Raw genomic sequence first — 239,100 nt, forward strand, 5'->3', positions numbered from 1 at the left:
CATGCACATGCGCTCAGTGTGCGTATGTGTTGTAGCTGGAAATGACGTTTCTGCAAGCCTCCACAATGCTCCAGCTGCTTGGCGGAGCACCGTGCAGGCACTGTACGTGCCAGGTGCGTGCACGGAAGCGCTAACAGCTTTAAAACACAGTAAGGAGCGTGGGTGGGCGGGTGAGCCCTCCAGAGCACCATACTGGAACGGTACCTGGTGCTCCGGGCAGGCTCCAGTATGTTCGTACCACGGTGTACCACCTGCAACCCACCACCGATCTGTCCCCAACATGGTCCTTCAGGTCTTTCCATGGTGCTGCCATTGTCACTGTGAGTCCATTGTTCCTTTGGCTGCTGGTCCTTCTTGCCATCTTTTTCCAGCATTAGAGCCTTCTCCAGAGACTTGGTCTTTGCCTAATGTGTCCAACATAAGAACTTAGTCCCTTGTACCTGCAGCCAGCACTCTGGTATGAATTGTCCAGTGATAATTTATTTTTTCCCCTCCTTCACTAGCCAGGAATTCTCAGAAATCTTCCCAACATTAAAGTTCAAAAGCATCAATACTCTTTCTATTCTCCTTCAAATCTCTGTAAATTAAGATACCATTCAATGGGAGGGGTGGTGGGAGGAGGTTACAGCTGCTAGAAGTAGTAAGATTAGGGCGAAATGAAGAGAAGAAAATATAGACCGAGACTAAACATACTAAAATAACTCTTAAATAAAACTATCGGATTGCAACATTCATTTAAGCTGAAGCATCTACCGGTATTTTCGGGGTTGTCTAGGTAGGACATTCCGGAGACCTTTCTTTTGAAATAATAATTAAAAAAACCCTCGCATCGGATCTGCCATCTTAAGAGCCACCGATTCCAGTCAGTAGAGGTCGCCCGCCAACCGGACAGGTAATCGGAGAGTCGAGGAGAAATAAGTCGGGGCTGGTGGTCGGCAATTAGGTTCCGGCCTCCCTTTGCCGGAGCGGGATCCTCCTGCCCGGAAGCTCCACCTTGTCCCGGGTGTGCTAGGCGAGGGGAGGGGAGGCGAGGGGTGGGGCTGGCTTTGGCGGCTTGGCTGGGTTGGGCTAAGAGGTTTCTGGAGCTTTTTCTGAACAGCATGGAGTGAAAGCTGGTGCCAAGGCCGAAGTTGCCCGGGCGCAACCGAAAAGGAAATCAAACCGGTGCAGCGTTGATCGCAGAGATGGCGAGGGGAGCCCCCCTCCTCCTCCTCCTGCTTCTTGGTGAGTGCGAGGCGAAAAAAAAGACACATAAGGGACCTTCTGACTCGTCGCCCCTCGTTCTCGTGCCCGTCCGCCTTGCGAATCCAAACCGGGCGTCCCGCGCGGCCGTTCTTTCCCTTTTACTTTGTTTGGGCTGGAGAGAACGGGGAGCCCCCATTTTATGCCTCCGTCCGGAGGCGGCGTGGGGGAGCGGAGGGGTGTTTTGGAGAGAACAAGGAGGGGGAAACAAGTCGGTCCTCGCCCTGCCTCTTTGAGCCGCCGTGGATGCGCTTTCTTCGAGGCGCTGAAAGTGGACCCCAATCCGGCGTGGCGCGAGGGAGCTTGTGGGGCTCTTTCGGGCTGTATTAGAAAGTAGCAGCTCTGCTGCTGGGGGAGAGATGTGCGCGCGTTTGTATGTGAGTTTAAAAAAAGCCCACCGCGTTAGCAGGATTATGGCTAACCACCCCCTTTCAAGGGGTTCCTTTGTGTCCGCCGGAGATGTTGGAGGGAGCTGGGAAGTGGATGCCGAGAGTCGGTGTCTCTTTCCCGCTCTCTCTCTCTCCCCGCAGCCATTTGGTGCCAAGACTCAACCAAGCCCCTCGGCGTCCGTAAGGGATTTCTTTCCATCGCCCGCCGCCGCTGCCACAACAGCGTCTCCCCCTTTTCTCCTCCCCTGCTTCATTAGACCAGGCCCAGCAATTGCTCGGTGCCATTCAGACTGAACAGCGGGATCTTTCTCAAGCTGGCAGGCAACATTTCTTCTGGCTCGCTCTAACGCATTGGTTTGAAACTGCTCCAAGAAAGACGAGAAAGGGGTGGCTGGCGGAATGGGGGGTGGGGTGGGGGAATAGATGCCAGCGCCTTTCTTTTGCTCTATCCGTGTGTTCAGAGAAATGTTAAGATTCCATTCTTGATTCTGATAATAAATCTCTCCGCTGCCCTACTTCTGAATGGTGCTGAGAAATAAGTGCCAGGTTAAATAAAGCAATATTTATTACTGGACAATCCTACATGTGCTCTTTCATAAACAATTTTGAGTTGAAAATTTCCTTAGTAAGAATTCTCAGGATTCTCTACGCCTTCTTCTGAACCAATGTCATTAATAAACGTAAGCCTCTAAAGCAGTTGTGACAACTTTCGGTCTAATTTAAACTTGGATGATAGGTGCTGAATTTCAGACTATACCCTGAAATTTTAATTAACATAGTTCCATATATGGTGGAATCAGACTATTTTGCCTGAGAAACTTGGCTAATGTTTAAATCTATGGAGATGAGAGATTGGGGGATTTCTTTTAATTCACCTTTCCAGTAATAACTCCCATTGATTAATTAGAAGTGCCAAATAGTTTGTTATATTATACACATATATAGGAATGAGATTATTGGCACATCTGTAATCTAGTGTTGATAGAAGATTGTGAATTTGAATATGAGTGAAATCTCTGAATAAGTTATTCACATAGACAGGGTGTATCATGCCGGATTAGTAGCTGGCATGTTATATATCTGAATTGCCTTTGCTCTATATGATTTCTTGATATTAAGAATCCAAAAAAGGCCTTGCAGCAGTTTTAATCTTGGAGATGATAATCTTAACTGAAAGTTGCTTCACATATTAGAGAATTATCTGGTACAGTACTTAGGTTACACAGTGTGCAAAATAAAGCAAATAATCTCTCAACATTGTTAATGTTTTGTCCTCCAACATCAATAAAATTTTATAATAATAAATTGTGCTATTGCTGTTAGAAATTTGCACTGTTGGCATACTTGTCAAAATGTTCTAGTAATCAAGATTATTTTTAATTCTTTATCAATGAAGAATGCTTTTCATCAGTACATGAAATAATTGTGCAAAATAGCAGTTGTATTTAATGCTTAATATTCTCTTTGAGTTTCATGTCATAATATATCTGATTTCAATATGTAATATATACTCACTAAATACAGTGGAAGAAATTGTGAAATTTTAACAGATATTGATATTTTTCTATGAAGATATTTGTCATGTGTTATATTTAAATTTTTAAGATATTTTTTATCAATGGATGATTTGGATTTCAGGAAGAATTCATCTTCTTGAGAGCAAATAGAACTATTTTTGGCTTGAAAGGATTTTGAGGGAAATTAGTTTTCAATCATAAACTGGGTTCATGCGTTCTGTTCAGCTATGGCTTGTTTTTACCCATGTTTTGGTAAATCTCAGGTGACTGAGTTTTTATACTTAGTTCAAGTATGGTATATGGAATGAACTACAGTTAGGACCAAATGTTATAAGCCATAACATGATAAACCATTACAAACTATAGCAGCCAATTTCTCACTCCATGCTGTGCCCAAATCAAACTATTACCTCATGGAACATCCTGACCCAGAAAATTTTATAATCCTAAAATTTCAGGTGTTGGTTTTAAATTATTGATGTAAATGCAATTTTTTATTTTGTTTACTAATTTCTACATATTTTATTTGCTTTGAAATGAAACAAATATTTAAATCTTGGCTTTAATCTATAATTGATATTTGTGAGAAAAGCAAATTTTGCTTCCTTACATTGAATTGATAAATGTATTCACAAAGTGAGCTAAGATTAATTAATTTCAATAACACATTAATGATTTTTAGTATTTTAGAGTTATACTCATGATATTTCTGGATTTAGAAATATTCTTTATCCCTTCAGAAATTATTATTTATTTTACAGTGTCTCAATCCAAGACTGCAACTTCCATAACATTTTGTTTCTTTCTTGCCTGACTTATCTATCTAGTACTCAATTACCTTTGGAATATTATTCCAAATACATTGCTAAACTGCAGGGAATAATAAACTTATGATTACACCAACCCACTTCTCCTTAATTCAGAGAATTAGATGAAGTTCAATATCCTCTTGCAGCTGTTTTGATTGAGGAAATATACAGTATTGCACTTTTTAAAAATGTCCTCCTCTCTGTATGTAGCATGTTTAATAAAAGTTATATGGCTATCAAGTAAGCAATAAGAATATTTGTGTAAGAATATGACATAGATAATAGACAACAGTATATATAAAAAGAACAATGCTTTATTTGTGCAAAGAACATGAAGAGATTGGAATCAGAAGAAGGTTTGTAAAACTGACTCCTATTGTGTCATAGACCTCAGTGGAAACTAAATAAAATCCGGGGATCTGATGGATTAAACTGCTGACTTTGTTGAGTAGAGGAGATCATCTATAGCATGTCTGAAACTAATTAATTGCATGTGGCCTATGGAACAAGTCTCCCTGAAGAGTGAATTTCATCCGTCAAGCATGCAGAACATTTGTATAGGAAAGTGCTAATTAGTGTCTCCATGCTTTAGGACTTAGTATTTATATTTCCAGCAAATACCGATAATGCACCATGGAGCTGAACACATGACATTTCTAAACTACTTAAATATCAAGCTATTCCTCAAAAGAGATGCCAAGGGCAAGTAAGTACAAGAATAACCCATGAAAGAAGCCAAGAAATGCATGAAAATGAAGCTGGTATGATTAGTTTAAATTATAGGGCAACAGCGTGGGCATGCTGGATGGAATGGCAGAAACCTTTGAAGTAAGGTAGCTGTTAAATTATGAAAGCAGCCTTTGTGCTACCTTTTCACTGGATGCAATATCTATAGAGTGGTGTAGGGAAGCCTCAATCCTAATGTGCCTAGTCTGGTTGGCATATTGCATTTTGTTCTGCAACATTGTTATAATAAATGTTATAATAAATGTATATTTATAAGAAACAAATTTAAAGACAGGGCTTTCCGGAGGTCTTTTAGACTGAATGTAATGAATGGTCACCTCTGTGTCAATAGTATTGGAGATTTGGTTTCATTTTGATCATAGTGTAGTTTTTTTATTTAGGTACAAGTAAATAAAATTAGGAAATAGATCCTCACTTTTAAACCATGCTTATATCTACTTTATATGCTGTGATAGAGATGTTTATAATTTTCTATAATGTCCTAGAGCAATTTAGCTTCTTCATTTTCTATTACCTTATATATTTTGTGGTCCCATCAGTTCTTGCTTTTAGTGAAATGATATTTCTTGCAGATATCTTACAATTTATGATGAGGATGATTGCATTTTATGATTATGATCACGGTTTATCACTTGTTACTTGAATACAATAGAATAGCAGAACAGAACAGAAAACTGAGTGGGAAGGGACCTTGTAGACAGGGATGGGTTCCGCTATTGCTGGTGCGCTCAGGGCCACACCATGCACACACGCACTTGATGCACGCACATGCACAGTTTAACAAAAATGTATCTGCGCATGCTCAGAAGGCAAAAACAAGATGGTGATGCCTACTACGCCGTCGAGAGAACCAGTTTGGGGACATGGCACGCCTGGGTTGCTGCCAATTCCAGCAACCCAGGCCGCCAAGTTACTACTGGTTCAGCCGAATCAGTCCGAACCAGTAGGAACCCACCTCTGCTTGTAGGTCATCTAGTCCAACCTCCTGCTCAAGCAGGAGACCCTATACCATTTCTGACAGAAGACAGTCCAGTCTTTTCTTGAAAGCTTCCAGTGATGAAGCTCCCACAACTTCTGAAGGCAACTGTTGCCATTGGTTGATTGTTCTCACTGTCAGAAAGTTTCTCTTTATTTCTAAGTTGAATCTCTCCTTGATCAGTTTCCATCCATTATTCCTTACCTGGCTTTCAGATGCTTTGGAAAATAGCTTGACCCCCTCTGTGACAGCCCCTCAAATATTGGAACACTGCTATCATGTCCCCCTTGGTCCTTCTCTTCACTAGACTAGCCACGCCCAGTTCCTATAATCATTCTTCATATGTTTTAGCCTCCAATCCCATAATCATCTTTGTTGTTCTTCTCTGTACTCTTTCGAGTTTCAACATATTTTCTGTAGTGTGATGACCAAAATTGGATGCAGTATTCTAGGTGTGGTCTTACTTACTACTTTATAGAGTGGTATTAGTATCTCCCCTGATCTTGATTGAATCCCTCTGTTAATGCAATTTAGGATTGCATTGGCTTTTTTGGCTGCTGCCACACACAACTCATATTTAATTGATTGTCCACTAAGACTCCAAGATTCCTCTCAGAGTTGCTGCTATTAAGCCAGGTTTCACCCGATCTATATGTGTACTTTTGGTTTTTCTTGCCTAAGTACAACACTTTACTTTTCTCTACATTGAATTTCAATGTACACTGAGAACTTATGCACTGAAGACAAATTACTTATGTGTCTAATCACGCTTGGCCAATAAAGAATTCTATTCCAGTGAACCATTGTTGCTACTTTCTCGTGTCCTTGTTTGTAATCAATTTGTGTGATCTTTTTGCAGCATCTAACTAGGTGTCCTACTTTTTCTTCAACTTCTTTGCAGGGATTGCTACCTGTTGTCTTCTTCTCAATTCTGGCTTTGTGTGTGATTATTTTTAAGTCTTGGTCTTGTGCAGCCAGAATTAGTCTCCCTGTCTCTTTCTTCAGTTTTCCTGCTCTTAGCCATTGCCATGTCTTGTTGCTACTCTACTTGCTAATTTGTGTGTGTGTGAGTACTATTGATGTCTCTTTTCTATTCTTCATTGGGTCTGTCTTGTCTTGTCTCCAGTATTCAGTATTTCTTCATGATGTACTAGCTTCAGTGCACCTTCTTCACTGTCCTTCAGATATTCTTCCAATACCCTTTTTTCTCCTTCAACTGTCTGCTGTACTTGCAACATTCCAAGCCCCCTATATGTGGCTTGCTGGAGAAAAAAGTGCAATGTCATAAAAAATATTCTTCTTTTCTTTAAATAAATGGTGTTTATTGGTTTACTTGCAAATTATTTAGGCAACACTTCTTGTTCTTTTTCCGACTCATCTATAAACCATACATAGCCCAACATATGAATTTGTATATTTGTTTTCATGGGTCAAAAGAAAAACATTGTATATTGATTCTTGCTTTTGTAGGACTTATCAAAACAATGCTTAAATTACCGGTAGTTTGATGTGCTTTCAGTCAAAAAAAAAGCTGCTATGTAACACCAAAAGTAAAATCTGTTTTTTTTTTCATTCTGTGATATTTTGGATTTTACAATGTATAGTTCCTAGTCTAAAATCATGTACTGTAAATTGCACAATAGTTTTCCATAAAAATTCTTACTACTGAATGACAATATTGTGAACAAATTTTATTTTTTCTTAAGGAAGAAAAAAGCTATTCTCATTAAATTTCTGTCTATGCTAAAATCTTAGGGACTCCTTCATTATTGCTTTCTGTTACATCCACTCCACAATCTTGCGACTTAAATGATCAAAATATTCTTAGCTCTAAAAGCTAGCATATCTTCAAAGTTAAAGGAGCAACTTCAGCAAGATAATTTCCACAATAAATATTTTATGTTCTTTAAAAACACATACATCTTCCTTTTAGGACATACTTGTAAATCCAGACACATCCCCCAGATTCAATACTCTAGATATTTTTCATTGACACAGCACCACATTTTTAGGAATTATAAAACAAAAATCCATGTAAGAGCTATGTTTTCACTGAAGTTTTTTCTTTTGCTTAAGGCTTTTTTTTTAAAAAAATCCCACATTTCTAAGAAAGTACGAACTGATATTTCTCTAAAATGTTCTTAATTATATTTTCCTTGAGTATAAAAATACAGTGTGGCTTGGCATATTAGGGAATTCTCAAAAGATCTGGTTTACACTTAATAATAAACTATAGTGGAAAGAATCACACATGATAAAGGAAACCCATATATTAGAACTTTAGATTTGGAGGCAGACGTGCTTTGGAGTGCATGAGCACCCAACTGCAGTTTATTAAAACAGTTATATCTTTTCTTTGCACTGTGCATCAAACTTCTAAAACTATATGGTACGGGGAAAAGAAAGTTTGGTTTATGGAGCTGCACACAAGAATGCTATCCTGGTATAGTTGTGTTTTCTCAACACCCTTTTTGATATGATGTCTGAATTGCAACATTGTCCAAATTGTAGAATTTTGATTATAATAGTAAAATCTAATACAAAGTAAACTTAAAGGAACAAAGGTAAATAGAAAGAAGTAAAAAATACAAGGGAAATAAATAAGAATATATCAAAAGAGAAAAATATAAGTGACTTCCATTCCTATGTCAGGCCTACAACCATCTTTTCTTTTGGATCTTTGGCCTGCCACACTTTCTCTTAATAAATCGGAACTTTGAGCAATACTTTGCCTTGGACTCTGATTTACTTTTGGATGCTGTTTGGAACACTGACATTCTAATCACAACAAGCGTAAACAAATTTAGAAATTCTTCATTCTATCTTACCGCTTAAGTCAACATCAGGTCTCTTATCTGTAAACAAATTCATAAATAACATATTTTCACTATTAACGGAAAATTCATAACGGGTAGGCAGAAGTAACAACATATCTAGCTTTCAGCTTGATTTAATAAACTTCCTTCCTTTAACTTACAACAGTCTTTATTTTTAGTTGATTCAAGTATTCTCATAGGATTTGATGTCTCTTCATTTCTTCTGTCCCATCACACAGTCCTTCAAGCTTTCCCAAACCTCTTCTATAAATCCAATAGGACAAAATTATCCGGTCACTCTCTTGATTTGTCATCTGTATTCTCTTTTAAATATTAAAACCTCAGCCAGTTTCTTTTGAACATCCAGTGAAACATTTTCTAAATCATTATGTCGGCTTGTCAGTTTTACATCAATGTCAATACCATCCCTAACTTGTCAAACAAAATTTAGTCCACATTTAACATTTCTTCAATAGTATCTTTTACACATAGTCCATTCATAGAAACCAACAACATTAGTGACATTGGCCACTATTTTCTTCATTCATTCTATTAAAAGTTCCTTCAATAGTTTTACTGCTATAACAGTTTACGTCATCTTATAGACCTTTTTATCTTTCCTCTACCTAAAATCTTTGGTTTCTTTTTTCAGTGCCATTGTAACTTTGAACAGTCACTAAACAAACTGTTGTAAGTCAAGGACTACCTGTAATGGGAACCGAATACTAACATGTGGGACACAAACATGTTACATGAATACTAACAGTTCTTCAGATAATTTCAGATTATTTATTTAAATGTAATTGCCACCTATCTCTGGGTGGCTTACAATATTAAAACATTGTAAATCGTTTTGCGTCCTAGCATGTTGAATTAGAAGTGGAAATGAGCCAGCTAAGGTCATATAAGGTTTAAAATTTCATTTAATATTTTTGCTGCTGCATTTTTGTATTAAGTAAAATTTGCAGACTGATTTTAACAACATATTTGCCTATAACAGATGCCAGGTTCCCAAAGAAGAGAATATTTGAAGCTCAGGGTTGAACTGAGGACTTCTTGATATTTGGTTGTTTTCTTGCAAATGTTTCATTACCAAAATAGAAGGTAATATCATCAGTGCCAGTTTCTCCATAATTACTTCTCAGGAGCTGGTTGTGAAGCACACAAATGGTGATCACATGATTGTAGGACATAGCAGTGGTTATAAATGCTCATCGGTTTCAAAACACCCAAATCTCAGTCACGTGACCACAAGGATGGGTGACACTTATAAGGATCAGTCATAAACTTAATTTTTCAGGACTACCTTTATTTCCTCAGGATATTTTTAAATTTCAATAGTCTACCCAACAATTCTAAAATTTTCTGTTAGTCTTCCATCCAGTCATTAGCCAAGATGTGGCTCTTGGGTTACGGGTAGTCCTTGACTTACAATTGAGTCCAATTTTATTTTGTTAAGTGAAATTTGTTAAGTGAGTTTTACCCCGTTTTATGACCGTTCTTGCCACCATTGTTAAGTGAATCATTGCAGTTGATAAGAGTAACCCGGTTAAGTGAATCTGGCTTCCCCATTGACTTTTTCAGAAGGTCACACAAGATGATCACATGACTTCAGGACACTGCAACTGTCATAAATATGAATCAGTTGCCAAGCGTCTGACTTTTGATCACATGATCATGGGGCTGCTACAATGGTTGTAACTGTGTAAAACGGTCATAAGTCACTTTTTTAAAGTGCCATTGTAACTGAACGGTCACCAAATGAACTGTTGTAAGTTGAGGACTACCTGTATTTTGTTTAATCAGATCAGGGTAAGTGCTGTTTATTTGCCTAACCTCACCACAAAGTAGACTCATAATAGCTCAGTTTTATTCAGTCAGATTCAAAAGTCTTCTAACTGCTTTGCAGCTTCTCCCAACTTGCTTAATTAGTGTTAGCTGCGTAGGCCCCACAAGGCTGGAAAAGATACTAGCAAATGTATTTAACTGCCTGGATATGTTCTAGATTTGTCTCAAATACTTGAAGATCATTATTTATTTAAAAAAATCCTGCTGAAAGGAACAGTCCAGGATAGAACAATACATGTGTAATCTCTCAGATTACTATCCTCCCATTGAGTACAGAATATATCCAGAGATGGCCAGTTACATGTGTTGGGCCAGACACATACAACTTCATGGTTAATATGTAACTCTGTCTTTATTGTAATGAATTTAGTGCTTTTGTATTTTCTTTGTTATATGTATTTGTGGACACATCTGTTACCATTCATGTAAATGATTGCTTAGAGGATGCTATAGAGGAAGGCAGCTGCATATATAAAGAAGAATTGGCCGTAGAATACTACTATAACGACTTCTTTGGAGTGTGTCAGTAGCCATCTGTGTACTATAGAGCTTTGAGAGGATAAAAAGAAGGAATGTTTATCAGTTTCCTAGTACAGCATATGCCTTCCCTCCTGATTTCCCGTAGAACACCAAGGGTTGATCATTATGTTTATCCTTTTAGTAAAAGGATAATAGAGAACAGAGACTAAGCGACTGAACATCAAGCCCATATTAACTTTCTTGCTGTTGGAACTTTTAAAAACTATACCAGACGGAAAAAAATAGTGGTATATGATAGATTATTCGCTGCTGTCCTGATGTCCAGTTCTTGTGTTCAGTATTTCTAATGGACTCTTTGCTCATTTAGTTTATGTATTACTGTGCTTTCCCCAAAATAAGACTCAGCTGGAAAATAAGCCCTAGCATGATATTTCAGGATAATCATAATATAAGCACTACCCCCAAAATAAGCCCCAGTTAAGATCATCAACCAGACGGACACATTACTGTACCTCCCCCAAAATAAGACCTAACGAAAATAAGCCCTAGTGTGCCTTTTGGAGCAAAATTAATAGAAGACCAGATCTTATTTTGGGGAAAACACAGTAGTTGATAAACAATAGCATTGTATTGTTGCTGTGTTTTACAGATAGAAAATATCAATGTGATAATGACCTTAAAAAGTTGTAAATCATTATTGAAATGCGTTTATGTTTTAAAATATTAATATCTTTATTGTTGTGGTGTATTTTTAGTTGTAGCTATTTTTTGTTCACTGCATTTTCATTTAAAAGGAAAAGCAGCAAGCAAGCAAGTCAAAACAATAATAGGCATTTACTTAATTAAAAGTTGAGAAGATGTCTACCAATAGAACAGAAAGACAAGATAAAGAAGAAGAAAAGAAATGGGGAAAGAAGGAAAGGGGGGGTCAATTTAGCATAATGAAGTTTTATTTTTAATTACTAGCATGAGCAGACATACTTTGGGAAAGTGATCTGCTATATTGGCGTAAAGAAGAGTTGTTGAGCTTTTCAGTTATTCTTTAACAGCAGGAACCATTCTATGTAAAGTGAATATGGAAAATGAAGAAACAGCATGCAACACAGCGGAGAGCTTAGGAGTATATGAACTTTTTCAGATACACTTTTATTTATGAAACTGCTTTTCTAACTATCTTTTCACAAGGCGGGTTTTATTTATTTTTAATTAAAGCTATTTCAAGGGTGGAAATTGAAGGAGGAGAGACATTTAGTTACCACCATTTTACTGTGTTTAAACTATTTTTGTTTAAATAGTGCATTCTTTATTATTCAAGTATTGAATCACACGTTAGTTCAATTATGTGCTAATCCAATTATTGATGAATAATTGTTGACAAATAGGAAGTGTCCATAATTCAGGTTTCTCAAGATGGTCACCATATGACTCTTGTCTTTTTATGCTTTCTCATCAGTAATAATATGGGTGGATATAGAAACCCTAACTTTGCTTGGCCTCACTTGTTTCTAGTTAGGGTTAAGCTATGCATTTAATAATAGGACAATGGTAAATTATCACAGTTTTATGTCTGATAAATTTGGGCACTGCTGAGGGAGCAGTAGTATCTTTTAATGGCAGTTGAAGATTTTTTAATGCAAAGATACGCAAATAGATATCAATAGAAAAGAATATGTGTAGTTCTTGGTTGACCAATGGAGTCGTTGTGCTCTCTGAGATTGGTTGATTATACATTAGTATAGTAATTAATATAACATTAAAGTTAATAAATGTGAAGTTTGCACCATATTTATATACAGTAGCTTGCCTGCTGGTGTTGGTTGGGGTTGCCATTTTCTCCTTGGCTTGATTAGGGTATTGTTTTCTGCTTGATTGTTTGCCTGGTGTTAATCCCTGTTTATCTGTATGTTAGCTGCTGGAGAAGATTTATTCGGGTCTTCTTGTTTCCTTCTAGGCTTTCTTTTTTTTTAATTAGAGCATTCTTTCTCAAAACAGCAAAAAAAATCAATATTTCCATCTTTTGGTTAAGCTGTTGTGCTCAATAAATGACTATTTTGGCTCCAACTAAAATTCCATTTTGTTTCACTTTCAAAATATTTTCTTGGAGTGTAATTGAAAAATGACCTTAGTTGAAAATGATTTTGCGGCAAATCAATTTTTGTTATAGAAATTGGGCCTGCAAAAGCTCTGTTTAAAATGGGACAGTAGGGATAATAAAGTTTATTATAACTTGAACGGTAGCTGCTCATAAAGGGAACTTCGAAAAACATAACTATTGTATGATATATTGAATGAATTTCCTGTTGGCTTGCCATTATGATTCTCAAGATGAAAGCCCAAGGTTATCAGGTACAGGCTGGCTTAAGTAAACAACCTATTTAATAACGAGTGAGCAAATATTTCCAATTCTTTAAATACTTGACATTGAAACTGGAATACTGTACAAACTATTTCATTTTGAGATATGAAGTATGAATTACTTGTGCATAACAATGTTAAAAGTATTAATTTAGTTATAGAATGTCAGCTTATAGATATATTCTATAAGAAAGCTAATGTTTTAAAGAAAAATTCCACTTGATGTATATGTAATGCAGGTAGTCCTCGATTTATCACCACAGTTGAGCCCAGAATTTATGTTGCTAAATGATCAATTTGTTAAGTGAATTTTGCCCCATTTTATGGCTTTATGACATTTTTCTTGCCACATTTGTTAAGTGAATCACTGCAGTTGTTAAATGAGTAAAATGGTTGTTAAGTGAAACTGGTTTCCCCATTGACTTCGTTTGTCAGAAGGTTGCAAAAGGGGATCATGTGACTCCGGGACACTGCAACCGTTATAAATATGAGTCAGTTGTCAAGCACCTGAATGTAAATCACGTGATCATAGGGGAAAATGGTCATGTCACTTTTTTCAGTGCCGTTGTAATTTCAAATGGTCACTAAATGGACTGTTATAAATCAAGGATTAACATGTATTGAAGTTGAAAGTATATGCACATTGGGAGAAAACGTTTTGAATTTTGGGTCTGATTTTCTAGTCATAATTCCTAGGACTAAGTCATAAGTATGTCATAGAGTTATGTTTTCTTTTTTTAATAAATGTTTAATTCAAATATTTAAGTCTACAAATCAAATATGATCAGATTTTTGGGGGGTGAAATGTACACAAATGTGTGTCTGTGCAATCTGCTTTATTCATTCAGCTTCTATAGCTGCATATCCAAAACAAGAGACTCTGGGCATTGAACAATACCTAATCTATTGAAAGATGGGTAAATTGATCTTTTCTACCTCTATCTGCAAGTTTTCTTGATAGAGTTTCAGTCTAAAGTGAGAAGAAAAAGGCAGTAGAAAAGAACAAAATGCAAATTTATTTGTTTCACCATAAGTCATAACAATCAGAATAAAAGGATCAACATATATACAGAATTATATTAAAACTAAAATACCTTTTTTGATGATCACATATAAATCCCCAAGTTAAAAATTTACAAAATTACTAAAACATACTAAACCTAATTACAGGTTGTTCTTGACTTTTGATGGCAATTAAATTGGAATTTCTATCACTAAGCAACGTGGTTGTAAAGCACAACTGCATTGCTTAGCAACAGCCACCACTGCAGTTCTAGTTGCCATCCTTAACTGAATGTCATGGTTGTTAGGTGAGGCAATTTCCTGCTAACTTCCCATAACAAAGTCAATGGAAGTTACAGATCTCAGCTCGCAGGCCAGTAAGTGGCAAGGAGGGGGATAAATGGCAGTGGCCAAGGGATGGTCAGGGAGGGCGCATGAGAGGAACCGTGTGTGGCTCAGGAAAGGTGTGTGAAAGGCTGCCTAGGTTGGGGGGCACAAGTGCCAAGTGGGACAAGAGGCGTGGAAATAGTGCCACGTGGGTTGAAAAGGTGGTGCACAAGACACACTGTGCAGGTTAGGCATGTGCGCAAGAGGTGCCACACAGCATGGGAGGGTGTGCAAGTGGTACCATACAAGTCAGGGTGGGAGTGCACAAGAAGTTGTGTGCAGCATGGGAAGGTACACAAGGGTACAGGAAAGGCACTGCATTGTCAGGAAGGGTGTGTGAGTGACCAGTGTCAGTGCGGAGGGAGGGGAAGGAGACTTACCCCAGCAACGTGATCATCTCTGCAGACTTCCCCTTAACTTTCTGGGGAAACTGGCATGGAAAATTGTAAATTGGAAGGTTTGAAATGGCAATCTTGTGATCATGGGCTGCTTGGCAACTTGTCATAAGGGCAAACCCAAGTACCCAGAGTTTGATCATGTGACCATGGGGTGCTGAGACTGGTCATAACCACATTTCATACAGTGCTGTTGAAACGTTGAATGATTGGGGCTTCGAGGGGAGGAGCTGCCGCCGTCGGGAGCTCAATAAAGCTCCTGCCAGGACTCTGGTTCGTATATCTTATAAGATCTATAGATATCTCCCCTTTCTGGCAGAAAGGGGCAGGGAGAAGGTCAGTCGTTAGGATCTCTTTGTAATTCATAGCTTTTCTTTTTGCTGTGAATGGAGAAGAGGTTCAACATTAGCTGAGCCTTTACTCCGGCCAGTTTTCCGCGCTGCCTTTTTTGCAGCCTAGGCAGATTGCCTCCCCCCCCAGGACAAAGCTAAGCTATTTAAAAGCCAATCCGGGCGGGGACCATTCCCGAGGAATTTCTTCTATTACTATTTAAAATACCAGCTTCAATTTCGCAAAAGGCTCCCTTTCTTTTTTAGCTGCGTCACAAGATGGCGATCTCGTAGCTTTTGTGTTTGATCTGACGCAGCTAGTTGACCCTACCCTCCTGAAGGCTTCTCCGTACTAATTGCTAAAAGATTAACTGAGGGGAGCACAGACTTTGATTTTTGGCTCGCTTGATTGCTTGTCTTTTATTTTTATTCTGGAATGGCTCCCAAACCTAAACAGAAGCGCTTCCTTAATAACATATCTCCAAAAACTGCTATGAAGTCGCTACCCTTGTCTCCTACACCCTCCACGGGAGATTTGCTAACACAAGAATTCCTTCTCAAAACGCTTAATGATTTCAGACAGGAGATTAATCAACTGATATCGGATTTATGTGATCAATTTGATGCTAAAATTGCTCAGGCAAAGCAGGATATGATCGGAGTAATGACAGTCATGACAGATTATATTGCTGAAACGGAGGACAAATTGGAACTTTTGGAAGAAACTAACCTTAATCTGATATCAAAAATTCAAACGTTAGAACAGGAAATTGCATCTGCCCAAAAAGAACTTGTCCTGATAAATTATAACAAGTCTGCCTTTGCTATACGAGTTAGAGGACTGCGTGAAAACCAACAGGAGAATTTGAAACAGACATTCTTTGAAGCTTTCAGTCGCTTGGTGGGAAGTCCGGGACTTAACTTTGATTGGCAGATTCAAAGAATTTACCGCCAGAATTCCTGGGTAGCAAAACAGCGACAGCTTCCGAGGGACATAATAATATACTTTACTACAAGGGAATCTAGAAATGAGATAATACAGAGGCTCTACGGAAAGAGGTTGAGAATTGATGGGGAGGACTTGATTGTTTTTAAAGAGATACCATCTCAAATATTAAGAACAAGAAGACAGTACGCTTTCTTAACTGAAGAGCTCAGAAACTCTCAGATTTCATACAAATGGGAAGTCCCAGCTGGTATTACAGTTACATTTGGCAACCAAAAACACCGCATTAACTCCGTCTGTGAAGCCCGAAAATTTTACTACGAGACCCTGAAGGCGGGACTTCCTGATTCATCCGGATCTGGGGAGAGACAAGGAGAAGGAGAAGACAAACAGCGAGACACGTGGCTACAAGGCGGAGGGTGTTGCTTTCCTCTTCCGGAAGGGCAGAAGACTAAAGAATAAAGACTAAGCAATGTTTTTAAAGCTTTATGATTTCCGTCTGGGATAAAATGGAAAAGTGGCATATTGATGAAGAGACATGGAGACTGAAAGAAGCGTTGCTGATTGTGGACATATATTCTACAGAAGTTTTGTCTGAACTCTAACTCAAATTGTGCATGAACTATTTTCTTAGGCGAGGAGAACGGAAATTGTGATCTTTTTGAGTTGCGGTTTGGAACGAACGGAGTTGGGAGGTGCGTGGGAGAGGGAAGGGCAGCGAAAGTTTAATTAGATTACCTGGGGCTAAAACGCAAGCTGATGTTTGTTTGACTTGCTATATCAATATAAGGTTAAGAAAGATTGGTCGGAGAATCTTCAGGAAAGTGGAGTAAACATGGGAGGAGCAATGAATGTGGATAAAATATATATGTGGATATGGATAAAGGCAGGGTGGAAGGTAAAAAATTTATATGTGGAGGTGGGTAAGGATAGAAAGGGAGGTGTTGGAAATGAAAAATGAAAGAAGTATTTGAGTTTAATGGTGTTATAGAAAGGTTTGGATATTTGGATAAAAAAGAGATAAATTAAAGGTCTGAATAGATAGACAAAGCAAGGAGATTTTTAGTTGGGGAATTCTAATTGATCAACTTACCTGGCTCTAATATAGTTTGAAACCCTGCAAGTAGCAAAATAATCGAAATTTGGAATGAGTCACATTGTTTAAGATTTACAGATAATGGGAAGCTGTGTTAACGTAGTGGGTTTATTGACCCTTTTTGTTTCTTTCTTCTTTTTGTGTGTGTGAGTGGGTGTTTTTTCTTTTCTTTTTTTTTTTTATTTCTTACTTTCTACTATTTTTCCTTTTTCTTTTTGGCTTTACTTTTATCTTATTTTTTTTAATTTTAAAGTTAGCTGACCTTATTATACTCAAATGCTTGTTAAAGAACTATGCCGGGCATGGGACCTGCGAAGCCGTAAGGGGGTTAGGGAGGGGGGATTATAGAGGGGAGGGGGGAGGGTGGAATTACAGTTTCAATCCTTAGAACAATAAGAATTCACTTGTGTACTGCGGCTCGTTTTTCCTTTTTTTTTCTTTTTTTCTTTTTCTACTTTTATTGTAAAAAACAAATTGAATTGTATGGATACACCAAAGTGAGGAGAAGAGGGAAAGAGAAGGGAGAAGTAAAGAGGGAGTGAGAGGGAATGTAAGGAGGGTGAAATGGAGGGAGGGGGAGATGTCTGAGGGGGTAGGGAAGTAGAAGAGGGGAATGCTGGAGGGGTGAAAGGAAAGTTGGAGGGGGAGAAGAGAGGGTGTATGGGGGAATGAAGTGTTATGTTGGTTTTTTTTTTCCTTTTTTCTTTTTTTTATGCACAGTATATAAGTGATTGTATAAAATGAAAATGAAAATGAAATAAAATATTCAGTACAGAAACGTTGAATGATTGTTGAATGTATGGTTGTAAATTGAGGACTATCTGCATAAGATTAAACAAGTTTTGGCAGAATATTAATTTGACAATGGGAGATTACTTCAGCACTGTTGCTAGGAAAACCAAGCGTCATGCTTAACTCAAGAGAGCATTTCTTAGTCTCTAAAACATTTGGAAGTCACCATCTGCTTATTCCTTGTCAGGAACATATTTCTCAATCAACATCATCTGGAAGTAGAGCTGTAACTCAAGTAAAATTGAATGCATTGTTGGGGAGTGGGAGGTGCTACCATTGGGCTGTTATCAATCCTGATTGGTCCATAGACTGAGAGAAAAGTGTTGCAGCCACGCCTCTACTCCTCTTGCCCAGTTTCCTCTTAATCTAAGGTCCAATTAGGCTGATAGATTCCTAGCTGGGTAGCAATTGCAAATATTCAATTAATTGACACTACAGACTAGATCAGTGATGGTGAACCTTTTTTGGCTCATATTCCATAAGGGGGGAGCGCAGGGGGATCGTGTGTGGGCGTGCCGACCCATAATGCAATGTGCGACACCCCCCCAGTGCGCATGCATGCATGAGAGGTGCTCCCTCCATTTTTGGCATGCTTTTTTCGCCCTCCCCAGGCTCCAGAAGCTTTATAGGAGCCTGGGGAGGGCAAAAACAGCCTCCCCCGCCCCCTGGAGGCCCTCCGGAGGCTTCAGGCACCTTCAGGAGTTTTCCCTGAAGCCTCCAGAGGGCTTAAACCGGCCCTACCAGCAAACCAGAAGTCCGTTCCCGAACTTCCAGTTTACCTCTGGGGCTCTTTTTCTGTGTTCTGGAGGCTTCAGGGAAGCTCCTTAAGCCTCCGGAGGGCCTCCAGGGGAGACGGGGAGGCTCTTTTTGCCCTCTCCAGGCTCCTATAAAGCCTCTGGGGAGGGTGAAAAATGGTTTTAAAAAAGGCTGAACTCAGCTGGCCAGCGCGCACATGCACGTTGGCCAGCTGACAGTTTGGACGCTTGTTGCCTAAAAGATTCGCCATCCCTGACCTATACACTAAATGCTGATATCAAAATTCACTCCTTGGTTCAGCGAAGTAAAGAAATGAACAAAATACATTCAAGAGATGTAAAAGTTTTCCAACGACACGGGTTCTCAGTCAACCTCGCCAAGAGTCATCTGACCCCCACCTGCAGAATTCAACACCTCAGCACGATGATCGACTCCAGGAACTGCAAGGGCTTCCTCACACAGGAGAGAATAGACAGCATCAGGTTTCTGGTGAGGTCTATCCAGTCGGCGGGGACAGCATCGGTAGTTTCCCTCTCCCAGCTGCTGGGGAAATTCGTGTCATGCATCTCAGTGGTTCTGTGGGCACAACTGCATACGGGAGAGCTCCAGTGGTTTCTGCTGCCGCTCCAGAGGCACAATAGCAATAGCAGTTAGACTTATACACCGCTTCATAGGGCTTTCAGCCCTCTCTAAGCGGTTTAGAGTCAGCATATTGCCCCCACAGTCTGGGTGCTCAAGGCCAGCAACTGCAAGAGGAGAGTGCGTCTACCTCCAAAGGTTCTATGATCTGTCAGGTGGTGGCAGACGGACACTCTTCTGAAGGGCTGCTGCTTCAAGGAACCGGAGCGCCTGATCATAACGACGGATGCCAGTCTCTTCGGCTGGGGCGCTCACCTCCAGACTCAGGTGGTCCAGGGCTGGTGACCACAGGCAGAGCTCACCCACAACATCAACTGGCTGGAGCTCCGGGCCACCAGGCTAACCATGCATCATTTCCGCAGTCAGATCAAAGGCCACGATGTGCTGATCCTAACAGACAAAATCGCCACAAAGGTGCATATCAACCATCAGGGCGGCATGCGGTCTCTGGCCCTGATGTCAGAAGTGGAGGCGCTAGGCCGCTGGGCAGAAATGTTCCTGAACTCCCTCCGGACAGACCACATTTCGGGGGAGGACAACGTGACGCTGGACTGGTTGAGCAGAACCACCATCCAGAGCTCAGAATGGCGTCTTCATCCAGCCTTATTCCGCCAGCTGGCGCGGAGGTTCGGCCGCCTGCAGGTCAACTTGTTTGCGACTTGTGCCAACACCCAGCTTCCCCGGTACTTCACCAGGTTCCGTTGCCCCAGGGCGGAAGGGACGGACGTTCTTCGGTCACCGTGGCCACCAGGACTCTTGTACGCATTTCCGCCTCTTCCTCTGATTCCCCTGGTGGTCAGGAAGATCCTGTCAGAGAGAGCGGAAGTGCTGCTTGTAGCGCCCCACTGGCCCAGGAGGTCCTGGTTTGCCAATCTGGTCAGTTTGTCTGTCAGTCCACCTTGGCGCATACCTCAGGATCAGATCTCCCTCAGCCAGGGAGCCGTTCGTCAACCGGAGCTCCAGTGGCTGCAGCTGGCCATCTGGCACTTGAGGGGGACATCCTGAGACTCAGCAGGTTCTCTGACAAAATCATCCATACCATCCAGGCCTCCAAGCGGCCCTCCACTGTCAGAATCTATGAGGCTACTTGGGCTTCCTTCTCTTGCTGGTACGACACTCATCAGATTGTGGCCTCTTCTGCCACCATTCCGCAGATCCTGGACTTCCTGCAGGAGGGTTTGGACAAAGGCCTTGCCCATAACACCCTCAGGCGTCAGACTGTGGCTTTGGCCACCATCCTGTCCACGGACTCTCAATAATCAGACACCCGCAGGTCCGTAGCTTCCTCAAACGAGCTACCAATCTCTGTCCTCCTGTCATCCACAGGTACCCAACCTGGGACTTGTCGGTCATGCTACAAGCTCTGTCCAAACCTCCCTTTGAACTGCTTTGAACCATTGGTCTCCGACATCTGACCCTTAAAACGGCCTTCCTGGTTGCCATCACCTCGGCCCGCAGGATATCCGAGATGGCCGCCCTCTCGGTCAGGGGTAACCTTTGCATTGTGCATTCAGACAGAGTAGTCCTCAGATTGGACCCAGCCTTTGTGCCAAAATTTAACAGCGTTTTCCATAGGTCCCAGGAAATTGTTCTCCCAGACTTTTGTCCGGGCCCCAGACATCCAAGAGAGCGGCAGTGGCATAAGCTTGATGTCCGCCGAGTGGTCTGTATTTACATGAAACGGACGGCTTCCTTCCGCAAATTGGACAGATTCTTCATATTTTTCCAATCAGTCTCTATGGGCAGGAAAGTCACCTCCTCCACCATAGGACAATGGATACGTACTTGCATCAAGATAGCCTATGAATAGCAGGCCAGGCCGGTCCCTCTTCACATCACAACACACTCAACGAGGAGCACCGCAACTTCGGCTGCGTGGGCTACGCAAGCATCCATTGAGGAGATAATGTCGAGCCAGTACGTGGTCCAGTCCATCTCCATTCATCAAGAATTACAGACTTGATGTCTTTGCCTCCACTGAAGCATCCTTTGGGAGAAGAGTTCTGCAGCAGGTCATCGCGACTCCCACGGGCTTGGGCAATTCTTCTTCCCTCCCTGGGACGGCATAGCTTTGGCATGTCCCGTGCTTGGACACTCCAAGCAGGGTCTAGGAGAATGACCGTTGGCTTACCTGAATGGTCGTTCTCTAGACGCTGCGGGAGTGTCCAACCCCACCCGAATAAGTGCCTGCAGGGTTCTGTACTCCAGTGGGGGACATTCTGCATCTCCATCTACAACCTTTTTGGACTCTTTTGTTTTTTTGAAACGAAAGCAGGAGGCGGAGCTACAAAAAATATTAAACTCAGTCCTTGGGAAGCAAGCTGATGTTAATCGTGCTTGGACACTCCCGCAATGCCTAGAGAACGACCATTCAGATAAGCCAACGGTCATTCAAAATATAATTATAGAAAGTATAAAGAAAAAGAATACAAATGTAAATTTCAAAGATTATAAAATTAGATCATATCAATTAAAAAAATCAATAGTAAAGCGTAAAATGCATGGAGATAGCAAATAAATTGAAAAACGTTATTACTGATATGTTCTAGTCCATCATTAAGATTTTATAATACTTTAAGCATGTTCATATCCAGCCAGGGTGGATCTTAATGTTAAATTTAATTGACTACTTTTTCCTCCTTTTTTTAGTATGCTATTTTTTGTGGATTTTGTTGTTGTTGTTAGGGTTGAGTATATTTTTCTGTTTTTTCATTTTTTTTGTTTTACCGTTTTATATTTTGTTTTCTATCGTAAAACAATACATTTATATAAAAAGAATTTTCATATATATTTTTAAATCAAACAGCTATCTAAGCTTAGAGGGCATTTTGTTAACGCAGTTGAAGTCATTAAAGAAGAAAAAGAAGAAAAAATATAGGTGATAATAAATTAAGGCAACACTATAAATTATATGTAGAGTCCATGTCAGACTACCAATTAAAAGCCAAATTTTGAACGTGGCACAATTCCATATGTAAGTTTATAGTCTAAAAATAGTTTCCAAATAGAATTAAATTCTATTTTAGATTTGCTTTTCAAATATGAAGTTATTCTAGACATCAAAGTGAACTTCTACAAATTAGTTAGCCATTATTCCATATAGGGCCGTGATGGCGAACCTATGGCAAGCATGCCTGAAGTGGCACACAGAGCCATGTCGGCTGGCGCATGCGGTGTCGCCCGTTCCTCTTCTCTGTTTCTGGCATGCATGTCCGTGTGACAATCAGCTGGCCTTTGTGCGTGCGGCAGTGTCGGAAACTGGAAGAGTTGGTCTTCCATTTTCTTGCTTGAGCATGTGCGCATGTGCTCCAGAAACTGGAAGACTAGCTTGCTGATGCGCATGCACGCACCAGAAACCGGAAGTTCATTTTCCAGCAGACGAACATGCACACATATGTGCATGCAAACTGCACACCCCCCTTTGCCATTACTGATATAGAGAATTCACTTTAATTGACTCTTTTCTTGTAGCTGTCTGATGTTATTGCTGGCCAGTTTCTCTTTCAATATACATTATGTTCTTCTGTTGATTGATTTTTTTTTACTTTAAAAGAAATGTTTCAGAAAGTGCTTAGATATTTTTTATTATGCAAATGGTTTTAATATATGGAAGGGGTAAGAAATGAAGCAGTATTTGAAGTAGAATTATATGATGAATAATGCATGAATATGGCCAAACCTCACAGCTCTTCTGGACTTGATCACAATTTTTGTGGCTTTTAATGCAGGCTAACTTGCATATTTATATTGTCCAATGTATGTCTAAACTCTTCTTTATCCTCTTTAGCTGTGTGTTTATAAATAGCTGATCAACCACATTGTATCAGTCATATTTTGTGCAGTCACCCTGGCTCCTCTGAATCTTTCAGGGGCTTTTTAAACCATTCTTTTCAATTAACTTAAGGAGCTGGGAGTGGAGAGAAACTATTTTGTGATAGTTCTCCTCTTTCTTCCAGTTCCAATAGGGAGAAAGAAGTCTAGTCTTAGGTCCCTTTTATGTGTGGTGCTTCAGAGCTTAGCTATCTTTCTATTCCTATTTAATATCTACATGAAAGTGCTGCACAATGTTTATTCATCAGCACAAGTGAAATACCAATATGTTGATGATTTTCAATTATATATCTCCACTATTTTCATGACAAGTAATGCCATCATCATGCTTGCCCAATCCCTGGAGGCTATGAGGGTATGAATGGGAAAATTAGGCCCCTGGTGGCAGAGCCCTCTCTGTGGGCATGTGAACCATTGCTCAGCTCTACCACGCATGTGTGCACGCCTCCCGCCGGCCAGTTGATTTTTGGGTCTCTGCTGCGCATGTGTAGGAGATATGTGCATTTTTGGTTTCAGGAGGCTTCAGGGAGGCTTGCTACACCCAAAACAGAGTGTGAGGGATTGCAGTGCCCCCCCTCGGACTGTTTTTGGTCCCAGGAGGCATCAGGAAGGCCTGCTAGGCCCAAAATGGGGCACGGGGGGGGGTAATGCACATGTGGGGGGTGCGGGGGTTGCATGCATGCACAGTGGTGGGGGAACATGTGGGAGCATGTGTACAGGGTAGGGTGCATTGCATTGTGGGTGTGGGCACGCGAGAACAAAAAGGTTAGCCATCACTGGATTAGACTGTAAATCAGCCTTGGCAAGTGGCTTTGGGTTTTAGAACCCTGGAACTGGAGATTAGTTACTGTTAACTCTTGCTGGAGAAGCACTGCCCTGGAGAGATTTGGTGCCCAGCTTGGAAGTCTTCTTGGACTCAAAGGTTTTACTTGAAGAGCAGGTGCATCCATGGCTAGCGGGTGTTTTGCACAAATAAATCTTGTGGTCATGGAAATAAAGCCCATTGAAAAATGAAAACTAAACTAAAACCTAACATTTAACTGAGATTGGCACTAACAGATTGTTTTAAGTCTCATTGTGCTATTTCTCTAATGAATCCCTAATGAATGACAGCAGTATCTGCCTCAGCTGCTTCTGATATTTTTCTGCTTCTCTGGATTTAAAAAAGAAATTCTTTTGCCTAGGTAATAATTCTTTCATATTTCTTTAGTGATGGAGCACTCAGAACAATGTAAGCTATTCCATTAATTAATTATTCTCACTGTAAGAAAATTTCTCCTTTGAGATTGGATCTCCCATTCCTGCACTTTGGTGCTTTGCAGAATATGCCCCCCCCCCCAATATTTCTCTTTGATAGGCTAGACATACCTTTCTCCTTCAACTGTTCATCATACAATTTAGCCTCGGGACCCTTTATAATCTTTGTTGCCTTGTTTGACTTATTTCTGTCAAAGTCATTCCTTGTTCTCTACAATAGAACAATCTTCGTGAGATCTTGACTAGCAATAGCAATAGCAGTTAGACTTATATACCGCTTCATAGGGCTTTCAGCCCTCTCTAAGTGGTTTACAGAGTCAGCATATTGCCCCCAACAACAATCCGGGTCCTCATTTTACCCACCGATCCTTCTAGCTTTCTGAGCTGAACTATGAAGACCTGGCTGTTTCTCCAGGAACTGGGCCAGGATGTTTGCTGAACCCAATATTGATGGGTTGTGAGTTTATTACAGTGCCTCATACTGATTAAGTCTCGGTATTTAACATGCCAGATTTAATTGTTGTTGAAAAGAAAGAAGTGTGGATAATTGACAAGGCGATACCAAGGGATATGGAATAGAAGACACAGAATTGAAGAAGATCACAAAGTGTTAAGATCTGAAAATCAAAACTGAAAGATTATGGCGTAAACATGATGGTCCCAATGGTTATCAGCATTCTGAGTGCCATACCAAAAGGTCTTGGACACCGCTTAGGAAATCTGCTTATTTACAAAAATTCCATTTGTCAATTATTAAAGGCCACACTACTTGGATCTGCACATATACTATGCCAATGATTATGATGCAGAGATGGGCAGCTGCTGGTTCACACCGGTTTGGGCAAACTGGTAGTTCCGACCATCGGCTGCGCCCTCCCACCTGCCCCACCGCGATCCCGTTCTATATATCTTACTCTCTGGCTCGTCCACCCATGCAGCCCAGCTGATTTCCGCATCTTTCCCACTCTACTCACTGCAGCTGCCCAAGGTGTGCTGGAATCCACACGCATGAAATGGCCATGTGTTCGAAGCCGCGCCAAGCATGGCAAGCACGGTCCCATTTTTGGTTCTGCACTAGGCGAACCAGTTGTTAAATTATGTGAAACCCACCTCTGCTATGATGTCCTAGGTTCTTGGGAAGAACTAGAGGCATATGAAGGCCAAACCAACTGAAGGACTGGCAGCTGTGATTTCACATTGTTCTGTATTTAATATTAATTTAACTAGGGAAGGAGAATCTGGTAAGTGTCAAAAGAGATGTTCATAAATTCACTGCTGTCTCTGGGTGGCATGTTGGGATCTTTTAATTGCTATGGCAAATGTGACTGCTGTATAACTTGCAAAAATGTTGCTTATGAACTTTGGCAGTTCACTGCCTTTTAGAGTAAGCCTTCTTAGAGTGTTGTATGACCAGAGTACTCTGAGCTGCTTTTAAGGAATGACAAATTGCAAATGTAAATAGAACAAAATGTAAACAGTATAGAAGAAAGTTGTTTATCTTTCTTAAGATATATTTCCCTTTATTATATAGAGTTCTTTTCTCTGAAATTCAACAGCAAATTATTGCTAGCTTTTAAAGTGCATTGTCATAGTCTAGTTTATTGAAAATATTGCATTACCTTGATATAACTGGTTTTCCCAATAATGTGTTCTAAATGAATCCTGTTTTGTTTAAAACAAATATGAGGATTGATTTTATAATATGGTAGAGCCACTCCTGGCATTCAACTTCAATTCAGTTTCCCATTTATAAGGTTTCTAAAGTGAGAAACTTAATGAAATGAAGGAAAATGTATGCAAAAAAGATTTTAGATAACCATAACAAGTCCAGGAGAATACTTCCTTACTTTGATTTTGTTTTTTAATGTAGTGATTTTTATTTAATGAGAACTTTAAGATTTGAAAAATCTGACATAGGGCAAGGAAGATATCAAAAACATGATTTTCATTGCTAACCAGTGCATTAAAACGTGGGGGGTGGGAGAACCTGGACAAAAGCCAATCATTTGAAGTTTCTTCTGGCATCTCTATTATGATTCTTTAACATTGGGCATGGGCGGGGGGGGAGCCTGGTTGAAGAAACGAGAGAAGATAATTTTTATAGTCACAGAATATATTGTTTTCAATATTGCAAAAATCATTATGTCAATATTTTTAAGATAATACTTTCATTTAGGTAAGAGGGATAAAATTTCTGAAGAGCTCAGCCAAACCAGAGGTCCATGTTAAAAAAACACCTCAGTAACAATTGGCCTTACTACAAATATCCTTGTAAATCTGATAGAATCAGATTGTGTTCCCTCAAACCCAGAAAGGCAGAATACAAATAGGACATCTGCCAGTCAAATCTTTGATTTTTTTAAAAAATTCTGCTTTTATCATTTTTATAATAAAGGTGTGAATACACACAATATTCCTTCCTCCTCCTCTATTCCCCACAACAACTCTGTGAGGTGAATTAGTATCAGAGAGAGTAACTGGCCAAAGTCACTCAGACAGCTTTCATACCTAAGGCAGGACTAGAATTCAGTCTCTTGGTTTCATTTTCTGCCTAGGTACTATTGTACTTATTATTGCTTATGTTATTGTACAGATTGTACTAATAATATAAGTAAATTATTTTGGTGCAAATGTCATCCTCCACCTTGAATGTTTTGAGCAAGGTTTCATAATAAGCAGGTATATGCATGAAAAGCTGCTTGCAGAGACAATGAACAAAATACATTAAATGCATGCAAGAAAACCTAAGCAGTCAACAAATTGCAGATATGCTTTAACACTGGCACTTCCTAAGTAAAGTTTTAAAGTTTCTGTTTTTAAAAAATGGATATATATATTGTATTTTCAGTACAAATTCTGACAACAGTAATAAAATTTAAAATTATAGTTAAAACATAAAACACATCAATAAAAAAAAATCCTGTTGTTTCATTTAAAAACCAGAAGGCAGGCTGATTAAAAAACTTTGTCTGCCATCAGAAGGACATCCAAAAATTAATTAGGTTGTTTTTCTTTCACAGGGGAGCATAAGCGAAGCTGCCAAAAAGAAGACTTTCCTTCTGGGGTTCTGACTTGCATTCCTGCAGTTGGCGCACTGGGAAGGGCTGGGGGAGAGAAATAGCTTTCCGCAAGAAACCATACATGCACAAATAGGGAACAATTGACTGGATTTGTGTTTCAGCTGTCTGGGACCATGCGTGGAATGGATTTGGATTATGTTGTTTTAGGCCTAGACCTTAAGGAGCATGTCCTAAACAGAAGAGATTTGAGGGTGAGGGGAGAGCAGGAAAAAGCCTAGCACATATAGAATAGAATTCTTTATTAGTCAAGTGTGATTGGACACATAAGGAATTTGTCTTTGGTGCATATGCTCTCAGTGTACATAAAGAAAAATAAAATAGAACTCATTCATCAAGAATCATAAGATACAACACTTAGTGATAGTCATAGGTTACTAATAAGCAATCAAATTATACTAGGAAACAAATAAAACAATATAAATTTTAAAGATACAAGCAACATGGTTATAGTCATAAGTGGAAAGAGATAAGTACTAGGAAAGAGAGAGGTACTAGAAAGGAAGAGAAGAATAATAGTAATATAGTCTTAGTAAATAATTTGACAGTGTTGTGGGGATTAGTTAAGCTGAGTGATGGCATTCGAGAAGAAACTGTCCTTGTGTCTAGTTGTTCTGGTGTGCAGTGTCCTATAGCATCATTTTGAGGGCAGAGGTTGAAACAATTTATGTCCAGGATGTGAGGGGCCTGTAGATATTTTCACAGCCCTCTTTTTGATAGTTTAGAGGAAACATGAGAAGAAGGCGCTGAGAAGATATGGGATGGGGAGATGGCAGGCCAAAGGCTGGAATATATGTACTTCACTGGAAGCTGCTGAGGAAAAAAAGAAAGAGAGTGATATAAACCAACCTTTCCCTCTTTGTCCTGTAAAATCAGGGACATGTCCATATTTTGCTTTGTCTTAAACCAAAAAGAACCAAAATATTACAGTTTTTCTGATTTAAAATGGCAAGCAGAACTTCAAGAATGCAGTGGTTTTGGATTCAACACAAAATATATTTTTCACATACCCTTATGGGAGAATAGTCCCGATACAAAGAAAATTACATGTATTTATTTTTAAACTTGTAGTAAAACTTCATGATTTCCCCAAAATCCATTCCCATTATTTGTTGTTGAAAATCTACATTAGGTGTAAGGCCAGAAATTTGCTTGAATGAAGCAAATTTGAAATATTGATAAAATAGGAAAGTGCAAGGAAAAAAGAAAAAATGGATATACTTAAATGCAATTGTTTAAATTATTTTTGGTACCTTCTCTTAAATGTCTATAACCTATGATAAAATGGGGGTGATGGTTGGCCACTTTATGTCTCTGCTTGAAACAATAAATTGCTGTAACAGCTACATTGCCAGGTGATTCTTTGAAGTGGTTTCTCTGAAAAGGTATGCAGCTTAAAGGGTTTTAAAAGTCCTTGAAAGCCCCTAAAACAGGAAGAAAGAATGCTGAAAGAACAAATCCTCTGAAATATCTAAGGCAGAATTTCAACACTGCAGTTCTGCGTTCTTTTAACAATTCAGGTCCACAAACCAGTTTGAAGAGAAGCATAAGAACACTTAGCCTGTCTGCATTGTGATGGAATAATAAACAATAGAGCTCACATGCTGAGTAGGGGGTGGACAGTTGATTCTTATGGATGCTTTTCTAATGATTGCATCAACATTTTCCCAAATGAATACTTTATGCTGCAATTCCAGTATATCGTTTGGAAAACTCTAGCAGTGGTTTAATAACTCCAGATGGCTTATATCTTCCTCACAGAATTCCTTAGCCTCATGAAGTATAGTGGATACCTCCAAGTGTATCTACTCTTGTGTCTACAACATTCTGTTTTAAATAAGTCTGAACAGGATCCCAGTTTTTTAAAAAATATAGGGAAATAACTGTCTCAGATTCCAGGACAAACATTTTAACATGAATTTAAAAAAATGGACTCCCCCCCCCACTTCCAAGGTGAATTGTTTCTTTTGACAATTTGAAAAGACATCTTTTTTCTACGGTACTTCTCAGATTCTTTTGTTATAAATTCTTCAAGAGAACTACTATAGAATGCATGGAACATGTTCAAAATATCTCTTTAAATTGTTAAAGAAGTTTCTTCTTTTTTAGGCTCACACAGATGCTTTCTTTCCAAAAAGACAAACAAATATTGAAAATAGGGAGTGCCCCATTATTTACTTAAGAAGATCTTGATTTGCCAGTTCCCAGGCGCATAGTTTTCATAAATATTTTTGATATTGAAGATCTGAATATAAATACTATAATTAATGTTTGTTTGATTTGTGCCTATACTTAAACACAATGGAAGATGCCCCCCATCCCGACAGTAATAACTGAATGAAGTAGATTACACTCAGAATTCAAGTCACCTCGTGTGTTCAACTTTTAATACTCTCACTTTTCCATTTAATTTTTTGGGACCATGCATGGAATGGAACTGGGTTGTGTTGTTTTAGGCCTAAACTTTAAGAATCATGCCCTAGACAGAAGACATTTCGGGGTGAGGGGAGGGCAGGAAAAGGTCTAGGACATAAGCAGTGATGGCTTAGAGGAAACAGGAGAAGAAAGTAGGTACTGATAAGATGTGAGGTAGGAGATGGCAGGTTAGTGGCTGGAATATTCACTGGGTGCTGCTGAGGAAAAATGGTAAAGAGAGAGACATGCACCAATCTTTCCCTCTTTGTTCTGTAAAATCAGGGACACTTCCATATTTTGCTTTGTCTCAAACCCTCAAAAGAGCCAAAATATTACTGGTTTTCTGATTTAAAATGGTGAGCCGAACTTCAAGAATACAATGGTTCTGGATTTTTCCATGACTATGGCAAAGCTTAATTCTCAAAAGTTACTTTGATTAACTTGAGAAAAAGTTTCCAGCTATTGAATTTGATTAGAATAAGTCAGCTATGTGGGAAAACAACCACCAAAAAAACCTTTTCATGTGTTTATAATTTTTCAATATGCATGAATCTTTGAAATAATTTATTGTGTTCTTACATAGTTTTTGAGGTCTTCGTAATCTGCAAACCTTCAATCAGACTTAAAAAGAAAATATATTAAGCATTGATATTTATTTATTTGTTTTTTCTTTAACTAGTGATTATTTTCTAGTAAATACATTCTCATTGTTAGATCTAATCTTTGAATTAAATATGATTAGATTCATTCAAAATCAGCTTAGTAGATATTTCTTCATTCAATTTCCTCTTTTACATTAGAATCTTATTAATTTACTAATTTAAATACTTAGCAATAGATAGCAATAGCAGTTAGACTTATATACCGCTTCATAGGGCTTTCAGGCCTCTCTAAGCGGTTTACAGAGTCAGCATATTGCCCCCAACAACAATCCGGGTCCTCATTTTACCCACCTCGGAAGGATGGAAGGCTGAGTCAACCTTGAGCCGGTGAGATTTGAACCGCTGAACTGCAGAACTAGCAGTCAGCTGAAGTAGCCTGCAGTGCTGCACTCTAACCACTGCGCCACCTCGGCTCTTAACTTGAGCTGCTTGTCTCGCAACTCAGACTCTGGCTGCCAAGGATAAAGGATATAGGATAAAAATCAAAATAATAGGTGCAAACATCCAATAACAGCATTCATCATTATACTTTTTATACGTCTATTGTTATAATGTGTTAAAGATGTTTATAACACTTATAATCTCCCCCAAAGCCAGATAGTCTGGATGTTGAACAGCAACAATAAAAGCATAAAGGGGAACCAAAAATAGATTCAAGACAAGTACTTGCAACAAGTCATTTTGGCCAAAGACACACTGGAATAAAACTGCTCTGTTTCAAAATCTGCTTTTGTAGGAATAGTAAAGTGGCTGCTGGGAGTATTCTGTGGGAGGGTGTTTTACAAAGTGGGGGCTTTCACTGTCAACCCTTCAGGGTAGGCTAGGTCACGAAACCAACACCACAAAGACAATTGGATCTCTGTTGGTGTAAGCTACAGCAAAAGAATCTTGAAAGCCTGGTGGTTTCCTTCTATCCCCTCATATCTCCCCTCTCAATCTAGGCAGAGTAACATTCAGTTTCTTTCTCATTCCGTCCTCTTTCTCATGCTGAACTGGTGTTTATTTAACACCAGCTCTTACATTCCTTCTTCAAGATTATCATCATATCCCTCTGCAAAAAAAAGTAGAAAGCCTTTTCTTCTCCAGGAAAGTTTTACCATCTGGCCCCCACCCCCTCTCTAAAGGAGAGGAGATTTTTAGCAAGCTGGATGACTGAACTAGATGAGCGGATCTGGTTTTGGCAAAGTGTTGCCTGATGTATCCCAGGGCTGTGGTATTTACAATTCTAAAAGTAATCACCAGCACTAGAAAAAAGTAACATTAACCCATTTATAGTTGACAAAAAGTTACATGGACATGAAAGACCCTTGGAAGATCAGGAAGATATTATTCTATCCTTGGAATGAGGTTCCCCCTGAAATTTCAATAGCTTCCACCTATTGATATTTCCAAGGGCCTTAAAGACCTGGCTCTTTTGCTAGGCCTTTAAAGAGGATGGCTGATGCCTGTTTCTTTTCTTTCTTTCTTTCTTTCTTTCTTTCTTTCTTTCTTTCTTTCTTTCTTTCTTTCTTTCTCTCCTTCCTTCCTTTTTCTTTCTTTCTCTTTCTTATGGTTATTTTTCTACCTTTGTATTTGTGAGAATGGTAGTAATGATGTTCCTATTTGTTTTCAAATGTTTTAATTATTGTTAGCCATCCAGGGCCATTGAGAGTGGTGGCATATATTATTATTTTATACAGTAGGTTTGGACTAGACATGTGAACTTGTCACATATTTTTAAATACATACAGTATTTTGAATGCTTCTGGTGGACTGGATTATATATTCTTTTTCCTCCAGACTTTCCTTTCTAAGCCTTTTTATTTTTCTTTGTTTTTGCCGCTGTCATAACAGTATTCTTTTATCCTACCTTTCCTAACTACATTATTTCTCATTCTTCTTTAGTGCTTAGTATTCAATCTTTAATAAAGCTTTCTGTTGCTTCTGTTATCTTTGACTAAGTAGTTCAGTCAATTGCTGTAAATAGTTCAGTCAATTGCTAGTCATCAAATCAATAAAAAGGTATGATATAATTAGATTTAATAAATGGTTTAGAACTAAATTAATAGGCAATAATTAGGTTTCCATGTTAGAGTAAACCCAATCTATAAGGTTTTGTTCTAAAAAAAAAACCATGGATTTGATGCAAAATTACTGCATGCATTCCAAGTCACACAAGATTATGGGATTGCTGTATTTAGATTTTTCCATAATTGGGTGGTTTATTTTCCCACATTAATATAAATAATATGGGCCTTCCAGAGCCTCCTATTCTCCAGATCTATAAAACTACAGTTTCCAGAAATTCCTGACAACATTCTTGAGGAATCTGGGACATGTAATTCAATCCACCTAGACAGCTCCAGATTAAACAGAGTTGATACAAGTTTCCAAAATGGGAAATAATTTGTTATATGTCAAACTTAATACATATTTAATACATATGAAATTTCTAATAGAGTAAGATCTCCATTTGAGTGCTTAGCAGAACAGCTATTTCTAATGTCTCTCTAGTTGACAATAAATTTTTTAGATATTTAACATGTAACACTTAATGTTATCTTTGAACTATGTGTTGGAGAATATCCCTGTGAGTCCCTTGGACTACAAGGCAATCAAACCAGTCAGTCCTAGAGGAGATCAACCCTGACTGCATTAGAAGGCCAGATCCTGAAGATGAAACTCGCTTTGGTCACCTAATGAGAAGGAAAGATTCACTAGAGAAGAGCTTAATGCTGTGAATGATTGAAGGCAAAAGAAGACGAGGACGACAGAAAATGAGGTTGCTGGATGGAGTCACTGAAGCAGTCAGCATGAGCTTAAATGGACTCCAGGGGAGAGTAAAGGACAGGAAGGCCTGGAGAAACATTGTCCATGGGGTCGCAATGTGTCAGACGTGACTTCGCGACTAACAAAAACAACAACTTCATGTTACATACTTTATTGTGCTACAACAACTGTATTATAGAACACATTCTGTGGATTTGTCGTTTGTATGATGGTTTGTAGAGTCTGACTGAATTTGCAAACATTTCAACTTCTATCCAAGGCAAATCATCCTAAACAGTTCAAATAATTATTGGTTACTAGGAACCGCAAAACTCTCTGAACTCCTTAAAATTTCATGCCATCTACAAAAGCTGTAACATTAATGGGATGCTTCTCCAATCCAATGGTTTCAGAGTTTCCAATTATAGCTCATAGTTTCCACTTTGATTTCAGTGGCAGTTTAACAAATTCTGCTGCTGTTGCTTTATGGAGATAATTCTATATGTTTGCAGTCTATTAGTTTGGAGTATCAGAATTTTGTGCAAGAATAACCCCAGTTGACATTTGATTCTCTGTAGAATTAGTTTCGTTTTTCTGAAACTCAGATAAGGATAGAAGAAAATCTGTACATTCTACTTTTAGCTTGAAGTTAACAATGGACTCCTCTGCCCCTCCCACCCCATTCATTGCCTTTAAAAATTTAGAACTCAGCACTTAAGCTTACTACCTCTCTCAATATGTGACTGGGAAGCACAGAATTAATGTGGGGAGAAAGGTTTTGTTCACCTCCCCCATCCTCAGTAGTTCCAGATTCAGATAATACAGTTCTCAACCTTTAACAATAGAACGGGATTCATATGACAATTAAATTATCAAACCTGTGAGATTTGGAGAAATTTTAGTGAGCTTTGCTAATAATTGTTCAAGAGGGTAAGACAGCAAGGCCACAGCTGCATGCTATTCAGAGATTAACCTCCATTTAAAGAGTTTCCTTTGATAGAATCATCCTATGTCTCTCAGGATTATTTATCTTGACCAGTAATGGCCTTCTAAATCTTGGAGATTATTTCCAGCACTGTACTTTTACTGCTAATACTGTAGGCAACATGGGCCCCTTCTATAACTTGATGCATATGCTGCACTAGTATTTCCACTGCTTCCTTATTTGCTTTTAATCTTAGTCTGGAAGGGAACCTAGTGAATCAAGGCACACCTGGTAATGATGACGTTTGCTTATCCAAATGCTTAAGTCAGAGTAACGGTAATTTTTCTATTAGCTCTTTTATTGGAGACATAATAAAAATTCAGATGCTTGGCAACTGGTTCATATTTATGACGATTGCAGTGTCCCCGTTCATGTTTGTGACCTTTTGACAAGCATGTCAATGGGGAAGCCAGATTCACTTAACAACTGTGTAACTAACTTAACAACCGTAGCGATTCACTTAACAACTGTGACAAAAAGGTTGTAAATTAGGGCAAAATTCATTTAACAAATGTCTCACTAGACAACATAAATTTTGGGCTCAATTGTGGTCGTGAATCGAGGTCTACCTACATTAGATTTTACTTCCAATAATTTTAATAAGAAACATTATTTAAAATATATCTTGCTTTTATTAAGGGTGAAGCAGGCTTTTCTAACAGGCCTTTTCTATCTTAGTTGCAAGATAAATTCCAAATCTTCCTCTTTTTCCTTAAGGCCTAAATATGGAAAAAAAGAGCAAAATCCTTATGAAATAACAGCCAAATTTTTCAAACTCTAGATCCTGGTATTATATGAAGATCTTTTCTATCTGTCAAACATACTAGTACTAACTACTACAAACTGGGCAACTATTTGAAAATTGGGATTTGTGAAAAAGTTAAAGAGAATAAATATTAATCAGAAAGTTGTTTCAGGAAATACATGCTAGAATTGCTTGGGTAAAACTGGATGTTGGATATATAAAAAACTAAAAGTTCTAAGATCTTGTGAAACTTTTAATTTAAACATAAATTCATATGATGTGGCATTAATGTACACATTAGAGAGAGTTTGTTCCATATCTTTATTATATATCTAAATATACAAATAACTTCTATTGCTTGTCCTCTATACTGAATATAAAAAAAAACCCTGTCTCTTATAGTAATAGTATCATAAAGTATCCTGATATTAAGGGAATTATTAGAGAAATAGTGTTCATCATCAAAGTTAATTTGCCATTAATCAGCTCCAGTTATAAGAAGTACCACTCTAATTTAATTTCTGCTTGATTGGCAGAAGCACATGAAAGTGTTCTTAGGGAAAGTTCTGTCTTTACTAAGTGACTTCTGAGCTTTTCCAGGTTTTTGTTCTTTGTGCCACTGGCAAATGTCTCTGACTGCCACTTAGGATTATTTGTGTGATAGCATCAAAGAATTCATTAATAATAGTCCAGTTGTTAGAAAATTGGAATGACATAACCATCTGAACCATTTTCAAATTTTACTGGTAACCAATTAAGACATTTGAAATTGTTGGATAGCATTTCAAAAGAATGTAGTATATCTTCTATTTCTTCCATATATATATTTGCCCAAATAAATTATCTAAGTTACAAGTGAATATTAAGGTATACCTTCCTCTTGGTTAAGTATATATAAAATAGAAGGGATCAAGTTTAAGGCAGGGGATTTTTACCTTTATGCACCCTGGCGATCTTAAAAAAAGCTTGGTTTTAGAACCTCTTATAAAGTTCATAATATATAAATTAAATTATAGAAGAGGGAGGAAAGCATAAGGCTATTTTTATTGATATTGATATGTTTTATAGAGAAAGCAAGAATGTCTATTACTGTATTTCATTAATATATGAGTTTAACTCCAGTTATTCTTTAAATTGGAGCATTTATAGCAGTAGTTTTGACATATAAAGATGTGAAGTTTGAAGATGATAATTTTGTAAGCATTTACAACCATAATTTGAATTTGTTTCCATGCATGTGTAAACTACTTCCCAAATTTGATTATTTGAGAAATATATATATTTCATTACAATATTTTAAATACTTATACAGGTTATTGAATGTTTCTTTGGCAAAAGTTTTTAATTTTTTCTTGTACAATTACTATATAAGCTTATAGCCTTGCTTATATTCTAGTTTTGATCCTTCAGAGATAATTTTCAAAATTAATCTCCTCATTGCTCTCAACTTGAAAGTTATTATTTGATTCAACTAAATCTGCAAATTTTGGAATTCTTGTTTGTATAGTGAAGATACCTGCACTTAGTTTTTAGGATCTTAAAATCAGATTAATATTAGTATTCTTTCCCAATCTTCATGTATTTTAGACACCTAGCAGAATGTTTAATAATGATATCATTTTACATTGGAAATAGTATGTTATGGTTTTATTATTACATTTTGAAAATTAATTAACAATTATTAACATGACTATCAATAGTCCTCAACTTTCCACCACAACTGAGCGCAAAATTTCTGGTTTTAAGTGAAAGATTTATTAAGTTAGTTTTGCCCCATTTTACAACCTTTCTTGCCACAGTTGTTAAGTGAATCACTGCAGTTGATTAGTTAGTAACCCAGTTCTTGTGAATCTGGCTTCCCAATTGACTTTACATATTGGAAGGTCACAAAAAGTGATCACATGTCCTTGGAACTCAGCAACAGTCATAAATTGAACCACTTGCCAAGCATTTGAATTTTGATCAGATGATCATGGGATGCTGCAAATATTGCAACTGAAAAACGGTCATAAGTCACATTTTTCAGTGCTAACTTTGAACAGTCACTAAACAAACTGTTGTAATTTGAGGACTACCTGTAACTGAACATTAAAGTTGTATAAGTAATGATTTTAGTACTTAGAAATTAATCAAGGAATAAAGAACTTTAGATTTTGGAAACATAAGTGCTAGCTTAAAAAAACAACTTTCAACTAGTTGGTCAAAGTCTTTTTTCTGTATATAACAACTTTACAAACCTTTTTCTTTTTTCCCTTCTTTCCTATGACACTTAATTATCATTACATGCTTGCTTTATTTGTATTTTATTAATAAACAAAACTTTCCTCTTTTCAGCAAGTTCTGTAAAACCAGAAGCTACAATTAGAAGTTTAAACATTTCAAAGGTACATGGAGGTATAGCCTAACATATTAGCAAAATATCATATATTATTCAAAATTATGAATTATTTTGACATATTTTTCAATAAGACTGAATGTTTGTTTTCTTATGTCTGCAATATATGGAGGCAAATTATTTCTGCTGGCTGATTGTGAAACTATAGTATTGTAAATTATTTAGCTGTGAAATATTCCAATGTACTCCAGAGCTTTGAAGGAAAAATGTGTCAGATATCTTGTAAGCCTGCTGTCAAAAAGAATTGGTTGACTAATTCAAGCCAATATACAACTTCAGTCTCTGATTCACCCTATTTCATTTTGGGCCATGTTCCCAGGTCTGATTGCTGCAGAAGTGGTAGCAATTTCAACTATTTGTAATTAGGGCTTCTCTCCTATACTGTTTTTAGTAGTAACTTTTCTTTGATTCTCTTCTGTAAATTTCCAACATCTGTGGCGAAAAAGTAAAAGATCCAAATTACACATATAGTGTGCCCACTTATACTAAAGAGAGAAGACAATTGTACTTTACAATTGCATGGTGTTTGTGTAACACAGTGCCTTGGGGGGGGGGGGGAAGGCAGCACTGCATTGTTAGCATCTCTGGGGCCTGTTACTTTATAACATCTGTCCAAGATATAAACAACATCTGAAATATGTTCTTTTTGGACTAACTTTTATTGGTTATGCAAAGCAAGGGCTGTTTTTCCTCTTGGTTTTATCATGTAAATTTTTGTAAAGTTAGTATTGTATTTTCAATGTACAAGAAAGAAGAAATAATTCTAAGCCCACATGAAGTCTTTATATTCTAAGTTAGATTAGTATTTAATTCTGAATTTGCAAAATGTTTTTAAAATCACTTAACACCTTGTCAATTGACTCATGCAATTATTTATTTATTTATAACCCACCTTTATTATTTTACAAATGGTTTAATAAACCAATAAAAAGGTATTTACAGAACTTTAGTGCAACAGTACCCCGTTTTCCAGAAAATAAGACCTCCCCAGATAATAAGACCAATTGGGCTTTTGAGCATATGCGCTAAAATAAGCCCTACCTGAAAATATTGCAACACAGCAGCAGCCATGAGATGACCATGCTCACTTCCTCCTGCACCTCAAAAATAATAAGACCTCTCCCTAAATAAGGCCAAGTGTTTATTACAGGGGTGAAAAGAAACACGGTAATATATTTATTTGTCAATTGATTCTTCTGTTTAGGCTTAGCAGTTCCCTCCACCACTACCAAAGAAGCATTATAGATAAGTTTGATCATTGCAGAGACAACAAGGAGCCCTAGTGGATTGTCTTGTGGGAATAGTTACATTCTTCAACTATGTCTGTGAGGAAGTTGCTGAGACAAAAATAATCCAATTGCTTCAAGATGTGGTCATAGCTTTACTGCCTTGGCCTCTGCTTCTGTCCTGAAACAGATTAACCACAGTTGTTCAGAGGCTTGCTAATAGGATGGAAGATACTGCACTGTCAGCCAAAAGTGAGAAACTCCTTTAACATTAGTGAGTAAGAGAATATTACAGATTGCGGTATCTTCCCCCCAGAAAAGCATAGAGGTGACCTTGAATAAAATATGCCACAGCTTTTAGGCAAATATGAACCTGGCCTGGAATGAACTAGGAAGGCATGAGAAAGAAGCTTAACTTTGTTTCACCTTGACTCCCTTTAATATAATACATTTAATAAAACAAATGGAGGGAGGGAGGAAAGGAAATCCTTCAGACTTTCACAATTCTGCCAAACTAGCCAATATAGACTAGAGTTTTGGTATTTCTTGCAGTGGCTTGGTCTACATACAATCTGATGCTTTTGTCATGTATTGAAATATAATCACTGTTCACCCAGCCCCCATCAGCAAGGATTTAGGATTGCTGGAACTGATGAGGAATTTGTCCAGAAACTATTTTAGGGGCAACACTGGCTCTGGGCAGACTCCCCCCCCCCCCCGTCTTTGATAGTTCTCTTGGATTCACAATTTCTCGCTGAGTAGCAGCTAGAGTCATGTCCAAGAATCCTCCTTCAGCTTTGGCTGATGCAATCCTTTTGGATTAAGAGGCCCTAGTAACACATATCCATGCTTTCATTATCTTGAGTTTGGATTACTGGTATTTTTATACTTTACTATATTACTATACTTGTAACTGCCTTAGAAGTTCTCCGATGTGCCGACCTGAGAATCCAAAAAATAGCTTGACTCCGTCGTCTTCCTCTTGGAGACTGAATCCTTTTAACTTTTCTGCCATGCCTCTCCTGGCTGATTCCCAGTTTTGATTCAGTCTAACATCCGAGGAGACATGTGTAGCAAAACTGATTAGAACAAAGGATTGGACTTTCTTTGGATTCTCAGATCAGAGAGGAAATTAAAATAGTTGGCAGCCTAATTCAGCCTTCTGGATGCCAGAGAGACTCAGCTTGCCACTTTTAAGTTTACCTGTAAACTTCAGTTAGTGCAGAACATGACAGCTTGCATGTTGCCAAGTGAAAGAAATAGCAAAGTTAGACTATATTGTGGGTACGGTGTTGGTTGCCAGTGTGTTTCTGAATAGGACTCTAAATGTTGGTTTTTACTTGTGAAATCATATAAGTTTGGGGTCTTGTGGCATTATCCTTTTCCAGATGGAGTCTGCCTTCTCTGTTGGTCTGCCAGAGAAGCAGTGTTTCAACTCCCTTTGGTTATAAAAGGAATGTGTGTTCAAAAGTAGTCTTTTTTTCTGTAGTAGCGTGGTACTTTGGATCACTGTACTCCAAAAGTCTGGATGATCCCCAGTTAGATAGTTAATCACTTATAAAATGAGATGTCCAATTTATGAAAATTGTGACACCACCACCCCTCACCTACATGTTACAATTATTCTCTCACATACAAATGATTTTCTCATCAACAATACAAATTAGACATTCTAGCAAAAGAGCAAGCCAAGGAAAAAAGCATAAGATGAGGTAAGTGAAGGGGAAGGAAAGAGAAGAACAATGCTGGATGGAAATGAAGGGGAAAGAGGAAACAGTGAATGAAAAATAAAAAAGAGGTATTGTCTAGAGGATTCTTTTTTCAAAAAAAGGTTAACAGTTCAGGGATGCTGCAGCCATTTGCTCTAGTATCTTGTTTTTCTCTGAATAAAAGGACCACCTCCATAGTTCATGGGCAAACTCTAGCTATGATTAAAACGGTTGATTTTATATTAGGAAGAAATTCATGTTATCATTTAGAAAGTATGTAAGATGAGAAATTCATGTTTCTGCAGCACATAAGTAGAATTGCATAGAAAGCAGGAATCATGAAGATAGCTTGGTGTGGCTAGGTGACTTTCCCTGATGGACACAGGATAATGTAATCATCTCAAGACTAAAGGGGGGTTTATGTGGGTGCCAAATAAGCTACAGTGCCACATAGATAGCCAGAAACTTTATGCCTGAGTAAAACACCTGGATCCAGGTATGCCTGCCTTATAACTGAATTTATATAAAAGTCAGAAATGAAGCAATAGACATGAGATTGTTGAACATTCCTAGAATTGCGTGACCCGACAAATGGGCAATAGACAGGCGTGCCGACAAAATAGCGCCAATTAAAACGTGACGTCAAAATCGCACCCACAAATTTGTGACGATAAAATCGCGACGACAAAAGCACGATGACAAGCACAATAAAGGGTTAGGGTTGTTGATGACGCGATTTTGTCGGCGTGCATTTGTCGGTGCACTATTGTCAAAAATCAATTAGCGATTTTGACGGCGCTCATTTGTCCATCGCGGTTTTGTCGGCGCGCATATGTCTATCGCGCATTTGTCGGTGAACTCTAGAATTGCTTTTGTATGCTGTAGACTAGAATGCTATGTCCAGCAGGATAAAGCAGAACAATAGAAAAAGACCTTGTGGCCCAGCTCCATTGAGTCTGGCCTCTGAGTCTTTTAATTTTATTTATTTATTTTTGATGAGGGACATGTTTATGCCAAACATGTTTAAGCTTAGTTACTGATGACTGATCCACTATCTCTGCTGGAAGTTAGTTCCAAGCTTCCACCGCTACTCTTTCTGTGAAGTAATACTATCTAAGGAAAGAAAGAACTACTGAGCAGACAGGCTGGTGGAGAAGGCTGTAAATTTTGGAGGACAGAACAGACGTAAGTGAGAATAGCTTGACAAAGGTGGCAGAATACAAGAAAACCAGGCTGTGCTTAACTCTAGATGAACTGACAGAAGCTGTGTTAATCTGGGGCGGAGAAAAATAGAAAAGAGACTCTAAAATGTTCCATTTGGAATTGTCTGAATAGCACTGTATGTATTCATAACTTGTTCCAAAGGTGCTTTTCCAAGAGGCAACTGGAATGTGTTTTTCTTTGAAATTGTTTCACTTCTTACCCAAGAAGCTTCTTTAGTTTCCTTCAGAAATTCAGTTTTCTTCAGAACTGAAAAAGCTTCATGGACAAGAAGCGAAATGTCTTCAAGCAAAAAACAAAGTCTAGTTGCCTTTTGAAAAAGCATACTTGGGACAACCATGACCTGGAAAATCTCCCGTCCCTTCCAGTCCTTAATGATACTGTCTTTTCTGTGGGGAAAGATATATTTGGTTTAAAGAGTTGCAGGCAGGTGCTATGTGTCCCCACACACTTGAAATACTTTTTTACCTTTGAATTTGAAGTGTTGCATAGCTCTAATACATATTACAGCATGTTTTGCAAATTATATCAAGGAAAACAAAAAGTGATCCTGTGACCCAAAGAATTATATACAAGGGGCCATGTTTTATTTCAGAGATAAGTTGAAAATCATTAGGGGTTTGCACACTTCCTTACTTATGTAAGCAGAATGAACACAGGTAAGGTCCTGTTGAACTAAATTGGGTATAATTTATGGTAAGCAGGAAATAAATATTTGTAAATGTTTTCCTTGCTTCCAAAAGCAGAGAAAAAGTATGTCCAGATAAAACTTGTGCATACAAGATTTAATGCATTTAGTAGCAATCTTTCTGCACAACTCTTTGCTATTTCATCCTCTATCCACCTTGGCTCCAGGCAATACCCCGAAATAATTTACAAAGCTACTTTGCAAAGTCTGAAAACCACTTTGTTGGCTAATGAGATTTAGGGATTTAATGTATATTTTGCATATCTTAGTTTATTAAACCAAAATATGGTCATCTAAATATAAGAAATCTCCAAGAAACATTTGAGAGATTCTGATGTTCTCTGAACATAATTTTAGTGCAGTACTCCTATAGTAAGAAATATATACTTTTATTTAATCACTGCTGTTTCTTATAAGATTAAGCTAGATATTTGATTCCATGATGTTCTACTGGCCAGAAAAAGACATATGAGAACTTGTTTGTCTTTCGAGTTTTTAACTTCATATTTTCAAATCTAGTTTGTGATTTTTTCCGTTTGATCTTAATTTAAACATATGTTTTATTTCCTTTTTTGAGATTGAATGTGTATATAGGACTTCCTTGATACTTTTCTTCTTGGAGTGTAAAAACTAAACTCTGTTTTAAAATTTAAATCGCATGTTAATGGCATGTGGTTCGGAAAATCTAGCAAAAGAACATTTATTTCAAAATTTGGGCTTCCTCTGAAAAAATAATATTCATTAAAAAGAGATGAAAAGATACAACCTGGAGAAAATACAATTTCTTTGCTGGTCAAACAGTAGACTCAGATATATTTGTACATCTTGATAATGTGCAAAGCAACATTTATTGCATTGGTTGGTTATTATCCATTATTTTTTAATTTTTTATTAAATTAGATAGCAAACATTTGCTGCATTAAAATTAGTATGGAAATTGATATGCTGCATTGCTGATTTCACATGTGTATCTTAATATAGGAACATGTGTTTCCTTTTGCTGCTTAGCCTTGAGATACTTAAACATCCTTTGTTGTTCAGGCAGCAGCTGTTATGAATTGATGGATAAACGGGGCATCATTGTAAGTCATTATTATGGGAGAAGAACAGTTGATGATGGAAACTGCCTCTGGCATTCTTCTGGAAGCACTAAAAGAAAATAAGATATGTCTATAGGTTGGCAAAAATTAAATATAAGAAACAATGAATAACAGTCCAGGATTTTGAGTTTTTGAAAAGTGATTTAAATACATTATATATTGTTATATACATTGTGATTATTTTATTATAAAGTCTATCAGGGTTGTCAATTATTCAGTACAATGATAACTTGGTATTCAACTGGTTTGAAACTCAACGAATGGAGTACTCAGTGCATTGTGACATAAAAATTTTGTCCCAGTACTCATCATTTGTTTGGTACTCACACAAGTTAGAACTTGTCAATGTGATTGCCTTGTGATTCACTACATTATTCCTTATGGAAAATTTTTGTTTGGCACTCATTGTTTTTGGTATCTGATCCTGGAACCAATTAACAATGAGTACCAAGATACCACTATATTGGAAGGCTATAAGCTGACCAAGGCAAAAATGATAGCATATCCTCCCTTTTCTCTCCTCTCTCCACCCCTCTCTTTTCACCAAAATATCTAATTATGAACAATATTCATAATTTCTGCTGCATCACATGGCAATACTTTCATTCTCCAAAATAGTTTTAAATCAGCTATGCAATTATCTTCAGTCTTACTGTTCCAAAAGTGATTTTTCCAAAAGGCAACTGGACCTTCTTGGTGTTTTCTTTGAAAACGTTTTGTTTCTCATCCAAGAATCTACTTCAGTTTAGTTCTTCAGAACTGAAGAAGTTTCTTGGAGAAGAAGCAAAATGTTTTCAAAGAAAACGCCAAGAAAGTGTAGTTGCCTTTTGGAAAAAGTACCTTTGGGATAACCATGACATTTGGCCATGGCCAAATCACGACGGCTAACTCACCACAGCCAACCTGCCACGGCCAAGTCACTGCAGGACAACTAGCCATGGCAACCTTGTCACAGGACAACTTGTTGTGGGACAAGAATTACAATAATATCAAAGAAATGGTGGACTAGAATAATTAAAGAAGGGATTGAAAAAGAGGGGCAGAATGAAATGTGAATGGCAAAAATTAAAATATTTTTTATTTATTTTAAATAATTAAATAGAATTGCTAAATTATTCTGCATTGAGTTGTCCCATAGTGAATTAGTCACAACAAGTTGTCCTGCTGCAAATTGGCCATGGTAAGTTTGCTGCAGCAAGTTGACTGTGGCAAGTTGTCCCATTCCCATGACATGGATGATTGAGAATCTTTCAATTTCCATGGACATTCAGTCTTATTGATACTAAAACAGGGGTGGGTTGCTGCCAGCATTATTGCCGGTTCGGTGCCTCAAAAATATCTAATTATGAATAGTACTTACAAATTTCTGCTGCATAACATGTCTCGCTTTGCTTGCGCGCATGCCAGATGTGCGGTGGGCGCGTGAACGCATTTGCAAATATAAAGGTCTGTGTATGCGCAAAACCTTAAAAAAGGGGGGAAATTGCATTTTTGCACTGAAAATTGTTCTGCGCATGTGCAGAACCAAAAAACAAGATGGCAGCCCTGTAGGAGAAACAGTTTGGGGATATGGCAGGCTTGGGTCGCTGCTGGTTCCAGCGACTCAGGCCACCAAATTATTACCAGTTCAGCTGAACCGGTCCGAACTGGTAGGAACCCACCTCTGTACTAAAATGCTAGGAGCTGGCAAGGAATGTTGTAGCCACCCAAAGTCATGATATCGGTAGTTGGAGGCAGCCTATAAACTCCATAAACCCCATTAATAAATACACAACCAGCGAGTGTTCCCTTTAGTCAGTGAATAGGAGATTGTAAAAATCACCATGCTGTCAATGCCTTACTGTCTCTATTATAGCAATTATTGGAGTATAAAAGTATGTTGCTGTACCTTCATATAGAAAAGGGGAAAATAAATTGCCAGCCTCTCCCCCCTATATTCTCAGTATGTATACAGTATTTAGCTGGCTTATACAGAATCTGAGTTTTAGTTATGAATTAAAAGACCATCAAGGTAGTTTTCTTCCTTTATCTACCTTCTTGTTTAAAGCTATAATAATGACAAGACATCTTAGTTTTGCAACCAGATGCTTTTTCCAGTGGTAGCAAGGGGGGGGGAGGCTGAGGGCTTTAATGAAGAGTTTTTGTATAAAGCAAGTAAGGAGGTTAGTGCTTTGCTGGAGCCCAAAGGAAAAAGGTTGGCATTTAAATGGCAGGCAGAATGGGGCAAGGATACAACAAATGCTCCAGGATCACAAATTGTGAAAGAGACGTTTTGCCATTTCAATTGTGCCACACTTGAAATAGAAGGAAAACGTGGCTCAGCTTCCCAAAGTGGGCCACTTTATGAGAACACAAATGTGCTGATCTGGATTGGAAGGCAGATTTGATATAGGAGAGGCCCTCTTTGAAAATGTTATATGGTTATCATCTGATTGATACGTTGATCTATCTATGTCTTGGGGAGAAAGAGGCTCATAGACATTAAATGTATATATCCATTTCTGAAAACAAAGAAATCAGACAGCTGCAAGTTAGAAGACTGATTGCTTGGCAGTTTCCAGAATTAAAATGGAGAAGAGGAAAAGAGTTAATTGCTGATCTTCACCAGCTGTTATGAAGATCTGCATACTCAGCATTTGTGGCTCTGACGGAATATTTTAAATTGCTTTCACACACTTCCCCTCTTTTCTGTGTTTAGAATTTCAGAGCCTTTAGTATTCACAGATGAGCTTGCTAACAACAAACAGAACCATTTGCTGCAACAAGCCATGGAACTTTTGCAGTAGAGCATGAATCCTAGACGTTATATTTTTGTCTTTAAAAACGACTGATTTACATACATTCCTTTTAGCATCTGTCTCCTATCTGACAGATCTTCAAATTCCAAGCTGCTTTGACCCTGTTCCACATGACTGCTCACTCCTGGGGACTAAATTGGATGAAGAGCCACAACTGTTGAATTGCCCATTATTTCCCTTTCTACAGCCAGTGTGTAATCGAGGAGTATAAAACATTCAATTATTTGTAGATCCTGGTTCATGAGTACTAGTAATGATATCTCCTAAGCAGGAAGCTACTCTATTCTTCTAGAATAGCTACTATTCTAGCTAGATGAACCCGAAACAATTTCCACATGGAAATGAGTAAGCATGGGGTTTCATGATCCTGTTGATCTCTTGGTCAGCAGCCTGACCAAGAAATTGCACCTAGGATGCTTATTGAGGTGCAAGTTATTGCAGCCTCTCTTTTCTGCCATTCATTGTCATTGATCTTTTTTCTGTCTCTCTTCTAGCTACAGTCACTCATTGATACAGATAGAAACCTGAATCTGTTTTGTTGATGTCAGGAGAGTGCTAATGCAATTAAGAAATTTTAATTGGTTCACTGACATATGATTGAGAGTTTATTGCTAAGTTATTTGGTAGTTTAAACATGGATAATTATCCACTTTTCAGATCAGGAAGAAATCTCTGTTGCATAAGACTAGAAACTTTGATTTTTATTTATAATCTAAGAAAGTTGGCCTTCTGCAATATTTTCAAATGTGGTTCTCCCATCAGGCCTTGAGTCGCGACATTTCTTCCTCCCTTCCCTAGGGAGATTGGAGAGGAAGGGGTTACAAGAGAGTAAGCAGGCACATAAAGGAGAATCATTGGGTTGTTTGCATAGTGCACTCAGGGCTACCAGCACCACTGCATTACTTTCAATGTGCATTCCCTATTGTGTGCCTATTTACTCTCTTGTAATCCCTTCTCCAATTTCTCTGTTCAGCAAGGAAAAAACAACAGGTCAGGTACTGGAAAATATGTGCTAGCTAATGGTGATTATGTGACCGAGGGATGCTGTGAAAGTTGCAAATGAGGGCATCATAAATTCTCATCACCTTCAACTGGGTGAAACAGTGCATCATAGTGCAACTATTTATTTTTTTCAGCACTGTTGTAACTTTGAACAGTCACTAGACAAGGCAGTCAATAAGCAAGGATTATCTGTACTGTATGGTTGAGTTTAGAACCCTAAAATTATACAACTTCCTTGTTATGTTTATTTACTGTTTATTTTACCTTTTGAAAATTTTCTTTTTTAAAGTTTTATTTTTTATAAAAATGTCAAATCAATGCGTGAACAGTGGCACCTGGACACCATACATTCCAATACAAACAAAACCAATCAGATTAAACATTATTATTGCATTCAGTTAGCTTGTGAAATTCCCATAATAATACACATCTATATTAGGTTACAGTCTGTCATTATTTAGTTATTCCATCTATTTCTCATTATTACTTTCATTTCATCAAATAAAAATGAAATTCATTAATATTTTCCTAGGCGCTGCTTGGAGCGTCTAAGCATGGGTTAACTTCAGCTTGCTGCCCAAGGACTGAGTTCAAAGTTTGTGTAGCCACGCCTCCTGGTCCCCTCAGAGGCTCAGTTTTAAAAAACTCAGTTACTCTAAAAGGATGCAGTTGGGGAGTTCCGGTCCTTGAGCAGCAGGTTGGACTCTCCAAGTCAGTGTAGTGTAGCCTTTATTATTTTTGTGTTCATTTAGGTTACATTCCCATAACTCCTTTATTGTTTTCTTCCAATCTGTCAAGAGAGTGGATTGTCTCATTTCCTTCAGACACGCGAAACAGGCTGCCTGGAGCGTGGCTGGCTTTTGCGCTGCTGCAATCACAGCAACACCGTGGGAGGCTCGCTAGCGGCTGCTGGTGAGCCTTTGGGGACAGGTAGGCAGTCAGGGTCCCCCAAAGAGCTCTCAGAGGACTGGTAGATAGTCGGAGGCTCTCCTGAGTCTTCAGAATAGCTGACAGTTTCCCCAGTGCCGCTCCAGGCCCACGGTGGCCATTTTGAAGAAGAAAAAATTGGTGCGCTTTATTCCTGAGTCGTTTCACGGCTCTGCAGCCTGTTTCCTCAGCAGATCGCCGCTGGAAGGGGTCCTAATAAGCTGGCCTCCTTCCGGGTCTCCAGACAAGCCTCCCCCTCCCCAGGACTTTCATTGAGTGGTTGCAGGGACTTTGGCTGTAGCCTGGCCATTCCCTGATATTTAGAAATGGCGCGGATCTGCGAGCATCTTGGACAAATCTAACCGGCACCATTTTGTCTTGCCTTTGCTTCTCGCTGGGCATTAACAACATCTAAAGGCCCCCTTCTCAATGCAACCACGCCATCTTCGGCCCTAAAGCCTCGTTTCTTTTGCCAGCTCTTCAAGCCAGTCCTGCATCTGTGCTTGACATCATGGCCAGCATCATTGAATCTGAAGCAAATTCCCAGGAGGAAGTAAGCGTAGCAGGCTCAATCCTGCTGATAAGGGTGAAAGGACTGGGTACCCATCCAAGGGGAAGCAGCCCAAGCCCAAGAAGGTGTCCCAAACTGCTGAGAAGAGGTTGAGAGGCGCCAAAGGGCCCTTGAAAAACAATTTCAAAAGGCTCAATCTGCCCAAACACAGGCAGGAGTTTGCAGGTCCTTCCCTTCCCACTCCCCAATGAGATAGGTCCCCATCCCTGGCAGGTGAAGAGGACTTTGGGTTTTCGCCCAATGCCTCTAGGGCATCTCTCGGGTCCCCCTGTCCTCCTTTGGCTGAGAAGTCCATGAATGAGGTATGCTCCATTATGGAGGAGGAATCTTTGCCCCCATCTGGGGCTGGACCAAGCCCGCCTAGGGATCAAGGGCCTCAGCTGTCCAGGGAAATGCAGGATGTAGTTTCACGCGCAATGTCCTAGGGGATTGCGGATGGCATTCAACAGTTAGGCATCAAATTGCCCATTCAGACCACCAATCCGAGCAGGGCCCGTGCCGCTGAGTCTAAGAATCCACCAGCTAGAAATGCCTCCCCGGCTCCTTTGGGGCTCAGCGAGGTGTCCGGGGCGGAGGAAGGTGAGAAGGACGCTCCTGATCTTTCAAAGGATGAAAATCCTCTTCCTGATATGTCCGCTTTCTCAGGCTTATTCAAGTCCTCTATGTTTAGGGCTATCCTTACCAGGGCCAGGGCTTCCGCCACCCAAATGGGTCTCCCAGCTCAGGCAGACAAGACTTCCACCGATCAGGGCAAAAAAGATACTATTGGGCCCCAAGATCCTGGTGCGGGGCTCTTCAAGGGAACCACTCCTCCTCAGGATCTGGTTCCTGGATGTTATCCAGCACCAATGGGCCCAACCAGGTTCTATGGCTAATCCCAGTGAGGTAGATAAGCTGTATACCATGGAAAGTAGCCTTGAGAATCTCTTAAAGTTTCCTCAGGTGGATGACCCCATTGTAGAACTAACTTCCAATTCAATGCTTCCAGCCGACCTGCTGGAAAGCTTAAAGGCTGAGGACAAGAGGGCGGAGAAGGCCTCTCATAAAAACTCACCTGGCCATTGCATGGGCCATGAACAGAACACAAGAACAGGCAGCAGGGCAACCGCAGGCCCTTCCGAGGAGGGTATTCCAACCGTTCCTTTCGGAAGTCGAAGTGACCTTCCCATAGGCGGTCGTCTCCAACTATACGTTGCTCAATGGGAGGAGAAAATGACAGACTCTTGGATTCTGAATACGGTACGTCACGGCTTGACCCTGGAATTCCTCTCATTTCCCCCATGGACCTTTGTCCGTTGTCCCATTCCCAAGTCTGCCCACAAGCACCAGCTGATGCAGGCAGAGATAGGACATTTGCTGAAGATAGCAGCCATCGAGAAGGTCCCCAGGGGCAGGAGGGCAGGGGGTTCTACTTGATCCCTTTCCTGGTCCCAAAGTCTTCAGTGGAAGTAGGGGCAATACTGGACCTCAAGAAACTCAATATCCATCTAGTGTACAAGCATTTCAAGATGCAGTCACTTCAGACCATACTGGGTTGCATCAGGCTGGGCGACCTCCTAACTTCCATTGACTTGAAGGAGGCATACCTGCATGTTTCCATTCATCCAGCGCACCGCAAGTTCCTGAGGTTCCAGTTTGCCAACCAGCACTATCAATACAGGGCCCTCCCCTTCGGCTTCTCGTCGGGCCCAAGGACATTTACCAAGCTTCTGGCCGCCATCACAGCGCATCTCCAATATCTCCCAGTGAGACTCGAATGCTACCTGGACGACATTCTCATTCACTCGTCCAGGGGGCAAGCCCAAAAAGATCTCAACATCACCATCCGTGTTCTCCAACGCCACGGGTTCTCAGTCAATCTCGACAAGAGCCACCTGACTTCAATATCCAGAATTCAGCATCTCGGCCTGGTGATCGACTCCAGGAGCTTCAAAGTCTTTCTCACACAGGAGTGGGTAGACAGCATCAGATCTCTGGTGAAACGCATCCGAGTGGCCGAGTCAGGGTCCATCGTCTCTCTCTCCCAGTTGCTCGGAAAACTAATCTCGTGCATTTCAGTGGTTGCTTGGGTGTGTCTGCATTTGTGAGAGCTCCAATGGTTCCTCTTACCGATCTAGAGACGCAAGGCCAGCAACTCCAAGAGAGTGGTGCACCTTCCCCCAAGAGTGGTTCAGTCACTCAGGTGGTGGCAGGTGGAGGCCCTGCTACGGGGATCCTTCTTCAAAGAACCAGAGTGCCTGATCATAACAACGGACACCAGCCTATATGGTTGGGGTGCTCATCTCCAGATTCATGTAACTCAGGGCAGATGGTTGCAGGTGGAGCTCGCCCACAATATAAATTGGCTAGAGCTCTGGGCCGCCAGGTTTGCCCTGCGTTATTTTCACCATCACATCAAGATGTCCTAATACTGATCGACAACATTGTCACAAAGGCATATATAAACCACCAAGGCGGCACTCAATCTCAGGTCCTGATGGCAGAAGCGGAAGCACTGAGCCAGTGGGCGGAGCGTCACCTGGCATCATTGCGAGTGGACCACATCTTGGGGGAGGATATGGACTGGCTGAGCAGGACTACCATCAACAACTTGGAGTGGTGACTCCCTCCATTGTTGTTCCATCAGCTGTTGGCCTCCTGAGAGTCGACTTGTTCACCACCCTGGCCAACACGCATCTTCCCCAGTTCTTCACCAGGTTTCAGTGCCCCGGTGTGGAAGGGACAGACCCCCTATGAAGTCACTGGCCTCCCGGCCTCTTGTATGCTTTTCTGCCTCTTCCGTTGATACCACTGGTGATCAGGAAAATTCTGGCGGAGGAAGCGGAAGTGTTGCTTGTAGTACCTTACTGGCTGACGAGGTCCTGGTTTGCCGACCTTGTCAGCCTGTTGGTGACCAAGCACTGGTGCATACCTCAGGAGCAGATCTCCCTCAGCCAAGGGGCCATTCAACATCTGGACCCCAGTGGCTGCAGCTAGCCGTTTGGCACTTGAGGGGGACCTCCTGAGGCTTAGCAGATTTTCTGGCAAAGTCATCCTTACCTTCCAGGTGTCCAGCAGGCCCTCCACTGTCAGAATTTACAAGGCGACTTGGTCTGCTTTCTCAACTTGGTGTCAGTCTCATCATGTTATCGCCACTTCCGCAACCATTCAGCAACTTCTGGATTTTCTCCAGGAGGACTTGGACAAAGGCCTCATGCCCAACACGCTCCATCAGCAGATGGCAGCCTTGGCCACCATCCTGTCCACGGACTCACATCTGTCCCTTAGTAGACTTCCTCAGGTTCGTAGCTACCAACCTCAGTCCTCCTACAATTCACCGATACCCGACCTGGGATTTGTCCGTCATCCTACAGACTCTGACCGCTCCATCGGTTTGCGTCACCTATCTCTCAAGACGGCCTTTCTTATAGCTGTCAGCTCAGCCCGCAGGAACTAGCTGCTCTTTCAGTCAGAGAGGACCTTTGCGTTGTGCATCCGGACAGGGTCGTTCTCAGACCGGACCCAGCTTTTGTGCCGAAAGTCAACACTATGTGGCATAAACTTGATGTTTACTGTGCTGTGCGCATATATAAGAAAAGAACTGCTGCTTTTCGCAGGGCGGAATTTCCATGGGCAGGAAAGTCTCATCTTCTACCATAGGATGCTGGATACGGGCATGTATCAAGCTGGCCTATGAGCAACAGGCTAGACTGGTTCCTCCTCACATTACAGCACACTCAACGAGGAGTGCCGCGACCTCGGCCGGGTGGGCCACGCAAGCGCCCATCGAGGAGATATGCAGGGCTGCAACATGGTCATCATAATCTCCTTTCATGAGGAACTACAGACTGGATGCCTTTGCTTCTGCGGAGGGAGAAGAGTTTTACAACGGGTTATTGCGACTCCCGCAGGTCTAGACATTGCTTCTTCCCACCCTGGGACTATATAGCTTGGGTATGTCCCATGCTTGGACACTCCAAGCAGTGCCTAGGAGAATGACCGTTGGCTTACCTGAATGGTCATTCTCTAGGTGCTGCAGGAGTGTCCAACCCCACCCTGGGGTCGCCCGCGGGTGCATATATATATATAGCTTCCTTTTGGAACTTATTCTTCGTTTTATTTTTAAATTGAGCTTCTGAGGGGACCAGGAGGTGTGGCTACACAAACTTTGAACTCAGTCCTTGGGCAGCAAGCTGAAGTTAACCACTCCCGCAGCGCCTAGAGAACGACCATTCAGATAAGCCAATGGTCATTCCCTTTATTTCTATCTCTTACTTTAGCTTTTGAAAGCTTTATTTCTGTTAGCCCTGGAGTTGGAATCATTCTTCTGCTGCATCATACAAACAAGAGGGGGCTCTCCCTAAATTTTTCAACAAGCAAAATACAAGTCAGAGTTGCCATCCTTCTGCTTTCCACATTTTTCAGTGATGGCTGTTCTTTTTCTTAGACATCTTTAAATGATTGAAGCCTATGTAAGTGTTTCAGAGTGCAACAAATGTATCACCCTAACTTATAAATTTTAAATCTGGTGTCTGTTTTGCATTCTGATCTTGTATTGGCATGTGCCAAGATACTTGGCCAAAATATCTCCCTAAACACAAAAAAAATCTTGTCTTGTGCACAGTGAAATTCTAAAACATGTTTTTCGTAAAACAAATAGCACTGTAATGAATACATACTATATTGATCACATCAAACAGCTTCAAACTTGCATTTTCCAGATGAGCATCCCAGTAAGCATTCAGTTTGTATATGTAGTGGAACATAAACACATTTGATTTATATATAAGCATTGTGTGTGTGTGTATGTATCCATATATGTATATGTCTATGGAGGTAGGTACTAAATTAAAATTAGAAGTATACATTTGTCAAACATGCTACGTTAGATTCCAACTAATTTAGGATATCATATTTCTGGAACACTCTGCTGTTGAGTAAAAGCAACTCTATCTCTTCAGGGAGGAAATGCAATTGTCTTTCACTGTGTAGGATTATCCGAATAAGCCCTTGAAGTCTCTTTGTATATGTCAGATGTGAGTAATGGCGAACCTAGTCTGTAAATGTTTAATCTACCAAGCATAAGAAAATGATCAACAACCCAGCTCTGTGCCTTCGCTTATAAATCTAACTGTGTAAAGAAGCCTACTGCTGAGTATGGCATTTGTGTACTATTGGTGCCCTGGTGACCATAAGCATTTTACGTATTGTATATTGTTAAGGTATACACTTAAAATAAACCTCTTCTTTCTGCACCAAATTGGTCCATTTTAAATATACAAGTTGGAATGGAACGTATGAATGTCATATTATACCAATATATTGTATATCTCCTAGGGAGTTGATGTGCAGACTCTCTATTGCAGAAAATTAACCCTATAGTATGCTTCTAGGCTGTTGTCAGGTTTGGGAGTTGATTGCTGGGGGTGAGGTGAGTTTGGGTGCATTGTGTTGTCCTTTCTCAATAAACAGCTCTAATCAGTGAGGGGCTAAGGACCCAACTTCTGCCCCTTTTTGTTTAACATCTACATGAGACTGCTGGGCTGTTCACTGGTTCATAATTCAGTCTTATCAATATGCAAATCATACCCAGTTGTACCTCTAGACCCCAAGCTGGCTAACTGATGCCATCAGTACCCTGGACTAGTGCCTAGAGCTGTGTGGGCCTGGATGGGAAAGAACAGACTTAGATTCAATCTTGCCACGCCTGAGTCGCTATGGGTTTTTAGGCCCCTTGCACCTGATGGTGTAGATGAGGTTGTACTATCCAATCTGGAGATCCTTCAGACTTGAGTAGTGGCAGCTGTGGCCAAGAGGGCATTTGTATATCTTCATTTGGAGTTCTAGTTGTAGCCATTCCTGAATTAGGTGGCCTTCCAGGCAATTGGTCTTGCCTTAGTCACCTCATTGTTGGACTGTAACAATATGCTGTATGTGGCTCTGTCCTTGAAGATCACTCAAAAACAACTGCTGGCTTATAGGAGTAGTAGTACAGGCTGCATGAATAGCAGTGCAGGCAGTGCTGCAGGTGTCTCATCATGCCACTTGATAACACTGCTCTGCAAGTCACAGTAGTTGCCAATAAGCTTCCACCAGTGGTGGGTTTCAAAAAATTTTGGAACCTACTCTGTGGGTGTGGTCTCCTTTGTGGGAGTGGCTTGCCGGCCATGTGACCTGGTGGGAGTGGCTTGCTGGCCATGTGTTTTCTCTCTCTTTCTTTCTCTCTCTCTCTTTCTCTCTCCTTCCTTTTGTCTCGCTGTCCCTATTTTCTTTTTTTCTTTCACCTCTCTCTCACTTTTTCTTTCTTTTTTTCTTTTTTTCTTTCTTTCTTTCTTTCTTTCTTTCTTTCTTTCTTTCTTTCTTTCTCTTTCTCTCTCTGTGTGAGTCTGTGTGTTTGTGTGTGTGTGTGTCTTTGCCTCTCTCTCTCTCCCTCCCTCCCTCCCTCTGTGTCTCTCTATGTGATTCTCTCTCTGTGTCTATCTCTCTCTCTCTCTCTCTCTCTCTCTCTCTCTGTGTATCTCTTTCCTCCCTCCCTCTGTGTCTGTCTCTCATTCCCTCTATCTCTCTGTGCCTCTCTCTGTCTGTCTGTCTCTATCACACACACACACACTCATAGACACAGAAACAGACACACACACACATACTGTGGTCACCTTGTTGAGTGTTCCAATCACATATGAAACACTCAACAACTGGCCTGTATTCATGGTTTTTTGCAGCATTCTGCAGACATGGGAGCAAAATATATGGTTAAAAGTACCTCTTCCCTGGGGGGCTCCGCGGAACATCCCAAGACCAATGCCACCACATCTGCCCTCTTTGGGGACAGGTCCTCTTCAGAAGGACGAGGCCCCGCTGGTCCCCCTCATGTTCCTCGTGTTCCAGCCACGGCCCCACACCGTGGAGCAACTCCAGAGCCCATCTGTGACCCCCGTGGAAAACATATGTACGCACACACAGCCTGCACAATTACATGTCTGGAGAATGAAGCCTCTACACAAGCCCGGGCGAATGAGAACAAGTTCTGAAGGCTCCGGGATGAGGGACGGAATCTTTGCCGCGGGCCAGTAAAGCTTCGTCCACAGAGGCAGCAGGACCAAAGCCCCTCTCCCAACTGGCCCTTCCTCCCTCTGAGGGCAAGAGACCCGGCTGCCCCACTGCCTCTGGCTTCCTTCCGAGAGTCTCCACTCTCCGGGGCTGTAATTGTGCAGGCTGTGCGTGCATGCTTATGTTTTCCACGTGGGTGATGGATGGGCTCCGGAATCGCTCCATGCCTTGGAAAACATAGGCATGCGCGGGCAGCAGGGCAGCCGGGACAAGGGAGTGCAACCCGCGCGGCTTGTTCAAACAGCAAAAGAAGGGACAGGAGAGGAGTTCGGCTATTTGAAAAGCCCCGCTTGGAACTCCTCTCTTGTTCCTTCTTTTGCTGTCTGTACATGCAGTGCGGGTCGCACTCCCTTGTCTTTCATAGCCAGCTCGTTTCCAATTGGGGTGGGGATCCATGGAGAGGGACGGAAAAAATCGATTTCTTCCCCCCTCCTCCAATTGGAAACGAGGTGGCTGTGAAAGAAAAGGGAGCGCAACCCGCACGGCTTGTTCAAACAGCAAAAGAAAGGGACAGGAGAGGAGTTCGGCTGTTTGAAAAGCCCCGCTTGGAACTCCTCTCCTGTTCCTTTCCTTGAAAATATGTGTTTTCCAATGGTCTTAGGCGACCCCCTCTGAAAGGGTCGTTCGGCCCCCAAAGGGGTCCTGATGCACAGGTTGAGAACTACTGCTCTAGAACCATGATGGTGAACGTATGGCATGAGTGGAGGAAGTGGCACACAGAGCCATCTCCTGGCATGTGAGCCATTGCCTGTTGCTCTTCCGGGTTCCGGTGCGCTGGCCAGCTGGTCTTCACACATGCAGGAGCACTGGAAATCAGAAGAGCAGTCGTCTGATGCGCATGCGTGTGCCGGGAAGATGATCTTCTGGTTTCCAGTGCACACATGCACACTGGCCACCTGGTCTTCCAGTTTCTGTCATGCTCATTCCCGTTTTGGCACTCGGTGGCGAAAAGATTCGCCAACACTGCTCTAGAATAATATCCATTGTTTTCCCACTGACAAAATTTCAGAAGTCTTTAAGAACCTGGCTGTACACCCAGACCTTGGGGCAGGCTGTTTTTAGAACCCAGATCAATTAGCTGTTATGTGCTTTATCCAGTAGTATATACTTATTATTTGTTTTCTTTTAAATGTAAGCCTCTCAGAATTGTTCTGAAACCAAGCAGTTTCTAAATAAATAAACGTATTATGTTTGTTATTTAGTTAATCAAATGATAATATTTTTCTTTTGCTCTTTTTAGCTGTTGGGGCTCAAGCAAATATATCTTTTACTAAAGAGCCAAATTCTCAGGATGTGTTGCATGGTCGTGGTGCCATTTTGCGCTGTGAAGTGAAAGACCCTAGAGACATTGAATTTGAGTGGTTACAGAATGGGGAACCTTTTCAGGACACTGAACGGCGTTTCAAGGAAGGGAGCAACCTTCAGTTTGCATCTATTGATCGTCAGCAAGATGGCGGGAACTTCCAATGTGTTGCCAGGAATGTAGTTACTGGAGAAGAAGCTCGGACAACAAATGTATCTTTCAACATAAAATGTGAGCATTATCTTTGTTACTAACTTACATTGATGTTCCATCCACCTGTCAAAATGGAGAGAAAAGGGAAGATATAAAACAAATGTGTTCTTTAAATAAGCCAACTTGACTTCGGCAGCAAATGCACTCATGTGCCAGGAAGCATTGGTTAACCATAATTCTCTAGTATCTACATATGAAAAATATTGATTTGGATGGACAGCTCAAATCCTTTCATGGTAAAGCTTGAAAGGAGCATTGTTCATGAAGAATACAGTCTATTTACCATTTCATAGTCAATGTCTATTCAGTACTAATGCAGTTAATGAAAACAATGCTAGTAATAAAGTACAAATATAAGGTCTGATACATGTCAGATGTTGCTAAACTATATGGCTTAAATTAACAGGGCATCATTTACATAACTGTAATTAATATGTAATTTAAAAAACAAAAGGATGGAACCCATAAAGTTAAAGCAGAAATTGCATGAAAATATATAAAATATTCATGGATAGAATAACACAACCATATGTATTTATTATTTATTTCATTCATTAGATTTTTATCTAATAAAGGTAACTCAAGGTGCTGAGCAGAGGTGGGTTTCTATTGGTTCGCACTGGTACAGGTGAAGCGGTAGTGGTAATTTGACCTTGGACGCTACCCAGGCTGGCCACGCCCCCGAAGGTTCCCTGGTCGCTGCTGGAATTGCCAGCATGTTTTTAGTAGTTTTTCACGTTCTTCGTGCATGTGCAGAACAAGTTACGGTGAACTCACACGCGCGCATGAAGCAAACCAGTACCAACGCGGGTAGGAACCCACTCCTGGTGCTTAGCATACGTAATACCCCCTTCTTTCTTTTATTTTCTCTACAATATCAACACTCTGAGGTGAGCTGGGCTGAGAGAGAGTGACTGGCCCAAAGTCACCCAGCCAGATTTCATGCCTAAGAACTTGTCTCTAGGTTTCTAAGCCAGTACCTTCACCACCACAGCAAACTGGCTCAGATCTATTTTCTTGTACTTACATGTAAACTGCATTTTCTCCCAAACTAGCTCTAATGTTGGCTAATAATAATGTAACATAGGTGTTAGAAGACATTTTTTTTTAACCTGGAATCCTTTTTTCCTGTGGGTTAGCGAAAAAGCCTTTTCTTTATTATGCACTGCCAATTATGGCGGTGTAACTGGTTGCAAACCAACACACAAAATATTCTGAATGTTATGATACATATTCATCTATGTGCCTTAAATTAGTTACAGATAGATTGTATATCTGTAGAAGTATATACTTATACTTAAAATTCATTATTATATTAATACATTAAATTCAAAAATATATTTAACTTATAACTGTTGTTCTTCCTCAAGTCAGCAAAAACTGTTATAAAATAATACGTCTTCTGTTTTGGTTTGATTCGGAATTTGCTCAGAAGATGCATATTAAAGTAGCCTTGGGGAGGATGGAAATATTTTAATTTAATCAGTGTCCTGATGCTTCCTGACAGCTTTTAGCTACTGAAAGAATGTGCGCTATGGATAAAATATATAAATGTCATGATGTCCAATTGCTGCAGTACTTTCTCAATGACAGGAAGTTATTTTAGAATATTATTGCATCTTTTAGATTCTAAAGTAATGTTGCGTATGGCTTTATTTTCAGTAATGCAGAGTACCTGAAAACAATGGTCCTAACTTGGGCTGAGTCAGCTCTTTGAGTCAGATCAGTGTTACATCTACTGTTAATTCCATTTTTTGTTTAGGGTGAGCCAAGCTAAAAAAGAATTATGGGAGATTTTAATAGAGCCAGACATAAGCAAATGAGTCAGTTTTGCGTCTTGGCTGTCAGTTGTGTTTAGCACTCCAGCTGTAAATTCGCCTACCTGGTGTAGTTAACATTTGTCTTTCTCTACTCTTTTCTTCCCAGCCCCTTAATTCTTTATTCTTAAAAATTGTAAGGAATATGGTAACCTATTTAATAGTTCCCATTGATTATATATTAGCTTTCACTTGTTATCTCTATCTCTATTGTGACAGGAGAAAGTCAGCCTTGGAGATGTTTTCCAGTGTGTGATGTGGCAGGGGCTACATGTGGAATATTCTCAAAGACTGATTGGTCCAAAGGCTGAGGGGAATTCTTTAATACGCCTCTTCCTCCCCTTGGCTCCCCCAGTTTCCTCTCAGTCTTTGGTCCAAACAGACCAAAGCTCTTCCTCGAGGAAATTACTTAATTCATTTTATTGGTTGATCTTTAATTGGCTTTAACAACAACTTCTTAAATTTCTAAATTCTTCATCTTGATCGTCTAAGCTAGTGGTATTGCGTGAGGCTGCTCGGCGCTGCCTCAGCGGGGGTGGAGGGCCGATTTGGCTATCCCCTCTTACCTTTGGAAACCACCTGGAAAACTGTTTATAAATATTGGCATTGCCAACCAATCCTAAAGCTCATTCCATCTCCCACTATGCTAGGGAAATATGTATTATTTATGTCTAGTATATAGTTAATTCCTCTTCTGTTATCATGGTTTTCTGTTTGTAAATGCTAAACAGGAAAGATTGCATTGTATCTGATTCTTTCTCTGTAAGGATTTCTTTAATAGTTACATAAATACTTTTTTATAGCTTCATGTAAAGTTATAGACAGGCAGTAATATTACTATTTATGTAAGCAAGAGCAATGCAAGTTACAGCAAAACAAATAATTCACTTGATTTTGCTTTTCCACTGCCAGGCATGTGCAGTCACGCCAAGGTGAACACAATTTTGTATTTCCATAGTGACTGATGAGTTCCAAAGTATACAAAAGGGCTGCGGTCTCAAACTGACTAATTTTACTGTATTTTTGAAAGGGATTGAAACAGGGAAAGTTGTCTTGAAGAATCCTGCCAGAGTGGAGGATATACAAAGTTCTTCTCCAGTAACGTTGCATTGTCACATTGATGGGCACCCACGGTGAGTCCCTACTTTGAAAGATTTGTGCTTATTTTGGGTAACTTTTCCTCCTCTATTCATTAGTGTAACTTGTCTCTTCCAATAACATCTTAGATGAATTTGAGTTGCTTATGCTCTGGTCATATCCCGCATCTCCTGCAAAACCCTCAATGGGGCTACCCTTGAAGAGTATTCAGAAGCTAACGCCTACTGTTGGTGGTGCCAGTCTGCTTCCTGATCCAATTCAATGTGTTGTTATCACTTTTAAAGCCATTGTGGCATGGTCCAGGAGGATTGGCTCCTCTCATTCACTCCAGCAGAAGAGGGCTACTTTGGGTTATGTCTGCCAAAGAACTTTGGCTGGCGGGATTCAGGGGAAGTTCCTTTTCTGCTGTACACCCCCCCCCCCAAAAATATTCTCCTGTCAGAGGTGGGGGTCGGCCTCCACACTCGTGATCTGTAGGAAGCACCTTAAAACCTGGCTCTGCTGATTGGCTCGGTGCCCCAGTAGCAATGCTCTATGGTATGGGTGGCTGAAGAGAAGATCCCCATTCCTACGTCACCTTTCTTGTTGGTTTTTAATCTTTAATAGTTCATAGTTTTAATTTTTTGTATTTTTATCTTGTTAGCATTTTGTAAGCTGCTCACTTGCAGCAGCAGTGAAATGGGCTGCATATAAATTTAATTAAATAAATACATACTTAAAAGAGTTGATTAGTGCAATCCTGAACATGACAAAGGAGGGAGTAGCGCCTCTGATGCTTGAATGCCCTTTGCTAATGTGAAGATGGCATAGGTTGGGAATACACAAGATTATTGTGTAACACTAGTAATGTAACAGTAATGTGTAATATTAGTAATGTTTGCTAAAAGTTTTGTTTTAAATCTATGAATTTACATCAAAATACCCACATCTACGTCACAGATTTTGGTATAAAGAGGTTTATTAGTTGTTTGCTAAGTAATTGCTCTTTTCATCATACTGAGTTTTTCAACTGTCTGTGTTTCGTAGCCCAATAAGTCAGTGGTTCCAAGATGGTACCCAAATTGTAGACGATCGCACAATTTACTCAGTCAATAATAAGGAGCGGACCTTCACCATCAAGAGTGCCAACCCAGATGATAATGGCATTTATTACTGTTGTGCTCGGAATGCTGTGGGTACTGTATGCAGCCGAAACAACTTCACCCTCAATATTATAGGTAATTGGCATTTGTGCTCTTACAAGTATCTAATCTTGAGAAAGTCTCAAGTGTTTTTGTGCTGAATATACGTCATGTTGGCAATCTGTTGATTCAAGCGGATTCTGCCTGTTTTATTTGGGGCCATTCCCTTCAGTTTAGTCTCTCTTTTATCTCCCCTCAGCCCTTTTTTTGGCTACAAGAAAGGCTGGAATTCCAATTTGAACAGCCCAGTGTTTCTTGTTTTTAAATGTGTTGGTCAACTTCTGGTTTAGAAAGCTTGATGCCATGAAACTAACCAGTTTCTTTCTGGATTAATCCTGTAGTTAAAACCATAATTGAAAGAACTCAGCTCTTGTAATTCTGTAGCTTCTGTGGTTGGGAATTCCCTTCCCAATGGCTGCGACTCTCGGGGAAGCCTTATTGTGTATTAAAGCTGAATGGACAGTGGCATAGCACAAGTCTGTTCCTGTTGCATAGTAAGGTTATGCTGTGGGTGCAAGAAGATTAAGAGTGGCTTGGTTTTTTGCTGGCTCTGGGGTGGGAGAGGGAACATGGCAAAGCAGACATGTAAAATGAAGGGAAAAAAATGCTTTGAAAGAGAATCCAGATGATGAATTGATTTATTCTATTCCTTTTCCCTGTCAAAGATGAAAGTTTCCCCCACCCAGTGATAGTTCCTGAGAACCAAATTGTCAATAAAAATGAGGAGGCTATGTTCCATTGCAAGTTCCAGGCTGTGCCACCACCTACCCAAGAATGGCTATTTGAGGATGACTCCCCAATTCAAAATCGTAGCAGGTAAGTAGCTCATTTAAAAATAAATGTGGGGATAGAGAGTCATGTGGCAGGTATATTTCCTTGGAATAAAAATGAATTGCTATTTTTTTTGGTACTGATCAATGATCTGTCGGGCTGCTTATCTGTTACTATAGGCAAGGCCTTCGGGATTCTCTCAACAATGAGAGAATCAGTCACATTACATTTGGCAGAAAGATGGATCTGCTGGGGGCCAGAATGGTTTCCAGTTCTTAAAAATTACTCAGCATTGCCTATTTATCACTTTAACACCAGTTGGTTGTCTATAGCAGTAAATACTGTGGTGAAGGTTGTCAGAATAGTGAATAGTGCTACTTTATGGAGGCATCCATCATTGCTGTAACTATCTTTTCGTTGTATCAGCTCAATGCATCTTTTCTCCCTGTTCTTTCAAAGGACCATCATATTTTCCAATGGCTCTTTACTAGTAACTCAGGTGAAACCACGCAGCGTTGGAATCTACAAATGTGTTGGCCGTGGACAAAAAGGAAAACCTGTAATCCTGGAGGCAACCCTACAACTAGCAGGTATGGGCTTGTATCTCACAGAGATTCTGTGGAGTTTGGTAAGTTTTGGGCTGAAGGTTCTTTGTTTTGCCATACTTTCAGGGTGGGAAGAGCTAGCTACCCAGAAATTTGGGTATCATAAAAATGATAAGTTGTTGGATACTGTCATATTCAGATATGTAATTAAGACTTATCCTAACACATTTAGCCCAAGTCACGTATCAACATTGCTGGATTCTAAAATATACATTTTGTTTTTTCATAGAAATTGAAGATTTTTCTCAAGTATTTAACCCCAAAATTGTCATAGCCAATAAAGAGCAACGTGTAACCTGTGTGGCTCCTCGTGGGATCCCTGAACCCCATATTTGGTGGGAGAGAAACAATGTTCGTATCCCCACTACTGGGAGAGTTCACCAAGAAGCAGGGGACCTTGTCTTCACCACTATTGTAGAAAAGGATACTGGAATATATACTTGCCATGCAATGAACAAGGCTGGAGAAAAAAAACAAGATCTTTCCATTTCAGTAGCAAGTAAGTTGGTTCTATTATGAATATGTTGAGAGAACAAAAAGTGTAGTGAATTTTCAATATTCTTTGAGTTGGGATGGTAAAGAGAAGAAAAATTCACTCTAAAACTTTTGAAGAGAACTTGGGCATCAGGAATGACATGGCTAGATTATCAAAGCTAAATGAATCTGGTGCTGTAACTTAGATTTATGGTCTTTATCATTCTGTCAATTTGGCTTAGGACTTTTTTCAAGAAACAAATGAAAGGGTCTCTTCAGAAGGCCCATATAGGAGGGCATACAATGCTACCAGAATCTTCTGCTATTAAGTCACTTCTGATTAGTAATCTTTCTTTTTCTTCTGTCTCTTTCCAGCAAAGCCAGAATGGGTGGAAAAGCCCAAGGACAGTCAGCTAGAGGAAAGCAAACCAGGATACCTTCATTGTCTCAGTAAAGCCTCTCTCAAGCCCACTGTCAACTGGTTTCGTAATGGCAATCCTATTTCAGAGGTAAATTATCAAAGGATGTTTTACTATCTGATGGAACAAGTGGTCTACTATTTTTCTGCTAAATCTTTACTCCTTTTTGTTATACTTTTAAGGCATCTCAGGCTTCCTCTCCTACTAATACAGTTCTCATAAATGCTTCCATTATATTGAGAGTATAACTTTTTGATTGTACTTTAAATTCTCTTGAGTTAATATTATATTTCTGTATTTTGACATTGACATGTGCTTGTCTCTAAATCGCAGTGGTTAGAATGCAGTATTGCAGGCTAACTCTGCCCACAGCCTAGAGTTTGATCCTGATGGGCTCAGGGTTGACTCAACCTTCCATTCTTTTGATGTTGGTAAAATGGGAACCCAGGTTTTGGGGGGGAAATATGCTGACATTGTAAACTGCCCAGAGAGTGTTGTAAAACACTATGAATGGGGCGAGATATAAGTCTAAACACTATTGCTAAATCTAGATTTCTATTAACTTTCACATGGACCCATGTGAATGAGCCTCCTCCAGATCTTTCTCAATTGTAGTTTTCTCAAAATGCCCAGAGAAGGTGTGTAGACTGAGCTGTGCTTCAAGGAAATTATTTGATAGAGAGTTATAATAGTAGACAGGGCTTTTCTGACTATGCCTGTCTAGCTGTAGCTGTACCTTGGAGCATGTTCCAATCCAAAGAAACTTGCCATCCTGGTTGGCTGGTACTTTCCCAAAACAGAAAGTCTTTCTGTTGCTGAAGTTGACAGAGAATAAATGATGAGAGTTGTGCCTGATTTTCTCTTCTGTTTTTCCTTGCTCGGATAAAATCAATAGAGAATTCTGGGAAAATACAACTGATAGACATGAAACCTATCAGAGCATGTATGGATATATTTAGGACTGTATCTAGCTTATCATACATTCATGTGTATCAAATATGTTGTTTGGGAAAGGGGTATGTGTGTACCCACAACAAAGCCAGCCCACACACATATTTCGTTGTGATTGACCCAAAATAATTCACTAATCGTGTTACCCCGTGCAGTTTCTATTCTCTCTCACATACATGCATATTCATTTAAACAAGTGTGTGGTCTTGCAGTTAACAGTGGAATATGTCCTGTGGTTTTATAGATCAGATTCCATTGGCTTAATCCCATTATGCAATTAAAACCTTTTCATAAAACTGTAACAAAAGGGAGATGAACTTAAGCATCTGACACAGTGCTTAAAAAGCAATTATTGGAAGTCTCCATTTTAATTCTCTTCTTTTTCTGTGTACGAGATACATCTGAAAATGGAGTCTTATTCTTGCAGACAAGAACTGACTAGAACCTAATTGCAGAGGGGAAAGTGTGCTGGGTAGGAACCAGACACTTATGGAGGCACCTTTTAGCTTTCTGTTTGAGGTCAAAAGGCTGTAGGTTGGATTGACACTAATTTACCTATAAAGCAGTGTTTCAAGATTTCTGTGTTACACTTTTTTTTTTATCTTTCAGATAAGGTTTTATTTCTTTTAAAAAACACAAATATTTCATCATTCGTCAATCATTAAAACATTGAAGTACAATTTTTTTTGTATGCCCCTCCCTCCCTCCACCCCCAACCCCCCTCCTCCTCCCCCCCCGACTTCCCAGAACCCGTACACGGTATGGATTTTTAACTAACACAGTCTAAAATCTATTGAGAAAAAAGAAATAAAGAAATTAATGACATTCTACATTGACCTTAGCTGCTTCTTACTGAACTAACTTTTAACAGTTTAAATCATTTCTGATCTTAAGCATAGGCTAACTGGAATTTCTTGGTCCCGTATTTATTTTGTATATAGTCAATCCATTTTTTCCAGTCTCATTTATATCTCTCATTTGAGTGATCTTTAAGATATGCCGATATTTTAGCCATCTCGGCTAAGTTTGTGACTTTCAATGTCCATTCTTGGATTGTAGGCAAGTCTTCCTTATTCCAGTATTGCGCCACCAACAGTCTTGCTGCAGTTATTAGGTGCAAAATCAAGTTAGTCTCTACCACTGTAAAGTCAGTACATATACCTAGTAAAAATAACTGAGGAATAAACTTTATCCTTCTTTTAAAAATATTTTGCATAACCCACCATATTTTTATCCAGAATGCCTTAACCTTTTGGCAGGTCCACCATATATGATAATATGTAGCATCGAGAGAACCACACCTCCAACATTTAGGCTGTACATTCGGATACATAGAAGCCAACTTTTTAGGATCTAAATGCCATCTATAGAACATCTTGTAAAAATTTTCTCTCAGATTTTGAGCTTGTGTAAATTTCACATTTCTTACCCAGATTCTTTCCCATGTATCCAACATTATTGGTTCTTCAATATTTGTGTTACACTTTTTGTGTGCTAATATAAGGATTTGGTATTTGAGACTGGGAGTTAATAGTATTTTAATTATTTACATTTTGCATTCTCTTTTGTGTGATGTGTGAAAGCTGTTTTAAATCAACAGCTACAGTCTGCTACCCACTAGGAACAATTTGAGCATATAGCATGCACAAAAGCACTTTGTAATGGTGTTGTTTTTGATGTAGAAGCTCAATGTAGTCATGCTTTATGTCTTCACAATTTTCATGCTGGGCAGGATTCCCGTTTTGAAATTGCTGAGAATGGGACACTGCGTATTAACAGTGTGGAAGTGTACGATGGAACAATATTCAAGTGTGTAAGCAGCACTCCAGCAGGAAGTATTGAAGAACACGTCCGTGTACATGTTCTGGGTATGTACTAACATTAAGGCCTTCGCTTATTGCATGTGAGATTATGTCTATCTGTATTTGTTAGTTTAACCTCAAATCATGTAACATGGAAACATATTCAATATATGTGTAAAATACAAATTATCAAGACAACCAAGCACCATAACAAAGCAAGCTAAAGGGAGCCCTTCTCAACTGGCCCCTTGTGGTTGGTGGTGGTGGTGGAAATCCAGCTCTTCACAATTTTCCCTTCCTAAAGACAATCAAGAGCTGGAGCCTGTCATATATATTTGAGGCGGGGGGGGGATCGTTCCAGAGAACGATCCACAAACCACAGAAAAGAGCACCTTCAAAATCCAATAAGATGGCAAGATTTAATGTGTCTGCCTTGAAATTGAGAGTCTTTATAGACCTTGAAATTTCTTTTGGCCATACTCACATCTCTGCAATCCATGGAAAGAAAGCTTTCTTGCAGAAAATTTAGGAATGTATTCTTTAGATGTTTTACTTGTCTCTTTAAGCCTCTGACAAATGCAATTTCATTTCAGAAAAGCTGAAGTTTACTCCTCCGCCTCAACCCCTGCAGTGTGTTGAATTTGATAAAGAAGTCACTATTTCCTGCTCAGCTACAGGGCGAGAAAAACCTGCAATCCATTGGATTAAAACCGGTACAATCTAAACATTGAAGGTTATGGGTGGGGCTGCAAGTTACACAATTTTTGCTTTTTGCAATAGATTTAATTACAAGAGACATCTTTAACTTTTGCTTTGGAAAGAAATCCAATTAAATTGCCTTTTAGATTTGCCTTTTATCTTTTATTAATGTAGTTTTGAAATAAAGTACTTCCCACATCTATTCGATGAACTAAATTTTCCCAGTCTAGCTTTCTGCAACTTGGTATTCTGCTGACTGGGAATTGGGGGAGTTGTAATCCAAACTGGGTGACACTGGATTAAGTACAATGTATCTGTTCAAGTCTTTGCTTCCTATTTAGTGCCCTCTGCTACTTATGATCCAGCTTTGAATTTATTATTTTTTTGCTCCTGGCCAGATGAGAGAAATCTACCAACCTGGGTCAGTAACAATTCTGGAAATCTGCACTTTCATAAAGTGACCCGGAGTGACGCTGGAAACTATACATGTATTGCTTCCAATGGTCCACAAGGAGAGATCAGAGCAACAATTCAACTTACAGTGGCAGGTAAACATTGGATGACAGAACTCCATGTATCTCTGGCATGATTAGCAATATGAATGACCTGTTTAATTCTCTACAAGTCTCTGTGGTTCTTCAGCCTATTTATTTCTTTTCATATTACAGGTAGTCCTCGACTTACAACCATTTGCTTAGTGACCATTCGAAGTTAAAATGGCACTGAATAAAGTGACTTATGATTTTTTTCACACTTATGACCATTGCTGCATCCTCATGATCACATAATTAAAATTCGAATGCTTGGCAACTGGTTCATATCTATGATGGTTGTAGCATCCAGGAGTCATGCAAGGTTTTGCAATCTTCTGATGAGCAAAGTCTATGGGCAGGCTATGTTGCTAACTTAACAATTGCAGTGATTCACTTAACAACTGTGACAAGAAAGGTGGTAAAATGGGGCAAAAGTCACTTACTCGTAAATTGAGGACTACCTGTACCATCATGCATGCATGTAGGATATGCTCAATCTGTAAATGAAATGTTCTCTATCTCTAAATGCTAAGACAAGAGACTTAAATTACTGTTAAGGCATCTCAGGTAATAAAATACACGGGGAATGTTTGGGGTGAAGAGCATCTTTGTGAGCCTTGATGAGAAAGTTGGGAAAATGGTTTTCTCTCCTGCTCCTCATAATTGCCACCATCTGATAATATGGTGAGTGTAACGGTCTCTGCTAGCTTGATGTTTGAGCATAGTGTTCTTCAAAGACAGCTGGTCTCTCCTCAATGGTACCAAGAAACACCAGAGTCCAGTGGTGTGTCAATGGTTTCCTTTTCTCCTTTTAGTGTTTATAAGCTTCAAACTGAGGCCGGATGACACAACCGTATATCCAGGACACACAGCCATGTTTCAGTGTCAAGCTGAGGGTGACCCATTGCCACAAATCCAGTGGAAAGGAAAGGATAAGATTCTGGATCATGATGAATTTTCACCCAGGTATGGCTCTTTTTAGTCCCCTTTGGCTGATTAGTTTACTTAAAATGTTAAATGGATAAATAAATGTCTGAGAATATATATATATATATATATATATATATATATATATATATATATATATATATATATATATATATATATATATATATATATATATATATATATATATATTAATTCAGGAAACTATAGTTATTTTTGGGCTCAGTTTTCAGTGTTCTGAATTTGCTTTTGCTCAGGAAAAGCTTCATACTTTTATTTCAAACACATGTTTTCAGAATATACTTGCAAAGAGTTGGAGAGGCCTACAACAAGCACAGGCTGCAACTTAAACAGTTTCAAATACACATTTATTTTCAAACTTAAATCTGTAGCACCTTTTTCTGATTTCCTTTGCATATTATGTCAGAAAATATCTGAATTTTATATGGGGATTATTGTAAAGTTTGGGAAAATAAGATTACAGTGTTGTACAGATACATATGTTATCCATTATGTGTTATGTATGTACCATATCTTTTGGTGTATAAGACGCACCGGAGTATAAGACACACCAAGATTTTGAAGAGGTAAATTTAAAAAAAAGTTTTTGCACTCTACAGACCTCCCAAACCCTTTGCATGCCTCATTTTTTATGAAAAATGGGCATGCAGAGTTTGAGAGGCCTGCAAAATGTTCCTGGGTGCTGTGTGTGTGTGTGTGTCAAAAATGAGCAAAAACGACCCGTTTTTCACAAAAATGGCTGCATTTCCCCCCCCCTCAAAAAAGGGGCATGCATAGCCTTTAGGAGGCTTGTAGAATGCTCCTGGGGGCTGGGGGGGGGGCAAAAATGAGCAAAAAATGGCCCATTCTCTTTTTTGCCCTCCCCAGCCCCCAGGAGCACTTTGCAGGCCTCCCAAACCCTCTGCAGGGCCATTTTTGTGAAGGGGGCAGGGTTTCATGAGGCCAAAAATGCTGTATTCAATGTATAAGATGCACCCAGATTTTCACCCTCTTTTTTGTGTGTGTGTGGGGGGGGGGAAGTTACGGTATGTGTCTGTTGATACAACACTCCCCAGATTAAGAACAAGTTCTATTCTCTTAACTGTCAACCCAAATTTGTAGTTGGGATAGAACTTGTACTTACAAACATGATGCCTGTTATTAAAAATGGCAGCCGATGTGCTCCTTGTTCCTAAAAGCTACCCAATGCTTTTAGGAACTGCTGAAGCCACATGTTTTTAATATGTAGCCCATGTTCATCGGTTTTCAGCAGGTCCTGAAAGTGGTGCACAGCTTCAGTACTTTCAGCTTGAGGAAGGAGAATGCAATCCATATTTTGCAATAGGCATCCCGTTCCTATGTAGCATTTTCCCTAAGTTGGACAGGTTCTTAACCTGTGGACTACCTGAACATACAATACAGCTACATAATTTAGTATCTAAACATTCCAGCTTTCACGTTGTCCTAGATATTTTTTCTTGAAAAAATGTAGACAGTGGCTGGAGAAACCACATTGTTCAGTGGAAAAATAGAATGAGTGATGTAAACGATACACAAATATGTTGAACTAATGGAATATATGCAAGTGGCAGAAATACATGCATAAACATTTGTACAGCAACTTGTAATATCCTTGAAATTCCTGCAATTGCAGCAGTCAGTATGAAATGCAAGGTCTATAAATAAAACCTCATAAAGAGAGCAAAAGAGAATGTATTTCAGGGAGAGAAGTTAACCATAAGAGCACCCTAGAAAACCACATCATCATTGCCAGATTATTTTTGTCTATTCATTCTCTCTTCTCCTTTTCCTATCTTTACTATGTAGATTTTGCTCTTAAACTGCTGTGCTTTTAAGGAGGCTCTTTCCTGTTTTGATCATCTTTTACATCTCTTGCTTGCAGTTCCTTTTCCATCTCATGTTTTGTGAAAAAAAAAGTTCTCTCTCTAGCTTGTGGCACAACTCTTCCCAGAAACTCACACAATAGATGAACAATTAATTGCTCTGTCTCATTGCTGTCTCATGTATGAAGCCATAACCAGTATTTACAATTCATCAAATATTAGGCAGATGTTTCTTGAAAATGCCTCAAAGGGCTACATCATGGATGTGTTGGCACATAAAAAATAATAATAATAATAATATGTGCCTCACGGGTCTTATGCTTTTCAAACCTAAAGTTCAACCTCCGTTGCTCCCAAAAAATCTCAGGTGGTTGAAGTTTTGTACTTAAAACTTTGGAGAGCACGTAACGTTTAAATGGTAACCATTGTGAAAAATAAATCACATCTGGGCAAAAGTAGTTTGGAGATTGGAATTTATAGAATAGATTAGATCCATTCTTTGACACAGAGCTGGAACTCAAGAGTTCAAGCTACATGTAGAGAGAGAAGAATTAGAAATGTGGAAATAATTTCCTCTTCAAACTTATGTTGCTTCTTTTTAAAAAATCTTAAGACTCACTGCAGGTGGTCCTTGACTTACGACCACACTTGAGTCCAAAATTTATGCTTCTAAGTGAGACAGTTGTGATGTGAGTTTTGTCCCATTTTACAACCTTTCTTGTTGTTAAATTAGTCACACAGTTGTTAAGTGAATCTGCTTTTTCCATTGATTTTGCTTGTCAGAAGATTACTAAAGATGGCCCAGGACACTGCAACCGCCATAAATATGAGTCAGTTGCCAAGCGTCTGAATTTTGATCATGAGACTGTGGAGATGCTGCAATGGCCATAAGTGTGAACAATGATCATTTCACTTTTTTCACTGCCATTGTAACTTCGAATGGTCACTAAATGAACTGTTGTAAGATGAGGACTACTTGTATCCTGTGAATGTCGTAGAGTGATCCTATCCTTTGGAAGTCTTGATAGGAAAAGCCGAGAAGGTTTACTGGATTTTCTTTATTCTTTTTTACTCTGAAACACAAAAAAACTACTGCAGTTATGCTACTGGTTAGCATTGCATTCTTCTTTTAAGTCTGTTTTTGGAAGAATTATCATTTATCGGAAAATATAATTGGCTGCTGCATTTTGGTTTCAAACGAGTGATTGCTGGTAGGGTGGCATATCTGGAAAAGATGGGCTTGCCTGACACAGATCAACTAAAGTTACTGGCAGGCAAGGCACTAGTTCAATTGCATGAGCTTTCCTTACTCTCTGCTTGCTTTTACATTTTTTGCAGGATCCAAATTATGACCAATGGCTCTCTAATAATATATGATGTCACCACTGCGGATTCTGGCAAGTATACCTGCATTGCTGGCAACAGTTGCAACATCAAGCACCATGAGGCCTTTCTCCATGTTGTTGGTAAGGATTATAGGTTTGATAGTGATTGGGCTGTGGCATTTAGAATACAAGAAGGTGATTCTTCTGTCATAAATTCAGTATCTCCCAAGTAAAGTTTCTCAGCTCTTCCAGAAAGGAGTCACAATTTCTGTACCTACATATTGTGGGTTTAGCATAGTACTATTACCCATTGTGGAAGGAGGCCAGATGATACGATTGCAGGAACTGGGTATGTCTAGTTTAATGAAGAAAAGAACTAGGGGAGACATGATAGCAGTGTTACAATATCTCACAAAGAGGGAGTCAAACTATTCTTCAAAGCATCTGAGGGTAGAACAAGAAGCAATGGGTGGAAACTAATCAAGGAGAGAAGCAACTTAGAACTAAGGAGAACTTTCCTGACAGAACAATTATTCAATGGAACAACTTGCCTCCAGAAGTTGTGAATGCTTAAAAACTGGAAGTTTTTAAGATGTTGGATAACCATTTGTCTGAAGTGGTGTAGGGTTTCCTGCCTAAGCAGGGGGTTGGACTAGAAGACCTCCAAGCTCTCTTCCAACTCTGTTATTCTATTCTATACTAGACAAGCTGGAATTTAATTACATCTAACACTTTTCCTAATCATTCAAAAATAAGAAGTTTCCAATTTTTTATTCTTTGTTTATATATAGCTCAGAGATTTGAAGTAGAGGCGTTTGCTGAGCAATTTTTATGCATTATAAGACAAAAAACATGTCTGATTGTGTGGTGTTATATACTTAATCAGCGTATATATTTTAATAATTTGATGGCACTTCTCATGTAAGGTTTGGCATCTTATTTCCAGATTTACCTGTTATCAACCCTGATAATATGCCCAACAGCCACACCCCCTATAAAATGATTCAGACTATAGGGCTATCTGTTGGTGCTGCAGTAGCATATATAATAATTGTGTTGGGCCTCATGTTCTACTGCAAGAAGAGGAGGAAAGCGAAGAGACTGAAGAAGCAGCCAGAAAGTGAAGAGCCAGAGATGGAGTGTCTGAATGGTAAGTTACAGGATCTTTTATATGCCTTGAACAGAATGGAAGAGGTTTTTCATTCAGTTTAGATTTCGGGGATAAAAGATGAATTAATTATTTCGTGTGGGTGTTTATTATTATGAAGATAATAATTCAAATAGATCAAATAATACAATTCTGTAGGTTAAACTAAAATATTGCATGGTCAGAGAAAATGTTAGTGGTCTTTAAAAGAACCTTGGTGGTTCAAAACAGAAGTTAAATGGAAACTGACAAAAGTGGATAAGGAGTATCCTAAACGCTTGCAATTCTCAGTTCATCCCAGTGATACTTTATATGATTTTCCACAGCAGTTTAATATCCAGATAAAGAGTTTGTCTGAGTTTATAGGGCTGCTAATTTATAGTAGATACATCAGCCACAGTTTCCCCCTGTTTGATTTTGAAAGTAACTGGTTTCCAGAGACATGCTTTTGTAAATTGTTATTCTCAAGGGACACAAAATAAATTTAAAATAGCTTTAAATTGTTTTATTTGCAGTGCTGGGTAGAAGTTAAAATATATAATATTGATGTGGGGGGAAGGTCCCCTTAAATTATCCTTCAGTTTGGAAAGTAGTTAAAGCACCAGGCTAGACAGGAGAATGTGAGTTTATCTTACCCATGAAAGCTGGCTGGGTGACCTTGGGCCAGTCATCTTACCTCCTCCCTCCTCCCCCCAATGGGGAGAGGTATTGTGGGGAAAGTAGGAGAATGGGGGAGGGCTATGTTTGCCACTGAGTTATTTATTAAAATAATAAAGGATAAATAAAATAATATTGCTATGCAGATAGAAGATTATCTGGGTTTTTTAAATCACTCCACCAGCCTTTAATATATTTTAAATGTTCCTGCAATCTTTCTTGTAAAAGGCTAATTTGAGTCATTAGCCCTCTGAGATTCTAAGGGCTGACCAGAATATTTTATTAGTTTATCGCTGGTAACCACAGTAACTACCTACTACCACCTCTGCTATTAGAAATTGTGACAAAATTCTGACCCGACTACTGAAAATTTATGAAGTAGCCACAAGAGGTCTCCAGCAGGTAAAACAAGTGGTAAAACAATAGCGTTGGAGACTAATCAGGGTTCAAGAACGCATTTAATGGGCGTCCTAAATCACATGTTTAGATGGCCCCCTAGTGACCAGAGTTAACTGATGTTAAGAATGGTAGTTTTGCAAATAAATACATTATCTACTTGCTACAAAATTATTCAAAAGATTTTTAATATAACAATTTTCTCCTAAGTTTGTTGCAACTTTTTAATTTTGTTATTATACTTTTAAGCCAAATTCTGAAAAGCAGCCATATCACCCGAACCAGATTTACAAGTAGTTTTTAAGCAACCATTTGAAATTAGAACAGCACTGAAAATAATTACTTACAGCCATTGCACCATCCACATGGGCACATCAATATGATCCCAGCTTGGCAAACATCTGATATTTATGACAGTTGCTGCATCCCAGGTCTTGTAATTGCTATTTTTGATCTTCCCATCCAGCGTCTAACAAGAAAAGTCAATGGGGAAATAGACAGGGAAGGTCAAAACACGACCATATGATGTCTGACTTAACAACTGCATTGATTCACTTAAGGACTGCAGAAAAAAAAACTACTATAAAATTGGGTACAGTCACGTGATGCCTTCATTAATATTGAATTTTCTGGTTCTAAATGTGGTCGTATGCTAAGGACTACTTATGTCAGGGGTGTCAAACTAGATTTCATTGAGGGCCGCATCCGGGTTGTGTTTGACCTCTGAGGGCCGGGGTGGGAAAGGCTGGGGTGGGTGTGGCCAGTTCGACGGCACTCGTGTCGGGGGGCACCTGTGGTGGCCTGAGCACTCTGCCAGCGAAAATGGGCTCCCAAGCTCCATTTTCAACTGTGACAACCTCCTGCAACCCTCTGCCAGGGAAAACGGAGCTCGGTTTTTGCTGGCAGAGGCACTGTGGGCCAGTCTTTCACTGTTTCCAGGGCAGCCCCGCTGACCAGTTCTAAGCACCCTGTGGACCAGATCCTGCCTGCAGGCTTTAAGCTTGACACCCCTGATCTATGTGGTTTTATAAAGATTAAGAAAGATATCAACATATTAAAATAAACTTTTGTGGATGACATCAGAGATGTGAAATTAACTGAAGTTGTAGTGGCTATATCCACTGGGGGTATCTAAATTGGTAGTCGAAGTGGATTAAAGAATGAAGCAGAATGGTAGGCAACCTGGTGCCTATAGATACCAATGTACTTAATCCCAGGCACATTTCTTGCTCCCTGCTAGACTTCCTGTTCTGTTTGACCTTTAAGTTAAATTAAAAATGAAAAGGAAGCTTCAATGCTGGAAAATAGAGCACTAACCTCTAGCATAATTATTTATAGGAATGTTATTAGGACCCACAAAGATCAGGTTTCTTTGAAATCTGTCTTAGCTTTTAATGCTCTACATTTTACAATCAATACTTTGTTTCAGGAGGATCATTAGTATGGAGCTTTTAAATTCCAAACATATGACACATCTTCCTGGGAAGACATTGGCTTAACATTTCTTTAAGAAAAACGTTTTTCTTTCAGGGGGTACTTTGCTGCAAAATGGACAGACTACTGCTGAGATCCAAGAAGAGGTGGCTCTGACAAATATTGGCAGCAGCTCTGCAGTCAACAAGAGGCACAGTACTAGTGATAAAATGCACTTTTCTCGGTCTAACCTGCAGACAATCACTCCTCTGGGTATGCTATATAGCAGTCATTCTACTTCCTATTTGCTTGCAATAGACATTCTCACCTGTCTTCTCCTGTTCCCAGCAATCCAGAATGTACTGTGATCTTAAATGAGATCTCTGTGGCTTTTTTTTCCCCATCATCAGTTCGTGATCTTGGAGGGACATTTTTTCTATACAAGTTTTATTGATTACTTAATACCACAACACAGTTTTTCATTTTGCATTCTTCAGGTAGCTTTTGGAAAGTGCCTTTGCCTTTCAAGCAGTTAGGTATTGACTGCGTAATCTAAGCAGAGCTTAATCTCTAAATTTCCATGGGACAAAAGAGGATAGTCAAAAAGTACCAAACAGAGAAGAGATCTGTAGTAATTTTAAATTGTAGATATTTAGGTCTGGTTATATTCTGGTTTATTAAGCAAAAGGACTGGGAGTTATGTCAAATATATCATGGAAGAGGTGGCATCTAAGAAGGAAATTAAAGATGTATAATGGGTGGTACCACTCAAATATTGGAAAATGCTGTCTCAAACATTCAGGATACTAAAGGAGAACAGACAGAAGACAGCCCAAGTTTTGTGGCACTTTTTAAAAATTTCTTGCTGAAATAAGGCTTAACATATAAATCTTGATCTTTAAATACCTTCCCACCCCTCACCCCAAATTCCCAGCACTTAGTATTCCCACTCATTACCAAGCACTCTGGGTAGCATTGATTCCTTCAAATTCAAATCAATCTTACTCTACCTCAGTAATTGCAGCCAAATACTGTTTCATAGTTTGCCATAATTTTTCTTCAAACATCTATATATTTTCCATTTGGAAACATTTCAAATACAGCTGTCCATTTAGTCACTACTCTATAGCAATGTATTATATCCTCACTGTCAATTGATTCTTATTTCTGTCTTGTATTCGTTATTAGATCGCAGTGTCATTTTAACAATATAGATAGTCATTATAATTGGACTCAAAACTTTAATTTTTGAAAGTGTAATCACTACTTATGTATTATTATTTTCTATACATTACATTACTACATTTTAACTAGATATATTAATCTATATTATAGTGTCTACCCTATTCTGTTCTTCTAAAGCAGCGGTTCTCAACCTGTGGGTCGGGACCCCTTTGGGGGTCGAACGACCCTTTCACAGGGGTCACCTAAGACCTCTAGAGCCTAGAGTCAATAACCGGAGAGGGGAATTAATTTGCACATTGTTAGCCAACAGGAGCATTCGCCAACCTCAGTGTGGAAAGGGAGGTGTTTTGCAGCGACAACCTCCATACCGTAAACAGCTGATTTCCGGTGCTTTCTGGGAAGTGTGGTTTTGAGGTGTTCCTTTCGCTTGCCATGATGCCACCAGCTCTGGGATTACTCGGTCATGTGTCGCCTGCCCGGCTCTGCAGAGGTGGCCCTCGGGTGTAGTAGACATATGGCGGCGGGGGGGGCACAAAGAAGTAGGTCCATGTTGCCCGGTTGGAAGAAGAGGAGGGAGCGCAAGAAGATGCAGGAGCCCTTGGGGACGCCGCTGGGGAGGATGCGGCCACCGGAGAGTCACTGCCTGGAAGCTCGGCGCCGTTCACCCTTCACCCTCATAAAGGTGGCCGATGGCTGCGGGCAAAGAAGCCGGGCAGATGGCAGCCTTGGCGTGGGAAAGCTGGCTGTGGCTTCCTGGCAGCCACTGAAATGGTGCATTTCGGCTGCTCTTTGCGCCGCTTTTCTTGGCCTAGTAAGGAGGCGAGAAAGCCAGGGGGGGCAAACGAGCCAGGCAGCGCGTCAAGTGACAGCCAGCTTTGCTCTACGACGACCCTGCGGGCGCCTTGTCCTTATGGCCCAGCCCGCAGCTTCCTGGGAGCACCAAAGGAAGTCCGGGATTTGGCGCTGCCCTCTGCCACCCTTGAAAGATCGACAATCAGCAGACCTGATTGAGCTGCCCTGCTGGTGAGAGATCCGGCGGGAATCTCTCTGCCTTCCTTAAGAAGCAAATGTTGCCCTGCTGGGATAGGGCCAAATGGAGACCTTTCGTCTCTTGGCCTGTTTTTGTTCAAGCCTAACATACAGGTAGTCCTCCACTTACCAGCCTATACTTGAGCCCAACATTTATGTTGCTGAGAACTTTGTTGTGGATTTTGCTCCATTTTACCATTTTTCTCGCCACATCTGTCAAGTGAATCACTGCAAATTAAGTTAGTAACACTGTTGTTAATCACGTTTAACAATTCACAGTTATGAAGTAGCAATGGAATTAATTTAATGGTTGGGGGTCACCACAACATGAGGAACTGTATTAAAGGGTCGCGGCATTGGGAAGGTTGAGAACTACTGTTCTAAAGAATCATTCAATTACCTTATATAAATTATCCCCAAATTCTTAAACTTAAATTTTTATCTTACAAAATTTCCCTCACTAAACAGTATGGCCATAAAATGTAATAGCATTGCTTAGATTCCACAGTCATAAATTCCAAAACAATGAGTCAGGAAGGAAGCTGAGGAAGCTGCAAATTCCTGGAGCAAGGGGATAGGTGGAGGTGAGTGCAGAATCAGAGAGGGTACAGGAGAGATATTGTGTGGGTTGGGAAGCTAGTGGAGGGTCCAAGAGAGGCACTGTGTGGATCAGGATGATGTGTGTGGGTGTGCATGATAGGCCAGAAGAGAATGGCTACAGCCACTATTCATTCAACATTGTCATTGCCTTCAAACAGTTATTGAAGAAATTGAGAACTACCGGTATTGTTATATGATTTTACAGCTCGTTTTATTCTAGTCAGTTTCTTTGCTATATAGGTTACATTGATGTTCAGCAACTTAAATGTCACTTCTTCGGATTTGCTGGTCAGTGAGTGATATCAGATGACTGACTGATTGACCAGAATTTCTGTTGTGTTCTGACCAGCAGATGGCGCTATGCAAATCACCTCTGATTGGCCAGGATGTGCCTGCCAGCCGGCGGGAAAATCCTGGACTTCCCATTGGTTCTCCGTCTGACAGCTACAAGTATAAATAGCTGTCAGATGGGAGTTGCTTGCCTTTTGCCTGTCACTAGTTCTGTTGAATAAAGTTCCTGTTACAGTTAATCGGTCTCCTCAGTTATTGTCCCTCAAGATTTAAAACTGGCGACGAGGGCTGGAGAACCGGATCCTTACTACGTGCCTCCCATGGCTGCTGCTTCTGTATTTTCTCCATTCCATCCGGAGGCTGAATCATGGGATGCGTTCATGGAACGGTTTGAATGCTTTCTTTTAGCCCATGATTTGACCAACCTGTCCATTGACAGAAAGCGGGCATTTTCCTCAACTATTGCGGACCGGAGATGTTGGCTACGGCTCAGGCGCTTTGCCTTTTACTCCCGCAACTTATCCAAGACTGAGCGCAATTACAGCCAGTTGGATAAGGAGGCCCTGGCCACCGTTGCGGGAGTAAAGCGCTTTCACCTTTACTTATATGGCCGCCCCTTTACCGTCCTCATGGATCACAAGCCCCTCCTGGGGATTCTTGTGGGGGACCGACCTACCCCCCCTATTATTTCCCCCAGGATGTCCCAGTGGGCTGAGTTCTTGGCTGCTTATTCCTACACCCTTGTGCACAAGCCTAGTCGCCATATGGGCCACGCTGATGCTTTAAGCTGCTGCCTCCTGCCCACCGTGCTCTCCGACCCTGCCCCTACAGATTCCATTTGCCTCATTGAGGATCTCCACTTACCTATGTCCGCTTCGGAGTTAGCGCAAGACTCCCTCTCCGATCCTGTCATCTCCTATGTCATTAACGCGGTCCACCGGGGCTGGCCTGCCAGCTCCAGAGTGGCTCAATTTCTCCCCTACTTCCGCCACTGCACAGAACTGTCAGTCCCCCAGGGCTGCCTTCTGTGGGGCAACCGCGTCATTATTCCTCCCTCCTTTCGCCATGCTGTCCTCACCCGCCTCCACGAAGGGCACCCAGGCATAGTCAGGATGAAAAGCCTGGGCCGTGGATATGTCTGGTGGCCCTCCATGGATGCGGACATCGCGGCCTAGATGCAATCCTATTCGCCTTGCCAAAATGTGCGCCTGGCACCTCCTGCCATGCTGCACAGAGACTGGGACCGGCCCATCTGAAGTGGTTGCCCGGACACATTGCCGAGATAACTGGGCCCTGTTCCTACAGGGTCCTCCTCGACAATGGGAGACATTGGCGGAGGCATGTAGACCAGCTCCATCGAAATACGGAGGGGCCCATGAACTGTCCGGCTGTTCCAGATGCAACAGGCCCTACCAACGCCGCCTGCCGGCCAGACCAACAAAAAAACCTATCTCCGAGTCCGCACCTCCCACCACGTTCTCGTCGGTTAACTTACCTTTAGAAACTAGCGCCATGCTCGGGGTGGGGCCTCCTGCACTGCTCTCATGGTCAATCCGGCGAGCGGCGAGTCTAGCACTCTTTCTTCTTCGGTGACAGCCACACCTTTGGAGAGAAGATCTCAGCACGTGCACAGACGCCCCAAGTACCTATGCGACTACGCATGCTCCATCCAGGGGAAAGGGATGTTGTGTTCTGGCCAGCAGATGGCGCTGTGCAAATCACCTCTGATTGGCTAGGACGCGCCTGCCGGCCGGCAGGAAAATCCTAAACTACCCATTGGTTCCCCGTCTGACAGCTACAAGTATAAATAGCTGTCAGACGGGAGTTGCTTGCCTTTTGCCTATCACTAGTTCTGTTGAATAAAGTTCCTGTTACAGTTAACCGGTCTCAGTTATTGTCCCTTAAGATTTAAAAATTTCTATTCCTCTGATTAACATCACCAGACACACTTCCTATAGCCAACAGAAACCAAAAACTATTTAAGAGGCTGCACTTCTCCTAAAGATATCAAATGTATAGCCAATGGGTTCTCCTAGGTCCATTTTTGTCATTAGAAACCCAATTATCTTTGGGTCATCAAAAACTATGACCCCCATGGATAAATGGCGGGGGGGGGGCAGGGGAAGTAGGTATCTGCATCATACTCTCTCAGCCAACTCTGAAGTTTTCCTTCTTCCTGCTCATGGCCTCAAATTTTTCAACAGTACCAAAATCTATATTGTACTATATTCTGTGTTTAGTATAGAGATGACTAGCAAGCTGCTCTCTCTTTTTTTTTTAGGGAAAGGTGAATTTGGAGATGTTTTCCTGGCTAAGGCAAAAGGCATTGATGACAATGACACTGAAGTGCTCGTTTTAGTCAAGAGTCTTCAGTCAAGGGATGAACAACTACAGTTGGCCTTCAGACAAGAAACAGAGATGTTTGGCAAACTGAACCACAACAATGTGGTGCGATTGCTTGGCTTATGCAGGGAAGCAGAGCCTCACTACATGATCTTGGAATATGTAGATTTGGTAAGAAATCTAATCAAATATCCAATTGTTGTATGTATGTAGGGGGTTGTTTCTTTTTTAGCAAGTATACAAGGTTGAAGCTGTATACACTGTATTTACTCTTAAGAGAAGACCTGTTGATTGAAATACAATAATGGATGTAGAGCTCTTGAGTAAACCTGTGTCAGTTTTGCTGTGGTTAATGAACTGATCATGCTTTTTTTTGTTTACTTTGGAAACAAAAGCCAACAGGTTTATATGGAAATTCCACCCCTTTAGATTGGAGACTGAAGAAGCTGGTCACTGGAAAGGGACTTCTATATTGAATATTTATTTATTTCTCAATTTCAGTTCACTCAAGCAATTTACGGCAAAATCATAAAAACATTCAGGATGAGGAACAATAAAACATCTATAGTAACACAATTCAAACAATAGCAATGCCACTTAGATGTATATACCGCTTCACAGTGCTTTACAGCCCTTTCTAAGCAGTTTATAGAGTCAGCATACACAACATTCAAACATCCCTGGTAGGCTTAGAAAAACAATATTTTAAAACGTAAGACATAAACCAGTAACAAAAAAACATGATGGTATCCATTCTGTAGGGAAAGGCTCTATGGAATAGCTCCATATTTAGTTGTTTCCTGAATCTTGGCTGGGCTAGGATAATTGAGTAAGGAAAGTTGGATATCTCTATGGGCCTATTTCAGAAAGACACGTTTACACACAGAAGTCTTCAAATCAAGGTCCTTGGTCACAAATACAGAGTTTTTAATGATGAATGCTGACCTCTTCCCCCATCCTCAGTCCTGGCTTCAAAGTTGTTTTTTTACTGTTTAGATAATAAGGTTTTATTTCTTTTAAAAAACACAAATATTTCATCATTCGTCAATCATTAAAACATTGAAGTACAATTTTTTTTGGTATGCCCCTCCCTCCCTCCACCCCCCCAACCCCCCTCCTCCTCCCCCCCCCGACTTCCCAGAACCCGTACACGGTATGGATTTTTAACTAACAGAGTCTAAAATCTATTGAGAAAAAAGAAATAAAGAAATTAATGACATTCTACATTGACCTTAGCTTCTTCTTACTGAACTAACTTTTAACAGTTTAAATCATTTCTGATCTTAAGCATAGGCTAACTGGAATTTCTTGGTCCCGTATTTATTTTGTATATAGTCAATCCATTTTTTCCAGTCTCGTTTATATCTCTCATTTGGCTTCAAAGTTGTTGATGAATCCAAATTCTGGGAGAAGCAGATCTCTGATAAGGCAACATTGTCTTCACCCAACTGGGTCTTGCGAATGCATGCTTACTCTGCCTGCTCATCCACTACTGTATCTGGAAACTGTATGAACGTGGTGTTATTGCAGATAATCCTAGTGTTTATTGTTAGCATCTTAAAGTTAACTTTATGTGATCAAAAGAGAATAAGAGATTTATAAGATGAATTGGTCCGACTTATTTTTGTCTCCGTATACTTTTGAATAGTTATGAAGATTTCCTTTCTGGCTTCCTTTCTGCTAGGGAGATCTGAAGCAGTTCCTGAGGATTTCCAGAAGTAAAGATGAGAACCTCAAGCCCCAGCCCATCAGCACAAAGCATAAGGTAAAGTGGTACAATTGGAAAGTTAGTAGCATCTGAATCTAAAGAAGGCTGTAATTGTAGAGAAAGGAGTCAGTTCATTTGAAAGAGTCAATAATTATGTCATCCAATTTGGTATGGCATTTAGGCTGCTGTGCAGGTGCCTTATCTCCTAATGTTGTTGCAAGGGTTGTTTAAAAACAAGCCTGCATGCTGATTTTTTTTTTATACAGAAAGTTGTTTACAGATAACATTCTGGCAAATTGTAGATCACAAATGGACAATTTGCAAGCCATTGTGGGTCTTGATGATCTGTTCTAACAACCATCTGTTAGTGATCTAAGACATTTGTTTCTTCATTTAAGAAATTAAGCATATGGCCTTCCACCCAAAAGCACAACTCAATAATGAACAATAATGGAATTACAAACCATAAAACCATAAACATAAAAAATAAAAAACCAAAAAATACCAGTGCTGCAATCATCTCCCATGGTGCAGCAACTATCCGTAGGCTCCAATTACTCTAGCTCACTGCCTGGGTGAAGAGCTTGGTCTGATGGCCTTCTAGATGTCTAAAGGGATGGGGTCTGCTGAATTGCTGGGGGAAGGATGTTCCACAAGATTGAGGCAGCTGTGGAAAAGACATGCTTTTTATGCCCCTCTGCATGGCAATATTTCAGGGGATGGACCTGGACTGTATCTACCTTAGTCAAACTGGTGGGACAGGCAGATACTAAGTCCTGCAAATAGCCTGTCTTATGCCATGTAGGCCTTTCAAGGTGATAACAAGCACTTTGAGTTGCACCCAGCAGAAAACTGAAAGCCAGTGCAGCTTGTGCTACAGTGGTGTAATGTGAGCAAACCTAGAGGTGCTCAACACTGCACATGCTGTTGCATTCTAGATCAATTGGGGCTTCTGAATAGTCTTCAAGGGCAGCCTCACATTCAGCACATGGCAAGCAATCCAGACAGGAAATGATTATGCCACGAGTGACCATCAGCAAGACCTTCCGGTCCAGGAAAGGGGGGGGCTTTATAGGTCACTAGACAACCCATTTTAGAGATATTTACTTATCTAACAGATAAACAGAGTGACCACAGATGTAGGAGAGAAATTGGCCAAGTTAGCGGAAGAGTCAAATGGGCAGTTTGTCTAGAATCTTTACACAAGTTCAAGGGGGTAAAGTCCAACCTCCTCTCTTGAATGCCATTGAAACTTATCTAGTCACAAATTCAAATCATTAGCCTGAGTAAATTTTTCTGTACAGGCTTCAGCAATAAAAAGTTAATTGAGCTCTTAAAGTGGGGGTCTGGTTGTTTGCACTTGACTGTAGGTGAGCAAAAAGCACTGGAAGTGGGAATGACGACTTCCCACTGGCTTCCTCATCGACTTTCCATCTAAGAATTGGCAGGGAGCATCAGAAATCATGGTCATGAGATTAGAGCTGACCGTGGTGGCTCAGCAGTGTTGCAGGGGCCACAACATTGCCAATACAGCTGGTCTGAAAATCCTTGAATTTTCAGTTCCAGTGGAGTAATGAGTCCTAGGTTTTGGACACATTCTTTAAGTTAGCCATTGAGGTACATTGACTCAAAAATGTTGCTCTGTGATGCACCATTCTAAGAAATTTTGCAAAATAGGAAATGCCTCCCCTTTATTATTCCTCCTCCAGGCCAGTTCAGAGGACACTTAGCTTCACATAGGATGCTTACAATGCCTTTATGTATCTGGTATTTTTCAGTTGTCTTTCTGCTGTCAAGTGGCACTGGGGATGGAACATCTCTCCAATAGCAGGTTTGTCCACAAAGACTTGGCGGCTCGGAACTGCCTGGTCAGTGCGCAAAGGCAGGTGAAGCTGGCAAAACTAAGTCTCAGCAAAGATGTTTACAACAGGTAAGATTGCTTAGATCTCTCTTAGCAGATGCTCCAAAGGCCATGTTTAGAAGATTTGGACAGAGCTGATTTATCCTTTGCTTCTCCATATTCAGCGAATACTATCACTACCACCAAGCCTGGATTCCACTTCGTTGGATGCCCCCTGAAGCTGTCTTGGAGGATGAATTCTCCACAAAATCTGATGTGTGGTCCTTTGGGGTGGTCATGTGGGAAATATTTACATTGGGGGAATTGCCGCATTCATCATTGGGGAATGAAGAGGTGTTAGCAGGTATGTGAACCCTTGTTAAGTTTTTTCTTCTCTAGTGAAATGTATGTAGACTGGAGCAACACTGGGCTGTTGTAAAACAGCTTCTTTATTAAGTGACTCGCCAACTATTAAAGGAGTTTGGTTGCCATAATGTAAAAAAAATCTTGAGATTCTAGAAAGTGTGCAGAGAAGAACAACAAAGATGATTAGGGGACTGGAGGCTAAAACATGAAGAACAGTTGCAGGAACTGGGTATGTCTAGTTTAATGAAAAGAAGGACTAGGGGAGACATGATAGCAGTGTTCCAATATCTCAGGGGTTGCCACAAAGAAGAGGGAATCAAGCTATTCTCCAAGGCACCTGAGGGTTGAACAAGAAGCAATGGGTGGAAACTAATCAAGGAGAGAAGCAACTAGAACTAAGGAGAAATTTCCTGACAGTTAGAACAATTAATCAGTTGAACAACTTACCCCCAAAAGTTGTGAATGTACTGCTGGTGTACTTTATGTAATAAAGAGATTTTATTACAATTTCTTCAATACAATTTCAGACAGGATGGAAAAAGAGGAAAGATGAATGGGATGGAATTGGAAGAGAGAATTGACTGATAGTACTGTTCCTCATCTCATTTTGATTTGAGAAATCTTCTAAAACAAACAGAACTATTATACAGAAAATGGATATTTTAAAAATGAAAATTATCAAAAAATTATCTAAGTTGCTGCTTGAGGGCAAATAATTAAGGAGCTGTACTGTTGCTGAAAAGTTGATCATACATGCATCCTAGCAAAAAACCTGGGAAGGCAGTTCTTACCCTGTGCTTTCTTTTTCTCTTTTTAGGTTTACAGTCTGGGAAAATGAAGCTTCCCCATCCAGAGGGTTGTCCCTCCAAATGTTACAAGTTGATGCAGCGCTGTTGGGCTCAAAGCCCAAAGGACCGCCCATCTTTCAGCGAAATTGCTAACATGCTTGGAGAAAGCCCATCAGAAAGCAAAGCCTGAATAGGAAATGCCCACCCTATTCAGAGAGGTTGGATTGGGCTGAAATCACATTTTGGTGTTTTGACTGTTACAAATTCTCAATGGGACCTAACAGAACCAAAAGGGACCAAGAACTTTTACACTAGTGGATGAAGGCTGCGGATGTTTTCTTGATCCAAGATGTCTTCACCAGGCTGTGTTCTCTGTGCCTGGCCAGGCTGCATTCCTCCAGGGTCTACCTCCGACTCCCACTAGATAAAAACATCTTAGAAATGAAGGGAATGCTGGGAATGGCCGTCTTAGGATAATTTCACAAGAAAAGCCTGTAACAAGTTTTTGGGACTTCTCTGTCTTGGCACATTTAACCTTTTATTTACTTTTCAAATCCTTTCATGGAAAAGCACAGACAAGTTACTTCTGGGAAAGAGTTTTGGTTTGGGGGTGGGGGCGGGGAAGGGCACATGCACAGAATCATGCTGCTCAGTCATTAATATTTTTTGACAGGAGGCATTACGACGGGAACAGGGGAACAAAACTTGACAATGCCTGTTGTCGCTTTTATAATTTTTGTAGTATCTGACCAGATCTTGTGAAGCAACAGTGCTTCACAGCACAATAGCAGCCCCATTCCAAGCTCATAAAATCTTTGATCCTGTAATCGTTTCTCACTTGACTGGAATCAGAAAGGTCTGGATTGCCAATTATTGAAGAGATCCAGTGACTTTTCCTTGATCATATCCCTGCAAAGGAGATAAGGAGAATCTTTCTTAAGACAAGGAAGAACCTGCATATTTATTGAACAACGCTTTATTTCTCCTCCTGGTACTGTCAAGTCTGTCAGGCCTTCTGCTGCCTCCTTACATACCCAGAAAAAAAAGCAACAAACACTTAAGTGCCTGGCATATGAAGGAGACTTTCAGTAGCTTTCCTGATTATCTAATGCCGCTTTTTTATATGATTATTTTGGCAATGTTTGTTTTTCTTACTTTTTTAAAGAAAATATTGACACTTTGCAGCCTGTAATTCTTTTATATGCACATATATATGTATATGTATGTATGTATGTATGTACACATATATATACATATAGTATTGGAATTGCAATCTAGAGTCAGTTTAACTTCAGTTTGCTTGAGCAGAGGAGTAGAACAGCCAAGAGGTTTTTTTTTAATAAAATAAAATAAAATACACTGCTTGCAATAAAGAATCCCTCTCAAGCAAAAAATGCAATCTGTGTTTCTTTTCTGTTTCTCTGAATAAAACCATCTAGAAGGATTGTGAGATACAAGCAACAAATGCTATCATAATAAGGTTGCATGGACAGTCATAAAGCAATTTTACTTCATATTCTTCTGAAATGCTTTTATTTATTGAATTTCTCTTTATGTTTTTCCATTGTCTGGGCTGATTCATGCTATGTCACTATTCATATGTCATAGTGAATAGAAAACAACCCAAACTCAGAGCTGAGCATTACTTATGAACTTAGCAGTTATTTCTAAACTATTGTAATTGGGTCTTTGGTCGAGACCATGTTATTCTTGAGATATAGCATCTGAATTTCGTCATATAGCATATTCTCCCAGTCCTAATTTGATCAATTAATATACAATGGGAGTCTTCCCCCCAAAAAGGCTAATTCCATTGCAGCTCTTTCCCAATACATCACCATGATTAGTCCAACAAACCAAGACCTCATCTGTTTGAATTTAAGAAACCTAAATAGTGTTTGTTTTGTATTTAATAACTTGGGAGGTATGCCATACAGCACTGAATACTATATTGTAATGTTTCACATACTTAGCAACTTGAAGACAGGTGGACCAGCTCCCAGAATCCCCCAGCCAGCCTTGAAGGCTGGGAATTCTGGGAGTTGAAGACTGCCCATTTTCAAATTGCAAGAAATTGAAGGATAGCTTTCTGAAATAAAAATTGTCCTTTATAATAAAGGATGTATGGTCACTGTAAATATCTAGGATCTGTGTTCCAGAATAAAACAAAAAGCAGCTATACAACTGTCAACTGCAATTTCTGAAGATTACCCAGAAGGATTGCATAATAAATTAATACTTATATACTGTATTACCAGTTAAGCATACCAACACACTCAGTGTGCATTGGAATAAAAGAAATTGCTTTTGGAAAGCCTTCAGCTTCATATTCCTTCAGCTCTTAATAATCCCTGTCTAAATGCATACGTAGGATTGTGCGTTTGCGCAGACTTTTCAAGAACCTAAACTTTAAGATTGCAGCCCTTTGGAATCTTATGCACAAAAGCTCAATTCCTTGTCTTCCGTTTTTCAGCCATGACCGCCATTTCCAGATTTCTTTTACGATATTTTCTCTTGTGTTGTTATTTTCCTATTCCATTCGCTGTAGTGTGCTGGCCTTTTTTTGAAGAAACACACAGACATGGTGAAAAATGATCTGCTGTGAATGACTAAAAACTGTTTTTTCTCTCCAAGTAGAATATCAGGACTGAAAAACTCCAATCAGTTGAACCCAATTGTCACTTGCCAGAATTCACATTAAAGCCAACATCCTCCACAAATTCAGTGAAAAGGAATTTATCATCTGCTTCAATAATCAAACTACTTTTTCCACAGGTTTTTTTCTTTTACAATGATCTAATGACCACAGGCACTGTAGCTCCCCCACCTCCCTATCTCCCCAATCCCTTATCCACGTCCTTCTGTCTATTCTGCATAGTGGCACTTGTCAGCAGCAGCTTCAGAGCTGGGCCTGAAGTAGAAGCCCGGGGCCTTTAGCAGTGTCAATCAACTGCCATTGCCACCAGACATTGACTTCAGTCTCACTGCCACCTCTGCCACTGAGAAATGACATATCAAACCCAATACCACAGCACATTTTGCCTAGTCTCAATTGTCCCCATAGCCCTGCCTAGTTTAAGGACCTGCTATGCATCATTCACCTTCAGCTGTTTTTCTGCAGTTGCTGACGGGCCCACATACCTCTTCTCCCAGAATCAGTCCTGCTTCATGCCATTCTCCAAGCTGGCATCCTAATTCTTGCAATAGGTCGGAAACCTCATCCCACACATTGCACACAACATTTTTTTATCTTAAGTTGTGATGCGGGGAATGAAGATTCCAAAGTGTCATGAGAATGGGTTCCTACTGCCCTCCATGCCAGCATCCTCTTCTCATGAGTCCTCAGAACCTCTGCAAAGGCTCTGTTGGCATCTTCAAATATACTATCTGATGGTACTTCTTCACTGAGCCTTGATAATTGATCTCTGGGGTTGACTAGCTAATTTATCCATGATCTAATATCAGTTGTTGTGCTCTGTAGGGGGGGGGTAGACATTCCAGCTCCAGGTATCAGCTGCACATCCAGTTGTTTTCCCAGGTCTTGAGTCTGGGACGTGATATGTAACTGATCCATCTCAAGTTGTGACAGCTTCCTCTTCATTGAAAAATGGTTTCTCAGTGTAGATGAGGGTCTTCTTTCTATCCATAGTTCCCTCATACATTTCATATGTCCCTTCTCATTAGGTCTTCTACTGTTGTAGCATTCCATCAGTTCTGGAGTCTCTTGTCTATGTAGGTTTTTTTTCAGTAGCCCATTTATCATATTGTTCTGATTCCTCAGTGGAACTTGTTAATCCAGGTGATGTGTGAATCGACATGTTTCTTAGTTTGTGTCATTCTCCTATTTGAGGTAGGCAGGTGAAGCATTAAAGGCAGGTAAAGCGTTCAGATAAAGATCCTCCTGGTAAGGGAGGTACCATTCAGCATTCAAACCCCAGTCTCTTGTCAAAAGGTGGCACCCTAAGCACTCTGCTATCCAGCCACTTAATAAATATACTTATTTTCTAAACTTGGCACCAGTTCTGCCAGTGATATATAGAGTAGATAACAAGTGACCCATTGGGTCATCATTTCAGGAATATTTTCTTACCAGATGCTTCAATGCTTTCAACAGTGACAAAACTTCTAATGTAGTATTGCCTTAACTGAAAAGTAGAGATACATTCAGAGATGTATCTGCCTTGACAATGAATTGTATAGCATAATCAAACAGCACAGGAAATGTTTTATGATATTTAGTATTATGGGATAAATTGTTCTATTATCATTTTTATGTCATAAAATATTTTGTAAAATTTGCTAAAGTTTAATTCCACAGAATTAGTCCCAGATTTTGGACGCATTCTGTAAATTAAATGTTGAAATTCCATCACTGTGGATTATTTCCATTGATTCTATACTGTTGAAAATCCATGAAGTAAATCTGAATAAATTTCAGTTGCTAATTGCGGTCTGCCATTACATTTCTGATGTAATGATTATTTGCCCTTGAATAATGACAGAAGGATTCTCTCAGTTCCTCATTGGAAGAACCTCTTTGGCACCAAAGGATGCATTTGGAAGAAGACAGTAAATTATTGTCTGATGTTCTTTCTGAACTTGTTTGTTCTGAACTTTTGTTTGGAAAGGTTCATCATTGCTGTATAAATGAAGAGCTCGTTAGGTAGAGGTTGCAAATTGCCAATCATAACTCTTTGTTTTGTACAGCAGAAATTGCCAGTTTCTCCAGTGAATAGGAAGACATGACAGTCAGGGTAGACTGGCCATGGTACCAACATCAGAAATATTACCTTGTGGAAGTTTTGCTTTTTGTCTCACTCTTTCTGTCAAGGTTTTGGTTGCTTAAGGCGGCTATGGTTGTATTTAGAAACTCTCAAAGTAATTAGGGTTTGCCACATATTCTCGAGTTGATCTTCCCTTTCCTCTTCCATCTTTGTTTGACTCCTCCTTCTGCTATCCTGACTCTTAATCTATGAACCCACAATCCTGTGGATCGGCTGTCAAACTTTCTTCAAAGCTCTGACCCTTAAAGTTTTTCTGACTACTTTTCTACTCACAGTTTTGAACTGAAACTCTTTAAAGCAAACCTGTTAAATGTTCGGGGAAAACTTGTCTTTTTACTGCATGTGTATGTGTTTGCACTTATTTGTTTACTTGCTTACTTACTTGCCAAATGTTAGCTAGACAGCTAGATAGATAGATGAGAGAAAGAGATATAACAGATAGACTAGCTATTAGCAATGTTAAAGTATTGATGTCCAAGTTCAAATTATTACTTGGTCACCAAATTCAATGAATCCAACTGCTTTATTTTCTCTTTCTTCTTTCTTTGTATTTTCTGTGCAATGCTATCACAAAGAAGTTTCCCATTTTTCTGCATAAACCCTAAAGCTTACCTCTGGGAATCTGTGAAGATATTGAATTAGACATGCATTTTTCTAGTTCAATCAAACCACATGATTGTCAATGTGTGGCAGAGCCTTATCTAATTGTGTAGTTCAAATATTTTGAAAAAGTATGGGATAGGAATTTCAAGGGAAGACATGAACAGAGCCACCTAACCTGCATTTTCTTTAAGCTGCAGAGAAGCTAGGCGTTCTAACCACATTTACGTTTACAGTCCAACCAGATGAGCGTGGTATACCATAAATGGAAAAAATAGGAGGAAATGAAATACACAAGAGCAGAAGATGCCTGAAGGCAAGGAGTAACTTTGTGAAGGTTTCAAAACTATTTTGCAAATTAATTGAGCAGCAATACATACCAACTGCTTTGCTTGCCTGAACTGTCAGTCAGCTGAACCTGGGGCAGATTTCCTTCCCAGCTTGAATTGCAGTAAGTACGAGTTTGTCTGTGGCAGCTAAAACAAACAAGACAACTTCAACTGGCTGCTAATGTGTGATGGAACTATTTTATAGTGTAGCTCTGACAAGAAAAGAAATGAAGGATCTCGGTGCATAATCGGAAACTCAATTACAGGCTGTAATTGCAGGATCCCTAACATCCCCCCCCCCCCCACAACTTAATCCTATTGCACACGTCTGATTCTAATTAATTTGAATTCCCCGTCTGAGAATGGAACATACAGCAAGTGGGAGGCAATCTGAGCTGATGGTGACAGGGCAAAATCTTCCCCAGCAGCCTCTTCTTGCTAAAATTGGTAGGCCAGCAGCAGTATTTCAGTTGCTCTGAAGGTTCTGCATGGTTGAAGCTCTCAAGTAGACACTCTTCATTCTGTCCACTGTCCCCTTTCTAAGCAAAAGGGACGAAAAGCAATTGCTCCCTTTCTCTTGCCATCAAAGACTGGTGTAAAGAGGCCACACCTCATTACAGCTAAAGCCTTTTCAGCTTTCAACACGAGGGCTTTGGGTGGGGTTCATTCATGAACTATCCTGAACATGTCAATTTCATTCATGAAGCACAACATGTAGCTGGTATTAGTAAATCCAATGAAATAGAGAAGGCAAGGACTTTGCCCTACTTTAGGACAAAAAATTATTAAATTGACAAATGTTAATTCTGTCGAGTAATTATGCATCTATAAGCCTGGCCAGCTGCACAATCCCCTTCCCTCCCAATTTTCTTATGACTTCTTCAATAGAGCTGGAGCTATCAGAGTCCATGTAGCTTCCCAAGTGACAGTTGAGAATGACTCTATGCTCAAAATAGTTCAAGAGCTGCTGGAACAAAATGACCATCACATTTCTGAATAGGAAATGAGCACATCTGAGAAGGCTTTTATATGCTCCTTGTGAGTCCCTCTTTTGCCAATAGTATGTTTTAAAATTCTGACTTATCTAGTCTTGTGATAATTTAAACACAGCCTCATTTTCTAAGCTGTCTTCCTTTCCTTTCCTCTCCTTCCCTTTTGCAAAAGTCATAGGTTTTGATGTTTATATTTATTATATATAGAGATATTTTTTTATCCTTAGTATAGATCATTGAGTCTGGAAATTAATCTCACGTTGTGACAGTTATAAATGACCACATGAGTAGACCTGATTTTATGTTGCAAATGGCCATAAATAGAGGGCAGTTGGCAAGTACCCAGTGTTGGGAGGGGGGCATCAGAAATTTGAAATCAAATAAGTTTTTTGCATGGTATATATAAATACATATAAATTTAATAAAATAAATAATTAGTTTTGCTGTTTTAAAACTTCTGCTTAATAATGTATAAATTTTCCTAGTTTCCAGAGAAAGATAGCTTAAAAAATTATTTTGAAAGTTTCAATGGGGTTTGATCCCAGTTTCGCAACTATAAATCCAGTGATGGGATTCAAATTTTACTACCGGTTCTGTGGGTGTGATTTGGTGGGCGTGGCTAGATGGTCATGTGATTGGGAGGGCGTGGCTGGGTGGTCGTGTGGCTGGGTGGCCATGTGGTTGAGTTGGGCATGGCCAACTCAACATCACTCATGTCGAGGGGTGCCTAGCCCGGCCCCTCCCCTCCCAGCAATTCCTTGTCACACCCGGCCCCAATTTATCTATAGTTCTGTAAAAATGTTGTTCACCATTTTTTGACTTTATTATCTGCATCTACATACTATAGATGTACTTTCATGGACCAGTGAAAGGAGGAAATGGCTCACATGCTTTGCCCAAGAGTGTGATAGGCATGTCACAAAACAGGCTTTTGAGGGGTTGCCGCAAAGAAGGGGGGGCAACATATTTTCCAAAGAAGCAGAAGGCAAAACAAGAAGCAATAGATGGAAACTGAACAAAGAGAGAAGCAACCTAAAACAAAGCAGAAACTTCCTGACAGTGAGAACAATTAACTAATGGAACCAGGGTTCCACTAGTTCACATCCATGAACCAGTATCGTGTTCATTGATCAGCTTCAGGCCATTCACTGTCTAATTTATGTCCCACGATTATAATTATAATGAATGTAAAATAACACACTCTCTTGGTAGCCCAACTTCTCTGCCATTTACGAAAAAGAGTCTTTAAAGTGGTGTTTTCTCAAGATGTGTGGACTTCAATTCCAGTCTAGAACAATACCAATGAAGAAGAAAAATAACAGCTCCCAAAAGAAACCAGCATGGCTGCATAAAGAACTCTCTGACAAATTGAAAGACAAAAAGATAAGTATAAAAAGTGGAAAGAGGGGGAACATAACTAAGGCAGAATATCAGCAAATAGCCCGAGCCTATAAAGATGAAGTAAGGAAAGCTAAGGCTCATAATGAAAAAGGCTTGCCACACAAGTAAAAAATAACAAAAAAAAGCTTCTTCCAACATGTTAAAAACAAGAAAAAAGTTAAGGAAACAATTGGTCCATTGCTGGGAGAAAGTGGCAAGAAGGTGACAAGCAACAGGGTGAAAGTAGAACTATTTAACTCATTTTTGGCATCTGTCTTTACACAAAGGGAAAAAACAGTCCAAACTATCAAAAATAGCACCACAAAAATCAGATTAGGAACACAAGTTGAAATAGAGAAGAAAATGGTGAGCACCTCTCTATGCTAAATGAGTTCAAATCACCAGGACCAGACAGATTACACCCCAGGGTTCTGAAGGAACTGGCAGACGAGATCTCAGAACCACTGAACTATATCTTTCAGAGATACTGGAGCACCAGGGAACTGCCAGAGGACTGGAAAAAAGCTGATGTGGTTCCCATCTTCAAAAAAGGGGAAAAAATAGATCCAGGAAACTACAGACTTATCAGCCTGACCTCAATACCAGAAAAGATTCTGGAAAAGATAATCAAGCAACAAATTAGCGAACACCTAGAAGTAAACAAAGTAATAGCCAAAAGCCAACATGGGTTTGTCAAAAGCAGATCATGCCAGACTAATCTTATTGCATTATTTGACAAAGCGACAAAATTAGTGGACCAGAGGAATGCCGTCAATATAATTTACTTCGACTTCAGTAAGGCATTTGATAAAGTAGACCATAACCTACTACTAGATAAAGTAGAAGAATGTGGGTTAGACAGCATCACCACCAGATGGACTTGTAACTGGCTGACCAACTGCACTCAACGTGTAGTCCTCAATGGAACTGCATCTACATGGAGGGAAGTATGTAGCGGAGTACCCCAAGGCTCTGTTTTACGTTCAAGAAGAGGCAGTCAAGCTATTCTCCAAAGCACCTGAAGGCAGGACAAGAAGCAATGGGTGGAAACTTACCAAGGAGAGAAGCAACTTAGAACTGAGGAGAAATTTCCTGACAGAACAATCAGTGGAATTAATTGTGAGTGCTCCAACACTGGGAGTTTTAAAGAAGATGTTGGACAACCATTTGTCTGAAGTGGTGTAAGGCTTCCTGCCTAAGCAGGGGGTTGGACTAGAAGACCTCCAAGGTCCCTTCCAACTCTTCTTATTCTATTCTATTCTATCCCATTGCATTGCATTGCATTGCATTCCAATCAATGAGAGAAGCAACCTAGAACTAAGGAGAAATTTCCTAACAGTGAGAACCATTGATCAGTTGAACAACTGGCCTCCAGAAATTATGAATGTTCCAACACTGAAAGTTTTTAAGAGGAGATTTGATAGCCATTTGTCTGAAATGGTATAGAATTCCCCAATTCCTGCAACTCTTCTTTGTATGTTTTAGCTGCCAGTCCCCTAATCCTCTTTGTTGCTCTTCTCTGTACTCTTTCTAGAGTCTCAACATCTTTTTTATATCATTGGTGACCAAAACTGGATGCAGTATTCCAAGTGTGGCCTTACTAAGGCTTTATATAATGGTACTCTTTTGAGCTTCTCCACACTGTTTGGGGGTATCTTCTCTTTTCACACCTGAGAGATGGGTATTTTGGACTCAGCTCCCTGCCAACCATGTCTTTTGCACCAGTCAATTATTACTATTATCAGAAATGGAACTCTTTTACGCTTTTGCATTTTTGTTAGTTTGATTGTGCAACTGCAGGATCTAAGCCCCACACCTTCAGTTTCAATTGATACTCTGTAAACCGCTTAGGGCAGGGGTCTCCAACCTTGGCAACTTTAAGACTTGTGGACTTTAACTCCCAGAATTCCTCAGCCAGCTTTGCTTTGCTGGCTGAGGAATTCTGGGAATTGAAGTCCACAAGTCTTAAAGTTGCCAAGGTTGGAGACCCCTGGCTTAGAGAGGGCTGTAAAGCACTGTGAAGTGGCATATAAGTCTAAGTGCTATAAATGCTCGTGCTATACTGCCAGGTTGTAGGCCAACTGTATTGATTTCCCTGAGGTACTTTTAATGTTAAAGAATGAACAGCAGGCAGCTCAGAAGACAATGAAAGCCTCTTCTCAATTAAATGAGTTTACAGCAAACTCCGAAGCGCAGCTCCTCCTGCAGAGGAACCCACGGTAGGCAGAGAGACTCCAAAGGGCGGGAGAGGGCAGTGTAGTCCCCGTTCCTCCACGTGCTGGCAAGAGAAAAAAGGCTGAAACCGAAACAGAAGGTTGTTCTGTTGTTCTAACCCGGTGGTGGTGGTGGAAGTAAATACATCTGAGGTTCACAAAATGTAGATCCAACCTAAGCGTAGTACATAAAATTATGTGCTACAATGTCCTGTCAATGAATACTTCAGCTTCAACCACAACACACGAGCACACAACGTATGGTAAACTGCTCCAAGCTTGATTTCAGAAAATACGACTTCATTAACAGAATTGTCAATGCCTGGAATGCACCACCTGACACTGTGGTTTCTTTCCCAAACCCTCAAAACTTTAACCTTAGGCTGTCTACTGTTGACCTCACCCCATTCCTGAGAGGTCTTTAAGGGGAGTGCATAAGTGCACCAACATGCCTACCGTCCCTGTCCTAATATTCCCTTGCCTTTATATCAAAGGTGACATTCAACCACTTCTGACAGGTCCTGGAGAACCAGTAGCGGAAATTTTAAGAGTGGGGAGAGAATGGGGATTTTGCAGTATCCTCCCCCTGCCACGCCCAGAAAGCCATGCCCACAGAACCAGTAGTAAAAATTTTTGAATCCCACCAATGATTTGTATTCATTTCATGTATTCATAATCACGTTTATATATATATCTGTTATCTAATTCATGCTTGACAAAATAAATGAAATAAAATAAATACATAAAATAAATAAATGTCCAGTGCTAGTAGTTTCCTCCTCCATTAGGAGGAGCCGGTGTGCTGGGAAACTGGTGCAAGTGAAGCCAAATTTCTGGGAAATACATATTGCAATGAAGGTAACTTCTTGACAGCCTATTGTTGCCTTTCGTTTCCTCTACTACCAACTCAGGAGGGGAAGGGAGAAGGGGCTGAGCTCGTAACAGACCTGAAACTTATCTCCACTAGTGGCGGATTAAGGCTCACTGGTGCCCTAAGCACTGACAAACCTTGGTGCCCCCCTTCCTTTGTACATAGTGTACAAATCTTCATTGGGTTTTTTTCATTTTTTTTCTCAACTTTGTGGTGCCCCCTTTGGGCCTGGTGCAGTGGTGGGTTATGGGCATGCCGGAGCCAGCCCAGAGCACCGGATACCATTCTGGTATGGTGCTCCAGAGGGTTCACCTGTCCAAGCTCCTTACCTGTGTTTTAAAGCTTCTGTGCTGCCATGCATGTGCATGGTGCGTACAGCGCCTGCACGACGCTCCGCGGAATAGCTGGAGCATCGCAGAGCATTGTGGAGGCACTGAGACGCATGCGTGCACTGTGCCCATCCATGAGGATGCCGCCGGCCCCATTCCAACTGTACCAGTTGGAACGGGATATGAAACCCACCACTGGCCTGGTGCCATAAGTACCTGCTTAGTCTACTTAATGCAGGTGGGGAATTCTGGGAGTTGAAGTCCACAAATTTTAAAGTTCCCAAGTTTGGACACACTTGGCTTAATGGTTAATACACCACTGATCTCCAGGAATGGGTCTCTCGCTACTTAGCTCCTAAATCGAGCAGTGATGGAACACTCCCCAGAACTGGAGCACGTGGGACTCCAAAGCCAGAAGCGAGCCAGCCCCAAGGCGGGAGGGGCGAGAGAGGCACGCCTGGGCTAAGATCCCCTTCGTGCCAGTCAAAGGTTTTGGGCTTCAGCGCCTTCTTCTCACCCCTCCCCACTCTCGGATGGGGGGCGGGGGAGGGTCGTCAGTAGCTAACTTCCGCGGGCGCCGCCGATGCTTGGCGCTCCCGTCCTTTTCTTAGTTCAATCGGTGGCGGCTGGAAGCGCAGAATTCCCTGGGAAACGCCACATTCCTGCTCTTTGCAAGTCCCAGAATCCGTCCCGGCTTCACCGAGTTTGACGCATACTTGAAGGCGGGGGAGGGGGCGCATCGGTCCGAACCGTCTGTCAGCTCTCCCATTTCGAGCCTCCCGGACCTGGAAGGAGCCCTCCAGATGGAACTACACAATCCCTATAACCCCACGCCGGGCCAATGACGGTTCTCTCTGGAGAAAAACGAAAGGCGATAGGTTGGGAGAAGGTTGGGTCTTTTCCGTTCCTCTGTTGCTCAACCGGCTCATCGGATCTCAATTCCTTCTTCCCTTTTCCCCCCCATTCCTCCACCCGGTTCAGTAGAGATCATTTGAGACTCGGGCTTCCTTTTGAAACCAGCAGCCTCCTTCCCCTTTAAGAGCTGCGCCTCGGGGTGACGTCTCAACGAACGCAGCTCTTTTGGAATGTATGCAAATGAGCCCTTGTGCCTTCCACCAACGAGAACTCGAGCCCGGTCCCCGACAGCCAACGGCGTCCAAGCGCTGCTAGGGGGCGGCCAATAGATGCAAAGCGCCGGCTCTCACCATATAAGGAGCGTCCTCGCCATAAAAGGCAACATTGTATCGCTTTATATGGGGGAAAGATAGCGGGGGGGGGGAGGGGGTGCCCCGGGCCGGCGCGGATCCTGACTCCGGTGTGAGGCAGCGGCTAGGAAGGCGGGCGAGCGGAGGCCGGGTACAGGCGAGGGGGCCGGGTCGGAGCAGCCGGCGCTCGGGCCCATGGCAGGGCCGGTCTGACCCGACGCGTTAGCCCCACATGGAAGGAAGAGGTGGCGGCACCGGCACTATGTTACCCAGCCAGGCCGGGAACGGCGCTGCCGCCTTGGCCCGGAGCGCGGTCATGGGCATGGCGCGAACCTCCTCCGGGCGGCCAGGTGTCGGGCTTCCCCGCGGGGCGAATGGCGGCGGCACTGCTGCTGCAGGAGTGCGCGGGCCCGGCAACGGGACGGGCCCTCCCAGCGGCCAGGGGACGATCGGCGGTCGCTTCGACCGAGACCGGGATGTAAGCGCGGCGGTGGCGGCCAGCGGCAGCGAAGGCGATTCGGACTCGGCCGAAGATGAGGAGTTGGTGGGCGAGCGCCGCGGCATCAAGCGGACTTTGGGGGACATGGAACTAGGGGTGGGGGGTACGGAGGCGGCGGCCGCGGCGGCAGCGGCCGGGGCTTACGGCGGGGTGAGCGGGGCTGTGAGCGGCGCCAAGCCCGGCAAGAAGACCCGCGGCCGGGTCAAGATCAAGATGGAATTTATCGACAACAAGCTGCGACGCTACACCACCTTCAGCAAGAGGAAGACTGGCATCATGAAGAAGGTAGAGGGCGGTTGGGGCGTGTTGGGGGGGGGGCGGGGAAAGCGGGCTGCCTTCCAGGGTGGCCGTGCAAAAAAGAAAAGGGTGGCCGGAAAGGGAGATCGGGGTCGATGCGGGGGCTCTGAAAGGGCAGTGGGTCTTTGGCGGGCGAAAGAAAGAAAAGGTGCCGGAGCCCAAAGCTGCTTCTCGGTCGCCAGTTCCCTTAAACGCGGCGGCGGCGTCTGGGATGCCAGAGCGCTCTTTAACCCGCTTAGGAGAACCGCTCTTAACTCCACGTGTTTCTCCTGACATTTGCAGCAACGGCGGTGGCGAGCTTCGACTTGCTTGTCCGGTGCAGCGCTGCCTCTCCCGAAGGATCGGGCTGGTATTGATACCGGAAGGGAAGAGAGACACGGGCCTACCTATCAGCCGCTTTCGTGCCGGAAAGGCACGCCCCATTCCGGGACGGATTCAGCTCGAGGCAGACCCTCGCGGGCAGTGAGGGAGACATTTGGTTTAAATACTGCAAAAAGGCGATAAGAGTGAAATGCTGCCCTCCTTTAGCCCTGGGGGAACCAGGGGTCTCGATTCCGAGTTTAGCCCGGTTTCGAGTTGGCTTATCCTGCACAAGAACCGAGCTCCCTTCTCACCTCTCCCTGCTCAATCCGGGAAACTTGGGCAAAGCTCCCCGAACGCGGCTGTAGAGACCCGAGTTCCCATTGAGATATAAGGGTTGTGCTTCTTTCCGAGTATAAAGAGGAAGAATGACCGGCATGTTGTAAATGCAGCAGATCCATCGATTTGTAGGAAGGGAATGAATGTTAAGCATGTGTCCCAACCAGTACCTTCACTGGTGCTATAGAATAGAATACAATTCTTTATTGGGCAAGCGTGATTGGGCACACAAGGAATTTGTCTTTGGTGCATATGCTTTCAGTGTACATAAAAAGACAGGATACATTAGTCAAGAATCATAAGGTACTGCACTTAGATAGTCAGGGTACAGATAAGCAATCAGGAAACAATATCAGTATAAGTAGTAAAGATACAAGCAACAAAGTTACAGTCATGCAGTCATAAGTGGGAGGAGATGGGTGATAGCCTCAAATAGAATTTGTATTGTATTGTATTGTATTTGGTTTATTTGTATGCCGCCCTTCTCCAGGAGGGACTCAGGGCGGCGAACAACTCAAAGGGGAAAGGGAACATAAACAACAGTACACATAATTAAAATACACGAAAATCACACAGCCATACCAGTCGAGAGGGGAGGGGAACTCATCAACCCCAGGCCTGCCGGCACAGCCAGGTTTTGACGGCTTTCCGGAAGGCCTGGAGAGAGGTGAGGGTCCGGATCTCCGCGGGGAGTTCATTCCAAAGGGCCAGAGCTGCTACAGAGAAGGCCCTCCCCGGGTAGTAGCCAGATGGCATTGGTTGGTGGACGGAACCCGGAGGAGGCCGACCCTGTGAGATCTGAGGGGTCTTTGGTAGGTAATTGGCAGCAGGCGGTCTCTCATTAATCCATTTCACTGGATTAATGTTGAAGATAACTTTGATCAGACCTGTGCCTTTGTTTTGTTCAAGGAACTACTCCCCGGATCAGAGTGCATAGGTCCTTAAGTGACTAAGGTGACTAAGGAGTTGAAGTTGCAGTGGGTTCCATTTATTATAGCTTATGCTTATGTCAGGATGAATTCCAGTATGTCACTAATAGACTTAAGACTTAACAAACATACGTAAACAATGATATGCTAGACCCGTGATGGCAAACCTATGGCACACGTGCCAAAGGTGTCACACAGAGCCTTCTCTGTGGGCATGTGCGCCGTCGCCAGCTGTTCTTCTGGTTTCCGGGACACACATATGCGCAGGCCAGGTGGTCTTCGTGGGCGCCGGAGCACCTGAAAACTGCCCCCAAAACTGCCAAAAAACAGGCATGTGTGGGCCAACCAGCTGGTCTTCAGGTTTCTGGTGCTCTGGAGCTCGAGAAGACCAGCTGGTCGGCGTACATGCGCATGCCAGAAACCCGAAGACGAGCTGGCTGGTGCACATATGCATATCGGCCAGCTGGTCTTTGTGTTTCCGATGCTCTGGTGCACGCACGTACGCATGCACATGCATGCACACACATTCCGGTTTGGGCACTCGGTGCCGAAAAGATTCGCCATCACTGTACTAGAGGTTTCTATGTCCAGTTTGATAGAAATAGTTTTTGTCAAAAGCATAGCTATTATTGGAACTAGATAACACTAATATTTAGTTGACTTTTTACTCTTTGATTGGCTAAATGGTGACCCATAAAACTTTTAGACAACTTTTTTTAAAAAAATCTTCAAATATAATCTTGCATTTTCTGGAGGTTTGGGGATATAGTCCCAATTGCTTGCAGCCAATAGATAAACTTCAAAGAATTGACTTTCAGATGTGTTGGACTATAACTCACCAATGGCTACACTAACATTTCTGAAGTTAATTTTATAAATTGATAGATCAGCATGGACATTGAAGAATGTTGACAGCCTTTGGCAACACTCTGCCTGGCCCAGAACTTTATTAGATAAAAACACTGCTTAGCCTGCTCCTTGCCAGGAATAGCATAAAAAGAATTTTGTGTGAATATGCATCTCTGTATGCATCCCACAGTAGAATTTGGATCACTTTAATGCTATAACTGTTTTCTGGGTGCAATTTTAATGAATTCTGAAAAATCTAGTGTCCAGTGCTTAGTCTGTATTTCTGGGCATTCCTTATTTATACATTTTGGCTCTTATTGTTTATAGTGTCATGGAGACAAAATAAGAATGCATAATCTAGGATTGTCCAAAGTTCTTGGTCTTGTGCAAATCTGATTCCTTATTCAGTTTAATTATCACTGATATTGGCTTCAGCTAAAACAATCATTGTTTAATTAGAGATTTTTAAACAGTTGGCTGAATTCACTTAATGCCAAGCAGCACAATAATGCCAAGTTTGTTGTTTACAAACACACTAGTTGAAATCACATTACAGTCTAAATTAAAATCAAATAAAGTCATGTTGGTGGGTTGGTGAAAGATACTTTTTTGTGGTCATGAAGCCATTTCCGATTCATACGAGGGCTTCTGACCTTCTTAGAATTTGGAAAGAGACCGTAACACTTTGACTGCCCCACTGGATGGAGGTGGGGCTCCAGTATCCAACACTGACCTACTCATAGTCTCTCTGAACTAGGGTAACCCTGATTTTCCCAATATCATTCCCTATCATGACATTTGAAAGTTGTTTGGTTGGTGAACTCTGGGTTAGCTTATGTTAGAAGCCAGTGAAAAACATCCATTCCATTTATTTATCAAATTTATGCATATTTCATTGTTTTATCTCTATACCAGTGTTTCTCAACCTTGGCCACTTGAAGATGTCTGGACTTCAGCTCCCAGAATTGAAGTCCGGACATCTTCAAGTGGCCAAGGTTGAGAAACACTGCTCTATACCATCCAGAGATGGATAGTGCATAAATTTGAGAAATAAAATTTAAAAACTAGTAAGATTTTTTTTTTATAATGCTGCATTTATCATTTTGGACAACCTGGGGATTTTAAAAATCAGCATGCAAATATTTTAAATATTTCATATTGTCTTGTTCATTAAAACAATATTGTATGAGCACAGCCACTGTTCTCTAGTTTGAAAACCATCATTTGTGGCTTACCACATATGCAGCTAGCCATTTGGGGTTGTTCAGCAAATGATGAGCAAATTATGTAGTGTTGCAGTTTTCATCTGGTGTGCTGTGGCACATTGGTGTGCTGCAAAAGATATGCAGGTGTGCTGCCTCAGCCAGAAGGCTGTTTCCTGTGAGTCCCCTTCGGGGAAAAGGGCGGCATATAAGTGCAATAAATTCAGTTCAAATTCAATTCAAATTCACCAGTGGCAGGTTGCCTCCATGTTTCTTCATAAGTCTCAGCAATTAGTGACATCATGGGACTTCTGGTTTAGTGACACAGAAGTTCCACCTGTCAGTTGTGTACTGTGAGATGAAAAAGATTGAAAACCTCTGGCATACAGTAGTGTAATATACCAAGTCAGCTACAATACATTGTTTATTATAGTGGGTCAACAAGTCATTTGTAGATACTTTGTCTTGAATCAATATTGGTCTGTTCAGTACACACAGTTATCCTCCCTGTTGTGGTGTTGCCAGTCTTAAAATAATGGAGGAGGAGCACATATGCAGCAGCACCTGTTAGGTCATGATTTTGCATATACCTGTTGCCTTCAGCCTGACTCAAGAAAGGGTGCAAATTTGTAAAGATTTGAAGCTTTCTTGCCAGGATGAAGAAAAGACAAATATATCCTTTCTAGTATTGCCCTGAATGACCGACAGTTGGGAGATCTCATGCTGTTGATTAATTTAGCTTTCCAACGTACTTGGGCAGTTTTATTTTAAAAACCAAAATAGTTTCCAAAGCAACTAAAAATGATTAGGCATAGCTAAGACCCTGCCTGCAAGCTTATGATCTAAAAGAGAAAATTTCTCAAAATGTTTGTTCATAGTGAAGACTCAGAACTATTCTTAGAGTCAAATGGAATGGCTGCTATCAAGGTGGCAGGAGCCACAGCATGGAATAAACTATATGAGTGTAAAATTCTCGGCCATACTCTAAAATAGCTGGACTTTACCTTTGATTTTGAGGTAAGGGGAAGGGCTGCAGAGTAATACAAGGTGGGGCAGAATGGATGTGTTGGCAGGACAGTGATTTTCTGGTTTTTCCCTAGATTATAGTGTTATCTTGCAGGGTGTGAACTTTGTTTTGAAAATATTATGCCTAATTTAAGTTTTTTGTTTCTTACCTTGAAAAATCAAGGCTGTTAGTTTTCTACAGTTGAAAATGAGGTTGCAATGTCTGTTGGGCTTTAAATATACTCCATTCACATAATCCTTTTGCTGTTGCTAAACTTAAGTGGCTTAAATGTAAAACACGGGGTCCTTAACAACTGAGGCTCCTGGATTCCATGAAAAGCATGAACTCTGGTCCGTAGACTCGTAATCAAACTTTCCATAGAAAGCCTGAATATAACTTTAATGGGATTTCTGGGAAAAAGCAATGCTGGGTGGTAAATGCTTGAGCATCTACATTCGGCTTTGTTTTTCATGTTAAGTTATAAAAAGCCAACAAATGGAATGACGGCTCCATTGATGGAACTCCTGGGTGACTTTGTCTTTAGCTCCGAGGCTAAGCAGGGTCAGGCCAAATTAGTTCTCAGTTTAGAGACTACCTGGGAATATCAGGGCTGTCACTTAGACTGGGAAGCTGGGACCATCTTGGGAAAAGGCCATGGAAAGCCACTTCTGTATTCTGGCCAAGAAAAGTACATGATGTCACCAGAAAGGGAATTTTTTTCTTTTTATATAGCTATAAATTATATGGCAATTTATAGAAATCACATTGGATTGCAGCAGAAAAGGAACAACATATTTGTGCATAGCTGCATAAAGTACTGGGTGATCTCTCTGATCACGTTGGCAATTAAACGTTTCTGTAGTGAGCGTGTCGATATTCAACCTTGAAGAAGTAATACCATGAAGAATATGCAGCTTTTTCAGAACCATTCAAGAGCCCATTTTTCCAGAATTCCATGAGGAATGATTTATTTGGTTAAAAAAACCTGGTTTTAGGTTTGTGTTCTAAGTGTGCCGTAGGATTTTATCTGTTAGATTTGTGTGCCACCTGTTGTGTCTAGAAGCAACTAAGTTGCTATGTACAAGCACATTTCTTGATTTAATTGTGCCTGCTTAGGAAACAGTAACAAGTACATAAAAAGTGATATCTCTGCTCAGTATTAGATTCTGGATCATTATATAGATCATGTATATTTTTACCCCTGCCACCAATATACAGTGACATAGCCACTACATTATTCCTTTTCAAGATACACAACATGGAAGGCACAGAACAAAAGGTTCATAGTTGTTAAGTGTGACATCACATGGCTATGATTTGTGACCTCCTGGCTTCCCCAGTAACGTTACTTGTTGGAAGTTGGCTAAGAAGGTCAAAAAAAGAGATTACATGACTAAAGGATGCTGCAACCATTGTACATGTGTGACCGTGGAGATCCAATGGTCATAAGTGTGAGGACAAGTCATAACTACCTTTTTCAGTGCCAGTGTAACTTTGAATGATTACTAAATGAATGGTAATAATTTGAGGACTGACTATACTTTCATCTTTGGGGGGGTGAAGGACACGATTGTCATGTTTGATCAAGCCCTTAAAAATCTAATGATTTATTTTTGTTGCTTGTAGTTTTGTGTATGTGTATAAAGTTAATTTTATTAACTTTATTGTCATTGTATGAATATACACAGTATACACAGTATAAACATACAACGAAATTCACATGACACCCAGAGACCAGGCCAAACACACATGATAATCCTCAGACACCCCACACACACCAAAAAATTCCCCACCTCCAAACCACCCAAGCATCCACACAACAGACCAAGTAGTGCTGTCCAACAGCTCACTGATGGTAGCCCTTTAGTTCATTGTTGAGTGCAATTATAGCTCTGGGATAAAAGCTATTCAGAAGACGTGTGGTCCAAGTTTTAATTGTTCTGAGTCTTCTGCCAGAAGGCAACAGCCTAAAAAGATTGTAAGGAGGATGGGAACAGTCTCTGAGAATGTTATGTAACTTCCTCGAACAGCGAGATGCGAAGATGTCATCCAGGGCTGGTAGCTGGAGCCCGATGATATTCTGGGCAGTTTTAATGATTCTCTGTAGAGCTTTTTTGTTTGCTGCAAAGCTGCTCCCATACCATGCAAGAATGCCGTATGTCAGGACACTCTCAATGGTGCTGCGATAATAGGACAGAAGTAGATGCTGAGATAGACTTATCTTCCTGAGCATTTTCAGGAAGTACAGCCTCTTCTGTGCCTTCTTCACAAGCATGTTAGCAATGTCTGTACTTTACTTTGTTTTGCTTTTTAACACCTAGGGTAGAGAGATACAGAATAAATAATTAGGTTTGGGTTACTTAGAAAGGACAATTGGCTGCTTAAATCAATGAGGATTGAACTTGCTCAGCTTGCTACATATCAACTTAAGCACAGTTTAGCCGCCATAATGAGCCTGATTAAAATTCTTTTAAGTATAGAATCCCAGGATTGGCAGAAGTGGAAGGTTCTTGAACACCTGGTAAACTGTTACACATTGATTGGATTGTCCTTAGGATAAAAATGCCTCATCTACTTTTGCACGTATCAGAATCCAGTGTTGCTATATCTCTAGTAATGCCATTTTAAGGATTCCTTGAAATGGATGGATTGCAGTCATATAACTGCAATGGGCTGCAAAATACAAACTTTAGAGCCCCTTGGTTAAAAGGCCATGGTGTCCAGGATTGCTAGGTTCATTGCATTACAGAACATGGTGAGGAGTTCCCTGAGAAGGCATGATGTTGCATTGATTTCAACGTGTGAGAGTACATACTTTGCTGTTTTAAATATGGCTATATTTAAATATTTCATGCAGACTTAGTTTTACCAGCTCCTTCTACTTTTGGCATTCCATTCTGGGCTTAGCTCACTTTGCTTCTTTTTCCTTTGCGACTACTTTCTATGAGTTACCGTGAGTTGGAGGAGTCTGCAGCAGTGCTTGGAAACTGAATTCTTCAAATGGATAGCACATGTGTATTTTTAAGAACTCAACCTTATGAAATAATGCTGGCAAGTTCTCAAAGTATCTTGAACTAATGATTGATTTTCTATAGCTCAGGGTCCTGAATGTATCCAATCCGATGCCTTGGCTACTAAATCTGTTTACAAAACCATTGGCAAGAAGTATTGGCTTTGGGCTATTTGCATAGCTGAGCATCTCTTCCTTAGTTTAGAGTACTTTCATCTTTATTGTGGGTTGAATAAAGTTTTGCAAAAATTCTGGCTAGATATTTTTTCATGAACTTAAGCCAGGGCACATGCCTGAAAGCTGGACTTCTGACTGCTGTTTTGCTTTCCTTTTTCCATTTTATTCGTTGACAGTAGAAGCTGCCTGCTTTGCGTTCTTGAAATGATCTGAATGCTTTGGCTAGAGACAGAATGTTATGCAGGGATGAATTATAATATAATGGTCAGTTGCATTTGCCCCATTCTTTATGCAAAAACACAACACTTGCTTTTTTGCACTGACATATTCTCACCCAGTTTATTTTGGTCTGGCTATGGCAGACTGTTTTGCATTTCATTCAGCCTTAAGTGGTTTGGTGAGAAATGTGGGCAGAGAAAGCTTTGAACTTTTGAAGACTAAGTAAATGAGCTGTGGTGGCGCAGTGGTGAGTTTGCAGTATTGCAGGCTTCTTCTGCTGACTGCCGATTGCCAGCAGTTGCCAGTTCAAATCTCACCAGGCTCAAGATTGATTCAGCCTTCCATCCTTCCGAGTCGGTAATATAAGGATCCAGATTGTTGGGGGCAATATGTGACTGTAAACCATTTAGAGAGGGCTGTAAGCACTATGAAGCGGTATATACCGATAAGTCTAAGTGCTATTGCTAAATATTTGATAATCAAATTTGTTTGACAACTACACTAAAATTATTATTTTTTACTTGTTTGTTGGAAACCAGCAAAGGAAGAGTCGACAATTTCATTTCTGTTCCTCCAGTTGGTTGTCTTTTTCTGGTCAGCTTGGAGGAGGGTGGGAGCTTCCTTTCTCTGTCATTCTACTTTGTTTCTGTGATGGTTGAGAAATGCCCCATCATGACTCTGACAAACCACTCACTCATCTGTCTGTGTCATGTGATCATCTCACCTGCATGTTGCTCATGGCTCCTTGTGAGGGTTTAAAACAGAAGTATGACAAATCTGTTCTCTAGTATCCGTTTTGCAATATGTGGCACCTTTTTCAGGGGTGGTGGTGGAATGAAATGGGTGCCTTAAGCCTCTGCCAGGCTTAAAAACTCACTTTATCCATAAGCCCCCTTCCCAGGTGTGGGCTGCTGGGGGTTCACATGGGTTCGGGTGATCTTCTAGCAAGGATTCTGCCCAGTGAACCCCCAAATGCCACCCCTGGCTGGCCATGCCCACCCTGCCTGTCCCAGGAGTCTCCATGCAACCCATTCATTATGCCAGCTAAGTGCAGAGCTCATGTGGAGGCTCGAGGAGAGGGGAAAACGGGCCTATGGAGGTTCCAGAAATCTGGAAACCAGCCTGTTTCTGGCTTCTGGGGGGCCTCCAGAACCCGGGAGAAGCAGTTTTCACCTTCCCGAAAGCTCGAAGAAAGCCTCTGGAGCCTGGGGAGGGTGAAAAATGGGTTTACCAGAAGTTCGGGAACAGGCCTGTTTTTGGCCTCCGAAGGCCTCTGGAGCCCAGGGGAAGCAGTTTTCGCCCTCCTGGAGGCTTGAGCAAAGTCTCAGGAGCCTGGGAAGAGTGAAAAAGGCCTTCCCCCGCCGTGATGCAGGTGGCCGCCTAGGTCATGCCCACTATGGCCATGCCCACCTAGCAGCGGAGAAGTGAACCCATTGTTGCAATTTTCGAAGCCCACTCCTGCCCCCTCCCCTAAGTAGACCAAAATCCCATCCCACACATTTTGGGAGCATAACTCTGGATATTCCCTGTGATTCTTGAATTCACCAGAAGTTGTTAACTTTCTGCATATTTTTTATATTTCTTGGGATAATTGCTGTTGGTAGTCATGACACTTAAATCAAATTTTCTTAGTTTTAGTGGTGGGATAGTGCATAGAAGTTTCTCAGCAGCACCCTATTGGCAATTGTTGGAAGAGAACTGCTGGAGTAGTAGGGTCTTTAGTGTTTTCCCAGCAAGGCTGCATGTGAGTCTTTCAATACAAGCTTGTGCGGTGACAGGTGAGTTTTTCTGAACAGGGAGATATACCAAGTAACCGCTAGATATATTGCTTCTCCATAGTGAGGGTGGGAGGAGTATCCAGAATGGGTTGACTTTGTCCTCTCATGATTGGATGAGTCAGATAAGTTCTTTGGGAAACGCCCCCTGGCCAGCAGGACTACCCATTATTCTGACTCATCATCCTCAGGAAAGGATGCACCACTCTGGACCTCCAGTAATTTACAAAGGATTAAGGAAAATAAACTTGGACCCGGCGAATCCTGCCTCCCTTCATCGCACACAGCCTCCTCCTGCAAGGACTGGACTGCCACAAGCCCCCTGGGGCGGCATGCTGCCCTGGCCACTGAGTGAGACGGAGTCACTCAGGGAGGACCCTTGCCGGGCAGGCGGGAGGAGAGGGCATATATGCTTCCTAGAGGCAGCCCTTGATGCAGAGGCGAATCAGGAGCAGAAGCGCTCCTCTGCTCCCCTCAGGGGTTGAGCCACGAGGGTAGCTAAAATACCCTGGAAAACCTGTGCTGGCAGCTATCACCAGTGGATAAGGTGAGAGCCAGAAAGGCTTAGAAAGAGCTGCGGGAGGCAGGGGGAGGCGAGCTGCAGCTGCATGGCAAGCCTGCAAAGGCAAAAGCCATTTCCATGTGCTCCAGCAAAGAGGAGCTGTTTGAATTTGGAGCCGGGGGCCATCTTGAAACCACGTGGTCCAAGATGGCGGCCCTCAGCAGCTCAGAGGAGGCAGGCAGAAGCCTCAACTCTCAGCCCTGCAGCACAACCGGAGGCTTGTGGAGCCCTTGAAAGGTGAGAAACCATCGCAGAGGCAACCCCTGAGATATTGGAACACTGCTATCACGTCTCCCCTAGTCCTTCCTTTCAGTAAACTAGACCTACCCAATTCCTGCAACCGTTCTTCATAGGCTTTAGCCTCCAGTCCCCTGATCCCCTCCGTTGCTCTTCTCTGCACTCTCCCTAGAGCCTCCACATCCTTCCTACATCATGGTGACCAAACTGAATGCAGAATTCCAATTGTGGCCTTTCCAAGGCCTTATAAAGTGGGATGAACATTTCACGAGAGCTTGATTCTATTCCTCTGGTTATGCAGCCAAAAACTGTGTTGGGTTTTCTGGCAGCTATTGCACACTGCTGGCTCATATTAAAGGGTGGTCCACTAGGATTCCAAGATCCCCTTCACAGTTACTACTGTGGAGCAAGGTATTCTGTACCTGTGCACTTCACCTTCGTTGCCTAAAGGTAGAACCTTACTTCCTTGAATCCCATTTTCCTAGGTAGTGCCCAATGTTCAAGGGTATCAAGATCCTTCTGTATCTTTAGCCTGTATTCTGAAGTGTTGGCTATTCCTGCCAGCTTGGGGTCATCTGCTAACCTGATGACCCCCCCCCCCACCGATCAGCATCTAACAAACAGAGAGCTAACAGTCATTCTGGCTCCTTATGACCGCTTGAGATATGGTCAGGCAATTCCTCAAGGGGGCTTCCAACCCCAAACCGCACACAGCGTTCAGGTACCATTCCTGGGACTTACACAGGGTAGGGAACGCTCCAATAGGCGCTCCATCTGAGCCTTTACGAAGAGCTTCCCTTAAGTTCCTGATTCTCACGGTGGCCTTTCTGGTGGCCATCTCCTCCACCAGGCAGAATACGAACTGCAAGCTCTCCACCAGGGAGGATCTCTGCTTCTCCCACCAAGACAGAGTGGGGTTACGTCCTTCATCCCCAAGGTGGGCTCCTGCTTCCATCAAACCCAGGAACTGATTTGCCCAACTTCTGTCCAGACACTTCCCACCCGTTGGGAAAGAAGTGGCTCACTCTGGGCGTAAGGAGGGCTCTGAGGATTACCTCAGGAGAACCAGGCCAGACAGGAAATCTGAAGCTCTGTTTGTCTCCTTCCAAATAGGGGCCTGGGTAACAGGGTGACTTCCACCACAATAGGTTGCGAACCTGTGTTGCCACTGCTTACCAATCGCAGGGCTTACAGACACCAATCATATCACAGCTCACTCCACGCGGAGCGCAGCCACGTCCAGGGCCTGGGCCACGCAGACAGCCCTGGCCGGAATCTGCAGGGCAGCCACGTGGGCTTCCCCCTCTCCCTTTGCTAGGAACTATAAATGGGACTCTTTTGCCCCAGCAGAAGCCTCTTTGGACGCAGGGCGTTGCAGGCGGTTCACAGGGCGGGGCCCACGCCTCAACTGGCATGAGCGGGGGACATGGGGCCTCTGGGGTCTCCCTCCCTAGGGACGTGCAGGCTTTGGTACGTCCCATTCTGGATACTCCTCCCCCCTCACTATGGAGAAAGGGCGTTGGTACTTACCTGATACCCCTCTTCTCATAGTGGGGGGAGGAGTATCCAGTCCCTCCCTGACTATGTTTGTACGACTAAGTTTTATGTTCATTGTTTTATGAGGTTATATAAATATTGATGTTGAAGATGATAAAAGCTAAGAACTGAATTAAGAGTCTGGAGTGAATGGTGCAACGAGTCGGATGGAGCTCTTCGTCAAAATAATGGGTAGTCCTGCTGGCCAGGGGGCGTTTCCCAAAGAGCTTATCTGACTCATCCAATCATGAGAGGACAAAGTCAACCCATTCTGGATACTCCTCCCCCCACTATGAGAAGAGGCGTATCAGGTAAGTACCAACGCCCTTTTCCTGCTCTCTGACCTTGTCTGCTTCCTTTTGTTGAATGATGGTCTGTGCAAGCTGTCAGTTGTAGTGTGTTACTGTGTTTCTCCCGCCAGTTGCTTTGGTCTTAGGACAAAAGATCTACAGTAAATGATTTGGATGAGAGCAAAGCTCTTGTGAAATTCAGAGAAGGTCATTATTGGATGGGGCTTCATGCTTGTTATCTTTGTTGATGGTGGTCCTGGAGAGTGTAGCTCTTTGTATTTAATATGCATGACCTAAGCAGAAGAATAGGAGGAATGGTTGGATTCACACATAGTGCTAAAAGATACTGCAGTTCATTTGATTTTTGGCATAATTCTAGACAACCTGTGCCTCTTCCGGTCATTGTTTCAGAGATTATTTCCTTATCTAAACAGAGAGAAAGAATGATCAAAGGCAGACAAAAAAAGCAATAGGAGTAGGAACAGCTTCTGACTGCCTGCTGGCTTCCCCATTGAGTTATCTTGTGGGAATCTGCAGGGAGCATGGGATATCCTCCCTCCCTCCCTCATCTATCCCCTTCCCTTTTCTTTCTCATCAGTCAGGTAAATGGCTGCTGCTGAGTTGGGGAGGGAGTGAAGGGTTATGAGACTGACTGAAATTGTCACAGAAAATTGAAAATGAAGATCATGTGAGCACAGCAGCACCCAGTAGCACAGAAGCAACCACAGCTTTTCCATATTTCATTCCATTGGGAGTCATGGATGTCGTATTTTGGACACCTTTCTGTAAGTTAGCCCATTTGAGGAACTTTGGTTCAAAAATGATTGCTTTTCAATGACCATTTTGCCTATTGAAAGGTTACGATGAGAGTTTTAGAACATGCAATCCTCAATGTAAAATCATAATGGAGCCTGCCCATAATTATCTTTGTATGTTATAATAGTAATAAGACAGGTCCATCATGTGACTGACCCACTTTTTTGTCACCGTCGTTAAATAAGCTTTATGGTTGTAAGTGCAAATGATATGGCGATCAAGTCAATGCTGCGATGGTAGGTGTGAATCCATTGTTTTGCTGAAAATCAGAAGTGCTGATTTTTGGCAAAGCCATTGTAAAATGCTGTCACATGACCAAGGGATGTTGCAAAGGGCCATAGATGTGTTCTTGTTGCCGAGTGCCCAAATGAGATCATGTGACTATGGGAGTGTGTGACCATAAACAGCTTTTTTTGGGTAATTGTAACTTGGAACAGTCTCTGACCTGTGACTGGTTGTAAATCGGTTGTAAATTGAGGACTACCTCTAGTAGTTTTCACATAATATAATGTGTGGATCCAGCTATTTTAGATGTAAAGTTAGGTTTATAGATTAGAACAGGGTATGTCAAGTTTTCCAGCCAATTACAGGTAGTCCTCAACTTACAACTACAATTGAGTCCAACATTTTTGTTGTTAAGTGAATTTTGCCCCATTTTATGATCTTTCTTGCCACATGTTATTAAGTGAATCTCTGCATTTGTTAAGTTAGCAACATAATTGTTAAGTGAATCCAGCTTCCCCCATTGACTTTGCTTGTCAGAAGGTCGCAAAAGGAGATTGCATGATCCTGGGACACTGCAACCGTCATAAATGTGAGTCAGTTGCCAAGTGTCTGGCAACGGTCGTAAGTGTCAAAAATGGTCATAAGTCACTTTTGTCAGTTCTGTTGTAACTTCTAATGGTCATTAAATGAACTACTGTTAAGTCGAGTACTACCTGTATTTATAAAAGTCAGAATCTTGTCAATTTCATGAAACTTTGGCAGTCACACTTTGTTTGTGCTATCTAATAATGTCAAAACCTCGTGAAATCTTACATAAAAACACTAAAACTTTGCAATAATAGACAATGATGTGAGGTCTTGCCATGTATATTAAAGATATTCATACTATGCAACTCATAGAATCATAGGGTTGGAAGGAATCTTGGAGGTCTTCTAGTCCAATCCCCTGCCAAGGGCAGAAATCTTATTCCACACCATACAAATGGTTGTCCAATCTTTGGGGAAAAAATGTTATTGTCTGCTATTTTCCAGGCTTCGTTGTGAACCTAAAATTGCAATAGTTGATATAGGAAGTGGCTGTTTAATGGTAATAGGGACATTAGAATGCTCATTGGCACTGTGCTGTGCTATTGATCCTTGGTGTTCTTTTATTTGATTAATTGACCTGGAAAGTAATGAAGTTTGGAAGATTGCTGCTAGCTGCAAGATAATCAGGACAAAATACGGTAGATAGAAAGAGAGAATCAAATGGCTGGGGAAGAAGTTTAAATTTAAGATTTAGCTTGGTATTTGGAAGTTGGATTAACTGGAATAATAAAAGTCTTTCTGAGTACAAAATAACATGTCTCACTTCTGTGCCGTTAGAACCAGTCTTGCACAATTTTAAGGAGAAGAATTGTATGGAGGATTAGAGGCAGTGATAACCTTGGAATGTGTTTCAATTACAGTTCCCAGAATTCCCTGTTCACTTGGACATCAGTCATGTTGACTGGAATACGGTACAATTGCAATGCATTTGGAAAACTCCAATTTGGAGAAGGGCTATCACAGTTTATCAGCCCAGAATTAGTTTTGATGCAAAAAAATTGGGTTGGAATGTCGATGCCCACGTGATCGCACTGTTTTTCTCACCCGCACGATCCCTTTTTTCTGACAGGGCTTTTCATTGCTGCTTTCTGTCCTCGCTGGGGAGCCGGCTGCTGGCTTGGAACCTCGGCAGGCTTTTTTCTTGCTTCCGGTGGCCATTTTGATCACATTTTTTGGCACGGCCGCCATTTTGTTTTTTACTTTTTTCCGCGTTTCCTGCCTGCCGGTGCCATTTTACTGCCCCGCTCACAGCAGATCGCCACAGCAAACCACTTGTTTGGATCTCCAGCAGGGTCTTTGTTTGGGATTGCCTCCTGCGGTTCGAGACTTCCCTTAGCCTCAGTAGTCAGATTCCTGATTAGAGGATCTGCGCTGGTGCTGGGAGTGATTGACTCACACCAGATCTACTGCCTGCTTCTCTCTCTCTCTCTCTCTCTCTTCTAACTGCTGCCTTCAGTGTCTCCACCTCGGGAGCGCTAAGACTCTACCCCGGGGTCTCCAAGGTGGTGAGTGAAGAGATTCACTCCAAATTATACCTTATACCCTTTTAAATGGAATAATAATAATATAAGAATGGCAAAGAAAAAGAATAACTATGTGAATGTATACCTATAACTGCATGTAAGAGAATAGATGACAGTAAAAATATAAAGCACAATATAGGTAAATAATACTTGATCATAAGTAGCTAAGTATAAATAAATAAAGAAATGTATATAAAAATGGATAATGAGTAACGAGATTACGAACGCAAGATAGAAATGTATAGAAAGGAAAACACTAACTGCAAAGAAAACGATTCGGAACTGCTGTATGATATACGATGGAACTTATTGTTCCTATGTTTTTTTTAAGTTATGTGGTTATTTTTGTTAATGTGTTTATGTGTTCTATTGATGTGCTTATGTGTATAAAAAAAAAAGTGGTGAGTGAAGAGCCCCTAGCTTCCTTCCAGTTACCCAGATTGACACAATGGCGGATCAGGACCCTGGGAATACTAACCAGTCAAGCCCCTCTACCAGCAGGGTTCTTCCCAGGCAGGCTAGCAAGGCGGCAAGGGAGGCCCTTAAGGCCAGCAAGCCCTACACCAGGCAAGCTAAATAACCGGGGCCAGGCCTTGATAAGGACGCCCTTTGGTGCCAAAAGGCTTGGAGAAACAATTCCACAAGGCCCAGCAGCAGGCACAGGCTTCTAATCGGTTTCCTCCCAGGGATTCCTCCCCAGAACCTAGGCCAGAGCAAAGACCCACCTTCTTCGAAAGTGAAGGGCAGGCACCTTCCCCAGGTTGCCCCGGGCCCTCAATGGCTGATCACGGTGACCTGTTTGAATGTCTGTCTGAGCGGGAGGGGGACCCAGCTCCCTCGGGTCATTTGGCCCCTCAATCTCCACTGTACGCTGCGAGGAGAGTCCAACCCTGCCCTGGGGTCTTTCTTCGCTGCAGACTACATTTTCTGGACTTTCTAAGGACATTCTTCAGATTACATTTCAACACGCACAGTTCCACGCCTTCATTGAAAATCTGGCAAGTCAAGGCAACCCCAGAGGCATGGCTAAAGTTTCAAATCAGCCCTGGGCAGATTGGCTGAGTTTAACCCATGCTTGGACTCCCCTCGCAGCGTACAAAAAATGACCCTTCAGGTAAGCCAATGGTCAATCTGGTAGATAATCTGAATGAGAGCTAATACTGTCTCCCCTTCTCCTTTAAAATAAATATACTTACAGAAAGATGTTATGGCTGAACACATGTGTACATATATAATGTCTGAACCACCTTTACTAATGTGTGAAATATCGTCATAAATGGCAAAATGTAGCATGAAAGTGTATAAAGAACAAGTCTTGCTAGAATAGTTATTACTTTATTTTTCCATTGGGTAACTTCCTTAGACTCTGGGCATACTACCCTATTTTTTGGAGTATAAGACGCACCGGACTATAAGACACCAAGATTTTGAAGAGGTAAATTTTAAAAAAAGTTTTTGCACTCTGCAGGCCTCCCAAACCCTCTGCACGCCTCATTTTTTGTGAAAAATGGGGCATGCAGAGAGTTTGAAAGGCCTGCAAAGTGGTCCTGGGGACCGGGGGGGCGGGGCAAAATGGGCCCTTTTTTTGCCAAAAACAGGGCACGCATAGCCTTTAGGAGGCTTGTAGAGTACTCCTGGGGGCTGGGAGGGGGGAGCAAAAATGGCCCATTTTTTGCTCGTTTTTGCCCTCCCCAGTCCCCAGGACCACTTTGCAGGCCTCCAAAACCCTCTCCACGTCCATTTTTGTGAAGGGTGGGGGGTTCGGGAGGCCAAAAAAGCTGTATTCAGTGTTTAAGACGCACCCAGATTTTCTCCCTCTTTTTTGGGGGGGGGGGGAAATGTGCATCTTATACTCCAAAAAATATGGTATGTATATAATAGATTTTGGTTTTAGCAAAGCATTTGACAAAGTAGCTTGTCACATTCTGATCAGCAAGTTATGTTTTGTTTTGTGTTGTTTTGTTTGTTTATTTGTTTATTTCCCGACATTATTTTTACAAATAACTCATATGAAGTGAATTGGGCTGAGACGGGTGACTGGCTCAAGGTCATCCAGCAGGCTTTAATGGCTAAGACAAAACTAGAACTCGCAGCCCTGTTTTCTAGCCTGGTACCTTAACCACTAGACCAAACTGACTCTTGTTGAATAGGCTGACTGGCATATCTAGTTTGCATATCTATACCTGACATGGTCATTAATGTTTTGTTTATCAAATCTGCAGATAGCACATAAATGGGTGGGATATTAATATGGTTGCAGAGGAAATAATATTCAAAATTATTAGACAAGTGGACTGAAAATAACAGCCTGAAATTTAACCACAGCATAGGTAAAACACTGATGGAGTAGCAATACAACAAAAGGAGTTCTCTGTCTCTCTGTCTCTCTCTCTCCATCCCTCTTTCTCTCCCTCCCTCTCTTTAAATTCGATGTCTATCTATTTTTCAGAACTATAGAAATTTCTAAAATTATGAGTGTGGAAACGATTCTATCATGGGATCTTTTGACCCTGACCAGGCCACTCCCAAGTGTTAGGAAAATAGTCTAAGCCCAAAATGCACATTGTAAGAATTCTACAAATAGTTGGGATTATTTTGGATCACTTCTTGAATATTTGAAATAACGTATTCTAGGGTAAGACCACTTTAGAGGTGTTCCGAAAACAGCTCTTCTGAGAACAGAATGGTTCATTGTGGGATCTTTCCGATGGAACATTCACAAGTTACCTTCATAGATGTGTCAAAATCACTGTTTATATTTCAAATTAGTTGTAGTATCAGGAAAAGGCCAGAGAGACTAGTGCTTTTGTATGCACATGCAATTATGTTCTTTCTCAAACTCTTTAACGTAGACACATATGTATCAGGGGTGGTATTCACTTACATTCCCTACCGGTTTGCAAAAGTGAGCGCACAGCCTTCTGCGCATGTGCTTTTGGCGAAAAAAGGGCCTTAATGGGATGCCCTAGAGCTGGGTGGAGTGGGCGGGATCACCCGCAATTTCCGCTATCGGTTCAGGCGAACCGGTCTGAACCAGTAGAATACCACTTCTGATATGTATAGTGAATAATCGTATCTCCCTCAATGTTGATAATGTTTTGGGCATCATCTGAAAGTGATCTGGGTAGAGTAGTGCTACTTGAGCAAGGTACCCATTTCCCTAAATTCTGCCAATTTCTCCCTTCTATTTTGGGCTCCAGGACCATATTCTGGTGGTTCTGAGCAATCCTTCAATATACTATTAGGGATTTTTAGAGTAAGAGGATGTAATGCCCACTATGTTGCTTTTGGATCACAGCTGCTATCTTATCTTAGCTTTGTATTTATGCCTGTGTATCTGCATCCTTTTATGTCAGCAGCTTGGATTAGCAAGTTGTTTCTTTTATTTAAAGGGAATCAGCTAGATAAAGAGAATAAGCAAAGATAAGGCATAATGCTTTGGTTTGTACATTATTGTTTTAGAGAAGTAGTGAATGGGCCAATAAATGGCCTGAGGCTTATGAGACAAGAGCATTGTTCAACAGTTTATATTTATTTATTTCTACTATATTTATATCTTCTTGTTGCATCTGCTGCACTTCAGGAAAATAAGGGAGGCATTGTAACTAAGGGGAAGAGCCCATGGTTTTCACAAAGAAGACCCCTCTTTGCAATCTCTGCTTCTCTGGGTACATTAGAGAAAGCCCCATGTGAGGTTGCCATCAGTGTTGATAATATTAGTCATTGGTGTAATGTTGACCATGCATAGCATTCTCTTTGTTCCTCTAATATTTGTCATGAGAATTGACAAAGTTGGAGTATGTTTAGCTTGGAGAAGATGCAAGGAAGGCATGGTAGGGTTGCTGACTTCAAATATTTGAAGGATTGTCAAATAGATGATGAAGGAAATCTATTTTGTTTGGCAAAGGGATCGGTGAGACTTGATTCAAACAACTAAAAGAGTTATCCACTGAGCTTTCAGAAGAATTTCTTGATTGTTCTTAAATGGTGCATGTTGTTTGAGATTGGAATAAACTATCCCAAAAGGTGACATTCTTTTTTCTTAGATGGTTTCTAGGGCTGCCTATAAGCAGATCTTATCCAGCAGATTTTCAGCACGTAGGGAGGAAATGGTTTATGTAGCTTTTGAAAGTCTTTCCAGTGGTCTGTTACAGTGGTGAAAGTCATTTTTTTTACTTCCGGTTCTGTGGGTGTGGCTTGGTGGGTGTGGCAGGGGAAGGATACTGCAAAATCTCCATCTCCTCCCCACTCCTGGGGGAAGGATATTGCAAAATCTCCATTCCCATCCCACTCTGGGGCCAGTCAGAGGTGGTATTTATTGGTTCTCCGAACTACTCAAGATTTCCGCTACCAGTTCTCCAGAACTGGTTAGAACCTGCTGAATTTCACCCCTGGTCTGTTACCTTTATAGCCTTGTAAGTTTGCTTATTTCTGGATGCCATTATTTGAAAATAAGTACTGTTCGTTGTGGCCTTTTAAGCAATTCTGTATGGCCAGCACTTTATAATTATAATACAGTATGTTCCAAGGTTTCTAATTGCTCAGTTATTTCCTCGGACATTTACCCTGATTTGCACTAAATCCAACAGAACTGCATATTTTGTCCCGATTGGAAAGGAACTACACATTTGTTCAATGTGAGTTAGCTCAGTGCTTCCAGGATGGGAATCATCCAACATAACTACTAATCAGAATAAGAGTTCAGTTTTGAAATTTTATGCTATGAAAAACCTATAGCCATCTCTTTGTTCTTCATAGTTTATGCGTTTTATGTTAGTAAATATTTGTGTACTCGTATAAATTTTTATGGTTTGGGTTTTGTTTCTAATTGCATTATTTTATTTCTTTTGTTAACCGTAATTTGATTTATGTGATGATAGTTAAAAATCCATTGCAGTTCTGAAGGACTATGGTTTACATGTAACAACAAATATCAACCTAAACAAAAAAGAGAAAGGAAAAAGGACATCACAATAAATCTCCCTCAGAAACAAAGGATAAAACTCCAGAGAGGCCCATGATAATCACATTTAAAGTTACTGTAGGTGCTATTTAACCCAACAGTCTCCAACTTTTCCGGCTCTGTGGATTAATGGTGGGGGGAAGGGGATGGTTCTGTGCAAGCAGCGGGGGTTATGGCATAGGCACGGCTCCATTTGGGCAAGCAGTGGGCATGCGTGGCTGCCATTCACACAAATGAAGTTGTGCATATGCACTTGCCCACCACTGCACATGCAAGTGAAGCTACACATGCTCACTCACCCATTTCTTCTGCGGCCCAGTTCTGAATGGGCCATGGCTTGGTAGTGGGCTGTGGCCAGGAGGTTGGGGACCCCTGTTCTAGTCCAACCCATGTTCGATATGGAATTCAATGCAGCACTGTTTCTTAAACCTTTTGCTCTCAGAACTCCTTCCCACTTTTAAAAATTATGGAGGACCCCCAAGAGTCTTTGTTTGGGTTATATTTATGAATATTTACCGCATTAAAAATTTAAACTGAACCAGTGGTGGGTTCCGGATCCTGTTGCAACCAGTACGGTGCAACAGGGCCCAACATCCACCACATGAATGCGCGCAGCACGTGCACATGCGTCCTTACCTCCTGCGATGCCTCTGCAACACTCTAGCTGCTTTGCGGAGTGTTGCGCAGGTGCTGTATGCACTGTGCGTGTGTGCGGAAGCGCCAAAGAGTTCAAATACAGGTAAGGAGGATGGGCGGGCAGGTGGGACCCCCGGAGCACCGTACCGGAACGATATCCAGTGCTCCCAGGAGGCACCGGTACGCCCGTACCGGGGCGTACTGCCTGCAACCCACTACTGAACTGAACATATGTAGACTATTTATTGAATCATATAAAAATAATATTAAACTCATTAGATATTAACTATAATATGTAATATGTAAAATATTTTTCATGAGAAATATTCCATATGTTACATTTTTAACAAATATAAAATAATAATGAGAAGAGTGACATCGCTTTAAATTTCTGCTAATATCTTCAATGTCTGGCAAATAATTTTGATTTCGGAGAGCCCTGAGAAGGTCTTGGAGGACCTCCAGGATTCCTCAGACCACACTTTAAGAAACATTGTGCTACAGCATATTTGACAGATGCACATAGTCTCTGAAGACCTCAAATACAGTAAATTCTCCATGTCATGTGGCCGCTGGTCCCACTGGCTGATGAATTGTAAAGTCTAAATGTTTTTCTGGTATCTACCCTGAACTTTCTTGTAATCCTTTGGTTTTGGTCCTGCCCTCGGGAACATTAGATGTAAATCCACTCACTTTTCAGCCTTTCATATATTTGAAGTCTGTGGTTATATCTCCCCTTAATTGTCTTTTCTGTAGGCTAAACATAGTCCTATCCTTTAACTGTTCTTCACAGAGTTTGATTTCCAAATATTTCACTATCTTGGTAATCCTTCTTTCGGCTTGTTTGTATCTGCCGTGGTCTTTTTTGAACAGTGATGGCCAGATCAAGATGTCATAGTCAAATAGGGTCTGACCAGGGGTGAAATGCTACTGTTTCACTCAAACCGGTAGTAAAAAATGCTACTGGTTCTCTTGAACTGGTAGTAAAAAAATGCTAACGGTTCAGGGAACCGGTATTTCCGACGACCAGCTATGACGCACAATTTATATTAGCAGGAAATTCTGCTTTCTAACTTTCTAACTAATATAAATCACGTGGCACAGCAGATTCCCCCCCTCTTGCTGTTCTACTTACTTTTGCAGGCATGCTCAGTAGCAGGCTCCGCCCACCCGCCCGGATGTCACCACATCCGTTTTTGACACTGTGCATGCACAGAAAGTCCTGCGCATGCATGGAGGTGGCACGTACGCTCATATTTGCGAACAGGGAGCGAAGGTAAGTAGATTTCACCCCTGGGTCTGACCTTTACAAATTAGCAAAGAAAAAATATTTCCTTTGATCTGGATTTCATGTTTCTCTTAAGCAATTCCAAGACAGCATTTGTCTTGTTAGCAGGCACATTACATTTCTAGTTCATGTTTTTTTGGGATGGCAAGGACACCCACATATTTTTCCCAGGTACTACTGCCACGCTCCCCCCTATCCAGTACTTGTGTCTTACATCAGCTGCCATGTCCAAGGCACTTTTGCAAACATAGCCTGATGAATAATGGCCACCCACCTCATATTCCAAATCCCTTCATCTAGCCTAAGAGCAGTGCCTCCTGGAAATATTCTGCTTTCCTCAGGATGTGCCTAATCCTTTAATCACTCCTGGGAAATACAGGCCAGATGGTTGACAGTAAAGTGTCCATTAAACATTAGCACTCAGTTGGTAATTCTTCAGCCTGTCTTCTGTTACCCAAGGAAATAAGGAAGTACAGTTCAGTAGCAGAGCACATCGATTGCATATAGAAGATCCATCTTCTACTCCAAAAGGCTTTATGCTTGAATTCCTAGGTTGTGGTTGTTGTTCTGAATAGCAATACTGTGCTGGATGGTCCTACTATGTATGATAACATCTGTGTTGTATATCATCATTGACTGGAAACTCTCATGCCTATTTTCCCACCTTTTTTGGCCTACAAGATCACGGCAAGATTATTAACTGTCCAAAATGCTAAAGCTGTAGATGCATTTATCCTTGAATGCTAAAGCAGTAAACAGTAACAGAGTTGGAAGTGACCCTGGAGGTCATCTAGTCCAACCGCTTGCTCACGCAGGAGACCTGCAGAATTATATTCCCAGTCGAGATTCAAAGAAGTAAAAGCATAAGGTAAAGCCTAGACAGTTTTTTCCTGTCCAGAAAGCAAAGACCGTAGTTTATGTCATGGAATTAATTTTAGCACTGTGCTATGTTGAGGTGGGCCTTAATTGCTGGAGCTCCTGGCCTCCAATTGACCGTGCAAAATCTCCTCAGTTCTGATTACAAAAGCCACTCTATGTATTCCTGAGTGAACCATCCCATTCAAGGGGCAGCCAAGCACTACGTTCCACACACAGACTAGCTAAAACATTGCGTCTCTCCTTCAACTTGTGTATTTCTGAAAACAGCATTGGCATTAATGGAATATGCTTTTTCTCACCACCGGAATTTGACTTTTGAGCATCAGATATAATACCGTAGGTGCCTCATCATGTATTCTTGCCCCATATGAAAGACCTGGGGCATACACTTTATTTTTAATATTTTCTTTTTTTACTTTCCCATTTTCAGGAATGCATCTCTAGCCTGAGTGTTCATCCTGGAATTAAAAAGTGGAGCAACGTTTGCTATAATCAAGCATAACTTTCACAGGTTATGCGATTGTATTAGATTTGTATGATTGCCATAACTTGTTAACAGAAAGCACAGGGGAAGCTTTTGTTGGGAAAAAGAACAACAACTGGAAAGAACCAGGTTGGGAAATAAAATTATGATCAGAGATAGATTTGTGGTTTGATATGCTGGCTACCCGTTTTTATTTCAATGCAGTTACTAATTAGTATTGTCTTCTCAGCCACCAAATCTGGTTTCAACTCTCTGGATCAATATTCTGTAAAAAAAACTCAAAATGATAGACTTTAGATTATATTAAGCTTTACATAAAGTTTTATCCGTAGTGCATTCTATTGGGTAGTTTTCTGAAATATAACTGGCTATTTTACCTTTTTAACCAATAGGAAATCTTGTGGTTATTTAACCCAGTGCATTTGTTAATGCACAAGCTTTTGAGACTTGTAGTTGATTTCATTGGCTGTGTGATCTGGAGGCCTCAGGCTACAAAAGCCACATTGTGGGCTTAGCATACCATGCATTATGATGTTTGTAATGAACGAAGAACAAAGCAAAATTAACACATCACACGAACTATGCCATTATACACAGGTAGTCCTCAGCTTACAGCTGTTTGGTTAAAGATGATTGAAAGGCATGACTGCCTTCAACAATGTGCTTTACAACCTTTGCACTTTTAACTGTAGCATCACCTCCACAGTCCTGTGATGGTAGTTAGAGTGCTTGGCAACCAGCTTCCATTTATGACTGGTTGCAGCATCTTACAGTCACTTGATCACAGTTTGCTAAATGACTGTGCTAAAAATCATCACAAAATCGAGTCCAGTCGCATGATGGTTCAACTTACTGACTTACGACTGAAATTCCAATCCCAATTGTGATCATAAATCAAGAACTACCTTTATACAGACCTAGAATTGTTGAAATGGAATTTTAAGATTGCAAAATGAAGGAGCTATGCTTGTGAATGATACTACTGTGACTTTCTGCTCCTAATTGCAGAATAATGCAGTTGTCTACTTCCTGAATCATAAGGGCTATAATTTTTCAGTATTTCATGTGTCTTTTATACTTCAGAGAGCTTGCTGTTTTAAATGAACATAAGCCTCATTGGAGTCAAGGTCAGCTATTAAGTAGCTACATGGAGATTTCCATATATTTTTTTTTGGCAGTAATACAGGAGTGATTTGTAGTTATCAATCTCCAGGTTATTGCTGTTATTTAACTTCCCGGTCTAGTCTTTAGCCCTGCATTTTCTTCATGGTCTTTCATCCACATGGTAACTCGGTTTGACTCTACGTAGGTTTCTGACATTCATTCAAGGTCAGCTACTGCTGCACCTAGTACAGCAATACAGTAGGAAAGCTATAATTTATCCAGAACTACCCAAACATTGCAGTAGATCCTGACTTAGTCATTTAGTATTATTTTTTAAAGTATTGAAGAATGAAACCTAAGAGAAGTCCATGTTGGTTAAAAACATGTATATTCCCAGCCATGGTTTAACTGTAGTTTCTTGAATGCCAAACTTCATTATGTAATCCATAATCAATCTAAAAGGGTATCTTATGTCCTGTTGTGAGATGAATCCAGTTGTACTTTCTCTTCTTATTAGTGACATTTTTCAGAATGTGCTCCTGACTGACTTTCCTTCACCATCTTTCTTTTTTTTCTTATCACAGGCCTATGAACTTTCCACCCTTACGGGCACTCAAGTGTTGCTACTTGTGGCCAGTGAGACAGGCCACGTCTACACTTTCGCCACACGGAAACTGCAGCCAATGATCACCAGCGAGACGGGCAAGGCACTGATCCAGACATGCTTGAATTCTCCTGACTCCCCTCCTCGGTCGGACCCAACCAGCGATCAGCGCATGAGTGCTACGGGCTTTGAGGAAACGGACCTTACGTATCAGGTGTCTGAGTCGGACAGCAGCGGAGAAACAAAGGTATCCCCAATTTCTACCTTAGCTTCTCAGTCTTGGGAGAGAGAAAGAGCTACTAACATTGTTGCTCCCTGCATGTGCTTCAGTGTAGTAGACCTGCGTGTTACCAGCTTAACTGCAAGGACCAGACGGTTTCCTTCATTGCGTTTTGCACCAATGAAGTCTAGCGGTGTAAAAGTTAATTCCCCTTGCAAGGTTTTTTTTTGAAGGAAAAAAAATGAGATGTTCTGCAGGATGCAGTAGATTAGGAGCTGTTAGGACCTGGATTCTGCTGTTGGGCATTGATTTTGGGACAAGCAGTGCCCCCCTGATCACCAGCAATCCTCTCTGTACCCATGTTACCCAGCTCCAGTAAAGTTTGGCAGGGAGAAAGGCTGAAGCTGACTGAGAGTGCTTTGATTGCTCAGACTTATCTAGTGTTACTTCTCCTGGGAGGCTGCCTTCCCGTCCCCCACCACCTTCCCTGGGACCCGAGTAGATGGGCTGGATATCTGCCGAAATGGGATGGGAACAACCCATGTCATGCCTTCCTCTAATGGCAGCAGGCGTTGGGTGGCTGGGCAGGGCAGGGCAGGGCAGAATGTGGCAGGTGCTCTTTGCTTTCCTGCTAGGACCTCCTGGAGCAGCTCTGTTTTTGGTTATCTCTGCCTGGGCGTCTCTGTGCTCCCGCTCATTGATAAAAATTGGATTCTGCCTCCATGGCCATATAAGGCCTGGTTTCCTTCCCTGGAGCCCCTGGCTGGGCCCCTCACATTCCTTATAAGCTGCAGCTGTCTCTTGCTTGGTGCTGTTTTGGAAGGGGGCAGGGAGGACAGGGGGAATTGAAACACTTGGCTGAACAGACTATTCCTTCTTTCTCTCCGAGTGTCCAGCCAAATACTCTGCTAGCTTAACTCTTTACTTTCTCCACAGCAGCTCACACAGCATTACTAGAGAAATGGGGTACCCAGGGGACATTGTGTGCGTGTTGGTGTGTGTGTGTGAGGGAGAGCGAGAGGGAGAGAATACCTGCCTGTCTTGGCAGGAGAGAGCAGTTGTTTTGGATGACTCCAAGATGGAGAAAAGTTCTACGTGCTTTTCCTCAGTATCAGCCTTAAAACATTAGGCGTCTTCATACCGCTTAAATTATCTCTGTAAATCTGTGTCACAAAGTTGTTTGCTACCTCAAAGATGACCTAAGCCTGTTAATGCCAACAGTTGTGTTATCTCACTTTGCAGGCTAAAGAGGCAGCGTTTTGCCAGATCCCACATGATGAATTCTGTGTTCTTTGCTATTGCTTCAGAGTTTCACCCTCTTTCCCAGTCTTTATGGCTGTGGCCAGCACAGCTCTTTCTCATGGCCTGCTACCTGACTGTTAGCAGGAGATGCCAGAGACTGAACCCAGGAACTTCAGAATGTTTTACCCCCAAGCCAACATCCTTCTCTTCAAACCTGAAAAATCTTTTCTCATTCTCGGCAAGCATGTAGGCAGGAGATAGGAAATGAAACTCCTGTAATAGCTTTTTTAGAACCCACACAGCTGTCTGCCTTGGCTTGAGACAGTTGTCAGTTGCACGAAGCAAATGATTCCTCTAAAAAAACCAGCCCTACTTATATTGCCTCTGGCGACTGTTCAGGGGAGACCCCCCCCCCGGTTGAGTAAACATAAACTTCATTTTCAGGCTTTTCCAACTGGACAGCATATAATATCCTACACACTGTTTTTTAAGTATGGAGAATACAGGTATGACTAATCACTGTAGATTATTTTCCTAGCAGTGATTTTACCATTGGTGCACTATTTGCAGGGGGTGGGTGGGTGGGTTAGCAGCAACATAATTCTTCTGTTTGTCCTTGAAGCACAGCATTAACGTAGGTAGCATATTACAGCCTAGTTGAGAATTTCTGCTTCTTGCATTACCTTTTATTGGAGAGATTTTCAGGTACAGCGCAAGAAAAGAACAGTCTCCTTTCCCAATATGCCCATTCTCTCTATCTTTGTTCCAAACCAGCATTTTAGAAAATGGATACCTACCTATCTGCCTGCCTACCTAAATACTTCGATGTGTTTCAGTGGTGAGATTAAAAAATATTTACTACTGGTTCTGTGGCGTGGCTTGGTGGGCGGGGTAGGGGAAGGATACTGTAAAATCTCCATTCCCTCCCCACTCCAGGGGAAGGTTACTGCAAAATCCCCATTCCCTCCCGATCAGCTTGGGGTCAGAAGGCAGAGAATAGATGGGGGTGAGGCCAGGCAGAGGTGGTATTTACCGGTTCTTCAAACTACTCAAAATTTTCATTACCAGTGGTCAGAATCTGCTGAATACCACCTCTGACGTGCTGCCAAATTTCCCATTTCCATACGGTAATACCACAGCTTGAACTCCTTCAGGCTTTGTTTCAGATCAACACAGTAGCAGGGGCAGATATGATAGGTCCCAAAATCGATTTTCCTCTTGGTGTATGATACTTTTAAAACAGAGTTCTTATGTTCTTATAAGTTAGAGATAATAACCTTAGACTTCCATTAAATATGGTTCCCCACCCCCACCCGAATGGTACTCTACTATGAACATGAGAGATGATCAGTGGTCAGATTTTGGTTCTACTAAACAATGGTCATAGATTTTTATAGTCCCAACAGGAGGCTCAGTACTGGAGGAGGCTTCTGGGAAGAAACAGCTTGCAGGTGTTATTCATAGGTTCCATCCCTTTCGATCATCAGCAGCCATGATTTGCGGGTGAAGATGGGGGTGAAGAGTCAATTTGAAGACAAACCAAACAGACCATGCCTTCTGAGGGAGGAGCAATCTGGGATTAGCAAAGTACATTTCTAAAAGGATGATGTGTCTTACTTGCAATATGTCTGGTTGATGCATAACTCTCTTTGCGGATTGTGGGCTATTAGAAATACAGATGTAACAGCTTAAACCTGAATGAGGAATACCCATGTTCCTTTTAAGAACAGGTGGTGGGATTTTATGTTAGCTTACATCATTATAGGCCTGGCCACTCTCTCCAGAATCAAACAGTTGGGCAAGAGTGTCCCCCTTGCCATAGAAACACTTTTCAACTAGGCATATTCTGGCACACAAAACAACATAGCAACAAAAGTCTGCAATTTTGACAACAGGCAGTGCATGCTACAATATCAAAACTAAAGAGAGAAAGTAGAAAGTGAATGGGAAAGTTGGAAACTAACTTGCAGGTTGATTGGATGGGGGGCGGGGATAAGAATGTGATAGCATATTCTTCCTGTCATGAGCAACACATTTGTTTTAGATTAGGGTAAATAATAGGTTTGTTTTCATATTGTTAAGATGCAAATTTATTTTCCCTCATTACTGGTCATGCTGATGAAGGTGAGAGTGGTTATTCAGCAGCATTGATTTCTTTTATTAGTCTTCAAAACCCAGAAAGTTAAAAGATGTGCAAGGCGTACTTTGACTTATAGTCACACTTTTTCTCAGTTTTCCTAGTTTTTCCTTTATAGAAGACCAGTGAAGTGAGATATAGAAATAATATGATGAAAGTTTCTTCAGGTTTCATTAAACTTAATTGAGCATGAGCTCCGAATACAGCTTCATCACTGATATTCTTTTTTGTTTTTTTAAAATCAGAAATCCCTTTGCCCCAAGGCTCAGTGCTCTTCTATTATAGCTTGCTCGAGGTGAAAGTGGCTTTGTGGATATGTACCTCATCTGCAAAGAGATGATGAGATGAAGAAAACTTTCTCTGATCCTGGAGAAAGCAATTCCCCCCACAGTGCCTCTTTAGAGAAAGAGAGGAACAGGTGAAATACAGAAAGACTCTTTTTGTACATTTTTTCCATTTTCCTCACATCTTCCATTTTCCTTTTTCTTGTCTAACATTTCATGTCTAACTGGTATACCACTAACATTACAAGCAGTCCTTGACTTACAACCACAATTGTGCCCAAAATTTATGTTGCCTAAGTGAAACAATTGTTAAGTGAATCACTGCAGTTGTTAAGTTAATAATATGGTCTTTAAATAAATCTGGCTTCCCCATTGATTTTGCTTGGTAAAAGGTCTCAAAAGGAGATCATATAACCCCGAGACACTGCAACTGTCATAAATATGAGTCAGTTGCCAAGTGTCTAAATTCTGATCACATGACTTATGAGGATGCTGTAATAGTGTGAAAATGGTCATGTCACTTTTTTCAGTGCCATTATAATTCTGAGCAGTCAATAAATGCACTATTGTAAATCGTGGACTACTTGTATATACATACACGTTAAGCATAATGCAAGATACTTAAAAATAACCCTCTATTAATAAATGGCCAAAACACAATGTTTCACCCTAAATTGCTCTACCCTTGTATTGTACAAATGAAGACAGCTTTGAGTTTCACTTGACTCAAGCAACAGGAATGTCAGAGTAATATTTCTGAACTGCCCTCAAATGTGATTGTCCTTGAGTCTCATAATTTTTATCTTCATTATTGTTGAAGTACAATTTATTTAGGAGTTCCCAGATTGGATAAAACGAATTTTAAAGCCTTTTTTCCTCCTTCCAAATGATACCACATTTTGGAAGGGATGAAAGCTATAGGACTAATTCTCATGATAGCTTGTTTAGTAAAAATGGATACGTGAAAACAAATGACTGAGAAATGGGCCCGATAAGTTATTTTTTCTACAGTTTCTAATACACCTTGTCCTATTAGTAGTAGAATGACTACTTCAGCTTCAACCACAACAATACATGAGCACACAATAGATACATACTTAAGGTAAACTCCAAACTTGATTGCAGAAAATATGACTTCAGCAACAGAGTGATCAATGCCCGGAATGTACTACCTGATTTAGTGGTTTCTTCCCCCAACCCCCAAAACTTTAACCTTAGACTGTCTACTATTGACCTCACCCCATTCCTAAGAAGTCTGTAAGGGGCATGCATAAGTGCACCAAAGTACCTACTGTCCCTGTCTTAATCATGTTTATATTTATATCTGTTATCTTATACATGCTTGACAAATAAATAAAATAAAAAAATAAATATTTGATGTCTATCAAACCAGAAGGGCATCAGCGTAATGTAAAATGCAAACTCTGCACCAATTTTTAATATTTCATACTGATCATACCAACATAGGCATTTCTGACTGTCTTAATTACCTGCCTGTCCAGGCATTGGGATTTTTGCAAAACTTAAATACTGTATTTTTTTTCACAAGGCATGTAGGAGTAATGAGGAAAAGGAAATTTAGTTTATTAATGAGCAACCTGCATTCCAACAAAGTTAATTTCCTCGAAAACTGTGGATACCTAACAAAACTGTGCTGCTTTGGCTGCCTATGTATTCAAAGAATTAAGTAAGTGTGTGTGTGTGTGTGTGTGTGTGTGTACAAGAAACTAGTTCTTTATATTTATATTATATATAATGTGCCAAGTGTCATATATGTTGAACTACCTTTGAATATTTTTGAATTCTGTGAATAAAAAATGTGGTAAACATTACTAGATGGAGAGGGGAATGTTACGGTTTAATAGAATTGGGATGCAATTGATTATAGGGAGAAAATAGACTCCGTGGTTATTGAAATTCTGAAGGTGGGTTTCCTCTTTGACTAAAAGGTAGCACTGCACTCTTTAAAAGCATTTCTCCATAATAGTGAGAAATAGAAACATAGTATATTTTTATAAAGGGTAAGCTCTTCAGATACCTATGTAGCAGAACTGATATTTTTCAGTTAGTAAGGAGAATAGAATGTGTTGCATAGCAGAATGAGACTCTTCAGATTTCTAATAATCTTGGCTAGCTTGGACTGTTTATCATGGAATTGCCTGTTGTGATAATGCCAGAAGTAAAAATGCTGGAATTGTCTCCTGCTAGATTTGTCGGCGGGCTTGACAAAGTGTATTTCTAACAGAAAACACATATAAAATCCCCATATTTAGAACCTGAGCTCCTGTATATAACTCTGTATCAGCAGGCATTGAGATGACTCTTTTCCCTCCCAAGTCCTAATTTACTTATGTGAGATGCTACCAGCTTTAGCTTTCCTGTTGAGAGAAAAATATATTTCTATATTTGTTCCCTCCTTCATCTTCATACTATCATGCTGGTGCATCCTATTCTTAGCACCTTAGTAATGTAGGAGCTGTTTGCAACAGTATAATTGTTTTGAGAGTGTGGAAACTTTATATAATGATCATTGGCTTGTTTTGGAGTGAGGGGAAAAATATACATATGGACATGCTAGGAAAGTATCATTGGCCACCGGTTATTTTAAATGAAGAGAAGATCCTTGGACTGATGGTAGATAGAATTGTTTACTTTTGTGGGGTTTTCTGGGTGACACTTCTAAATATGCATTAAAATGATTTTCACTTAGAGCAAAATCAAAATAGCTGAAACAAGCATATCTAAAAATAAAATGGTATGGTAATCAACTAATCCTTCTCCTTCACTCCTAACAGTGAAGTGGAGAAATTGCTAGTCACTACCCACATACAAAATTAGTTCTCAGAATATGTTTATGATTAGTGACAGACCTAAACATTTAAGTATATCATTAGAAGGCAACACAAAGGTCATCTAATCTAGTCTCTTGCACTGCAACGTATCTAGTGTTACAACATTCCTAATATAGCTATCCAGACTTTGCTTAAAAACCTTTAATGATTATGATTACAACTCTTCCACTTTCTAAAATAGACAGTTCCTTTCTTAAACAATTAATTCTCTTAATTACTTTCTAATGCTTTTCTGAATTATTTTTCTTGTAATTTGCTGTTATCTAAACCGTTCCTTTAAAGCAATGATTTCATTGCATGTGAACTATCCTTCAAATAAATGATATCTCTTTTTAACGGCCTCATCTCCAAGTGAAACACAGCAATTCTGTCAGGCTTTCCTAGTAAGAGTTAGCCAGAAAGTATCCAGTCATCATTGCCTCTATGCTGTGGATTATATTTTAATTTATCAATCTTGTTCCTAAACTATAGTGTCCCCTGAAGTGAAAAGCAGAATAACACAATCTAACATCTAATTATTGAAATGCAGCCTTTTTGTTGAGATAGCCTACAGTGTGCAGAAAAAGCAGTTTTCTAAGGAAAGAAAGAATAGTTAAACTGCAATGTTCCTTTATTTTCCTCTTGCTTACATTAACGTAAATTGATCATTTGTAACAAAAGAACAAAGAAAAATATCAACAATATGACAAAGGGAAAAACACAAAAAACACACTTTTTATTACTCGTAGATATTACTCTGTCTTTCTAATCTTGAAAAGTTCAACAATTTTAAGTTCTAGAATTAAACAGGCTAATAGGGAGCATTACATGAGAATTGGACCCTTAGTTCCAAGGCTTGGGAGACAAGAGCCAGTCAGAATAGCTTCCGGTAAAACTGCATGACCTAGGAATTGACCCAAATGTATTTGGCTGTCTACAAACATTGCATTGAAATGTTATGTTGTCTGTGCCAAGGCAATGTTTGAAAGGTGCTGCATCTTTCCACTCTGTCATTATTCATATGCACTTAGCATACGTATACTGTCATAGCTCTCATCTTATACATGTGCATTGGCAGTGTCCAGGTTAAGAAACACTGGTGAAGCTGTTGAACTCTGATGAGCTCCAGTCAGCGTGATCAGTATTCAGAATTTATAGGCCTTGAATCTTTCCTTTGGTGAGCCCTTTTGAGGAGTCCCCATTGGAATGATGATTTAAGCAGCTTTTGAAGTCTGCCCTTGTGTTAATTTATCATTGCAAAAAGCTATTCATAATTCTCAGATATATACAGTCTATAGCAGCGGTCCCCAATCTTAGGATTTTCTGTCCAAATTGTCTGCCTCTTTAGATGGTCCTTACTTTACAAGAGTAACTGGGTTTGGTATTTCTGCTGCTAAGCTATGTGTTAGGCTTGTCTCAGCTTGGGTATTTAGGAAAGAAAGATCCTTGACTCCATTTGTAGCAAAAGGTATACTTTTACAAAAGCCAAGTGATTATGGCATAAGCAAAGCTGGATCTGAATTTTCCTGCTCAAAACCTGCTTTTTTCCCATTCCCCATGCCCTCCCTCACTTGACAAATTCATGAGTGTCCAATGACATTTGAATCCGATGTTTTGGTAACCGCTTTGGTGCCTCTTTGGTGTACTTTTGCATTCTGTTCTCACGCTCATGTCCTTGGATGTGCTGGTCTCTTCTGGATTGGCACCTCTGATTGCTGTCATCCCTCCCCCTCTGCATTCCATTCTCCCCCCCCTCCTGCATTTTATGGCAAGATGCCAGGAAAGTAAAGCAGGCTGATGCGTTTACGATGGCAGACCTGATACAATGCACTTGTAAAGTGTGACATCACTTCTCTGTTGTTGACATTAAATGAGGATTGTGAGTGACTAAATAAGGATCCCATGTGACTATGATTTGCAACTATGATTTGCAGCTTCCAACAAGCAAAGTCAATGGGGAAGCCAATAGAAGTTGCAAGTCACAGTCAAGACAAGCCATTCTTTAGGTGGCTCATTAGTATGCAAATGAGCGGTATGGAATGTGCCCAGGTTGTTGTGGTTGCCATGTGAGAGTGGGTGAGGGAGGGAGGGTGTGCTGTGGCATGTCAGTTCTCATACTCTCGTAGCCGTGGTGTTGCAGTGGTTAGAATGCAGTATTGCAGGCTAATTCTGTTGAACTGTTGCCAGCAGTTCAATTCTCACTGGCTCAAGGTTGACTTACATCCTTCGGAGGTTGGTAAAATGAGGACCCAGATTGTTGGGGAAAATATTATGACTCTGTAAATCACTTATTTACAGTGGGATATAAAGCACTGTAAAGTGGTCTGTAAGTCTAAGAAATGAAATGTCTTCAAAGAAAAAGAAGGAAGTCCAGTTGCTTCTTGAAAAAACACCTTTGGGGTGAAGGAGTGGTCATTAATCAAGGACTACCTGCATTAAATAGCAATAGACTTATATACCGCTTCAAAGTGCTTTTACAGCCCTCTCTAAAATGGTTTACAGAGTCAGCATATTGTCCCCAACAATCTGGGTCCTCATTTTACCCACCACAGAAGGAAGGCTGAGTCAACCTTGAGCTGGTGAGATTTGAACTGCTGAACTGCAGCTAGCAGTCAGCTGAAGTAGCCTGCAGTACTGCACTCTAATCACTGCGCTACCTTGGCTCTTCAAATGATCTTATTTTAACTCTGCCTTCTGATCATAGCTTCTTTGTGTAAGACAATCCTTTTGAATCAGAGTTTGATTAAGCTCCGTATACCCTATATTCTTCCAGGGCATCTTCTTCTGCAGATGCAGGCTTGTTTCTCTCAGCACAGCTGGTGAGAATTTCTGTGAGGTCTGGGAAGCCATCCCCTGTTTTGCTATCCAGGTAGTCCTTCACTTACAACCATTTTAACCGTTCAATAATTGTTAAATATTACAACGGCACTGAAAAAAGTGACTTATGACCAATTTTCACACTTACTATCATTGCAACGTCCCCCTGGTGACATGATCAAAATTTGGATACTTGGCAGCTGGCATGTATTTATGACAGTTGCACTGTCCCAGGCTCATGTGATCATCACTTGTAACTTTCCCAGCTGTCTTCCGATAAGCAAGGTCAATGGGAAAAGCCAGATCCGCTTAATAACAATATAATTCACTTAACTACTACAGTGATTCATTTAATAATCGTGGCAAGAAAAGTTGTAAAATGGGCAAAACTCACTTAACTGTCTTGCTTATCAACATAAATTTTGGGTGCAGTTATAAGGTTGCCTGTTGAGGAACCTGTGTTAACTTTCCTGAAAGTTAACTGAAATGGAGGAGGATAAGATTTTGCTAGAAAAGGGAACACTTGTTGCTATTGGATCTCTGCAGTACACCTAACCTCTTTGTCAAGAAGGTTGAATAGGAAAACATATGTCCTATTTATTGTTTTGTTCAGAATTTGTGCCTTATCAATGAATATATTGTTCCATTGCATCCTGGCTGTCTCAAACCCAGGTATGATTCTCACTTGTATCACAGTTTTGCTTCTCACTTTTCTGTGGTTGATTGGAATGTTGCTTACTTCACTTTCATTCTACTTCTCAATACCTTTTTGCTTTTACTTTGAAGAGCTCTCCATTCACCTGCATCATCTCCCTCAGGGCATGGTTGATGGGCCTACTTTGTTTGATCAAATTTTCTGATCTGAGCACTTTCTCTCCCCTCTGGGATTCCTGGTTTCTTCATTATGCATATGATATTCTTCTGTCTACAGTGGACAAGGGCTGCTTAGCCCTGTTGATGTTTTTGGATGAACATGGGCACAAGTTTTCTAAGTCTTTACGCCAGTTTTGTTATCTTGGACATATCCTATTATGAAAATTCCTACAACCAAAAAAATAAGGATTTTTTAAAAAAAGGAATGGTGAGTTTTTATTACATGGATCCCTAACTTTTCCACCCGGTCTCCACTCTTGGTTCAAATTAATTACAATTCCCAATCTTGTTTCTTGGTTGAGGAAGAGAATTCTTCTTTCATTATCTTGAAGCAAAGTCTGTCAACTGCCCCAGCATATACATTCCACAGTTATTGTAAATCCTTTAACGCTATTGTCATGCTTAGCAGGGCATTGCCTCAGGAGTACTAATTCAGCTTATGGGTCCTGGGCAATGGCCTGTGGCTTACTATTCTTTGAAACCTGATCTGATAGCAGCTGGATGCCCATAGTATTTGCAATTGGTAGCAGCTGCTGCCCTTTAGCTGGGGTATGCTCAAGATATTCTTTTGAACCATTCCATGACCTTGCTAGTTCCACAAGCAGTAGAAATTTTGCTGTTCTCCTAGGTGCTGCTTGGAGTGTCCAAGCATGGGTTAACATCAGCTTGCTGCCCAAGGACTGAGTTCAAATCTTTGTGTAGCCACGCCTCCTAGTCCCCACAGAGGCTCAGTTTTAAAAACTCAGTCGCCCTAAAAGGATGCAGCTGGGGAGTTACAATCCTTGAACAGCAAATTGGTGGCCACGGCTGCGACCATTCCGCAAATCCTGGATTTTCTACAGGAGGGCTTGGACAAGGGCCTTGCCCCCAACACACTTTGGATACAGACAGCAGCCCTGTCCACCATCTTGTCCAGAGATGATTCTCAACTGCTCAGCAGACACCCAAAGGTTCACAGCTTCCTGAAGGGGGCTACCAACTTACTCCCTCTGATGGTGCACTGTTACCCAACTTGGGACTTGTCTATTGTCTTGCAGACCCTAACATCACCGCCATTCGAACCTATTCACGCGGCTAGTCTACAGCATTTGTTGCTCAAAACTGCCTTCCTCGTGGCCATTACCTTGGCGCGCAGAATCTCAGACCTGGCTGCGCTCTCCGTTAGGGAGGACCTTTGTATCATACATTCGGACAGGGTCATTCTGTGATTGGATCCAGCCTTTTTACCAAAAATTAACAGCTTATTCCACAGAACACAGGAGGTGATCCTTCCCGACTAGCCATCCCAGGGAGCAGGTCTGGCACAAACTGGATGTGCGCCACGTTGTGTGGGTGTACAAAAAAAGGACAGCCTCCTTTCGCAAGTTGGAATCGTTCTTCATTTGATTCCAACCTACTTCCATGGGCAGGAAAGTGTCACTTCCACCATAGGTCGATGGCTACGTGCATGCATAAAGTTGGCCTATGAACAACAAGCCAGGCCTGTTCCTCCTGGTGTAACAGCATTCAACAACTTGGGCCACTTAAGCACCTATTAAGGAGACTTCTCGGGCGGCCACTTGGTCCCCGCCGTCTCCATTCATTCGAAATTACAGACTGGACACCTTTGCCTCGGCTGAGGTTTCATTTGGAAGGAGGGTCTTACAGCAGGTCCTTGCGGCCCCTGTTAACCGGGACATTCCTTCTTCCCACCCTGGGACCACATAGCTTGGATATGTCCCATGCTTGGACACTCCAAGCAGCACCTAGGAGAATGACCGTTGGCTTACCTGAATGGTCGTTCTCTAGGCGCTGCAGGAGAGTCCAACCCCACACGGTGGGTTTCTCCTGAGGGTGCAGGACTTAGCACCTATAAGACATGGACGTTTCCATATAGCAACCTTTGGATCAGATACCTTTATTTTTAAAACTGAGCCTCTGTGGGGAACAGGAGGCATGACTACACAAAGATTTGAACTCAGTCCTTGGGCAGCAAGCTGAAGTTAACCCATCCTTGGACACTCCTGCAGTGCTTAGAGAACAACCATTCAGGTAAGCCAACGGTCACTTTCTCAACATACCCAATATATCTCTGCTCATATCTTTACTCCGTATGAGAAACTTTTGCTGCTAATGTGACTCTCAAGCTCTATCAGACTTTAAATACTGCTCCCTCCTGATAGCTTTCCTCCTGATTGTGGAGCAGTAGTAAGCACTGTTTCTGCTTCTGGTCTTGACCTCATTGAAGACCCATTACATCACCTCAGTATGGGTCATCTTTTTTAAGAGTATGGTTGATGGTGCTCTGACTACTTTGTTTGACAACAAAGTAGTCAGAGCACCATCAGCTTTTGTGATAGAGGCTCATGCTTTTGCCACAATTATATCTGCTAAGATTACAGAGCTTGTTGCTCTAACTTGCATTTACACCCTAGCAGCAGATTTCTCAGTGGTCAAGGGCATTGACTCCAGTATGCTTTTGGTATTTGGAAATAAAGGGGTTTCCCTTTTCTGGATACCCCTTTGTTAATACAGCTGTGGCTTGCCTACTGCTATTTCTGTTTCCTCTTGCTGGGATGACAAGGACAATCCCATCTTTAGCTTAAGGTAACAATTTGGATTACGCTGCAGCCAATGATCTGCTATTTCTGTTTTTTTGTTTGGAGAAGTTTCCTTCTGCTGTTGAAGTTTTGGCCTTTTCTTCTCCAGTTTGTCTTTTTTCTGGGACAATGCCTTCTGTTTCCTGAAGCCACTGCTTGTAAACACTTGGGGATTCCCCCTTCTGATGGCATTTAATGGGTTGCTCATGCCCCTCCTCCTACTTCTTTAGTTTACACTGTAAATTTTGACATGTTGGTGTGTCTCAAACAGGTTGCATGGCAAGTGGTCGACAGCTGTGGGGTGTGTGCAGAATTCAGTCTACACCCTCTCTTAACTGCTGTTACCAGCACTTCCCCTTGGATGGATGGACCATTTCCAGTCTTTGCAACTTCATTTCATGGATATGCCTCCTTGAAGATTATATTGCCACCTACTGATTGTAATGGGCACCTTTTCAAAAGGAATTGAAGCCTTTCTACTTCTATGGCCAATATAGTAGCAGTAGTAAAGTACTTACAAAAGAGATCATTCCACAATATGGCTGCTCTTCCATACTAAGAGCGATGGTGGTCTACAGTTTGCTGGCCACTTAAAAAAACATATCCAAAACTTTGGGAACCAAGAAGCTCCATGTTCCTTATTACCCAATTTCCATTGAATTGATAGAGAGATCAGCTTAAGACAAAATCAGTGATTAAGCAACATTATAATTCTATGTCCCTTCTTAGTAATTTTTGTTATCTTTGATCTTTAAGACATTTGCAAGGTATTTATTAGATTTTTTTCTTCATGTCTTTATTACTTTATAAGTAATTCAAGGTAGTGAAGATACCTAATACTCCTTCCTCCTCCTATTTCCCACACAACATCAACCCTGTAAGGTAGGTTGGACTGAAAGAGTGTCATCCAGCTGGCAAACTAATTTTTCTCATAAATTGCTGAACTACTGGGAAAGGATGGAGTCTAGAAGTCTTTTCCATCCATAATCTTAATAGATAGCCTGCCAACTGATTACTAGGCAAACAAACCTTACTGTTTACTAGTTCTGCAACAAATTATTAATGTAACTACCATACCAACATAAGGAAGTATCTGACGGACCGTTTATAGCTATATCAGCATCTCTAGATTATTTCCAAAGAAGTAATCCAAGGTTCTTTCTCAACTCATTAATTACATTTTCACAATAGTACCCATGGAGGATTCTCTATTCTATATCAAGATGCTCCTGTAACCTTTTTAAGATGGGTCAGTGCTGTTGCTCAGTTTTTGGATGATGAAAGGATTTGTAGAAGTGGAGGATAAGGAATGCCGTCTGTGTGTGTGTGTGTGTGTGTGTGTGTGTGTGTGTGTGAGGAATGCCAGGTGACTAACTTTAATTAAATCTATGAAGTGCAAGAGCTTTTAGTGCTCTTCTCTAATCACTGATTATATGAATAATATATCTCTTGCATAGGTTCAGGTAACTATACCATTGTATAGAAGAGGAGGGAGGAATGTTAAACTCACCAAGCTTGTAAAAAGCTTCAAATGGATCATATATGTTGTGAAAACTCAACGTTTTCCAGAGGAATTTTGCAGGATTAGCCAGGATTGGGTATTGTGAGTCCCTCCGGGAATAGGGCGGCATAGAAATGCAATAAATCAAATCAATTGGCCTCGAGACAGAGTTAATTTGAAGCCACGCCCCTGTGCTCATCAAAATTATATGGATCAGACAATTTAACAGCACAAATAATGCTGTTTCAACCCTTAGATCCCAAGTATTATGTTCATTTAATGAATCTTTTTGTCTGCAGAGCACTAGAGAAATGCTATAGTTCGTTCATTCATTCAATTTCTGTAGCTGAGACTCAGCTAGATGACTGTGTGGCTTACAATTCTAAAATTGCAAAACAATTAAAACATTAAAACAATAAAAACATCCATAAAATAAATAAGTACAAACAGCAGCCATGATGATTTTTCAACTAGTAGTAAAGCCAAATAATTGGATTCTTAACACATTCTGAGCCCCCAGGCCTGTATGCATATTCTAAAGCTTTGCAAAACCCAAACAGGGCTGGGGCTATTCTAATTTCCAAGGAGAGAATATTCCATAAAGCAGGGGCTCCTGCAGAAAAAGTCCATCTTCTAGTTCCTGCCAGTTGATACTCTGGCTGGTGGGAACTGCTGCAGCATGCCCAATCCGGATGGATAGAAACTATTGGAAAAAGAGTTAGGTAACCCTCAGGTAACCTGACCCCAAGCCATATAGGGCTTTAAAGGTGACAACAAGCACCTTGAACTGCATCTGGAAACACACCGGTGGCCAGTGCAATTAATGGAGGAGTGGTGTTGATGTGCCATATAGCCAGCACTATTTATTACCCATGTAGTAAATATATAATAATGTATTACATTGTAATATGTTAATACAATTTAAATAAGTAATAATATAATGCATTATGTAAGCAAACATCGTGACCTCCATATGACAGCTCCATATGATTGAAGGATATACACCGAAGGTAAGAGGAAATCATCAGGGCAGTGCTGTGGGGTGGAATGGGGGTATTGCAGACTTGCAGGAGGCTTTTAGAAATTAATCCTCAATAATTCAATTTCATTGGGAATTTCAAACTCATAGAGCAGTGATGGCTAACCTTTTTGCCATCACGTGCCAAAAGTGGGGGGAACATATTTCTATGCACCCTCCCCTGTGCATGCACGTCCAAACCTCCCATGCTCCCCCCCACCGCTTTTGGCCTGCGATGGGTTTTTCACCATCCTCAGGCTCCAGACTCTTTTTCCTGTGCGCTGCTTGGAGAGTCCAAGTGTGGGTTAAATATAGCCAATCTGCCCAGGATTGAATTGCTGCTGCTGTCCACGCTTGCCTAAAGGAGCCAGCGGCTGGTGCGGAGCGTCAGGGCATAATAACTGACTTCCAATGGCCATTTTGAGAAGGTCAGAAGTTCCGGTCGCCATTTTGTTTGCCTTCTTCCTGTGCTAATTGCCTCAGCTGCCTGATTGCCTGGCTCTCCACAGATCGCCGCTTGGAGCTTTCCTGCTCGGTCCTCCAGCAGGTCTGTCTCTTTATCTTACTGAGATCGTCAGGAGAAGCGGCAGAGGAGGTTTGTTGGCTCCCCTGGGTCACACTCCTGGGTAGCTGGCCTGCGTGAGTGCTGGGAGCTATCGGGTCTCGCACTGAAAGTTCATCTACTTCATTCCAGATTTTCTTGCCTCTCTTCCTGCTGCTCTCAGTGCCTCTAAAGTAGAGCGCTATGGCCCAATCCTCCATAACTGTACAGGTGGTGAGTGTGGGATTCTCTGCCTTAAGCAATCGCTCCCCAGTCAGGATAAGTCATGGTAAACCGAGCCCCCGAGGAACCAGCACAGACAGGCCCCTCCACCAGCAGGGCCTTTTTGAGACAGGCTGGCAAGGCAGCCCGAGAGGTCATAACGGGGAGCAAGCCCTATTCCAGGCAGGAGGCGCAGGAGGCCTCAGGCCTGGACAAGGATGCCATCTGCTGTCAGAAGGCCTTGGAGAAGCAGTTTAATAAGGCCCAACAGCAGGTCCAGGCAGGTCTCCCCCAGGGAACCTTCACCAGAGGCCCAGCCCAGTCAGGGGCATCCCATATCTGATAGTGAAGATTTATTTATTTATTTATTTATTTATTTATTTATTTGTCTTGTATGCCGCCCACTCCCGAAGGGCTCCGGGCGGCTCACAATAGACAAGGGAAGGGGGATAAATAGACAAAGCAACACTTTAAAAAAGAATGCAACATTCACAATTTCCGTGGGGCTGGATGTTTCACAAGCCCCCCGGCCTGCTGGAGCAGCCAGGACTTGGTGGCTTTGCGGAAGGCCGGGAGGGTAGTAAGGGTCCGGATCTCCACGGGGAGGTCATTCCAGAGGGCTGGAGCTGCAACAGAGAAGGCTCTCCCCTGGGGAGTCGCCAGCCGACATTGGCTGGCGGATGGAATCCGGAGGAGACCTAACCTGTGATATCTGATCGGTCTAAGGGAGGTAATCGGCAGGAGGTGGTCTCTCAGGTACCCAGGTCCGATGCCATGTAGGGCTTTATAGGTAACGACCAGCACCTTGAAGCGGGTCCAGAGACTAATGGGTAGCCAGTGCAGCTCGCGGAGGATAGGTGTAACGTGGGTGTACCTGGGTGCACCCACAATCGCTCGCGCGGCTGCATTCTGGACTAACAAGTCTTCGAACACTCTTCAAGGGCAGCCCCCTGTAGAGTGCATTACAGTAATCCAGTCTTGAGGTCACAAGGGCGTGAGTGACTGTCTGAAGGGCCTCCTGATCCAGGTAGGGTCGCAATTGGTGCACCAGGCGAACTTGGGCAAAGATCCCCCTGGTCACAGCCGACAAATGGTGTTCTAAAGTCAGCTGGGGATCCAGGAGGACTCCCAAATTGCGGACCCTCTCTGAGGGGCGTATAATTTCAGATGAGGGGCAGGAGTTCTCCCCTATTGCTTCCCTTGCCATGGCGGGCTCTCCAGGGCCCTCATTGGCCAACCAGGCCGACTTATTTGCATGTCCATCAGAGCCAGAGGAGGTGTTAGCTCCTGCAGGTCCTCTAGCACCCTAACAGTCGATCATCCAACTTCCCACCAGTATCTGCCCTGCGGAGGATTGAGGCCCCAATCTTTCAGTAGAGATGCAGGAGGTTATTGCCAGGGCCATTACCCAGGGGATAGAGGCAGGCATGTAGCAGTGGGCCAAACGCCCACACAAGTCCTGCCCTAACCCGGCCCAGGATTCATCCCAGGAGGCTCCTCTGACCCAATGCCCATCTTTTCCCCATTCCTCACTGGACAGTGAGGATTCGGCCTGGGAGGAGGACATCCTTCCTGACCCAGAGCCTGAGTTCTCGGGGGATGAGGGGGCTATTCCTGACAAACCTGTGTTTACTGGTTTGTTCAAGCATGCCCATTTCAAGACTATCTTGAACAAGGCTAAGGCCTCAACCCATTTGGATTCTTCTCCCCCAGCTCAGACAGCTCCTGATCCCATGGACGTTAGTGAAGGCCTCTTTGAGGAACCGGTTCAGACACAGGAAATTGTGCCTATTCTGAAATTATTCCTCAATGTAGTGCAGAAGCAATGGGTGCAACTAGGCACCCTCGCCACCCCTAGTAGTAGCGACAAGAAGTTATACATGGGGGATGCGAGTCTGGAGGAATTACTGAAGCTACCTCCTGTGGACATGCCAGTAGTGGCTCTCACTTCTTCTTCACTGCTGTCCCCTGATCTCTGGAGAGGCTCAAAGTGGAGGACAAGAGAGCAGAGAAAGCCTGCCACAAGACCCATCAGGTGGCGGCTTGGGCAATTAAGATGGGCGTCTCTGCATCCTTCCTATCCAAGGCCTCTCTTCTTTGGTTGAGGCAGCTGCTTGCCAAACTCCCGGCTGGGGACACCAAATTAAGACAGAATGTCAATAAGATCATTGCGACGACAGAGTACACTGCTGACGCTACCCTGAATGCTGCTAAGTTTGTGTCTAGGGCCTTAGCCTCCAACGTCACCACCTGTCGCCTTTTATGGCTTAGACATTGGAACGCTTCTGCTCCATTCAAGGGGGGCAAGCTCTTTGGGGATGCCCTAGACCCTGTCCTTATTGAAAATAAGGACAAAAAGAAAGTCATGCCCTCAGTTACTAAGAACTCTAATCGCAAGAATTCCAATTTCTATAGGAGGCAGCCCTTTCAGAACACAGAGCCTTCCCCCAGCTCCAGCTCCTTTTAACGTCCCTACTTCCAGGGCACAGACAGGTCCCAGGACTGTCAGCCCTTTTGTGACAGGGGCTGCCAGCAGACCTTTTCCAAACATCCCTTTTGCGGGGGTCTGACTCCAGGCCCTTCAGGTGATATAAGTGACCCTCAGCGGATGGCTCCCATCGGAGGACATCTTCAACTGTTCCATGCCCAATGGGAGTGGATCATGTCAGACCGGTGGGTCCTACAAACGATACGCATAGGCCTGACTTTACAATTCCTCTCCTGTCCTCCTCGACACTTTATTCGGTGTTCAACTCCCTCTTGCCCAATCAAGAAGGTTCTCATGGATTCTCGATCAACTGAGAAAAAAGTCATCTAGAGCCGACCACCAGGCTGCAGCATCTTGGCGCCATCATCGACACCGTGAGCTGTCAGGTCTCTTTGTCACCAGAGCAGATGGCAAGCATCAGGGACCGAGTGCAGCAGGTACAGCAGTCTTCTCAAGCCACAATAGTGCAGATGTCCCAGCTCTTAGGCAAAATGATTTCTTGCCTGTCCTTCATGCCTTGGACGCGGCTCCATTCTCGGCGGCTCCAGTGCATCTCTTATCTTACCAAAGGGTGAATTGGAGCAATTCTCCAGTGTTGATTCCTGTCTCACCGTGGGTACATCATTTCCTTAAATGGCGGCTGTCCCCCGCCCTGGCAAAGAGCACCTTCTTCAAGGAGCCGGCCCATCTCACCATCATGACAGACACCAGCCTCTTCGGCTGGGGAGCTCACCTCCACAACCAAATAGTACAAAACAGGTGGTCAACAGCCGAGGCAACACTCAGCATTAATTAGCTGAAGTTGAGAGCAGTGAGACTCACCCTTATTCACTTCTACAGTGGCATCCAGGGACATCATGTGATGATTCTTGCGGACAATGTGGTGACCAAGGCGCAAATAAAGTGCCAGGGAGGCACACGATCCAGATCCCTGATTGCGGAGGCTGAACGCCTGGGAAAGTGGGCAGAAAGGCACCTGTGCTCAATCCAGGCAGAACACATATCCGGGGTAAACAACATCCAAGCAGATTTGCTGAGCAGGGCCATGGTCAACCACTTGGAGTGGCACCTGCATCTAGACCTGTTTTACCAACTGTCTCAGAGGTTCGGCTGGCCACTAGTTGACCTATTCGCTACTTTGGAGAACATGCACCTTCCCAGGTTCTTTGCCAGGTTTCAAACCCCACAAGCCGAACGGGTCAACACCCTTCACTGTCCATGGCCATCAGGACTGCTAATTGTGTTTCCGCCGTTGCCTCTTCTCTCCAGGGTGATCCAGAAGATCCTGACAGAGGAAGCTGAGGTCCTGCTTGTGGCTCCTTTTTGGTCCAAAAGGACCTGGTTTACCGACATGGTGAGTCTATCCGTCAACCCACCTTGGTGGATTCCCCAACACGAGGTGTCTCTCAGCCAGGGGGCGCTTCAACATCTGGAGCCCCAGTGGCTACAACTAGCCATCTGGGACTTGAGAGGGACCTCCTGAGTAAGGGCAGGCTCTCCACCAAGGTCATTCACACCATTCAGGCCGTCCAGACGGCCTTCCATGACCAGGATATATGACGCCACCTGGAGGTCTTTCGACAAATGGTGCACAGCGCACGGAGTGGAGGTGACCTCAGCTACGGTTCCACAAATATTGGACTATTTGCAGGATGGAGTAGACCAAGGCCTGGCGCCTAACACACTCAGACATCAGGTGGCTTGTCCACAATGCTAGAACCTGAAGAGCACTCATCCCTTGGACGTCATCCCATCATCCTTTGTTTTCTGGGGGCGCAACCAACCTGAGGCCTCTGGTTGTCCACAGGTACCCGTCATGGGAACAATGTCGTGTTATGGGCCCTGATAGGCCCACCATTTGAACCACTATGGTCCACCAGTCTCAAACACTTGACATTTAAGACCGCCTTCTTAATTGCCATCACCTCTGCGCGGCGGATTTTGGAGTTGGCAGCCCTGTCGGTTTGGGAGGACTTGTGCCTGATACAACCTGATAGGGTGATCCTCCGACTGGACCCAGCATTTATCCCCAAGATCAACTCCTGGTTTCACCGGGCCCAGGAGATCATCCTCCTGGACTTTTGTCCACATCCCAAACATCCTAAAGAAAACAGATGGCACATGCTAGATGTTTGCAGAACGCTATGTAAGTACATCAAATGCACGGCTGCATTCAGGTGTTCTGAATCGTTCTTCGTGTCTTTTCAACTTGCATTCCAGGGCCACAAAGTTTCTTCTCCTACCATCGGGCATTGGCTACAGGCTTGCTTTACCTTTGCCCACGTCCTTCAATCCAAATCAGTGCCATGCCATATCACTGCACATTCTACAAGAAGCACCGCCACCACGGTGGCCTGGGAACCCAGGCACCAATAGAGAAGATTTGCAGGTTGGCAACTTGAACTTCCTTGTCTCCGTTTGTTTGGAACTACAAATTGGATAGATTTGCTTCTGCAGAGGGGGCATTTGGCTGGCCACTAGTTGACCTATTCGCTACTTTGGAGAACATGCACCTTCCCAGGTTCTTTGCCAGGTTTCAAACCCCACAAGCCGAACGGGTCAACACCCTTCACTGTCCATGGCCATCAGGACTGCTAATTGTGTTTCCGCCGTTGCCTCTTCTCTCCAGGGTGATCCAGAAGATCCTGACAGAGGAAGCTGAGGTCCTGCTTGTGGCTCCTTTTTGGTCCAAAAGGACCTGGTTTACCGACATGGTGAGTCTATCCGTCAACCCACCTTGGTGGATTCCCCAACACGAGGTGTCTCTCAGCCAGGGGGCGCTTCAACATCTGGAGCCCCAGTGGCTACAACTAGCCATCTGGGACTTGAGAGGGACCTCCTGAGTAAGGGCAGGCTCTCCACCAAGGTCATTCACACCATTCAGGCCGTCCAGACGGCCTTCCATGACCAGGATATATGACGCCACCTGGAGGTCTTTCGACAAATGGTGCACAGCGCACGGAGTGGAGGTGACCTCAGCTACGGTTCCACAAATATTGGACTATTTGCAGGATGGAGTAGACCAAGGCCTGGCGCCTAACACACTCAGACATCAGGTGGCTTGTCCACAATGCTAGAACCTGAAGAGCACTCATCCCTTGGACGTCATCCCATCATCCTTTGTTTTCTGGGGGCGCAACCAACCTGAGGCCTCTGGTTGTCCACAGGTACCCGTCATGGGAACAATGTCGTGTTATGGGCCCTGATAGGCCCACCATTTGAACCACTATGGTCCACCAGTCTCAAACACTTGACATTTAAGACCGCCTTCTTAATTGCCATCACCTCTGCGCGGCGGATTTTGGAGTTGGCAGCCCTGTCGGTTTGGGAGGACTTGTGCCTGATACAACCTGATAGGGTGATCCTCCGACTGGACCCAGCATTTATCCCCAAGATCAACTCCTGGTTTCACCGGGCCCAGGAGATCATCCTCCTGGACTTTTGTCCACATCCCAAACATCCTAAAGAAAACAGATGGCACATGCTAGATGTTTGCAGAACGCTATGTAAGTACATCAAATGCACGGCTGCATTCAGGTGTTCTGAATCGTTCTTCGTGTCTTTTCAACTTGCATTCCAGTGCCATGCCATATCACTGCACATTCTACAAGAAGCACCGCCACCACGGTGGCCTGGGAACCCAGGCACCAATAGAGAAGATTTGCAGGTTGGCAACTTGAACTTCCTTGTCTCCGTTTGTTTGGAACTACAAATTGGATAGATTTGCTTCTGCAGAGGGGGCATTTGGGAGGCGAGTCCTTCAGGGCATTCATACCAGTGGAGAGACTCTGCACTCAACAGCTTCCCGCCCTAGTAACATTTAGCTTGGGTATGTCCCATGCTTGGACTCTCCAAGCAGCACACAGGAAAATGACCATGGGCTTATCTGAAGGGTCATTTTCTGTGCGCTGCGAGGAGACTCCAACCCCATCCTGGGGTCTGTCTCTGCTATTCGTCACAGACTCTTTTTGTACTGGCCATATGGACTTCGTTGCAGACTCGTTTTGGATTTGTTATATGGACTTCATTAGTCAACTTCTCAGCGCGCAACAGTTCCATGCCTTCATTGAAAAAAACTGAAGACCGATCAGCACCAGAGGCGTGGCTAAAGTTTCAATTCAGTCCTGGGCAGATTGACTGTATTTAACCCATGCTTGGACAACCCTTCAGGTAAGCCAATGGTCATTCTAGGAGCCTGGGGAGGGCAAAAAAGGCCTTCCCCACCCTGGAGGCCCTCTGGAGTCGAAAACAGCCCGTTTGCTGACTTGCTGACTTGCTGTGGTTGGACCAGAAGGTCCTTTTTTTGCTCTCCCCAGGCTTCAGAGCCTTTCTAGGAGCTTGAGGAAGGTGAAAATGGTCTCTCCCCCACTCTCCGAGGCTCACCAGAAGCCAAACACAGCCTGTTTCCCAACCTCTGGTGGAACCAGAAGGGCTGAAAATCCGAGCTGACCTCACATGCCCACTGATATGGCTCCGTGTGCCACCTGTGGCATGCCTGCCATAGATTCACCATCACAGCCATAGAGCATTGTGGGGACTTAAGTTAACACATCATAAGAGGTAGAACTAAGATCAAACCCACCCACCCCAAACCCATTGTTAGATTCTGTTATCAGTTAGAAAACTCAACGCATTCCCATGACATTTGGATTGAGATAAATCTTGAATAACCCGACTTTCATCTCTAAGCTGGTTTGCCAATTGATAGTTATTGTCACTGTACGTATTTACTTTTGCGTCTTTTCTGAAGTTCTGTTGCTCTCTATATACTCATCGTTCCAGCTTTGTCCCCATTTTCACTCAACCAATTTGGTTCAAGCCAGTTAGAACCAGAATGGATGGCTCTAAGGGAGAGAACTTTCTAAAGCCAAAGGAGTGTAAGTGATGAATAGAATGTAAAGAATAAGACAGCTGTCATACTGTAACTATGCTTGATATTCAGTTAAAGAGGAAGTCCAATTGCTGATAAGAAGGTGGCGATGATTGAAAAACTGCTAATAGATAATGGGCAGACATGGCAGGATAGAGGAGGAGATAGAGAGGGGCAACTGGGGTTCAAAACAGATTGGTGGAAATCTGTATAAATACTGTGTACTTTGGCTTCTTCAGGGCCTCTCTGTTTTAGAGTTTTATCTGTTTTTTAGTGCTCAGAAAATAAAGTTTACTATGCAATTCTTGGTCTGGTCTGTTGGCTGTCCAGGTACAGCAGACCCATTGTCAGATCTAGGCTAGATACATCCTGCTAGGTCTAGGAGAAATCATGTGATCCCTCAGGTTAAGAAAACAAGGGGCCTTGTCATGTGGCTGGTCTGGCTTGGTCCTTAACAATAGGTCTGTCCTCTGTGATGAGAAGGAGGCTGCAGCTGAGATAATGGAAAGTTAATTTGCTCAACTGTGCACCATTATCACATGCTCATCCTAATTCCATCTACACAGTTCTTGGTGCCAGGGCTGGAGAGGAGCAGAGGGGCAGGCAATTGCTGGCTGGCTCTCCCCCTCTCTCCCCATCCCGCCTTCCCCCTCCTCTATGAAGCAGGAAGGGTGTTCTGGATTTGTTGTCTGCCTTTCCTTTTTTAGATGTTAGTTGAGCTGTGAATTCCTTGTTTTTGGCAGTGTATCAGGTCAGGAGCCTGGAGAAGCACATGGGAGTGCCTGCCGGCTGGATCTACATAGTAGTGCTGGGAGGTGGGAGGTGGGAGGAGGCTGGCAGCAGCAAGAACACTGACAACATTAATGACAACAAGACATTAACCCTCCCAAGGCAGGTAAAGATATTGCCAACTTACAGAATTCAAAGAGAAATAGCTATCTAATCCCAGAAGACAGCATTTTCTTCAGTTTAATAACCCTTAAAACATGACTACCATATATATACTCCCCCCCGCAAATAGTTTTTTAAAACAACTTTTTATCAACACACTAAAGCAAGACAGAACTGTGCAAGTGAAATCTGCTTGATTCCCAGTGGCTGGAACTCTGCCCTAGAGCTCCAAATCTTTTGATTGGAAGCTGCCCAGAATTGGCTAGAAGATGGGTAGTTACATAAATGTTATAAATTAAAAAGATAAACCAATCAGACAGACAGACAGACAAACAGACAGAACTGGTCTTCACTCAGAATTAGTCCCTTATATTTCTCATATAAGCAGATGGTTATTTTCACTCACTTGGGGACTAGTTAGATACTTTTTTGGGGAATATTGTTATAAGGTAAGTTGAAAGTCTGATTTGAATCTAGAACACGAGGCAATCAAACTTGCAGAGAGGGGAAACTTAATGTATTTTTAGTACACAGAAAACACTGGTGCAACTGTGCCTCCTGTCCAGCCTTTGCTGTATGGCAACATCACTGTTCTTCCAATGGTCCATTTCCATGCAGACAATAGTTTGGCAGCCCCTAATTTTCAAAATTATATATTTAATTAGATCTTGAAAGAATGTAATTAAATATATAATTTAATCTTACATTTATATCTGTTTAGAATCAGATTTGGAAGAGGCCATTGAGACCATCAATGAAGGATATGACATGAACTGAATACCTCCATTTTAATAGGCATGCTGGATATCTTTCTGGTTGGCTCATTCTCTGGCCTCCTTGATCTGGATTCCAGGCTTGAGTAACCATAGTTTTCAATATTGAATAAGTGTGATGTAAATCTGGGAAAGCCATAGAATTCAGTGTCTCCATCATAAAGGTGGCTTGTTCCAAGTGATTTCTGATCCAGCACATCCAAGTGGTCATATGCTAGATCTCTCTTTATCTGAATATGGAGGACATTACTTCTACCCATTTACTGTATTTTTCGGAGTATAAGACACACCTTCCCCCCCCCCAAAAGAGTGTGAGAATCTGGGTGTGTGTTATACCCTGAATACAGCTTTTTTGGCCTCCTGAAACCCCATCCCCTTCACAAAAAAGGACGTACAGAGGGTTTGGGAGGCCTGCAAAGTGCTTCTGGGGGCTGGAGAGCGCAAAAACAAGTGAAAAATGGCCTGTTGTTTTGCTTATTTTTGCCGCCCCCCCCAGCCCTCAGAAGCACTCTACAAGCCTCCTAAAGGCTATGCATGCCACTTTTTTGGGGAAAAAACAGGCTCTTTTTCACAAAAAAATGGGCCATTTTCTGCTTGTTTTTGTACTTCCCCAGCCCCCAGGAACACTTTGCAGGCCTCTCAAACTCTCTGCATGCCCTGTTTTTCACATTAAAAAACAATTACCTCTTTAAAAACTTGATGCGTCTTATACTCTGGTGTGTCTTATACTCCAAAAAATACGGTACTTTGATCAGAACACTTCCCAGTCCAGCTAAGATTAATTGCTGCCCAGGATCTCACAGGATGGGACCTGTATTGCAATAGTACCTTACAATAGAACTTACTTAAATGTCACCATAGTGCTTTATAGCACTCTTTGGGCAGTTTACAATGCATTTGCATATTGCCCCCAACAATCTGGATCCTCATGACTGTGGACAGAGTTTGCCCACAATATTGCATTCTAACCACTGCACCACCAGGGCTGTTAGAGTTTAGAGAGCGTATCTCAAGCATCAAATAGATCCAGAGAGTTTCCAGAGCACTCTCGAAGAAATTGCCACCAAGTGACCTGTCTATACCACTTAAGAGTTGCTCTGCAAGTCCTAGAAGATCTAGTATGTGACTTACTATCCTAAAGCACAATAACAGGATTCACGTTTTAGGCTAAGTTATGGTTTGCTTAAGGATTGGTTTTTGAATAGGCTATAGTTTCCTGAATTCAAATATAGTACCAAGCCTTATATTGTAGCCAGAATGGCTAGATCACATGAAATGCTAAGTTAACATTGCATTATGGCCTCATGAGATATATAACTCAGAGGTTGTGCTACCTGAACCTGTCATCTCTGGGAAAGCCATCTCTTAGAGGTTAAATTTATAGATTAAAAATGTCCATTCTGTAGAGGTATATACTTATACACTGCCGTGAATATGCATGACTCTTTGTAGCATAGAATTTATGGTGGGAATTTATAGTCAGTTCAGTTTATGGCTCTAGTCCCAAAAAGCTTCTCAATAGATTTACCAATCAATTAAATTAATGGATATTCACAAACTTAAACATCTAATTAACAGAGAATTAAAATTACACTAACTTAGATGCAGCCTTGCTTCTAGACAAAATTTACTCATAGTTAGTGATAAGCTATTTGTAGCAAAGTAACTTCCACTCCAATGAGCTGATAAAGTGGATAGTTTTGTATTTTGATAGTGAGTATAAACAACCCTCTGTTGTTTGAAATATTGCACGTTTTGGCTTATTAATTAACAAAAGCAAAGTGATCTCAAACATTGAAGATGAATGGCGTTTTGTGCATTGAAATGCATTTGTTCATATTATTACAAAATCTGATCTTATTAGATTTACATGGGGGGTGGAAAGCAACATTGTTCTTTTAATTTATTTGCATTCAGCTTGTGCATTACATATCGACCAATATGAATTAATGACGTGTAAGCAAATGAATAAACAAGAAACACAAAGCAAAATCAAAGCATAAATTTGAAGACTAAACTTTGGTTCTACAGAATCCAGATTTGTTGTTAATCTTAGGAGCTGTGTAAACCAAATCATGGGAGATCCCCAAATAGTTATGAAAATCTCAAAGTTTTCTAGGTTTGAAAATGTGAATATCATATAGAAGTTGAGCAAGTAACTTGGAACTGAAGTAGAACATATAGGAAGCCTAGTATAGTGATTTAAAGATTCAGTATCATGTAATCAGGATTGGATGAATGATTATAGCAGCAGAATACTGGATTACTGTGAAGGGATTAGGGCAAGATATTGAGAGACCAAAATGAAAAGGTTGCATCATCTAAGATACCTGCATCAGGTAAATCTTGAGTGCTGCATCAGGTTCTGGATACCAACATTTAAGAAGGATTCAGACTTGAAAGGGATTAAGAGAAGGACAACACATATTCTCAAAAGACCAGAAATATGATTCTTTGACGAGAGATTAGGAGAAATGGGTATGTTTAGCCTTGAGACAAAAAAAAAAAAAAAAAAAAAGACTTGTCCGTGTGTGTGATATGAGAATACTTGCCAATTCTGAAGGGGTGTCATACAGAAAGACACAATCTATGGTATTCCTAGAAGACAGGATATAGAATCGTGGATTTAAATTATAGAAAGCATATCCAAGTGAAATGTTAAGAAAAAAATAATTCCCTGGTGAAGGTCCTTGCTGCCATTAAGTCTCAGATTTAGTATAAACTGGGCCTGCTGTGGAGTAGTATGGTGATTTTGAGAGCTTATTGACCTCTGAATGTTATCTTTTAATTTTAGAAGTGGCTACTGTACTGCCAGATAGTCAGAAGGAGAAAGGCTGTATTCTACTCTGGGCAATGTACTCAGTTTTGGCTTGGCTCTTCCTACTTGCGCTTCTTTTGCAGGACTCACTGAAGCCAGCATTCACTGTCACCAACCTTCCAGGGACGACGTCCACCATCCAGACAGCACCCACAACATCCACATCCATGCAGGTCACCAGTGGGCCCTCGTTCCCCATTACTAACTACTTAGCACCAGTCTCTGCCAGTGTCAGCCCCAGTACAGTCACCAGTGCCAACGGAACAGTGCTGAAAACCACTGGAACCAGCGCAGTGGCCTCTGGAGGACTCATGCAGATACCTACCGGCTTTACCCTCATGTCAGGTCAGTTTCTTTTTTGCCAGTTGAAGCATTTTTGCGATAGCTGCTGATTCTTCTGCATTTACACTGAGCACGCTAGACCTTTGCCCTTCTTTGACTCATGAGAGGCTGGAATGGAAATGCCCAAACTGTTTCATAAAGGAGTATGGCTGAGGCCAGAATAATAGCTGGTCAAGGGGCAGGTTCTACCAGGAGAACAGGAAGTTTTAGGGAAATGGCAGTGTTGCTGTCTCTGCTGCCAGCCTCCTCGTTCCTTTGAGGAAATGGAAAGTCCCACTTTGACATTTCTGATTGTGAGAATTGTAGGGTTTGGAACTGGGACATGGAGTTTGGTCAGCGCCTTCCCTCCTCTTCCCCCCATGAAAGATGTATGGCAGCCTCTCTCAACTGGATATTCCATCTTCCAAAATTCCACTCGGAATTCTGACATTCATAGTCACAACCCAACTGAAGGCATAAGGATGGAGAAGGCTGCATATGATAATAACCTGGGAGGAGAGAGATTAACAAGAATCCAAGAGGGAAGGAAGGAGATTTTAAAAACATCTGGCCCTGATAAAAAGCCTTTTTTTCTCCCTCCTTCCAGCAGGTGCTCCACTCCCTCCCGGGACCCCTACCATTCCTCTCACTCAGTTACAGCCGCACTCGCTGGCCCTCTCCAACCAGCAGGGCCAGGCTGTACCTGGACAGCTACAGCAGGCACAACAGACAGTCTTCCGATTTCCATCTACAGCCGGAGGGCAGATTGTGTCTCTGACAGGTCAGCTGCACTCATATTGCTGCTTGCACATGGAAGGTTGGTGGGAATGCACGTTTTCAGGGCAGCTGGTTGACCTGTCTGGGTTTGAGTTGTCTTGTGTTTTTGGGAGGCCCTCCTAAGAGCAGTGACAGAAAGTTGGGAAAAGTTAGCTGCTAGGTTCAAATGGAGGTGTGCTGAGACAGGAGTGGAAGGTGCAAAAGCTGTTGCTTTGTCAGCTGAATGTGAGTGATAATTTATTTTAGGAGGAATAAAGACAAATATGACTAATAACTGGTAATATATTCCCCAAAATAGAAGGCAATTCTTTCAACTGTCTGAAAGGTAGTCCTAAGAACTTGTCACCTAGCTGAGACTGATCCTTCTACACCTGCAAATCTCAGCATCATGCCTGCCATCTTCATTTTTTAAACATCTAACCATTTTGCTTCTTCTCTTGCTTGTCCAATATTGCTTTTTAAAACGATTGTCTATTTTATTGTCCAGTTAACAGACATCCATCTGTTCTTTTTTTTACTATTAAATCTTATTACTTGTTCTTGAAAAATTCAAAAGCCTGCTCTTACTTGGTGGTTTTTAGTCTTGAGGAATTGCTTACATTTGTATCCCCCCCCCCCCTGCTATTGTAAGAAATAGTTCTTGATCTTTTGCTTTTTCATAATTCAAATTGTGATGACAATACACTCAACTTTCAAAGCCTACAGGCACATCTTAAGCATTCAAATCTCTAACTGAAAACAATGCCTTGTGAAGGGGGAGTCTAGATTGAAGAATTAAGACCCTGTGCAGGAAACACAACTAAATGTGGAGACACTTTCTCCTAAAGATACCAGGATAGAGAGATGAAGCAATATTTTAGGGCAGACTTATTTATTTACTGCAACTACAACTGTCCTCTCTGAGACAGCTGATACAAGGTTATTAACATGAGATGTTTTCTTCTCTAAAGCCACATAATAATGTTCTTCTAGGACCGTGATGGCGAACATGTGGCACGTGTGCCACAGGTGGCACGCAAGCCATTTGTCAGCTCCAGCGCCGATGTGTGGCCGGCTAGTTGATTTCAGCCTTCTTTTGAGGCCATTTTTCACCCTCCAGAGGCTTCCCTGAAGCTTTAGGAGCACAAAAAACCAGCCCTATGGGCAAACCAGATGTTCAGGAGTGGACTTCCGGTTTGCTCGTAGGGATGTTTTTCGCCCTCCGAAGCCTTCAGGAGGCTTCCCTGAAGACTCCGGAGGGCAAAAAACAGCCCTACAAGCAAACAGGAAGTTACTTCCAGTTTGGCCGTAAGGCCATTTTTCGCCCTCCAGAGAGTAAAAAATGGCACTATGGCCAAACAGGAAGTGACTTCGTAGGGCTGTTTTTTTATCCTCGAGAGCCTTCAGGGAAGCCTCCTGAAGGCTCCGGAGGGCAAAAAACAGACCTACGAGCAAACTGGAAGTCCATTCCTGAACTTCCGGTTTGGCCATAGGGCCGGTTTTTCACTCTCCGGAGGCTTCTGAAGCCTCCAGAGGGCCTTGGGGGGAGGAGCAGGTGGAGCTGTTTTTCCCCTCCCCAGGCTCCAAGAAAGCCTCTGGAGCCTGGAGAGGGCGAAAAAAGAGGGCCAAAAATGGGGAAGAGTGCTGGTTGTGCGCATATACACACAGAGGGTGGAAGTATGCACATGTGTGGCACACCCACGCATGACCCCCCCCTGCATTCCCCCCACTTTTGGCATGTGAGCCAAAAAAGAGAAGAAGAGCCAAGGTGGCGCAGTGGTTAAATGCAGCACTGCAGGCTACTGCTAGATCAGCAGGTCAGCGGTTCAAATCTCACCGGCTCAGGGTTGACTCAGCCTTCCATCCTTCCGAGGTGGGTAAAATGAGGACCCAGATTGTTGGGGGCAATATGCTGACTCTCTGTAAACCGCTTAGAGAGGCCTGGAAGGCCTATGAAGCGGTATATAAGTCTACTGCTATTGCTAACAAAAAAAAAAAAATGTTCGCCATCACTGTTCTAGGGCAGGGGTGAGCAAACTGCAGCTCTGGAGCTGCATGTGGCTGTTTCATCCCTCTTGCTGTGGCTCCCTGTTGTTCAAAATAAGCTTCACAACTGTCAATGGGAGACACCTGCCAGAATGTGATTTATTGAGCTTTTTGACCCCAAAAGGCCAACCATGGATAAATCCAAGAAAAGAAAAGTTTCAGAAGAAAAAAAAAACATTTAATTCAACTACATATGCTAGTTTTGTGGCTGCTCAGGAAATAGTCAGGCATGGGAAGGGTTTTATGGCTCCCTGTGTTTTCTTTTCTATGGGAAACAGGTCCAAATGGCTCTTTGAATGTTTAAGATTGCCGACCCCTGTTCTAGAAATTTTGAAATTCCTTCAAAATTTAAAGTTGCTGCTCTTGTGGTGGTACAAATTCTGTGTGGTACCTTTTTGGTTTGGGAATGGTGTTTCTGGGTCAGGGCAGGAAGACAAAACAATATTGGTTGTGACAGAAGTTTCCATTTCTCCCAAGTTGTGACTGGTGAAATTAAAATAAATGCTTATTAGGAGGGAACAGAAGGAGAGAGAGAGAGAGACCACGCACTTACAAGTGATGTAGTGGAAAGTAACTACTCTGTGGAAAACTGTCAGTATATGAAACTTAAGAAAGGAAGAGATTTTGGGGAGAGGTAGCAGGAAGGCCTTTGCAACCGTGTTTGCACAATCAGTAGCATGAACTTTTGATTACTGTTTCTAGCTGGTGTTTTCTAGCTCTTATAAAGGACTTGGTTTTCTTAAAACTTGAAATCATACGCTGGAAGTCTATCAGAACTTCACCTTTCATTCGAAGGCAAAGTGTTGGATGGTAGCAAGTGTGGTAGCAAAGGAGATGGAGAAGACTTAAAGTGCTTAAGGTAGTCCTTGACATACGACCACAATTGAGCCCAGAATTTCTGTTAAGTGAGATATTTGTTAAGTGAAGTTTGCCCCATTTTACGACTTCTCTTGCCATAGTTGTTAAGGGAATCACTGCAGTTGATAACACAGTTGTTAAGTGAATCTGGCTTCCCCATTGTCTTTGCTTGTGAAAAGGTTGCAAAAGGTGATATAGCAACGGCATAAGTATGAACCCGTGGCCAAGCATCTGAATTTTGATCACATGATCATGGGGCTGCTACAAAGATCATAAGTGTGAAAAACGGTCATAAGCCACTTTTTTCAGTGCAGCTGTAACTTTGAATAGTCACTAAATGAACTGTTGTAAGTCAAGGACTACCTGTCATATGATAAACGATATACTGGCATAGGTATTGTGACTCTCTGGTAAAGTACTGAAATTTGAGAGAAATGTGTAGCCTCTCTGGCAGTCTTTAGTGTGAGAGGGAGGCTAGGCCTTTCTTTTTCAGACCTTGGCCTCCAAATCCTGCCTTACACTCTTGCTACATTGGACCCAGGACCAGTTACCAGTTTTGAATTTCTGTGTATTATTAATATATTTGTGCAAAATACACATTGTCTTCTACCCACAAATAATGGATAATCAATCCACGCTTTGTTTAGTTTATTGAATTTTTAACATAAGATTTCAATTTACACAGTATGGAAATGTCATCCTAAGATATTCCTTCCCTCCCAGCATGTCTCTTTACAGACAATTATTGACATTGAACTGGCCAGTGAGATGAATTATTAGATCTGCTGCAAAACATACTTCTGAACTGCAAAGCATTTTTTTAGGATTGAAGTTAATTAGTTACTTATGATAGATTCTTTACCTGGCATTTGAATTAAATGATCCAAATCAATATATTTGTCTCTCCTGCCTATGTTAGTATTTACGGGGAAGAATCTTGCCATTGGAACTCCTGTGATTGTAGCATGACCTGGCTAAGGCAGATATCATGTGGCAAGTTCAGAAAAGGTCTTGCTATCTTGGCTGGTGTTTCAGAACCCAAAACAACCTCCATCACTCTACAAAAACCATGTGATGAGAATTAGAAGGACGTGAATAACTGACTGAAATTAAGTAAATAAACAAGGGTCACACTGAACAACCACTGTATGTTGACTTCATGCCATAATGCCAAGTCCTTAATTTTCAAACTGTAGTGGCTGGTTTCATACAAGATATAAAGTCATAATGAATTGGATAATGCTGTAGTTTAAAAACTAAATGACGCAAGGTTTAGAGACTAGTGTAAGTTATTGGTAGCCCCAGGCTTACAATCTTCTATTCAAAAGATGGCAAGCTAATACAGAATGAAAGGAAATGTCAAGAAAAAGAATATTTGCTATTTCAATAGTTAAGGGTTAATTGACCCAATTTATTTCATCAATAAAACATTAAAACTGAATAATTTAAAATTTAAAAATGTAAAACTACATTATAAAATTGCAAATGAGGGAGAGTTTTTAAATGGAAAGACCAGAAGCTGTTACTATACCTTAGGTTTGTGTGTTGGGGGCGGTGATTTTCGTGGGGCCAATTAGTCCAGTGGCTGGTTGGGCCCCTGTGTCCCCCATGCAAAGCTACATACCCACATTTTGATCCCATTGCAGAAGGCTAAAAGATTGGGGGCTTTCCTCTCACCTCTGAGGGCAAGATGTTCCACAATTTTGTGGTGGTTTTGCAGAAAACTGGCACTTCTGGATTTTTTGGGGAAAACTCTTACTTAAGGATTACTACAAAAAAAATCCCCATAAAATTTAGGTTCGTCACGTGACCAACCTGTTGTACAACACTATGACAAACCATCATAATTGACAGACTCCATTATAGTTGTATGTTGAGGACTACCTTTACTAATATTATATAGCTTTGAGCACATAAAGCATAAAATAATTTAAAGAAATAAACCAGATATTACAGGAGATACATTAAAAATAACAATATTATGTATTTCAGATTTACTCTGATCACAGCAGAAAAACCGATCAAGTTCTTTTGCTCTCTCAGAATATCAGAACTAAAATGAAAAGCACTGTCTGCCAGGCCTGACATGCAGCAGGGGAAAAGGCATTTATCAAGGCCTCTGGAATATTAATTTGAGTACTTGGCAGGTTAAAAATGTTCTGTATGTAAGGAATGGGGAATCCCAAAGGCCTAACTCATGCCCCAGCTGGTCTATCCTGCCTTCTGAATCTTGTGAGACCACTGCCCCCAAATCACAGGGCATCTTTCTACTATTGCTGATTGCTGTTCTTCCTGCATTCATTCATTGTCCTTCCCCTATTCTAGTGTATGCAAATAAAATTGTGCACTGATATTTTTTTTTGCTAAAGAGAGAACCTGCATTCTGTTGTCTCTAGAGAAGGGGATCCCACCATGGCCACTAAGTGGAACATAGAGCTGGAAAAGTGACTATGGAGTTCAGTACTGATATTTCAAAATTTGATTTTTAGCCCACCACATCTCTGGTCTGCTCAACTGCATAATTAAGACAAGAAATAGTAATTAAAAGTATTTATTTATTCAATTTCTATAGGTGCCCATCTCAGCCTAGTGATTGGGCAACTTACAATTATAAAACTGTAAAACAATTAAAAACAATCCAAATAATAAATACATACAGCAGCCAAAAGAGTTGAACAACTATTTTGGTTAAACCACAACCAATTAACTGTAAAGCCAAGGAATGGATCTCTAACACATTATGAGCCCCAGCCCTCACACACAGGCAAGTTTTTAAAGCCTTACGAAAGACTAAGAGGTTTGGGGCCATTCTAATCTCTAAGGGGAGAATGTTCCACAAAGCAGGGGCTACAGCAGCGAATAAATGCAAAATGGGAAATTAAAAATAAAGTTGATACTAAAATTAATTAAGAAATCACTTATGAAAGAGATGTGCCTTTACAGATTTTCTAAGTAAAGAGAAAATAGGGATTGAAAGCAGGCAATACTTGTTTGAGTGCACTACATATTTTTTATTTCTAAATCTTACAAATATTTGGGTATTTCATGGCAGCCCAAGTACTAACAGTTCTCATCCTGTTTAGCTGTTTCAAAATCAGCCAAGGTTGGCCAAGTGCTGCCACCTTGTGTGATTTTTCTTGTAATTATTACCAGAATTTGCCTTGCACAATTTTCAATTTTGGAGCTTCCCTTTGGGAAAAAATAGATCAATGCAATGATGCTTGGGTTGCAATGTAACTAGAATTTGTGGACGACCTATTTCCTGTTCAGTTAGTGCTGCTGCAGGATGTAAAGGTGAGTTTAGTTCTGCCACAAGCTGAGATTGAAGTCCTGATAGAAGACATAAAGATTTCTCCTGCTATCCAGATTTAAGAGATTAGAAAGGAAGGCAGCTCAGTTATATTAGCCTACCCTGGAGGGCTGTAACATTACTTCTATGATAGTTTGAATTAGGAAAAGAAAACTACTGAGTCAGTAATATCTTCAAAGTAGCATAATGAATTAGATTGGGAGGACTACAGAAAGCCGAAGGGAAGAACCAGTCAGTGGGTGGGGCTAGACAGAATAATGGTGTGTGAAATTCAGGGTCTAGGAATGCATTTTATGTAGGTCATTGGAACAAACTCACTCTTAAGAAATTTGTCTGCCAGTATCTGAATGGTGGTGTAAATTTGGATTAGCCTGGCAACAATTTAAGCAACGCCCTGTTAGATTAGATCACTCTCACTTTGTTCTGGTGCAATACTTTTTTTGCGTGAAATTAAATGGATATTCATACCTGATTAACCCTTAGATTGAGCAACCTTTAAACATATAGGTAGGACAGAATGAGAATGTCATTTTACGACAAGCATCTCAATTTAAAGACCTGAGACCAAATTGAGAGCCAGAGGCATCCCCGGGAGAGGTGAAGAAATCACCTCTGGTGGCTATAAGATTGAAATCCTGCCACACATGTGAAAAGAGGGAGATGCTTTGATCATGCAGTCTCAGTTGTTATCCTCACTTTTAGATGCAGTTCAACAAAATTCTGGAGCATCTTTTGTTTGTATTGTTCTTCACAGTTGCTAAAGTGGGTGACACATTTTGAACTACACCTGTAGGGTAACCCTTCAGCATTAATGTAGTTTTATTTTTAAATAAAAGGACAAAGTAGTTTCTCAACCCAGAAAAAAGAGGAAAACTCTAGCCTCTGTACTTTCTGTCATCATACCACTTTCTGCATCTGGTTACTAAAGCTCGTGTCTCTTCTCTCTCCTGTTCTTGGTGCTTGATTCCAAGCAGTTCTACAAAATTTACTGTCACAGAATTATTCTATTGACTATAATAGGGATAGACAGAAACCAAGATTACATTATGTGCTTTTTTATCTTTTCTGCATAAATCAAGGCAGTTGGCAGCAATGAAATATATAATTATAAATTAGAATATATTTTAAAAAATAATCTACAATAACATGAAATCGTTCTAATTTAATTCTATTTCCAGAGTTGACTATTTCACCTAAATTCTATAAAGGATAGAAGGCTGTTTTTACTAACCATTAGAAGAAAATAAAAGATAGTCAGTGTGGACTTTTGATAGAGAATTCAGGTATTTGGAAATATTAGGCTGGGGGAGGGTGTAGCGGGATTTTACACTCACATTACCCAGTCCTTTTAGAACAGGAGTCAAACTGGTGCGTCATGCTCAGGCCACACCCACCCCAGCTCTGCAAAGGGAAAAGACACAAAACGTAGTGTGACAGCAACGTGATCCACGAATTTGACACACGTGTTTTAGAATGTGCATGTTGATTCGTATGTCGTTGCTTGTATTTTTATAATGTTACATACACATATGGAAAGATACGCAGAATTGTTTCGAATCTATGATCTGTTCTCTACACAAGACCCAAAACTAGATAAAGAAAACTGTAATTTCCCTTTCCAATGAACTGAAAACCTTAGAGGTTTTAGAAAGAGTGAGTTTTAAACTCACTTATTAGATTCTTTTTATACCATTTTGTCAGAACAATTTAAATTAATTTAAAGAGTCTCAGTAAATAAAATACTTATATCTGATTCTTGTAAAGAAAATAAATTTGGTTTTGTTTTGGCCTCTTGGGAAGGTAATTCAAAGATTGGCTAAGAACAGAATAAAGTATCAAAAACTGTTGTGCTTCATATGATAAAGATAAACTGATCCTAAATCTAAGTTAACAAAACACAGTTGCTGAAGTCACATAATATATTATGCTTAAAATTATAAATCATATTAATGTTTAATGTGATGATCTGTTTACACAGCATGCTACGACAATGGCTGAATTCCCACAATTCATCAAAAACAATTCAGTCCTTTTTTAGCCTAGCTTTCTCTGTGGTGCCAACAAAACAACAGAGAAATTTAGAGCAGTTTGGAGAACTATCTTTCTTTTTGTCCTCCTCTTGACATAGATTACCCTTTAGGGCCACCGAAGCAATCTTAAGCGTAACTTCTAAGTATAAATGTGGTTGAAATAAATCCAGGTTATTGGTGACAACCACAAAGAAATGACTTGCTTGAGTAAAGTAAAGTATTTTGCATAGTTGCGGGGATTAAAAATGTATACTTTATGAATAGCTGTATTGTAACCTATTTCAGGTTGCAGCAAAAACTGTAAGTGGTAGCAAAAATGCCAAAGGTTTGAGTTGCACATTGTGCTTAATTGTAACATGATTGGTTTCAAGTTTATTCCAGCCATTATTCAATAAATCATGGTTAATATAATCATGCTCATTGCTGAGTGTGAGCCTACTCAAAATGACCTTTGGCACCTGCCAAATTTTTTCATTTATTACAGTGAATGTTTTCATTACTTTCATGCGCTGGAATTAAACGGACTGCAAATCAGCATTGACTCCTGGTGACTGCCTTCACAAATCTCTGTAATTTTCTTGGCAAGGTTTTTCAGAAGTGATTTGCCATTGCCTCCTTCCTAGCCTTAGAGAAGGGGGACAGACCCAAAGTCCCCCAGGCGGCTTTGTGTCCAAGGAGGGACTGAAACTCACCCCCTCCACCCTTTCTAGCCCACTGCTTTAACTGCTACACCATACTGATTGTCCTGATAGCCCAGGAGAAAACAAACTGGTACTTTATAGATTTTGACTATTGCTTTCCATAAACCCTTGTCAGTGTAGCCAGTGATTATGGATTATGGGAGATGTGGTTGAATACACTGAAGAATTCTCAGATTGCCTGTTGTTGGTATTAGCTTCATGGAAGATCAGTTCATGGTAGTAGCAATGAAATAAAATTGTACAAAACTAGAAGGTTTTGCTAGAAAATGCAAGGTATATCTTTTTACTAAGGATTGTCATGGGTCATATGAAGCGAGCATCTACTAAATTTGTTCTGTATAAGGTTTTCTTCTCCCCAAGATTTTTTTAAAATTTCAAATCTAGTTTCTGTTCTGGGATTTCCTGGTAGTTTCTATCATGCTAGGAAATCAGCTGACCCTACTTAGCTTATCCAAACCATCTGAAGTTAACCAGGTGCTGCTGCCAGGTTGGGACACTATTTTTGTACAAGATGCCAGAAATTCATTTAAACTTTGTGTGATTGGCTGATATTTGTGCACTGTGGGAGGCATCCAGACAGCCCTATTTGTATTTGTCAGATCCTTTTTTTTAAAGGGAAGGAAGAGTAAGAGAGCAAAAGAATCCTAATGACCCCCATCTATCTGTGAGCCTGGCATATTTGTCCTTGAGGCTGTTTTATACTTTGATACTAGTAGGTAATGGAAATGCTACAGTGGATGGAAGACTTGGACTAAAGTAGGTAAACATGTAAAGAGAAGGGAAATGATGTAGCCAGAGATGTAGACACTTAAACCTGGAAATTTAGATCTTCATGTGCTGTCCACTATGCTTGCTGAGAAAGAGTAGAACCCCAGAGTGGCAACAACTAGCCAAATACTTTACTAGGAGGTCTCTTCCTCTTGGCCTTATACTTTTCTGTACATTATTTTGGATGCTGGTAGACAGAACAATCCATTTGGATAGACTGGAGGATATAAATATTATTTTAGCTATATTTGTGCTCTAAATGGATTAGAAAAAGATGAGAAAGCATGTTGATGCAAAAAAAGAGGGTCCGTTATCCTATTTCAATTTTGACCTATTCCTGTGTAATACTGCTTCCTTGCACAAAATACAATATAATTAATATAGTAATATTTATAATTAGCATATAAGCTCTCTCTCTACATGTAAATATACACAAAGACAAACACAAAGTTACATATATACATTATAGAATTAATGATACAAATGAATTCATGGAAATAAATAATTATTCATTGCAGCCCAATGGATCCTTTCTGTTCATGGGTACTACAGCTTTTCAATTCTGAATTGCTCAGGTGTAAGAGATAGTAGCTTTCTTTATAGTTTTTTGTGGCTTTCCCCAAAATCTAGTTGAATCCTTTCGGAACAATCCTTTTTGGTACTTGCCAGAAGTCTCCTAACTAAGATATTCACCCAGGAATATCATAGCCATATTTGTTTGAACCTGAAAGTTATAGTTAATGATAGTTATAGATCCACTATTTCTAAACGACATCAGGTTGAGGAAGTGTAATTTCCCAATATTTAGAAACTGCCCATCTTCCTTACAGATCCCCCTTTTTTTCGGGGAGTTTTTTGATTATTAGATTTATTTCCCATCTCTTGTTCAGGAGCTTAACGAAGTATTAATATGTTTCCATTTCCCATTTTGGCCTATGACAACAACCCAATGAGGTAGGTCTGGCTCAGTGGTGGGTTTCAAATTTTTTTAGAACCTCTCCTGTAGGTGTGGCCTGCTTTGTGGGAGTGGCTTGCTGGCCATTTGACTGAGTGGGAGTGGCTTGGCAGTCATGTGACTGGGATGGGCATGGCCAACTTGTAAAATGTGGTGAAACTCACTTAACAATGCACTTGCTTAGCAACCAAAATGTTGGCTCGGAAACTGGCATTTGAAGCACGCAAGTTTTAAAGTTGTCAAGTTACAAGATCCTTGCACCCCTAATCCTTTAGAAAAAAACCCCAGGGGTGTTCAAACCTGACAGCTTTAAGACTTTAAGGTTTAGATAGGACTCTTAAAGGCGGACGGGGCAATTGGTGAGGCAGCCAATCAGTGAGCAGTGCGCGGGGCAAGCATGGTGCAGACGGGCGGGGGTAGGGAGCTGGAACCAGTTCTAAATGGCACAGTAGATTTGTGGAACCTCTTCTATAGAAGAGGTTAGAACTGGCAGGAACCCACCCCTGGTCTGGCTAAATGAGAGTTTCTATCCTAAAATCATCCAGTGAAATTCCATGCTGAAGGCTGCCAGTCCAACTTCTTAAGCACTATATCACACTGCTATGTTTCTTAAGTTTTAAAAAGTCCTCTGTGAGGGATATGGGTAGTTTCTAAATGTGATTGATAAACAACCAAACAAATTGCTTTCATTGTATTTAATTGCTTGTAAGTATGAGATTATTGTTTAAAAAACTGGTTTTTGTTTCTTGTTTGTGATGATTTTAAGATTAGGTTTTGATATATCCATATTTCTTGGAAATGTCTTATGTTGCTGACTTACTGGATACGGCATGATCCTAAATAACAAAAGTCATCACTTCTTGTACAGTGCTTTATTTCAAAAATAGAAATTCCTACAGCTCATCCTATTTACATTGTCTGACTTAATTCCTCCCTCATTGGCTTCTAACTTCTAATATTGAAGGCAATATCATTTGAACAATTCATTTAAAATAACTTTGAAAAAACTGCTGTAATGAAGTGAAGGGATAGCATGTTGCTGTAATTGTTTTGAAAAAGCATCTAACATCTTGTCAACTACAGTCAAAGGGTTCAAGCAACAGCAGATGCTAAGAACAGCTTGTCTTGCTTCCCAGGTGGTGCAGTGGCTCAACAGGTTCCTGTGCAAGCCATCCAGGTGCATCAGGCCTCCCAGCAAACGTCTCCTACAAGCGACAACAGCACTGACATCACACAGACCTCTTCCAGTGGGACAGGTAGGCAACCAATCACCCCTAATTCTCACTTTGCAGCTACAGGTCAGGAGCTCTTCAGGGTTGTCAACCAGAACTCAACATCAAGTTCAATGCAGGTCGTTCTTGGGTTATGAAGGCAACTGGGACTTGAATTTCCATCACTAAGCAATTACAGTTATAAAGAGCTATGTGACATGACATCGCTTAGTGACAGGAAACCTGGTTGCTGTTGTAACCCCAGGACTATGTGGCTCATTAAGCAAGGAGCTCACATGACTGCATTACTTAGCGACGCTGCATTCGTAACCTCAGGATCATGTGGGATCTTAAGCAAGGACCTCATGTGACCTCTGACATGGGAAGAAATGAAAGTCCCAAGTAAGCAGGCCATAAGAGGTCAGGCAGCTACTGTGGGTAGGCACTGTGAAGCAATGGCCATAGAGAGCTTGGGTGGGCAAGTGAAAAAATGGCAAGAGTTGCTAGAGTGACTTGGAACCTCCTGCTAGTTTCCTCATTGACTTTGCTTGGGGGAAGCCAGCAGGGAAGGTCACAAATGACAATCACTTGACCACAGAACACTGCGAGTATTGTAATTTTGAGTTGTTGCCAAGCACCCAAATTGTGATTATGTGACACTGGGGATACTGCAACAACTGCAGTTTAGAGGTTGGTTACAAGACCTCCTCATTCATTGCCATTCTAACTTTGAATTGTTGCCAAGTAGTCAGAACTGGCGGACTATGTGTAACAGTGGTGTAATTTTCTCCTGACTTTTTGCAGAAAATCTTAAAGACAAAATGAGCAAAGCCCCCAATAGACTAAGCACATATATACGAGTTTTTAAAAACTTTCTCTGCCACCCCCCCATTGTCATAAAATAAAATGAGTTGGATCAAAACTGCCCTGGCTTCAATACATTTGCTCAGTTCCCATGTATGCTTAAGACAATATGTCATCAGTGTTTCCTAATTCTTAGAAAAAAGGACCAGACTTCCTGCCTTTGGGGGGAAAAGGCAGATCTGTAATCAGTGAGTCAAAATTTCAAGATAGCAGATAATGCGTAATATAGTTTGATGATGGAATTTAGGAAATGAATGGCTTTCCTTTGCTTGAGGCTGAAGAGCAGGTTATCCTGGTTATCGTAGTTCATGCATCTTTTCCAATTATATAATAAGATGCTGTATTCTCCCTGCTCCTGGTAGGGGAAAGTAGGGGTATTCTGCAGAGTGTGCTATTTAATCTTATTGTTCTCACAGTAATAGGAATTCATTCTACATTAATTCTTGTCTTAGGTCAAAGTTTATTATTGTCCATGAGGTCAGGATTTTTTAAGTCAATAGTTCCTTGACTAATTAGTACTGGTAAGTCAGCAATTTTTTTTTTAGCGAAATGAGACTACAACTTTGGTGCCATCTAGTGAAACTAGTAAAAATATATTCCCAAAATATTTCTATTTTTTTTAAATGAAAATTATTTTATAAGGGTAAATAAATCAAAGTCTATTTTGTGTCAAACTTGATTCCTGTGGACTTTATGGATATGTGTGCAGTTTTCACAGCAACAACACGGAAGTGGTTTATTGTCTTCTAGGATGACATTTAGGTATTGATGTTTTAACTTTTCAGTATAATCTATTGTCCTGAGGTTTCTAGTGGTCTCCCATCCAACATTAACCAGTATAACCAAGAACAGACCATCCCAATTGTGTGTTGATGTTCCTATTTGATTGGCTTTTCTTAATCTGGTGCAGTTTAAGAAAAATATATGTTCCTATGTGGTTTTTCTTTAATCTGGTACAGATCACAAAGACTGCATTTGATTTTCCCTCTAAAACTATTTTATTATGCAAAATTAAAGTCTTGTTCCTTACTTCTAATCTTGATTGGTATTTCTATTTTTTTCTACATTAATTGTTTCTTAGTTATTTTTTTCTTATTTCCCAGGTGCTCAGTTCTTGTAGCCAGTCTCAGTCCTTTTGCATGTAAAAACAGTGGTGGGATTCAGCCAGTTCACACCACTTCGGGAGAACCTGTTGTTAATTTTCTGAGCAGTTTGGTGAACTGGTTGTTGGAAGAAATCATTAGGGCAGTTATTAAATTATTTGTATCCCACTACTGCATTAAACCGATTTTTATTTTTCGACTACATATTTGTGATTGGGGCTTTTCTCTTCCCCCTCAGCACTTTCTTTCTTCCTCTCTCCCAAAGTTTGTTATTTGTGTTGGGAATTTCCCCCTTTTCTACTGTCTTCCTGACTTGATTTTTTTCACCATGCACATCAGATATGGCATTCAGCAGGTTCTGACCAGTTCTGGAGAACCGGTAGTGGAAATTTTGAATAGTTTGGAGAACCGGTAAATACCACCTCTGACTGCCCCCGCCCCCATATATTCTCTGCCTCCTGAGTCCCAACTGATCAGGAGGAAATGGGGATTTTACAGTATCCTTCCCCTGCCATGCCCACCAAGCCACACCATGCCCACCAAGATATGCTCACAGAACCTGTAGTAAATTTTTTTGAATCCCACCGCTGATGCACATTCTTCACTTCTGGTCTGTTTTATGGAACAAACTCTCCAATTAAGGAGAGGATGAGGCTGTTCTAACCCTGCTTTCCAAGCAGCATCAAAGCCCTGGATCCTTATTGTATATTTTATACATTGTTTCTTGTTTTTAGAAACAATTTTCTATCCGTGTCAAAAAATAGTATGTTCTTTTTAAAAAAAAAAATTGGTTCCACTAAAAAATAGCTTCATTCCCCACCCTTTCCCCTCAATAAAGGAAAAGAGATCTGATCTGGGAATATGAAGGAGCAGCCTGATTTTCAGACATACATCACATCTTTTTAAATGCATTGAACAACTGTAGAATCTGTATTCTGTCACGCGTTAAGAAGCCTTTGGACAATTTGATCTCCTGGTCGAAGGACTAAGACTGCGGCAAATGTACATGGCAAATTTTTACTGGCTTAGAGATCCTCTAGAATAGGTTTTACCCTGTGACTGTGCACACACCTGATAGAAGCGTGAAGAGGTCTTAGTTTCTGTAGATAAGACAGCGGAGGGAAACTGATCTAGCATCCAGCTGTTTCAATTGTGCCTTTTCTTTTGTTTTTCCAGTGACCCTGCCAGCTACAATCATGACTTCATCTGTGCCAACCACTGTGGGAGGCCATATGATGTACCCCAGTTCTCATGCAGTGATGTATGCTCCTACATCGGGCCTCACAGATGGTGGCCTTGCGGTTCTCAATGCCTTCTCCCAGGCCCCATCAGCAATGCAGGTTTCACATGGGCAAGTCCAGGATCAGGGTAAGACTGGACCCAGATAAGTTTGATGTTTGAACAACCTACATTGCTTACTGCCCATCTGATTTCTCTTTCTCTAGCTATACATACATACATACACCCCAACACTGGAAGTCTTTAAGAAGATGTGGGATAGCCATTTGTCTGAAACGGTATAGGGTTTCCTGCCTAGGCAGGGGGTTGGACTAGAAGACCTCCAAGGTCCCTTCCAACTCTGCTATTGTTTTATTGTATTATTGTAAACATAGCATAAAACAGCATTTGGTTCTCAACCAGCAGAGTTTTTCTAGTTCAACGTGGGTACCTTACTGTATCTGTCATAAATTCTTTAAGCAATCCATATTTTTTCCTTAGCTGCCACAGTAGCCACATGAACTCAAGAAAATAGACACTTGAGATGTATTGCCTGTATAATAGTATTGTTTTCGGGTTACTGAACCTAGAAACAAACCTTGCTCTCTTCTTAAATTTGCTAAAATGTGACTCAAAGTAGAAACAAGGAAGGAAATCAAGAAAGAGGGTCATTTTCAGTTAGCTTGCTTAAAGTTTAATATAGATGAATAAGGGATGTGATCTGAGGATTTACATGCAGAGGATGTACACAGTGGCTTTGAGTTTTAGGCAATAATTCAGAAGAAGGATTTGATTGAGGCTTCCTTATCCTGTTTATTATGGTGGTCACAATGGTTTCCTAACCCAATTTTTGTAAAAACCACAACTTTTCAGTCCCCAAAAGGAGATGCTGGTCATTGCATAGGCTGCTGGGATATACATTATAACGGAAGGAATTAAAAATGATTCCCAAATCACTTCAGAGTCTATTCTCCTAGTGAGGTTTTTGTATGAAAGAGGAAGATCACATCGTGTATTAATGCATGAATTGTTTAAACTTTAAACTTTAAATAAATTGAATTAATTCCAATTGACTAGATCTACCAATATGCAACACATATGCTTTACAAACTACAGTGGCTGGGTTCACATAACTTTATTTTAAAAAGCCAAGCATATTATGATATAGCATATGTGAATTCAGTTTATCTGTAGGCTAATTTTTTGTTCTGTAAAAACATAGCTTGCTTTGTGAGTTATTTGGTTTTGATAGCAGTAGTTCATTTTTTAATTTCCTACTGTGATTATGTCCGCATAATGTAGAGTGATCCAATTTTGGAGAATGACTAGTATACATCTGTCACTTTCTCTGGCAGGTGGAGTCCCTCAGGTATTCCTGACAGCTCCGTCAGGAACAGTTCAGATCCCAGTCTCAGCTGTTCAGCTTCACCAGGTAGGTCCAAAACAACCTTGCATTTTTCTTTTCAACTTTTACCCTGAGACTGCAGTCATTTTACTGAAAATGAGATACACGTACAGGAGGAGTAAGTAGAGTATAAAAATTAATTGTAATTATGCTTGCAATTATTTTGCAGCATCTGATTTTTCCCCCTTTAGTTGTTCAAGACATGAAGATTTCATACTTCATGTTCCATTTACAGAAGTGTTGTGAGCAGACGTTCATTTAAAACAGGGATGCCAAACTCGTGGCGCGTGGGCTGGATGCGTCACACCCTGGCCACGCCCACCCCTGGTTTAGCAAAGGGAAGGAGTTGCTATACGTCACCTGACGACAACGTGACACGAGTTTGACACCCCTGATATAAAACATGTGACTGCTAGCAGAAGCCTCTCCGTTTATTAACAGCAGCTCTAGTTAAATATACAGTATACTGAAACTCTGAGCTGGCGTGGCATGTGCTGCTCATTGAATATATAAACATGGCTTTTTGGCATTAGTGTTTTTGCATGTCACTGTCCTTTATTAATTGTGATATGTACCGTGAGAGGTGGTATTCAGCCAGTTCAGACTGGTTCACCTGGTAGTGGAAATTGCGGGTGGGCCTGCCCGCCCCGGTTCTATGCTGTCCTATTTAGGTACGTTTTCAAGCCGCGTACATGCATGCAAGCTGCGCATGTAATCAAAGTGCATGTACAGAAGCCTGAGTGCTTGTGTGGATGGGGCGCATGGAGTGAAGCGAATGCGCATGCACACTCGAACCGGTAGGGAAAGTAAGTGAATACCATCCCTGTTCATATACCTTTAAATTCTAAAAGATAGTTTTGAAATGTAAGTGAAAAAGGTAATCTGGGATAACACCTTTGTGAGACCCAGGAGCAGAAGAATGTTTGGTGTTCGCCCATAAGAGACTGTTCCTCTCATTGATTCTCTTCTCTCTGCAGATGGCTGTCATTGGTCAGCAGAGCAGCAGCACTGCCAACTTGACAGAGCTGCAAGTGGTCAACTTGGAGGCATCACACAGTTCCAAGAGTGACTGAGCAACTTTGGGAGGGACCTGGTGAGGGGAAGGGAAGACGTGTGTACCCAGCACCCGAACATGAACCAGCAGATGCCACCACCGCCTCCTCCAGCTTTATGCTGCATCTGGCCCTGGATCTATGGCACTCCTCAAGCTGCACGAGGATCTTGGCAGTCCCTATTTTTGTATGGACTCCATCACTTATTTATTGTTGCCTTTTACACGTTTTCTTCTCACACTTTACACTGACACCCCCATCCACAAAAGCACCCACAGAAGTACATAGATGCATATTAAAAGTGGCTTCAGGGCCAGCAGCAGGAAGCTGAGCCTGGGCTGTAGGGGGACTTTGTTACACTGCATTTACTGTTCTTTTTTTGGTTTTTTGTTTTCCTTCTTGTTCCAGCCAAAGAAATTTTCTCTCCTGAGTGGGAGAATTTGCTCTGCCATGTATAAAATCTTCCCTCTGTTTTCATTGCCAGGGAGGGAACTTTTCTCTCTCTTTGCCTTGCTGCTTCTGATACATAATAATGTCCTTGAATGTCCTTAGTTTGTAACCTCTAGGCAGAGCAATTGAGGCTGTGGGAAGAAGCTGCAGTCCAGAAGGGTGCGAAGCCATTCTGAAAAAAAGGTAGTTTTTCTTCAGGCATAGCCGTTATACACACACACACACACACACACACACACACACACACACACACACACACACACCTGGGACAGTCACCACTTTGCCCTCCCCCATTCCAGTTCAGGTCACTTCCTGGCTGCAGCTTTGTGCCTTCAAGCAACCCATGATGCGTTGTGGGTTGGCTTGCCATTATTCTTGGCTGGCAAAGAGAGGGTTCTTCCTGTTGGCATTCCAGCTGGAGCAACTGAGCATCTTGGATTTCCTTTTACCCTTAAAGTATCCCTCCCTTGGAATCTCTTTTTTTATTGCATAGGAACTGACTTGGAGCAGCTTCTTGCCCATTTAGTCTGGCTGTACACACATCTGACAGCCCAAACAAGAATTGTTTACCCATCTCCCTTTTTTCTTGGAAACACACTCAACAACTCATAAGCCCAGTAGCAGACTTTCATTTTGTGTAATGCTTGAGTTTTGCTGAATTTTTTTCTTTCTTCCTGAGACGGAAGAGCTACAGTCATGTTATAATAATAATTATTATTATTATTTTAATTTTGGAAGGTATAAAGCAGCCTTCCCCACTGGTGCTCTCCAAGATGTGTTGGGTTCCAAACTCCATATCCACTAGCTTTTGGCAATGCTGGGAATTGTCGACTAAAAGATTGGAAAAGGTTGATGAAGGCTAGTGCTAAGGAATGACGTTGGAAACAAATAAGGGTCGTTTAAAGAAAAAAAGTATTTAAACTTAACTCAGCAGGCTTTCCCAAGGCAATTGCACCCATGAATGAACTATAACCAGTCTGGGATACAATAATGTAACATAGCCTATGACATTTGTTTGCTTCTCAGATAGCCCTGAAATGAGATGGTATGTTGCGCCACCATCATGAAGCATGTTTGGCCTGCACCTGCGAGACCTACAGCCTGGGAGTGGGTAGATGGGATGGGGCAAGCTTAACCCTAGAGTATTTGTGATAAAGGTTCTTCTCATTTGTTTGTGAAGCCACTGCTGTGTCCACGTTCTTTAGATAAAAAATTATGATGCTTCAAACAGGTTCTGGAATGAATAAATATTGTAACACATTTAAGAGGGGAAGCTGCAGGATTGGTGTAATGGAGAATGGAAAGAGATGCGGAATTGAGAGGAAGGGCTGGGTTATTGGATCATTTGTTTGCACACAATCATGCATTTCATTCAGCCCAGAACAGGTCAGTGGTTCTTATAAACACTCCCCCCCCTCCAAAAAAAGGGGGGCCAGCTTGGATTAAGGAGGCTGCAGACTTTTAGAGAAAGAAAGCAGCTATTCTAACTCCTTTCTTTCTTTTTTTTAATTAAAAGACAAAAGAAGCCTTGAAAAAAAAGACTTTATTTTTCTAAGTGTTAAACTCAGTATTTATGTAATTCTTAAAGGAATTAAAGTCTGGCTCCTGTACAGTTTTCATGGGGTTTGTAGTTGGGGCGGGGGGAAATGGGCCATGGGGCAGGGATGAAAAAAAAAGGAAAAGAAAGGGGCCTTTTTAATTTGTATTGTAATATTCTGAAATTGTTTCCATGAACATTAGCGTTTAAACATGTCTCTGTCTCTAGCACTTGAATCATGCTTTGGTGGAAAGGTTGCACCAGTGGGGAGGAGAGGGCTTATACTAGGTGTGCAAAAAGGTACTACCTGGAAGCCACATGCAATTGCATCAGCATTCCCTTTTTAGTGCCAGAGTCACACTCAGAATAGATGGAACTAAAGTGTTGGTCCTTTTGTCTGGTCTTGGTGCAAAGTGGAAATCTTTATCCCTATGGATGCTTAAGGCATCCATTTGCCATTTAAAATACCTTGCACCCCTTTCTAAAATGGGCCATGCCCCTCCCACTTTGGGATGCAGAGATCAATATGCCACACAAATCCTGGGATGGCCATCAAATCAACTGAAGTTGTGTATACCACTTTTGTTTGCATCTTCAGCTCACATGGGCACATTATAAACATGCTTTAAATGTACATTACAACCAATTTGAATTTACTGGTACTTCTCCATCAGTAACTTCAATAGTGAAGTTTTCAAGAATGTGCAAAAGTATCTCCTTGTTTTAACTCTCATTCCTTTTTTAATTAAAATGCAGGTTTTTAAACATCTTCATTAGATCAGTGATATTGGAAAGAAAGGCAGTTAAGGCAGATGAATGATTACTTTTTGCCCTCTAGCCCAAAATTGATACACACCTTATGGCAAAATATTGCTTGATTAACTGTCTTCTTCCATTGCCAGCAATAATGGAAAAGTGATTTGTATTCAGTGATGTCTATCCTCTGATGAAAACATTTGTCAGCAGAATAAATCTTGTTGAACCATTCGTCGTTGTTCCCCCGTCCCCCAATTCTGATATGGAGTATTGAAGGATTTGCCATGCAAATGGAATTTTATCTATACATTGATAGCTGGTTTTTTTTGTATGTAGATTTTTTTTCCTCCAAGAAGGAATTTCTCAGCCGATTCTAGGAAGTTGTTTGGGATAAAGGCACACCTGCAAAACAGTAATTCTCTAATCATGTTGCTAATTCAAAAATCCTCTGCTGAAATAGAGACGAGAGGCTAAAATCAAGAATTATCTATTTTTTATGATACTGTACTTATTTTCTGATTGGGGATTCTACACTTGATACTCATCCTTCACCTCAAGGAAGTTCTCCCTCCTACAAAAAAAGCACCTGCAGGTTAAACGCTAATGTTGCATGTGATTAAAGTGTTGAATTGTAAGAACACTTATCAGGGATGAAATGGCATTTATTGTGTGGTGACATTTTTAGTTCACTTTACCGATTGTTTTTGGGTTTTTTTGTGTGTGTGTGCACGTGCGTGCGCATGTGTGCGCGTGTGTATGTGTGCGCGTGAGTGGCTGTGTGTGTGTGGTTTGTTAATTTCCAGGGTTGTGTTTCTGGAAGGATGTGACAGTAATCGCAGTACTATGTACAGAGCTTTCTTTTGTATTAAAAAAAATAATCTTTCAATAAATGTATCATTTTGTGCACAAACCTTTGTGTCTTAAGTGTTGCTTCTTTGACCAATAACTGCCATGAGTCCTCCAGGAGTATGCCAATGAAGAAATATGATAAATAATTATAGACTGGAAACAAGTAACTGGTTGCAATGATCTGTGTTGTTAACAGTATGCATATAAAAAGGAATAGAATAGAATACAATAGAATAACAGTTGGAAGGGACCTTGGAGGTCTAGTCCAACTCCCTGCCTAGGCAGGAAACCCAACACCACTTCAAACAAATGATTATATAACATCATCTTAAAAACTTCCAGTGTTGGAGCATTCACAACTTCTGGAGGCAAGTTGTTCCACTGATTAATTGTTCTCACTGTCAGGAAATTTCTCCTTTGTTCTAAGTTGCTTCTCTCCTTGATTAGTTTCCACCCATTGCTTCTTGTTCTACCCTCAAGTCCCTTGGAGAATAGCTTAACTCCTTCTTCTTTGTGGCAACTCTTGAGATATCAGAACACTGTTATCATTTCTCCCCTAGTTTAATCTAGTTTTAATTAAACTAGACATACCCAGTTCCTGCAACCATTCTTCATATGTTTTAGCCTCAAGTCCCCTAATCATCTTTGTTACTCTTCTCTGCACTCTTTCTAGAGTCTCAACATCTTTTTTTACATCATGGCGACCAAAACTGGATGCAGTATTCCAAGTGTGGCCTTACCAAGGCATTACGTGATCTTGATTCTATCCCTCTGTTTATGCAGCCTAGAACTGTGTTGGCTTTTTTGGCAGCTGCTGCACACTGCTGGCTCATATTTAAATGGTTGTTCACTAGGACTCTCAAGATCCCCCTCACAGTTACTACTATTGAGCAAGGCACCACCTATACTGTACCTGTACATTTTGTTTTCTTGCCTAAATGTAGAACCTTATTTTATAAATAATTTCACAGTAGAGGAGGAAAAGGAGGTCGGTTGAGATCTAGGAGGGGGATTTTGCCTGACTCATGCTTAAAGTAGCGTGAGATGAGAAGTGTAATCCATAGGTAATAGGTAAAGTCTCCACATCAAATTTACTTCTGATCACTGCATGGATGTATCTGCTGTTTTCTTGGCAAGAATGTAGAAGTGGTTCCCTGTTACCCTGGTTTGCTTTTCAGTCTCCAGCTTCTACAACTTTGGTGTCAGCCCTTCAAGACAAATCAAGTCAAGAAACGGGTATCGTAAGAACTCTTATGATTCAACAGAATTTTGAAAGCTTTATAGCATCTCTTAAAGCAAAAAAGAATCAAGGCAACGTTATTCCTGAGTTTCTTTTGTATGGCATCTTCCTTTCCAGTTCTGTTGATATTCTTGCATTTCCTCAAGTTTATCTACGTATTCCACACCATCTCCCTGGTTAGATTCACTCCCTTCTTCTGCATGTGAAAATGACACTGCCTCTCCCCCCCTCCCCCAGCCTTAAGTTCAGGTCACTAAAGAAAACTGGCCACCCAGACAGAGCTGGAAAATCACTCCTCTGGTCATTTATAGTAGTGGCAGATTACAGGAAGGACTGTATGGAAAAATTTGAGAGGGAACCAATGTACAAGATATGGAATGTGGACATCTGTTGTACTTTCCCATGACCTTTTAGATTCAGGGTAGTGAATAAGATACTCAAAACATCTGCAGAATACATTCCACTTCATATTCTTCTCTCCTGTCCATGTGGGGAGAATAGAAAGAGACAGTTTTGGAATGCATGGGGCAATGGTGAAATTCATTTTTTTTTGCTATTGGCTCTGTGGGCGGGGCTTGGTGGGCATGGCAGGGAAAGGATACTGCAAAATCTTCATTCCCACCCCACTCTGGGGGGAACGATATTGCAAAATCTCTTCCCACCCCACAGTGGGGCCAACCAGAGGTATTTGCCAGTTCTCCAAACTACTCAAAATTTCCACCTGTTCTCCAGATATAACCTGCTGAATTTCACCCCTGGCACGGGGGCTCCTTATGAGCAAGCAGTGCCTGATGGAAGACCAGATGAATCCACAGAAGCTGGCAATGACAAATTAAAGGCCACTGAATTAGTTTTACTAGGTAACAAAAGGAGTCAAAGCTGCAGTCCAAATAAAAATGTAGTGGAAAGTCACACCAAATAGCCCCTCCTTCCCCTGCAATTTTGATATAAGTGGTTATATGTGTCTGTTGCCTACCTGTATACAGATTTTGGCAAATATAACTGTTCCTGTAATATAAGTGCCTGTCTCTTTACATAAAGTCCAAGATACAAAGAACAAAAGCTGGGATTCCAGTAAGCAAAACACAGGGGTGATAGCCAAAAGCTGCCTAAAATATATGCATATGGAGAGTTATACAGTTGTTATACCCAAATTCTGCAACAGGTAATAGTTAACTCAATTGTTCTGATAAGAGATACAGCATGTCAAATATTGTTCTATATTTAGTTCACCTGCTCCATTTGCCCATGTATTACTGGAAATCAAATAGTATAAGATACATAACAGCATTTAGAAAATCTGGTAAAAATTTCCAAAGAGAATGAAAGCAGGTTTATCTTGAGGTTCATTTTATGCCAAAGAGAATGAAAGCAGGTTTATCTTGAGGTTCATTTTTACTGTCTCTTCCTCCCCCTTTTAATCAAACCATTATTGCATTTCTTCTTCAAGGTTAGTTCCTTACTCCTTTGCATGACTTGGGGCTTCCTTGGTGAGTTCCCATCTGTATACTAATCAGGGCCAGTCTGCCAAGTTTTTATTAGAACAATTAAGATTGGTTAAATACCATCACCTGCTATATCACAACTATATCACCTACTATATACAACTATATCACAAATGGGAAGTGTAAAGCAAAATCACCTGATTCCTTCCCCATTTTTTTTCCATTTATGGGGAGAGGCACAAGTCATTTGCTAGAGAATTTGTGGATAGGGAAAATTCCCAGGATTTTTAATGGATTTCCAATAAATGCTATAGTTGGCCAGATGTAAAAGAGAACAAAACTCAGGTGTCTAACAGTTTGCCATGTAAGCTGAAATTCCCACTCTATATAAATAGTAAATGCACAAAAACCTTTTAAAAAATTGAACAATTATCTAAAAATATACTGGTTTGGAATACTTTGGGGTTCTATATTATAAACTGCCTCTTTTGGGGTGATAGATTTGGTGATTTGGTTATTTCTAGTGAAAGTAGACATAATTGAATCTGGCTGGTAATAGTCAGATTCTATTTAGGATATGTGAGATTTTGTTAGTTCACATATTTCTCTAAGGCATGGTTTGATTACCTGTGTTTATTTGGATAAATCACAATCAGTTTCATATGTTTATAAATGGTAAGGGCTGGATTTATTGTTTAATTTTTAATTATGTGTTGTCAAGATGGTATTAACTTTTTGCAACCATGCATTTATAACTTCTCCATGATATGTTCCTAACTTGGTCCTTCAAGTGTTCTACTGATATATCCATATCCAACCACATAAGTGCCCCCAGTTGTCCTCTTCTTTTCTTTCTTTCCACCTTTCTGACATTATGGACTTTTCAAGGGAGTTCGGTCTTCATATGTATCCAAAATATGGTAACTTGAGCATGATCATTTGTACTTCAAGGGACACCTTAAAATTGACTTGCTCTGTTACCCATTTATTGGTTTTCTTGGCTATCTATGATTTCAAGAGTATTTTCCAATACAAATTCAAAAGTATCATTATTTCTCTCCTGCTTCTTCAAAGTCCAACTTTTGCTTCCATAGTGTGTCATAGGGAAAACCATTACCTGGACAAGCCTTGATTTGTTTAGTCTTTTTTAAGGCTTTAATTGTTATTCCATCAAGTGCTAGCCTGTGGCATATTTCTTGAAAATTGGTTCCTTTACTACTGATAGCAAATCCTAAAAGGCAGAAGCTTTCCACTGCTTCAGTGAAGCTTGGTGATTGGTTGGTGTACTTGCCATTGCTGTAGTTTACTAGATAAGAACTCCAGGATTCAGTCTTTAATGTCTAAACCTGCATATGTTGGACACACTTTTCAGCAGTGCTCCAAAAGGATAGATATTATTTCAAGCACCCACCAGTTTAACTTCTCTGGGCATTGGATATTAGTCACTAATTAATTATAATAACAAATGAAAAGTGATGATACTTAGGAAATCTTGACAACTGTATTTATTATTAATTACTTTGATACTTAATAATTACTTTCAATAATATCAGAAAATATTGCGGGCCCAATTGGCAAAAGAAAGCTCAAGATCATATTGGTTGGAAACACAAAGAAGAAATCTTCATCCTGCAGTGGATAGACAACGGCTGAAATGACGATGATGACTTTGGTACACCCAAGACTGTTGAAGCATAAAGCAAGGATAAAGGATGCAGAAAATTAGAGTGATTTTCATTTCCCTCTTATAAGAGCCTGGTTCTTCTGTTGAGCCCTGACAATCACACTAATGCATTATAGCCAGAGAAAGGAAAGAGCATATGGTTACTGTACAGCTGTTCTTTATATTTTCCACTTTCTTCGTAATTTAGGAAACTGCTGTAAAACAAACATTCCCATCTGTCAGTTTATTTGCATACGGATTATAATACAGTTCAAGGTTTCCATATTATTTGACTTTATTAAGTACAATGTAATGTTCCAATAGTTAATCTGTGTCGCCATCGCGTTTACTTGCAGTAATGGCATAATTAAGTAATAAAACAGCTGCTGCAAACGGTCAACCACAACAGCGTTTTTTCAACGGGGACCACAGCGTACAGCAGCGCGCAGGCTTCTTTCAGCCACAGTAGCCCAGACAGATCGAAGGACTCGCATCGAGGAAGGACTGACTCATCAAGACCACTTCCTTCCACGTTCTAACCCCGCCGCTTTAACCGCTCCCAAAATGTCCCTCGCGTGGATCCGTAGGAAGGGAGTCTAAAAGAGTCGGATCCGTGCGTGCACGGGGGCTGTTGCGCATGCGTTCTGACCACCCGGAACTCGCGAAGCGGTAGAAGTGGCCGGCAGAAGAAGCAGGGAGAGGCGCCTTGCTTCCCTCGATAGCCGGGTAAGGAGTGGGAGGGGAGGAGGGTCGTAACACGGGTTGGCTCCCGGCTTTCGTTCCCGGCTTTCGTGTCTTCCCTGGCTGCTTGTTTCTAAGATGGTCTCCGCTTGGCGACCTTCAGGGTTAGGCAAACAACAGTTCCCGGCTGTGCAGCCGAAGGTGGTTAGTGGCTCATTTCCCCTCTTCCGCTTTTCCCGCCCTTTCCCTCCCTTTCTCCTTCCTTCCTTTCTTCCTTTTCCCATTATGAAGAAGGGAGCGTGTGAAAACGGAACTTAGAATATTGCTCGTTTTCCTCTGATAACGGGTGCGGGCTGGGAGGCTTCTCTGAACACGGAAACAAAAAAGGAAGCGTGAGGAAAATTTCTACCGAAAACGAAAGGGCAAAAGTTTTTCTTTTTTAAATACAAGAGTACATTTCCTTGCTTCATTTGGTGAGTCAGAACCTATTTCGTATGTTGCGTGCTCGCATTGCCTCTACTGTGTAAAGTGACCGTATCAATGGCTGCGGCTAACAGGTCCCCTGCCCCCCCCCCCCCCGAGTTATAATCCAGCTCCGTTTGCCAGATGAAAGGATGACTAGAGGCTTCCTAAAGAAGTGGCAGAAAGGTTTTCCATTCATTTTGGCATCTGAATGTGCTAAAATCTTTCTTGAATCCAGGCTGCTAAAAGTGGAGGAGATAGTTTATTTCCTATCAGTTCATGAGTCTTTGTAAATTATAATTCGTACATCATTTGCTGTACTATTCATATGAATCTTTGTTTTTTCTTCATTGGGTCTGTCTGGCAAACCAAAGTCTCTACTGACTTTTGAAATTTGAGCTAGTTTAGATAAATGCAGTTTTAAAACATTGAGTACTTAATCATAGATATCCTTAAGGAACTAATGAGATGCCAAAGCAGGACAGTAGCCACCCAGTGCATCATCCTTGTGTTTTGTAATATATTTTATACTGTAAGTATAACAATCTCTGTACATTTCATTTTTTAAATTTTTGATACTATTTCATTTTTTCTGTTTTATTTATTAAATTTGTTGGCCGTGAGCCTCATGATATTCCAAATTCCATCTGATCTGTGGGATTAAGTGATCCCTTTCTGTTGAAGTTCAAAGTTCAAAACACTCAACTGAGGAAATAAAAGTATGGAATATGAATCTGCAGTGCAGAGTTTGCTTTTCATTCTACACACCCACCAGCTGTCTCCAGACTTTAAGGAGTCAAATATGAGTCATATGTTTCACTGGTAGTGGAAGTCCTTATTTCTTCCGATAAGTTAATCTAGGCTCCATATTAAGTGCCACATTATTAAGTTTAGTGCTGAATATTCCTCTCGGCTGGAACTATCCAACAAGTACTATAGTAGTATACTTTTTCCCCTTCGGTCACTATAATTGTGACACACCTTTGTCTATCAGACATAATTTACAATTTAGCTGTCTAAAGCTGTGATGGCGAACCTTCTCGGCACTGAGTGCTGAAAAGAGCACTCATTCGGTCGTCAGGGCCACAACCTGGAAGAGGAGCTGCCCAGGTGACATTTGCATGCCGGAAAATAAACTTCAGGTTTCCGGCACTGCCGCATGCATGAAGGCGAGCTGATCAGCGCATGCACCTGTGCGCCAGAAACCCAGATGAGGAAGACAATGTCACGCATGCCAGACAACATGCCTCTGTGTGTTACTTCAGGCGCACATGCCATCGGTTCACCATCATGGGTCTAAAGCAATAATTTATAAACTGACCCAATTCTTTCTCACCATCTTAAATAGTATCATTAGCTCTACAAAAAACAAACCAGACTTTGCTTTAGAGAAGTGTCTCAGCAGTAGTGGTCTCAAAATGAATCCTGGACTCCCAATCAAACAATTACAAATTGCTCCATTACCCCCAGCCAAATTATCTCTTTGAAGTAATTAGCCCAGTTTAAAAATCACTGTTTTAAAATCAAACAAAAGTAATACAAACAAAAAATAATCAAACATTGTGGTACTCTGAGAATGCCCAGACTATTCATTGCTCCTCCTGTGGGTCCAGGCAGCGGTCTTTAAAGACTTTTCTTTATTCTTTTCTTAAATGCCAAGTCACTGTTGCTAAATTCCATGTGTCTTAGTAGACTCAGCAGTGAAAGTTTAATTAGTATTCTGGGTGGGTCTATGACTTATATGGTGATAGCAGAAGTAGAGTAAAATAAGGGTAATGGGAAGATTGCAGGTTAAACATAAATTGAATCATCAAATTGGAAAAGTAAAAGTGCTCCTATTAGACAATTTCCTCAGTGCCATTTTACTGGAGTTCTTAAGTATATTTTCAACTTTTGAAGTTGCTATGTATTTTCTAACCCAAAATTAAATGAAATTTAAATGAGCAGGAAAGAGGAAGAATTGTCTTCATACAATTGTGTACTTTCTTAGAAGAAAGTAACAATGAGATTTTTGAGGGTAACAGGTGCTATTACCCTAATTATGACAAATATTTCTTTAAAAAAATCATTGAATGCAAAATTGTTTGTCACTAGAGTTCCAGGACAGAAATTTTAAAAAACCTATTACCTTGTTTAGAGCAAAATGTTTATATAAGAGAAAACAATTAAGAAATCTTGTAGGTAATGTCTCTTTAATCCAAAAAGATGCCTCTGATGTGTTTTGCAGCAAAGTTATTTATGCATTTGAAATAGATCAATGCTTCTAAATGCATCAGGTGAATGTTAATTATTTGAAAATTCCTTACTTGGTACTTTTCAAGTTGCATTCTAACTTCTTACACTTTTTTTCATAGATATATTTTCCATCATGGTGGGTGAAAAGAGGAATGGAAATCTTGGGTCAAAACTACAAGCTTATGCGGAGGAGCTAATCCGCCAACGTCGTGGACACGATGGACATACTGAATACCTGATTCGCTGGAGCATCCTGAGTTTAGATGACAACGTAGAAAATGCCACCCAGGCTGCTTCAACCGAGAACAAAATGGATAACATTCTTATGTGGATGTCAGCAGAAGAAGTTTATGCTAATTGTCCCACACTATTGGGCAAGAGGAAGCCTGAGGGGCAGCGAGTAAAAGAAGAGAAATCACCTAGCACATTCCCATCTGATGTCACAGTGGATGAAGCTTCCTTACATGAAATGAAGGCTGACGTCAGGAACCTGGTACAGCGTGCTAATCGACAGATGGCCAGGACAAGTGGTCCAGAGTCCTCCATCCTTAATACTGTCCATGTGCTCAGTGCTTATGCCAGCATTGGCTCATTGACAGGTGTCTTTAAGGAAACAGGTGCTTTAGACCTGCTGATGAAGATGTTATGTAATGAGGAGAAGCAAATTCGTCGTAGTGCTGGCAAGATGCTGAGAGCTTTGGCTTCTCATGATGCAGGTGAGGTTGCCTATTGAGATGTATGAGCTTTCTTACAATAATTCAATCTGTTTTTGAGTCTTGTCGTCATATTTGAGAGATATATTAAGGTATATTATCCTGAAGAAAAGCAAAACGTTTCCTACTTGGCATATCTTTCCACTCTGCTAATAAACAGGCTCAATAATTTTATAGCCCCAAAGAAACAGTGCAGAGCATCTGCCAGCGAGGTCTTTGCTGCTATCTTCTCTGTAAGCATTTTTTGTTTTGTTGCGTTCAAGTCAGCCTTGGTTCCTGACAACTGCTCGGGCATGTCCCTACGGTTTTCTTGGCAAGATTTCAGAAGAGATTTGCAATTGCCTTCTTCCTAGGACTGAGAGAGAGTCACTGGGCCAAGTCATCCAGCAAATCTATGCTTACTCAAGATTTGAATAAAATTGTTGGAATTAATGGAAAAAGTTAATCACGACTAAGGCTTTTTGAATCCAGTGTCTATTCTAGGGCCACTCCCAGATTGGCTCTTTACTCATGCAATTACAGCACATGCTTTTGGGCAACAGATTATTTGTTTCTACCTTAGCAGTGATACAAAAATAATAGTTACAAATATAGTTCTTCATCTAAACTGCTGGAACTTGAAGGCAACAGTTTCTCTTTAGTGGGAATTTTTTTTTTTTTTCATTTTCATGAATGGCTGTTCCAACATGTCATCATGGTACCATTTCGACAGTCTTTATAAGTGAGTAGGGCATTTTTGGAATCCCCATTCATATTGATCAGTTATATTGAACAAGTGTCATAAACTTGGGATAATTGGCTGGTTGCTGATTTTTGCATTCCATCTACAAATCTCATCATCATGTGTCTTTTGAATATGCTATTTTAACTATGGATATTGGAGCTATTATGTTTCTTATTTTCTTGTTATTTTTCTCATTATAGTATAGTAATATATATATATATATATATATATATATATATATATATATATATATATATATATATATATATATATATATATATACACACACACACACACACACACACACACACATATATACATATACATACATACATACATACAAAATGTCCCTGGGGGAAAAGGGAAAGGACACATGGGGAAAAAACCCTCAACGTTTTACTTTTATATAATAGCATAAACTAGCCATTTCTATAACAACAAACCTATCTAATTGGTAAAACCCAAAATCAAAGTTTCATTTTTTCCACCTCAAGCACAAAGTCCATTCCATCTACAAATCTCAGCACACTGCGTCTTTTGGACATGCTATTTTAACTATGAAGAGGATATCGGAGTTATTAAGTTTCTCAGTTCATTTAACAACTTAATTTCCTCTTAGGATATTAGCTATCTCTGATATCATCTATGGGGAAATAAGTTTCTAGAGACTTGTATATTTGAGATGGTATTGTGGTATTAAGTGATATTGTGACATGATTTTAAGAGAATTGCAATGCCACTTGTCTTGGTTATCATTGCTAGCTAAAATATTGTGAAAAAATAAGATATCTACCATGAATATTAGTCTACCAATTTCATGTAAATTATATGACCTGCATTTATGATATACCTTCAGTTCTCTGCTATGTCAAATATTTTAATATACTGTATGTCTAGAGCTGAATAGATTTTCAACATGCAAGTAGATAGGTAATCTTGGAGAAATAAAATGTAGTGAAGGATCACATTAAGCATGGCTATTTTGGTTTCAGGTAGCCGAGCTTATGTTCTTTTGTCCCTGAGCCAGCAAGATGGCATTGAACAGCACATGGATTTTGACAGTCGTTATACTCTCTTGGAGCTTTTTGCTGAGACTACATCCTCTGAAGAGCACTGTATGTCCTTTGAAGGGATTCATCTTCCTCAGGTACCAGCCTTTGGGTTGGCATTGATATGGGTATCAAGATTTCTTTTTTCCAGAGGTGTTAGCGAAATATAAGGCTATATATGAATATCTCATGAAAGAAGGATAGTCTAAAATCAAAGTTGGGGGAAATCACATTCATGAGATGATGACCAATTGTATCTATTCCTGTACCAGAAATCCTACCCGTAATCTCTCATGTCATTTTCATCTCTCTATGGGATTACTGCAAATGTTTTACATGGGGCTGTTCTTGAAGAACACTTTGAAGCTTCAGCGGCCTAGACGGTTTTGGGTCATAGGGTTTGCCTGGGTTATGTCACCATTTTAGATGCAGCATTGGCTCTCAGGATACTTCTATGTGCAATTCAAGGTGGTGATCACCTTTGAAGTCCTGCATTTGTGGGACTGCCTTTTTCTGAGAGTCTCTGCTCATCTGACAAGTCCCCTATTTTGAACAGTGCTACCTTGTGGGACTAAGGAATTGCACCTGCCCTATGGAACAGTATAAATCAGCTGAAATGGCCTGGATTTCCCCTGAATGCTAAGCTCTATGGATATGGTTGGTGTGGATGGTTTGTTATGTATCTTAATTATTGTATTTTGATTTTTAACTCAGATTTTTTTTAATTGATTGATTTATATAGGTTTGTTATATTGATTTGGTTGACTGTCAGTAGCCATGCAGCATTCATTGAGATGGACATATAATCCCCCCCCCAAGTAAATATATAAATATATTAAAATGGGATGGTTGTTATTCACTTACTGGAAACTCATATGCGATAAGTAATGGACACGGCACTGATAATTTGATTCTATCCAGATGTTTTATAGTACAGGTAATTCTTGTTCATTAAGGTAATTGGGACTGCAAACTCTGTTGCTAAGCAATGCAGTTATAAAATGCAATATCATGTGATTATACCATTTTATGGCAGCAATTTCAATAGTCCCAGTTGCTGTTAGGTCCGTGATGGCGAACCTCTTGCATGCATGCCAAAGGTGGCACGCAGAGCCCTCTCTGCTGGCATGTGCGCCACTGCCCCAGGTCAGATCTCCATGGAGTTTTTTTTCGTGAGCTTCTGTTTCCCTACAAACGATGAAACGGAAGCTCACAAAAGAAAAAGATCTTACCTCTTGCTGCACTGCCGGTGTTGGGATGCCCCCACTTCCCACTGGCCAGCTGGTCTTCAGGTCTCTGCTGCGCATGCGGTCATGCACATGCCTGTTTGCGTTCATGCATTCACACATACTTTTCAGTTTGGACATGTGCGCATGTGCAGTTTGGGCACTCGATGTCTAAAAGATTCACTATCGTTGTGTTAGGTGAATAACAGGCAGTCGCAGCGTCCTAGAGTAGTGTAATTACCATTTGTGATCACCTGTTGGCTTCCTCATTGATTTTGCTTATTGGAAGCTAACAATGAACGTTCCAAAAGGTGACCACTTGACTGTGGGATGTTGCAACAATGTAATTGTGAGCTTGTTGCCAAGTGCCTGAATTACAATCATGTGACTGGAGACTGCACTGGCTGCAACATGAGGACCCATATAAGTTCTCCTCGTTCAGTGCCCTTGTAGCTTTGAATGATTGCTGAACAAGTGGATATTAAACAAGGACTACCTGCATAATTTTGCAACTTTGACAATCTGTCAAATTGATGAAAATGATCCACAATATTTGGAGGTAATTCCATGACCTAAGCCTTTCTTGGAATCCAATTGTTTTGCTTACTGGGATAGAATTGTAAAATGTATTTTTTTTAAGTTATTGGTATGATAAGCTGTATTTATTTCAGATTCCGGGGAAGCTGCTGTTTTCTCTAGTGAAGCGTTACCTATGTGTCACTTCCCTCATGGACAAGTTAAACAGTACCACAGAACTGGGAGGGGATCATCAGGACTCTTCAGCACCCAGTTCAAGCTTTGGGGAAAAAAGCCGGGTACAGCGAGAATTTGATTTCAGCATGGCCATGGCTAACTTGATTTCAGAGCTAGTCCGGGTCATGGGCTGGGATCGCAGCCACGAAAGGGAACTTCTGTCTCTGACGAATGCCCAGCCTCGAATTATTCGATCCATATTCCAGCCCAAGGGTTCCACTTGTACTGCTGTTCAGGTGCCTTTAGTAACTTCCAACCCTTCACCAAGAAAAAAGCAAGGACAACCATTTTTGACTCTGTCAGATTTTTCCAGTCGCAGCAGCTATGTTGAGTATGTGCAGGAGAATCTCAAGCCAGGAATGACTGTGCGGATGTTGGAAGAATACGAGGAGATTGATGCTGGGGATGAGGGTGAATTTCGTCAGAGCAACAGCGGAATGCCTCCTGTGCAGGTAGGTTGAGCGGTAGAAGTTTCTTTAAATGCCCCCTGTGTCTGGGTAGTTTGGTTTTGTAATACTGTTTGGTATAATTTTTTTAAGTTAAAAACCCCCACCTTTTTATTATTACAAGAGCAGCAGGAGCAGCCAGTTTCAATTCAACCAATGGTTGTTGTTTATAAAGCCCTTCATGGCATAGGGGCCAGGCTATTTGCAGCACTGCTTGTCTCTCATTTTCTCTTCTTATCTAATAAGATTGAGAAGAGTAGGACCGATCAGTTCCCATCTTTAAATCCATGTCATCTGATAGGACCTAGGAGATGCCTTCTCTGTTTGCACTGCTTACCCCCTGGAATATATCTCCCTGGAGATTCAAGCTGCTGCTTTTTTTTAACAGGACTTGACCTGGCTCCCCCCTCACCACCCCACCCCGCAGGCTCTGATTTAGGAGTGCATCCCTAAGTGAAATCATGTTAAAGTTGTCTGAAAGTTTGGTTATTGCTATTTGTTTTAATGTATTGGGTACAATTTTTAACTCATATGTTTCCATGAGCTTAGGTGACTTTTATACATACATAAGATTGAGGAAGCTGGATCATCAAAAACTATTAAATGAAGAAAAATGGATAGCATTAGCCCTTAAACTTATATACCACTCCATAATGCAGAGGTTTTCCATCTTGGCCACTTTAAGACCTGGGGACTTCCCCAGCCAGCCATCGGGAATTCTGGGAGTTGAAGTCCCCAAGTCTTAAAATGGCCAAGTTTGAAAACCCTGCCAGAGTGCTTTACACCACTGTCTGAGTTGTTTACATATGTCAGCATATTGCCCCCAGCAATCTGGGTTCTCATCTTACTGACATCAGAAGGATGCAAGGCTGAGTCAATTTAAGCTGGTGAGGATCGAACTCCTGGCTGTGGGCAGTTAGCCCACAATACACCATTCTAACCACCGCACCACCATAGTACTTTTGAAATGTACCAAAGAAAATTTTGGAATACCTTAGACTGCAAGAAAAATAAATCATTCAATATTAGATGAAGTAAAGTAAAATGTTTATTAAAACTACTACTAATGAGGCTAGAGCTACAGATAATGAGGCAATTAGAAAACGGGTTGATACTAGATGGGTATCACCACTGAGGTGACAAGAACTGAAAGAAGCAATTACTGAAAAAAGTCTTGACAAAATAATGTTCATTGGGGTTATGAGAATTTGGAAATAATTGAACAGCACTGGGCACTGAATGAATTGTACAGGAATGCATTCAAAAAGAAACTATATAATGATGTATTGTGACAACTATGAGCTTAACATGAGCAATGAGTCTTCTCAAGAAAGATAAATATAATGTACTTTATCCTTATTAAATGATTCCCTTATCCTTAAGAATGTGCTGCAGCAAGAAATAATCCAGACTTTAGGAGCAGTAAAGAGAAACTGCTGGTTATCCTATAATTCTGTGGGCAATTCATCTGATGAGTTGGTCAGAAGAGGGAGTGATTGCTATTTGTAGAATACCAATTTGCTAGGAAAAAACTGATTTTATGCTTTTTTAGCGCTGTTCTAAAACATACAATGCTATTATGTGACTGTACTATTATTCTATCGTATAGAGCAAAAACTCAATTGCTTAATTGCTGCTAGGAGACTATATGCCCTTAATAACAACCCCCCCCCCCAAAAAAAGTGTTGTGGTAGAAATAAGATAATGTGCAGCCTAAACTACCTTTCCTAAAGTTGATGCCCTCTAGATATGTGAAAATTGCAGTTCTGTTTTAATTATATTTATTTGTATGTATTATGTCTTTATGATTTTTACAAATACTGTAACTCAAGGCAGCAAACTTGTCAACACCTTTCTCCAATTGCTCCCCGCCCCCAAGCAACAACCCTATGAGGTGGTTTGGACTGGGGGAGAGTAACTGATCCAAAATCACCCACCTGGCTTTTATGAGTAGGGCGGGACTATCTCCTGTTCTCTTGCTTTCTAGCCGGGTGCCTTAATTACCAGACCAAACTATATTGCTTACTGATAGTAAAAAGTGATTCAGTTTACTTTGATCATTAACATAAATGAAATTATAAGTACTTCTGTTCCATGCAAGCTGGGCAGTATTTGTTTCTATTTTGTGGCATGGAGAATTTGAGGGAACAGATGGCTTTAACTATGTAGTTCATTCTTTCGCAGGTTTTATGGCAATCTACTGGCCAGACTTATTGGGTGCACTGGCACATGATAGAAATTATTGGCTCTGGAGAGCAAAATGAAGAGAATGCAGCACATGAAAAAGTATCTAGTTTAACAGAGAACCTGAAACTACCCACAGGTGAGATTAGAGGAATTTACAAACTAAATTATGTGTAGTTTTAGTTTGAATTATTGCATGCTATGAATTTATTGTTGTTGTTTATTTCTTTTAACTAGTAACATCTTAAATTTTATCTAAGTAAAAAAGTTTACTTAGATATTATTACACTTTAGGTTAGATGGTAGCTTACTATTAGGATTAAAATACTTATTATGAAGTATTATAAAATAGATACTTTAGTTCTGTAGCTTTATTTATTGTCATCTGAAGAAATGTAGTATGGTTGACTAGTAGCAGCTATGTTGTGCCTTACATTTTTCACTATATTATTTTCTCTGAATTGCATTAGAGATCTATTTATTTTATTATTTTATGTTATTATTTTATGTTAATTATTTCCTTTTAGTATTTATTTCCTTTTAGTATTATTTCATTTTATACCCATCTATATTCTTTTAACAAATAATTTAAGGTGGTGAACATATTTATTATTTATTAATTACATTTTTATGTAGCCCACCTCCCCTGTAAGGTGATCCAACCATACCTTCCTTCTATTTTCCTCACAATAGCAATGCTGTGATTGAGCGGGCTGAAAGAGTGACTGACCCAAAGTTACCCAGGTGGCTTTTGTAGAATGGGTGTGCATTTTTAGTTCAAGAATTCAAATTCTGCAGCTGAATAATTGCTTACAGCAGTGGTCCCCAACCTTTTTATCGCCGCGGACCAGTCAGCCTTTGATAATTTTACCGTGGCCCGCTGAGCGCGCGCAGGGGTGGGAGAGCGTTGTTCGCGACGACACATTGATTGTTTATATATCAGATTGTTTTGATTAAACAACTTTTATTTTATTGTATTTAAACATGTCTTACAAAATAAAATACAATTACATAAATATAAAGTGCTTTAATATGCCCCCCCCCCCCACCCGGACAGACTTATGTTCCTCAAAGACCATCCTGAACCCTCAACCCGGACCAAACTTTCTGCCCACCCTCCCCCTCCCCACCACTTTCGGCGGGCAAAGAACAGAGCGCGCGCACGCGAATGCCGTGGAGAGAGAGAAAATAAATATATATATAAATATATAACTGTTTGGGAGTAAAAGCGGGGAGGCGCACCCGGCCGGGGGGGGGGAGGAGGAGGAAGGAGGGTGGGAAGGAAGCTGGCAAGCGAAGAACAGAAAGTAATTAGCAAGGATTAAAACGACCTGCCGGAAAAAGGAGAGGGGAAAAAAAAAACACCAGATCTGACGCCTAGTGCAGCCTCCAACGGAGGGGCTGCAGAAACACACACCACCAGTCCTGTCCTTCCTTTCCAACCAGTCTCTCTCCGCGCGCGCATACACACACACACACACACACCACACACACACAAACACCACACAAACACACACCCGCCGGCAGATATGCACGCACACACACTTTTTTTTTTTGCAATTGGCAGAACTACGGTTTTCTTTAAAAAAAAAATAATTAAATGGAGGTGGGGGGTGTGTGGAGAGAAAGGGAGAGAAGCGGACACATAAAACTGAGCCGCACTCTCGAACCACAGCATGCATCTGGGTGACAGGGAGAAAGCAGGAAAAGCCGAGGAGAGAGCTTTAGGAGCTTTAGCGGAACAAACGGTGGTGGTGGAGGAGGAGGAAGAGGGTGGCGATGATGATTGGGGGAAGTTTGAAAAAGCAGATCCAAGCGTAAAAGTTACTGAGTCATTTCAGCGGCGGCCGGAACAGTTTTCTTGACTCCCTCCCTCTCTCCCTCTCTCTCTCCTCTCTCACTCTCTCTTTCCCTGGCGATGGATCGGTGCGGGAGGGGGGGAGAGAGAAGGGAGGAGACGGCGAGGGAGGGAGGGAGAGAGAGCCGAGGGTGGGACCAAAGGGGGGGGAGAGAAATGCATTTAAGAGGAGCGGATTTAAAAGAGCGATCATGGCCCCCGGCCGCTGCGCGGCCCGGTGCCAGGTACTCCACGACCCGGCACCGGTCCGCGGACCGGGGGTTGGGGACCACTGGCTTACAGGATTCTATAGTCCTACAGTGAGATAGGCGGTAAATAACTTTAACAAATAAATAAATAAATAGATTGAGCATATTCTTTTCTGTAGAATTCTAGAGTGCCTACAAATGAGAAGTTCCTAAGGAAGAATCTTGCTAACAAATTAGTTAGAAATAGACCGTTGTACTTACCTGAACAGTCGTTTTTGGTGTGCTGCATGATAATCCAAAGGAATGGGTTAATTTTGATCTGCTTGCCTAAAGACTGAATTGAAGAAACTTGGCCACACCTCCCTTTTCACTCGGCTAGTCAGTTTTTTCAATGGAAGGCATGGCTGTTTCGAGAGATGAAAGCACATGAAATGCCCTCCTAACCTCAAATCGACTGCCCACAATGACCCTGGGCCTAATTGCGAATGGGCGGGGTTGGATTCTCACGCAGTGCACCAAGAACGACCATTCAGGTAATACAACAGTCTTTCTCCAGTGCGCTGCTTAGAGAATCCAAAGGAATGGGATATGCCTAAGCATACTGACCTAAGGGTGGGTAGTTGACTGGTACAGGGAGTCAGAGTCCAAGTGAACTGCCTGCAATACCCAACGTCTGAAGGCAGCTTCGGCTGAAGCATAAACATCCAATTTATAATGTTTAATGAAGGGCGACGGAGATGACCATGTCGCTGCCCTACAAATCTCCTCAACCAAGGCTTGTGTGGCCCAGGCTGTGGTGGTGGCCACGCTGTGCGTCAAGTGGGCTGTGATGTGACAAGGTGGTGGGTGGCCCTACACCTCTTATGCCTTGGCGATATAGGCCTTCAACCACCTTCCAATAGTGGTGGGTGGCACTTTCTGTCACATGGAGTCAGGAAGGAAGGCAACAAAGAGGACGTCCGACTGTCAGAAGAATGCTGTACGCTTGATGTAGCATCAAAGGGTCCGTAGCACGTCGAGGTGATGCCATTTCCATTCGTGAGGGTGCGTCGGTCGGGGACAAAAGTCAGGCAATACCAACTCCTGGGCCCTATGAAACCAGGAGTTGACCTTCATAAGAAAGGAAGGGTCAAGCTGGAGGATTACCCTGTTAGGATGGAAAATACAGAGGTCACTGCGGACCGACAGGGCAGCCAATTCCAAGACCCTCTGAGCCGAGGTGATGGCCACAAGGAAGGCCACCTACAAAGTCAGTAGACGAAGGCTGATGGAGCAGATAGGTTCAAATGGTGCTGATGTCAAGGCTTTAAGTACTATGGGAAGCTCCCACAACAGGTAACGATGGCCCGTCAGAGGTCTGAGGTTGGCGGCACCCCTCAGGAAGGCATGAACCCTGGGATGGTGTGCCAAGGAACGGCCTGTGCCTCCATGAAGAACCGTAGCAAGTGGCGCCGTCTGTCTTCGCAAGGCGTTTGGGGCCAGTCCCTTATCCAGGCCATCCTGGAGGAATTCCAGGACTTGAGGGAGCAAAGCCGATCTCTAACCCTCCGCCCTGGGTGTCTGGAATCTGCTGAAGAATCGAGGCAGATGTGTGTTGGTTAGACTCAGCCAATCCGTCAGTACGTTCGTTGAGCTGGAGATGTGATCCGCCCTGACGGAGAGAAGTGAGATTTCACCCACAAGCAGAGTGCCTGTGCCTCCAGAATCAGCCTCTTGGAATGCGTGCCCCCCGGTGGTTGATGTGTGCTTTGGTGGCCACGTTGTCCGTGAGGATCAACACGTGCTGCCCCACTACCAGGTCTCTGAACTCCCAAAGGGCCAGATGAATGGCCCGAAGTTCCAACTAATTGATATTGTTCGTCAGGTCCTGGGGGCTCCAGCGTCCCTGGCCCCTTGCGATTGAGTGTGAGCGCTCCAACCGTATAAGCTGGCATCGGTTATGATTGTGAACCAATCCAGCTCTCTGAACAGACAACCTTTTAGGAAGGCAGAGGAGGTTCACCAGTAGAGAGAGCAGGTCACTTTGGCGGACAGTCACACTATAATGTCCAGGATGCTCCTGTGTCTCCTTTGGTGCGGAAGGAGGAAGTATTGAAGATGGTGTGCGTGAAGCCGGGCCCAGGGAATAATCCCTATGCAAGAGATCAGCTTCCCGAGCAATGTGTAAAGGATGGACAGGTGCACTGATCTCTGGGCCAGCACCTGGTTCACCAGGGCTCGAATGCTGGTGCAACGGTCGGGTGACAGGGACACCTGACATTGAACAGTGTCTATTACGGACCTGAGATGTAGCAGTGATGTTGTTGCTGGGGCTGCTGCTGTTGCCTGCCCCTGTCCCTAAATCTGGACATATCCTGGGCTCGATCTGATCCCTAGTAGTAGGATCTGTAATACTGGGGCCCAGTGGACCCCAAATCCCCCTGAAAGGGCTGCCGGTGGAAGCTACGGTTGGGACCTAGGGTCTGCCCGCCTTTGTACAGAGGGGAGCACTTTCTTTTTATCTCTATTCTCAATGAGAATGGGGTCTAGGGCCTCCCCAAAATGTTTTCCTCTTTTAAACGGGGCTGCACAAGGCGCCACTTGGAGCCCATGTCCACTTGCCAATGGCAGAGGCAGAGGAGGCAGCGGGATATGATATTAGTAGCCAATGTCCTGGAGGTGAATTTAGCCACTGCTAAGGTGGCATCAGCGGAAAATTCCAAAGCCGCCACCAACTTATTGACATCTTGGTGGAGGCGCATGTCCTCAGGTGCTAGCTTGGACTGCAATTGTCTGAGCCACACCATTGAAGTCCTGTTGAAAAAGGATGCGGCAGTAGCCACACGAATCACCCAGGCAGCTGTCTGGTGCAACTTGTGGAAGGTTTGTTCCTCCTTACAGTCCTCTGCCTTCAGCCCCTCAGATGCATCTGAAGGGACAATGGCGGGAGAGGTCAAAGCGGCTACTGGCGGATCCACAGTTGGCATTTGGAGGAGCCCCTCCAGGTCCGGGCCCAAACAGCCGCTTGTCATTATTGCTCGGTGTGGGAACCACAGCTGGCAGAGACCACTGTCTCTGGATAACATCCAGAAAAAGTTTGGGTGATAGAATAATCTCTTGCTCCAGAACCGGTTCTGAAAACAAGTGCTCAGTGGAATCTAGACCCAGCGAAGGTTCCACTGGGGTACCCTTGCTGCCCATATTGGCTATGGTCTTTGCCTTAAAGAGCAAGGATTTAAACAGTGTAGGCCAGAAAAGGCCTCTGGGAATGGGCACCCTCATCATCCGACAACTCCAGGTCGCGTTGCTCCTCATCACCCAGGAGCGAGTCCTTTCTGTGGGTAGAGTGCACAGGAGAAGGATGGTCCCTTGCAGGATCCGGGGAGAGCCTAGAAGGTGCCCTTGAATGTTTGGATCTCCTGTGGAGTTTAGAATCAACCCCCTGTGAGATGGCAGCTGAGATAAGATCCCTGAAATCTCTAGGGAGGTTCAGGACTTGGTTGTCCACCTCTCAGAAATCTCTAGGGAGGTTCAGGACTTGGTTGTCCACCTCCACCTACTGTGGGGGTAAATATGGCCTCGGGTGGGAACGCCTGGTTTCCGGTGTTGAATGCTTGGCCTGGGAGGCCTGCGCAACGCTGAGGCCCAACGCTACTCTGGAGCTCAATTGGCACCAAAACCAACGGCCCGCCAATTCCAGGGTATCCAATCACCACTCAGCAGCTCTTGGCACAGCCCGCGCCCGCGAAATTCAAAGCGCAATTCAAAATGGTGGCTCTGAGTGCCTCAGACGGAGAAGCAGGCAGTGTCAGAAAGATGGCTAACCAAACCTCCAAGCGCAGCAAGAGGGGCTTGAGAATGGCGCACGGAACTCATGACTCTCGGAACCAAGCGGCTATCAGTTACGGGCTAGCCTGAGTAATCAGGTAGAAGTGCCCACCGCACACGCATTCCCCTGAATGGGGAAACGCTGGTGACAGTTCTTGCTGGTGGACCGGGAAAACCAGCACGCCCACTGAAATTGTACTACTGAAACAACAATAACAAAAGAAATGCAGTACCTGTGCTTGCAAAGAAAATCCAAAGGAATAGACTATAAAGGTATAGGAGAAAATGTAAATACGCCTCTTCAGGCAGACTGAATTGAAAAAACTGACTGGCCGAATGAAAAGAGAGGCATGGTCAAGTTTTTTCAGTTCAGTCTCTAGGCAAGCAAACTGAAATTAACCCATTCCTTTGGATTCTCTAAGCAGCGCACTGGAGAACTTCATTTCTTCTTCCCTGATGTATCTTATGCTGCCTCCAAATTTGCTCTGATGAGTTGGAGAACCGTCTTGAGTGATGGAAATGCTGGTACTGGGGATTGGAAAGGAGAAGGGAGAATAGCAGATATCATCTATCCTCTTTGTAGAGCTGTGAACTATTCCAAATGTTATCCTGTTTTCTCAAGATATAGGCAAGTGACAGTCAAGTCTCTGAGTTCAAAAGTTAGTTTTTGCTTTTTCTCTCTCTCTCTCTGCAGCTACTCAGACATTTTACTGCAAACCTCTTGGAGGACTTTACTGCCTGCCATACTTAGTGGATCAGTTATATGAGAGTTCTGGAATGTTGAGCCGGGCTGAATGGTGGGAGCTACTTTTTTTCATTAAAAAGCTAGAGCAACATGAACAACAGGAAATTATTCGGTTCATTCAGGAGAATCATGAGGAACAGGTAAATGGAACAAATTTTCCTTGGGAGGAAGGGAACATAACAAAACAGGCATCTGACTAGAAAAAAACAGCCATGGTGGCACGGTGAGTTAGAATGCAGTAGTGAACTGCAGGATAACTCACTGCTCACTCCAGGGGTTCGATTCTGAGTGGCTCAAAGTTGACTCAGCCTTCCATCCTTTCGAGATCGGTAAAATGAGGACCCAGATTGTTGAGGGAAATATGCTGACTCTGTAAACTGCTTAAGAAGACTGTAAAGCACTGTGAAGCAGTATATAAGTCTTAAGTGTTATTGCTATCTGAGTAGGAAAAATGCAATGGCACCTCCAGCATTCCTGCTTTTTAGGAATTAAGAAATGTGAATTGGCAGCCAGTAAGAGCAGCTCCTGTGTTCTTTTCCTAATAAAGGCATAAACAACCAGTGACTGGTTTGTCCCACCCCTTCCCCATATCATTTAGAATTGTACTATTGAAAGTTAGAATCAGACTAAGCACATTCCCATGGTGCAGTTTTGCAGATTAAGAATCAGAATGCACTATTTTACAAGGGATTGGCCTAAAGTGTAAGAATGGTGATGCATTACCTTCTTATCACTACCATTTCCTGCCACCACCATTCTAATTAATGAATGTTAAAAACAGTCTGAAAAGATTTTTCAATATTCTTTCCAGTGATTCTTATACATTGGATCCCATGGTTCTACATAGGGTCAAGAAGCTTAAATACAGCCTCCAACTGCCCAAAATGTGCCCTTTCCTGCCCTAGTATATGAAAGGTCCATTGGACAAACAGGCTCTTTTATCCTCTTACAGCTATGATTGGATGTGAGAAGCACTATGTATATAGACTTCTGATTACTGAATTGTCTTTTGCATTTTAAGCTGTCGGAACTAGATGAGGAGGGCCTGATTCAGCTGTCAATATCAGTAGAATTGGCTCGGAAACTCTTGCCGCTTTTGAGCAAGTACTGTCAAGGCTGCACCCAAAATGACCTCCAGAATTCCCACATTTATCTCAAATACACCTTCAACAAGGGAAGTTCAGAAGAAGGTTGCCAAAGTATGGACATAACCTCTGCAAAAGATAGTGGCTTTTCTGAAGCCATGGCTTCCCAAAAACCAAAGGAGTCTATTTCTGCTGAAATGTCTTCTCCAGTGCTGTCAACAACAGAGAAGACTGATACACAGTTATTTAATAAACTTCTTCACGTGGAAGGACTTTACTCTCCAGAAATACCAGATGAAAAAGCCAAAGGTAAATGCCAAAAAGATATGTATTTAAGCTCATTTATGTCAAATAATTGCAGGGAAAAGAGGGAGGGTGGAGTTGAAGAAAACCAGAGACTAATTTAGTGCATGTATAGCTGTTGTGGAAAATAAAGAATAAAAATTTAACAAAAAATTCATGATTGGGTAGTTACTAAGAGTCTATTTTACTGATCTGTCCTTTGTTATTGATCAGCTTACTTCAGTGGGAAAGTGTCAGGAAAGAGGAACTCCCTGGAGAAGCTTGCAGATATTGTAGACATAATACAGAAATCTAGTTCTGAGGTTGCACTACAGGTGGCTGGACTCAGATTCATAATCAAGATCTTAGAAGATGAACCTGGTCAAGAAAGACAAATTATTAAAGTAGAAAGTGGACCCTCAATCAGGTCAGTTTTCTTCCTTCAATATGCAATAGTTATAGTAGGCCCGCATTTCAATTATAAAGTGTCTTTAGTATCTGTAGTTTTAACGCAGTCATTCTACTTCTGTGTGTGGGTCTTCGTAGTTTGTAATTTTCTCCAGTTCTTTTACTTCTATTGTTTCCAAGTACATCCACTTCCACTATCCAGATCTTTTTGTCTTTCTTATCAACAGTTGTTCCCATGTTTTCCCGAAAATAAGACAGGGTCTAATTTTCTTTTGACCCTCAAAATATTGATTGGGTCTTATTATCGGGGGGCTTATTGTTTTGGGGTTGCCGGGTGGCTAATCTCTGTGAGCGGGCGCCCGAAGAGCCAGGCACAGTCTCAGGGGCAAACGGCTGTGTTGCGCTGTCGCAGCAGCACAACATACCAGCCATGAAGTGACCACGCTCATGAGCAGCCACCCGGCAACCCAGCCGAGCAGAGTGCCACTCATGGACCCAGTGATATCCCAAAGGCGCTAAGCCGCGTGGTGCTTTGCCCTCCCCCCAGCTCCCGCAGCTTAGGTCAGTGCATGGTGCTCTTCCTGGCTGGAAAGGGAAGTTGCGCAAGCGCTTGTTCCGTCCCCAGCTGGTGGGCCTCCCAACCTCACCATGCCCTGGCCCAGCTCTCCCTGCAGGGCCAGTGTGCTGCTGCCGCGCTCCGAGCATAACCTATTCTCCAGGTTCCAAACTCCGGAGATCCTCAGCCGAGTCTTTCAGCAGTAGCCGCTCTGGGGATATGCTCTATGGTTTTGGGCTGGCTGAGGCAGAGCGTACTCCCAGAGCATACAACCATAGAGTGTATTCCCAGAGTGGCAACTTTTGGAAGACACTGCATCCTACCTCTGTGCTTTGGAAGCCGCAGAAAAAGCTATGCAGCAGCAGCAGCTGCAGCGGAGATGCCCTGGCTCTGCAGGCAGAGTTAGGCAAGGGCATCGTGAGGCTGGGAGGTGCGCGAGCAGGGAGCGGAAAAGCCGCTCGTGCAACCACCCCTCTCCAGCCATGCAGAGCCCCATTCACTGACTAGGGGCATTCTGAAGGCGCCAAGCCGCGAGAGCCGGAGGACGGTGAACAGGGCTCACGCGGCTTGGCGATACCCCTAGGTCAGTGAATGGCGCTGTGCCTGGCTGGAAAGGGGGGTTGCTGGGTGGCTGCTCATGAGTGTGGTCACCTCATGGCTGCTGTGTAGTGCTGCTGCAACAGAGCAACACAGCCGTTCGACCCTGAGGCTGTGCCCGGGTTTCGGGAGCCCACTCGCAAGAGAGCAACTGCCCGGCAAACCCCTCTCCAGTTGGGCACAGCACTGCTCACTGACCTAGTGGTATCCTGAAGGCACCAAGCAACGTGAGACTATGCCCCCCCTCCCCCCGTTGTGGCTTGGTGCCTTCGGGATACCGCTAGGTCAGTGAGTGGTGCTCTGCCTGGCTGGAGGGGGTGTGTGTCCAGACGGCTTATTTTCAGGGGAGGGCTTACATTTTTGCCAACCCAAAAAATGTGGCATGGCCTTATTATCAGGACATGTTGTATTTTTGGGGAAACACAGTAGTCTGGAGTCACTCCTTGTCAGTTGTATATATAGTTGCATATTTCTGTTTCTTTCACAGAAACATATATCTTTGGACATAGTCTTCCGAGTTTGCAATGGCCTTCTCTTTCTTGAGCTCCACTCCAGCTTTCCTGGTTTGATTTTTATCTGGTCGTCTAGTAATTTTATTTTTCTTAGGAAAAACTAGAGGTAGCACCTGAGAATTTATTTGCTCAGACCCTTATAAAGACACAACCATAAATTTAAAAGCTTTTTTATGCTCCTCAGAGAGAAGATGGTGAAGATGCTGGTGGAGCTGCTCAGCAACCAGCTGAAGGAGAAATTGTTGATGGTGACAGCATTAAGACTGCTTTATGTGTTAATGGCAAAGTATGATTGGCGAATCCTTTTTGCTACAGAAGGTGGGGTGCGTGCTGTGCTGGGCTGTATGCAAGAATATTCCCCTTCTGCATTGGTACAGCAGGCTGGCTTGGCAGTAAGTTGAATATATTAATGACATAAATTGATGGTGGGAATTTGATGTATGTGTGTCTCTGTTTGTTTTAGAAGAATTTTCCATTAACTCTTAATGGAAATAAAGTATATATTAAACAGTAATTAATACATTAAAATACCAGAGCAAATAAATATGCTTAGAAATTAGAACTATGGAAGAATGTTTCTCAGAAAAATTCTTAACATTTATCATTTTTAATATGTTCTGAAAATAATATAATAAGTCTTAATACCACATAAATGTAACTCTCAGCATGAAATTCAGTTTGAATTTAACAAATTAATTGTGCAGATAAAATTAATGCAAAGTATATATTTTTTTAAAAAATGTGAAGAGAAAAGAGAAAGAAATAAGTCAATTCCTCCTTTATCTCAGCAAGCATAAACAACTTTAAACAACTTTAGCAATTTGTCAACATCTCTTAAAATACAGCAACCTCTTCCATCTCATACCTCACCACATTCTCTTAAACAAATCTTTAAAATCTCATGCTCTATCTTAATCAACAAGAGTCCATTAAGGGTTACCAGAAATATCAGCCTATCTAGTATATGCTTGATCTAATAAACCCACCTGAATTCCATCCCTGTGTGTCCATTGTTAACAAATATCTACCATTGATAAAAGGTTTTGCTCCATTCTGCATTATCAGATTGATACTAATAAAGGAGAATATTTGTAGTTCAGGGTTGAAATGAGGGGTCCTTCTCTGAGCTTGGTGGTTCTCTTGTAGTAGTTGCTTAGTTTGAGTAATGAAACGTCAGCAAAAAAACCACCAAGCTCGGAGAACACGAAGGACCCCACATTATCAGATTGAGCTTTAGGAAAGAATACTTTAATTCCCTTTAATTATAATACTTATTTCCTTCTACTGCTCTCTAGTCTCCAATCTTCAAAATCCCACTTAATCTTCTTGTTTTTCTTCTGGATGTAAAAACATGGATAGTTTTCTATGGGAAGGATTTTTATATTTAATTTCAGAATGTTATTAAATGTATCTGCTGACCACAGTAGCTTTTAATTAGATGGACAGATATATAAATGGGATGGATGGATGAATGGATGGATGAATATTGATCTTTAGTCAGTTTATAAAATCAACATTCTAGTCTCCCTTTTAGTGTCAATTCCAGAAAAAAGTAAGTTGTTAAACTTAAAACTTCTTTTCTGAAAGATAGAAGGACATTGACTCAGTGATTAAGAAATGAAGATCAGCGGAATCATCTTCCCTTAAAGGCTACATTATTAGCTTTGTGGAAATCCTTGACTTCTCGTCATTCAACTCACAAGCACAACAATGTCAAGTCCTCCCAGCTACGAGGAGCCACTGTCCAGAATATGTCTGGGCGATCTCACAATCTCTCCTTTATCCTGAGAGATTTCCTGGGCCCAGATTCAGTATCTAGCCAGCAATTTCAGCTTAATGTTGTCCTTGCTTTTTCAGAAATGTCTTCAGTTTACTATGTCCTCACCAAAAGTCCAAGTTGAACAAGATTTCAAACAGCTGAAGTATAAAGTGGGTGCTGATGAAATATTGTGACAAAGGGAATCAGTTACTTATTTCTGATCTTCATTTTCTGCTTTTGGTTTTTCTAGGCATTGAAAGTATTGGTGGGTGCTGGGAACTGTGAGCTACTTGGTACCAGTGGGAAATCATACCCTCTGAATCATTCAGATGCTCAGATGATGCGGGAAATTTTTGCCAGCATTGGTTCTGCTTCCAGCAAAGAATCTGACAATTTACTATGTGTAATTTGTATTGCTATTGAGAAGATGTTGGCTACACCTGGGTAAGATGAAAATGAAGTCTTGACTGAAATAAAGGAGCATATAACTAAGTTCAAGGAATTAATAATTAAACAAGGATAAGGAATGAATGTTGAGAATTCACTTTTTTTTCTTTTGTAGGGAGAATTCGGTTGATGCCTCATTTTGATAAGTTTTCTGTTCTGTACCTTTAAATCGGAGGCAATCTGACAGACATTAATAGGATTATTATTATTTCAAAACATGTAATCATTTCTTGAACTGAATAGGATTATTGATTGCTTAGTGTTGGAATATTACATATTCCAATATTTTTTCCTTCCACATCCTTCAGCATTGCTTCAGTTGTTTATGCCAACCATTCCTCTTTTCCTCAGAGCCTCGTCAGCAGTGCAGAATGGGCTGTTGGTATTAAACATGCTGATCAACAATCATAAGGGCCTGGCAGAACAGTTGGGAAGCTGTGACCTCCGTTCGGTCCTGCAGAATTGTTGTCAAACAGGCCAGAGCTCCAGTGAGATGCTAGCTCGAATAGTGCTCAATCGTTTGGCTGAGCATAAATTGCCATTGAGCCAGGAGAATGCAGGTAGAGATTGCTTTTAAGTTTCTAGTTGCTTATCTTTATTCTTTTGGCATTTTTCTCTCTAACTGTGTAATAGTTTGTTTTATTTCCATTAGGCTTTGCTTCATAGAGTGCTCTCTTTTGAGGATCTAATAAGGTCTTAACCTCTCCATTATGTTGGAAGGGATTGCCTAAGCACACAATCATCATTTTCTTATTCTTCTATATCAGCATGTCTTTCTGAATATCCATAGGCTTCCTTTTAATAGTAAATCACAGGAGATAGTTTTCACTTGCTGTGTTTTGAAACTTGGAAGGCCAGAGGTTAATTATCCCCATGGCTGCTTCCAGGGATCTTTTCCTGCTGGAGAAGGAGCCCTCCTGGAGAAGATGCCCTGCCCCTGTGGCCATTTATTGGGGAGATGATTAGCAGCATCTGTTTTTTTCCCCTCCATAGCCTATTTCAGGGAATTATATTTTGACATAGGGAGATCTTCTCCTTCTCTCCCCTTTTCGATACAGAATCTGAAGCTTCCTTTGAGTTCAAAGATATGGATGTACCAACCCTACTGAAAAACCTGCATGAAACCAGCTTTTCAAAAGATGTAGTGCTAGCACTGGAGCACTGCCTTTGTGACGAGGGTGTTTACCCTGAGAGAAATGTAACAGACATTTTGCCAGATCATGAGAATTTCTTGCTGCTGTTGAAGACCCTAGAACAGTTGGGAGCTGAAAAGACTGTCCAGATGGCCATGATGAGGTAGAATGAAGATGTATTTTACCATCATGGAATGTGGAAGATTTTTTTAGAAGAGTATTTGGATTCAGAGAAAGTCGGGTGGTTTGAGCAGTGGTGTCTTAAGGTGGGGCCACTCTCTCTTCTGGATAGGTTAGCATGGAAGGTCTGAAGTAGGTAATTTAAATAATGTAACTTGCTGACCTGCATCACCATAAGTCAATCTGTACAAGAAAATGGCTTGAGGCTTGTGTATATCATAAGCTTAGGAAATAGAACACTGCAGGAAATTGTTTGAAATGGGAATTATTTATTGTTATAAATTTTTGGGCACTGCACTTTATAGAAAACTATCACTCTCACAGAGGCTTAGAATTCTGGGAACTGCAATCCTAAAAAAGCACTGAAGTGGGTGAAATGCCTGCAGTCTTTTGAGCTGTATGTGAAAGAATTGAACCACAACACAGAAACAGCTTTGTGATCAAAATCATAAAAATGAATATTTGGCATCAGATAATACAGAAAATGTTTGTTGCTACACCTGTAGAGAATGTGCTTCATCCCAAATGGTGTTGGAACATTTTAAATTGATGAAAAAATGTATTCTTTTTGCAAGAAAGTATTAATAATCATATCTATAAACAAAAAAACCTGATATTTATCGTATATTTTAAATACAGTTATTAAAATAGTCCAGGCAGTCAGCTTAAGAACTAAAGACTGCTGTTGTTCTTAAATTGAAATTCGCTTTTATAACAAGTATCTTCTCTTTGCAGGATTTTGAATAAGTTTTTGGATATTTCCCAAGAGGATGCATTGCCCTGGCATGAGTGCATTGAGCCTTGTTTGTCCTCAATGAGTACCCACAATAGTGAACGAGAGGTAAGGAATTAATTGCAACATAAATTGAAAAGGAGTTTAATAAGAGGCATTTGAAGAAGGTATGAAAAATATTAGTGAGCATGTTGACAAAATTGCAGATTCTCAATTCAAGCCAGATGTAGTTGGCAAAAAGCATTTTTCATCTGTGCTGGTAAATATATATTATTAGTAAACAAAATTTGGATTGAAAATCAAATAGAATTGGGCCAAGAAGCCAAAAGCATATGCAGGTAGTCCTTGACTTACAAACACAATTGAGCCCATAATTTCTGTTGCTAAGTGAGACCTTTCTTAAGTGAATTTTATGGTGTCCCATTTTTATGAACTTTCTTGACAGAGTTAAGTGAATCCCTGCAGTGGTTAAATTAGTAACATGGTTGTTAAATAAGTCTGCCTTCCTCATTCACTTTGCTTGTCAAAAAGTGGGGAAAGATGGTCACATGATCCTGACACAGCAACCATCATAAATATGAGTCAGTTGCCAAGCATCTGAATTATGATCATGTGATGTTGCAATGGTTCTAAGTGTGAAAAATGGCCATGTCACTTTTTTCAGTGCCGTTGTAACTTTGAACAGTCACTAAATGAACTACTGTATGTCAAGGACTACTATATTTGCAAGTATAGAACAGGCATAGCTAAGTTCTTATCAGTCTAGATATTGATAAAGATTTCCCATAAGATTCATAAATAGGCATCATCTTTGTCATGAAAATTTGCTTACTTTTCCAACAGTAATAATCTCTTTCCAGTTTCTATTTGAAACACTTTCATAATGATCAAATTAACTGTTTTATCCTCAGAACTGCTCAAATTTGATACCCTTGGGAGAAACTAATTTTTAACTAGCAGTTGATTACAGGCAAGAACTCCTCCCTATGCCTTTAAATAGGCTCTAATGTTAAATTCTTGTGGGCAAATAGAGTGTATGCCTGGAGTTTCTGTCTTTATAAGTGGCAAGAGAAAAAAAATAGAGATTTTACACTATATTTACTGATAGCATGTGATCCACAACTTGTTTGAAAAGAATTAAATTGTCATTGAACTGAAATAGATCTCATACCCATGATGCATGGATTGATCAGGTGTTCCTGAAGACCCATTGAAGAAGAGTTGTAATCCCCTGGAAGATATGGTTGGTGATGAGGGATAAAAGGAAATACAGATGGAAAGAGGAACTTATTTGCCAAAAACTCTTGTTTCTGTACACTTTCTTGCTATTATGTTTCTGTCAACAGGTTGTGCAGGAGTTCATCCGTTTCCTGCATCGTTTAGCTACCACCAACAAAGATTGTGCGGTTGTGATGTGCCGTGTAGGCACAAAGGAAGCTCTGACCAAAGCTATGGACAAGCACAACTCCAACTTGTTATTGGTGACAGAGTTGCGGGACCTTGTGACTGACTGTGAGAAATATGCTAGCCTTTATAAGAAGATGACAACCAGTATCCTGGCTGGATGCATTCAGGTAACTTTGATCTTTCCTGTGTGTGTATTAGGTGGTTGGCCTAGGAACAGGTAAACAATGAGTATCAATAGAGTGGTCAGATAATCTGTAATAAATCAGAGCAAATAGTCAAGAGCTAAATTTGGTCAAAAACAAAAACTTCCTTAAAATTATGAGATTCTGTTCTCTCTTCTTGTATAGGTATAAGTAACTTTCTGACTCGTGTGTGTGTGTGTGTGTGTGTGTGTGTGTGTGTGTGTATAGGATTCAGGGCTGTATACAAAGGATGGTAGGACAGAGAAGCTTAGTAAATTGTGCTCAGTTGAATAGCTTGCATTGTAGAATCAGTAGATTTAAAGAATAAAAGTTTTTCTTTAACTAAATCTTAAGCTTTATTGATAAATATATTCTGCTATCTACTTTGTTTATACAGATGGTTCTAGGACAGATAGAGGAACATAGACGAAGCCACCAACCTATTAATATTCCCTTTTTTGATGTTTTTTTGCGCAACCTTTGCCAAGGTAAATATTTGCATCCTTTGGAATTTGAAAGTTGGAGGATTCATGTACAGATCTGCTGTAAAAGGAGTAATTCTCTCTCCCTCCCTCCCTAGGTTCTAATGTAGAGGTGAAGGAAGACAAGTGTTGGGAAAGGATAGAAGTCTCTTCTAATCCACATAGAGCCAATAAACTGATTGACAAAAATCCAAAGACTTATTGGGAGTCTAATGGTAGCACAGGTTCCCATTACATCAATGTATATATGCATCGTGGAGTGGTAGTCAGGTAAGTCCCAATGGAGGCAGTTAGCTAATTGACTTTGAGAGTTTCTAGGCAGCAGGGTAAGAGCTAGCTCTATGATTAAATGTGAATTAAGCAGATAGTTGATGAAACTCATGAAATTATGTGCAAACTTTTCAGTTATTGGGAATTGTTTATTAGGCAAAATGAATAAAGCAAAAGCAGGGAGGAGGGGTAGATAAGTCTGATTTAATTTCAGTATGGTGAATTGTGAGATTAGCAGATGATGAAATAATTTCTCACAGTGACTTTTGAAATGAAAAAGCAAATTAAAAATCTCCCCCCCCTTTTTTTGCAAATAATTGTTTGCAAAAATGCAATATTATACATTTAACTGTAAAATGTCCTAGAAAAAAATATTGCTATGATTGATTAGTTACATTTAGGGGTTGGTTATGATTGCATATGTAGGTCTGTATGTCAGTGTGTATGTCTATGTAGTGAGTTCTTTGAGAGGAATATATTTGGGGCTATTTCATGAAACATTTTTAGTCACTCAGGCAGACTTTAGTGAGTATGCCAGGATTCATCTAAAGTCTGACACAAATACAAAGTTTTGTTTTTGCTACAGGCAGATGACTTTAATAGTAGCTAGTGAGGATTCCAGCTACATGCCAGCTCGGATTGTCGTGATGGGCGGAGAGAACACATCTAGCATCACTAGTGAGCTCAATACTGTGAGTGCTTCTTTTTTCCCCCTCTAAAGCCGGTCTGCTTTTAGAAAGCTTCAGTAAGGAAGATTTTCTGCTATATTGCTAACATACAGTCAGGGTTCATAGACCTTCTACAAAGAATATGCATTTGTTTGAGCTGTCCATCCTTGATTTGAGATTTCGTTGGAAACTTGCCATTTCTCAAATTATCTGTGCTTCATTCTCTGATACAGTTTAATTAATTTATTCTGTTGAGGCGCTACACAACTCCAAATGATTCTGGTGCGTCTCACAATATAACAAGAAAGATAAAACACTGTTGCAATCAAACAGAAAGCCAATTAAGCATTAATTAAAAATCAGATAAAGAACAAGATGGTGATTCTGGTCAAGAATAAAACTAATGATGGACTTTAACCACCCTAGCCTAAAGTCTGGGAAAAAAGACAGGTTCTTCAAGACCCCACAAAGGGCTTTCAGAGTAGGAGCCACTCAGATGAGAGGTGAAATTGCATTCGAGAGGGGAGAGGGAAAATGTGCCTCTTGGGTCATGAAAGATGACACCATTTAATTGAAGTGTTGTTGGTTTGTATCAGCCAGGTAGTCATCATGATAGGCAGAGGAGCCTTCAAATAACTAGGTCCTATAACAGGTAGGGCTTTATAGTCTTAACCAGCACCTTGAATTACACCTGGAAGCAGAGTAATAACCAGCCTTAATAGTTGTCACATGGACATACTAAAGCTCACCCATCCTTTCCTCCACTGCTCTATTCTGGACCAGTTGAAGCTTCCAAATTACCTTCAAGGGCTTCCCTCTGTAGAGTTCACTGCAATAATCATGCTATGAGTTGACTAAGCCATTAGTAATTATTTGAAGAGCCTTCCTATCCAGGAAAGGGAACAGTTGGCACAGTAGATAGTAGTAAATTGTGCAAAGGTATCTTGGCCACAGATACCAACTTCTCAGAAGTGTGAGTTCAAGAGGATCCTCATATGGTATACCATCTTGAGTGGCAAAGTGAAGTGAGCGATCAAAATTGGGATGTTGAGGATCCCACTTTACAGCCACTCAATCTTGGTAGAATTGATTTGAAGTTGTTTTTTCCCCAGTTCTGCCCACATAGTTTCCAGGCACAAGGACAGGATTTTGACAGTCTCATTCGGCTAGGCAGGGCTGATGAAATCAAAACCCAACTCGGTAGCATGTCTCACGTTGATGTTGAGTGGGAGGGGAGAAGGCACTCCACATATGGGGCCTAGCAAGTGACCTTTCTTCCTTGCCTCACTCCCCCCCCTTGGGGGGGGGAGACTGTATCCAGTCCCAAGAGAAGGAAAAGAACCACTCTGGAGCTAATCCAGAGAGATGCTGTGGTTGTCAGTATCAAATGCTGCTGAGAGATCAAGAAGTGCTACCTCCCTCCTGGCTTCACCTCAGTACAACCATGGCCTTCTCTTCATAAAATGCCAGAATGAAATGTGACTGAAATGAATCTAAAAAGTCCTTTTCTTCTAAGGTCCTCAGCAGTTGCAATCCCCAACCACTTTTTCAACACCATTCCCTAAAAGGAAGGTTGAAGATAGAACAATAGTTATCCAGGGCTGATGAGGTCTCTTGAGAATGAGGTATACCACCGCTTCTTTCAAGGATGGAGGAATTCCCCTCCTTCAAGAAGGCAGATACCATATCATGGAACCTCCCTGGCCACTTTGACACCCGACCAGGGATTTGTGTCTAACAATTATTGAGTGAGCTTACAGTGTAGAGATCCCTAACTTGCCTTAGCTACTTTTATTATTGTGTGTTTGGTAATTGTGAGGTAGAGGAGCAGAGACAACACAGAGCTTCCTTTTTATCATCTCTAATTGACTCGGAGTGTCTTTGAGTTATCCACTTGGTTGGATCTGTCTCTTGTTCACCTATATTAGCTTACTTTCCTTTCGCTATCCAATGCAAAAAAGTATTCCTAAAGTCAATTATTCCCACAATAGCAGAGGATGTTGAAAGAGGCTGAATGCTGAATGAAGCAATTCAAGATCCAGAGAAACTGCTTGCAGCTAGTCCTCGACTTATGAGGACTAAAATTTGCAGGTAGTCCTCAACTTATGAGGACTAAAATTTCTGCTATTAAGTGAATTTTGTCCCATTTTATGACTTTCCTTGCCATGCTTGTTAAGTGAATCACTACAGTTGTTAAATTAGTTAACATGGTTGTTAAGTGAATCTGGGTTCCCCATTGACTTTGCTTGTCAGAAGCTTGCCAAAGGCAGGGGTGTCAAACTCAATTTCATTGAGGGCCGCATTAGGGTTGTTTTTTACTTCAGGGGGCTGGAGTGGGTATGGCCAGATTAATGTCACTCATGTTGGGGGCGCCTGTGGTGGTTCGAGTGCACTGCCAGAGAAAACAGCCTCCTGTAACCGTCTGCCAACAAAAATGGAGCTCAGGCGGACCGCCATGTTTGGCTGTGACAGTCTCCTACAACACTCTGCCAGCAAAAACAGAGTTTGCTGCCCTCCCGAGCTCCATTTTTACTGTCAGAAGCCTTGCAGGCCAGTCCGTTTCTGTTTCCAAGGCAGCCCTGCGGGCCAGATCTAAGCACCCCGAGGGCCAGATCCAGACCCCGGGCCTTGAGTTTGACACCCTTGGCCAAAGGTAATCACATGGCCCTGGGACAAGTGTCAGAATTTTGATACATGACCACAAGGATATTGCAGCAGTTCTGAGTGAAAAATGGTTATAAAACATAAGGCACCATTGTAATTTCTAACAGTGACAAAATGAATGCTTGTAAGTCAAGGACAACCTGTACTTAATTTTAGGGAGTAGCACTATTGTATATTGTATACTATATATTGTGTGAAAACATTTGTCTGGTTTCCTATTGCTATATTGCCCAGCAGTGACACTTATCTTAGGTGTAGAATTGTTTCTCTTCAACTGCTATTTAACTAATGAATCAGAGTGACAGATGATGAAACTTCAGAAGCAAATATTGTTACTTAACCACTGAGATGTATATGTGCATGGTTGAAGCTAAAGCTTATTAATGTGAAAGTACATTTGGATTTTGTACATATATACTTAATGTTTGCATTGGTTGACTGTCAGATAAATGTGGCAACCGAAGTGTAATTTCTTAGACATCTAATCATTTCTATCAGCTTTTTTTCTACTGCCTCACTGCTGAAAATATATTCTTGTAGTTTATAACTAATTTTTTTCTGGAACTTGACATCTGTTAAAAATAGAAATAACCAACAGTTTCTCCAAGTAAGAAAATCCCCCTCTCCATTATTCAATTAAATAAGGATGGAGTTGCATTATTGCCATGTTTTAAATGCCAACATGTAGCTCAACATGTAGTCCCAAACTTTTTATGGTGGTTTTATTGAAAGTTTCTGTGTGATTCTCAGTGTTAATGCTAGGGCTCAGAGGTTAGGGTTTACAAATATAACTGAAGGGATACTGGTGGTAGAGAAGATTTAATCATATGTGTTTTGTTCACATCTGTTTTTGTTCTATGCTACCTTCAGAAATAATTGAGAGAAATCTCCCAGTTCTTGACGAAAGGTATATTCTTCTGTTGATAATGGGTGATGTTCTTCCTGTCCTTAAAAACTTTAGTAGAATGGAGAAGGGCTCTTCGAGTTTGTATTTATAAACTTTTTCACTTCAGACTTAAAGGAGTGCCCTCTTCTCCTGCCCCACTAGATACATTTATGCTGTTCTTATAGGGTGAGCATTATAACCCCCTATATATTATTAATTACATTAATTCATTACATCTGAAAAAGGCAGGTTGCTTTCTCCATTTGCATTTCTTATCTTGGTGAAACTTTGGCTCTTTTTCTAACAGGTGAATGTCCTACCTACAGCCAATAGGGTAGTTCTTCTGGAGAATATGGGCCGCTTCTGGCCAATTATACAGATCAAAATTAAGCGCTGTCAACAGGTAAATCTGAATGTTGTTTCTTGAAACAAAGCAAAGACTAAAGAGCTGTGCTTAACCATCCTAATTGTTTTTGACCCATGGCTATAAACTGGTCAGCAAAATAGATCTTTTGTCGGATTAGGCTTTTCATATGTGTTTCATTTTCCAAACAGTAAGTTGACACTTACCATATAGTATAAGATGCACTGGAGTATAAGACGCACCAAGGTTTTGAAGAGGCAAATAAAAAAAAAAAAACTTTTTGCACTCTGCAAACCTCCCCAAAACGGCCCATTTTTCGCGAAAACAGGCCCGTTTTTTTTTTTCAAAAAAAGAGCACGAATAGCCCTTAGGTGGCTTGTAGAGTGTTCCGGTGGGCAGCAAAATGAGCAAAAAACGGCCCATTTTTGCTCATTTCTGCCCTCCCCAGCGCCCAGGAAGTCTCTGAAAGCCTCCTACAAACTATGCATGGCCATTTTGGTGAAGGGGCAGGTTTTTGGGAGGCAAAAAAATGCTATATTCAGTGTATAAGACGCACCCAGATTTTCAGCCTCTTTTTTGAGGGAAAACGTGCATCTTATAATCCGAAAAATACGGTGTTTATCGTTTATATTTGGAAATGGTATAGAGAAAATAGGCTATGTGAATTATAACTGCGTGTCTGAGAAGATATAAATTTTGCTATACGGTATGATGGATGACAAATTATTTTTAGCTTAATCACAATTTATGCTGCCTTTTTGTATGTAATTTTATTTTATTTGGGTTTTTTCCCCCTTCGAAATATTGACCTTCTGGCATTCCTTTATTGCACAGTTCATAGCTGCTTTCCTGCAAAAAAGGATTATAATAATTTTCTAATTGATAGAATACTGTTTTTATGTTGTTAGTAATATGAGTAATACGAGATGCATTGTTCAACTGTAAAAATTGAATGCTCTGCAAATGAAATAGAAATATCTCTGCATATTAGACAGGGAGTTACATGAAAAGTATTTCCCTATTGGAGAAAACTGTGTTATTTACAGGGTGGCATTGACACACGTGTGCGTGGCATTGAGGTGCTAGGTCCCAAGCCCACCTTCTGGCCCATCTTCAAAGAGCAGCTGTGCCGGCGTACATATCTCTTCTATACCACCAAGGCACACACGTGGTGCCAGGAAATCTTAGAAGATCGAATGCAGCTGCTGCAACTTTTCAACAGGTCAGGCCTCTTCTGATATAATTCTTTTGTCCTTTTCCTCGGGGCTGTCCTAAGGATCAGGGTCTGCCCCAGAGCTGGCTTTTGCAAATCAAAGAAATGAGCACTGCTACTGGCCAACATTCTTAAGATACCCATGTTCCTGCTCGTTAATTTGTGTTGGTACTTCCAGTTAGATCAAAATAGGATTCTGAGTCACAGTAACAGAATCTTGTAAAGTCTGAATGCTCTTCCTTCCTTCCTTCCCCCTTCCCTTTATGTTTATGATTCTTTCTGAAGTTACATTTCTGCCCCAAACTTCGATTTTGTTTATCTGAATTTTGCCTTGGTTGCGGCTCCATGCATTTTTATGGTTCATTGTACAGTCAGCCAGTTGTTTAGACTAAATTTGGCATTCTTGTTCATCTATTGAGTCCATTCCAAGGACCTGGGATAGGCAGATGCTATTATTAATATTAATAATTTGATTTGATTTGTATGATCACGCATCTCACATAAGTGATTTTGGGTGACTCACAACATATAAGCAATGTATCATGGTATCTTAAGTGCCTGCCTCCTCACTGTATTACTTTTTTATTTTTACATTATGGAATTTATTTGTTCCAATCCAAATAAGCTACATCTTTTTCCTACTGCAGATTGAACAGTGCCTTGCGCCATGAGCAAGTATTTGCCAATCGCTTCCTTCCTGATGATGAGGCTGCCCAGGCTCTAGGCAAAACCTGTTGGGAGGCTCTGATTACTCCCTTGGTGCAGAGTATCACCTCTCCAGGTACTGGTTGCTTCCCTGCGCAAGTCTTTTAAAACCAGGTCTTGCTTAACCCTTCTCATTCCAAGCAGATGTATTAACTGTCTTTCTCTTTCCAGACTCTAGTGGCATAAGCCCCATGTCATGGTTACTAACTCAATACTTGGAAAATCTGGATGCAGCCAAGAATTCCAGGAGCCGAGCTTCCATCTTTAATTCCCGTGTTCGGCGCCTTAGCCACTTGCTAGTGCACGTGGATTCTTCTGGCCCTGAACTTGAGGAGCTGAAACCTCCTGTTAAAACCAGTGAGTGTCCTCCTTTGGGGCAAATAAGTGAAAAGGGGGCAAGTCCTTCTTCCAGTGTTGAATGGTAACACAAGGGTGTATACCCTTGGATATATTGTATGGTCATACTTACAAGAATACATGTCATCTGTAAGATTATACTGTAAAGATTGATGGCATGGAATTATTGACTGGAGAAAAGTTGTAAAGGATTTGGGAAGTTGGAGACAAGTATTTGGGGACTCTGTTAGCTCTGTATGTCAAAAATCTTTTTGCTACAGTCTTGAGAGGGGAAATAATGTAAAATATTCTCTCCTGTTTTATCTTCCTTCCTTTCTATTTTGAATTTAATAGAATGCCAAGAATATGTGAAAACCAGTATCTTTGGGGAGATTGTTGCTTTTTCCCTATCAAATGCCCTGGGTATAGCCAAATAAAATTATCTAGTGTCTGAAAAACCCTCTTTTCTAATAGGTATAATTATAAAGGTACACCAAATTTCTATTTGTCTTACAATCATATAAACGTAATTATTTTGAACAGACTTTTTGGGAAATGGTAATAGAATCCCACCTATTCAGGAGAGTCAATTTGTCGGGTGCTTTAAGGATTGTTGTGTCATACTAAAAACTAGGGATTTGTATGGCTCTTTAATATTGTGTAACATGCAATTTGCAGATGGGAAGAATGGTAAGAACAAGGAATCAAGCTCAGGAGTTATCAAGCCAGCAGTGAATAAACCCTGTGGGATGACAGGCATCACACAATGCTGGAAAGATGTAGTACAGCAGCAGGTAAGGATGGCTGAAAGGTGGTGTTCAGCAACAAGAGGGTGAATGTGTGCATGCAGTAGGGAATCGTATTAATGCAGGCTTTGGGGTCTTTGTACTGACACCTTCTATCATAAGCTATTAGCCAGTTCATTCATGCTTCTTTAGAATTCATGGTACAAGTTAAGGCATCTTTAGAGAACTGTATCAGGAGCTCTGTGGCTTCAAAGAGAGGCTGATGTGAAATCAAGCTCTCATGTGAAACTATGTTTATTCCAAATTTGTTATCTGCTAAGTTAGGTAGAGTTTATTGTTAAATTTTAAGCACATGGCTCCTAGTTGCTTTTAGACAATTATGAATACAAATAAACAGACAATTATTTAAAATATTTAGGTGGACCATCTTGAACAAATAACAATTGGGCTTGAAATTTGCTTGAATCCAATGAAAAATTGTTAAACTTTCTTAACAAAACTTTTCCCAAGTGAGGTCCCACTAAGCTAGTTAAAAAAGTTGAAATGTTGCCTCTCCCTCTTCTCTGTTGTCCAGGTGAAATGTTTCTTGGAGTCCTCCTGGCAGGCCACTGATTTTGTGGAACAATATTGCAGAACCTACCAGCGTCTCCGGACTGCCATGGAGGAGCTTTTTGGACAACAGATTTCCTTCATGCTGGCCTTATGCCATGGTTTCTCTGGAGGCTTGTTACAGCTCTCTTTCCTGACAGCAATGCATGTAAGTCAAGAGATCAGGTAGATATTTCCATAAAACACAGACGTACAACTTGAGACCCCAAATTTGTTTTCTAAAAAAATAATGTGGTTACCCAAGATTTCCAAAAGTAGTTATTAAATTGTAGTTGGTTAATGTGACAGAAAGAAATACATGTTAAATAAATGTTTGGCAAGTAACATATTAATCTGATCTCCAGGTAAGTGAGCAGTTTGCCCGTTACATTGACCGGTGGATCCAACAGAGCTGGGCAGATTCGGGTAACGTGGAGACTTTTCAGTGCCTACAGCAGAGCCTGGAACCCGTCCTCTTCCTAGCAGATCTGGAGTTGGCCAACACTTTTGAGCGATTCTACCGGTGAGGCTTTTGTGGAGAGGAAGAAGGAAGGGAAAGATGAATGTACTACTTTTACTAACAGAGTAGACAGGTCTCAGGTAGGAAGCTTTTTGGCAGTAATGATAAAGCATCTTGCTGCTCCTTCAATCTGGATGAAGATGTCTTCAAGGACATAAATATAGCTCTGTTTTAACGAATTGAGGTACAAGCAACGAATTAGCGAACACCTTGAAGTAAACAAAGTAATATCCAAAAGTCAGCATGGGTTTGTCAAAAACAGATCATGCCAGACTAATCTTATTGCATTCTTTGACAAAGTGACAAAATTAGTGGACCAGAGGAATGCCGTCGATATAGTTTACTTGAACTTCAGTAAGGCATTTGATAAGGTAGACCATAACCTACTACTAGATAAAGTAGAAGAATGTGGGTTAGACAGCATCACCACCAGATGGATATGTAACTGGCTGACCAACCGCACTCAATGCATAGTCCCCAATGAAACTGCGTCTACATGGAGGGAAGTATCCAGTGGAGTACCTCAAGGCTTTGTTTTAGGCCCAGTACTCTTCAACATCTTCATCAATAATTTGGATGAGGGAATAAATGGGGAACTCATCAAATTTGCAGATGACACTAAGATGGCAGGAATAGCCAACACTCCAGAAGATAGACTTAAGATACAGAAGGATCTTGACAAACTTAAACACTGGGCACAATCTAATAAAATGAAATTCAGTGGTGAAAAGAGTAAGGTTCTACATTTAGGCAAGAAAAACGAAATGCACAGGTACAGTATAGGTGGTACCTTGCTCAATAGTAGTAACTGTGAAAGGGATCTTGGAGTCCTAGTGGACAACCATTTAAATATGAGCCAGCAGTGTGCAGCAGCTGCCAAAAAAGCCAACACAGTTCTAGGCTACATAAACAGAGGAATAGAATCAAGATCACATGAAGTGTTAATACCACTTTATAATGCCTTGGTAAGGCCACACTTGGAATACTGCATTCAGTTTTGGTCACCACGATGTAGAAAAGATGTGGAGACTCTAGAAAGAGTGCAGAGAAGAGCAACAAAGATAATTAGGGGACTGGAGACTAAAACATATGAAGAACGGTTGCAGGAACTATGTCTAGTTTAATAGAAAGAAGGACTGGGGGAGACATGATAGCAGTGTTCCAATATCTCAGGGGTTGCCACAAAGAAGAGGGAGGCAAACTATTTTCCAAGGCATCTGAGGGTAGAACAAGAAGCAATGGGTGGAAACTAATCAAGGAGAGAAGCAACTTAGAACTGAGGAGAAATTTCCTGACAGTTAGAACAATTAATCAGTGGGACAGCTTGCCTTCAGAAGTTGTGAAGGCTCCAACACTGGAAGTCTTGAAGAAGATGTTGGATAGCCATTTGTCTGAAACGGTATAAGGTTTCCTGCCTAGGCAGGAGGTTGGACTAGAAGACCTCTAAGGTCCCTTCCAACTCTGCTATTGTATTATAGTGTATAGTTCTCAACTTACAACCATTCGCTTAGTGACTATTCAAAATTACAACAGCACTGGTCATGCAAACAAAATTTGGACGCTTGTCAACTGGTATGTATTTGTGATAGTTGCAATCTCCTCTGGTCATATGTGATCACTTTTTGTGACCTGACAAGCAAAATCAATGGAGAAGATAGATTCAATTAACAGTTAATAAAAGTTAACCACATGACAACTGAAGTGATTCACTTAACAAGTGTGGCAAGAAAGGTAATGGGGGACAGAAATCACTTAATTGTCTTGCTTAGTCACAGAAATTCTGGGCTCAATTGTGGTTGTAAGCTGAGAACTATCTGTACTTTAAAGGAACCTGGCTCCTTATGAACGAAATATGCCTATATCTCCAAGCATACCTTAAGGACTGTGAGAATAAGGGTGGCTGATTGATGAGCCTTGTTCTGAATTTCACCTTGAACACTTTGCCTCTCCAGATACTATCTAGGGGATCGTCTTCTGTCTCAAGGGAAGACGTGGCTGGAATCTGCTGTAGTGGAGCACATTGGGATCTGCTTCCCCAACCGTTTCCCTCAGCAGATGCTGAAGAACTTGAGTGAGATGGAGGAGCAGCAGCAACAGTTTCATCTTTTCCAGTTGCAGCAGTTGGACAAGCATCTGCTGGAACTAGATCAACAAGGAAACCAGGAGGAGGAGGAGGAGGAAGAAAATGAGGTGAAAAGAACAAAGCTAAAGCAAAGTGGCCCTCTCAACTAAAAGTTTTTTTGTCTTCTCAAGTCTCTCTTGTCTGGTTGATTGCTGCCAAGAAAGTCTTGTTATTAGTCACAAAATTGATATTGCATCTGTTTTGCTCCCAGATGATGGAGGATAAACCATTTTCTCAAGAGGAAGAGGCAGAAGTGAAGGTATTGGCTTTGTCTCCTCGTTGTTGGACCATCTCTCCCCTCTGCTACCTGGAAGACCCTGCCAGATTTTTCCCATCCTCCCTCAGTCAGCAGCTGAGAAAGTTTGCAGACTTCTATACCCAGAGTGAGTATGAGGCTATCCTTAATCCAAATTGGGTTAGGAAGGAGTGTTCTTTATAGTTCCCACTGAATCCTGGTGTAGTTGTTGGTAAGCAAACCAAAAACCTCACCCAGAGACTTTATAATAAGGGGAGGGGGGTTCACAAACCTTAAAATTACTAGCGTAGATTTCCGCTAAAGAAATTTCAGTAGATTTTTAGAGAGACCATCATAAATATTTATTATCTCTGGAACAACTGATCAATTATAGGAGTAAGGTACGTAGTAATCAATTGGCAAGGAAAATCATATTTAGTTAGAATAACTGTTATCTTAGAAGTAAAAATTTCAGTGTTTCTAAAGTGCAAAGAATTGTGTAGACCCTAAATTTCCAACATGGCTAACGTCACTGGAATATTGCCTGGCACTTGACAAGTTCTGTGCCTACCTCATTTTATTGTTTTAAATTAGAGGTGGTTGGAGATTTAAAAAGATGATTAGGAAACTCCGATAGAGGGTTGCAAAGTATACACTGTTATTTGGCATAATATTTACTTCTAATATCTATGGGGATTCTCAGTCCTCCAGGTCATGGTTGTCCCAAAGGTGCTTTTCCAAGATGCGAATTGACTTTCTTATTTTTCTTTGAAGATATTTCACTTCTCATCCAAGAAGCTTTTTCAGCTCTGTGTTAGTTGTGCCTTCTTTATAAATTCTGTTACCTGTTCAATACTTCTGTTGGTAGAAGTGATTTCAGTTCTTAGAAGTTGTGTTCCATTCTCTCTTTAAAAACCTCAATTGTAAAATTACTTTGTCTTATTTTTTCATTGAGAATTGGAGCTGAAGAAGCTTCTTGGATGAGAAGCGAAATGTCTTCAAAGAAAAATCAGAAAGTCCAGTTGTCTCTTGAAAAAGCACTTTTTGTTTACTTATAATAATGTTTCTAGTTCCAAAAAGATCCAAATGGTATTGTTAGAAAAAGAAATGATGGATGGCTGCCACCAGGTTTCCCTTTCTTCTTGACACACTCTTTCTTTATATATCTGTTTTGCTCTTCAATCCTCATTCTCTTTGTAACCAAACCACCTCACTGTACATTTTTTATACTGGTCATTCAGTTTGTATTCAGTCAACATTCATTCAACACCCATTCAATACCCATTCAGTATTAACACTATGTGTTCTTGTTTACTTATCAAACTCCTTAATCTATTCTCATTTCATTTCATTAAACTTTTTTCCCTCAGACATATCAACATTTCTATAACAAAATAGGCAAAAACACTGTTTTCAACTCAGCCCTTTTTCATTTTTTTGATACCGTGTTTCCGCGAAAATAAGACAGGGTCCTATTTTCCTTTGACACCCCCCCTCCCCAGAAATAAGTCCTTGGCCTTATTTTTGGGGCGTTCTTATTTTTGAGGTGCAGGAGGCAGTGAGGTGGCCACCTCATGGCTGCTGCTTTGTTGCAATATTTTCAGGGAGGGCTTATATTTTGGGGTGGGCTTATTTTAGTACTTGTGCTCAAAAGCCCAATTGGGCTTATTATCCAGGGAGGGCTTATTTTCAGGGAAACGGTATTTCTCACAATGGATTACTGTCATTCTGCCAGTGTTTTGCATTTCTTAAAATTTCTTATCATTTTTTCCTACTTCACAGAGTTATTATGCAGGGAAAACAGGAGTGAAACATTATGCAAAAAACTCCACCTTTAGTTGTACAGAATAATGGCAGGATGTAAAACTTACCATCATTACCCTCAACTTCTGTTGCACACCATCATGCTGTTACCCACCTTTATTAGGGATAAGTAATGTACTCAGTGACCATGAGATGTTTTAATTAATTAAATTTTATAGTAAGGCTCCCTAATTCAGAACAAGCTATAATACAAGGTATAATATTAGAAGCAAATAAAAATAATTATCAAAATATGAAGCAACATAGAAAGGTTGGCATTTATTCATATCAAGAGTACTCCTTGGGAGGTGGGGCTGATGTTGCGATGATACAAGGTACGATCTTGGAGCTCCAGGATTGCCGTCGATATCTCCGCTGCTGGATGGTCCTTTTGGACCTAAACCGTCCCGTAGAGACGGTGATAGAGAAGGGCACATCCTGCCGATCCCAGGGACTTCACAAAGTCTGTGGTAGATCCAGGAGAAGCCCTTTTTTCCGGCCACAGAGAAGCAGCCATTGAAGCTGCTGAAAGTTGGGACAGCTCCAGAACGGAAGCAAAGCGGGAGAGAAAGTGTGTCGTATTGGTGAGATAAATTTTATTATTAGAGAAGAGAACACTCAAAAAGATCAAAAGTAAAGTTAAGATTGAAGACAGAAGAGGTTGTGCAAGATTAAGCCTGAGTCAAACTTAGTGTGTTATTTTTTTTTCTTTTTAATATTTTTATTGATGGAATTCTCACAAATGCTTCTTACTTTTTAAACCGGACTGGGCTTATAGAAATATAGAAATGTTTTGATGAGCTTTCAGTGTATTTTTCTCTACTTTTTCTCTTTTAGGCCGGAGCCATTTTGGGATGGAACATACAAAGCCACAACGTTTACAGTGGACATGGCTGGGTCATGCTGAACTAAAGTACCAGGGCTACATCCTGCAAGTGTCCACCCTGCAAATGTATATTCTTCTGTGCTTCAACCATGCGGAGGTCCTGACTACCTTGATTCTTACTTCATTGATATCATAGGAAATTGCTTCATACCTATACTTAGTATTTATCCATCTGCTTTAGTTTTATTGACATTGATTGGGCTAGGAATAGAATAATTGTTATTTAGCCTCTCCATTCCTTTCTCCTGTTTCTGGCTTGTGGAAGGGAAAGCATGTTATTGAAAAATAGAAACGCATATCCTTGCATTTCCCAAGGATTTGTTTTGTACTAAGGCATCAGGAAATTTGGTTTGAACATGCTCTATTTGGATTTTTGTTTGGTACAGATATGTATAATTTGTCCTTTTCATAAGATAAGAATGTTTTCTCCCTGACTAGGGTGACTGTAGTGGCATAATGTTGGATCAATGACTTTTGTTTATCAGCTTGTAGTCAGCTAGCTATTTTGCCTGATTTAGGCTGGAGGTGGCTTAGGGGTTTTGTTGTCTTTTATTTACTGGCATTGCTTATAAAGACAGAGAATCTGATAATTAAAAATAAATAAATAAATAAATAAATTTAAGGTGTACACAGTTGTATAGGATAACTTTCAATGAGACTGCTTATAAAAAAAATAGTTTCCTGATATTTTCTACAGTGTTTGAATCTTAATATGATCTGAGTTATTCTGAACGGGATGATTGTGCTGAACCATTGGTGATTCTGGATTGATTGATTCTTTCTGCTCTGGACTGGGAAACTATCAGGGGCTCTTCTCCTGGTCACTAGCACATATTCCTGTAAACATGGTAGGGTCTCGGAATGGAAGTGTTATTAATTTGCAATATTCTTTACAGTAGGGGCTAAAGACTAGGTGTCACTGCTTTCTTCTTTGTATTCCTTTTTTATATGTTTAACTTTATAGTTTTCTTTTATTGGTTATAGGAAGTTTCTGTGGAGGTACTATTAGAAGTCACAGGTCTCTCCCCTGTCCTCCTAAGTCATGCCCTGAAACCTCTGACAAAGGAGAATGGGATCCTCACCCAGAAGCAGAGTAAGTTCAGAGGACATTCCTGTAAAATGAGGGGATAATGAGAGTATGTAAGTTGGTCTGAAAATTCAGATGGAATTATGACTTTTATTTGTCTATAAAATATATTCCATCTTAAACTCTTCACAACAGAATCATTAAATAAGCTTTTAGTTGATTTCATGACTCAGTGATGAAGCTTCATTTCAACTTTAGTGATGAAGTTAAAAGAATTTTCTTAGTCATGTGTCACAGAATACAGCTGAATTTAGGAAGGCAAAATTATCTTAGCTCTGCTCAGTCCCTGTCTTCTCTGACTGCTAGGTCTTTTGAGGCTGAATGAGGGGACACTGAGCCAGGCATCCGGTGAGCGCCTGTGGCTCTTGCCCAAACAGATGTATTTGAATGTGGAAGAAAATGAGGGTTGTGCTCTGGAGAAGAAGAGGAATACTATTTGCTGTCTCCTTGTCCAGATCCTGAAGGCAGAGAAAGAGATGCATATTGACAACCTGGTATTTAAGGTATGGAACACAAGGACTTAAGCCCCTTACTGAGTTGGCAGCCAAAAAGAAGATTTTCTTCATTCATTCTTTCTACCTTGTTCAGGTGATTGATGCATGCCAGAAACGGGAGGTTGGCAGTACCCTGAAATTTTTGAACTTTTGCTGTAGTAGCACAGATGTCCTCTCTTGCATCCTGCATCTACTGAGCCAAGGTTACATCCAACGCCAGGAGGATAACCCACATATCCTGGAGTACATTTCGGCAGAGCCCACCACACCTCACCGGGGTCAAGCCCAGCTCATTTTTCAAAACATTAATTACCAAAAATCAAAGATCGCTTCTGGGACAGATACAACCAAAAGGTAATGCTGTATGTTAATGTGCTCTGCATATACAGTAGAAAGTGAAAGCCATCCTTTGTTGTTGTTTTTGTTGTTGTTCTTGATAAGGCTTTTCTTGTCAGATTGGATACCTTTGGCCTTGACACAGAACAGGTTCTGATGGAGACGGTACTCTTGCCTATGGGACGTACAATGAATCAAGAAGAAGTTGAGTTGCTGATGACCCAAACAGTGGAGAAGGTGTCAGATACTCTAAGCGTGACTGCAGATATAGCTCAACATCTGCTGATACACTGTAAGTGGAATGTGGATGTTCTGATTCAGCGATACACAGAAGACCAAGAGTCAATGCTGTTTTTCTCAGGGCTGCAAGTGCGAAATCCTCAGCCACCTTCAAGCCCTGTCACCCACTGTCCAGTTTGTGTGAATCCTCTGAATGAAACAGACGATCTGCCTCTTCTGTGTTGTATGCACTACTGCTGTAAGGTAAGAGCTTCTTTACTACCGTGAAATAGGTATTTGGGAGGGGGAGCAATTTCTTTCGTTCTGTCACAGTAGTAGTGCGTTAGTCTGCCATCTTCCTCTGTAAGCCTGAAACATTCATCTCGTGTTTCATTCATCTTTGTGGATTGCTGTGGACTTTATTCATATCCATGAAAGAACGTTGTCAATATTTAGAATTGGTTTCCATTCCCAAGTAATTTAATAGCATTTTCTTTTATAATCCATAGTAAACTGCAGTTGAAATATTCCCTATTTCTTCCTCTGCCTTCATTTTTATTTTTATTTTTTTCTTAACTAGTCCTGCTGGAATGAATACTTGACTACTCGGATTGAACAAAACCTGATTCTGAATTGCACTTGTCCCATTTCTGATTGCCCTGCACAACCCACTACTGCCTTTATCCGCTCTATCATTTCCTCCAAAGAAGTCATTGCCAAGGTAAGCAGGGTAATTATAAAAAACTGGCTTTAGCTGATTGAAAAATGCGTCAATCCCCTCCAGAAAGGAATTTTGTTCTTATGAGTGGATGCTTGTTATATCTTGAAGCCTGAAAGTTGGTCACAGAAGGTTAAGCTGTTAATCCATTATGCTAGGCATGCTAAATTTCACATTTGTAGAAACTCTCTTGTGGTATGTGACTGATAGTTGTTGCTTAACGTTCACAATTGGGCTCAGGATTTTGGACCTGACTTGATTTTATGACCATATTAATGATGGTTGTTAACTGAATCACCATGGTCATTAGGCAAACTATATGGTCTGTCAACTTGTAAAGCGTTGCCATGACTATTATCGGGTTGGCATTGGAGGGAGAATTCCATGCATACCTTTGGCCAGAGCCAGATCTCATATTTCTACAACCTTGTTGGTGAATGTGATTTATGACCCAGACAGAGGGGAGGGGATAAAGTTCAAACGCAATTAAGTGGAAGTCATTTTCGGCTCCTTAGGAGATCATGCCTGAATGTTGATTCTAATAAATGAATGGATTTCTTTTGAACTTTGTCTCGAGGCTCGTAAATTAATTAGGTCATCTTTTGGGAACTTCACATGGTCATTAAGAAATCCTTCACATCCAATGAGAAAGTGGCAAAAAATACTGCAAGTTGCAATCACGGGATCCTGGGATGCTACAACTAGTTGTAAATGTAGGCCTGCTGCCAAGCACCTGAAATGCCGTCCCTTGATCATAGCACAATGTTTTACAACAACCCAAAGTGATTTATGGGCCGTAAAACACCCTTGCTGAGACCCTCGCAATTTAAAAAGGTTGTTAGGTGACGAATCATTAAGTGAGGACTATCTGCAGATTTTTTTTTAAAAAAGCTCAATCTTCCTAAAATAATTGAAGCAATCTGCTCTGCAAATGTCTCCTCTCCTTATGCAGTGAGTGTTGGTGGAATCTAAAGAGTACTTGGCCAAAGTACTTGGTATATGACTTTGTAGAGAGCCAAATACAAAACAAAAGAAATAATAAAAAATATTTTTTATCCATGTATACTGGTTTGCATACTGTTGTACTTCTCTCTCTCTCTCTCTCTCTCTCTCTCTCTCTCTCTCTCTCTCTCTCTCTCTCTCTCTCTCTCTCTCTCTCTCTCTCTCTCTCTCTCTCTCTCTCTCTCTCTCTCTCACTCACTCACTCACTCACTCTCACACTCTCACTCACTCTCACTCTCACTCTCTCACAATGTCTATGGAGATTCTCAGTCCTCCAGGTTGTAATTGTCCCAAAAGTGCTTTTGCAAGAGGCAATTGGACTTTCTGGTTTTTCTTTTTCGCTTCTCACCCAAGAAGCTTCTTCAGCTCTCAGTCTTCAAAGACATTTAAATACAGACTTTCTGCTAAATGGTTTTGAATAATGAAGGAAAATGTTTGGGATGCACTATTCTAATTGATTTTGCTGATTGTTTCATTTATAACATTTTATCTGCCTGTCCTCTTCAGAAAATGATATAACAATATATTACTTAATTGAAAAAAAATTATTAGATTAGTTTATGAAGGGATAAATCTCATCTCAAGAAATTATTAAGGAATAAGGTAGTTATTTTTGCACCCAACATTAGTAAATGTTCTTCTTTTAGGATTAAGGTGCTATTCTAAATAGAATTATCTTTTAAAAAAATAAGAAACCTGTTGAAAACCTGCCTTTTTTGTTAAGAGATTTATAATATGCATGTAACACAAATATCTCCTAGATATTTTTAACAAGAACTCCAAAACTAACATTCATGCATTTTTAATACAGTATGAGAAAGCCCTTCTAAGAGGCTATGTTGAATGCTGTTCAAACCTGACTTGGTGCACCAACCCTCAAGGCTGTGATCAGATACTCTGCAAGGAAGGCCTTTGCTATGGAGAAGCTTGTTCAAAGTGCTCTTGGATCTCCTGCTTCAGCTGCAATTTTCCTGAAGTAAGGTTAACATGAAGCTTGGAGGCAGAGGGCTCTCTCTCTCTCTCTCTCTTTAGAACCATTTATCAGTCTCTGGATTCTTCACAGGCCCACTATCCTGCCAGCTGCAGTCACATGTCTCAGTGGATGGATGATGGTGGTTTCTATGAAGGAATGACTGTGGAAGCCCAGAGTAAGCACCTGGCCAAACTCATATCTAAACGCTGTCCAAGCTGCCAAGCTCAAATAGAGAAAAATGAGGGCTGTCTACAGTGAGTATGTTTTTTCAGTACATTTTTGTATAAAGAGGAAAAAATATATACAAGGAAACTTCAGTAATTTATGGTTTATTTGACAGATTGGATTATTATGCCTTCTCTCTCAAAGACACAAATGATTTGTATCTTCCTCATTCTAGAGGCAACAGTTTGCAAGACAAAGAAACACCTAGTTGATCAATTTTCTCCATCCTGGTGCCCTTTATATATGTGGGAACTACCATACCTAAACCATTCTGCTGTTTTGGGGCATTTTCCTTAAGTAGTTTTCACAATACCAATCCTATCTCCATTGTCATTTAAAGAGCGTTCTTCTCCCTCTTTAATTATGTTGATATGTGGGTGTTATTCCTTTGAAAAGTTAGAATGGAAAACTTGATTTGATGGACAGAAAGTACTTTCTAGATTTCCTCCTTACATATTAGTTCTTGGTGTCTGGGCACCTTTTGGCTCAACATTTGCAGCCTTAGCTGCTTCTTGTGTGATCTGAAATCTCATAGGGCAAATACAATCCAAATAGAGATTAAAGAATATATATTTATCATTTAGTGTTTTCACTTACCATGTTTGGATGTAAGGCAGAGCATCACCTGAACCTTACTATGTATCATGTTTTGGAAGAGAAAGTGTTCTCTAGTATTTGCTTTTATTTTAATCCTTAAAGCAATGTTTCTTCCTTTTCTTTTTTAATATTGTAGTGCCATTCTGTATGGCTTTCCGTGTTTTATTTATTTGGTCAATTTATGTGGCCACCCATCTCACAAATCATAAAAAAACAATAAAAAAATAAAAAAAACATTACCCACCCCCATAATCTGCTGGAGAATACACTTACGTTCCTATCAACACAGCCACTTTTCAAGCTTCATGTTACTAGATTCAAGCCAGATGAAAAAGCCATGGCTTGAAATGTTCCAGAAGACCAATAAGGTTGGGGCCAATCTGACCTCCAGGGGAATTAAGTTCCAAATGGTGGGTAGTGTGGCAGACAAAATTTTCCTGTTGGGTCCTGGCAGATGACATTTCTTTGTGGAGGGACCTGGATCTTGCTCATTAGTGTGTACTTAGCTGAAAGAGCCCTAGAGTTACTTTTCACATTAATGATCCAAAGCATGAAGTTGGTGGCCACATCTTACTAATGGCCCTCATCTCCATTATATGCAGTATGACTTGTGCCAAATGTAACCATGGATTTTGTTGGCGTTGCCTGAAACCTTGGAAACCAACCCATAAGGACTACTACAACTGCTCTGCCATGGTGAGTGTTTATGCAAAAGACAAGCCCGATATAGGAATATTTTCTTCTAAGGAAATATAAGTAGTAATATGATCTTTTTTTAATCTAAAGTCCAGGTATTTTTTTAAAAAATTATCCTGGCATTTGGTAAATAATATTTCGTTTGTTTTTTATCATTATATTGTATATTAGTTACAAACTCACATTTTAGAAATATAATTACATCTGTAATTTTGGATTTCTTTTCCAATGTATGTATGAAATCCACTTTATATGTTACAGCCTAAGAATTTTTTAAAAAAATGTTTGCTGTTACTGTGAGTAAATGCATTCCCTCTCTCTCCTTCAGGTAAGCAAAGCAGCTCGACAGGAAAAGCGTTTCCAAGACTATAATGAAAGGTGCATTTTTCATCATAAAGCAAAGGTCAGGATCACTATTTTTTAGTTGAACCTGTGTCATTAACCATGTGCTTTTATGCATTGGTCATCTTAGAATATTTAGCTGTAGGCCATTCTAGTCATTGAGAACAGTAATATGTCATCACTTCATCATCTTGACAAGGCAATTTAGGGAGATCGATTGTTTCAAAACCAATAAATGAAATCAAACCTTGTTACTAGAAAAGAAGACGCCTTTTCTCCGTACTTTCTGCATTTTAGCAGGAAAGTAGAGCTCATGTTCTTTTTCATTTTGTTGTAAATACTCTGCAAGTAATCCTCTTCTACGTTTTTTCAATATTATCCTAGAAGTTTTATATACATAAAAAGGCATAACGTTTTTCCGAGTAATGTAGTAAATAAGAGTAGACACCAAGAAAACTGATGCAGTTCTCATCAATTTCAGGAATTTGCTATGAACTTAAGAAGTAGAGTTTCCACTGTCAGTGATGTGCCACAGATTCGGACCTTGACTTTTGTTGTTGATGCCTGCAAAGTGCTGGAACAAGCACGAAAAGTAAGACCCATCTTTCAATGTATGCTCCATTTTTCTGCAGCATTGTCCCCTTCTTTTCAATTCTGTTTTTTATTTTATACTTTGTATAGCCCCACAAAGGATGTAGAAAGTGTAACAGAGGAGGTCCACATCATGTTCTTAGAACTGTATTGGATGGTGAACATAAAAATGAAAGTGGAAATAAAAGTAAATGGTCAAAAATGGAATGGGGGAACAGTGTAAAATTAAGGCTAAAAATGTTATTGCAACATGATATTTTAATGCAGTAGAATGAAGAATAATAAGGTATTTGTAGACAGTTTCATTCTATTCAAAGCCTAAATAGTATTTTGTCAAATTTACATTCAAAGCATACTAATCATAAATGTGCTCTGATTTATTCTGAAACAATTCAGCGATTACTTTAAATTTAATTTACTTTAAATTTTCTCCCTAATTTATTCAGGATTATTTCTCTGCAAATTTCTAAATCAATCAACCCTTCCTTCCTTCCTTCCTTCCTTCCTTCCTTCCTTCCTTCCTTCCTTCCTTCCTTCCTTCCTTCCTTCCTTCCTTCCTTCCCATCTTCAAAGAAAAACAAGAAAGTCCAGTTGCCTCTTGAAAAAGCACCTCTGGAACAGCCATGACCTGGATGACTGAAAATCTCCATAGACATTTCTTTGGAAGATACCTTAGAACCGGGATGGCGAACCCATGGCACACGTGCCACAGGTGGCACGCGGAGCCATTTGTCAGGGCAAATGGCCAGCTGAATTCACCATTTTTTGAAGCCATTTTTCACCCTCCCCAGGCTTCAGAACCTGGGGAGGGCGAAAAGAGCCTCCCTCCCCCCCATAGGCCCTCCGGAGGCTTCATGAGTTTCCTTGAAGCCTCTGGAGCACTCAAAACGATGCTCCAACCACACCAGAAGTGACTTCCGGTAGGCTCAGAGTGTCGTTTTGAGCGCTCCACAGGCTTCAGCGACCTTCAGGAGGCTTCCCTGAAGCCTCCGGAGCGCTCAAAACGATGCTCCGAGCAAACTGGAAGTCACTTCTGGTTTGGTCGGAGCGTCATTTTAAGTGCTTCGGAGGCTTCAGGGAAGCCTCCTGACTGTCGCTGAAGCCTCCAGAGGGCCTCCGGGGGGATGGGGGGGCTGTTTTCGCCCTTCCCGGGCTCCTATAAAACCTCTGGAGCCTGGGGAGGGTGAACAGAGCATGCAAAAAAATGGGGATGGGAGCACCTTTAGTTCGTGCATGCACACTGGGGGGGGGGGTGTCACACATTGCATTATGAGTGCGGCATGCCCGCACATGACCCGCCTGCACTCCCCCCATTTATGGCACGCGAGCCAAAAAAGGTTCGCCATCGCTGCCTTAGAAGAATCTATAGTGGCTTTCAGAAAAAAACAACTCCAGAATGCTTTTTCATTCTTAGTTTTTCTTTGGATTCTCATTACAAAGCCTTTGTCATTCTATGGATGTTCCATAACTGTATTCATAAAAGAAATAATATAAAAACATGGAAATTTACCCTAGCATTATTTCCCTCCAAGCACCTATGGTTTAAATTTGAGCTACGAAATATTCTTTTCTCTCCTGCTCTAAGTAGGAAAGTGGTACTATGGTGTAACAAGCTTCTTCCAGTTACTTCATTCTAATTCTCTTCTAGGGGAATATCATAGGAGAGGAGTAGAGTTGTTGGAATGTGGGGTCATTATCATCTCTCTCTGCCCCTAATGAAACCATTGGATAGGTTCCAACTGGAATCTATGATTTATATGCGTTGTGATACATGATGTGTTTCAGGTCCTGGCATATTCCTGCATCTACAGCTACTATAACCAGGACACAGAAAAAATGGATATCATGGAACAACAATCTGAGAATCTGGAGCTGCATACTAATGCTTTGCAGATCCTTTTGGGTGAGCCATTATTGACATGCAAATAATTGTCATTTATTTGAGACAAGTTCAGAGAATACTGGCAATATTCGTAATATGGATTTTTTTTAAAGTCTACATAATCACCAACAAAAGGGATAGTGTTTATGTAGTTAAGGAAAAATGGAATAATGACTAATGAGTAAAAAAAACAAAATAAAGACTAATAGGAACAATAAGTAACTATAAGTAATATTTTTCCAGTCATTAAGCTTATTAACTCTGGACTATATAGCAACATATTCCATTTCATTTTTAGAACAAAGACTTTCCAGAATTAGTTAAATTCATATCCTGGATTCATTCCTTAAAATAAAAAGTAAGTTTATTTCCAGTTGCATAAAATTATCCTCTGCTGTATTTGTAGGTTCAGAGATGTAAACCTCTTTGCTTTTTTACAAAAATGTATTGCAGTTTTCTAAAACACATGAATAGAAAAACATTCTGGGAGTTGAAGTCTGCCAGGCTTAAAGTTGCCAAAGGTTAGAGATCCCTGAAATAAAGAATAAATAGAAAAACAATATTGAAGAAAAATAAATATTTAAACAAAAAGAAAAGTTAAGCAGATAAACAGAAAAAGAATTCTCCCAAATTAAGGCAATAAATTAAGATAAATCACCGAAATATATCACATAGTCAATTTCATAAAAACAATATATAAAATTGTGCACAGCAATTTGTCTTTTCTTGAAATACATGAAACTGTTAAATGGAAAACATGCTATTTTTTAATTACTAGAAAAAAATAGCCATTTCAAAAAGGATTCCAAGGATCCTAAAGTTTCCAGATCCTCAAGCCTGTTAACATTTCATAAAAATCTAACATCCATTCCTTTTCAAATGTTATTTGAAATAATATTTCTGATGAATTAATTTCATTTTATAGCAAGTTTATTTGGCTTTTGTTTTTACACTTGGGTTCGTTCATTCGCAAGTGCTCCCGTTTGGAAATGGATCTGCTTTTTCTTTCAGAGGAGATGCTGTTACACTGCCAAGATCTTGCCTCTTCCATTCGGTTGCTCAAAGCAAAGCATTTTAGTATTGGTTTAGAGTTGGTTCGCAGGATCCAAGAACGGCTCCTGTCAATTCTGCATCATGCTACTCAGGTAATACCTGCCTAGGCAAGATATATATGGTAGTAAAGGCATTTTTGCTAATTCAGTATTGCAGCAAAAATAAATGTGCTAAATCATTATATCTAAATTCTTAATGGTTCCATTTTCTTTAGGAGAGTGTTTCTAGCATCTTGCTATATCCTTTCAATCTTTTATTTTGTTGCAGGATTTCAGAGTGGGATTCCAAACTCGACAAAGCTCCGAACAGGGGGGGATTAAGTTATCCAATGTACTTAATGGCACTTCTGCTTATAAACAGTAAGTTTTCTTATGGCGATATGTGAATAGTAAGTTGGGTGTCAGGTTTCTAGTGAAAAGCAGTCTGGCTAAGAGGAGCCTAATTCAAGCATGCCAGCAACTATTCAGATAGATGGTATTTCTCAGTGGTTCTCAAACAAATTGATTTATGACTATAGTTGAGTCTACCCATTACAGCCATAAGTTGTGATAGTCCTAAAGTGGGTCAGCTATACTTGACTGATCTGATTATATGTCCTTTAATGTGACAATTGCTAAACAAAATGCTGCGGTCGTAAAGCAAACCCATTGTTTGCTATAAGTTAACTTTACTGAAAACCTGCGGTAAATGTCAGTTTTCAAGAAAACTGTTTCAAAACATGTCCATGTTACTGTCGGATGCTGCATATGGCTTCCAATGTGAGCCAGTTGCCTGATGTCTGATTACTTGACCAGAGGGATGACTGTCAGACCTACAGAATTGGGTTGAAAGTACCCTGAGGGAGATCAGTTTAACTTCAAACGGTCGCTATGCAACCAGTCGGAAATTGAGGATTACCTATACCAAAGTACTTTCTGTCAAGCAGGAGATGATTTCCTTCTTCTACATATAAAATAACATATTTTCCATAACAAGCCAGGTATATTTGAATGTCAGGTATTTAAATCAGTGATGTGATATGTATAGATTTGGAACAAACAAGATGCTTTTGGGAGCAACAAAGGAAGCCATATTTTTGCTGCTCCTTGAGTAATGTAATGTATTATTATCATTTCTCCAGTTCATGTAGTGTCAGTATAACAGTAACCTCTTGCATCTCTTAAAATAACATTGGTAAAAACAAGTACGGAGTTGAATTCTGTTACAGTTTAGAAAATCTTAATATAAAATATTATATTATATAAATATAAATATATTATATAAATATAAAAGTATTAATTATGAATGTTAGTATTTAAAGCAGAGGCAGGTAGTCTGTTTATGTTTATGGATTATATTACTTTCAAGTAACTGAAGGCAGTATCATCATGTCATGTAAATGGAAAGTTCCTGCCTTGCTTTTTGTTTGCCCAGTTTTAGAAAACCTTTTAAAAATGGTTTTATATTCAGTAAGCCTATCCATTCTATAGTTCACTAGTCCCTTGCTAAAAATCAGTAGAAATCAATACTAGTGAATTTTAACAGCAATGTTGACGGAGGTTCTGAGTTGACCCCCAAAAATATGGTTTAGGGACCCCCAATAGTTAATCAAGAAATTCCTAGTGAGGAAAGTCCTTATTAGCTCACGTCAAACATATTGGGGTGTAAGTCAAGTTTGATTCAATAAGTATCCTGTTGGAATTTAGATGACTACTGTAATGCAAAAGTAAAATGATGCTAAATTTGTTTCTGCACAGGCTGATTTTTTATGAAGGATCTGATTCACCTGATACAGATGATGGGGGCAAAGAGGAAGATGAGGAAGATGAGTATGTTCCAGAGTGGCAAGAATATGATGAAGACCTCGATGATGATGATGATATTTCTTATGACGATGAATCAGAAAATCTAGAGAGAGATTGCTTTTTTTTTGACGACGAAGATGAACCATTTGATTAGAGTTCACCTTTGGACTTTCCAAATTCTGAAGAAGAGGACCTTCAGGCGACCTTGTCCCTGCTAATTCTGCTACTATCATTGTCACAAACTGCAGGGAGAGAATTTCAGTTAATTGGGAGTCAATTATATGATCGTTTACAATTAAGGGCACCTTGACTTTGAGATAGATCTTTGTGGCTATTGGAAAATTCACAGTGCCTGATTACATACAAAGTTAATTAGCCAAATAAACAAATGAAAAAGTTGGGGAGCAGTGAGGCTGCAGGACTGCAAACTTTCTTAGAGAATAAGATACGGCTCCGGTCTAGTAAAAAGACCATTGCCTCAACTCCAATGCAGGCTTCAATTTTAAGAGAGCGCTGTATATCATCAATTTATGTGAAAGTTTCCACAGCATCCCTTCCCATATTCCCTGTACCTTATTGCCCATTAGCTAATACTTACCCAGAGGTTTTATTTGATAAAAATATATCTGACTTTATTATTTTGCCCAGCATTGAGTTAAAATTCTAGGACCTAATAGCAATACAGCCTTATTTATGAGTGCCCATTCAGTTTTGCTCTCCAATAGTGATTCATACAGTAAATACATGGAAGCATGAATGTGTGCGTGTGTATGAACACAAGTGTACATAAATATGCAAAGTCTCTAAAGAGGCTTCTTGTCTGCCTGAACCATTTTCATTTCCATTCTAACACAGCTCCAAAACAATGAACGGAGATTTTGATTTCATTGCAATATAAATTATTCTACAAGATTCAGTGCCAGGGACAATGATATTCTCTAATTAGTGAAAGGGCAATTTAGGAGATTGATTGTGCTTGAATCACTTGAATTGCATCTCGTTTGGACAAAAATTGTGTGTGCTGGTGTGCATACGTGCGGATGCACGCTTGCATATAATGTTTGCTTATGAATGTTGGTAAACTGGTGTTTTTTTAAAAAGTAAAACAACTCCCAAACTTAGTTAAAATGCCCTACTATGACCCTATTGGATAAATCTGTAGGTTGCTTATGTTTTGAACTGAAATGGTTTTGTATTTTGTATGGAACTCTTTCATGAAGATATTTTTTTTCTTTAATGTTCTTTTGCCATTTGGAATGCACTCTGCAGGTGGGAATTCTGCAGGATATAGACGTTCAGAGGGTTCATATATACAATATAAACATATGTATACATACATATATATGTGTGTGTATGTGTATGCAGGAGCTAAAATTGTTCGGAGTATTATGCTTTCTCTTTTTTTGAAAATGAAAAAGAACCCCAAAATTATACAACTTCTGTTATGAAATAAACCGGTTTTCTTCTGTTTCTCTTTTTATATGCTTTTCTTTGATTCTGCTTTGCTATTCTTTTTTAGTGCCAAAATATTTAATGGGAATGGGGAGGTTGTTGTTGGGAGAAGCCTCATAATCTTGGAAGTATCTAGTTAATAGAAACCTTTGCCATGATGCCATTTTCTCAGTTTCTCCAGCTCAACAGATTTCTAATACTCCATCGTTTACAGAGAACAGAAGAGTTTGTATGTGCAATGTCACAAGATCCATCTGTTACACTCTAGAGCAAGTGTGGGGTATAATGGGATGTAGAAATGACTTGTGAGAAAGGAGGAAGAGCCATAGACTACACAACCAACATGTAAAAGTCCATTGAAGCAGAGGGAATGTGGAAGGTGTTTTAGAAGGGACTCTTCCTAATATTCTGAAGACTAAAAGAAAAAGGAGAAATACTTTCAGACTTGCAAGAATCTGTTAATGCAACCTTACAATAAAGATAGAGCTAGTATTCATTATCATGCTTCTTGTCTGAACTATATCTGATTCAGAGGTGGTATTCAGCCAGTTCGGATTGGTTCTGGTGAACTGGTAGTGGAAATTTTGAGTAGTTCGGAGAACCAGCAAATACCACCTCTGGTTGGCCCTCCCCTCCCGATCCTGCCTCCCTGTCCTATATTCCCTTGGTTTTAGCTCAGCGGATTGCTGCACCTCAGCTGAGCTAAACAACAACTTAACTCACCAGTTCTGACACCAAGGGTGGTCTTTGAGTGTTGCATGCAAAGCGCGTGTTATGTGCACGTGCACGCAAAGTGTGTGCACGCGCACAAGCGCTCTCTCATAGAACCAGTAGGAAAGGATTTGGAATCCCACTGTTGATCTGATTTGACCCAAAAACAGTTTTTAAGGGAAAAAAATAGCATAAGTTTCCAAAGTGGAAACAATTTTGTAGTAGTGGATGCCTATCAGTTATGAAAACTTACAAATACAGAGTATAACACTCACCATTTTCTCCCCTAAAAGAGGGTGAAAATGTGGGTGCACCTTATACACCGAATGTAGCCCTGTCTACCCTTTGGTCTCTGCCTCTCAGCAAATTTATCTCCTTGCAGCAAATGGGAAAATGGGGTTTGCAGGACGGCTATAGGCTATGGCAATCCCTGCAGCCTGAAACAGCTGATCATGGGGAGGCCTGTGCTGAAACTGAAAGTGAAACTGCTGTTTGCTTTTTGTTGCAAGGGGCAAATTGCTGGGAACAGGCAGATTTTTTTTCTTCTAATCAGGCTAAACTGAAACAGGCTGTTTGCTCTTTGCTGCAAGGAGGTAAGTCAAAAATTATAAATGCCTATAGAATGTTCAAATTATTAGACTTATTTTTTAAAGACTGCTTTATTATTGTTCTATTGTTCTTAGCAAAATGAAGCTTTTTAAAATAAATGCTTGATCTGAAGAGGCCCAGTTCTATTGTAGCTTCTTTTAAATAGCAGAGAATAACGTATAGTTCCAGAAAGCCACATCAATTTTAACAGCATCTGTATAAGTATAGTCTGAAATGTAACGCTACAAATATTGTATATCGTCTGTACTGTTTGCTGTTTGCTGCAAGGAGGAAAATTGCTGGGAGGCAGAGGTAGATTCCCCCTCCCCCATTTTCCTCCACAAAGCTAAGTGCGTCTTATATTTCAGAGCGTCTTATACTCTGAAAAATACGGTATACATCACTTGTTAGCTCATAAGGAGATAAGGCATTAGTGATAAGTAAAACATGTTTTTGAAATATTTTAGAGAAAAATATATATAGCTTGCGTACATTAAAAATAAGACATTGTAAAGCTGCTCTTTGTTACCTCCCCACTTTCAAAATGCATATATAGGATATTTGGAGCACAAACCTTTGTTTTGAATTTACAAATCAGATAATACATTTCAAACAACCAACATTGAGAATCATTGACTAGATTTGCACATGCTGAGACATTGTTAAATGATAGTTGACAAAGGCACACTTAAGATTTTACACACCTTATGAAAGCATAAACCATATTTATAAGCCACAATGCTTGGGTTCACATACTGCTCTTAAATAAACTACATTAAATTTGGTACAATATATGCACTCAGCCCCTTAATTGCTTGGTTGAATACCATTGTTCTGATGAAAACCAAAAATAGCCTTTCCTAGAAAAATGTCCATAAAATATCAGTTTAAAAAATGGTTCAAGAATGCCCTAATATGACAGTTTGTAAAGAAGAACCCATGTTTACTAAGAAAATGTATTGAATATCATCGCTCTGATGGGTGTGGTTTTGAACCTGGAGGTATGCAGATGTGAAACTATATGCTGGAAGAAGATACCAGCGCATCATATGAACAGCACGGTTTTGAGATGTATGGATTCTCTTAACAGCTACATTGAATGACATGTGAAATGTACTAACAATGATACCAAGAATGCACATGTAAAATTGCGAAGGTAGAAGCAAACATCACCTGTTACAGGGAAAACAATAGACTTCAACCTCTTGTGAGGGGGGGGATGCCCATTTTGCAGTGATATATCAATCTTTACAATCAACAGTGGACTTGATACCTATATGTCTACTCTAGACAAAACTTGCAATTACCCCCTTGGGTAATTAAGCCCCTTATTTGGGACTTAATTACCCATGGGGGTAACTCTTTCCAGGCAAAAGATTTTTGGAGTGATGGGTGAACTTTTTAAGAGCTGTCAGATCTGAAGTATCAAGGGGCAATTAAAATGTCCAAGTAGGAGATTACACCCCAACAAAGAGAAATATAAAAGAACTTTCTGACGCTGTTTTGGGAAAATTGAAGAGGGTGGATGTGTCAAAACAAAGAAAAGGGAGAAGGCAGGAACAGAGAAGTGGGACAAGAGACTTACTAGGAAAAAATCAGACAATTAGAAATTGTTATATGGGAAAATACAAAGCTAAGAGGTTTATTCCTAAATATGACAATAAAATGGAGTTGCTAACTGGTTGAATATGATATTGGAAAGATAATTAAAGGTTAAAATATATGGAATATGGACAAATGTGAAACTGAGATGGGGAGATTGTAAAGCAGAGGTCTGTGATTCACTTTTATACATGATAATTAAACTGAGTTGCTAATCACTTGAATATGACAAAGAAGGACAATTAAGCATGGTTAAAATATATGAAACATGGACATATATAGAACTTTTAAGATGATGAACAAAGTGAGACATGTACCACTTGTTATTCTATATAGTAGATTAAGGGAATTGTAATGAACATTGAACAGTAAGGATTATTATTTAAAGACAATTAAGGGTGATCTAATCCAACATATGGTAAAATGGAGAGGGAACATGAAATATACTTACAGTGGGAAACTATTCAGATTTTAAGACAGAGCAAAAATTGGGGGTGTGTAAGGATGTATAATTATATAAATATAATGAGGAAAATAGCTAGGAATTGTAACCAGGTTTTCATCTCGGCCAAAATTAGGCTGGGGGTGGTGGTGGTTAAAGACACAATGACTATATATGTATTCTTTTTTATTTCTTTAAAAAAAGGAGAAAGATATATGTTAAAATTAAATACGTAAATTGAAAAGGAATTATAAATACCATCAACATAAAATGGAGCTCGCTCAGAAGCTGAAATACACCAAGCAAATGAGATGGAAAGTGTGAAGCAGAGGAGAGAGGCAAGGGAAGAAGAGAGGGATAGGAGAGAGGGTGGGGGGGAAGAGGAGGAGAGGAAGGAGTGGAAAGGGGAGAGAGGAGAAGGAGATAAGAAGGGGAAGTGGAGAAGAGAAAAATGACAGCGGGAAGAAAGGAGGTAGGGAGGGGGAGGAGAGAGGGAGAAGAAAGTGATGGATAAGGTACAAATATGGTGTATGAAGAGCAGAAGAGCCAATTGTTTTGGGGAGTTGATGGTAAGATGAATTGATGTAAACATTTAATAATACAATACGATGTTGGCTATGTAATAGTATACATGTGATTATATGTTATGAAAATGAAAAAATGAAAAACTTTAAAAAAAATGTCCATATTTCAGTGGACAGTTAATTAATTTTTTCTATACCTAGAGGCTGTTACATGTGTGTTTCCTGCATTATATTATAGATTCATAGTAATTTAAAGGAAAGAATGTTAGTAAACATGGTTTCAAGAAATGTCTGCTTCTTGAATACCATCTATATAACATTTTGTACAATTTTTGAGTTATAATTTGATGTCGATCAATGCCGACTGGCAACTACGCGGAGGAGAGCCTTCTCGGTGGTAGCTCCGACCCTATGGAACGATCTCCCCATGGAGATTCGTACCCTCACCACCCTTCAGACCTTCCGCACAGCCCTCAGAATCTGGCTATCCCGTCAGGCCTGGGGCTAAGACTGTAACCCGCCCGAATGGTATGAATGTTGTGTTTTTAATTATGTATTGTCTTATATGTTAAAAGTTTGTCTCCCCCTCCCCTTTGGGTTGTGAGCCGCCCTGAGTCCCCCCAGGGAAAAGGGCGGCATACAAATAAATAAATAAACTTCTACAATCTTAAATTTTACAGATTTAGTCCATTCTTCTTGCTGTATTGAAATTTTAGCGCTAAAGTTTAGTATCTATTTATCATAGTTTTTAATGTCTTTATATCTCTATTCCATAAGCATCTATGATGTCCACTGCTAATGTGGTAGGATTCAAATTTTTTTACTACCGGTTCTGTGGTCGTGGTTTGGTGGGCATAGCAGGGGAAGATTATTGCAAATTTCCCACTTCCTCCTGATCAGCTGGGACTTGGAAGGCAGAGAATAGATGGGGGCAGTGTCAGTCAAAATTTCTGCTACCGGTTCTCGAGAACTGGTCAGAACCTGCTGAATATCACCTCTGATTGGCAAGGAGGCTTTGGCTATTTTACTGCTTTTTAATTTTTTGCACATTTCATTGATTGTCCTGTTACCCAGTTTCAAAGTAGGAAAAACCCTCCAATTTACTACAGATAGTCCTCAACTTACAACTACTTTTGTAATGACCATTCAAAATTACAACAGCATTGAAAAAAGGGGTTTATCAGTCTTCACGCTTACAACCATTGCAACATCCAGTCATGTGATCAAAATTAGGACGCTTGGCAACTGGCATGTATTTATGACAGTTGCATTGTCTTAGGGTCATGTGATCACCATTTGTAATATTCCAGCCAGCTTCTGACAAGCAGTCAGTAGAAGTCAGATTTCCTTACTGATCGCATGACTCACTTAACAACAGCGGCAAAGAAACATTGTAAAATGGAACAACTCACTTAAGAACTGCCTCAGTAACAGAAATCGGGCTCAGTTGTGGTCCTCGGTGGAAGACTTACCTGTACAAATACAGATATTGGGGACATAATTCCCATAATTAAAACTAAAATTAATAAATAGATGTATGTGCTTTATTTTT

At 41.0% G+C, this 239,100-nt stretch overlaps 3 protein-coding genes across 5 annotated transcripts; all 3 read left to right on the forward strand.

Annotated features, from left to right (window-relative positions):
- Window positions 1-1,030: 1,030 nt before the first annotated feature.
- On the forward strand, window positions 1,031-87,106 carry PTK7 (protein tyrosine kinase 7 (inactive)). The gene is made up of 20 exons (XM_087717664.1): window positions 1,031-1,224; window positions 57,205-57,498; window positions 60,328-60,430; window positions 61,422-61,612; window positions 62,242-62,392; window positions 62,807-62,937; window positions 63,182-63,451; window positions 63,802-63,935; window positions 66,529-66,664; window positions 67,192-67,311; window positions 67,696-67,845; window positions 68,646-68,796; window positions 71,958-72,085; window positions 72,891-73,094; window positions 75,675-75,830; window positions 80,944-81,176; window positions 82,690-82,770; window positions 84,492-84,643; window positions 84,739-84,917; window positions 85,737-87,106. Exons 1-20 carry the CDS (start codon window positions 1,185-1,187, stop codon window positions 85,895-85,897), a joined length of 3,165 nt encoding a protein of 1,054 aa, XP_087573790.1. The 5' UTR covers window positions 1,031-1,184; the 3' UTR covers window positions 85,898-87,106.
- Window positions 87,107-98,516: 11,410 nt separating this feature from the next.
- Window positions 98,517-175,103, forward strand: SRF (serum response factor). Of its 3 annotated transcripts, none has more exons than XM_014069995.2 (8): window positions 98,517-99,194; window positions 124,728-124,994; window positions 152,936-153,197; window positions 153,781-153,954; window positions 165,734-165,853; window positions 168,952-169,143; window positions 170,349-170,425; window positions 171,376-175,103. In XM_014069995.2, the coding sequence occupies exons 1-8, from the start codon at window positions 98,643-98,645 to the stop codon at window positions 171,469-171,471; spliced, it is 1,740 nt and encodes a 579-aa protein (XP_013925470.2). In that variant the 5' UTR covers window positions 98,517-98,642; the 3' UTR covers window positions 171,472-175,103. The 3 variants fall into 3 exon arrangements, with proteins under 3 accessions (XP_013925470.2, XP_087573791.1, XP_013925469.2); XM_087717665.1 differs by having other exon boundaries at window positions 153,784-153,954; XM_014069994.2 differs by lacking the exon at window positions 153,781-153,954.
- A 4,926-nt stretch (window positions 175,104-180,029) lies between these two features.
- Window positions 180,030-233,699, forward strand: LOC106551833 (cullin-9). The gene is made up of 41 exons (XM_087717668.1): window positions 180,030-180,116; window positions 182,888-183,484; window positions 185,198-185,352; window positions 187,152-187,685; window positions 189,864-190,002; window positions 196,411-196,601; window positions 197,483-197,855; window positions 198,063-198,255; window positions 200,086-200,293; window positions 201,911-202,104; window positions 202,459-202,667; window positions 203,166-203,403; window positions 204,156-204,261; window positions 205,500-205,727; window positions 206,140-206,230; window positions 206,323-206,494; window positions 207,081-207,186; window positions 211,020-211,115; window positions 212,123-212,298; window positions 212,937-213,070; window positions 213,166-213,351; window positions 214,009-214,124; window positions 214,651-214,833; window positions 215,030-215,187; window positions 217,137-217,374; window positions 217,518-217,689; window positions 220,182-220,327; window positions 221,215-221,323; window positions 221,624-221,820; window positions 221,906-222,165; window positions 222,267-222,630; window positions 222,947-223,087; window positions 224,898-225,062; window positions 225,150-225,313; window positions 226,484-226,577; window positions 226,906-226,980; window positions 227,401-227,511; window positions 229,296-229,413; window positions 230,404-230,537; window positions 230,713-230,804; window positions 232,182-233,699. Exons 2-41 carry the CDS (start codon window positions 182,902-182,904, stop codon window positions 232,381-232,383), a joined length of 7,551 nt encoding a protein of 2,516 aa, XP_087573794.1. The 5' UTR covers window positions 180,030-180,116; window positions 182,888-182,901; the 3' UTR covers window positions 232,384-233,699.
- Window positions 233,700-239,100: the final 5,401 nt, after the last annotated feature.

The sequence above is a fragment of the Thamnophis sirtalis genome, unplaced genomic scaffold, assembly GCF_051295495.1.
Source record: "Thamnophis sirtalis isolate CommonGarterSnake01/CBP01778 unplaced genomic scaffold, rThaSir2_p1.2 scaffold_6, whole genome shotgun sequence".
NCBI lineage: Eukaryota > Metazoa > Chordata > Lepidosauria > Squamata > Natricidae > Thamnophis > Thamnophis sirtalis.

What these genes read in the sequence shown, in the direction of transcription:
- PTK7 (XM_087717664.1), top strand. Translation starts at nt 1,185, where the DNA reads ATGGCGAGGGGAGCCCCCCTCCTCCTCCTCCTGCTTCTTG. An exon ending in TGTATCTTTCAACATAAAAT is followed by an intron (nt 57,499 to 60,327) that starts GTGAGCATTATC and finishes TATTTTTGAAAG; the next exon opens with GGATTGAAACAGGGAAAGTT. An exon ending in CTTCACCCTCAATATTATAG is followed by an intron (nt 61,613 to 62,241) that starts GTAATTGGCATT and finishes TCCCTGTCAAAG; the next exon opens with ATGAAAGTTTCCCCCACCCA.
- SRF (XM_014069995.2), top strand. Translation starts at nt 98,643, where the DNA reads ATGGAAGGAAGAGGTGGCGGCACCGGCACTATGTTACCCAGCCAGGCC. An exon ending in CGGCTTTACCCTCATGTCAG is followed by an intron (nt 153,198 to 153,780) that starts GTCAGTTTCTTT and finishes CCCTCCTTCCAG; the next exon opens with CAGGTGCTCCACTCCCTCCC. An exon ending in GCAGATTGTGTCTCTGACAG is followed by an intron (nt 153,955 to 165,733) that starts GTCAGCTGCACT and finishes CTTGCTTCCCAG; the next exon opens with GTGGTGCAGTGGCTCAACAG.
- LOC106551833 (XM_087717668.1), top strand. Translation starts at nt 182,902, where the DNA reads ATGGTGGGTGAAAAGAGGAATGGAAATCTTGGGTCAAAACTACAAGCT. An exon ending in TGTGCTTCAACCATGCGGAG is followed by an intron (nt 220,328 to 221,214) that starts GTCCTGACTACC and finishes TATTGGTTATAG; the next exon opens with GAAGTTTCTGTGGAGGTACT. An exon ending in TCAGCTGCAATTTTCCTGAA is followed by an intron (nt 225,063 to 225,149) that starts GTAAGGTTAACA and finishes GATTCTTCACAG; the next exon opens with GCCCACTATCCTGCCAGCTG.